The sequence below is a fragment of the Cricetulus griseus genome, assembly GCF_003668045.3.
Source record: "Cricetulus griseus strain 17A/GY chromosome 1 unlocalized genomic scaffold, alternate assembly CriGri-PICRH-1.0 chr1_0, whole genome shotgun sequence".
Lineage (NCBI taxonomy): Eukaryota > Metazoa > Chordata > Mammalia > Rodentia > Cricetidae > Cricetulus > Cricetulus griseus.
In genome coordinates this window covers 263,351,406-263,587,877 of record NW_023276806.1, presented here as the reverse complement: position 1 = coordinate 263,587,877, position 236,472 = coordinate 263,351,406, and the positions used below count along the sequence as shown (strand labels likewise).

The following is a 236,472-nucleotide window of genomic DNA, read 5'->3' as shown; positions in this document are numbered from 1 at the left end:
TCTGGAGTAGAGACCAAATGCACAGGGCTCTGGTGGCAGAGTATCGCTGACTGTGGCTGGACCCTGTGGCTGGCAAGAAGAGACTGCTTGCCATGCATTGAGGCAGGATCAGAACATGAGGCCATGGAGGGCCTAGGGCCCGGCTTTCCTGAAGGAGAGTAGTTTCTTTTTATGCAGTCTCTTTTTGAAAATAGGACCGCGCCTGAAATGTCACTTGGGTACAGCAGCCAGTCCCCTTCATTACAAAAGGGCCGAGCCTTTCATTCTAGGACACACACTTCTCTGTGTTTCTCTTGATAACCATAAGGGTCCCTGAGGGTCCTTGAAAGGACAGTGGGGAAAGACTTGCTCAGGTTCTTGGGGTTCTGGTTTTGATAATATTTACTCTGAGCAGTCCTCTCAAAATCACTTCTCACTGGTGAGGTAGGAGCTTTAACAGGCTCTTGGGGAAAGATAAGGGTCCAGCTTAGTCCCAGACCAGGGGCTCAGCCTTGAAATTCCACTCTATTCCTGTCACTCCTCCAGTGGAGGCTGGACACACTAGATCACTTGTAAACCAGGGCATCTGTAACCTGACAGTTCAGACAGGACTAGATAAGCATATATTAATGGGGTACCCTTGCTCTCTCTGTATGGAAAAGCATAGGTGGAAGTATTCAGCAAAGCCATGCTCAGCTGTACCCCCATGGGCCTTATCAGCCAAATATACATAGTTTGGTTGGTGCCTGGTCCAACTGTACACCCTCCAACCCCCAGTCCAACTCCCCGCCTCCCACTCCTGTCCCTGGAGGGCTCAGTTCTGCTATTTATCTTCTATAAGGACTTCAGATCCAAGCAGAAAATATTTGTATTGGGGCTACCTTCTCCCACTCCACACCATGGGATGGACCTGGGTTTCCCAGAACCAGGCCCTTCTGGGTCTAGTGTTTCTTCTTTGGCAGGAGAGAGAGCTGTGACATTGAACATGAACTGCAAATCCGGCACAGTAGATTCAACTCATTTATTAAGGCCTAGAGACAGCCTATCGGGTCTGCCCCAATGGGAAGTCATGGCTTCCACTCAATCACTTTGATGGCTACTTGGGCTGCTCGTCGTATGGCCTCGTTTTCATGCATCAGGAGGACACGGAAGGTAGACACATGGGAACTCAGTAACTTGCGGCCTTCGGGGGCCTCGGCCAGCATGGTGAGGGCTTTGGCGGCATTCAGACACACCTTGATAGGTGAGGAGCAGAGCAACTCCAGGAGTGGGTTGATGGCACTTGCATCCAGGGCTGCGTATTTCCCTGTGGGCCATAGACACTAGGTTTCCCAGTTATCTGCGCAAGAAGGACTGTCTCCCCATTTCCTGTTACCTGGGATATCTTAAGAGCAATACCACCTGTGCCCACCTTGTTCTTCCCCCCATCCTTGCTGCATTGTTCTACTGAGTCCAACCTGGGTGATCCGTTTTGTCCTCTGCCTGATCAGTTCCCTAACCAGCATAGCTATGCCACCCTACCCCTATCCTGCAATCAGCCTTCATAAGACAAAATGCACAGTAATTTTTAAAGGAAGAAAATCAATTATATATTCACGTGGCAGGCATTTCTTGAGCAACCTGCTCTGCACCTTGCACAAAACATGCATAGTAGGTACATGGTACAACTTAGCGGCAGGGTCCTCCAGCTACTCTCACAGGAGGCAGGGCACCTGCCCTACGCCCCATTGCCTGGATGCTGGCTTCTCTGCATCTTCCATCATTTTGCCTTTTTGTGACAACTGTAGACACCCAAGACTAAGACCTCAATGCTCTATCATCCAGCTCAGGGACTGACATAGGATAGGGACTCAGAGACCTAGCTGGGAAAGAGTGGCATATCCCTAGGTCCTGCCCTCTGTGTCTCTAGCCACTGGCTAAGGCCTGATGGGCCCCTGGCCCTCCAACTCCTCCCACATAAGCTTGGGCTTAGGTACCCCAAAGTGAAGACACTGGGGATGCACAGCCTACACATGCAGTCAGAATTCCCTCAGGGAGGATGAACGATAGAAAGATGCTGTAGACTCTGAGAAAGCCCCAACCACTCTCCCTGGGGTCCAGTGGGGAGCCATACTGATTATAAATCCAAGACCTACAGAGCCATTGGGAAACAAAGAGAGCATCATGCACAGGGCAGGCATAGGTGAGTGTGGACTAGTCGGAAAGGTCAGATGGCTTTCAGAAGGTATGAGGGACAACACAGGAAAATGCCACATCTAGTCTGTCAGGCGTGGAGTCTACCCTGGGTCTCTTCCCTCAGCAGGTGGTTGGGTGGCTTAGCCTTGAAGTATGTTGACTGGGAATCCTTGACCTGGGGAGTCTGGGGGAAGATATATCTATATTCTTATGTGCCCTATCCCACAACTTGATAAAAATCGTTATGACTAAGAAACACAAACAGAGGATGGAAAGATGGCTCAGGGGCTAAAAGGATGGTACTGCTCTTCCAGAGCACTTGAGTTCTGTTCCCAGCACCCACATCAGGTAGCTCACAAACACCTGTTATTCTAGCTCCAGGGGAAGAGGCATATGATTGATTGAACACACACACACACACACACACGCACACGCACACGCACACGCACACGCACACGCACACGCGCACACACACACACACATGCACACACCCTACACATCACTAAAAACAACAAAATTATTTTTTAAAGAAAGAAACACATAAGGCCAAGGGCTCCAGGATCTGCTTCAACCCAGGAATAACAGAATTGTAAACACCAAACTAATCAGTCTCGTGGATCAAAGAGACCTTAGTCTGAGGCAAGGTCTTTAGGCCAAGGGAATGGCTTGAGATAGAGGGGCAGAGGTCCTAATGTGAGTAGCTGGTGAGAAATCACTGGCAGCCCACTGTGTATGAAAAGATGAGAGAGGTCTAAACTTTGGACCAGACTTCAAAAGATCCTCAGTGATAAGCCAAAAGGGGATTTTAATGGAGCCTAGAGGTCTGGGAGGTCCAATACTTGGCCCTTGGCATGAGAAGGAAGTATTTGGAAAGCTCACTGTGGATGCTGGCAAGCTAGGGGACCTGTTCTTCCCTCCTGCCTGCACTCACCCAGCCTTGGGAATCCAGAGGACACCCTTCTCTTACCTTCAGTGGTCACTGTCGCATGCATCAGGGCACCAGCTGCATTAGCCTGTACCTCCTCATCAACATCTGACAAGAGATCCACCAGAATAGGAATGACACCATTCTGCCACACCTGGTTCTTGCCCTCCAAAGGGATGCTAAGGCACAGAGAGGATAAAAGGAGGTAAGGCCTGGGAATGTCCCAGGGCATTCGCTAAGATACAGGACCTGTGTTGGCCATGTGGCTTGCTGCCAGTGAAAAAGATAAAGAGGCCCAGGGAAATGAGTTTCACTCTAAGCCATGCTCATAAATGAAGACATGTCCATTTATGTGGAAGAGTAAGACCCAAGGGTGTGACCCACAGCAAGACCGTCTGTCTCTAGCTGAGTTGGTTGCATTACCAGGGAAGAGCCAAGCTGTTCCACACATCAGTGAGCTGCTTAGCGCAGAGCAACCACAGGCATGGGCCTAGACAAGGTAACTTTGGGCTCATGCTCTGTTGCAGCATTGTATGAAGTTGTGAAAATGAGGGTGGTGAACTTCCCAAGAGTTTCTCAACCATGAGAGTGCCAGCATTTCCTGGCTAGGAAACCCTCCTCACGGGCTGGTAATGCCACACACAGTGCATAAACATCCCAACACACAGACTTCAACTTGACCGCTTGCTCGCCATTCCGTACTTCACGGCGCACAGCGCTCTCATTTTGCAGAACTATGAACACCTCAAAGGCATAGGTATTTTATGGGAACACTGTTTAGGAAACAGATCCAGAGGCCACTTCTCTGTGACACCGTGATGCTGTTGGCTTTCTGGGCCATCAGTCTTTACCCTGGGGCAATTTATCAAGGACAAAGAGTCCTGGATCCACCTGCAGGACCACCCTGAGCTCATTTACTCGATGACACAAGGCAGGTACTAGTCCAGATGAGGAGGTAAGAGCTGAGTTTAACTGCCTCAGCACTCGACATTGGGAGCATGTAATCTAGCCACTAGTCTCCAGCAGCAAACAGAACAAACCCACACTATGGGAGTGACAGAAAATAGTAAGGGGTGGTAATGGATACAGGCTGATGAGGGAGGCCAGAGGGGCTGGGCAGAAGCTGTGCTTTGGTACAGTTCTGTTGTCAGAGCTTCATTGAATGGAGGTCTCTGGTCAAAGACCTGAAAGGGATAGTTTTGGGTGGCTCTGAGAGTATGCAAAATAATGAGCATTCCAAACCAGCATCCCAGGGGTTGGGTCAGGCCCACAGGAAATACTAGCCTGGCCCTCTAGCAAGACTCCCAGATAGAAGGAAACCAGGATTTGAGGGATGGCAAGGCCTTCCCTACTTCTCAAACTGAGGGGATGTGGGTACAGGCAAAGGGAGACACCGGACTGACTGTTGGCAGGTTCTGTGTTTCCCCCATTTTCAGGCCCAGGATTTAGACTGACCCTGTGTGAACTTGAGCAAGTGATGGTGACCCATCCTTCCATTTTCTCATCTCTAAAGGCAGATGTCTCCTTCCTCAACAGTCAACCACCGTTGACTTTAGAGGCAGTGCCTGGCATACTTGCACACTTAATGACCACTGGCTATCAACACTATCACTGGAGTTCGCCTGTTTGTCTTCCTTATGAAGAAGTGACCAATTAGCTAGCTTTGTCCAGGATGGGAGTGAGAGAGAGTTTCCTGGGATATGGGACAATCTAGGGCCAGATACCATGGTCACACTGTTGGAAAGGGTACTCTTCTAATCTGTGTCCTCTTCCCCCAGGGCACAAGGAAGTTAGAGGAAGTATGCCTGAATGGATGAACTTAGGTTCGCTGGCAGATGTGGCTAAGTGAAGCCCCACTGCTGGTCTACTGATAGGCCAGGAGGAGTTTGGAGGCCTTCTCTGGCCCTCAGCAAAAATTCAATGAGGTGACCACTCTGTCAACACAAAACAGACCTCACCTGATGGCAATGAGTGCCCGAGCAGCCTTACTGCGGATTCTAGGGTTGTCATTCAGGAGCTTCTTCTTAAAATAGGGCACAGCCTGGCTTTCTAGAGCCTGAGTGGCATCCTCCTGCAGGCATGGTGCCAGAGTGTCCAAGATGATCTCCTGAATGTGTTCCTCCTCTGCATTCAGCTTATTTACCAGCCAGGGGATCAGGCCACTACTGGTGATGCCCCGGGCACCTGCAGAACAGAAAGGGCATCAAAGGGTCCCCAATGCTGATTGGCCTGCCGAGGTGAGCGGATTGATTTGGGGAGTGGGCAGGAGTTCACAGGTGCAGTAAGTCTGCAGATATGAGGCCCTGGAAGTGGTTACCTGTGCCTTGAAGGCATCAACCATAGACAGGTGCATTGCAGCCTGAGAAGTTGCCACTCACTGCTACAGATCCAGGCTTACACAGAGAAAGCCTCTCTCTCCCGTCCTATTAGGGTTTGGACATAAACTATCTCTGAAGACTCATAGGTTAAAGACTTGGTCCCCAGCAAGTGCCTCGGTTGAGAGGTGATTGGCTTATGATGGCACTTACCTCATTGATGGCACAAGCTCATCAATGGTCCATGATTAGTTTACAGCTGAATGTGCTAATAAGGGTCTATTAGAAGTGGGTCACTGATGTTAGTATTCAGGCATCTGTACTGGCCTGTCCTTGGGGTTCTGACAGGATATGCCCTCATCTGCAGCCACTAAGAGCACCACCTGTGCACATTCACTATGTTCCCTTTTAAAAGGGCCCTGCCGACATCCCACTTTTCTCTCTCTCTCTCTCTCTCTCTCTCTCTCTCTCTCTCTCTCTCTCTCTCTCTCTCCTCCCATCCCATCCCCTTCTCCCCGCTTCTCTGCCTCTCTATCTGTATCTCCTTCTCTCTTCCTGCCTCTCTCTCCTCTTCTGCCACTCCTGTCCCCAGGCGCAGGTCTCCCTTCTCCCCTCCCCCCTTTTCCCATTCACTTCCCTCCAATAAAAACCCCTCCACCCAAGCTCTGTGCATGGCTTCTTTCTGCTTTTTTTTAGAATTGTGAAATCTAAAGCTGTGCCTTTGAAGACTATGTCCTGCTGCCAACCACTTCTTTCCCTCCTTCCCTCTCCCTCTTTCTCTCTCTTCCCCACTCCTCTTTCTTTGTCTCACCTTGTCCCAGCCAACCCATAGGGTAGACAGCTCTGCTCTACCCCAACTGCTACATGACATGCAATGAAGCCACATGGACTGAAGCCTGGGAAACCGTGAGCCAAAGTAAATCTTCCCTCCTTTACATTGATTTTTCTCAAGTTTTTGTTTTTGTTTTACCATAGGTAAAAGAAAACCAACCAAATTCCCTCCAGAGTGTTGGGGGAGCATCGGGCTTCCTTTCACATCCAAACTATGCCTGGAATAGAGCCTGAGACAGAAGATGTGGGGTGTAAAACAGTGTCTCCTATCCCCCAAAGATCTGTGTCCCCATCTAAAAATGACAAGATCTGACCAAGGGGTTTTGGAAATCCCTGGGGCCATGCAAGGGCAGGGCTCCACTGGTTTCTTTTCTCACTGCTGTGACTAAACGCACAAGTGACAGGAGCCTTGAAGGAACAGGGAAGGCAGGGAAGGCATGGCCACAGGTGGGTCAAAGCCATGGCAGCACCAAGCTGGGAGCCCTTAGCAACTCACATTTCTGCAGAACGGGAAGCACACATTAGACAGACATGGTGGGGGGCCATAAACTTTAAGGCATACCCCACTGCTGACTACCCACTTCCTCCAGCTAGGCTTCACCCCCTAACCGTTCCACAACCTCCCAAAATCATTGCCACCAGCTGGGGACCGAATGCTCAGTCGCATGAACCTGTGGGGAGGGGCATCTTAGAACCAAACCATAGGGCACAAAGGCTAGCAGCACAGTGAGAGGACACCCCCAATAAACAGGGCCGACCCCTCTCCTTCTGGAGAACCCAGAACCAGGCACAGACAGCACCCGGGAAGCTCCAGGCCACCAGAGCAGCCTTCCCAATTCACTGCAATGAAAAGGGAACAAAAGGGAGCTCTCTTCCCTGCCACACAAGGGCCACCTGTGACTACCGCCTGGCAGCCAGCCCCTCTGCCAAGCCTCTCCATCAGCCTACTGTGCCCACTACAAAGCCTTCCGTTGCCCCTGAGGAGGTGGCCACCAACAAACATCTCTCTTTCGGTCTCCCCAGTTAAACCCTCTAATTTACTCTAGAGAGGCAAATGAACAGGTTAATTAGCCTAAAGGTCTCTCAGTGCCAATTAGCACCAGGGAATTTCCTCTTTGTGGGCATCACCCCAGCTTTCCTTCCCCGGTCCCTGAGGATGCTTGATGGCAGGTGACTGTAGTGATGGGGTAAAGAGTTGGGGCAGGGATCTCGAAGCTCACACTGCTCCTCCCTGGGGTGCCTGAGTAGAGCAGTTAGCTCTGCCCATTCATGCACAAAGATCTCAGGACAGCTCAGAGAAGCCACTTTCCTCCTTCCTGCTTCCAATGAATTGGGGTTTTTGTTTTTTAGGGCTTCAAGGGGTTTTTTGTTTGTTTGTTTGTTTGTTTCCCACCCAGACTTCCAAAACCTAGACTTGGTGCCTAAATGTGTCTTTTCCCAGCTGTGTGACTTGGACCTATTACCTAATCTCGGAGCCTGGTTCCTTCAGCACTGAAACAGGCCTCCGTGCTAAACGCCAGTAGAAGCTGAGCATCCTCCAACTGGGACTTGATTCTGCCCTGACTTGCACCTGTGTCTACCCTTGGCGCTTGGCAGGGGAAACCCTGCGGTGTGTGGGGTGGGGGTGGGGGGGTTGGTGTCCCAGCTGCCTGGGACTAGCATCTGAATTGAGACAGACAGAGACTGAGGAAGGAAGAAGGCAGGTCAGAAAAGTTATAATATTAGAGGCACTCACCTTGCCTCTATCTAGTCTGCTTCCTTGGTAAGGAATTGAGTGAGGCCCAGATGCCCAAGGAGTTTCCAGCCAAGGGCAAAGCTGGGATCCTAGGGAGCTCAGGTTTTGTTTCCCAGACATGTGTCTCAAGACATTCCCAGACATGGAATGCTAAGCAGCAGGACCAGGATTCATTTTGAGACCAAGGGGGAAAAATATCAAAAACAAAGTTTGTATGGGTTAGACGACGACTGTCTTCTCTGCTCATTTACATCGTTCCTCTTCCACTAAAAGATGAGTTGGCAGGCCTGGCTAGTTATAACTAACCCAGGTGCCATCTGGAATATTAAAGTAGGGGCTGGGATACATAGACCCTAGGGAAACATAGTGCAGAAACCAGCCCGGCCAGCCCGGCTGCAACGGTGAGTCATGGAAGCAAGATAGGCAGGGGACAGAAAGGAGCCTGCCAGCACAGGTGCCATCTCCAAAGGCCAGGCCCTGGGTGGCTTAAAATCTAGAGAGGAGCAGGACACCCCCAACCCACACCAGGGTATTGGGAAGGCTAGTGGGGAGCCAGCTGGAGGGGGGACAGAGACATTAGGGGATTGGTGTCCCTGTGATTCCACAGAAGCAACAGGCTCTTCCCTGCACTGGGCCTTGTAGACTGAATTCACAGCCTGTTCTTACTTTCTCTAGACCGACTACTCAATAATTTCATTATCTGGTGATTCCCAGCAACACAGCTTGCCCTATCTGTGAGCCCATGCCTACCTCAGAAAATACAATACTTACCATTTGCCTTCTTGGGTATGAGAGCTAATCCGAAATTTCTCTTCTGGTCCTTAAGCTGACTTCCTCACCAATCATACTCAAAGGCCATTAGCTAGTTGTGACTATCCCTGGTCCCTTATTTGCTACATGCATTAACCCTCCGAGGAGTCTATAGTACCTTTTTTTTTATGGTTTTTAGAGACAGGGTTTCTCTGTGTAGCTCTGGCTGTCCTGGCACTCCGTCTGGAGACCAGGCTGGCCTCGAACTCACAGAGAACCGCCTGCCTCTGCCTCCCGAGTGCTGGGATTAAAGGCGTGTGCCACCAACGCCCAGCTATAGTACCCTTTTTTAACAGATTAGGAGATGGACTCTCAGCCAGGTCCCAGTGATGGAAGACTGGCCCCACAGCCTGGTGACTTGGTGGACATGTTCTTCAACCACTAGCAAAATTCCTTGAGTCTGCATTGGTCACTTCTAAGGTGCGTTGTAGCATGTTGGTCTCAGCAGTGCCCATAACCAGTACCTAACCCTTCCCTAAAAGTTTAGAAAGCACTTTCACAGGTGGGCTGCCCCTGCCCCGCCCGAGTATGTAGTACAACAGTCCCCATTTCACAGCAAAAGAACCATCCGGGGAGATGGTAGGATGGTGTCCTGCTTTCCAAAGCATCCTGCTGGCGGGCATCAACATGTGGCCATGGCTCCCTAACTCACCCTGGGCTCTAAGACACATAATGTGTTTAGTTACAAGGATAGAAAAGACAGGCACTACCCAGGTGCCCCCCTGGTCTGAGTCGTACTTGTACCGAATGAGGTGCCCCCAGCCAAGACCCACACAAGGGCTTCTCTTGATACTGAGCAGAATGTCACAGCCTGCACTTAGGTGCATTTTGCCAAGGGTCTGACGTCTCTATGGGAGTCTCCCAAGCCGGCAGGGACTTCACTGATCTGGTTCCCTTTGGCTTCTCTCTGCTGGGGTGGGAGGGACTCCTAAAAGTGCCCCTACATGCTGCAAAGGAGAGCAGAAGAGATGACGAATGGCATGCTGCGCAAACCTTGCTAGCTTAGCCCGTCAGCGTTTTCACGCGTCCTAAAGGGTTGTTGAACCGATCCAAGGAAGCCAGGACCGACAGCACTTCGCTTAGAGACGGGTGGGAGAGTAGGTTGCCAGGGCTGAGCTCGAACTTCAGTGAGGTAGAGACAAGGGCGGGGCAACCAGGGTGCAAGGAACCAGGGATACGGCGCTCTCGGGGTGGGTTTCCCAAGATGCTAGAAGTGGTTTCAGCAAGGCTCAGCGCAGTGCAGTGTTACAGTCGCTGGAGCCAGCAGCGCGTGCGGTACGGCGGCGCGCACACAGCTGCGGCCCCGCCCCTGTCTGTCGTCATTGGACTGTTTGTACGTCCGTCGGACATTATCGCCCAATGGAAAATGAGCCGGAGCTAGTGGTCCGGCGGCAGCGCGTGGTGCGGGGCAGGCGAGCGACAGACCCCGCCTGCGGTTGGCCTGGCAACCGGCTGCGCTCGCGACTCCGCCCCCTGCCGGCGGCGGCGCGGTGCGGAGCGGGTGGACCCGCTTGCGGGCGGCGCGGGAGGGTGGAGGAGGGAGCCAGGGCGGCGGAGCGTGTGTGCCACCCGCGGACCGGTCACGTCCTCGCGCGGGCGCCGGCACCCGCGTCGTGCAGAACCAGGGCGCCACAGCCCCACGCTCGCGGCCCCGCCCCGCCGGGTGCAGCTCGACCGACGCACGAAGCCGCGCCCGGGAGGTGAGTGAGTGAGCGCACCAGCGGCCCCGGCGCGCACAGCTGAACCCAGGGCTGGGGGCGCGGCTGGGGCTCACCCCACCCCCACCCGGGCCCGAGCCTGGGGCCTTTGTGCTGGGGACCCGAGATCTCTTAGGGTTAGGGGTGCAGAGGCAGGGATGCCCCGCCGGGTGGGAGAGCCGCGAGGGTGGGGTTGTCTGCGAGGTGGGCAGAGGTGGCCACGGCCCAGACAGGTGCCTGGGGAGGGAGGCAGGGCGGCCCAGTGACCCTCGGGAGGGCTGGCCGCCGCCTGTCGAGATGTGGGACCACTGCACGCCCAGAGCAGCTGCGGGTGCGAAGCCCGGGCGACCTGCGGCAGCGACGCCAGGCGAGGGGGTCTCTCTCGGGGGGGGGGCGCGCAAGGGTTCAGGCAGCCGCAGGTGTCAGGAGCTCCTGTGCTTGGCCTTGATTAGAACGGGAAGAGAGGGCCCTGAGGCCCGGGTACAACAGCTCGCTGTTCTCGGTCATCGCTCTTGCAAGGGAGCAGGTTCCTTGGAGGCATTTGGAGCCAGAGATGAGTATCGACCTGCTGCGATTGTAATGTGTTCCTGGCTCAATATTTTTTTTTCCCTTAAAAGGCGGTGGGGTGTTTGGGGAGGGGTGTGAGGGCCCCTTACTCCGGATCCTGCGGTGGATCTCTGGGGGCTCTGCCTTTAGGGAGGTGCTGAGCCTGTCTGGGTGAGGATGGCAGGAATCCGCCTAGGCCGAGAATTGGGGATCCTGTTACAGAGAGGACGATGGGAAAGCAGGGCCAAGTGAGACCAGGGTTCCCTGGAGTCTGAGTCTCAGGGTGGAGGGACCAGACTGGTAAACGAGGTCGCCTTGTCTGGGAAGGGGATTGGGGCAAGAAGCCTGAGCCCTGACAGACTCTTTTTTTTTTCTGCCCAAGTGGTTTCCCCTGCACTAGGAATCATCTAGTTCTGCTAACCTGGCCCCGGTCTAGAGGAAGCTGCTTGGCCAGATTCAATTAAGCAAACATTTACTGAGTGCTGGCTCCCCCAGGGCCCCGGTGCTGAGGTGGAAGGGTAGGAGTGGACTGGGCCTGCCCTCCCAGGACTCATTCACCTTCCTATGGGGAAAATATGGCTGTGCTCTGATAATCAGGCCCTCAGTGTGGTGCAGGGGTCTTGGGAGGGGCCTGAGAGAGATACCCCAGGCTTAGGTTAGACCTGCCTATGGGCAATGTGACATTTGAACTGGAGCTTGAAGGACACGGGCATGGTGAGAATGAGCAATGTGGGCAGAGGGGAGAGGATGATTGGGGACTCAGGATCTGTGGCAGCTGGGTTGTACAGGGGGTATGTGGAGAAGAGTCAGGGGTATGAGGGAGAGGTAGGTGAAAGGCCAGAGAAGCACTGGAAGGGAAGTGAGCAGAGACACCATGGCCAGACACCATTGTTTGTTACGCTGTCTCAGTGGAGCCCATAGCCTCTGTGTCTATAAAAGGGAATGGTTCTGTGACCCCTGGAGCTGAGTTGTGTTAGAGGAAGAACTTCAAAGACTAGAGAGGGCTCCTGGCCACCCGGGTCTGCCCTTACAAGGTACCTTGTCTCTGGTAGAGCCAGGGCCCTGGGTAGCCAACCCACCCAGCCCTCTTCTTAGCCAAGATGAAGTCACCCTCTTTGAAGGAGACCACGTTTCGCTGGTGAGTCTGGGGTTGGGAAGGTTGAAAAACGTGATATGGTAAGAGGGACCCAGGAAGCTACAGAGGGCTGCCCCATGCTTGGACACAGTGGTACCCCCTTCCATTTGCAGCCTCTTGTAGACATGAAGAAATGCTGGCATTTGGTATAAAACTCTTCCCGTGTGTTCCACTGAGGGATGATTTTCTACGAGACGGGCTGTGAGTAGGCATAGTTCTTCCTCCTTAGAAGGCCCATGTCACCTTCTGCGCTAGATCTGCTCTCTTGTTCCCAGAGATGTTTTTGGTTTTCTCTGAGAAGGCCCTGGTTCTTACTCATCTTGGTGGTATGCCCATCAAAGATAGACACACACACACACACACACACACACACTGTATTGGCTGAGGCTCAGGATGCTGCAGCAAGAACACAACCTGCCTGCCCTCATGGAGTTCATGATCTGTGTCTCCTGCCCTGACCCATTCCAGGGACCTGCTATGGAACTCAGAGTTTGAAGCATAGAAAATGGATTCTTTCTTCTGACCCTAACCTCCTAGACTTTTTGACCCCTATGGATTAAAAACAAGAACCAAAAAAGTGTCTCGGTCTGTACCTCAAGAGGCCCTGTGGTGAGTCCAACAGTGTCTGGGTGGCTGGATACAGACATCACTGCCAAGAGGCCCCTGCATAGAGGCTGCTGGGAGAGTCTTCTTGCAGATAGTTTGAGAATGTATCCTCAGTCTAGCTACTCAGTAGTCTGGTATGTGAACCTGGATGACAGTGTGCTTGTGTGCATGCATGCATGTGTGCGTCTGTGCTTCCTTCCCCCGGAGGTAAGGACAGAGCATGCCTCTGCCACCTCACAGAAGTCTCCAAAGACCAAAAACACTGGGTGTCTGCAGGGGTGCAACAGCTGCTGCTGACTGTGGCTTGCTCATGGAAACTCTGGAGGAAGCAGATAGCCCCTTGGTCTCCCAAAGCCCCTGGGAAGGAAACCCAGGGTATCCAAGCCTGGGGCAGCCTGTGAGTCCCATGCTTGACTCAAAGGAACGTGATTAATAAATGTTCAAGGTGGACACCAAAAGTTAGCTCCAGGCAGGCAGAGGCCACACTATTTTCTGTGTAGCCTGGGGAGAGCCTAGGAGCACCAAGGCTTTCAGTAACAGAGAGCCATTAAGCAAGAACTCCAGTGTAAGCATCAGAAGCCATGGAGACAGGCCCTGGTCCTGTTGCCTTTAGTTCAGACCCGTCTTCTCTGACCCTTCTTGTCCTCATCCATAAAGAACTAGCAATGCTGTCCTTGGTCCCCACATCAGCCGCCCACTTTAATGTGTCCACACTGGAGGAGAGGCACAAGAGAAGAGGCAAGAAGGGGGCAACTTTGATACCAGCCTGAGCTGTAGAACAAGACCTTGTCTCAAAAGTTCAAAGTGGAGGGGCTGGGGAAGATGGCTCAGTCAGTAAAGAACTTGCCACTGACCTGAGTTCCATCCTCAGGACCCACAGAAGAACAAAAACAACAACAAAAACAAACCAAAAACAAAACACAGGTGGTGAGAGGTGCATACTTGTAATTCATTCCATTGTTGGGCATGGAAGTAGAAACAGGCAAGTCCCCGGGGCTAGCTTTTTACACAGTGTAACCCAATCAGGCAAGACCCAAGCCCATGAGAGACCCCTTCTCAAAACACAAGGTGGACAACACCCAGAGAAATGCAACATGCTAGGTTGTCTTCTGGCCTCTGTGTGTGTGTGTGTGTGTGTGTGTGTGTGTGTGTGTGTGTGTGTGTGTGTGTGTGCACGCATGCGCACATGTGTGAACCCACACCACACACTCATAAGAATGCTCATATGTACACGTGAAAGAGCAGGGTAGGTGACCAGAGCCCAGTGCAGTCTTATGGGTAGGGTCTTAAGACTGGGTCAGGGAAGGCTCAGACTCCAGTGAGTCAGAGGACCTGGGCAGGTTAGAACAGAGGCGGATCTGGAACCAGCTGGGGTTTTTTAATGTGCTCTGTTCTGCTGGGTGTATATAGCTCTAAGTGGGAGAGACTTGTCAAACAGGGGAATCTCTTGGTTCCCTCCCCACTACCAGAGAGCAGTGGTGTTACAAGTATCGTAAAGGTAGGCTGGACTGGGATGAGGCCCTGAGGCCACTTGGGGCTGGGCAGTGTTTTCAGGCGAGGGACTGAAGATGGGCAGAAGGGGTGATGAGAGGGAATGAGTCAGGTGGGAGGTCTGAGCTTTTATCTGGGCCACTCGAAGGGTTCAGCTGGCCCTGGCTGAGTTAAGGAGGCTCATGAAGACTCCTTCAAGAAGAGACTCAGGAATCTGATGATGAGACTCCGGCTGGTATTGACCGTGTTGTGGTCAGAGCGAGGTCAGTGGAGTCCTTGGCATCAGAGTGTTCAGGAACAGGTGGGCCAGTGAGGTCACTGCAGATCCAAGGTAGATGGGGCCTGAGAGGATGAGGCTGGAGTTGGAGAACTGGCAGACCGGATAGGCGGGAACACCCTTGTAACGGTCCTTCAGGAAACTGAAGAAGGAACCCCAGGATGGGGGCGTGGTGAGGGTCCCCGCATTAAACACTGGGGTTAGAGCATCATGGGAGAGCTCTGGCCTTAATTAAGTGGGGCCTTGGTAAGAGATTAGGAAGCATTCCAAAATGGCCACAGCTTAGCCTTAGGCTTGACTGAGAGCCCTATGTAGCCAGCCACCTGTGTGTATGGCCATAGAGCCGGCCTACTTATGGGGACTCTAGGACTGTGGTGGGTGGAGAAAGAGGCCTAACAAGTCGTGCTGTGACATGCCTGCTGACCTCTCTCTTCTCTTTCTTTGTTCCCCTGAGTGGGTAGGTCAGCTGTGTGGGGTCCCTTGGAACTAGCCTGTGATTTTGTCTTTGATTGCCTGACTAGGGATCCCAAAGCCACACATTAAGAGTTGTTCCCTGCTCTTTATCATTTCTTCCCCCTCCATCTTTGTCCCCGAGTGGCCAGTAGACACAGGAGGCACGTCTTGAAGCCCAGCCATAGTCAGATATGGGACAGGTGTGGCTGGCAGCTTCATACAGTGGCTTCCGTGAGTCTCAATCTCTCTCTCTCTCTCTCTCTCTCTCTCTCTCTCTCTCTCTCTCTCTCTTCCACAGCAGCCTGCTACATCACAGAGTTTTGAGTTATTCACTTCTAAATTAAGGTATACGTCTCTTTTAGAGACATCCCTGGAGAATCCATCAAGAAGTGCTAGGAAGCTAGACTGTCAAAAGCCACAGTGCAGGGAGGGGCCTTTCAGTGTCAAACCCAACGTTCCTTCTAGCAGAATCCAATTAAATACACACCCTGTCCCCAAGGCTCCTGTGGCCGTGGCCATGCTGGGGTAGGCTGTGGTCAAGGCAAGGCTTTTCGAGGGAGACCCCCGCTCCTGGGGTGTGGAGAACTGCCAAGATAGGACCTGTTTTTTGTTTGTTTGGTTTTTTTTCCTCAGTTTTAGTTGGGGAGACCTGAGACCTGACCTGGAGGGATGGGAGGGGTGTCTTCAGTGCCTCCAGAAACCATGGAAGCCACTGCACTTAACAAGCCAAGCTCAGGAAGGGTGTTAAGGGACCTGGGATTCTCAGGAGTATGGCAATAGCTCAGCTTCCTCCTCTGTAGACTGGCTTTATCACCCAGTTGGTCACAGGAAGCATGCTGGGGACCTACTTGACTAGAACTCTGCAGCCAGAGTAGACCTGTTGCCAGCTCTCAGGCTCTGGCCTCTCCTCCGACCAGAGTGTTGTGGGTTACAGCAAGCCCTAGGCATTTCCCATCCAGCCCATTTGTTCTGGTTCCATGGCTGGTGAGGGATGTGCAGCTCAGGGACTGGGCTTAGCCTCTTTATCCCTTTGGGCCTCAGTTTCCTTTTCTCTAAGGGGAACGAGAGAAGTAAGTAGACTGGAGGTTCCTTGTAGGCTAACGCTAGGGCTCATCCCCTGCAGGGAACTGAGGGTGGCTACTGCTATGGGGTTGGGCACTCAGGAGGGAAAGCGAGGAAGCTGGCTGGCCTCACCCGCCATCCTTGCACTCCCTCAGATCATGTCTGAAGTGAATTGTTCTTCTCCACCTGCAGGGTCGTTTGACTGCTGGCATCGGTATTGCGGGCCAGGTTTCTCCACAGGGCAGAATGGGCCTCACAGCTGCTGTTGCTTTCACTCAGGGTTCTCACACAGGGCCACATACTGAGAGGATTTTCACATCTCTGACCCCATGCTTGTTTGAGTCTCCCTGGGACCTCACTATAACCTTATTCACATCTCAGGCGTGTGTCTCTGCCCCTCCCATGTCTCTTTTTTTCCCCCTTTTCTGTCTCCACAGTCCGACCTATGTTTCCTTTACTTGCTGTTTGTGTGTTGTTTCTTGGGTCTTGAATGAAAGATGTGTGAGGCGTGGACTGTGGACTTGGTTTTTTTTTGTTGTTGTTGTTGGGGTTTTTTTTGGTGTTCGCCTATGAGAAAAAAATGACATCCAGGAAATCTGTTCTTGGGTGACGACCCCTCCCTCTGGTAAGCAGATACACCTCAAACTGTCCCTTGTGGTCCCTTTCTTGCAGAGGTTTGGCGCGTGCTAACTGGTGTGGGGAATGGTGGCTCCAGCTTAGACCTTTGCAGATAAGAGAGATGTCTTTAGGTTTAACTACCTATCACAAACCACTAACCGGGCCCCTTCAGACCCGGCCATGGTTCGCACACCAGACAGACACTGGTCGGTTGCCTGGCTGCTAACACTGAGTCAGACGCTTCAGACTAACACCTGGCCCCTTGGTGGTGTGCCTCCGTGGAACCCTGATCAAGCGGGGAAGTGGTATTTACATGGGAGTGGCACAAGAGAATCCATGAGAAACTGCCCTAAGGAGATGATATAGTGGTTCCTAAGTGGCCTTTCTAGGTCCCAGATCTGGAAACAGCCTGTCAGGTCAGGTCAGCAGGGCACTCTCGACCTCCCGCTTGTTCCCCCATGTTAGTTAGTTCCCCCACCTTTATTATTTATTTGCTCACTGTTTTGTTAATTTTTGCAGCACTTAGGGGTGCTTTGCGCATGCGCAAGCTAAGCAAGCACTCCGAAGCTGAGCTACCACACACCAGCCCTCCTCGTTTTTTTTTTTTACACCAGAGGCTCTGGGCTGAGCCAAGGGTACAGAAAGTTTTCATTTCTTATCCCAGATTCAGAGTAGCCGCCTAAAGCACGCTGTGGATAAGAGGGCTCTAAGTCTGTGTCATAGCTCAGAGGGGGAACAGTCATGGTTGGTCAGGGGTAACCTGTAAGATGTCCACCTGGCAGCGTTCAAATGTGCTTGCCGGCAGCTAGCCAGCCTGCTGTTGATGCTCTGCCTGTTGCCCATTGGCTGTAACTCATCCCCATACCTCCTTACTTAGGAATGTGCCTCCACACACACACACACACACACACACACACACACACACACACACACACACACGTGGAGGGACTCATCGCTTTCCTTACCACTCTTGTCATTGGCACCCAGAGTCTCAGAAGCAGCTTGTCCATTGTCGTTGACTGTCCCTATGTCATGACTCCTCCCTGCCCCATAGCAGCCTCATTGTGTGGACTGTGTGAATGAATGAACGAACAAGCTCCTGGATGAGAGGGGCCACTTTGCAAGGCCAAAGGTCCTCCTGAGCATAAATGCCATTCCGGTGTGGAACCCCCCCCCCAAGAAGCCTGGCAGTTAGGAAAGCCCTCCATGCTGCTGGGGGTGCCCCTGAAGGCTCTCCTAGATGAGGGTTGGCAAGATGGACTTACAACCTTTGTCCTGACTTCAGCAGGCCCTAGACCTCCGTGAGAAACAGCTTGATCTGAAATGGTAGTGGCTGCCCTTCTGCCCTGCACCCAAGCTGGGCTTGGGTGGGCAGAGCCAGATGAAGGGGGGCGCCTCTGGGAGAGGAAAACGGTAGTGACGGGGGGGGGTGCTGACTGGTGACCTGCCCCTGTGCTGCCTCTTCCTCGCCCCGCTCCACTCTTCATGGCATGCCCTCATTGGCCTTAGTTGCCCCAGTCGTGTGCACACTCAGACCTGCCCACCTGCCCCCTCTTCCCTCCAATGGCCTTGGGACTGGCTCCCTGGAGCCTCATGTCCATCCCTGCTAGTGAGTTTGGGTACAGATGGCCTGTCCCTCAGCCAGACATTCCCTGCAGCAGAGTCCCCCCCTCCCCTCACCCATTCTGTTACCTCTGATATGCACTGCAAACATATTTCTTGATAAATGCTAGGAAGAAAAATAATTAGAGTGTTGCCTCTATTATCCAATTTCTGATTAATCAAACTCTCTTTGTCCTCGGCCAAAATCTATTCATTTCCCTTAAACACTGGGCTGGTGCCAGGCATCGATTTCCTCTGCTATAACACCACACACAGACACACACACACACACACACACACACACACACACAGCCAGCCTGCCCTGCCCTGTGGCTGGGACTAAACAGAGGCATTGATGGGGCCACTCCTGTCCCCCAATTCTACCCACCTTTTCTAAGCAGCCTCCTGAATATATACTAGCACACCCTCCCTGCCACAGCTCCTGGGGTTCATTGGATCACCACAGACACACACACACATACACACACACCTTTGGTATTAGGTTCTGACTATGTTCTGGGTCAGGATGCATTACAGCCCCTGGCCCTTAGCCTCTAGGGCTTAGACATGTCTCTGTAACTGGCACAGGAAGAAGGCCGGTGCTAAAGGAGGAAGAGCAGGTCTGTTGGGGGCGGCGGGGGGGGGGCACGACTTCGAAGCAGCATGGAGCATCTATAGGGAATGCAGCAATAGAAACCTAGCCCCAAAGAATTTACAAGATAGAAGATTCCCCAGTCTCTAGACCTCATGACTCCTCAGTAGCACCACAGGGGAAGGGGTGTTCAGATGTCCCTTCTCGCATTCCTGGCTCAGTCACTTGTGCTGCTTACATTGTTGGTCACATAGGAAAGGGGATAAGAACCCACTGTGGGCGAAACACTCCACTGTGCGCGAGCTATGCAGTGATGTGCTGGTATAGAAGGAAACAGTGCTGTGAGGTTAAGACTTGGATATTTGGGTCAGGGTGATTAGTTTTGCTTGTAAATATGACTGGCCAGGAAGAGACATCTGAACCCATCGGTTGTAAGATGCCCCTCAACAGAATCTCACAGACTTTTACAGAGGAGAGATGGAGGGTGCAACTGACCTGAGCTGAGAGGGGACCCCTGTGTGATTGAGATTATCGGGGAGATGAGCAAAGGAGGGGGTGGGCGTGGAGAGGCGGTTGGGGGAGTGTGCCACAGCAGAGTCCCCCTGGGCCCTGGCAGGACCAGGACCAGGGCCCGGGCTCTGAACTAAAATGGCAAGAGACAGAAAGAAGGCTTCAAGCACGACAGAGAGAGACATTAACTGCCTTATGTCTACTAAGAAGCCCTTAGCTGCTGGTGGAGCACCAAGTACATGGAGCTGGTGACAGCAAGGGCACCTGCAAGGTCACTCCTACCATCCAGGTGACAGACTGAGCAGATTAAGCTCAGTGACCAGGTTATAGATGGGAGTTAGAAGGATAACAGTGGGGCCCAGTCCTGGCCTGAGGTGGCCCATTAGAAAGGGAGTGAATGGGCATGCTGTATTTGCCATACATGTACATGCTGTACTTTCCATAGTGCCCCCAGGACCTCTTGTTCATGTGGCTACAGCTGTCACCTACTCTTGTCCGACACCCATGGGTGTCTGCAGCAGGGCCATGGAGCCCTCGTTTTGGGGAATGCTTGTGTTGCCCTGCCTCTACCTCAAAGTGGACAGTAGTGAGCAGTGGGGCTCCTCTCATTCCTAGGCCCCCATGTGCTCAGCCCAATGTTCTTCTGTGGCTAGATCTTGACAGTACTTATCTTATTCTCCATCCTGTCCTGAGCCCCGCCTCTCCCCACTCCCTCAGAGTTTCTCCTGGATGTTCTCCTTCTTCTGGACATGGTATAAGCACACTCCACTCAACCTCTGCCTCTTTTTTAGTTTGATTTAGTTTTGGTTTTTTTGAGACAGGGTTTCTCTGTGTAGCTTTGGCTGTCCTGGAACTCGCTATGTAGACCAGGCTAGCCTCAAACTCAGAGACCTACCTGCCCCTGCCTCCCAGTGCTGAGATTAAAGGTGTGTACTACTACTCCAAACTAGCCCCTGCCTCTTCGGGACCTCACCAGGGTTGCTCATCAAGGTTCAGGAGTAACCTCTGGTATAGACACTCTCAGGAGGCCCTAGTGCTGGTTGAAGAGTGGATGCAAAGGCCCCAGGCAGATCTCAGCACTGACAAAGTGCACACTCCTGGGCCCTTCTCAGACCTGAAGAGAATCCCAGCATCTGTACCGGGATCACTCTGGCTGTGTGAGCTGAACCTGAGCACCAGAGTCAGCTTGGGCAAGTCCAGGAAAGGGAGGTGGGCCAGAGCGAGGAAGAGAGAGGAAACAGGTAGATGGCAGGTACACCTCACCTTCCAAAGAGCAAAGAGAAGAAACGGGCTTCGGGAAGGAGCCAAGCCTTGAGAACTCATCTGGAGAACTTTGGGAAGCAGGCTTAGACTATGGATGTCTCAGACAAGGGCAGGAATCTGCAGAGGTCCAATACAGTAACATCAGGTTATCCCTCCAACCCAGGAACCTGATTAAACCAGCAGTTAGCCTTCCCCAGGCCACAGCTCCCTCGGGCAGCACAGCATACCATTTAATGAGGCTCTCATTAAAGGCCCTACCTCTTGGCTCTTTGTTTTTCCCCTTTTTCCTCCATAGGTCGAATTCTTCATTTTTAACCTCTCAGTCCTAGCCAAATTTCCTTCCCCATCAGTGCTCCCGATGAAGCTCTCACCTCTTGTCTGGCCAGTCTTGGTGGCTGTGGGCCAGAAGATTACACATGTGGCTGGCCAAAGTATTGGGGATATAGGAAAGGGCCTCTCTAGTGATCTCACCACCCTTTGGTAGGACACTAATAAGCTACTGAGACCTGCCTCTCTGTAGCAGAGCCATTGGTTGGGTTGGGGCTGTCTAGGGGAGGGGGTCACTGTATTCACACTCCTATACTTCCTAATATCTACTTGGATTCTAGCTGAGAGAGAGAACTAGAGGAGGCAAAGAGGGAGGACCTCTTGCCAATTTGCAAGTCAGGAAGGTCATAGGGGCAACATGGAAAAGCTAACCCAGTGGCCTGGGCCCTAGTGACTTTGTTTGCAAAAATATCACAAACATAGTCATCTTTTCCTAAGCCAGATCAGTAATAGCCTGCATTTTCTATCATCTTCAGACACTTGCAGGGTTTGTGATAAATGAAATGCAAAGTCATTTGCAAGCCTTATAGAAAACTGGTGAGCAGAGCCCTTCTTCCCCTCTGTCATCTGCTCCCTGAGTGTATGAGAGTTCTCCATTCTCCCTGTAAAGCATGCCATGCTGGCCCGTGTCCATGGCAGCACCCAGAATGATGGGTAGCCCGCGAGCACCCCTGAGCACTTGTTTTCCCACCTCTGTGAGTCAGCTGTGTTTGTCCCTAGCGTGTTTATGCCAGTCGTCCTTATTATAATTACATCCTTGAATATTACATAAACGAACAGAAGATGAATATCAAGGGGGCTTCTGTAGAAACCACAGTGGCAGGTTTGTAAGTCCTCCAGAACTGGGCATAGTTTGGTTTGGTGTGGGTAAGACAGTTTAAGTTTGGGCCCAGGGAGTCGTAACAGCCCAGGGTTTGAATAGCAGCTACACTCTTGCCGCGCTGGTGTTGGAAAAAGTACCCTGGGTGTCATCCAAGGGGCTCTGCTGTGGTTAAGCAAGGACACTACTGGCAGCTCCAGACTGTGAGCCTGAGCTTCAGGGAAGATCTTGGCCCCTCTGCACCGTAGCGTGGGAATGTACTCAAATCTGTATTAAGTGACAAGGAAGCATCTAAAGTGCTTAGCTTTTGCTCCTCGGCATTCTCTGTAAGTCACTTCTCATTAAAGCAGCATGCCAACAGCCCCATCTTCGATATGAATGTTTGGTGATTAATGGGTATCAGAAATGCATCTTAATAATTTATTACATTAAAAATCGTTCTCCTAGGTTGCAAGTGTCTGGTGCTTGTTTGTTTGCATAGGGGTTGTCGTTCTACTCAAAAGGATGTAAACTGTGATGTACAACAGACAGAATCACAAGAGACAGACCAAGGGTGGGGGGGGCTGCTTGGTAATGTAGAAGAGCTCCCAGGAAAGCCCCCTTCTCCAAGACAGGAGAGATGAGGGAGTCTTAGAAGTTGCAGGGCTCAGTAGAGGGAGAGTCTAGGGGCAACCTGCAGGGAAGAGACGCTTCTGGTGTGGAAAGTGGGACAGAGGTCCAGGAACCAGTAAGAGAGGTAGACAGACAGGGACCAGGAAGAGAAGACATAGGGAGGGAGGGCAAGGACTGGAAAAGGGGTCATGGGCCAGGATGATGGGGGAGAGAATGGGATAAGGGGGTGGGCCAGAATTAGGTCTGGGAGGCTATTAAGAGAGAGAATATAAATAAGGCTGGAACTGGGGCTGCGAGGAAAAGACACCAGTTAAGGGCTAGAGAATCAGGAAGAAAATATGGCATGAGAGCCCAGGAACCAGGGAGAGGAGGACACAGGGTACAGAATATGTAGTAAGTAATTAGCTTAGGCAGGGAGGGCTCTGCAGTGGGAGAGCAAAGGACAGACACTTCAGGAGGAAGACTCCTGCTCACATGGATGAGAGAACTAGAAACTTGTAAGTCTGGGTCTTTGTTGAACGGGCCTCCTGTTGATGAAGGACAGACAGGTGAGTACCCATCTAAGGGGGCAGGGGTGTGCATGGAAAGCAGGAACCAAAATGTCAGGGAAGCAGATAGCGGGACCCTGGAATCTCAACAGAACCAGGTCCCAGAACACCCAGGAGGGTCCGTGGGCCAGCAGAGACCTCAGGCTCTGTGGTCCATGTGGGCCGTTGGTGTATGACCCCTCTACTACAGGCTCCTGAGCGAGGTCACATTAGGTAACATACTCCTGAGGGAGCACTGGGAAGCGTTCGGGCTCTGTGCAAACATCTTTCAGCATTGGACCATCTACCCATCCATCTGTTCTGCAAAGCTTCTCCCAGAGCACCAGCTCTGAAGGAAGCGGAGCTGGCATCTGGGGGGTGGGGGTAGAGCAGACACCCAGATAACCCCACAGTGGGGATCTCAGGGAAGACCACACTCACAGTGTAGTCAGGAAGGAGCCCTGAGGCCAGGGGAGGGTCAGGCTGCCCTTTCTTCCTGGGCCAGCCTCACACTGCACTTTCAAGAGCAGACTGGAAGATGTCATGTGTAGGCACCGTGGGCCTTGAAGGGTGTGAAATAGAAACCAGGAGGCAGAAACTGGGTTTGGTTTGTTGTTTTGTTTTTTGTTTTATTTTTTCCTTTTTTTTCTTTTGGTAGGGTTAACAGGAAGGAAGAGGTGGTTGAGCACTCTTCCCGTGAGAGCATTTCCTTAGAGGAATTAATTACCTATCCTGTCGTTGTCCAGTGTAACTGGAGTCAAGGCAAGCAGACATTATTATCTCTTTTGGGAAGATGTGGCTCTTGATCCCAAAATGCATGTTGTATCAAAAGCCTAAATGAACTATCTGACCTTCCCTGCAGTCACACTGGGTGAGGGAAGAAGTGCAGTGTGGAAGCCAGAGCAGGGTTTGGGTGCACATGGCTGTATCCCACACGCTCACTGGCACCATGAGACAGTGGGCCTCAAGATCTGCCTGCCCTTAATCCTAAGGCTCAGTGAGAGATGAACGGATGAGTGTGGAAACGTGTGGCCCCTCACCCAGATGGGCACAGTTTCCTAGTTCTGGTGTTAGCCTCCTCAAGAGCCCCTAACCTTCGAGTCGGCCGCTCCCAGACTTTGAACCCCACCTCTGAGATATGGACATAATCTGCAGGTTGCCAGTCGCCCCTTTTGCTGTGAGGTCGGCTCGGGATGTTCCGTTTCCAGCCATTCTTCACTGGTGCTGTTCTTCCCTCAGCGTGCAGTGCTGGTCTGTGTCAGGAATGGTCTGGTTATCCTCCAACCGTAACATGAGCTCCTTGATACACAAACTCCGCTTGTCCTCAGAGTGTCCCCCTGCTTGGAGCAGAGCAGTATATACTGGGGCTCAAGCCTGAGAGGGGAGTGAGGATGTGTTGCTCACTTGCCACATGGATCTGAGGTCTGCCCAGGCTCAGATCTAAGATGCTGAGCAGAGCAGCAGAGGATGTCTTGTTAGACACGCAAGTGCAAACTGGGCAGAGAGGGGGATGAAGAGGAGTCTCTGGCCTACAGACAAGGGGTGCAGTGTTGACGCCACAACCCAGTAGTCTTATCCCAAGTGTCCCTGCAGAGAGGTCCTCTGCGTCCACGCCTCCTGCACATCCCATTTGGGTTCCCAGAAAACAGTGGCTCCAGAAGCCAGCATCTCCGTCTCCAAGCAAGAGACGGAGTGGCCACCAAACCATAGGAGGTCCTGTGCTAGCCTTTCTTGTGAGGAAGGTTATCCTTTTTACATCTCACAGTCTTTCTCCTTCAAGGAGAAAATCCCAGTTTGGTGCCAGTGTGGCTTTCCCCATCCAGCAGGCACTAATCCGTGCTGTTTAAAAAACAGCAAGTGACCTCGCCTGGCCCTTGTACAGACACGAGTCCCAGGCCAGCAGCAAAAACATATCCCTTCACATTGTTGTGTATTCCAGATAATTTCTATGATTAACGACTTTGGCTTTCCACTTAAAGTTCTTAAAGTATGGCGATATATATATATATATATATATATATATATATATATATAATATATATATATATCAGGCTTCTGGGCTCAGTTCTGGGCCCTAAATACTGGCTTCCCCTGGCTTGGTTCCAGTACCTTCTCCCCAAGCCCACTGTCTTGACTTCCCTGGGACAGACACTCCCAAAGGACACTGTTCACGAACACACGCAAGTGAAATGGATTCCTGAAGAGTCTACTGGGACCCTGGACTGGGACCAGGCAATTACATTAACAGGTGGGGTAGGGACAAGCTTGCGTACAGATCTGGCTGAGGAGAACAAGTCCATAGCCATGGGGTCTGGGCTTCTGGAGTCTACCTTGTACTGGGTGAAGAAGGCTGAGATGGACAGAGAAGGGAAATAGAGGGCCAGACAGCATGAAGACGACTAATAAGGGCTGCTCAGCCTCGGCAGGAAAGGAATAGAGGAACATACAGTGTTTCAGCTAAAGCAGGGAGCACGTGTCTAGTAAGGCAGGCATGAAGAGGCAGGAGAAAATGTTTCCGAATTAAGAGGGCAGGAAACTGGTTATCAGCGGCAGCCGCAGGCACAAGCTTTTCCGTTTTCTTCAGGTTCTAAAATAAAGCCATTCCGGGTGTCACTCAGGGCCCTCAGTTCCAGAGGTAACCGAGAGGGTCCAGTGTTTGTTGGTGTGTTCATTAATGGATTCATTCATTTTGAAACAGGGCTTGCTGTATAGCTCAAGCTGGCCCAGAACTCTTGCCTTTGCCTCCTGGGTGCTGGGACCCAGTGTCTGTAGCCACAGGCTTCTGGGCCCCGTTTCCCCTGGTGGCTCCAGCTGCCCAAGGAGGCATGCTGCTGCTGTAAAATACACAATGAAGCCCTGGCCTGGTTCCAATACCTTCTCCCCAAGCCCACTGTCTTGACTTCCTTGGGACAGACACTCCCGAGTGCCAGCCCAACGCTGTCTGTCCTCCACTGTTCAACCGCATCTGCAAATGAAACGGATTCATGAGGAATCCTTTTGTGGTGTGTGTACCACCACACCCAGCTGAGAACTCATGAAAAGAAACAAAAGAGCCTGGCTGGCTTGGGGAAGCCTCCTGGCTAGTGAGTTGGGCTACCAAAGGCCAGCAGTGTGTGAACTGCCCAGTGTGTGAACGGCCTCGAGGACCCTCAGCTGCACCATTCTGCTAGTCTTTGCAGACTGAGATACGGGATGGCTGTGGAGCAGAAGCTTTCTCCTGTTGCCTCATGTGAAAGAAGGGAGCTTAGCTTGCCACCATCGGGCCAGCCGCCCTCCTGCCCCCTCCACATTACAGCAGGGTTGTTGGGTGCCTAGGAAACATAAGAGGTTGGAAAACTGCCACTGACGGGACGAAAGGTGACTGAAAGAGTGGGGTGGAGGGTATGGGCAGTGCTGAGGGTCATCCCCACTTGGGGTACACTTGTCCTCCATGGGAAACTTCAGAACAGGCCCGGGGTCAGGCAGGTGCAAGCATCCCCAGAGTCACTGCCCTGGATTAGAAATGACTCCATGATAGGGACTCCTGATTCTCCCTCAAGACCTGTAGCCATGTATGCCGCTGCTCCCCGCGTGGAGACTGGATACACCCCAGGGCAGATTTTTTGCTTGGGGTGGAAGACAGTGGGACTCCTGGAGTACTCAACGTATATGATATTTGGAGACATTTAGTGGCCCAACAGTACGTTAGGATGCAGCCTCGCTACCCTGATGTTTCCTGGGCCTTGGGTACCCACCGCCTTTGGGGATCCTCATTGCAGCTAACAGTCTTGGGTCTCAGATATGACCATTTCTCCATCCACTCTGCCTGAGTGTAAATCCTCAGGGGGCCTAAGTAGCTCCCCAGCAAGTAGCTCTGTGTTGGGGGAGTGGGGGGGTGTCTGTGCAAATCCATTGATGTCCTGGATCACACTTTCTGTGGCCCAGCATGACACAGGCTTTCCTGAGGAACTAGTAGGGATAGTAGCAGGTAGCCAGGAGTCTAGACAGGTAGGAGCCAGGCTGCTTGTCTGTGAGAAACTAGAATGTGTAGTGAAGGATCCTACCTATAAGCTGATAGTTACCTTCCCACCCTAGAGTCACCTGGCTTGGACAAAGACACTGGGTGACTTGCGTCTGATCTGCCTTCCCATTGCTCTTGAGGGGCCAGCTCCCTGACTGTTACAGAGGAGGTCCCGAGAAACGAGTCTGAGGGGACACCAGGAGCTGACATCCACCAGACTAGGAGCTGACACAACCCAGCTCTGTCTTAGTGGGTTCTGGCAGCCGTGGATATCTGTGTTGTACTGTCCAAGTCCCGTGCCTGGGAGGGGGCGGGGTGTCAAACCTCCAGGGACTATAAGCTGTAGGGATAGACCAAGGAGAGCAACGGTGACTGGTTTAGAGGGTGTCCGTGATGCAAAGATCCCAAGAGTAGTGACACTAACTATGTCTCTGGCCTGGCTTGGGTTGTCACTTGATATCTTTTCCAGGACAGAGAGAGTCATATCTAGGAAGGGGTGGTATACAGTGAAGGAAGGCTGATCAAGTAGGGAGTAGATACCAGGGTCGGACACTCTAGACCAGTGTTTCTCAACCTTCCTAATGCTGCAGCCCTTTAATACTGTTCCTCACGTTGTGACGACCTCAGTCATATAATCAATTATTAAGTTGCTACATTATAACTATAATTTTGCTACTGTTATGAATTGTAATATAAATATCTGATCTGCAGATCAGATATCTGACACAACCCCCCCAAAAGGGGTCTCAACCCATGGGTTGGGAACTGCTGCTCTAGACTCAGGCAGGTAGGGAGGGTCTTAAAGAAGATGATTGGTACTTGTGATAGAGTCCGGACATGGACTGAGAGTTCTGGCCTTGGAACTGGAAGGAGTGCAGGCTTTCAGTAGAGGATCCCCTGAGACGGGGTCAGGGTTTGCATACCCCACACTGACAGTCTTTGTACAGTGGCGTTATCGAGGCCAGCGGACAGCTTGTAAAGAGAAAACTAGCTGCCCAAACCTTCTGGGTAAGGGCGGAGTCATCATGTTCTATGTGCCCCCGCCCCCCCCCCCGTTGCATGCCTCTGAGGGAGGGCTGGGATGGACTTGCCAATGTAGACTGACTGATAACAGCTCACACATCTGGACTGAGGTTCCATGCTACAAGGAAAGTTGACTGTCCCCACCCCATGCCTGCTACTTTCAGCATCTCCTCTCCAAAAGTGGCCCTACCTCTCAGCCTTGATGGACAGTCCCTGGGATGCCCCATCTCCTCCCCAGTCCCACCCAGCCCCCACTCCGTCACTGCCACGCAGCTTTTGTCTTCTAGAGCCACCGGCGATGTCTAACCATTACCTCCTCTTGCCCTTAGCCCTCCTCCGCATAGTGGCCCTCTCACCTGGGATCTGTATACAGGAGCTTTCCCAGTCTGTTCTAATTGGTATCACCCAAAACCTAGTTGGCTTTTGATTTGCCATCGGGCCATCACTCCAGCTGCCCTGCCAGCCCCTCCCACAGGTGCCTCAGCATCTTTTCACCAGCATCTCCCGCATCCTCCGGAGCCTGTGTACCACTCGCTTGTGGTCGTTTATCACCTGCTAGGAGGCCAGCCTTGCCCACCTGTGCAGGCTTGCTGCCCGCGCACTCCACCTTTGACCTTCCCCTCCGAATGGGAGCTCCATTTTTATAATAAAGTTTGGCAGCTTGTCACTTGCTGCTCTTTAAGCCCTGCCTGTGGTCTGACTTCTGCTGGCTTTACCTGAGCAAATTGAGGGACTTGATCTTTACCTCACCCAATGCACAGACACCCTAAGCTCCAAGCTCCAAGCCATGGCTTCATATGTGAGAGATAATGCACTGGCTGGTGTTCCCAGGCCCATTCTTCTCCACCGCTGTACCACAGTCGGTCCCTCTTGTGCATGGCCACCTTGCTTTGAGAATACCAGGAAACCATGTGGAACTGCGCATAGACAAACACCTACCCCATCCCGTGGAACAGCTGCACTGATACTTAAGCAGGAACACACATGCTTGCACATAAGTGCATGCATGTCAATATCACAAATATGTATCTACACACACATAGCTTCGAGCCATTTTCTTATTTCTCTTTGATGAAGGAAAACCAAGAGCCTAGCTAGGCTTCTCTTCCACCATGCCCCTCCCACTCACTTTGTAATTTTCTCGTCTCTGCTGAGGCCTTTTGACCTCCCTTCAGCTCCACAACGAGTGTGGCTCATCTCTCCTGTCCACACCCGCACATTCCAAACCTTCATACAAGCCTCTCCTCTGCCTGATACTTCTGTTATTTCTAGCCATACCCAAGGACACCTGTGCTGCTAGGTCCTGGGTATCACCCTGGGAACTCATGAACAGTTTCTGGGCCGGGAGACATCAAAATTTTCGGTCACCCACTGAGCCTCTGCCTCTGGCTAGATGATATCAGGTTCCATTCTGAGATTTGAGGAGCCCCTCAAGACCCAGGAAAACCCAGGTAGACTCTGAGAAACGGCTGGCAGGAGCCTGACCTCAGCTGGTAGGACTGGCTAAGGTTCCATTTAGAGCGTGCCCAGACTTCTGCATCCATCATCATCCCCCAGTTCCACTGTTCTGGCACTCGCCCAAGTGTGAGCAGACCCCACAGAGGTGCTAAAAGAGTTCTATGTAGGGTTGTCAGCTTGTTTGCTTCGGGTATCTGGTACCCTGGTGATCTAGCAGAGGACGGCCCCGCCATGCCTTCACTGTGACAGTTGCTTGCCTGTGACACGAGCTCACTGCCTGACCACAGTTTCTCCTTTCATCCCTCATTGCCCTCCAGCAACCAGTGGCTACTTATCAAGGACCACGCGACCAGCCCTTGGCTCTGGGTTTCTAGACATTAACAGATAGGGCTCCGGGCTGGCACCCCGCTGCCCCCACACACACACACACACCATGCTCCCCCAGTTTCCCTGCAGCCTCGTGGTGGTGAAACACACATTTCCTGAAGCTCAGATCACATGTCCATAAACAGAGAAACTTCTTTGCCTACCACTTGAGACCAAAGGCCAGGCTGCTTCTCTTTATTCTCAAGATCCAGCGCTGGGGAAGGGGCCACCGAGGCAGGAACAGGATGGGCAGTTAAGGGTAGGTAGGACTGTGCCATGCTCTGGTGCCCTGCCTGCCCACCACCACCATCTCCTCTCAGTTCATCAGGGGTCCATCTTCCCCCTGCTATGGTTTCACCAGTCTTAGGGAGATGTGGGCCCACCAGGAGACACTGCAGAGCAGCCAGGTACAGTGCGGCGGAAGTAGCAGCACAGAGGGTTGGTACCTCACTTGTGTGAGCTGACCTACAAAGAACAGGCAGAGTTCCAGCAAGGGACACCCTAAAGCAGGGGTAGCCAAGGAAAGCAGCAGCGGCGCCAAGAACAAGCAGGGCCTGACAAACTCCTCAGAGCCACACTGTGGGAGGGGCAGGACCAGGTGGTGTACATCGCCGGGAAGTAGACAGGCTCTTCTGTTCAGATACAACTCTGGAACCAAAGCAAGGGACTGTCCCCACCGTCACTCAGGAATGGTAACTCTAGGGTCCCCTACCTAGACTAGGATCTCCTATCTAGACTAGACCATGTGCTGAAAGTATGGTGACTGTTAACCTGTCCCGAGGATCCTGCTTTTCATGGCAGCAAGCAGTTTGAGAGGCTCATTTAGCAGTACCATGTTCTCCGGATGGCCTTTGCCACTAACGCCATCCAGATAAAGGAGAACCCGATGGGGAGGCCTGACTATCTATACCTTTGACTTTTAAAACGCTGAAGAACAAGGTGTTAACAAGGAACCTCCTCAGCCAGGCCTCAGGAGGGAGGGTGTTACCTATCATGCTGAAATGGCATGAAACGGTGTTGGTCCATTGCTCTTCCATAGTGCTCCCCCCAGTGCTCTCCCCCAGGACTTCTCAGATTGCTTCCCCCTAGTGCCCCCACCCCACCCCCATTTTCTTCCCCAGTGCTCTCCCCCAGAAGCTGCTAGAAAGGCTTCCTGGAAAGACACACACACACACACACACACACACTCACAGCAGGCTGAAGGTAATACACACCTTTGTACCCTCAGGGCAGGGGAGGAGGCAGCTATCAGGTCATCAGTGTGGACTAGGAGCCATTCATATTGACCTCTCCATGCTCACAGACCACGAAGAGAGGCTCAGGCGAGCCCTTGCCCTCGTGGGATGAGACATGGGGCCTTATCAATGCCATGACATTTGCTAACAAACCCTTTACCTAATGAAAGTTCATTAAAGGAAATGTATGTGATGGGGTAAAATACACAGCAGGGACACACCCCCCCCCCCAAGCCCTGACTGAGAAATAGCTCCCTGGACCTTTATCCACCCAGGAGCGTGGCTCCAGGGCACATGTGTGCGTATGCTGTTTTGAGTGCCACCGCTGAGCACGTGCGTCTCAAGACCTCTGTTCTCAGACATCTTGGGATGGTCTGAATGGCATCTAATCACTGGGAGCGGCTCTACACCTGGGGTGTCTCAGCCATACTCCTTCATGGCTGCTCAGGAGGTGGGGATGCCGACAAGTAGAGACAGTCTGTCACCTCGCCCCCCCCTTCTACTCTACTGAGTACTGTGCCCACTGTGCACTGAGCACTGCTCTGCTCATGGCAGAGGTAGAGCCGGGGTAGGCTGCTCACTGTCTGCCAGGGGAAGAGGGCGAGAGGCATCGGCACACAAGGCCATGTGTCACACATGGCTGAGAGCAGCTGTGGAGGCACCAGTGAGGAGCGGGCAGGGGTATAGATGGGTTCTGGCTGAGGAGGGAAAGATACCATGATGATGCTCCCAGGGGCGGAAACAGTGGGATGGTAACCGCAGCTGGCTGGTACTTGCAGAGTGCCAGGCTCTGTGCTGGATGCCCTGCTCCTCCCATGTATCAGTGAGCACCAGGGACAAGCTCAGAATTGTGGTGTGAATTACCCAAGGTGCTGAGAGGCAGTGGGGTACCTGGCCAAAAGCTGTGTGAAGAGTGAGATTTACACCAGGGGCCACAGCCACTGGAGAAAATCAGAACTGTTGGCCCTGGGGCTTTGGGTCGGAACATGGTTGCTGGGTAGGACAGAGAGGGGCACAGTGCGGGGGATGGGGCTGCCATTTCCTAAGGGTCCAAGTCAGATGGCTGAGGAGTGCCTGGGGAGGGGGAGGTGGGTAGGTTGAGTCCCAGATGCTGGCCATACCTAGGAGTGGAGGCAGAGAGAGGTACTTGCCTAGATTAGGGGCTCTGTCTGCCTTGCACCTTTTCCCCCAGAGCCTGCTAGCAGGGAAGGAGACTTTAGATGGGTTATAAGTGCCCGTGGCACAATAGCCAAGCAAAGACAGATCACAAGAAAGAAGGTAAGAGATGTGTCTTGGCAGGATGAGGGCTCCCAGTCAGAGGCAGAACTGAGCCCCCTGCTGGAGGAGACCCGCCCCAGCTACCCAGCAGGTCACAGAGGTATCTAGTAGATGACTTCCCCCTGGTGGTCAACAGGTGTCACTGGCTCCCGCTGTGAGTCCAGCTGTTCCTCATTAGCACCCAGGCCCCAGATCTGATCTGGGAAAAATTCAGCCTGAAGCTGCATAGGACCGGATCAGAGCAGCCACGCCTGGACTCAATGACTCCCAGTTTTCTGAGAATACCCCCATCCCCTCCTGCCTCTCTAGACAGATTATCACCATATTACCCTGATTTGCAGGCCTTGGCCATGCTTCGAAACCTGTGCCTCGCTATTGCTTACTCAGGACCCTATGGTACTCCCGTCTGCTAAGTCCCCCTGGAAGGGACTGGGCGGGGAGTGGGGGGGGGGAGGGGACAGAGCTCTGTCCTGACAGACTATACACACTCTGTGCATCTGGCCCTACAACAAAGATGGCCCTGTGTCCAAAGGGATGAAAGTTGGGAAGACACCCAGTTTTCCCTGGCTTCCTTCAGGCAGGGACACCGCCAGGACTACACTGTAAAGCAGAGTGGGGCTGAGTTCCCTCCATGTCCTGGAGTGGTGGGCACCCACGGCGGGGGTCATACCGACGAGCTCCAGTCAGACATACAGACTCAGAGGGCACAAGGTCAGCCAGGTCCACTAGGCAAGAAGGAGTGGCAGAAGAGAATCCAGCATGGGGGCAGCAGACAAGAGCTTTGCACAGCTCCCTCCTGCCCATCCTGCACCTGGCGTCAAGCAGATCGGCCAAGTGGAAGGCATTGGCCACGCATATTTGTTTTGCTGTGGGTTGGGCACTGACCCTGAAGTGTTTGACAAACTGTTCTGCTGTTTGCTGAGGCCCTGTGGCTGATCCCTTTCCCCGTCCAGCCTGAGGTGGGCCCAGGAGGTAGCTCATGCTGTTCTCTTTCTCGTTAGGTGAAGGGCCGGATGCGAGGCAGGGAGCCGGAGCAGCCTGAGGCAGGGGGGCCTCGGGAAGCGCTGGGCCCTCCAGCCGTGCTTAGAAGCATCGCCACAGCAACCAGCAACCAGACAGCAGTGGCCTGGGCAGACACTGCCTAGGCAGACGCAAGCGGACAGCTACTACGGGGAATGACTACGGCAAATCAGGCCACACCGCTGACAAGGGAGGTGGAGTGTCACTAGAGGGGAGGGTGTGGTCTCTGCCCCACTGCACTGAGCACCATGCCCACAGGAGAAGAGGTGCTAGGGCAGGGATTGCAGTGTGACGCTGCTGCCTGGGCCTTGCCCCCAAGCCAGTGCTGAGCACGCCCCAGTCAGCTGTCTTCTCTCGGCTGCCTGTGTCACGCCAGCCCACACCTCAGCATCCCTCACGGTGACCGTTCTGTCTGTTGGCAAAAGGGGGAGAGGCACCCATCCTGTGCTCTGTTTCGGGGAGGGGGTGGGCCTCCTGCTGCCGGACCATGGGATGTCGGCAAAGCTCAGAGGAGAAAGAGGCAGCACGGCGGTCCCGAAGAATTGACCGCCACCTGCGCTCAGAAAGCCAGCGGCAGCGCCGCGAGATCAAACTTCTCCTGCTGGGCACCAGCAACTCGGGCAAGAGCACCATCGTCAAGCAGATGAAGATCATCCACAGTGGCGGTTTTAACCTGGATGCCTGCAAGGAGTACAAGCCCCTCATCATCTACAACGCCATCGACTCGCTGACCCGCATCATTCGGGCCCTCGCGGCCCTTAAGATCGATTTCCACAACCCGGACCGCGCCTATGATGCCGTGCAGCTCTTTGCGCTGACGGGCCCAGCAGAGAGCAAGGGTGAGATTACACCCGAGCTGCTGGGCGTCATGAGACGACTGTGGGCCGACCCTGGGGCTCAGGCCTGCTTTGGCCGCTCGAGTGAGTACCACCTGGAGGACAATGCAGCCTACTACCTGAATGACCTGGAGCGCATCGCCGCACCTGACTACATCCCCACGGTGGAGGACATCCTACGCTCCCGGGACATGACCACGGGCATTGTGGAAAACAAGTTCACCTTCAAGGAGCTTACCTTCAAGATGGTGGACGTGGGCGGGCAGAGGTCAGAGCGCAAAAAATGGATCCACTGCTTTGAAGGCGTCACGGCCATCATCTTCTGTGTGGAGCTCAGTGGCTATGACCTGAAGCTCTATGAGGATAACCAGACGGTGAGTAGAGCCTAGGTTCCTACTGTTGGTTCCGGGGAAGCAGGTGGACTCGTGTGAGCAAAGAGAGGCTTCGGTCAGAACTGGTCCTCAGGGCGAGCGTGCCCCCACGTTCTGTGCCCAGGGGAGTGTGCTGTGGAGCACGGTGAGTGTACTGATGCCACAAGGCCTCAATGGGCACTTCTGTCAAGTTGTGAACCCCAGTGGACAGGATCATGCCGGTGCCCCATGAGACCTCAGCTTCCCATGACTCCTCCAGTCTGAGGGACATCACTTTGACTTAGATGACACTTAACAAGTAACACCACACCCCTAGGCTCCACAGGGCTCACACCAGGCAGGGCCCCCACCTTTATCGGCTCTGACTGCCCTCCCCCAAGCTAGAGATGGAACTTTGGAACTTCCCTTGTAGTGCTTGGCTCCGCTGTCCAGGTTTCCAGGTCACCCTAGTCTCGGTTCAGTGACTAGATTGTGCCCATGCCTTGCACAGAGGACATGGAAGGCTTTGAGGCCTGGACGGGCGTCACTGGTAACCAACGTGCTCAGATCCAACTGAGGCAGAAGGTTAGATGCCCAAGTTGCAGACACCCTCCCCAGGAATAGCAGTAGTGGAAGCCTGCTTGTCAGACGGATGGTAGCTCTGGACTGTCTTCCTCAGTATACCTATTGTACCAGGCAGGAACACTAGACAAAAACCCAGGACCTCCCTTTACAGCTCAGGCCCCGGGAACTGGAGAGCAAAAGTCCTCTAAGAATCTGAGCAGGATTGTGGATGCCTAGATCTGTAGTAACCTAGAGGAAGGTATTGATGCCAGTGGGGAACCTGTGGAAATGTCACCTCCATCATGCTATGGAGACAAGGATCCAGCCTTTCCACTTTGGAGCACTGGTCTCTAGGGCCAATGACAAGGATGGGGCTTCTTTCTTCATCTGGTCTTGTTGAGGCAAGCAATGACTATTCTTTGAGTTCCCCCAAGGACTCTAACTTTGGGCCTGTGCCCCCCCCCAAGGTATGTGTGGAAGGCTGAAGGCTCTGACCACATCTCTGGATGTCTGAGTATTCTGGACATAGAGAGAGCCTGTAGCCTGGTCAGCAACCATGAAGACAGGAGGCAGGGCTCTCTTCACCATCCCTCCAGCATCCGGGTATCCTGGGATCTGTGCCAGATATTGATACTATTCCCAATGAGTGAGGTGATAAGCTTGTAGATGTAGGTGGCCCTGTTGCCACCTGTTGTCTACTTCGTGCCCAGGCTGTGTCTGTCTATGAGTGAGCCATCTTCAGGGTTCTTGCCCATCCAACTTTGTCGGCTGTTCCCACTCTAGCAACACGTGTGGTTCTAACTAGAAGTGGCATCCTATCAGAGAGAGGCATGACCTGAGGCCAGAGTTTGGGGTTGACCCAGATGTCAACGCAAAGCACAGTGCCTGGGGTTGGTTGTGGGAACAGAATGTTGGAAGGTTGGCCGGCCATCACGGCTCTCTATAATTCTCTACACTCCTGTATTGTGAGATTGATGTCGAGCTGTAAGGTTAAGATACCTTTATTCAGATAAGCACCAGCCAAACGCAAGCCAGAGTGTGCCCAGAGGCAGCAAGCTAGGGAGGCCAGAGAGAGGGACTCCCACGTGTCTGCCACCCCCTTAAGAACTCCCCACGAGTCATCCTGAACCTCCCCTGACCACGCCCTGGCAGGCGTAGTCAAGCACACCTGTACCTAGCTCCTAGGAGGCAAGGCTACAATGTCTCCCTACACTCCTGCTGGCAAGAAACTGCTCGAACAGGCCTTTCGAGCCTGGATCTGATGGGCCTCATCTACCATCTCCAGTGGAAGCCTGGCAGATTCCCCCAGGACCAAGCTCCCAATCCCATCTCTTACAGACTGTGCCCATAAGTGTACCTGGATCCATAGGCAGGATGCTTGGTTCCCAAGTTTCATGACCACCTCTTCCTTCAGAATCTGTCATCAAAAAGTAGCCCCAAGCTTTCCCGGCTCTGCCTGGCCTTTACCCACCACTGTATTGCCGCCCTTCTCTGCTTGTGCTGTCTGTGGCTTCTTCTGCTTGCAATGCCTCTCTGTCCATCCAACAGTTCACCACCATCCTGCCCCTTCCCTCTCTCTCTCTCCCCTCTCCATCTGCACATCAGGACTAGAACTCAAAACTTCATTGGATGCCTTCCCCGGTCATAGCCTGGAGCCTGCACACTCCTCACGGAGTACTTTGTAACAGCGAGGATCAGTGCTCACGTGAAAGCAAGGGGCTCCGTGGGATAGGCCCTGGGAGGACTGAGTGGGGCTCTGTGACCTCTTGTCTCGGGCCCATCCCTGAGCGGATTTCGGTGAGGCCCATGCTCAACTGTTACAGAAACCAGGCTGAGGTCTACCAGGGCAGCTCCTAAAGGGAGGGGTCTGCATCTCTCACCTTCTCCCCTTACCTCCCATGTCCCTCATGCTCCCCCCTCCTCTCTCTCCCTCTGTCTTCTCTCCCTCCTCTTTCTCTCTCATCCCCATGGGTCTGAGGAAGTTGTTCACCAGAAAAGGAAATTCTTGACGGCAAACCCTAACAAAGCTGGAAATTCACTGGATTCCAAATGGTTCTGACCTTTCATGCTCCACCAGGAATATCTGGCGATAGAAAACAAACAGGCTGCCGGGGACAGACAATGCCATCCTCTGACTCCTCCCATTCACTGCCCTGGTGGTGCCAACAGTAGGCACCTCTCACCTCTCCCTCCAGCCAGATGCTGAGACAGGGCTGCCACCAGCCGCCTCCTCCCCCTCCTGGAATGCCCTCAAAGTCCCAGCCCCAACAAGGACTTGGCCAAAAGCAGACCACACCACTTTTGCGAAAGCTCAGTGAAGTTTGGGGCTTGTGCCAGGGCTGTGTGCGCGGCTCCTCAGAGCTCTCCTTCCCTGCTCAGCTCCAAGGCCCTCTTGCCTTTCCTGTCACAGAGGCTGGTGGTACCCCTCCCATCCCCACTCCTGGAGAAGGAGCCATTGCCCCACCCCCATCCCCCAGCCCGCCTGCCGCCTGCCGGGTTTCTGCGTCAGCGTGTTGCCAAGGAGAGCTTCGGCATCTCCAGGCTTCTGGGCGCGAGGGCTGCAGTGAGCACAGGGCAGCAGCGCCTTGGAGGTGCTGGTTTCCAGGACATCCATGGAGTGTGGCAGGAGGCACATATGAGGAACCATGCCATGTGTGTCCATGATTCATACACTCGTCTCCAGGATTTGACAGGTCTTCAGACTGTCTGAGTCTCCAGCCTCCTGGCAACCTTGACAAGTGGCTGTAGACTCCAAACCTAGGTGGGCTTCCAGCGCTGTTTAGTATGCTCCCGGATGCCACCAGAGGCTGAGCACATCGCAGGGACATATGGGGATTTCTCTTGTGTACCACCCCCTGACTTATCTGGCGAGCCAGCAGCACTTGGCTGCCTACCCCCTTCTCACCCTCCCATCTGAGGATTTTTCACTGAGCCAACTCCAGGGCTCAGGCAGACACAGGGTAGAGGCTTTGTCCTCAGATAACAGATGCAGGTCAGTCGGTGGCCACAGGAGGATTGTGACCCAGGAATATAACAGACCCAGCAGCCCGTGTGGAACCATGACCATGGCTATGACCCATAGGAGCCCTCAGGACCCCAGGTCTGTGGAAGTGGAAGGCAGCAGACATCTGCCATCCAGCCTCTCCCTTTGCGGATCAGCTAATGGACACTAGAAGCCACTTAATGGTAGAGGGACACTTTAGAAGAGACAGATTAAAAGGCGTAGCAGTAAAGTGCCAAATGTCCTCCTATAGAAACCCACAGAGAGCTCACTACCCTGAGTCCCACAGTGGCCTGCTGTGTGCCTGCTGTGTTCCTGCTGTGCTGATACAAGGCCTGATTGGGGTGGCGAGACTAGGAACTACAGGTGAGCATACACCAACTTCTGATAGCGCAGAGTTGATCGTCACGTGGGGGATAGTCTTACATGGCGACTACTTAATTCTCCAAAGTCCTTACACTACCAAGGATACCTGCCCCTCTTCCAGAGCTAGCAGGCATAGTTGCCAGGGCTGTTCCCCCACTTGCTTTCATGTGGCATCAGCGGTGGTCACTTGAGCCCCACAAGTTCCACTGAGCTTTAACAAGGCTCACCCCAGGGAGACCTCATGCTCACCTAGTGGACAGCTGGTCAGCAGAATCGAGGAGACCAGCAGATGCAGAGTATTATTTTAGGCTGAGGCGCAATCTGCTGGCACATGGGCCACTCAAGTGACCCTCTAGGCTGACCTGCCCCCCAACAGTCAGCAGCAGGACCTTGGGAATCCTCAATACAGGATGTCCCCACTCTGCCTCCTTCTCCTGACCCAGTTAAGGACACAGCTCTATCAATCGTGTCTAGTGTTTAGAACCATGCCAGAGAGGCTTGTGGGCTACATGGAATTTGTTTATGATAGCCACAAATCGTGACCCTGGGATGATATCGACAGGGACTCAAACCTTGTGGGGTAGCATGGCAGAGGAGCTTGGGTCTCAAGGACTGGTGGCCCCCTGGATGGCATGACTCTGAGAGACCCTATAGAAATATGACACAGGAAGGGCCAGAACGAAGTAGGTGCCCAGTAGCAAGCAGGACCCAGCTGTCCAGACCATCTTCCCAGCCAGTGAGGGCGGGGAGAATCCATACTCCTAGGACCCTAGGCTTCACCTAAGACTCAGTATTGTGCTGTCTTCAGCCTGTGATGGGGAGAGGGGTAGAAAATGGAGACCACCCTGGCATGAGGCCTTTGGGCCTGCCAACTGGCATTTCTGATACTTGTGCCGAGGCCTTCCATCTGCTCTCGGGGACACATGAGCTACAAACACTCAATGTCAGCAGCGCCCTCCCACGGCCCTCTTTCCTTGTCATGCTGGGTGCTTCCAAGGACAAGGCCATTCTGCTGGTCCCCTTCCTACAATGGCTTCTTGCTCTTGGCAGGTCCTTAGCAGGCCTGCGCCCTGGGATTTGGGACTTGCCTCTCGGCACACCTCCTTACCTCCTACACCAGACACACCCGCATGGTAAAGTTCTACTACTAACATGGCCTTTCCATTCATGCATCATGCCTTCATTTCATCCTTGTGAGCTTGGCTGTGGAATTCAGCTTTTTCTCCATGGTGACTGATGGTATGTCCTACTGTGTCACTGGAAACCATACCTTGGATACAGTGCCAGGATGCCATCTCCATCATCCCATCATTTCCACCATAGGAACCCTCATATACCTTTGCGGGGACTCGCAGAGAGACAAGCAGGTGGTCTTGGATCTCTTGAGACCGTTGACCATACCATAGCAGGGAGACAGACAGCTTACGCCCTGGTTTGGGTGGGAAGGGGCTGCCTCACAATGGGGCTTTTCTGGTGCTGGTAAATGTTAAGGAAGAGGGGCAAATACCTGTCCCAGCTACTCAGCGCTGGCACAGGAACGTGTCATAGCAGCCCTCTGTGTACCAATCAAGCGGCTGTATCTGGCTTTTGCCAGCTGGCCGGAGTTAATACTTGATCTTCGTGAAGTTACGAGCCACCTGACAACATAGTGGTTGGTAGCTTCACATCAGCCAGGTGTCGGTAATTCTGTCACAGAAATTAGCCAGCTGTGCACAGCAGTCTCATTTCCCATCCCCATTCAGCCCCGCCGGTATTTACCAACAGTCTACAGACAGGACAGCCTAGTGGGTAGATCCTGCCAAGGGACCAGACTCAGCAGATGATAATAAGAGGAGCCGCCGCTTGCAGGTTTTTGGAGAGCAGAGCAGTGTGCCCGTCCACACCTCGCTCTGTGGTTCCTTGGCGATTTCTCCCCTACCCACTGACCGATACCGTTTCTGTTGACATCCTGTCTCTTACGTGGCCCTTGCTGCTGCTGTCCTTTCACAGACATTAGAGACCTCTGCTGCATGAGGAACAGCTCTAGAACCAAGTATTGCTTTCTCTCTGTGAACTAGCCTCCTCCTCTACCCCAGAGAGAGAGAGAGAGAGAGAGAGAGAGAGAGAGAGAGAGAGAGAGAGAGAGAGCCAAGTCCTGAGGCATCATTCAGAAAAGTAGTCACCCAGAAACCCAGAACGTGCAGGCCCCCAGCCTAGTGAGCTCACAACGTAGGGACATGGCAGTCATCATGTCCCTCCCTCTCCTGAGTGACGAGAAGATGGCATCGAGGAGCCGCTGAGGGAGTCAGAGAAGTCAGGAGGGGCCCTTGTGCCTTGGTGACAGCCTGCAGGAGAGTGTAGGGGGCCAGACATCAGCAACAGGGCCTGAAGAGACTGGGACAAAGGTCAAATGGCAGTCTGATCTTGGCCGTGGAGAATCCAGCCCAAAAGCTGTAGGACAGTGTTGGGGTAAACAGCAAAGGTAGAAACCAGGAGGCTGTTTGGGACGGTGGGCAGCACGGTCCTGTGGATGGCACCCTGTACCCAGGAGGTCAAGGAATGGAGAAGTGGCACAAAGTCCCAAGCATTGCATGTAGGCCTAGCCCTGCCGGGGACAAGAGGTGTAGCCCACATGTGCTGTGAAGCAGAGCCAGGGATGGAGTGGCTTCAACCCCCAGGCTGTACGCTCTCTCCGCCTGGGTGATGACCCTGTGTATTCGCAAAGATGCCCTGCTCTGAGCTGTTCCGAGAGACTCAAGGCGAGGTAGCTTCTGTCTCCCGTCCGTCCACTCGCTGCAGGGCACAGTGGGTAATTGATTTCCTGAGCACATTAGTCCTGCTCATTATGCACACATCAGGAAAGCTCTGGGGTTTAAGACACAGATTATTATTGTTTTAAGGGATTTGTATAATCCAAGAACTGAAAACCAGTTTTCCCACTTAACAAGAACAGACTCCAAGGTAGTGAAGGAAAGCTGGGGAGGGGGATAAGGGGTCTCCCTGTCTTGGGTCAGGGGCTCCTGATGATCAGGGTAGGTGTCAGGTCTGCCACACCCAAGAGCGTTCCTTGACTGACCTTGAATAAGGGCTCCCTGGATTTCTAAAGGAGACACCATTGTTGGTGAGGCCATAATGATAGACGCTCCTTCTCCCTGGACAGAGAACAAATTCAGGCTAGCCAAGAGCTTTGCCTCATCACATCTTTGCACCTCACAGTAAGTATCTCTTCAGCTCTTGTACTGTACTCAAGTCCCTGGGCCTCATGTCCTGAGGTTCTCAGACCTAAGGCCATGTACAACTTTTCCTGGCCAGTTGTACCCCTGGGAAAAACCTGCCCTGCCCTACAGGGTGGGCTCGATGTCCTGACCCAGCATTCTAAAACAGGACATTCAGATCCTCTAGGGAAGTTTGGGCTAGACAGAACATGACCATGGGTAGGTCCCTTCCCCACAGGACACCAGCCTCCCTTGAGTATTGGCAGGGAGAACTGAATAAGTGTGATCTTCTGCTTGATAGTCCTCAAAAGCTACAGGCTCTGAACTGTGTATGTGTGTGTGCCCTGCCTGGAAGAACTCTTGGCCTTCATGTTGCGTGGGTCAAACATCACTCCATCTCAGGAACCCGAAAGCCTCACCTGCCTCCGCTCCTGTCCTTACCTGGATTGCCCTATGTTACCTGGATTGCCCTATGTTTGGGTGAGCCTGTCCTCTCAGAGCAGGCAGTGATGAGAAAACAAGTGGAATGTCAGGGTACCACTCAAGCTAGATCACAGTCCAGGCAAAAGTAGCAGTCTGGAAATGTAGAGGCAAGCCATGGTTTTGATGTGGCTTCCCACCCACAAGCTAAAGAGAAATGATCACACCTGAAAGGCTCCAGGCAGAGCCCCTGCCTGCCTCTCTTTGAGCCTCACCTATCCAAAGAAAGGAGGCAAGAGCATGGCAGTGGAGTGGATGTTGCCCCTGGCTCCAGGACAGCCTTAGTGCAGACAAGCTTAACCTGACTTTGTGACTGAAAGTGAGAAAGGTGTTTGGAGAAGATGTGGACAGAAAGCTTGTAATGTAGCACTTTGCTTTGACATGGCCCTGGACCATTTAAAGTCTCAGCACAGAAAGTCATGGTCGTTGCCTGCTATAACTCATGCCTATAGCATAGCAGGAGTCTCTAAATAACCCAGACTGAACTTAGCAGAGACAAGGCCATATCCTGATGAGCGGCCTGGACTGTGGACCTGTCCTTGCCATGTGTGGTGGCTGCTCTACCCTGGACCCTGTTGCCAGGGCATCCATGCTGTCTACCTTCCACAGTTTAGAGGGTCATCAGTGGCCTCTCCTGTCCAGGCCCTATTGGAGTTCTTTTCCTGGCCCACTTATGTCCAGACCATCCCAGAATACTCTTGAGTAGCAGCCTTGCCATTGGATCATGGTGATTTCTTTGCCTAGACTGCCCCAACCTGAGTGGTACTCTGGGATTTCTCTTGCTTTCCAAAATACTGCCTTCTCCAGAAAAATTTGGGTCACACAATGGTTAAACTCAGGGTAGACAGGATTGGAGGTAGCTTAGGTATTTGGGTACCACCTAGCATGAAGTGTTTCTTGATACAAACAACTTGAAGGCCGAGAGTTCCTCCAGGTAAAGTGTGTGAGCTCAGGGCCTTGCCAATAAACCAGGATGAGGATGGTGTTCAGTGACTAGGCCAAGGTGGCTTGGAAGACACTGAGTTGGATGAGTATTGTCGAATGCTAAGAACTGTGGAGCACATCCATGATAACAAGCTCATTATATGAAGGGAGCTTTCTCTTATCACCTTTTTTTTTTTTAATTGTTACTCATGGCCTAATGACCTACTCTGCGATTCTTAAAATATTCCAGAAGGTGGCAGCCTGCAATATAACCATGACATCCTAAGGCATAACCTTAGGTCCAATCTTTGTTCACTGTCCAGAAGGCAAAGAGTCTCCAACATTGGCCCGGGTACCTTTCCTAACCACTGTGGCCCAGAGATTAAACAAAACAGATAGTCCAGGAACCCTTGGTCTGTGGCCTCTGTAAGTATGACAGTACCTGCTACAGTAAACACTGGGAGGTGACCCTACCATGCATCAGAATTCCTGCGCTACCTGGCTACTCTGCCTATGTGTAGACTAAATCATTGGCCCAGAATGTAGAGCAAGTAATCAGGAAAGGCAGGAAGCCTTGTCCTTGGTGCTTTCATCCTGCTGTGTGCTCTGGCAGTTTCTCCAAAGAGACGGTTTTAAAGTTGAGGTCTCTTAAAAGAGTGTAGGAGCCAGACCGGTCAAGGACACCACAGGAAGGCTCATACAGTCAACTAACCTGGGCTCATAGGGGCTCACAGAGACTGAACCAACAACCGGGGAGCCTGCATGGGACTGACCTAGGAACTCTGCATATATGTGACAGTTGTGTAACTTGGTCCTCTTTTGGGACCCCTAGCAGTGGGAACAGGGGCTGTCTCTGACTCTTTTGCTGGGCTTTTGGGATATCACTCCTCATACTGGGTTGCCTTGCCCAGCCTTAATACATGGGGTTATGCTGTTTTGTTGACATTCATGGGAGACTTGCCCTTTCCTGGATGGAGATGGAAGAAGAGGGGACTGAGGAGAGGCAGGTTGAGGGATTGGGGGAGGGACACTTAGAGGGGAGGATGGGGGGGGGGCTGTGGCCGGGATATAAAATACATAGATGAAGTAAGAAAAATAAATAAGTTGAGGTCTCCTACCAACTCACTGTCCCTAGAGCTGGGCAGCTGCTTCATTCAGGACAGGATACAGCCTTCTCCTCAGCACATGCAGTCATGGGTGCTAGAGTCAGGAGCAAATGTCCCAGGCTCCAGGCCCCTGCTCTGGTATTACCAGAGACCCAGAGAGTAAGTCACATCTGGCTTCTGTGGCTGCCATGTATATTCTTCTCCAAGAAGCTGTCACTTTAACTCGAGTTGAGCTTGCTGCAGCATCCCCCTGCCCCGGTATCCTGCAGGTGACATGGGGTGACCTAAAGTACTTTTTTTTCCTTGGAAAGGCTGAGCATGGCTGAAACTCACCCTATATGCCATAAGCAGACATTTCCCACTGGGATCTGTCTTTGTGCCCAGTTTCCCTTGTTCCTCAAAGGAGTGGCACAGTCCTACTTGCGAAGGATTTCACACGCTTTGGTACCTACAGGGGTGGTGAGGGCTGGCTCTGCTGCTAAGTGTGTTATCTACTCAACGGTCCAGGTGATTTGTTGAGCTGTAGGTCCCAGGTATCCCCTGGAGAACAAACAGGAGGGCCTTTGTGCACAAGATTGTTTCACAGGCCTGCATTTGTATTGACAGTCCCCAGGCTATAAGATACCTGCTTCCTGGTGTCCATTTATTTCCTGTTGGTGACTGGCAGCAGGGCGATGGGTAGGGTGGGGTTGGGGGACATGACTTATATCCAGCCAGCAAGATTTAACACAGAAGCAAAGAGGTGACTGGCTCTTAACTCAGTAGAAGCAAAGGCAGACTAGGACTATGGAAGGGATGGTGCCTCCCTGCCAGGTAGGAGCCACAGCCTGAAATCCATGCCCACTTCCATCCCCAGTGCTTCTGGCCTGCTGGGCATGGACAGTGGAACAGGACTTGGTGCTCCAACTCCTCCCTGAGTCAATGTGCCTAGCATCTTGGGGACTTCTCTGTTCCAGACCTAGGACTCATAGAACATTCCTAAGTCACAACATCTGGGTATATGATGCCCATGGCCCGTGTCGTACTGTGGGGCTCTTCCTCCCCTGGGATGTGACCCAACACCTGCCAAGACAGAACGGGTCACCAGGCCCTGAGAACTTATCTGTCATTGGTTCTGAGATCCATTTGAAACAAAAGGTAGAATAGGGTGACTTTACAGGGCACTAAGCCTACTGCTGAGAGGCCATTGACTAAACAGGGCAATGTCTGATGGGTGTATTCATTACCCCTAGATAGCTCCATCAGGTGAGTTACAAAACAAACAAACAGGTACCATAGGCACCTCCCTCTAGCTAACACTGGGACCTGTGGGTTGATAGGGCTGTAGCCTAGCAGTCATCCTAGTGTGTCATATGGCCACCTGTGTCCATCTGGATGGCCCAGGTCCAGACTTACCCTACAGTACAACTCTGATCTCCCAAGCCCTTCATCCAACTCCTAGGGATCTAGCACAAGTCACACGGTATGTTGTCATGGACTTTGAACTCTCCATGCAGAAGGATGGAGAGAGTGATCTGTGGGGTTTTACTGAAGACAAATAGAAACATAAGGGTGGTGGCCATGATGGCACAGAATCTGTTCTAGGTCATATACCAGAGTGCAGCTCATGTAGCCTGTGAGCCCCACCACCACACAAATGGAACTTGGGTTCTAAGCACAGATATTTCCCTGGTTACAAAGTCAGGGGGGCCTCTGAATCTATAGATCCCAGTTAGGACCTCCACTGTCCACTACCCAGGGACTGGGCAGGATTGTGTGGTAGCTTCTATTGTTACCATTTAGGGTCACCCCAGGCCCCTCCACATTATATGGGTAAACAGGAGGTGGCCAGAGGCTCACCTGCTACGTGAGGCAGGAAGTCATCATCCCTGCTGTTCCTGGCAGGTTCAGGACAAGAGTGCCCTGTGTTATTAGAGCCTGAGTTATAGCCTTACCCACAGCCTCTTATCTTATTTAAACAGTCTTTGCTGTTTGAAGTGGCAGGCCTGGCGTGTACTATTTCTGTGAGCATTGCACGTGTCGCTGGGCACTGGGAGGGACATGGGTAAGCAGAGCTTGACTTCTGGACTTGCAGGGACTATACCCCTGCCTCAACCTCCAACCCAGAGAAATCATGTTTGCTGATGAGCAGAGAGCTTCTGCCAGAGTACTCTGTAAAGTAGGTAGGTCTCCCCTGGTTTGCCTAGGTGACAGTCAACCAGGCCTTGGTGGGAACAGGCAGCAGCTGGGAGAAGAGTAGGCGACAGTAAAAAGGGACTGGACGAGAATAGACCTGAGGAAAGGAAGGCTGGCAAACACTAGACATCCAGAATGTCTGACTTTACAAGTTGTGGCCACCCTCATGGCTAACCCTCCTGTGCCACTGGATCAAAGTGGCTTCCGTGGGGTTCAGGGCTGTCGCCCAGCAGGTGGAGGCTGCAGCTGGGCTGGGCATCTGGTCCACACAGGTTTGCAAGCAGGATACACAGGACACACGGCAAGAGGAGCACAGACACAGAGCAGGGTCTGGTGCATCCGTTCACAGAGCCCAGGGAGTCTTAATTCACAAGTACAATCCCCAAGACTTCACCCACCAAGATACCGGATCAGACAGTTCCCAGTCCTTTAAGGCTGGTTGCCTTACCCAGTGCCTTTCTAGTCTCCTGTTGACCCACCCCCTGAGCAGTCAGAGCTGTAGGGACATAAGATACAGGCTACTTGTCACTGGGAAGCTAGGCTGCTACAGATCAGAAGTCCCGGTCCCACTCTTTTCAAAGCCTCATTTGGGTACCTGTCACTTCCCCAAACACACAACCTAGGTATCCTCACAGAAATTTGGGGGCTCCTCCCGATACCACCCCAGTCATCTGTACCCCATACCCAAGAGTAGGGACACAGAATGGATATCCAAGCACCCTAGCTTCCTTTCATCCTAGCCTACCCTCACCCCCACCTGCAACATAGATAGCTGCTACTCCAAATGCTATCTGGCCCTGTCTGAAGACTGCCCCAAGTTAAAAGAGAGCAGGTCCCAAGACAGTCATAAACGTGGGCAAGTGACGAGCCCCCACAAGAACATGGTCTGAATGGTGCTAAAAGCGCCCTAGTGCTAAGAGGTTGAGGTTGGGAGTAGAAACTTTAGAGGTGGAATTCAGTAAGCCAGCCAGCTGTAGGCACCCAGAGAAGAGCAATACATGCAGAAAGACATTATGGCAAAGGCCAGTCTGGGTGAAGTGGGCTCATGGATGGGGCAGGAAATGCGTTGACCAGAGATGGAAGCTTCTGGAGGACGCTCACAAGGCACACACAGGGAGGTGGTGGGTACCCACCAGAGACTCTCTTGATAGCGCAGACTCCCAAGGGGTCATGTTCACACTGCTACCCTAGCCCAGACATGGTCCTCAGTGCTAGCCATGCCTCGTCAGCATGCTGCTGCCTAGCTAGCCATGCTTGGCTTTTGTATCCTGCCTTTCTAGTAAGTTGGTAGTATAGGTGTTCATCCTCTGAAGGATTCAAGTCCCTGAAGTTGCTTTTGCTTTTTGTTCCTGTTTGTCCCTCAAGCGGGGACTAGCTCCTACTCTTCCAGGCTCCTCCCCATATAGCACTCAAAGCCCTAAAAAAATGAAAGCCAAGTAGAAGCATTCTCACAAAAGGAATATTGAACTGAATGGAAGAGACCTGTGATTTAAGGGTAGGCAGGGTCTCTACTTGGGAGGGTGACAGATCCCAAAGACAAAAATAAAGTAGTGTGTGGAGCCAAGCAAGCGGTGGGCAGGAATAGGGGCTGTGAGCCAGGCCCTTGGAGCCAGAACAGTAGGCTAGGTTGTGCCATCTGCTCCAGTACCCTGAACACCAGCAGAGCTGCAAAGCCCAGGTTTGGTGAGTAGGTGAGACGTGGGAACAGTTGTGTGGAAGTGGCCACCCTGAGGAGGGGGCTCCAAGTGCAAGTGGGACCCGGAATGTACATAGGCAGAGGCCCTCTCTTAGCTCCAGTCCACCCCTTGCTCCTGCATGGCGCTGCACTGGCCGAGTTCTGTGCTGTCCCTACAGACAAGCTCCAGGGCAATAGGGCTCACAGAATCATTAGCCTTCCTAATCCAATTCTCCAGGTTGTTGAAGCAGCATTTAAGTTTGCAGGAAGAAAAAAAGAGTGCTAACCAGATTGGACTGGAAATAAGTCCCCCAGGCATTTTCTCTGTCTCCAGTCCCCACAAGGCCAATATCTGTGACCAAGCCCTGAAGGTGATCCAATCCATATGGGACTCTCCTTGGTGCAGGGGGGGGCGGGGGGTGGGCTGGGCAGAGGTGAAGGTTTGTTGTGTCTTTAAAGTAGGATTGTTTCAAGGATCCCCATCATGACTCCTCTCCCTGGGCCTCTGTCACTTTCCTGATGTGTATGGAAGATGAGTCTCCTCATCAGGAGGCCTCCCCACCCGTGGGTACTCCTGTTAGAAGCATACCACCAGAGGAACCTTCCATTGTAACAGCCTCCTGGCCTGTTTCTCAGGCCAGACTGAGCCAAGAGAGCCCCCTCCAAGAGATCATGGGAGAACCAGGTCCTGCAATTCCCAAAGGCCCACCTTCTGCTACCCCCAAGTGGATATATTGGGCTAAGATGTGCAGCCTCCTCCCGTCTTTGGTCTTTACTGCTGTGTGAGACGGAGGGTGGAGGCGTCCTCTCCAGTTGTCATGGAAACAGCGATCCATCTACTGAGAGTCTGGGTGCTAAACTGAACAGAGGGAGGGGCATCTGGCCCTGTGTGACAGCTGCTGTTACCACCCTCCAGCTGCTGTTACCTTCAGTGCTGAGAAAGACCCAAGGGGCTACCATACACTTGAATGTGGCTGGTGTGCCCAGTTTGCCTGGGAGCCTCCCTGTGAGCAGCAGGGCCAGGGGCATTCCATCCAGGCACTGGGATAAATGTATGGGCTCTGCCCACTGGGAGCCCCTTCACTGAGAAAATGGGATGGAATGGAGAGGACATCAGCCAGTAGCTGGCACTGTCTGGGGAGAACCGAGCATCTGGCTCTTAGGCAGATGACTGATGCCTCCCCAACTGCATCTCACTGCCTAGGAGGCAGTGCCATGATGCCTGCTTAGGTTTCTGCTGACTTCCCCTCAGTGTCTCTCACCCCATTCCTCCTGTGTTCTAAGCTCTTTGGGGATGGATAGTGACCTCCCCCACGGCTCTAAAGCAGGAGAGAGTGGCAGAACCAGCCAGCTCCCAGATAGGAAATGCACATCATCAAGTGAGCGAATGCACTGGGCTTAGTCTAGTCTGTCGTGAAAGGAGACCCTGGCACCCTAAAAAGTCTCAATGGCCTGGCTGACAAGCCTGACATCTAAGAGGGGGTACCATGGGGCCTGGAGATAGGTCTCAGAAGAGGTGACGGGGTTAGTGACCAGTCCAGCACCATCTTCTCAGAAACACAATCTAATCCAGGTCAGTTGAGGGTCCAGGATGAGCACTCTGTTTCACTAAGGCAAGAACTCACTATGTATGATCTGGAGTGTAGGAAGTGACGAGCACACAGTCTCGGGGCACACTGGTGGAGAATGGAATGCTGCTCGGAGCATTCACCTGGCATGTACAGGCCCTCTCCTCCAAGAAGCCAGCAGAGTCGTGCCCAACAGAAGCTGCTCGGCAACTGGTCTTAGTGACAGCCCCTGGAATGGTCCCAGGTCCCAACCACAGTGTACTGTTTCGGATCTAACCTGGTCATTTCCAAACCAGAGGCTCCTGATCACAGAGCGTGCAGACACTGGCAGTGCCTCGGTTTCTTTTCCTGTGGCTGTCATAAAATACCCTGACAAGAGCAGTCTACAGGAGAAAGGGTCTGGTTTGGCTTACAGTTCCCAAGGGACACAGTCTACCATGGTGGCAGAGAAGATGTGGCAGCAAGCAGGGGAGGTATGGTGCCAGGAGCCAGAGGCTGGCTGGTCACATTGTATCTACACCCAGGAAGCAAAGTATAAAGAGGAAGTAGAGGGAGGCACACCTTCCTGTTCCCCCATTGAGGCTCCATTCCAGATGGTGTGACAACCCTCCCAAATGGCACTACCATCTGGGGACCAAGTGTTCAAATCCCTGAGCCTGTGGGAGGCATTGCACATCCAAACCACAAGACAGGCAGGCTGTGTGGCAAGATGCCCACAGCCATTGACGCTAAGGGCAGGAGGCCTGCAGTCTAGACCAAGGCAGAGAAAGATGCTCACATATGGTCAAGCACCCTGGGTAGAGCCACGTGGAACTGGGAGACACCTCTGGAGATAACAGCACAGGCTGGAAGCTAAGCAGGTCCTAGAAGAGAGGAGAACTGAACATATGCAGGGCGGGAAAACAACTGCAGCCAGAAAGGCCAGGATGGGAGCTCGGTAGAGGGGTCTCAAGAGTCCGACAGTCCAAGCCCGAGCATCTGTTTGGGGAGGATTGGAGACATGGGAGTAGGTACACATGTGGAGTCCCCAGAACCGAATGGGCTGCTTCTAGCATTGGTGGGAGGGGGGGCTGGCGGGGGGGAGGGGGGCAGGATCCCCTAAAAGCAAATGCTAATGCCCAAGTTGGCCCACTGGGGTCAACTGAACCAGTTTCCCTGTCTTCACAGTCCACTGAAGATCCTGTAAGATGTTACTCCTTGACAGGCACCCTAGGTTATGTCCAGCCGTGACCAGGACATGGCCCAACTAACTGCACAGGTTAGTTAGTTGACCAACTAACTGCTGCTAAGGCTTGCCCTCCATTAGAACAGAGTGTTCTGAGCCTGACGGAATGACCTCTGACACCTTCCCTTTTGTATAAGGAGGTCACGCTGGTCCCAGCCTCCTCCCCTAGTTCTTCAGCACTATCTCCATTCTGCCTAGGATCCAAATTGTCACCACAGGAAACTGGCCCGTCCTACTAACTCACTGGCCTAGGGAAAAGTGCAGGCCCCTGAGCCTGTGCCTCTGAGACCCTGCTGAACCATCTCATAGCCCAAAAGGAAAATTGAAAGCAGGAATTCCTGATGAGGATTGTCCAGGGTGACATAAACTAAACTCCCTAGCCCCCTGCATTATTGGCTAGACTGGCCTCTTTGCCATAAAGTCCAGGGGCGAGGGACATTGCACTGGCTTCCTTGAAGCCTAAGCCTATCAGTGAGCACCCCAGCTACACCACACTTCTATTATTCTTTGCTTGGAGAAGAAGTAAACATCTTTCTCTTGCCTGGAAGACCTGCCCTTCTCTCTAGAGACAAGTTATTTTCACAGGCTACTCCATTCTGTGAACCTACTGAGACCTGAAGGTGAGGTTCACTCACCCTCTCTCCCCTAGAAAAGTTCTCTCCATAGAGCTCAGGACAGTTCAGTGAAGTGTCCCCCAGATGCAGAGCACAGGGCTCTGGCCCTTCCCTGCTTTCCTTAGGCAGTGTAAAGGAATCAGTTCTATCCCAAGACTGCTGGCCAGAACGGGACATGGCCGTGGTGTGTGTCAGCAGCTCCTATGGCCCATCTAGTAGATAGCCCCTCACATTGGCCCTCCCAAGCCTTTCCCTGTAGTCAAAGTTCTGGAAGCTTAGCTGTCACTCTGTGAAAAGCACTGGTGTGAAGCCAGTGAAACCTGTGAAGCCCCTCCCATCTGGGCACTGCCCCCAAGACTGGCAGTCTGTTGCTCTGACTGGGTCAGGCCTGCTAATTCATCTACAGGATTGACAGTCTGGTGAATGGAGCTCTTTCGTGAAGCATACCAACCCCACTTGTAGGGTAAAGAGCTGAATTCATTATTCCATGAAAAACATCCTGGGCTTTTTCTGCCACGGCTGGCTGACTTGAACTTCCCAAACTGTACCAGAACTAATTTGACCTACAGATCAGGAAAGTCTCTGTCTCCCCTCACAGCTGGTCCTGACACCTCATCCCCAGCCACATCCCCTCACAGAACACTAACAGGCCCCTCAGCCACAAGGCCCAGCTGAAGTGCCCCCTGTTGCCATGAGCCTGTGTCTCTTATTTCATCCTCACTGTGGGCAGAAATGCCAGCCCCTAGCAGTTACCTGAGCCTGGGTAGAGGGACTGAGCTGTCTGTCTGTCCTACTCCAGCCCTCAGCCCCTCTGTACTGTCTTAGGAGTCGGCAAGCACTCCTGGTGATTGGCAGGGGAGGGATCTGTGCCCCTTCCCATCCGCTGTCTTTTCATTCGGCCCACCCACCCCACCACCTAGAAGGTACCTACTCAGAGAGAGGGCTGTGTACATTTGGGGGGTGTGAGGGTCCATGGAGAGGAACGGCTGCTACCACAGCTAGGGGTTCCAGATCACTCATGCCCATGGTTCTCATTGGTACCAGAAAGAACGGAAACCTTGACCTTGCTTACATATCAAGTGAGGCCCAAGGCTTGAGGCTCCTAGTTGGGCAAGATGTTCATTAAGCTTCACCCTGGGCCTTGTGGATAGAACACGGGAACCACATGGGTCCATGTATAATATTCCCTAGCTCCTTTGCTCACCCCCGTAACCAGCAGGAGTAAATTCCACAGCACAGACATGGCCACAGAATGTGGAGAAATTCCTACTTAATAATAACACATGTTCAGCGTGAGTAGATGTTTATACATGGCTTCCCTAAACTCCTATGACCATGCACTACATGAAGTAGGGGTAGCCGCTACAGGAATGTTTACAAGAATGGGGGGATGGGATGGGAAAGAATTAGACTGGACCAGTATCTGAAGGACTGCTAGACACATGCAGATGGAAGCCATAGGAAGCTGGGATATGCTGGGTCCCCGAGAAGGGTTGTTGGGAATCCTGACGGGGAGTGCATCCCCATGAAGAAAAGGCCAATGCTACCACCACTCCAGGTGTAGGGGGTGACTGATTGGTGGCTATCAAGGCAGAGATTTGCCAAGTGGGTGTGGGCCCTGGAGGAGTAACCACAGGGCATCCTGGGACATCAAGCACCAGCTACCTCCTTCCTTACTGCACCCATAGGACCTGCACAAAAGGACCTATTCCTTGGGTCGGGGGATGAGAACAGCTGTGCTGTTCTTTTCAGTAAGGCCTTTTTCAGTGGACGGTTTGGGGGTTGAAGCCTTATATTTTTCTTTAGAAAAGAGTCTTGCTATATAGCCCAGGCTGGCCTCAAACTGGCAGTCCTACCTCCCAAGGATAGGAGCATCTTTTCAGTTCTAAGAGGAAACCAAAGCCCAGTTACTTGACGTAAAACATGATGGTTCATCTTGACAGCTGTCTTTGCTAGGGCTTCTATTGCTGCGACGAAACACCATCACCAAAAAGCAAGTCGGGGAGGGAAAGGGTTTATTGGGCTTCTACTTCCAGGTCATAGTCATTCATTAGAAGACTTCATTAGAAGTCAGGACAAGAACTCAGGCAGGCCTGGAACCTGGAGGCAGGAGCTGAAGCAGAGGCTGAAGAGGGGTGCTGCTGCTTACCTGCTTGCCTCCCCTGGCTTACTCAGCCTGCTTTCTTATAGAACTCGGGACCACCAGCCCAGGGATAGCACCACCCACCAAGGGCTGGGCCCTCCTCCCCCATTGATCACTAATTGAGAAAATGCCTTATAGCTGGATCTCACGGAGGCATTTCCTCAACTGAAGCTTCTTCCTCTCTGATGACTTTAGCTTGTCAAGACTCTAGCTTGTGTCGAGTTGACACACAAAGCCAGCCAGTAAAAGAACGTTGTGGCTTTGACAGCAAAGCCATTTATTCTTTTATGTGGAAGGAAGGCAGTGGTCATTGCAAGCCCAACGCTGGGGCCTGTGTGGATTGGCCAGGCATATCTGGACAAGTGCCAAGTAGAAAACCAAGGCCTCTGACGTAGGTGAAGGACTTAGGTCCCACATGAACTCCAGGTTATGTGTGTACATGTGTATGATTGATTTAAAGAGAAATCTCATCTTTGGGAGCTGCTGACCTCAACCTCTCATCACAGGTGAAGGGGATGAGGCACTGAAAAGGGACAGAGTGGCGTTCTGAGTGGTAGGGGCTGGCCCATGTGGGACAGCAGGTTCCAAGTGAGCATTTTAACTCAGAGTCGGGAACAAAGTGGGAGAATGCCGTCACGAAGGTCCTGATTTTCCTTAGAAGCTCAGTCAGGATACAGCGGCTCTACGAGGGTGATGTTAAAAATGAGCCCCAGACCTTGTATACATAACCAGGGACATCTGCCTCTGTGTGTCACCAGGTGTACAGAAAGGGAACCAAATGGCTAAGCTGACGCACACCCTGGCGGCTGGTGTCCCCGAAGGATCAGTCATTCTAGGAGCCAGTCCTGGTTGGGCTACCACAGGTGCTGGCCCCTGAGGTGGTACTGGGAGAGGAGACCCCCTGGATTCTCAGGCCAACGTGCCTGAAGGTCCTTAGGAATGTGCTGTAAGCTCCCCTCCACCCCATTGTAAGAGATCTAAGTGCAGGCAAGCACCACCCTGGGGTAAAAGGGGTTATGTGGCATTGAGTACATTTAGAGCCATCTAAGCATGTCACAAATGTCCACGATAACAGCTGCAGCAACCCACCCTGGGGATGGTTACCTAGCCTCGATGTGGCTGACGTGGAACAGACCACTGGTTCCGACCACCAAGCAGCGAGATTCCCACATTCCCGCACTGTACAGTCTTCTGTCAGAGTCATGTGCTTGATGTTATGGATCTACACCAATGTTCAGATGAACCCCAGCCTCCTGGAAATATCAATCCCCATAGTGAAAGAGCCGTAAGAGAGCTGAGCGGTGAAGTCGTGCCTAGCCTCATAGCAGCTACTGACCACAGCGCGTGTACCGTCGCTGCACCATTGGTGGCTGCAGAGGTAAAGGTAAGGGGATGTCATGCCAGAAGAGAATATTATGGTTATTTACCGAGCTCTGGCAAGTCAATACCACCCTAGGGCTCGGTCCCAGTGTGAAAGGAGAAAGCCTCCCCACTCCCATTCCACCCCCAGCAAGTGGGCTGGTGGCTGGCTTGCTTGCAGCTCCTCAGATGCCGGGATCAAAAGAAAACATGTTGTGTTGGGCTAGTGGAGTCATTGCTACCAGACTAGGAGTGCAGTAAAAGTTTCCACCACTCCACCTCTAGAAGCAGCTATGGCCCATGAAGCCAAGCAGATATGAATGGAGAACTGGCTGGCAGGAGAGACACCCCCACAGACTGGCTAGGACACAGGCAGATGTGGTTTAGGGAGGTAGGCAGCAGCCTCCCAGAAGAAGGGGCCTGAGGTGATGCCCTACGAGAAAAGCAGAATACAGTCAGATGAAGGATGCTGTAGTGATGAAGCCCGGAGGTCAGGCAAAAGGCCAACTTCAGCCCTCCCACTGTCACCCTTCCATTATATGGCCTCTAGAGTTACGGTCTGGAATAGTATAGCTCCTCCAATGATGGTGAGTTGAGGTAGCAGAGTGCCACTGTGCACACGAGTCTCCAAGAGTGTGGCTACCACTGTGAAACTGAGTTTAAGGGCATTGAACCCATCCATCGGTGGGCGACAAGCCAGAGCTCCCACTGTCACCTCCATGGTTGCTGTTTTGGAGCCAAGTGCAAGTCCCTTCCCTGGCCACCAGATCCTCTGATCATCTTCATGTGGGCAGGGTCTTGATTGTGATCGCCTGTGGTTCTTTGTCCTACCTCTGCCACGGGGCCACAGGCAGTCCACAGAGCCTGTTGTCTACAGCGAGATTCAGGCGGGATGCGGTACCTGCTCCGCTTGCCAGGCCCTCATATTGAGAGGTGTCATGCGCTGGAGCTACTCTGACCATGCTGTGCCTTCTAGCCAACCATCCTGATTGACTCTCAGGGCAGTTATGCTTATCCGCTTTACAGAGCTTCAGTGCTCACATACTGATAATGCACTCGGCATCCGGGATCTCTGGAAGACAGAGGGAAGTAGCTAGCACAGGGCTAGCACAGGGGACTGCCATCGCTCTGAAGCCTTGTGTCTCTGTGAGCCTACAGACTCGATGCACAGCCAGTGCCCCTACAGGCTTTTCTGAGTCCTACCGGGCACGTCCCAGAAGGTGGGACCGGGGGGACAAGTGTGATTTGTGGCATGTCATCTCCCAAGAGACTGCTAGATGATGGCCAGTGTGGTTCAGCAGTCCTCAAAAAAATAAAAATAAAAATAAATAAATAAAAAATAGAGGGGTCACCAAGAAACCTGAGCTTGAAACTACAGCAAAGCAAGAGGAGCCTGGGTGTGAGGAGGACAAGGGAGAGCCTGAGTTTCCTAGACACCTAGTCCTACCCGCTACTGCGGCCTGCTACTGTGTGAGCTAGGTGCCTGGGTTCCATGATGTCTTGAGTCACAGATGCAAGGCTTAGTCATGCAAGGTCCCCAAAGTCTGTGAGATGCACCAGCGGGGAAGCGGTTCAGACAGCTGGGGTGGGAAAGGAGTCCACGGTGCATACAGACAATGAGAAGAGAAGCCAAGGCAGTCTCAGGGATGGTCTTTGGGCCCTACCTACTCCTACCCCTAATGGTCTCTGCAACAGAGCTCCTCCCACAAACGTCCGAAGAGGACTGACCCCCCCCCCCAGGCAGCAGTTGTGCTCCATGAAAGCACCTTAAGACAGTGCTCCTGCCACCACTGCTCCCCTCGAGCCGCATCCTACTTTCTGACCTGGGTCCAGGAACCACTTCTGCCTTCATCACAAGTGGCCCACTGGGGCTAAGGGAACCACCATCCCCCTTTTCTGTGCTTCCCATCCCCCATTCAGCCCTGGAGAAGCCCCTGAGCCCACCCATGGATGGTTTCTAAAGTATCCCCGTCAAGGCTCTCAGCTCTAAGGCCTCTCCTCCGTCTAGCATGAAAGACGCGGCCTCGTGCACTCAGGACATGCTCAGCAAGCCTGCTCGGCGAATTGAAGAATATGTGCTAATAGCCATATCTGATACAGAATTTGGAGTCAGAAGCAAAAGCCCCAATTATGACATCATTTCTATGAGAAGTGACAGCTCCATTCCCACAGTCATCTTTACACTGCATTTTCCAGGAATCCATTAGAGCTAATTGTTCTCCCAGTAGAATGTAACATTCCTAGACCACCACCCACTGATCTCACTTGGAGAACATCACATCCAGGTCTGGTTCCCTCGAGTATTGCTGGGCTTGGAACCCTGCTTCCCATTTCTCGGTGAAAGGGTCCCTTTAGACCATGTCAAAACCTGGGGCTGCTCGCTTTTCAGAGTTTCTTCTGTATTGATTGTATCTTCTCTAAAGAGTGGATCTGCAAAACACAGTCCTCCCGGGAAGGCAGGTCTGGCGATAGTGACAGGTACCTTTGCCCACTCTCCCTTTCTGCACACCTGCTTCCTCCAGCAGAGGCACCACCGAAGCCTGTGTCTCAGGGGTCTGGAAAGCTGGTGTCTGTGTGGTACCCTGGAACTCTGCCCCCAGGCCATCCCCTTGCATAGGACCTCGAGCCTACAAGTCCTGGTGAGGGACTCAGAGCACATTCCCTACCTCTCCCTGCCTCATTTCCTCCATCCGTAAGATGAAAATAGGAAGGTGTGAGGGTCGCACAGGCAGGACCTTGGCCCAGAACCATCATCATTGTCACTGTAATTGTTGGGGATGCTGCTGATGTCAGTGCCAGCTTCATTCACTGCCGGTATCCCAGTTGACACTATATAACTGACTTCTCTAGGAACTTGGCTTGTCCACTTTATCGTAAAGGGATGGGTGTAACTTCCAGATATGGACAATTACTCACTAGAAACACGATTTGCCCATGTCCTGGGGAGGCAGACATGCCCCTTAAGGCCCAAAGTCACTATGCATGTTACATGTCCTCAAAAAAGAAAAGAGGCAAACAATGGGAGGGACCAGGGCCATACTCTGTCACTTGGTCACAACTCTGACCCAGGATGTCAACCCTCACTCTAGATGTGCAAGCCTGCTTGCACAGAGAACACGGCCAGACACCCACTGCACGTGATCCCGTAAAGCAGAGGGACAGGGGCAAGGTACAGGGACAGCAAACATTACAGCTTACAGAAGCACAGGCTGCCCCCCTGCAGGTGCTGCAAGGCAGAATTAAGGTTTTGAGGGACTGTGTGAAACCCAGACTCAACGTTGAAGAAATAGCTCCCCGTGGAGACTTCAGCTTCCAAGTGTGGGTGTGGAAAGGTCCAGGAGCTAGCACTGTTTGAAATAGATCAGGTCCACGGAGTAAGTATGGAGGGTCCTGCATCGCCAGGGCCCAAGGAGGCTAGCCTGGGCACTGACTCAGCCCCAATACCACATATTGAGGCTATTGGAGCATCATTGCCCGAAAGGATCCAGAAGGGGTAGGAAACTCCTAGATACTCGAGGTGAAGTAGACTGTCCTCTGTTTCTGAGGGAGACGGGTGAAGACTGAGCTGACTTAAAGAAGGGAGGACAGGAACCTACCGGAAGTCTGATGCTACCTGGGGGGTGGGGGTGTAGCACTAGGTGCGCACAGGAGGAGCGCCCCCTGGCGGGGCTGTGGGTCTAAATTCTATCTCTCTGCTCACTGCGAGACTAACAGTAGCACTTCCCTCCTCACAACCCCAGAGCCGAATGGCAGAAAGCCTACGCCTGTTTGATTCCATCTGCAACAACAACTGGTTTATCAACACCTCACTCATCCTCTTCCTGAACAAGAAAGACCTCCTGGCAGAGAAGATCCGGCGCATCCCGCTCAGCGTCTGCTTCCCAGAGTACAAGGGTCAGAACACGTACGAGGAGGCCGCGGTCTACATCCAGCGTCAGTTCGAGGACCTAAACCGCAACAAGGAAACCAAGGAGATCTACTCCCACTTCACCTGCGCCACCGACACCAGTAACATCCAGTTTGTTTTTGACGCGGTGACAGATGTCATTATACAAAACAATCTCAAGTACATCGGCCTTTGCTGAGGAGCCAGGCACGGCCCGCTCGTCTGTGGTGAAACCCACGGGGTGTCACACCCCACCCCACCCCAGCTCATGCTAGAGAGGCCCAACCCCAGGGGCAGAAAACAGGGGGCTTGAAGGATGTGTCCCCACCCCCCACCCCCAGCCTCTGCCTCCTTGGCCCTACGTTTCTGCAAACATAAATATATTTGGATAGATTGCTAGGTAGGTAGACACACAGACACACATGCACACACGCACACCTAAGGATGGCAGAGTTTGCCAAAGCGTGGAGGTTTCCTGAAGTCTTAAGGAGCTGCTGTCACAAGTTCACTCCAAGGCCCTCTAGCCCCCTTCACTCTGCCTTCCTGAGTCGGCCCCACTCTGCATGGGGGTTCACATTGGACTGCCGTGGGGGGCAGGGAGAGGCTGCAGGACTAAGACCAGGTCCGGCCAGCTGTGCCCATTGCCTGGAAGAAGGCCAGCTCACCAACTGAGCTCTGGACTGGGGACTACCGCTGACCAGGAGGGAGGCCCAGAGCAGGGACTGTGTGTACCTTCCCTGCTAGCCACACCCGACTCAGCCACTCTGCACCACGTGCGTCCTATACCTCGGACCTGAGGAAGCAAGTGACTGTACGGATTGGACCTCTAACCACTGGTGGCTCTTTTTAAACAGCTAAAACATATGCAGCAAAAACCCAGGAAAATGAGTGGCATCGTTTATTTCAAACTAGGCCAGCTGGGTTTCCAGCTTCCCTTCTGCTGGTCTGATGTTTTATAAATGGAAACCTGGTTTTTCTTCTCTAGCATCTTTTTTTTTTTTTTAATTTTTATTTTTGGCCAAATTTTATGTTTCGCAGGAAAAAAAAAAAACCTACAGTTTCGGATGTGATTAAATATTCTTTTTTAAATGCAGATTTTCAAAACACGTTTCATTTCAGGTGTCCCTTTGTGTGTCTGGCTTGCTGAGTATAGAAGTTGTCACCTGGACGATTCTGCTCCTTGGCTCCAAAGAATTCTGGGGCAAACGGCACCCCGATGCCAGCCTCATGGGACAAAATGTACATAAGCCTCTGCAATGTCCTCTTGTAATTGGTGCCGTTTTCTGCTTTGTTTTTATTTAAGAAAAATAAATGTGATGTATTTACAGAAGGTTCTTTACCTAGGAGCGAATGAACAATAGCTAAATGTCTTGGTATTTAAGGTGTAAATTATCTATGGCTTTGCCAAATGAAGGAAGGGGAGGCAAGAGATGGTGCTCCCTGGTCCCCAAATACTCCAAGCCTGAGGTGGGCTGGGAGCTGCTCAGACCCCTGTGAAGGCACAGCCAGAGTTGTGACCTGAAGGAAGCCCTGCTGGGACCATGCATTCCAGGCCTTCTAGCCCCAGGGCCCACAGGCACTGGTCTTGAAAGAGCCCTGGCTGTGTATAAATGCAAAAACCCCCGCTGCCAAGGAGATGGATGGCACCGATAGAGCCCTTGCCAAATCCCTCTCAACCCTTTGTTTGGTACCCATGAGTCCAACCAAGGTCAATGTACAGCATCACCGCCATGGAGTTGAGATGTACAGAGGGAGAGAAGAGCTGATGAGCATATAAAAGTCAAAGATTGTCTACTTTAAGAAAATAAAATACCATGAATGGAGCCAAACCTTGTTCCTGTGTGCTGTGTGTGGCTCATGTGTAGCTTTAGTCTGTGCCATCGAAAGCAGCTAGACACACCTTCCACGCTGGGGTCTCTCCCACTCCTTCCCCACGTCTATACATGTGCACAGGTAAGATCACTTGGGGGCGAAAGTTGAGGGAGAATAAGCTTTTAAAAAGGAAGGGAGCCACAAAAGAGAATAGAGCTGCCAGAGCCCCTCAGGTGTGGCCTCCAATGACGGAAAGTTACGAATGATGTTGGTACTGATCCCTTCTGCTGTTCCCAAGACTTCACACACACACACACACACACACACACACACACAAAAAAAAAAAAAAAAAAAAAAAAAAGCACTGGCCCTGCTTGCACTGTTTTTTGGGGCTCCTTACCCCACGGATAAGCTCTTCAGGGTGTGAGTTGGCTTCCCAGAAGGAAGAACGTATAGGGCAGATCCTAGGATGCCCACTAGCTGGCTTTTGTGTTCAGAGGTACTCAGAGCGGTAGAACAGTGCTGATAAAAGCCATGGAGATACACCCAACAAGGGCCTGCTTCAAGCACAGTCAAACTCCTTAGAATTAAAATAATACTCGGCACCTCTGCGGGTGACCACCTTACTCAGGGAAGCATCCTAAAATTAAGGTCAGGAATCAAGCAATTGGGGGGTTCTCTCAAGCCAGTGCAACTCACTGTTCTTCATGGGGAACACAGGAATAGGGTGCTTGGATCCCCACTCTGCCCTGCATGCCGATGGGGCCGGAATCCTGGAAGCAGGATCACCCCGAAACTGTTTCCTCTGAGGAGAACTCCAGACAGAGCCCTAAGCATAGGGCAACTGACATCCACACAAACATGCTCAGATCTCAGGTACAGACACACAGACCTGGGTCTCTGGTCCACCCACCCTCCTACCTATGTGGGAATCTCCTTTGAGTTTCCCCCATGTCACCAACGGCAAGAACCCAAGGAGCCTTTTGTTCAAGGAGATAAAATGTTTGACTGTAAGTCACTGAGACATCCTTTGTGCTTTCAATACCAACTGTGAAACAGAAAACTAATTTCACTGCGAGCATCTTTAACCTAAAAATACAGAGCTGAAGGGAAAAATGAAAGAGTCTGCCTCCCTTGGTGTGTGCAGGGAACAGAGGAGGCCTGACCCAGGAAATGGCTTTCCTCTGGAGCCCCATGGGCACCTTCTCTTGATCCCTCCCGACCCTTTTATTGGTTACTTGTCCTGTTGCTATGGTTAAAATAACCGAGGAAGGCAACTTAATGAAGGAGGGGTTTACTTTGGCTCACAGTTCAAGGTTCCAGGCCATCATGGTGGGGAAGTCATAGCGGTAGGAGCAGCTGATCACATTGCATCCACAGTCAGGGATGTGAGTGCCCACTTGCCCCTTTGTGTTCAGTCTAGAACTCAGCATGTGACGTGTGCAACCCAGAATCAAGGTGAGACTTCCCTCCTCTGCTTCCTCAATCTACATTATCTTTCACAGGCTTGTCCAGTGGCTGGGCTAATCTATACTGACTCTCACCCAGCATGCCCAGAGCCTTATCTTCCAGGAGAGTCTAAATCCTGTCAAGTTCCTAATCAGTATCAACCATCATGTCCTCCCCAGACAGACCTCTGTTCTGTGCACCATGCTGGGCTCTCTGGGTGTCCACTACAGTTCACCTGTGGTGGTTCCCTCCTTCCCTCTCACTTTCTAACCTCACAGTCCTAGGTATTTCCATCCTTCATGGTCAAGCTATATCTACCTCAGCCTGGCTGAAGGTCTTATCTCTCTCTCCCCATGTCCCCACCTTCCCATGCTCACCCACTCCAGGGTATAGGCAAATTCCACTAATTCAGGTCGGTATGATATAGTAAGTTCCACGATTCATCTGCAATGTACTATCTGACCCATCTTCCACCGAGGGCGCAGGCTGACTCTAAGAGGCCCAGGAGAGGCCTACAAGGCAAATGCCAGTAGCCAGCACTAGCAGGGAAATTGATAACAGGACTTACAAAGGAAATAAGTGAGAAGCTGATGATGAGAATAGCCAAAGGGACTGGCCAGCCCTTAGCCGGTACTGTCTAGCCTCTCTCCACCATCCGGGACTGCCACCTTCCTCGGTGGCTTGTATGGTCACTGATGCAGGGGCAGCCACAGTGGTTACAGTGATGCTGGCTGCCCTGAACATCTGTGTTTTGCACCCCACTCCTAAGAAGCTACGATTGTTGGTTCTTTACAGATGGGGAGATGACATGGGAAGATGGCTCAGCTGGTAAGGTCCTTGCTGCTCAAACACGAGGAACAGAGTTTGACTCAGCATTCACATGAAAAGCTGGGCATCATGGTGAGGATTTGGAATCCCAGTACTGGGGCGGTGAAAATAGACATATCCATGGTGCTTACTAGCCAGCCTAGATGACATCCCAGTAAAATACCTTGCTAACAAGATGGACAGTTGCCAAGGACTAAAACCCAAGGTTATCTATGGCTCCACACACATACATGCCAATTGTGTACATGTGTGGGCGCACCTACACACACACACACACACACACACACACACACACAGGTAGGGACCCTACCAGGGGACAACTTGCCACGACCAAACAGCATAGCAAATGACATGGCCAGTCTACAGCCCCAAAGGCTTGTATGTGGTCTGTCTGGGCCCTAGATAATAGCAGATACCCAAGACAAATGGGCAGAGAGTGGGCCCAGGTGGCACACAGGCAGGTGTCATGGAGGGCTGCACTGCACCATGAGGATGAGCAGCCACCAGAGGCTGGGTGGCACTCTGGAGGACTCACCAACAGAGACCTAACAGGGAGCTTCAGGACTAGGGTAGTTCCCATACCAGGTGCCAGCCAGCACAGCCTAGAGTGTGGCCCCAGGGGACCCCAGTCCCTGTGGTAATTCCATCGGTAATAGGCTATTGTGAACCCTAGGGGATACTATGAAAACCTAATGGAAGGAGCTGAGAAAGCCTGCTTGGCCCAAGAGGGACAGTGAGGGTAAGTCCTGGGATCCTGGTTAAGTCTTGACAGGAGCTAGATGGGTAACAGATCTGTTCTGCTGGAGGTGCCAGGGGGTAGAGAGGAGGAGGTCCCCAGAAACTAATGACAGCTGCTAGCCCAGAAACCAAATAGGTCCTTGTAGTCAGGCATTATCCTAGCTAAGGTCAGGGTCAGGACCATCAGCCTGAGGACATGGGTGTGCTATCAGATGCAGGAGGAGTAAGGGCTTCCTAGAGTCCCTCACAGGCCACCAGGAAATGGGCAGCTGGTGCAGAAGGACAAGGGCGGCCTGCCTGGGACTGGGGTAACCTGATGAAGGAAAAGTTTCCCCAGCAGCCCTTCACTTCAGGAAATAGCTGGTCCCCACAGGTTCAGCTCCCTGTGGGAACAGCTTCCCAGATCTCAGTCAAGCCCAGACAATATGACTCCAGGGAAGCTCCCTGCAGCCTCTTAACCTTGCATGCAGACATCTTCCTGTGGCAACCACTGCCCCCACTAAGATCTAGACATTCTCCGAAGCCAGTGAGTGATTGTCCACAGATGGAGGTTGTACTCCATCACTGGCTGTTTGTGACCAGAAAGGGTACCTGTGTCAATCTCCAGAGCCTGACCCAAGGCCAGGCAGCACACATCAGGGCCAGAGATGGTAAATTATACTGCCACTGCTATATTTGGGTCAGTGTCTAAGAGCCAGACTCAGCAGGAGGGAATTACATGAGAAAGAACCAGACCAAACTCACCAAGATACCCAGTTAATACCTGAAACAAGAGGATCCTGGGTGGGCACTCGAGGCCACCAGTTTCTAGGAAACCTGGCCTGCCTGGCAGCCCCTTTGTGGCATTTATGGCTTCTATTTGGGTTTCTCTTCTTTTAACAGGGCAAGAACCCCTTAGGACATGAGAAGCCAGTCACTGAGACAGGCCCTAGTCCTGGAGCACCCCCTGCTGGTTATTCCGGGAACAAGTCAGACCTTGGTAGCACCAAGGATTGAGAAGGAAAAAAACCTGCAGGTATATCCACCTGCTAAACAACATTAGCTACACACAAGATACTCTAGAGGCCAGGCACTGGTGGTGCCATGGAGCCTCAGGCACCAAGGATGCCATGGTTAAAAAAAAGGAAAACCTTCCAATGTGGTTATGGACAGGAAGCCCCGTAACATATGCTGCAAGCTAGCTGAGCACCCAGACAAACTACACAGGCTCCCACCAACTAGCTACTGCCCAAGGTCACATACTAATAAGAGAGATGCTGAAGCAAAAGTCCGTGTCCCACCCAGAAGCCCAGCTAGGACACCGTGTGAGATACACCCATACCAGCGAACCCAAAAGCCACAGCACCCAAGTGATCCCAAGATGCATCGCCCTAGGCATCTACCACCCTGCCTCCCTCCCTCTGTCCATTTTCCCAGTAACCACCCCAGTCCCTGATGCGAGTCCCTCCACCAGGCTTCCCTGGCCTCTCTTCTGGGGACCTCATCCACAATGATCAGCACCCATCGAGGCCTGTGACAAAGAGCTGGTACCAAGATCTCCGGAAAGGCTTGCGTTCATTGGGCTTGTCGGGACAATAGACTTCCTGCCCTTTGTGTTGCTTGGGTTCTACAGGGAGATGGGGAGCATCGGGGCGAACCCAGGACATCAGAGCTTTCACAGCCCTGGCAGTATTGATTGATAAGGTCGAGAAAGAAAATGGGCAAAGCTCCATTCAGGGTACGACCTTCACTGGCGAAAAGTGAAAAATAAAGGCTCCGATTTCCTGGAAAACACGGCAGAATGTCTTCAAGAGCTCGGGATAAATGGGCTTGTCTTTTGTAGCACTCCCCCATGGGAGCGGGGGGTTTCGGGGGGAGCACAAAGGAAAAGTCGGTGAAACTGACTTCCAAAAGAAGAACTCCATGGTCAACAGATGAACGGATGATGGGAAGCTACCTATCTCAGTTACTTTTTCCATCGCTGTGATAAAAATACTCTTGACAAAAGCAGTTTAAGGAAGGAAAGGTTTATTTGGCTCACAGATCCAGGAATAGTCAGTCCATTAGGAGAAAGTCCCAGCAGCAGGGGCTTGAGGCAGCTATCAACGTCACATTCCTAGTCCAATACATGTGTTGGAGTGACCGATACATGTGTTCAGCTGACTTTCTCCTTTTCTTCAGAATCCCAGACCGGGACATGATGCTGCACACAGTGGGTGAGTCTTCCCACCCCACACAGCATAGTCCCTCACACCCATGCCCAGAGCCCATCTTTTACACAATTCTAGATCTCATTGAGTTGGTCATGGAGGTTAACCATCATGCTACCCAACCAGCCCAGGGGGGAAAAATGTTATTATCAATGCAGTCAATCAACAAACACTTGGGATCTGGGGCAACTCCTTCAGGTTAACAAGAACTAGAAGAAGAACTAATTGGCAGGATGGATCCCAGCTCCCCAGAGGCACTGGGCAGAGAAGAACCTGCGGTAATGCCACGCAGAGAGATTTTCATCCTCACCAGTCACACCCGTGGGAAACACCATACAGCAATGATCTATAACAGCGTACATTGGGCTAACTGACAAAGATGTCACTGGCTGGGGGAGGGAAGGCTGGGAAGCAGTTCTGATACCCTGCAAAGGTAAAGGCAGGCATGCATTGCCTTCCCTAGCAGACTCTAGGGGCATCCCTCTCATGAACCAGAAAGGTCTATGTGGAGATGTTCATTACGAATTCCTTCTGCAACCCCGAAGTGGAAACAGCCAACATGGGAACATGTCACAGTACCCTCAAGAGCTGGGCATGGTGGTGCACACCTTTCATCCCAACACTTGGGAGACTAGATGTCTGTCCTTGAGGCCAGCCTGGTCTACAAAGTGAGTTCCAGGACAGCTAGAGCTGTTACACAGAGAAGCTCTCTCTCTCTCTCTCTCTCTCTCTCTCTCTCTCTCTCTCTCTCGTATATATTCTAATGAGAAAAGAGTACATCGAGAGGATAAGACCCTTCAATACAACATGGGTACATTTCAAAATTATGTTAGGGCCAGTGAGGTGGCTCCATAGGTAAAAGCAGTTGCCACACAGTCCTGGTGACCGGAACTCTATCCCTGGAATCCATGTTTTAAAAAAAAAAATGGATACAGTAGCAGGCATCTATAATCCCAGTATCCCTAAGGCAAAAACGGAAGGTGGAGCCAGAACTGCCTGGAAGTCCATGGACCAGCTAGCCTGGAGTATGCAGGACAGCAGCAGGAACAAACCAAACCTTACGTCTACAAGGTGGAAGGCAAGAGCCAACTCCCAAAAGTTCAAAAATTGCACTCTGCTCTCCACATACTAGTCATCACACACACACACACACACACACACACACACACACACATCACCATCAACAACTGTGATGCTGCATAGGAAGAGATATACATCACATATACAATAATATTTTTCAAAATTATATTATTTCTTGGGGTATTTTTAAGTTGCAAAGGGATACATACAGCAAGACTCACTTAACACAGACTTAAAATATGCAAAGTAACATTATATATATGTATATATATGCATTTTTATATGCCGTATCTGTGGCAAAACTAGGTACATGTTGCAGGGTTATCATCAGCAAATTGTTAGTGCCTCAAGGGAGCCGAAGAGGAAGGGTACCGTGTGGGGAAAGATGCAGGGAGTACTTGGACTGTATTTAAGTAGATACAATCAGATGTTCCCTCAGCAGCAGAACAGAGAAATCTGAGTATTCTCACTTAATGCAAATCCTAACCTTCAAAAATAGTCTATGATCCAAAAATGAAACACTAAATGAAAGCACCTAAAACTCTAAAACTGAAATAGTATAGACTGGGTAATCGCTTTCTCATAAAGCTTGGAGTCATAAACGAAACTAGGAATGTAAACTCCATGATGGAGTCTTGGTCAGCACACGTGAAGCCTGGGTTCAATACCAGTATCCCCAAAAGGAAAAATAAATAAATAAATAAAACAGACAACCCACCATGTGGCCTTACAAACTGCAGGAGTCACCCTGAGGAAGAGGAACTCAGAATGGGGCCTGTGGAAAGGCTTGGGGTGTTGGGAACAAGCCACAAGGCTTTGTGTTTGCTTGCAAGTGTTACAAGTTAACCAAATATTCACTGATTTGCATTTTTAGAAGTGGATGGGACTCATGGTCTTTATCCTACTTCTGAGCTACACTCCCAACTTCGCGAAATCCATTTGTCTTATTTTAACAAAAGAGGTAACTTTGTTGCTGTCTCTATGGTTTTGAGACAGGCTTACTCTGCTGTCCAGGCTGATCCTCCTCTGCACTCAGCCTTAGGAGTAGCTAGGAGTACAGGTTGCCCACTACCATGCCCCACGCCAAGGTCATTTTAAAAGGGGGGGGGGGAGTATCAAGGACTGTGATCTGCAGCCTTGCACAAACTGACCTGGAGGGGAAGACCATGGGCAATAGCATACCAGATCCCATGTGTGATGCAACCCTACCTTCAGGCGTCTGCGCCACATGCTTGTATGCCTGGTGCAGGTTCTCCCGGCAGACTTTCTGGTGATCACTCAGCAGTAATGCCAGGGCTAGGATGACACCTTTCTCTAAGAGGCCAGTTCTAAAGATGGGAAGATGGGTTTAGACATCAGAAGACCATTTCATTTTTTTTTTCAAGATTTATCTATTTTATGTGTTGTGGGTCTTTTTGCCTGTGTATATTACATGTGCACCCGATGCCCAAGGAAGTCAGAAGAAAGCCTGGAACTGGAGCCACCACATGGGTGCTGAGAACTAAACGCCAGTCCTCTGCAAGAGCCACAAATCTTAACCACTAAACCATCTCTCCAGACTCAGTTTCAGTTGTCTTAACAGTTGAATGCTCTTCTGTTGTGTGAATACACTGCATTTTCATTATCCGTTCATCAGTTTGTGGGCATCTGGGTTGTTTCTATTTCCCAGATATTGTGAATAGAACATGGTTGACCAGTTGTCCCTACAGTAGGATACAGAGTCTTTTGAGCATGTGCCCAAGAGTGGTATAACTGGATCGTGTGGTAGCTCTATTTCTAGCTTTCTGAGGAACTGCCACACTCGTTTTCATAGTGGCTGCATCCAGTTTGCACTCCCACTAGCTGTGAAGAAGGATTCTTTCCATGCTAACATTTGTCATATATATATATATGTGTGTGTATATATATATATATATATATATATATATATATATATACCATTCTGACAGGAGTAAGCTGAAATCTCAAAGTAATTTTAATATGCATTTCCCTGATATTTGAGGATGCTGAATATGTTTGAAAATGTCTCTCAGCTATTTGTATTTCCTCTTTTGAGAACTCTCTGATTAACTAGTTTCATGCCTTGGTTTTATCTGGGTTGTTTTCTTGAAGTTTATTTGGGGGAGGGGGTTCTTTGTATGGTCTAGATATGGCTGGTATAACTGGTAAATAAATTTCTCCCATCCTGCAGACTGCTTCTTCAGTTGGATGGCAGTTTCCTTTGCTGTCTAGAAGCTTTTCCATTTCATTGGGTCCCGTTTATTAATTGTTGGTCTGAGCGCCTACACCGTCAGTGTCCCCGTCCAGAAAGTCCTTTCCTGTGCCAGTGAATTCAAGTGTATTCCCTACTTTTTCTTCTACCAGACTCAAGGTATCAAGACTTTAGTTGAAGTCTTTGATCCATTTGGAGTTTTGTGCTAGGTAAGAAATAAAGCTATAGTTCTGCTCTTCTGCACATAGCTATTTAGTTTGACTACCACCGTTTTGTTGAAGATGCCCTTTTCTCCAGTGTGTATTCTTGGCTTTTTTTTTTTTTTTTTTTTTTGTCAAAAACCTGGTGGCTGTAGGAGGATGTGCTTACACATGGCCTCTCAATTCTATTCCACTGACCAGTGTGTCTGCTGTTTTTATTACTATAGCTCTATAGTATGATCTCTAAAAAGGTTCAGATAAGATCAGGTCAGTGACCCTGCTGAAAGACATTCTATCTCTGCCACATTCTAGAAACCTGGAAGGTCATAACTGCAGAGCACCGTGGCTTGTGGAGTGGCAAGAATCCCAGCCCTCCCACTTTGGAGCAGCATCTCGGGATTTCTACAGCATGGATTCTTTTCACCATTGTGAGCATCGACCCCGCCATCTGGGAAATGGCACAAGGCAGCAGAAACCTGTAACTCACCCTGCCTGCACAGTGGAGCTGAGCTCACCACTGTTCTACAACAAATGCTGGCTCCCAGGGAGAGATTTCACAGGCCTGGCACCCAACTGCTTCCCTCCAGACTTATGGCTGCCCTCTGTGCTTGTTATGACACAGAAGTTAATTAATACTAGGTAAGCCACTTAGATAAAGAATTGTTTTTATTTTCTCTTGAAAAAAATTGAATGCTATATAAAAACTCAAATGAGTCTATTTTAAAAGATGAGGGGACTGTAAGATAATTCTACATTTTTATATGCAGATTATTTCAATAGTGTCGTTTTGATCTTGGTGTGCTTTTGAGAAACATGCTGCAAATCAAACTAGTAGTTTAAACAGAAAAGTCAATAAAAAAAAAACAAAACAAAACAAAAAACCACCACCTGATGGACCCATATCCTAGAAAAAGCCTGGGTCTTACAAAGGGAATGGCAAATGTCTTGCCGTTTGTGCTTTGACTTAAATGAGCAATTTAAAGGAAATACATTGTTTCTTTTAATCCCTTGATTATGAACCATGTCTTTTAAGTAGACAACAGCATCTGCAAAGGAGTCTTCTGAGATCACATCTGTCAGATTGGGTTCAGGAATAGATTAAAGTCATGTGTGAAGCTCTTCACTAAATATCCAGCACAAGGGACTTATCCAGCCAGTTACTGTGCTGAGACACTGGAGAAATTTTAATCTTAGAATGACTCCCACGATTGGGGGGATAGAAAATGGCGGCAGGACACACCCATTCCAGAGCTGCTGGGTTTCCTCCGTTCCTCCCCTGTGACCCATTCCACACCAGGCATGCTTTGCAAACTGGGCTGGCATGCTTCTTGGTCCCAGTTCTCAGGGGCTATGATGGGAGAATCACTTGTTACCCAGGAGTTCTGGGCTAGCCTGAGCAATACAACAAGAAGGAGGGAAGGAGAAGGGAAGGGAAGGAGAAAAGGTCGAAAAGGAGAAAAGGAGAGAGAAGCTGGGGATAGAACTCACTGCTAAAGTGTGTGCTTAGCGAGAATCCCTGGGTTCAATTCCCAACATCAACAGGTTAAAATAAAAAAACAAAAACAAAAACAAAACAAAACAAAAAAAGGATATCTAGGTAGAGAAGGAAGAGCAGTGGACAGAGGGATGGGAGACAAGACCAGGTAACAAGAGAGGGTGGGAATAAAGAAAGTACATGATATACCTGCTTGGAAGTATGATGAAATTCATGGTTTTGTATGATGAATATTTGGTAACAATAAAAAATTTTAAAGGCAAAAACACCATAAAGAAAAACTCAAAGCAAGAAAGTCGTTTGACTCTAAAGAACGTGGCTCCTCCTGGGAGTTTGTCCATGCTCCAAATGAGTATTTGTACAACACAGATGGGACGTGGTGGGTTTTTTGTTTGCTTTTTGTGTTGTTGTTGTTGTTGTTGTTGTTGTTATGGGGGTGGAGCAAGGTGGGATGGTAAACCTGGGAGGAATGGGAAATGGGTGTGATTGGGGTGCATTGCATGAAATTCCCAAATAATTAATAAAAATATTACGTTGGGGGAGGGAAAAAAAGAATGTAGCATGCCAGGCATTGGTGGCGCACGCCTTTAATCCCAGCACTCGGGAGCAGAGGCAGGTGGATCTCTGTGAGTTTGAGGCCAGCCTGGTCTACAGAGCGAGTGCCAGGATAGGCTCCAAAGCTACACAGAGAAACCCTATCTCGAAAAACAAAACAAAACAAACAAACAAAATGGCCCCTTTGCTAGCAAGCCAGCAAAAGAGCGAGGACTAGAATTCTCCAGGAGCTTCCTGCTCATCGGGGTGCTGCACGAATTAACAACTCAAGGTGCCAAGATGCCATGCTTTAGGAGGCCATCCTTTTTCATCTTTCTTGTCATGACTTGTGTGATGCCAGGGTGAAAGAGTTTCAACACTGGAAGTTCAGGACGGTCACTTAGGGCTTGGTAAGCCACTGGCCATAGTAACAAGATCACCACTGTGGGCTGGAGATGCAGCTCAGTTCTGGAGTACTATATTAGCATAGACAAAGCCCCAAAGTTCAATCAATGCCTATCATCCCAAGAAGGAAGGAGGGAGGGAGGACAGGGAGCAAAAGGGGGAGCAAAAGAAAAGAATGTGGCATGCATGGGGGGGGGCGGAGGTGTATCACCACTGAACTAGGGGGTGTTATTTAGAAACCAACAACATTTGGTTGGAATGATTTACCTCCCTTATCTACTGTGGTGTGCCGGGAAAGGGCTAAGTTTGGAACCCTACGCTCAACACATTTGGGAGGGGCAGCTGTAAGACGCATTCTAGCTCCGTTTCAGGGCAGGGAAGGCATGCCAGTAGGACCAGCTTCTGTCTGTGGTATCAGAAGCTCACTTGTTTGTATCCCAGCAAACTGGGAAGGCGAGGAAGAGGCTGGGTCCCTCCGGAACCTGGGCTTGGCTGTGACCCATAGAATCCATGCTGACAGCCATATGAGGACAGCTAGGCTCCAGCCTCCCCAGAACAGTTTCCAGAGCTTCCTAGTGTCCAGTCAAAGCCCAGTGTGGGGAGCACAGGTCAGTCAAGTGGCTCTCCAGTAGCTCTCCAACTCCAGAGCACAACAGCTGTCCTCTCTGCTGAGGTTTTATCTTAGATAAAATGATGGGATCAAGAGGTTTGGCTAGGGTGCAGAGCAGGAAAGGGGTACTCCTCCACCCCACCCCCCACCCCCGGCAGGCCAGAGCCCGTGTCTCTACCTCACTGCTCTGCCCAGCGCATTGATGTACCTTCTTGCATTAGGGCCAGGATGGCACTGTGTGCCCCCTACACATGTCCCACCACAGCGCCTGATCAGCGTCCGACTGAAACAGGTGCAGGGCTGTCACTAAGGGTCTGAAAGCATAGGGTAACAAACAGCAAAGCCCAGAGTGACTTTGAGTTTTTCTGAAACAACATGAGGCCCTGGGGGGGATGATAAGAAGCCTTTGTGAATGCCAGTGTTTACACTAAATAAGCCTGGGACAGTTGGCGGCTTGCCCTTGGAGCTGCTTTCTTTTTCTGTGGGTATCTAAAGAATGGCAGTGGCCTTTATACAGGAGACTAGGGAGAGGGCGCTGCTGCTGATCTATATCCCTACCTAGGATTCTGTTTTTGATATCAAGTACAGCTGGTGCTCCCTAATCAAGGCGGTGTGCTCGGCTAATGTGAGAAGGGGGCACCCTGCCCCAACAGCCACCCCATTCTCTAACTAAACTAGCAAGGTGAAATAGCGTTTAAGTGCAAATAACGAACCTTGCTGCAGGAGGGGCCTTTTACAGGTATTGCACGCTAAGCCTCAGTGTCTCAGCAAGAGGTGAGACCGGTTCAGACCGGTGTCTACAACAGAAGGTGAGGTCATGCCCCCTGTGAGGATCGAAGACCAGGGACTCAGGAAACGCAAAGGGTTTGCAGATGTTGGATCTGAACTTTCTGCCTTCAACGTGGGAAGGCTAGAACCAGGAGCTATCATAACAATTAGGACAGAACCAGCATACAGCTCCGGGGTAGACCACCTGTGCTGCACGCACGCACAAGGCCCTGGGTTTAATCCCCAGCGCCAAAAGACAACCAAAACTGCCCTACCGAGAGAACTGTCATTAGCAAATAGAAGTACCACCTGAAACCAGTGCTACAGATAAAATTTGGAGCACTCTGGGTTATGCAAAGATGTCTACCAGGGGGAACGGCACAGTGTCTAACTGGGCCCTTGGTTTTCATTAGTAGTTGCCCACCTGCCTATATTATGGGTGGCCATGATATGCAGCACCTCGGTGGTCTTTATCCGCACCAGGTTATCTTCATCCTTCAGCAGGACCTTCAGGCTCTCCAGGCAGCCTGTGGACACAGGTAACCTTTTGAACATTTGCCAGTCCAACAGATTGGCTAGAAGTCAACATGTGAGCCAGTGTTTGGTAACAGGAAAGTACCAAAGGTCTATACTTTGGGTTTGGGGGAATCAAGTCTGTGGCACAGCATCTGTTAGTAGAAGGGGTTCACAACCAGGGATCATCTCATCTAATCCTTCATAACTCTCTCTCTCTCTCTCTCTCTCTCTCTCTCTCTCTCTCTCTCTCTCTCTCTCTCCTCCCTCCCTCCCCCTCCCTCCTTCCCTCCCTCACCCCTCGCCTTTCTCTCCCCCCTCTCTGGTCTTTTTGAGACTGGGTCTAACTGTGTAGCCCTTGCTATCCTGGAACTCACCATGTAGACTTACCTCAAACTGACAGAGATCCTGCCTCTGCCTCCCAAGTGCTGGGATTGAGAGTGTGGGCCATTACACCTGACATTGTGTAAATCACTTACCTTAGGTTTTTTTTGTTTTGCTTTTATATTTGTTTTTGTTGTTGTTGTTGTTGTTATTTTGTCTTTTTCTGGAATTGAGAACTGAACCCAAGGCCTTGTGCTCTTGCTCTACCACTAAGCTAAATCCCCAACCCTTCATTTTTCCTACTAGTTCCTCTTCTTGCAGTCAGTCCTGGGGTGAAGAAAATTGCCCTTGACATTCCTTTGATCTCAGGAGAGATGTGAGGTCAGATTGGAAACCTGCCATACACATGCTGCTCTTGTAGAGGACCCTGAGTTCGAGTCTCAGGCACCTCACAACCACCCATAACTAAAGCTCTGGGGATCAGACACCCTTTTCTGATCTCCGTGGGCACTTGCACTCACAAACACATAACCACCCATAGGCACACACATAATGAAAATATAAAAAGCAAAGTCAAAAAAGAGACATTCCACAAACTAGTCTCATGCCCTTGCATCGGCCAGAGATTTAGTGTATAAAGATCCTGCCTAATTTTTTAAAGATTTACTTATATTATTTTAAATTATGTGTAGGGGCGTGAGTCTGAAAGTAAGTTTGTGCACGTGAGTGCAAGGCACACTGGAGCCAGATTTGCAGACAGTTGTAGGCTCTGTGATCTGAGTGCTAGGATCTGAACTCTGGGAAAGTAGCAAGAGCTCCTAATCAATGAGCCATCTCTCCAGCCCCTCCTTTTTAACTTTTTTGTTGTTGTTGTTTGGTTAGGCAACTTTGGACTTGTGCCGCTCTCCTAACACTGATTTTTGTATCTGTAGATTGAGGATGTTCTCTCTCTTGCAGGTAGCATTGCACTAAGGAGTACTGCTGGCCTGAAGTCAGGCTTAATAAGTAGCAACTCTTCTACTGACGCCATCCAATGTCTGAGACACACCAGGACCCCAGTCATGACCACCTGGGGCGTGCCTTTCTTACCTATGTGGATGGCCTCATAGACATGCTCAGGATCGTGCATGAGGTCACACAGAGCCACTAGGGCTTTCTGCCTTGTCAGGAGAACCTCCGATTGCAGCTCCTCATTAAGCTTGGGCAAGGCTCGACAGCCGTAAGCAATGGCAGCCTTTGTGGGGTCAATGTCAGGAGGCATGTACATGGAGATCCGTGCATGAGCCATCTTTCCACACCTGCCAAAGGGCTTTGAAAATGAAGCTCTGTAGAAACCACTAATAAAAGAAAAAATAAATTAAAAAGCTGTTGGTATTACTACCATGATGTAGAAGCCAGCCATCTCAGCCCAAAACTACCTGTGAAGACAAACACGGTAGGATACTTTCACCTGATTTACCAAAGAGCAAACAGAAGATGGTGAAATTTCTCAAGGTCACGGCACAGGTAAGTAACCCAAACTACAAATCTCAGTCCTTAATGACAGAAGAAACTGCTTGGGATACTTGATAGATCGGTACTTTGGTCACAGGCAGCAAGCAGAAAAACAACCAAGCAAAAACCAAGATGGTGTGTCCTTTGATGTCTCGTGGCAGCCATGACTAGTACCTAACTGGTATCTAACTTAAGCACTCAATAAATAGTCATCCACATTTATAAGTAAGGAAACATAAGTTGGCTAGGGAGTTGGTAAAGCTAGAAGCTTTTCAGAGGTCTTGCTCCTTCATGTCAAAGACACATAGTCACATGTTTAGGACCTATTCAAAAAAAGGAATGAAGGTTAAAGAATGATTTCTTATTACCCCCCCCCCCTCTCTGGCAATGTGGCTTCAGGGTTAAGAATGGGACATAGTCCTAGGCTATGGGTTACCCTCCGTGTGTATCTCTGCAGTTGAAAAATTAGGTAATAAGAGTGCTACCTTCCTGCACTTCCCAGCATTGTCGTTTAAATGAGACCCAGGAGCCTGGCCGACAGAACTTGAAATGTATTGATTGTGGTTATCTTTCTCATTATTGCGTTTAGTGGCAAGAGCGGGACTCAGTTCTGCAAGTAAACGACAAGCCAGACTGTGGTACCAGCCACCAGCCAAGAAGGGGAGGAAAGGGGCCAGGCTGGGAAGGTGGCAGCCATCTCTGAAATGGGCTCCACTCCAGGGAATCATGGTCTCTGGGATAGGGGCTGCCCTCCTGTAAAGGGTACACACTACAAGAATCTAGCCACCAAAGAAAAGGCGAGACCCAGGGTGTGGGGTCGTGAGCCCCGTGTGAACGGAATTGGGTAGGTCAGGAAGCTCCCCAATACCTACCCGCTGCAGCTGCCTCACTCGCTTTAGTCCTGGTCTCTGCCAGGCAGAGCGCTCATTCCAGTCCCAAGCGACCTGGTTGCTAGGAGACTGCCAGCGTCTGCAGCTTCCTGGTCATCACCCTAGAGAGCTAAGGCGCAGGCGCAAAAGGCCTAGGGCTAAGCCCCGCAGAGAATGGAAAAACGATAATATTTTAACAATGTTACTACTTAGAACGAAGGCAAGTCACCTTTATGGTACTGATGAAAAAGGAAATGACTGATTTAGGCCCTTCTCTTTCTTGTGTACTTTGCATGCTTTGGGTCATCGGAGTTTAACTTTATGATTTTGTTTTTGTTTTGTTTGTTTTGGTTTTTCGAGACAGGATTTTTCTGTAGCTTTGAAGCCTGTAGACCAGGCTGGCCTCGAACTCACAGAGATCCACCTGCCTCTGCATCCCGAGTGCTAGGATTAAAGGCGTACGCCACCACTGCCCTACAACTTGATGTATTTTAAGGCTAAGACTCTCAAAGAGATTCGGTTGCTTCCCTCCCTGTCCCCAGAACTGCCTAGCCAGGGCTCACATTTCTGCAAGCTGATCGCCCAGCACATCCTGGCTCGAGTGGCTGTTTTCTAAAGCAAACCAGTCCCAACAGGCCCTCCTTAACGTCCCCTTTGGCTCCACAGTGGACTGAGTCCTGAGTCCAAACTCCTAACCTGAGACAGGAGGTGGTGGTGTATTCCTTTATTACCACCACATGGGAGGGAGACACACGATATAGCCCTACCCCACCTAATCCTCTCCCTCATGCTCACAACATACTGAAATCCTGCCTAGCATACTACACACAATATGGCAAGCCCAGCTTACCTTCCCTAACATAAACATACAACATGTGAGACACACACACACACACAAACACACACACACAACCTTTCACAAACACACACACACAATATAACAAAACCCTGTCTGGTAGCCCCTATAGACACAACTCAGCCCAACCCCCTCTCACATAGCAAGGTCTCACCTGTGCTCTTTCTGGTTATTGTCTCTCTGTGCCTGACATGCCAAGAGGCTTTCGGTAAATGTAGACTGAGCGGTTGATGGACTTGAATTAAGAGTTACAATTTAAAAGCATTTTCTACAATTCATATATTCCGGAATACAGAAGCAACTCAAAAGAGAAAAGCTTTGGTTTGGTTTAGAGTTCCAGGAGGGGGGCCAGCCTGTGGGTGCCTGGGAAAATATGACAGTGGGAAAGCTGGGAGCAGGAGATGAGTGTAGCAGGGATAATATATTTCTATGGACTTGACCCCAGTGACCTGGTTCCCTCCGTAGTCTAAAGCTTTCACCGGCTGGGGACTAAACATTCAAAACATGAGCGTAGGAGGACACTGTGACCCTTTAAGACAGTTTGTCATGACACTGTGACCACCCCCACCCCACCCCCGCTGCCACAAAATTATTTTTGTTGCTACTTCATAACCGTGATTTTGCTATGGCTTGTAATTTAAAATCTGTGTTTTCCAATGGTCTTAGGCAACCCCTGTGGAAAGGTCATCCAAGCTCAATGGGCTGTTTTATATTCCGTTCACGAACTCCAGGAAAACCCTTTAGTTTTCCTTGTTCTCCGTTGACTAAAATGAAGACCACTGATGAAAGAGGTGCATAGATAGATATTTGGGTGCATTAGATAGTTTTCTTGTTAGTATGACAAAATAATCTGACAAAAAAGAAACCGAGAGATTTATTATTTATTTCACCTTATATATTGAAGATACAGTCCATGGCCTTGGGGAAGGTGAGACAGCTAAAGTGACTCTCAGCTCTGACTCTTCACCTTCCCCTAACTCGATGGAATATGAAGCAGGTAGGGGCGCTAAAGGTTGGTGCCCAACTGGTACTCAACTCATAGTCATGATGGGTATTCTCTTGACAGTCAGAGCTCCCTGAAATTGTCCCTACAGATGCTCTCAGAGTTGTGTCTACCTAGGGGTAAATCTAAATCCTGTCAACGATGATGATTGAATATTACACATTTAATATAGTTTCCCACTGTCTTGCTGTAGAGAGAAGCCCTGGTTTCGGGTTATAACAAGTGTTAGATTATTTTTCAGGGATGGGAAGGCTACTTTTGATGAAGACTGCTCCTTGGGGTCTATATGTGTCTGATGGGTGATTGGGAAGGAATGAAAAGATAGGGCGACCTTAACCTTTGGGTGACATTCTCTCTATTCCTGCATGGAGATTGATTCTTGGAGCTGGTCTTCCGCCTTCCTGATCTTTCCAGTAGCTGCTACAACTTAAACACCTAGTTACCACTCCCACACTCATGTCCTTAAGTACATGAAGACACTGGTGTGGATGCTTATTATCCTATCATGTGGGGGATGGGACCAACAGGATCAGGTGGTCAAGGCCATTATCATGGAAATTTTGAGGTTCTCCTAGACTACTACATGAGGGCTTGCACAAATAATTAAAAACAAAAACAAAAACAAAAACAAAAAACAAACAAAAAAACCCACTGCAGTTGAGTTTTGCCAGCATGGCCATGACCACTTGTGTCTAACCCACCCTAGCTAATAGATACAGGACTGTATCTCATTTTGATACAAAGTGTGTGTGTGTGTGTGTGTGTGTGTGTGTGTGTGTGTGTGTGTGTGTGTGTGTGTTGGGGGGGGTGATCTGTCCCTTCCTGCTCCCACTCCCTAGCCATAGACCCATTGGAGTCTTGCTGCCAACCCCGCACACACCTACGTCTATGTTCTATTATATGTATGCTAAAAGAACCCAAGTCTCCAGCAACATCATCCTTGTTGATGGGCCATTTAATAGCTGAGTAAACTGAGGTTTGGAGGTGTAAAAATACAGTCCTGAAGCCTGAGCAGTGAAACTACTTAGCCCAGACATCAAGCAGAAGTGTCAGTCTCCAGGGCATGTCCTGTTGCATTAAAGATGACTGGAATGGATCTACCAAGGGTCCCATACTACATTTAGATGTCTCCCTGCTGTTGTCCTTCAGGGGATCAAGTTCTAAAGGGTCTCTCTGAAAACTGCCCTCGTTTTATTTAGGAACGTGTGGTGAGCACCGCTGGGCTGCAAGTCAGAAAATCTGGGTTCGATTCTATTTCTAACTCACTAAGCAAATCTTTTGGAACAAAGCTTTGTAGTTTTCTTGGAGCGGGAGGGGGTGTCTGGTAAGAGTTCTAAAGCCTCCGGAATACAGCCTGTACCCCACACCTCGCTTTTCAACAGAATCTAGCTGGAAGGAGCCCAGTAACTTGAGTCAGCTTTTTAAACATCCATTAATGGAGGGAATTAATTTTTCAGCATGAGTGCCAGAAGCCGAGCACACGATTTCCAAATAGCGTTAAATTCAAACTGATGCAGTAAGGCAGATGGTGGGCATGAGTTGGGCCCTTCCCTTGCCGCAGGGAGGATGCGGCGCTTCAATCCAATACCAAGACTCCTTTTACGGGGACTGTCACAACCCGGCCCGCGAAGGTAGCCAGAGTGAACCTCCAGCCAACCCTTCACCCCTCATCCCCACCCAGAGTTCATCCTGAGAGACCACCCACTGGCCCCGCCTATTCACCACCGCCCTGGTTGTCATGGTGAGCCTGGGCGCTCCAGTGGAGTCCGGAAGTCACCGAGCAGGCGGTGCAGCGCTCTGCGCCCCGGGAGGCTCTCGTTGCTATGGTGATGGCTCCGCGCGCGCGGGCCCTGCGCCATCAGTTACCACCGACTGGAGGAGGGTCCAGACCCCGCCCCTGACGTCCGGATTCAAGGCTACCAGCCAGTCCCGCGAGGCCCGCGTTGCTGTAGTGATTTGCCGCAGCCCGCGCGCCGGAACCCGGCCTTTGCAGCTTTGGTGAGTCCACTCACCCTCTCCGCTGGGGATGCATCCCAGAGGTTGTGGTCCTGAGGCTACCTTGTCCCGCCCCCCTCTTACCCCCAGACCTGAGTGTGACCTTCAGGCCTGGTTTTCCTCACTGAGAGTCCACCCCGGGCCCGGTCTCTGGGGGAGCCGAGTCAGATGAGGACATTAGACTTGAGGGGCCAGACTCGGGTGGTGTGGGGACCATCAGGTAAAGGGTCCGGAACCTAAAGTCACCATACTACTCAGAGGCTCCATCTTAAAATGCACTAAGCAGGAGACACCCTCCCCACTCCAGTTCCACTATCTAGGCTGTAATCCACAGCCAGGTTTTTTGTTGTTGTTGTTTTGTTTTGTTTTTCCATACCTCCCTCAAGCCATGGAAGTGAACCCACAGGTGCCCCTCCTCCCAGACACTCACCTCTTGACTCAGGGCAAGATAGGGTATGGGCTGCTCCTCCACTGTGCCGCCTACAAATTGAATGGCCTCTGCCTACTGTTGCTGATAGGGATGGAAGCCGAGAAGTGTTTTTAAAGTGATGAGAAGTGATGATGAAACTCACAGGTGTGTTTTGAGGATCTGTATGGCTTTCCAATTCTTGTCAAAAGGCAAATGTAACAAATTTAGTTATAATTGACTTTGTGAGTCTGGGATTGGGCAACCCTTCGTCCTGTAAAATAAAATGAGTGCTCTCATGTTTTTGTTTGTTTGGTTTGGGCCTTTTTAGGACAGGTTCTCACTGTGTTGCCCAAGTACCTTAGAACTCACCATCCTCCTGCCTTTGCTTTCCCAAGTGCTGAGTATATAGGCCTGTGTTACTACTACACCTGACTAGGAGTTTGGTTCTATAGACAAAAAAAAAAAAAAAAAGAAAGGGAAGAAGAAATAGTAAGAGGCAACTTGGTTGTTTGAAGTTACTTACTTTATAGGTTTATTCATGCAGGCTCAGGTTGGCTGGTCCCTTTTGAGGGCTGTGGATCTCTTGTCCAATCAGAATCCTGCTTGATCATGTGGCACCTTGGGTACTCTGTTCCACTTTGATCTGTGGGGCTATAATGCAGAAACTAATCTCATATATTTATGTAATACTCTTTCCCCTTGATTCAGTCTACAGAACACTGGAAGAATGAGGTCCTCTTGGGCCCCTTTGGGGCCTCCTGTGAGCCCGGACCGCATCATCACCAACTTCCCGAAGGTACAGTCAATGAGAACACCTTTGTTGTTGTTTTTAGTTTCCTTTGGGTCTAGATTGCTTTGACAAAAGGCCTGCACTATCCCTGACAAACCTGGAATTCCCTAAGTACCCTAGACTAGTCTTACATTTGCAATCTTCCTGCCACAGTGTCTCCAGTGCCGGGATGACAGGAATGTGCCATTGTTTCCAGCCCTTTTTGTCTTCACTGTTGATGTAACCCTTCAGCCATGTCCAGCTTTGTCAACATGCCTTCACCCCCAGTAACAGAGCAAGTGAATCCCAGAAGTTGATCTTATGGACGTTGAGTTCCTCTAAAGCAGGCCAGTAGTGACAACAGGTAGTTCTGTGGCACCGAGGTGATAAGCCACTTGGGCAGTCCTTGGTGTAAATCTTGATGCTGTCTTTAAGCTGTAACCATAGGCAAGTCACTCATGCTTGCCTTGGAGCTGATGCTCGTGGTCAGTGTAATGGTGTCCCCTGCCCCACCCCAGTCCTGGCATTCCTCGTTGTTCTTATTACTGGCTCTCCAGAGGACAGGAATGTAACAGTAGGACAGCATTTGCCTGAGTTTTATCCCAAGCACCGCAAGGGAGGCTGAGGGGAGAGCACAGGTGTGGTGCCACACACCTGTAGTTCCAGCACTTGCAAGGCAGAGACATGATTGTCAGTGGGAGGTCAGCCTGGACTATGTAACTAGATCCATCTTAAGAATAAAATGGTGTTCTAATTTCTGATCTCCAAATCCAGGGCTTTCTCCATTGCTGTTCTGCCTTCACCTTTTGCCGAAAAGTCCCATCTGTCCTGCAGTCTATTATTAACCGTAGTGGGGAATGCAAAGATAACCTTCACTAGGGGACAGTGGAACAGTAGTTACCCATATCACAAATGCCTTTGCCCATTGTGTAGCCATCCCACTACTAGGAATCCATTGTTATGTATGTTCTGGCATGAAGGGAAAGTGTGTGAAAGGCCAGGCTTTGCAGCTGTTGGTAAGAGCAGAAGGTCAGCGTCAGTGTCCGCAGAGAGGCCAGTAGAGATGGGGCCCCTCAATACGGATGGGAGGGATGAGGCACCTCTTCCCAGTGCTAAGGAAGGACAAAGAAAATTGTTAGGTAGAATACAACAAAATGGAGCTGTAGTTAAGTGTGTGTATTGTTGGAGCATGTGGTTAAGTCCATAGATAGCATCACCAAAAAAAAAAAAAAAAAAAAAGGGTGGGGGTGTCTGTTAATTCATGTGGAAACTATTTCTAAAAGGTAACGTTAAGATCCTATTGTGCACCAGGTGGGGTGGTGGTGTACACCTTTGATCCCAGCACTCGGGAGGCAGAGGCAGGTGGATCTCTGTGAGTTTGAGGCTAACCTAGTCTTCAAAGAGAGTTTCAAGACAGTCTCCAAACCTATAGAGAAACCCTGTTTCTGCTTCAAAAACTTAAAAAAATAAAAATAAAAAAAATAAAAAAAGATCCTGTTGTGCATTGAGAGCCACTAGCAAATGAACAATTAGTTTTCTCCCAGGGAGTCTCACTGGGGAAACAAGCCACTCTTAAGGGTAGTCCCCATGCCCAGCAGTAGATGGCCAACAGAAAACTAACTCAGTGGCATCTTTGGACAAAGGTTCTTTGTCCCATAATATTAAGTCGGGGCCTCCCCCCCCCCCACCTTACAGGTCTTTTGTTAGGGCTCTGAGTTTGGAGTTTTTTGGGATGCTGTGTATGTGAATACGTGTGTCTCTGATTCTGTATGCGTTTCTTGTGCTGTTTCTCTGGCTCCTTTTTTGTTCAGTTATTTTGTCATACTCTGATTTGGTTGTTATTTTTATTTATTATTATTCCTTAGATACCTGTTTGATCCTTACAGAAAGGGTATGGATCCAGCTGGAAGGGAAGGTGGGGAGGAACTGGGAGGAGTAGAGGGAGGGGAAACCATAATCAGAGTGTGTTATATGAAAAAAAAATCTATTTTCAGTAAAAGAAAAAAAGACCCTTGTCTATGTAAAATAAGATTGTTTCTAATTTAAATTTAAAAAAAAAAATTTAAAAAGGAAAGGCCCTTATCTTAGAGTTTCTATTGCTGTGAAGAGACACCATGACCACAAAAGGTCAAGGAAAACACTTAATTGTGGTGGCTCACTTACATTTCAGAGGTTTAGTCCATTATCATCACAATGGGACATGGTGGTGTGTGGGCAGACATGGTGCTAGAGAGTTAGGTGAGTGTGTTATATCTTGGCTTACAGGCAACAGGAAGTGGTCTGAGACACTGGGCAGTATCTTCAGCATTTATGAGCCCCCAAAGCCTGCCTCCACAACGACACACTTCCTCCAACAAGCCCACACCCATACCAACAAAGCCATATCTCCTAATAGTGCCACTCCCTTTGGGGGCCATTTTCTTTCAAACCACCACAACCCTGTTGCTCACTGTTGCTTCTGTGTGGCTTGAACGGGTGTGAAGGGAGACTTTTTGTGTCTTTTAGATTCTGTGCCAAAACCAGTAAGGAAGAAGAAGGTGGCTGCACGCTGCAGGTGTTCCTGTCTGCAGTCTTTGCTTCTTCACCTTTCTTTATCTTTCCCTCTAACTTCCCTCTCACACACTGACAGAAAAAGCCTTTGTACCTCGGACTTTGGAGAGTTTCCCCAGGTTTTTTATAGTGCTCTCGGGCCATTGCTTTCCCAATGGCGTGTGACCGTGGTAACCATGGATGATTCAGGCTGGTGTCTTATGCATTGAAGAGAAAGGAAGTATAATCAGTGGGGGATGGGGGCAGGCCCAGTCTCATGGGACAAAGGATGCTATTCACAGAGTAGGAATTGACGCTCAGAAAAACCAGGAAAAGCTTGACATCAACACAGTTGGGCATGGTAGAACTAAGATTTGACCCAGCTGCCCTTGCAAGGCTCCGGAGCTCCCAGCCCCAGGGAGTCTGCCCAGGGAAGAAGATGAGATTGCCCTACAGCCCTCCACCTACAGCAGTCAGGGTCACAGGCTACAGCTGGCCATGTCTTCCCTGCATCCCAGGGCCACTCCGGATCTGCAGACTTATTAACCATGTCAGACTGGGTCAACGTGATGCTTCCTGGGGAAGGTTCTTTCTCTTTATTCTGTGTGCCTCAGTTTCCTTGTCTGAGAAAGGGGCTCGCACTTCCTACCCCACAGCCTGTGGCATTGGCAGGGCTGAGGAATGTTAACGAGGCTGCAAGCCTCAAGTCACAGGAGAGAAGGAAGTTTAGGAAGTAAACTTCCGATGTCCAGTTTGTATAACCAAGATGTGACTTTGCAGGACTGTCTGCTTGCTTGTCTGCATGTCTGTCTGTCTTTTGCTAGTGGTACACACCTGATGCCTGCCTGCAGCTCAAGGAGCACTTCCACAGCCAGGTCAGCACTGCCTGCCAGCACAGGAACACGGGCACTGTTGGGTAAGCCCATGGGACAAAGATGTGGAAAGTTCAGGAAGAACAGACGCACACATGCATGTGTAAATTGAATACACAGACTGAACCAAGGCCACTCATTAGCGGGATTTTAATCTAACTTTACCGTACAAACAATCCCCCTGTCTCTCAGAATGTCATACTGATGACTTTTCAGCTGAAGGGCAGTTTCAGCGCGGGTCCATTTTTTTCTCTGATGTTGTCCGTTTTCTCTGTACTTCCTATGCTCTCTTCTCTGCCCCTCAGCCTATGGCTCAGCCTCTCCTCATGCCCATTGCTAATTCTCAGGACAGGATATAGCCATAAGGGTAGCAAAGCTCCAAAAACAAATATAAGTTCTCCCACCCGCCAGGACTAGCGAGGGAAGAGAGAGTGGCTTAGCAGGGTAGGCCTTCCTGCATCTAGGGTGGAAGGGTGACTCATCCAGATAGTTGAGGTAAGGAAAACCTTGGATATGCTGAAGACACTGTTGATACCATTCTCCAGGGTGATACGGACATATTTCCTCCAGGCTTAAGCTCTCCAAGGTGGTGGTTGTTGGCGATCTCTACGTGGGAAAGACTAGCCTCATTCACAGGTAAGTCCTGCCACCCTCCTCACGCTGTCAGGCCGGTCCCACCTCCCAGCACCAAATTATAGTATCTTTGTCTGAGAGCCCCAAATAGCATATGACTTGGGAACATAACACAGCTTTAGCCAGGGAAAGTGTTTGAAGGGCGTGGTAAGAGTCAAGGAGAGAGGCTTGGAAAAATGGCTCAGTGGCACTGCTCTGCCCCCCACACAGAATCTGAGTCCCAGCACTCACACTGTGTGGCTCATAGACACTTTCAGTTCCAGTTCCTGGAGGTTTGACTCCTTTGGACACCACAGAAGCCTATGCTCATGTATATGCGCGCGCATACACACACACACACACACACACACACACACACACACACACACACACAATTTTTAAAAGTAGATAAATAAAATTTTAGAGATTGGGCGCTCAGGAGATTGACTCAGTCAATAAATGCTTGCTGCGTTAAGTACGCAAACCTAGTTTTCATACCCAGGACCCAATGGGGTGCATGCCCGTGATCCCAGCGCTGGGAGATAGTGATAGGGTTCTTAGGACTTGCTGCTCAGCCAGTCTAGTCAAATCAGTCAGAGACCTTGTCTCAAAAACTAAGACGGAGAGCAATTAAAGAAAAACGCCCTGTGTCGGTCTCTGATCCTCACATGTGCGCATGCGCCTGCGCACACGCTCCATTGCGGTGACTGACAGATGGTATAGCATCCTACAGGCTTAGTGTTCATCATACTGTCCCCATGGGACCCCCTGCACTGCCCTCCCTGGGAATGGATCCTTAATTCCTTTCACTGTCTTACAGTGCTTGCTTTCTGGGCTGATGCAGCACCCCTCCCCCACATCGTTCTTATTGGCTGCCCTGTTGCTATGGTTTGGATACGTATTTTTCAAAGGTCCCTGAGTCAAAAGGCTTGTGGTCTCCAGCCTGTGGCACTTTTGTAAAGTGGCAGAACTTGCTTTTTTTCTTTTTTTGAGATAGGGTTTTTCTGTGTAGCCCTGGCTGTCCTGAAACTCAACTCTGTAGACCAGGCTGGCCTCCAATTCACAGAGATCGGCCTGCCACTACCTCCTGAGTGCTAAAGGCATGTGTCACCACCTCCCGGGTAGGTGGCAGAACTTTTAAGAGGTAGAGCCTTGTGGATGCTCTTTAGGTCGTTGGGATGTACATGTGGAAACAGTGTGTCCCAACCCATTTCTTTCTTTGCCTTCCTGGCCATGAGGGACTTGTTTTTGTTTTCCTCACCACTAGTTCAGAGCAACATGGACTGAAGCCTCTAGAAATACAAGCCCAGATGAACTTCACCTCATGGGTTGCCATCATCTCGGGAGTTTGTTCCAGCGATGGAAAGCTGATTGAAACACCTGTGCACCCACAGCCTCTGCGCACCATGGCTTTCTTTGCTGTATTTTCATTTTTTTAAGACAGGATATCATTTTTTAGCCCTGTCTGGCCCAGAACTCCCTATGTAGACCAGGCTGACCTCAGACTCACAGGGATCTGCCTGCCTCTGCCTCTGCCTCCCTAGTGCTGGTATTAAAGGCGTCACCACCACAGCCGGCCACCATCATTTATTGATTCCCTACTTGGGGCTCTTCCTTCCATCAGACTTTCACTGCTGTGGGCATCTCCACCCATTTATGTTATGTGAGGGGACCCCTAATGACTTCCTTGCCTCCCACAGGTTGTGCAAGAATGTTTTTGACCGAGATTACAAGGCCACTATTGGGGTAGACTTTGAGATCGAGCGCTTTGAGATTGCGGGGATTCCCTACAGCCTCCAGATGTAAGTCTCTGTTGTTGTGGTTCCCAGATCTCCCCAGGGAAAAGACCTTAGCCAGATCCTTTTCCTCTTCATCCCACGGTACACCTTGGCAAGGATGTATCTGGACAAGCATGGCCCTGGGTGGTTGTAGAAAAACAGGCTCCGTGGTTCCTGGGACCCTAGATTCTCTCTCCATCCTCACAGCTGCCGACTGTTGGTCAGCAGATTTGGAAATGGTCTTGACAGCCCAGTCTGCTCTCCCACCCGCTCTCCTCCCCGACAGCTTCTTACTGAGGTTCATCCTTCTTCCCATCCTGTGATCTCCCAAGCAGCAGGTTGGCCTCTGACAATTTTCTCCTGAGCTCTAGTCTCTATTCTCAGCTATGAAATAGGACAGTCAGTCCTTGTGTGCCAGCCTTGGGTGAGTAGGGCTCTGCAGGAGGCCACCTGCCCTCATCCCTTTCTCCAGCCTGAGTTCTCCGTCGTCCCTCACTTCCCTCTGTCTACGTGTATCTCCTCTGTCCATAGTGCTCTCCCCCACTCAGGCTGTCTTCTCTCCCAACCCCATCCCTGCTCTGGCTTCTCAGTGGCGCACTGGTTTCTGCCCCACTTCACCACCACCCCCTCCACTTTCCCTCATGTCAATGCCAGGCCTTGTCAGGGTTCACCTTCTTCTACCCTGGTGAAAGTGCTTGTGCTTTGGGCCTCATTCTCCCCACTCCCCGGGGGGATCTGCAGGCATGCCCAGCTATCAGACCCCTGTGCTCCCTGGTGAGGCCCCTCCTCCCTCCTCCCTGATGCCTTCTTCTTACTGGCTGGCATTCACCAAGCCTTTGTTCTAGTCCCCTTCCCTGTCTTCCTCCCTGGCTTTTAGTCTTATTCCTCTGTGCCCTGCCTAGGCTGAGCCCTCAGCTCCTGTGTCAGCTCCCATCTCCATGGAGACAGTGCCCTGGTATCATCCTGGAGCCAGATGATAAACACATCCTGTCCAAGGGTGAGCACAGGGTTGGTTCAGAGCAAAAGACGCTATGAAAATCCAGGGCTTCGTGACTGAGGGTTCTGGAAAGCTGAGAGGAGCAAGGATTCTGGTATAGAGGGAGCAGCCAGGTGAAGCAACCGGGCCCTCACTATGGCTCCAGGTAGTCTCTAATTAGAGGGACCAGTGTAAAATGGGCACTGCTTTGCCACAGACTCTCAGGATCTTGAGGCCATTGCCAGCCACCAGCTTAGCTTACTCTGTGCCCATTCCCCCAGAGGCTTCTTCAGAGATGAAAAATGAATGAATAAATGAAGGAATAGAGCCCACAAGTCTTCATTATGCCCAATTGCTCAAAAAACAAATTCAGATCACTGATACCGTATTTGTGGGTTATCATTCTAGTTTACTGAGAAAAATTAAATGTTGATCTGTTGACTTTAAAAAGTGATGGATTGCAGCTTGGGTTTCAGGATCATCCCTGCATATAACAACCTTTTAAGCCCAGACAAGCCCTCAGCATGTCACACACACACCCCCTCTTCCATCTTGTACCCATGGCACACATTATTAACCTGCTATTCCATTCCTTTTTCATGGCTCTAGAGCTCAACTAGATGCTCAAGGGATGCAAACCGTGTCCCTGTTAGCCCCAGTCCCCACATGGGGAGCTGCTGTGCTGAAGGTGAAGGGGTGCAAAACGCGCAAATATGCTGAAGGTCTGCCCTAGAACCCCAGCATTGACCTGTTATAGAACATATAAGATCCTTTTTAATGTCATCGTCAGAAAGGGCCGTAATTTTGTCAGAGCTGTAACTTTGTTTATCTGGACAAGGCACTTTGCAGTGTTATACCTTCTCCCCTACCGGCACTGTGACCCCAGGAGGGATGACAGGGAGGTGGGGTCAGGAAGAGCTGGATCAGCCAGGCACTTCCTGTTGTTCACGTGTGGCTGGCATGCTCACGTGTAGGTCCTACGATCTTATGGTCTCACTGTTCCGTTGCCTTAGGATACTGTGACTGCTTAACCTACCTCCTCTATTTCCTTGTCTCCCTCTTCGCCTCACAGCTGGGACACAGCTGGGCAGGAGAAGTTCAAGTGTATTGCATCTGCCTACTACCGCGGTGCCCAGGGTGAGCAGCCGAATGACACTGAAACTCTCAACCCATGTCATCTGCACAAACACTACTTTGCTGTGCTCCAGGAGCCACTGGGATAACACTGTAGCCAGTGCTCAGAGATGGAGAAGCTGCCTAGATGTCTAGACCCTGGCTGTCTTTGACAGTCACAACCTAAGGGAATCTGAAGTATTAGGTGCAGGCAGCCTCAGGCCCAGTTTTCAACTCTAAAAAAGAGTATTCTTATGGATCCCAGAAAAGAGAATGACCTCATATTCCAGGTGAAGATGAGAAGAGGCTTCTCCTGTCTTAGCCTGAGGGGGCTAGGTGAGAGAGGAGTGACAGGTGGACCCAGCAGGGTTGGAAGGTCCTATATGGGGACCTCAGTGCCCACTGCCAACATGGCCAGGGGTGGCAGCTGGGGCCTGAGCAGGGCTCAAAGTCAACAGAGATGGCAACGTGAAGCCCCCAGGAAGGAGACAGAAGTAGGATCTAGTAAGAGGTGGGAAAACCATCAGAAGGACCCCAAGCAGGCTCAAAGTTATGTCCTTCTCAGCAGTGGTGTGAGAATTCCTGCAGTTTCATCCCAGTGTGAAGAAGGGAGAACAGGCTATAAGCTGAGCTGTGGGTGGAACCTCCAGCTTGGCCATGTCCTCTGTGGCCTCCTATAGCTATCCCCTCTCCTAACCTTTCTTCCTGAGGGGCTGCTGCCTCCCTGGAATGAATGGTGTGAGGTGGCCTAGGACACTTTTGTAAACAGTACTCTCCATGCCCATCACCGGTAGGATTATCATCAATCAAAGTGCCCAGAAAGCCCTTGTCCTCTGCCTGGACCATCCTCCTGTGGACTTCCCCTTGGGAATCCAGGGTAGACTCTATGATGAAAAGAACTGACCGCAGAGATACCTGACAGTTTGCTGCCCACATAGCGCCACAAAAGCCATTTCCTTTAACTGGTTGTTACTAATCCCCATCCTTCAATTAAAAGTCTGCCCGGGGTCAGGCCCTAGACCAACAGCTTTTCAAAACAGTGTCCCTGCTGACAACCTGAGGTACCATTCTTATCACTGTACAGACTGGGAAAACAGGTTCTCTACAGTTACAGGCCTACCCCAAGCCCATTGGGCCACAAGTAGCAGAGGCTCTCTTGCCAGAGTCCACATGCTTCAGGCCTTTCACTATGCCCTGCCCTGTGCTGCTAGGTACAGGTTTGGAGGGTTTGGGAGGGGTGGTGAGAAGGCAGGTCCAAGGGGGCCACCACAGGGTGACTCCTCACTAGTCTCCACAGTGCTCCCTTCCCCCCTCCCCCCCCCCCCCCCGCAGTGGTTTCTTGTGATCTGGGAAGATGCCTAGGGGAGTCTTCCCATCACACCTGTCGCTGATTAACTGTTGGCTTTCCCCATGTCCAGTGATCATCACAGCCTTTGACCTCTCTGACGTGCAGACGCTGGAGCACACCAGGCAAGTAAACCCTGGGTTCTACCCATCTGTAGATCTCTGAATATCTCCTGGACTCGTGACACTGCCTGGAAGGGCCCCCAAACCCCAGCCTCTGGGCTGAACCCAGAATGATGTGCACTTCATGTCCAGGTTCCCACTCACCCCTAAAGACTTATCCCATCTGCTGCTCAGGAGCTCAAGCTGACAGGCCATGATATCCTGCTGGAAATCTTCGATTTGAACAAGGGATCCATCTTTTCATCTTTACCTTGGCCCCTAATAATTTCATAGCTACTTCTCCCCTACAGAAATTTTTTACTGGGCAGAGATGTGGGCAAATGACCAATTTCAGAGGGCCACCACCTGCTAGAAATAATCTACCTAACGGACCAAAGCCTCTCCTCTCTGCGTTTGCCAGGGCCATTTACATCTGCATCTTCCAGGCCCTATGAAGGAGACAGGGATTATTTTTCTAGCTGATAAAGGGCAAAGGTCACCTAGTTCTCTCAATAGGAGTCTTCACCTCTCCCAAACCAGTCCCTTTGTATTCCCAGTTCCTTATGGTCCCACAGAGGCCCTTCTGGCCCAGCATCCCACTTAGTCACTGTAGGCCAGGGTACCTTCCCTTCTGGCCCTAGCACCAGCATCCCACTTAGTCAGTGTAGGCCAGGGTACCTTCCCTTCTAGAACCAGCACCAGCATCCCACTTAGTCAGTGTAGGTCAGGGTACCTTCCCTTCTGGCTCCAGCACCAGCGTCCCACTTAGTCACTGTAGGTCAGGGTACCTTCCCTGTACCTCCTGGCTGCCTATAAGTCTCTTGTTTCCACTCTGCCCATTCTAGGCAGTGGCTGGAGGATGCACTGAGGGAGAATGAGGCAGGCTCTTGCTTCCTTTTCCTCGTGGGAACCAAGAAGGATCTCCTGGTAAGCAGAGTGAAGCTGGAGTCCCAACCCCAAGGGACTTTCCAGAAAATGCTCCTCGTGCTTGCAGCTCACTTTTGAGGAGCAGTAACCAATACCGCCAGGGCGCCTTGTGTTGGACTTCAAAGCAGGCTATGGAATTGAAGAGAGTACTCAAACTCCCATCCCCCCGACCCCTACCACAAAGAGGCGGGATGACTCAGGTTACCCTGGGGACCACTAAAGTATCAGCCCTAGGTGAGCAGCATCCCTGCACTAGGAGCATCCCTGCACATCCACTACCACACCCATCTGCTTGCAGGGGGTGGGGGGAGGTGAGAAAGGTGGCCATTCTAGGGACTCCCTGAAACGAGGGCCAAGATACAGGGTCAGCCAGGGCTGTTTCTTCCAGTCAGGGGCAGCGTGTGAGCAAGTGGAAGCAGAGGCTGTGCACCTGGCCAATGAGATGCAGGCAGAGTACTGGTCTGTGTCAGCCAAAACCGGTGAGTAGTACACTCCACATGCATTTCGTACCGAAAGACTGCAGGATGCAGAAGTATAAAGAGCAAAGTTGGAAAACCTGGCTTCTGGGGAGATGAAATGAAAGGACATGTAGCTCCACGGTCCTGGGAACTCAGAAATCGGGCTGGTAGTGCTTGCCTCCGCTGCACAGAGATACTGTGTATCTGGGAACTCAGAAATCCGGCTGGAGGTCCTTGCCTCCGCTGCACAGAGATACCGTGTATCTGGGAACTCAGAAATCGGGCTGGTAGTGCTTGCCTCTAGTGCACAGAGACCGTGTGTATCTGGGAACTCAGAAATCGGGCTGGAGGTCCTTGCCTCCGCTGCACAGAGCGTGTATCTGGGAACTCAGAAATTGGGCTGGTAGTCCTTGCCTTTCCTGCACAGAGACAGTGTGTATCTGGGAACTCAGAAATCAGGCTGGAGGTCTTTGCCTCCACTGCACAGAGATACCGTGTATCTGGGAACTCAGAAATCAGGCTGGAGGTCCTTGCCTCTGCTGCACAGAGATACCGTGTATCTGGGAACTCAGAAATCAGGCTGGTAGTCCTTGCCTCTGCTGCACAGAGACAGTGTGTATCTGTCCACAGAGTGGGTACGAATTGAAACTGGAAGCTCCACCTCTAGGCCACCACAAACACTTGGCAGGGCCCATGCATGGAGCTGTCTGCTGCTTGTTCCCAGCAATAGTGTCCATCTACCCCATAGCACCCACCCTCCCTGATCACAGTAAGAGCAGGTTCGCTGGAATCCCACCGCTGGGCAGGTAGGGTTATTCTGTACAGGTGCACAGGTTCTTGCTGCACATAGCAATGTTCATGTTGGGCACTGGGACCTCTAGGAGGGTGCATACAGATCCCGTGTGAGGGCCAACAGCACACAGATAGCTCCTAAAGAGAAGGTGCACATTCAAGCTTGTCCCAGGTTGTACAAATGTTTAATAGCAACCGATTGAGAGAGAAGGTGCTAGGGAAGGAAGGCTCAGAGCTTTAAGGGAGTAGCTGGGGGTGGGGTGGAGCAGCAGAGTAGAAATGGGGACCAGAACCCAATGGGAAGCCAGGTTACCACCTGGCACTGTGTTGCTGCCCACGCATGGGCTGGTGACTTAGTGCTCTGGAAGGCTCATGGCTAGCCTAAGCATGGCCTTGCCTAAGCACTTGCCCATAATGCACCTGAGTGCCCCATGAGTCATAACTGTCTCGTGGGCCCCCAGGGGAGAACGTGAAGGCATTCTTCAGCCGTGTTGCTGCCCTAGCATTTGAGCAGTCTGTGCTTCAGGACCTAGAGAAGAGACCCAGCACCCAGTCCCAGGTCGGAGATGGAGATGGAGACCTAATCCGTGCGTACAGAGAGGGCTGGGTGGGGCTGAGGAGCAGGAGAGGGACCAGAAGTCCACACACACCATTCTTAGTTTGCCACCCTTGCTGTCCTTGTGGGACCTTTTAGCTGTTACCATTTCTCGGGCCTGCAGCTTCCGTGATCCCGCCTGCCAACTCAACACACCAGCCCCAGCCTCCCTGATCTCCACACAGCCTCCTCTTGGGCCAGGCTTAGGCTCCTGATCTTCAGATGTGTCTTGCCTCCAGCTTACCTGAATGCCACAACTCCAAATGTCCCCAATGCCTCTCCCACTCCATGTCATCCAGGTTTTGGAGGACAGGCTCAGGGGACCAAGTTCAGGGCCCCAGCTATCAGGGTAGAGTAGTCTTTGCCCAAGGTCAGCTATAGAATGTCTGTATGATGCTATCTTACTTTCCTGTCTTTGTAGGAATAGAGGGACCCAGGACCCAGGAGAACAAGAGGCCACCTGGCCTGGGCTGCTGTTAGCTGAGGCCAGCATCAGAGCCATCTACTCCCTGAATATGTGTGGGGTGGCATGGAGCCAAAGCTCTGCGGTAGATATGCCTTCCAGCTGGAGAAAGCCTGTATCTCCAGGGCTCAGTCATTTCTCTTTGGCATAGCCCCACTGGCTGCTGGAGCTCCATACTGTCTGGCTGGTTGTGGGGGCACACTGGGGTGAGCCTTCTCCCTACAGGGACTTCAGACTGTCACTGTGGTCTCAAGAGGCTTCAAGACTGCAAACTCAGGACACTCAGGGTTAGCCCAAATCCCTTACCCAGTCATATCTGCAGTCACCCTGGAGCCCTTCCCTGCCGATCCTAGATGAAGCCTCCGAACCCCCATCTCCATGTTCTAAGCACCAAGACTTGTCAGTAAAATTCACCTGCCATCCCACCTGGGAGTTCTGGGTCTTGGGGCACCAGACCTAGATATCTGCTTTCCCTCGGCCACAGAATTTCAGGACTCTTGAGCTCCACTGTTAAGCACAACGGGCCCCTCTGGCAGAGGCCTGCCTCCATCTCTGAGATTCCCCATGGTCCTGCCCTACATGTCAGCAGATGAGAAGGGAGACCTCTGGCCCATCAGAAGATGAATCATTGTGACTTTCCTGAGAGATGACAATGGCATGGAGTCCCTCTGGCAACTCATTCCACACCCCGGAGCCTGATACTGCTCCATACTGCCACCGGTGCCCATCCCTGCTGACCTATCGTGTGTCTCTCCAGCTGGCCTGCCTGTCTCTCGGGATGTTGGCAATGATCCACATCTCTCTGAAGGACTTGGGACATGCAGAATCTAGCGTGTCTAACCCCTATCTGCACATCAGCAGGGACACGGCTCCCTGCTTGGATCACCCGACTCCTCACCCACTCCAGATTCCTATAGCTCTGGGTTCAGTCCTGTGCATCCCTGTCTAACTGCTGCCATAAGAAGTGGGCACAACTGGCATTCCTAGCTGCCCCCCCCCAATACAGAGTCTCCTGTATTGTATTCCATGCTGTCCTCCAACTCTGTATGTAGCTGAGGCTGACCTTGGATTTTATTGGCCCTCCATCTCCCAAGGGCTGGGATCATAGATGTGTACCACCATACCCAGGGACGCCTGCTTCTTAAGCATAAGCATTTGCAGGCAGCCGTGTTAGTCAGTGCCCTTTTCTAAGTGCCTGGCATACCACACATTTCCACGACTGTTCATTAACTCAGTGACGGCCAAACATCCGAGAACACTGGCATATTTTCCTGTTCAATACCAATATTCATGAGCTTTTTTTTTTTAGCTCTCTCTCTCTCTCCCTTTCTCTCCTCCCTACCTCTCTCTCTCCCTCCCTCTCTCTAGAACAGGGTGTCGTTATGTATACTAGACTGGCTTTGAGCTTGCAGCAATCCTCCTGCCTCTGCCTCCCGTGCCAGGGTTACAGATGTGGGGCTCACATTCGGCTCAAGCTCTTTTATTTAAAAAAAAAAGTATGTAAAAATCTCTTTAAAGGAATTAAATGTTTGCTGTTAAACTAGGAGGTAAGGATATAAACAAAAATACTGCTGCCCTGAAGTCAGCCGTACTCTTTGAAGTGAACATGGTTAACAGTTGATAAAATTCCTTCTGTGCCGTCCTTCCCCCACCCCTTCTGTGCAACTCCCCATGTTTGTTGGCTTGTACTGTGTACACTGCCTGATGGGCTACCTGCCCAATGATCTGCCCTGGTCTCTCACTGTGGGTGCATGCCAAGCCTTCCCACACTGCAGCAAAACATTACAGTTTCCTTAGTGGCTAGGCCGAAGTTCATTTGCCTTCCTTATCTTCTTCTGGTCAGCTGGTTCGTGTCCCGCTGCTGTTAGCTTTCACCCATAGTACTTTAGAATTTCCACAAAGGGTCTGGGTGGGCTCGTCTCTGAACCTGGGCTGCTACCTTGGTCCACCATGACATGGCCTGTTAGGGACAGGTTACACTGTGGTTGCGTTGGGGAGGTCTGGGTCTAGTGGGTATAGCATAATGCTTCCCGGGGTGGAAACAGGTGGCCATGGTGGCCTGAAGCCTCGCCTCATCCTCCCAGGCCCTGGGACAGTGATGCAGAGGGTGTCTTGTCACGAGCTAGAAGTACACTGTTTGGCATACACCCATGCCTCTATAGCTTGTAGTTTATTAAATTCTCCTTGTGTTTCCTACCACAGTGTGCTAGCATCTTTCTGTGGGGCCCGACTCACAAGATTCAGACGTTTCTCTGCCAGTCAACAGTATTGTCTTAATATGTCTGTGTGACATATTAAAACCCATACCATTGGCTGAGTATGTTATAAGCAGTAAATTGATTTATGCTTCTGGTGGCTTATTTGCACAACACCTCACCCACCCCTGCTCAGACTCTCCCACCAAGCCTTACCCCAAGCATAGCCTGTTCCCCAAGTATGCACAGTGTTTCCTTAGCCAATCAGCAGTGGTGAATCAAGCTCCATAGTGACCAGAACATCCCCTGGTGTCCTGGTTGTTTGTTTCTACCTTCCTAGTTCTGTTATGAGTCACAGGGATTCAGCCACAGCACTGCAGCCTGGGAGGGGGCGGGGGGAAGAGATCATTCCCAGATGAGCTTAATTTTCCAGAGGAACCCAGAGTGCCTTAAGCTAGAACTATGGTCACCTAACACCTAGGTAGCTGGACAAAGAGGTAGACAGGATTGGTTATATTTATATAGTCACACAACTCATTCTGTGTATCTCTCTGTCTCTACCCCCTCCTGTGTGTGGTGTGTGGTGTATGTGTGTGTATGTGTGTGTGTGTGTTTGAGACAGATAGACTGACCCATTATGTGATCTAGGACAGCCTCAAACTAAAAATTCCCCCATCTCTGCCTCCCGAGTGCTGGGATTTACAGGCATGGAGCATACTAATTATTCAGGAGTTTCTACAGCCTACAATCCTCCCAGTTATTAATCCCCCAAACCACACAAGACTCACCAAGGAATGTGACCCCATAAAAGTGCAGGCTGGGAACAATAAATAGTTCTGTCCACACATAGTCCTAGGCCCTGTGAGACAGTAGCATGTTGGCAAGGAAGTCTAGGTGGAGGCAGACCATAAAGAGAACCCGGCAACACCCGGCAACACGGAAGGCGTGAGGGTTGGGGCTGGGAGTTTTCAGCTTAGGGAGCCCCTCCTCTGAATAAGAAGTGAGTCTGAATGGGCCTGGGCTGGCTTCAGACACTGCCCTGAGACAGCCCCCCCCCCCAGGCTCCCAGGGCTCCTCTGCCATCTGCTATGGCCTCACATGTCACTTCCCATATGTTAGGCCTTCCCCAGAGAAAAGCTGATGGGCAGACAGAAGTACAGCCATCACATTGCCTCCATCCATGCCATACAGGTCCTTCGTTTCCTCCCTGTAGTCCAATGCATCAGTGGCATTCAGAGCCACCAGCTCTCTGTCTGAACCTGTGCCCCAGATGGATGCAGCTTCCTAGGCTGTTGTGGGAAGGCTTTCTACTCAGCCTGCCTACTCCTAGCCTTCTGGGACATATAATAGGGGTTGGATCTAGGAGGCAAAGCAGACCTGAGGCTCCTTCCCATACCAGGGGAGGCATCCCTGACCTATAGGTGTTCTGGGCCTCCGATGATGCAAAGCAGAAACCTGGACCACCTTACTGGCCATCCACTCACTAACAGGTTCATTGCACTCTGCCCTTCTCCTGGCAAAGGCTGCAGAAAACAGTCAGGAGATTGCACTGGCGTGGCTTCAGAAGAGTCATCAATAATTGATCCTGCAGAAGGTGGGTGGAGCTGCTGCTAATGAAAGTCTTGCTCAGTCATTGGGAACCTCTGCCATCAGCTCCAGAGAAGACCCACTGCCTGCTTGGCAAGGGTACCCTACTGAGATCCCTGCTGCCTACTGTAGGCCAGGGATTTGTAAAGAAGGCTTTCTACTCAGCCTGCCTACTCCTAGCCTTCTGGGACATATAATAGGGGTTGGATCTAGGAGGCAAAGCAGACCTGAGGCTCCTTGGAGGAGGTCCACCAGCCAAGCACTGTTCAGCACAGCATGAACAAATAGGTCTAGAGAACTACAGTATTGATGCTGTTGTCTCCATCTCCCTGAAGATGACAGATGACATGATGGATAACATAGCCACATCCACTTAAAAGAGAGCCTTCCTCCTGCCTCTAGCAGGGATGGAGATAGGTCTAGGTCAGCAACTTCTCCTATGTGCACAGCTGCCACGGACCTGTTTTTAACTACACTGTCCAACTCTCCCATCAAAAATATCAAGCACCCCCCCACTCCTCTGCTTACTGCATGGACTGACACAGTAGCTGCTGGGGAGGACTTAAATGTAAATTCACTGAAGTTCAATTAAACATTCCGTTCTTTGATAAGCTGAGTGCTTGGATCCACAGGGAGAGACAGGGTGGTGGGCACACAGACAGACAGTAGAACATATAGTATGGTGGGGAGTTCCAGACCATGCAGGTTGAGACCCATTTGGTGCTGGCCAACCTATGACCTCAGCTCCTGCTCCACACACTGACCTCATCTCCAAACTTAGCTGTTTCTCAAATAGCTACATCCTCGAAGCCGCCTCCTTGTCTGTCTGTTCTGTTGTAGCACTAGCCCATTGCCCAGTTGTCACCTGTTCAGACTTGCCTTTCCCCCAGTCTCATTCTTTGATGACTCTTTCTGTCTCTTTCAATGTCTCTGTCTCTCTCTATCCCCCCCCCCTCTCTCTCTCTCACACACACACACACACACATACACATCTCCCTGGGATGTGCCTCTTCTGGGCCACACAAATATCCCAATTTGACCACTACTTGCTGCCAGTCTGAATGCTTGCAGAGTTAAGATCTTGTGGGAACACACAGTGGGTGAGGAGCCAGATTGTAACGTGCTGTAGTATGTGTGGACCCTATGTGTCCTCTTATAATGTTCTCTTAGAGGAGGACAGATGATGAGAAAGCTCCATAGGAAAAGGAAGGGAGGGAGAGAGCTGTCCTGTGCAGAAGAGGACCAGAAACTTTGTGTTAGCACTCCTTCAGGAGGTCCCGAGGACAGAGGAAAATCCCCGGGGCTGGAAAAGGCTGTCTGAGTGGGGAAGAAAAGCCACTATCTGCATGTGTCCTTATACTCAACAAGCAATTAGCTCTATCAAGAGACAGAGCCTGCAAAGCCCAATAAACAGCTCCGAGCCTTAAAAGCAAATTTATTTATTTATACAATATTAAAAGCAACCATGCTGGCACATAAGCGTAGACTCAGCTACCTCAGGAGGCTGAAGCAAGAAGTGGGTCACTTGAGTTAAGTATGGGCCCTCATCTCAAGATAAATGAACAGTTGAGTAAAGAGAAAAAAATTTTCAAGTATAGAGCTGGCTCAGTGGAAGAGTGGTTGCCTAGCATGCACGAGATCCTGGGTTCAAACTCCCAGCATCCCATTCACCCAAAGCTCTAAATATTTTAAAAAATATTTAAAATAGAGTTGAGTTGGAGTCTGAACCGGAGAGCTACCATACTGATGGGTGATGCTACCTTCCTCCATTAAAGTACCTCTTCCTGTCCCACACATTAATGGTTATATGGGCCTTAACCAGCCCACTGGAACTGAATGATCAAATCAACAAGGGAAAAAGATTTTGTCCTTTTTTTCAGATGGCCAGGAAATAGGATTCCAGAGGCCTGAGTTCTCATCTTGCCTGGCCCACTTATTGAATGACTCCATCAGATCATTACAGGCGGCAGCTAGTATTGATTGTGACCCTGTGAGGTCACGACTTTTTTTTTTTTTTTTTTGGTCGAGCGTTGGGGATTGATCCAATGGGCTTGCCAAATAAGACCTCTTAAGACCTCTTCCATTGTGCCCCCCCCACCCCCCAGCTAGCAGCAAGCTTTTTAACATTCATTTTAAAGGTGGGTCTGCTGAAGAAAAGAACATTGTTCACTAGTGTGCTTCTGGGATGTCTGTCGCGATGCCCGGCAAAGTCAGGTCACCAGCAAAACTGTTTCTTTCTCAGCAATTACGTTGTTGACTGCCTGCCTGCTGGGCCAGAGAAGGGTGAGGTAGGTGGGGAATGAGGGAAACGAGACGGAAAGAGGTCTGCAGAGGGCAGCAGCGAGCTGCACAGCATTCTGAGCTGGGCTCCAAAGGCTCGCCAGCCCGGCCGACGTTCATAGACTAAACCCCGTGGGTGCAGAAAACAACTATAGAAAACAACTATAGATTAGGACGAAAGTGAGTTCCAGGGAAAGAGAGAGAATCACTGAGACCACACGGTCTATGTAAGGAGCCCCTGCTAATCTAGCCGCTGGTCCTGGGCTCCATTTCGGGGGGGGAAAAAAAAAGACGTTTACAACCAAGGAAATAAAGGCTTGTGGAGGCAGGTGCTCTGGTTTTATCTCAATTCTCGGGAAACTGAGGCACGGAGAGGAAAAGCGGTCAGAACTCAGGTTTTTCTTCAGTTGCCAAATTCTGCTTCCTTTCACCTCACCCGGCACGCTGGCCTGGATTTCCTTTTGTATAGAGGAGACTCCCTCCAGAGAGTGTGTCTGCTACGTGCCTCGGATCCCAAAGCTTCTCTGGGAAGCATCAAAGGTTTCCTAACTTCCACTCAGCTCCGAGGCTAGGAAAGAGGTTTGTGATCCCTCCAGAGAAAGAGAGAGACCACGAAAAATACTACACTGGAGGTCAAAAAAGTCAGGACTCGGGGAGGAAGATGCCTTGCATGAGCTGAGGGAGAGACATTCCTATTTATCACCCAGTGTAAGGAGTCCCGTGACAACTGTGTGGCCATTGTTAAGCTTTACCACCCACCTCGGGATCTCCAACACCAGCAGCTTGCTGGCTGGCACACGGGCCGTTGGCATGGGTGACCCAGCCTGGCCTGGCCCTGGCTGTCTCACTGGGTGGCCTTCCCCAGTAGATTTCTCTGTCGTTTGGACCCTGCTGGGTCTTTCCCTGCCTGGTGCGGCCACCACCGAGATTGGTCGGTAGCCTGGCAGTGCAGAAATGAGGAACCAGGTATTTCTCTGTCCGAGGTGTGAAGAACTAGTCAGGGCCTCCGTCGTGGAGGGATCGCTCGGAATCCCCCGATCTGGGGTGCCCTTGTGTCCAGAGTGGGATTAGACCGGGTAGCCGCCGTCCTGGTCCGTTGCAAGGATCCTGCGCTCTTCCCGTGGCGCGGCCCCTTTAAGAGGCGCGCCCGGCCCCATCAGTCGCTCCGCGGCCACCGCCCCCCGGTCCTCCCCTTCCTGCGGCGTTGAGTGCGGGCCGGGGCGGGAGTGAGTGCGGGCGAGAGCTGGCTGGGCTGGTCGCAGCGCCTGCCAGGAAGGCTGCGGGGCTGCGGGGCGGTGCGGGAACCGGAGGCGAGGAGCACGCGGGTTGTGGTCGTGAGCCCGCGGCGGCCCTGCTCCGCGGAGGAAGGCTCCCGCCGCCGCGCGCGCCGCGGAGCCCCGCACACAATAGCGGCGTGCGCAACCCCGCGCCCTTCCCCCGCCCGCTCGCCCTCCCGCCGCGCGCGCGCCCCCGCCCCCCACCCCCCGCCGCCACCGCCGAGCCGCCGGCGAGCAGCCCGCCTCACCTGCGGCCCCGGGGGGCGGGCATTGTTCACCGCCGCGCCGCCACCGCCACCGCCACCGCGGGGCCATGGGAGCCGCCGTGCGCCCCGGGCCGGGCCCGGTGGGAATGCCGCGCCGCCGCTGAGACGGGCTCCAGCGTGCAGCCCGGCTGCGCAGGTGAGCCGGCCGCGCCATGGTGGACTCCGTGGGCTTCGCCGAGGCGTGGAGGGCGCAGTTCCCGGACTCGGAGCCGCCGCGCATGGAACTGCGCTCGGTGGGTGACATCGAGCAGGAGCTGGAGCGCTGCAAGGCCTCCATCAGGCGCTTGGAGCAGGAGGTGAACCAGGAGCGCTTCCGCATGATCTACCTGCAGACGCTGCTGGCCAAGGAGAAGAAGAGCTACGACCGGCAGCGCTGGGGCTTCCGGCGCGCAGCGCAGCCCCCGGACGGCGCCGCCGAGCCCCGAGCTCCCGCCCCGCGCCCGCCGCCCGCTCCCGCCGACGGCGCTGACCCGGCGCCCGCCGTCGAGGAGTCCGAGGCGCGGCCGGACGGAGAAGGGTCACCGGGGAAGGCACGCCCGCCGCCCGCCGCCCGCAGGCCAGCGGCCGCAGCGCCGGCGGAGCGGGACGAGCGAGGGCCCCCCACCAGCGTGGCGGCACTCAGATCGAACTTCGAGAAGATCCGCAAGGGACCTGCCCAGCCCGGCTCTGGCGACGCTGAGAAGCCCTTCTACGTGAACGTCGAGTTTCACCACGAGCGCGGCCTGGTGAAGGTCAACGACAAAGAGGTGTCGGACCGGATCAGTTCTCTAGGCAGCCAGGCCATGCAAATGGAGCGCAAGAAGTCCCAGCAGAGCGCCGGGCAGGGTCTGGGTGAAGCGCCCAGACCCCACTACCGAGGACGCACCTCGGAGAGCAGCTGCGGCCTCGACGGTGACTACGAGGATGCGGAGTTGAATCCCCGCTTCCTGAAGGACAACCTCATCAACGCCAACGGCGGCAACAGGCCCCCTTGGCCGCCCCTGGAGTACCAACCCTACCAGAGCATCTACGTCGGAGGTATGATGGTGGAAGGGGACGGCAAGGGCCCGCTCCTGCGAAGCCAGAGCACTTCAGAGCAGGAGAAGCGCCTCACCTGGCCCCGCAGGTCCTACTCCCCCCGGAGTTTTGAGGACAGCGGAGGTGGTTACACCCCGGACTGCAGCTCCAATGAGAACCTCACTTCCAGCGAGGAGGACTTTTCCTCTGGCCAGTCCAGCCGCGTGTCACCCAGCCCCACCACCTACCGTATGTTCAGGGACAAGAGCCGCTCACCCTCGCAGAATTCGCAGCAGTCCTTTGACAGCAGCAGCCCCCCGACGCCACAGTGCCAGAAACGGCACCGGCAGTGCCAGGTTGTGGTGTCTGAGGCTACCATCGTAGGGGTCCGCAAGACCGGGCAGATCTGGCCCAGTGATGGGGACAGCACCTTCCAGGGGGATGCAGGTGAGTGCCTGTGTGGGCATCCTTGAACCTGCTCCGCACTCAAGGTTGGCATGGGGGAAGTGGGTACTTTTTGAAAGGCATGATTTCCAAGTGCTTATGTGTTTCTTTGGTCCTGCGCCTGAACTAACTCCCCTCCCTTTCCTCCTCAAGGCTAATGGGATGGGGGCGGGGGAAATATGGAGGAATGGCTGGTGACTTACTCTCTTGGTTCTAGATCTAGAGCAGGTAGGTTTTGCTGAAGTATTGGCAGAGAGTCGCCCTGTGCCCTCTCTCCATACTGGGCAAAAAAAAAAAAAAAAGTCAGAGCCATCTCTGCCACCTAGATCAGCTCCTTTGAGTGGAGTGTCAGCTGTGCTTGGATAGCTCCTGCCACCTGGTTGTTCTGATCCTGGAGTGGTTACATGACACGTTAGAGGAACTCAAGATGTGCAAGCTGCCTCAAGGTCTTAGATGTGTCAGGTTCACTTGCTAGCAGGTGAGAGCAGATGAAGATAGGAAGGAAGGAAGTCAGAAGCAAGTGGGGTGAATTCTGACTCAGTGGGCCACTGAAAATCAATAGGGTGGAGATTTTATGTGGGGCTAATCCCACACCATCCTAACCTGTGTGTCTTTGATTTGTCTCACCCACCGTTACTCACCCTCAGACTCCTCCTTCTTCCACCGCCATTGGATTTTGGCTGTCTGTCTTTCTCTTTTGTGGTGCTGGGACTCAAACCCTGTGCCTTGAACATGTGAGCCATGCTACACCAGTAAGTCTACACCTACACCCTGAAGTCTGAGCCACATCTCCAGGCCCCATCTTCTTTTCCAGTCCTCCAGTGTGACCTTGACTCCTGGTTTTCCCAAGGTTGAGCACCCAACAGGTTCCTAATCCATGGTCTGACCCCAGCGATAAGATGAAACAATAACTTGTTTGCCACACTCAGGTACTGTTGACTATGTGAGGTAATGGGACTAGGTTTTGAGATCTAGGCAGAGTCTTCAGTTGGATAAGGGAGGGGTGCAAGCACCCATGGAATCTGGGGGTGTACAGCTGTCAGGAATCTCTTGGAGTCCTTACCTCTGTTGGGCTGATCTGGTCTTTTGCTTCAGTGATTTTTTTTTTTTTCTTTCTGCTGATGGAGTTGCACGTGCTTCATTTGCCAGAATCCTCTTGAAAAAGTGAGGCTATTTTTGGCTGTGTTAAGCTGCCTTTTTAAGCTCAGCACTCTGTCCTGTTTAGGTACCTCCAATTGCTGCTCTTCCGTGTACATCTGGGTTGATGGCAGTGTGTAGCTGGACCTATCTGCCTGTACCCTGGTTCAGCTGCATTCCTTGTCTCTAGTGCAGGGATGAGAAGCTATGGGAGTCAGAAGTTTGCTATGTAGGTATATCAATCAGCTCCTTCCAGGTCTGGAGGCTTGCCCAGTGATGACGGGGCACCAGCCATGTCCAGCCAGCTGTTTTCGAGTTGAACTTGCTTGAGCTGGCCTTCAGTGCTATGATGGTTGGGGATGTTATTAATTAAGAAGAGCATGAGAAGCTTTCATGGAGACCTGCAGTCTGGTACTCTTTTACTGGTAGGGAACTCTGAGTTTCCAGAAAGTTGAGTCTAGCCTGTCCTATACCTACCATAGAAATGGCCATGTTGCCCTCCACATAATCAGACCCTAGTGCAAGTCAGATAGGTAAAAGTAGGAATGAGACCCGAGAGACACACAGGTTAGTTTTCTCAGGAAGTGGCTCAGAAGTTATTTTTATATTTCAGAACTTTCTGATTCTTTCTTTGACTATCTTAGAGGCCCACATTCTCTCTTATTTTTCCCCAAAACATTATTTTGTGCCTTTTTGAGATAAGGTCTCCTTGTGAAGTCCTGTCTAGCTTAAAACTTGCTATGTAAGCTACTGGTTGCTTTCAGTGTGCAGTGAGCTACTGCCTCCCAAGTGCTGGGTTTACAAGCATGCACCACCGTACCTGTCTCCCTCAGACTTCCTTCTTTCTTTTTTCTTTTTCTTCTCTTTTGAGCCAGGGTCTTACTATGTTGCCCTGGCTGCCCTGGAACTGGCTTTGTAGACCAGGCTAGCCACTCAGTCACAAAGATCCACCTGTATCCTCCTCCGAAGTGCTGGGATTAAAAGCGTGTACCAACATGGATAGTGTCCTCAGACTTTTTTTAAATGATTAAGGTTGAACAGCATCATCTAAAAGGGTTGAGATGTGGCTTAATGGTGGTTCAGTCTCCAGTACCACAGTGAACAACAATCAAGTCATAAACTGGAGTGCTTGAAAGCAATATTTACATTTTTAAAGTTATCAGAGCATTTTGAGGTGTATAGCAAAAATGAATGGGAAGTTTACAGACTTCCCCAAAACCCCCCATGCCTCCACACCTACCTCCCCTGTTAGCAACATTCCCCCACTAAAGGGGTACATTTGTGACAGTTCATAAACCAACATGGAAACATCTTTATCACCAGCAGTGCATAGTTGATCTTAGGGCTCTGTCTTAGTGTTGTGCACTGTATGAGTTTAGTTCTTTTTGGCTGTAACATGCTCAGCTGTTGTAGCCCAAAGAAGGTTTAAACTGTGCTGAACACTCTTCACTGTCCTCTGTGGGAGGTTGAAAAGGGCCCCTGTCACTGCTCAGCCGTCTGTCTCTGTTGAGGCTACTAAGTGATTAGATGGCTGTGGGACCTACTGGAACAATAAGGAAAATTACAGTGTGTGTATGTATGGGTTGGGGAAGGTCATGCTAATGCTCTGTCAAGGCAGGCTCAGTGGCCCAGCTCTTGTAATTTCTGAGTCCCTTCAGATGAGTTGCAAGGGACATTACGGGAAGGAGCTGAAACCATCACACAGTGCTCTGTGCTGGGCACCTTGACATGGTGTTTCATGTAGATCCCTTGAGAGCTCTTCCATCACCTGGTGGTGGGCTGTCCACAAGGATGCAACCAAGAAGTAGCAAGGATGAAGTCCTTGGGTGTGTGAATACAGAGCTCCAAGCCTTCTGGCTCATGGTACCGGGTTCTACTTCCTCCTGGTACCCAGTACATCTACCTGAAAGTCATAACTGGGTGTGTTTGGGGTCCTTGTGTAGCTACACCTGTGGAGGTGCAAACAGACAGCCATGGGCCCTTTTCTAATGCCGAGCCCTTTTCTTGGTCCTGTGTAGGCCACAGAGAAGAAGACATGGCCTTTGCCATCCGGAAGCTTAGGAGTTAAGAGTGGGTGCAAACATCCATGTTTAGATGGAAATGAGATCAGAGATGCAGCCTTCTTGGTAGAATGGCAACCAAAGGTGTGGGGAGCTATCTGTTCAAGATTGGAGGTTTCTGTCTTCGCCTGGTCCCACAGCCCCTTTGGCCCCAAAGAAGCAGACAGACGCTATATTAATTATTAAACTGTTGGCCGATGGCTAGGGCTCCTTACTGGCTACATCTCTCTTAATTATTACCCCATCACTACTAATCTATGTATTTCTACATGGTCTTATCTTAACACCTGGCGTGTCCTATCTTCCCTGTCTTTACATGGTGACTCTTGGGGCCTCTCTCTCCTCTCTCCCCAGCATTCTAGTCCCACCTATTTTCCTGTCTCTACTGGCCAATCAGTGTTTTATTCATCAACCAATAAGAGAAGCGTATATACAGAAGGACATCCCCCATCAAGTGGCAATGAAAGATTGGAGTCCCAAGCCCACCTCCGGTGACTCTGGAGTTTGTGTGTGTTTGGGAGGGGACAGTATTGAGACAGAGTCTCACTACATAGCTAGCCTTGGCTGGCTTTGAACTCCTGAACTTCCTCCTCCCTCTACCTCTCGTGTGCTAGAATTAAAGATTTGGTTTTAAACTAAAAAAAAAAAAATACATATATAAAATCTGCCATTTTATTGAAGGAGGCTGAGGTAGGATTGTAAGTTTGAGGGCAACTTGAGTTACATAGAGAGAGCTTATCTCAAAAAAAAAAAATTTTTTTTTTCAAGAAGTAGAAATGGAAAGCATTTTCCAAAGTGAAAGCAATGCCAAGAATGGAAGTGAGCTGGAGAGCCAAGGAAAAAGCATGTACTGGGAGCAGGAATCTTTGTTAGTTTGAGAAAGGCCTCACTGTGTAGCCGTGACTGGCTGGGTATAGGCAATGAAGAGCAGGCTGGCCTCAAACTCGGAGAGCTGCCTGCTTTTGCCTCCCGGATGCTGGATTAAGATGTGCAGCACCAGAAATTTCCTAAAGCTAAGAAACACAAAATACTTACTTTCTGGACCTCCTCTGGCCATTTTTAGGCTTGCAGTTCTGCGACAGCCAGTGCATTCATATTGTACACCTGTCACCATCACAGAAACTTTGGCCCCGATAGACAGCACATTGCGGTCCCATTGTCTGCTTTCTGTTTCTATGAAGTTGAAGGTCCTAGGGTTCTCACATTGGTACAGTCACACAGTGTTTATGTTTTCATGACTGGCTCATTTCTCTTAAGTGTAGTGTTCCTTGGTGTTTACCCCCCTTATAGCAGGGACTCAAGTTGTTTTTTCTATCTATGTATTTCTTTATTTGATTTGATTTAAGGTCTTCTTACCATGTTGCTCAGTCGTGTTCCCTCAGCCTCTCAAGTAGCCGGTACTATTGGTGTACCACACCATGCAAGGTCTTTCCTTCCTTTATATCTGGGAAGTATGTGATTTAAACCTCTACCCCCTTGCTCTCCATAACCTGTTGGAGGTGTGCCCCTTGGGTCCCCACCCCGCTCCCTGGGGTTCCAGCCCAGGGCTTTTCATGCTAAGTCCCTCCTTTCCTGTCAAGCTGCTTCTAACCTGAACTGAGGGTCCTGTGTTTCAATGTGGTTCTCAGTGATTTGTCATCTTTTTAGTTGAGCATCTTCATTTACTCTTTGGATTTTTGTATTGGTGCCAGAGTGCCCAACCCCTGTGTTGTCTTTTTCTTGGGTGACTGACTGGAAGATAGGTAACTGGTTTGAGTGAGTAACTATGGACAATCAGCCTTCACACTGGCCTTTTGATGGCTCAGTCATGGTCTCTTTAGACCAGAGCCCTGCTAGCTGCCTCTGACTTGAGTGCAGGCTTCCCCTGAGCAGAGGTAGAGGTGGGTGATCCAACAGGTCTGTGTAACATTCTAAAATCACCCTCTGGCTGTGGCAGGATGGGGAGTTTAGAACAGAATGAAATATTCTGAGACTTTTCATTAAAAGAGCCCATAGGGTTGTTAAGCTGAGTGGGACACTGTGATTCTCTTTTGGCTAATTTGTTGCTTTTGGCTTTAGGACATGTCTTGGTCCTCATTGGTTGAGAGTCCTGTGACTGACTGGGGCCTGTGTGTGTGTGACTGCTGCTTCCACCAGGACAAGTCCAGGTAGCCAGTCTGCTGAACCTACTTGGGATCAAGCAGTGTTAGTCAGCCCAGGCTGTCACTTCCTCCTGTGGGTTGAGAGAGAGGCTTGTGTACAGAAGAAACCAACAGGTATCTGAAAAGTGTTCTCAGGTCATTAAGTAACAGGTCCAAGTTTGGGTTAAGGCCAATGGTTTTTGTATCGAGGCTTGGGGTGATGGTGTGCTAATTTTAAACCTCTGGGAGGAGTTCATCCTGGCTGAAACACAACCACTTAGCTTCAAGGAAGTTGTTTTTCTTTGAAAAAAAATGTAGTAATTTTCATTGAAATGTGTTGTTGTAAAGTGCTTATTAATTTTAGAGGTCGAGCCCAAGGACATGGTGTGTGCTAGGTAAGAGTGCTGTCACCAAGCAGATTCCTGTTCTGTCCAGTAGCATCTTGTACAACCAGCACCAGCACGCAGTTCTGCAGTACTCTTAGGGGGTGGAAGTCTGGGACTGACCCAGGGCCCTGCTAAGCTCAGTCAGGCTCTACCCCTGAGCCATACCTCTGGTCCTGTAGCTATTTAAATAATTCTTTCTTCTCCTTACCACCAGTTCCTGGCAGCCCGGAGTCCACCTTTTGTCCCTGGGGATTTGCTTATCCTAGATATCTTATGTAAATGGAATCCTATGCTATTTTTCCAGTGTCTAGTGTACTTAGTTTAAGTATGGCTTTAAAATTCCCCGGGGCGGCATTCTCACCCTTAACTCCCTAGCCGCTGGACCTTAACAGGTGTGTTTTCTTTAGGAAAACACCTGTTAGTGGTGGTGTCTTCCTGGTTCCCTGGCTTTCACACCCACAGTCTCAAAGTGGCCCAGTGTATTAGTCAGCTAGCACTATTACGTAACAAATACCCCAGGCAGGGGTAGATAAAACAGCAAAAATGTGTTTTCTCACACTGCTGGAGGCTGATGTGAGTAAGGCAGTGAAAGAATTCCCTCAGAGGCCTGTCTTCTTGGTGTGCAGTTGCCACCTTTTAAATGCCTTTTCGAATGGTATTTCTTTCTGGCAACTGTGCATGTCCAAATTTCTCCTTCTTAGAAAGACATTAGTCAGTTGGGATTAAGACCATTGAAATGACCCCATAGTTTTTGCTTTGTTTTGTTTGTTTTTTGTTGTTTTTCGAGACAGGGTTTCTCTGTATTGTTTTGGAACCTGCCCTGGAACTCGCTCTTGGAGGCTGGCCTCGAACTCACAGAGATATGCCTGCCTCTGCCTCCCAAGTGCTGGAATCAAAGGCGTGCGCCTTTTTTTTAATGTTGTCGAGATCATATATTGTAACACGAATTCTAATTGGTTTTAATAATAAAAACTTGGAGTCAGCTATCAGGGATGAAAACTGAAGGATAAGAGAAGCAGAAGAGTCAACAACTAGAGTTCTTACCTCTACCAGTGCTCAGACCGAACCTCAGACTGACTGCAGTCTCTGTGAAACCTCAGACAACTTTGAGCTCCTGTCTCCTCCTGCCTTATATTCCTCTCTCCACCAAGCCATATCACTCCTGTCCCCACCTCCCTAATGATGGGATTAAAGATCCCAAGTGCTGGGATCACCTTTGTGTGAGCTCTGTTTCTCTTTTAGACTGGATAGAGTTCGTGTAGCCCAGGGTGGCCTTGAACTAACACATCTGTCTGCTTCTGTTTCCTGAGTGTTGGCATTAAAGGCGTGTGCCACCACTGCCTGGCCTCTATTGCAAACGAGTGTGGCTAGCTCTGCACTCTGACCTGCAGGCAAGCTTTATGTGTTAGATCATAAACGAAATATCACCACATATATAATTACAACATTTTCTCCCCTCCCCCTCCTCCCTCCAAACCTTACCTTGTACCCCCTACCCTGCTCTCTTTCAAACTCATTTCAATCTCTTTAATGAGGGTGTGTGTTTGTGTGTGTGTGTGTGTGTGTATGTGTGTATTGCTAAATACATACAACCTGCTTAGTTTATATAATGTTACGTGTAAGTATGTTTTCAGGGCTGCCCATTTGGTATTGGATAATCAGTTGTGTGCTCATCCCTGAGAAGACTATTTCTCTTGCTCTTAGCATTGTTTAGTTGCCTGTTGTTCTTTATCTGGGGTTCAACCCCTCTGATTTCTCCCTCCCCCTCCCCCAACCATGTTAGCATGTCCAGTGTTGTTGCCCTTGCTCAGCTCATGTTTAGGCAGCCATGTTGGTGAGACTTTATGGGCATAGCCTCTGACATTTCTAGGAGACACAATTTCCCAACCTTCTGATCCTCTGGCTCATAGAATCTTTCCATCCTCTCTTGTGCCGTGTTCTCTGAACCTTAGATGCAGGAACTGTAATGCAGACCTATTGGTTGAGACTGAGCCCCATGACTCTTATTTTGATTGGTTACAGTTTTCTATAAAGCTGTCTGTCTGATGGAAAAAGAACTTTCCTTGGTGAAGGGTGAGGACTAGACCTTGGAGAAGGGCTAATTTACTTAATGTACTAATTTCTTAAAAGTCATAGTCTAAGGAACTGAGGTCATACAAAATGTGTGAGGTGCAGGGCCGAAATCTGCAAAAGAAAGAGGTAAATGGTGCTCAGACTGGTTTTCAGTAGCTGTGTTATAGGACGAATTTGATTAAAGCATGCAGGCCTGGGGATTAGCTCAGATGGTAGAGCATTTGGAGGCTGTGGGCTCAGTCTCCAGTACCACATCAACCAGTCATGCCTGTTATGTCAGTGCTCAGAAAGTGGAGGCAGGAGGGTTAGGAATTCAAGACATTTTTGACTACCTACCAAGTTCAGCCTGTCTCAGAGAGAGAGAAGGAGAGAGAGAGAGAGAGAGAGAGAGAGAGAGAGAGAGAGAGAGAGAGGCAGAGAGAGAGAGGCAGAGAGAGAGGGACAGAGAGAAGGAAAGAGAAAGAAAGAGAGAGAGGAAGGAAGAGAGAAAGAAAGGAAGAAAGAAAAAGAAAGAAAGAAAGAAAGAAAGAAAGAAAGAAAGAAAGAAAGAAAGAAAGAAAGAGCTTTGTGTAGTATTAGGCAGCGGGTGGCGTGAGTCATCACTGAGCTAAGACACCAGGGGAGCCACAAGCTAATGCTTCATTCAGTTAGTGAGTTGGTGACCAGATCGGGCCATCGCTGAGGTCCTCTGTTGATCTATAGTTTTCTCTTCTTTCTCCTTCTCTGTCTGTTTTTCTGGGGGTTTTTGTCATTGTTTGAGACAGGGTCTTACTCTCTATATCCTAAGCTGGCCAGTGCTTTACCACTGATCTGTATTATCCCTAAAATTACTGTTTTTTATTTTTAGAAACAGTAACTTTATTATAAGCTTTGACGCTTCTGAGGACCCAGTGAGGCCCCAGATCCTCCTGCCTCTACCTCTGCCTCTTCAGCACCGGGATTACAAGCTTGAGCCACCACACTCACTCCTTGATGTGGGTGCCAGGGAATGAACTAAGGTTCTCATGCTTGCAAAGCAAGTACTTAATTGACTGAGCCATCTCCGTAGCCCCCCAAATTACTATTAACACAGCCTTCTCATACTTCTCCATCTGTCCTAATTCATACTTTTTCCAAGGCAGCCACTCTTCCCTATTCAATAACTCAAGGATATTATTTCTTGAACATCAGGTACATACCTGGCATTGTCTTCTGAGAAATTCTCTTGTTTTTCTTCATGAATTTGGTGAAAAACTTTTTACCGCTGTGGGTTTATCCTTTTAAACCCAACCAACAAAAACAAACTCTTCATGACATCAAAGCATTTCTCTCCATGTATCTTTCTTTAACTCTGGGTTAGCCCTTATTTCCTGTTAATCCTGAGTCTGACTGGCTTCCTTCTTCAGGGAGACAAGAGCCTTAAGATAAAGGCAGAGTGTGCCCTACTTCTCTGTCCTATAGGATTTGCCAGACCCTGGATTCCCAAGAAGAGTTTGTCCAGGGGAGAAGTTTCAGAGCTGGGGTTGGTCTTTCTGTGTCTCAGGCACCATGGGTATCACAAAAATGAACTGAGGCTACATCTCTTTTTTTTTAATTTAATTTTAAGTGTAAGAGTGTTTTGCCTTTATGTATTTTTGCATGCCACATGTGTCTGGTGCCTGCAGAGGCTGGAAAAAGGCAACAGGTTCCCATGTCCATGATGGGAATTGAACCTGAGTTCTCTGGACAGACAGCGAGTGCCTTTAACCACCGAGCCATCTCTCCAGCCACAAGATTCCATCTTTAAGATGTAAATTTGCTTAGACCCTTGTGTGTTCTAGCCATACCCACCTAATACCATCTAATAAACAGCAGTGGCTTTTCTGGGGCCCGATGATATGGGTTCATTTAGGAATGAAACTGTTTCGATTTGGAGACAATCTGGCCATTTATGTTTCCTTCTTCGCTGACCACTGAGCCTCCCCTGTTCCGCTATAGAGACCACTCTGAGTCCTGCAAATCTAGTATCTTAGGTTCTGGCTCTTACCTGAGGGTTTATGGTGCCCAACAGAAGAGTAGCTAGCAAGTTCATAAAGGTAGCTAGCTGCCTATGCTGGAGTTGGAAGCGAAGATGCTGTTTGTGGAGTAAACATGATCTCATGGGCCCTTGGAAGATGTGAAGTGGCTGTAGCAAAATCATTACTGTAATGATATGCTGTCCCCTGGTTGGGTCTGAGGGTGAGTGAGTCATATAACTTGAATGTCAAGGCATCTGTGAAGGAGCCGAGTAGCACTGTTAGTCACGTGGCATGGGCCGACTCCTGGGGTGTAAAGCACCTTGTTCAGATGTCTGACCAGAGACGGGCCTTCCCTGCAAGTCTTTTTAGTCTGGTAGGAAACAGTGGTGAATGTAAACCTGTTGCCACAATGGAAACATCTGGTCCCAGCCTTCGGGAAGACTTGAAGGCATTGGCCACTTAAAGACATGTTCCTCTTCCCTTATTTTACAAAGTTCCAAGACAGAGGTCCCTTCCTGTCCTCCCTCCTTCCCCTTCCCTCCCTTCCTTTTCCTTCTCTTCCCCCTTTCCTAGAAAAAAAAAGGGGGGACCCCTAGAGAACTCTCTTATCCCTTCTGTCATATGGAGATGAATCAGGAAGCTGTTGTCCAAAGCAGCTGTTATCCGTTAACAGTAGACTCTTAGTAGACATGGTCTCCAGTGGACTTCCAAGTGTCCAAAATGGTGAGAAATAATTTTTGATTGTCTACAAATAAGCCTTCTAGTGGATGGTATTATTGTGGAAACCTGACTGGACTAGGACAGTCTAGAATGCTTGTCCTGCTTTGTAACTCCTAAATGAAAGCCAAGTCTATCATTTTCTACAGGCCCAGCACAGAATGAGACACCTGGGATAGGTGGCCTCTGTCCTCTAATGAGACTCTTAGATGGGGCAGTCTTCTTGTGGTGTTCCTGAAGCACTTGGCCTTGTGGTTTTTGGGAGGCCTTGTAAGCCAGGGTTGATAAAAATCAAGGACCCCCCCCCGCCCCCATCTGCCAGTATATAGAGGGAATGCTTAGAGTCACTTAAGAAAGATGATCGTGAGGGTTTCATTCATTTATTCATATTTTATTCGTGTGTGTGTGTGTGTGTGTGTGTGTGTGTGTGTGTGTGTGAGAGAGAGAGAGAGAGAGAGAGGAGAGAGAGAGAGAGAGAGAGAGAGAGAGAGGGAGAGGGAGAGCTCGTGTGTGCGTGTTAGAGGACAGCTCTGCAGAGTCATTCTCCCTCGATGCCTTGTAGTCTTAGAATCCAGGAATCAAACCCAGGTCAAGTGTCATAATTAGCTTCAACTGTCAACTTGACACAAACCTAAAGTCACCAGGGGATAGGAACCCCCTCAACTGAAGAATTGCCTCCATCAGATTGGCTGGTGGTCATATCTGTGAAGCATGTCCTTCACTGCTATTTGACCTAAGAGGGCCCATCACACTATAAGCACTGTCATCCCCAGGCGGGTGAACCTGAATTATATGAGAACTCTAGCCAAACAAGCCGGAGAACAAGCCCGTGAGCAGCTCTCCCCAGTGGTTTCTGCTTCAAGCTCCTGCCTTGAGTTCCTTGCTTGATGATGGACTGTGAGGCATACGATGGAGTAAACTTTGTTCGCCAAGTTGGTTTTGATTGTGGTGTTTATCACAGTAACAGAAATCAAACCAGAACATCGGGTCTGCGTGCAAGCACCTCTACCTAACTGAACCGTCCTCCAGCCCAGTTATGAGGCTTTTAGAAAGGAAGCCAATACTGCAATAGCTACAGTCCTAAACTATTCTAGCAAACAAGGGGGGGGAGTTAGTTTGCTAATGCTTTGGCGTAGCCAGGTGTGATGTGTGGGGCGTAAACTGTAGCTGATGTTCAGCTGTAAACTGTACCTGATGTGCTGTGGTGTTCATGGGAACCACCTGGACAGGCTGAGGCCCTGGGAGGACAATAGGGTCTTTGACTTCTGGTCCCATATAATTGCCACCATCCACTGTCCTCGAGCCCTGCCTGACCTTCACTTCTTGGAAGATTGGGGTAACTGGACCTTCGGCAGATCTGAGGCTTTGTTTACTTGTGGTTTTGTCATGGTTACTTTTCCTCCCTACCCTTCTAGATGCCTTTTGCTAAAACAAACAAACAAACAAACAAAAAAACGGGAGAACATGAGGATGGGCAGCATGTGGGTTTGACTTGTCTCCCCTGAGTCTCCCGTTGCCCATGCCCTCTGTGGGCACAGCTCTGCTATTGGCTGGGTGTGTCTTTGTACCATGTTTGTTTGGTTTTTTTTCTACTAGCAGCTTTATTGAGATATAATTTACTCATTTAAAGGACAAAAAGATGTAGTTCAGTGATTTGGGGGGTTAATCACAGTTATGATCTAATTTGGGGGCACCTTTGACTCCTCAGAAGGAAACCGTAAGTTATGACCCCAGTGCCTGGCAGCCTCCCAGATTCCAGGATGGGGACCACCACACCTGGCTCTGACCTGTCTGTCCACAGAGACTGGCGCCTTGTGGACTTGTGCTGAGTAGGATCATGTGACCTTTTCTGTCGGGCTCCTTTTACTTAGGCCACTGTTTTCAAGGTGCAGCCTGTTCTGACACGATCAGAACTGCATTCTCTCATGTGGTCCATTAAGATTCCAGAGACTATTTTTGTGACCAGGTAGTCAGGGCTCTCCTTGGTTCCCAGCTAGGCTGGAGAGCCCTTGAGGTATTTATTTTGGCTCACAGGGAGACCTAGTCAGTTAGGTTTGGGGCCCTCGTGTCCCAAGAGGGCCGTGAGTGGAAGTTGAGGTAGGAAAGGCAGAGGCCCTTCTCCTTTGTGGTTTTGGGAAGAGGCCCTGGAGCACGGGCTGCTGGAAACCACATGGTGACTTGAGTTTGTTTAGGTCATCAGGGAAGGGGCCCAGAGTGGTTTATTTTATATTTTAGCTCTTACGCCTTCTTTTATCCACTCCCCGCTCTTTTCTCCCTTTGCCTCTCTCCCTCCCCTAACCCCATCCTTTCCTGTGTTTAGTGATAGAACCCAGAGCTAGAACAGCGCTCGCCCACTAAGCTCTGCTCCGGGTTCTACTCTTAGTTCCCTCTAACTGTAGTAAAATACAAGTGATGTCACATCTGCTGTTCTCACTTTCATGTGTGCAGTTCCGTGGCGTTGAGTGAGACGTCTCAGCCGGATGTGTTACATGATAAATGTTTATTTCTATCAGTTCTAGGCTGGGGGTTCCAGATCACTGGGCCAGCACAGTTAGAGTCTTGGTAAAGAGCCTCTACTTGGGGCTAGTGAGATGGCTCAATGGATAAAGTGCTTGCTTGTGCAAGCCTGGCGGGCTGTGTTTGATCCCCAAACCCATGTAAAGGTGGAAGGAGAGGACAGACTCCACAGAGTTGTTCTCTGACCTCCACATGCCTACTACCGTGGTACAAGCCCCTCCCCAACATCGCATACAATAATAACATACAGATTGTTTTTAAAACCTGCCTGGTTGATATCTGGTGCTCTTTCCCCTTGTGATATCGTGTGCCAGAGTGAAAATATCCCTAGCCTCTCTTTGTACAAGGACACTAATCCTATACCTGACTACCTCCCAAAGACCTCACCTCCTCATACGATTACCTTGGGGGGTGAGGAGCCTAATAATGTGGATTTGGGAGAGACACAGGCCAAAGCAAATGCATTTGCATTGTGGCTATCACCACCGTCCATCTTTAGGACACTTGTATACTCCTACACTGAAACACTACTCTCTTTAAACAACAGCTCCCAGACTCCCTCCAGGGAACAGCAACCCCTTCCACCTTTGGTCTCTGTGAGCTTGATGTCTGAGCGTAGCATGTAAATGCAGTCATACAGTGTGGGCCTTTGTGTCTGGCTTATCATGTTGCACCTTGTGGCCTCAAGGTTTTTCTCTCTAGCCTTTTCTTGCCCAGGTGGGGACTGGGCAGAAAGCTCCATAGAGGCTGAGATGATGGAGAAGGGCAGGCTCTGCTTTGTATCATTTGCTGCATTTTGCAGGGATTCCAGCGGTGGGCAGGGACCCCACATGAGTGTTACAAAGTTTTAGGGCTTATAGTATTTATTATTCATTTTCCCGTCACTACAATGTACCTGACACAGGCTGGGAGGCTCTTTCTAGAAAGTTCATGTTTCTTGGAGACCCAGATCTAAAATTGGATGTCCCCAGGGGTTTGGACCTCTGGTGAAGGTGATAGATACATCATGGCAAAAAAAGAAGAAGAAGAAGAAGAAGAAGAAGAAGAAGAAGAAGAAGAAGAAGAAGAAGAAGAAGAAGAAGAAGAAGAAGAAGAAGAGAATCAGAGTCTATACCTGGGCGATTTTAACCATTTTGGTAGTTTGAATGTAATTGGCCCCCATAATCCCATAATCTCATAGGGAGTAGCACTAATAGGAGGTGTGGCTTTGCTGGAGTGTGTATGGCCTTGTTGGAGGAAGTGTGTCACTGTTGGGGCCGGCTTTGAGGTTTCCTATGCTCAGTGAGTCAGTCAACTTCCTGTTGCCTGCAAGATGTAGGACACTTGACTGTTTCTCCAGCACCATGTCTGCCTGCACGCTGCCATGCTCGCTGTCATGATGATCATGTACTGAACCTCTGAACTGTAAGAGAGCCCCCTCAATTCAGTGTTTTCTTTGTAAGAGTTGCTGTGGTCATGGTGTCTCCTCACAGCAATAGTAAACCCTAAGTATAAAACAACCATGTTCCAAATGAGCAAGTGGAGATCTTATGTCCTGACACAGGAATCAAGAGAAAGAGAGGCTGTGGTCCCACAGTCTTCTTCAAAGACATTTCCTAGATGACCCGAGGACTTCTAACCAGGCCCTACCTTTCAAAGGTCTCAGCACTTCTGGATGCTGCTACTCTAGAACCTTTAGGGTGTATTACCGTACTTAGAGCATGGTGGGGCTCCAGGCTATGCTCCCCAGCTCATGTGCACTGGAGTGCTCTCCAGGACTTGAGTGCTTTCCACTACTGCAATGCCCCCCAGGACTGAGTGCTTCCCAGACATGGCAGAGGGTAAGCCCACGGTACCCATGTCCACCTTCCCATCTCCTCTGATCTTCTCACTTGGTCAGCATCTTCAAAGCACTGTTCGTTTTTGTCCAAATATTAGACCTGCAAGTAGAAAACAACTCATCTTTATACTTTCTCCTTTAGGGACACAAGCAAAAGGTGCCTTCCCTTGGGTTGGGAATCCTGGATTTATTACCCAAAACTAAGTTCATAGATGCTTTAGTAACTAGAGCAATTAAACCTCCACGGAAGAGGAAAGCCCACGCCAAGGGCCTACTCATGTCTCTAGCCATAACCCTCAGTCAACACAAACCCCTTTCTCTTCCATATTGTATTAAAATACACATAACATAGAATTCACTATCTCAATCCTTTACAGCATACAATTCATCAGTGTTAAGTCTTAGGTGTTTGTTTATTTTAAAATTCAGGGGCCCAGTCCCCAGCAGGCTCTCAGCAGGCCAGAGGAACTGGAGAGGAGATGTGGATAGGCAAACTGTTGGAACAGATGCGCGCGCGCGCGCACACACACACACACACACACACACACACACACGGGAACTTGATCTGAGGGCCAAAGCTTCATTCTTTTTATTTTTCTCTCTGTTGACTGTTCTTCCTACTCCGTTCTTTCTCTACTCTGTTCTCTTACCCTGTAGTCATTGCCGCCGCCGCCGCTGCCTCCTCCTTCCCAGTTGTCTCCCTTCTATCCCTTTTCTGCTCTCATTCTGTCTGCCTTTTTCCTTCTGACATCTTCTTTCCCTCCATACATTTTATTTCCCCCTTACAGCTTATGTACCCCAGCAAAATCCTTCAAGCAACATATGTTACAGCATGCTTACATCTTATTTTTCAAGTGAATGATTACTCTGAGTACAAGAAAAAAAAAAAAAAAAAAAAAAAAAAAAAAAAAAAAAAAAAACCAGCCTGATCCTCATTTCCCTTACATGATTACACATTTTTACGCACTGCAGGTGAAAAACAAGTTATTCCCAAGGCTCCACATACATTAATGTCTAAGCAACTTGTTCTGACATGGCCACTGACATGCAGCGTTGGTGGGAAAACACTGATCTGGTCCCCAGAAAAGCTTTGTTCTCCCCTGATGTCCTGGGATGTAGGGAGATGGTTTGGAGTCAGTCCGTAGCTTGAATGTTAGGTGATGGCAGGACAGGTGGAAGCAGAAACAGACAAGATCCTAAGAAGACTTTAATGTGGATAAGATTTGGGGCTCTAGAGGAGACATTCATGGTTTGTAATGGAATTACGGGGCATTAACAAGGCCTTCTTGGGCCCCTCAAACCTTGTGTGAGGGTTGAGATTAGCAGAGAAGGAAGGAGGTAGCAGTGAGATCCGAGAAGGGGTCCAGGAGGATAGGGCCCCAGCAAAGTCTGTCACATGCTGCCATAGTGGCAGGCCACTATAGGCAACAGGTAGCTCTGGTAGTGGATCCCTGTAGCTGGTGCCCAAGAGTAGATGGAGTGGAATACAGTGAGCTAGGTTGAGTGCTTGGTGCTGAGCCTGTTCTTGGTGTGGTCAAGGTTGGTATCTGGGGCCCTGGACTACCAGCTGCCAGATGGGCTTGTAGAATCTTGAGTTGGGAGACCTTGTTTGTCAGCTTGTCATGGGGCCATCTGATAGACCATCCTGTCCCTGCAACAGCTGTGAGGTGTTGTTAAAATTTAGCCTAAATAAATACAGGTTGTAGATGTTAGAATACACCTGTTTGGTTTTGTTATGTTTTGGTTTTTTTTGTTTTTTTCTCCTGTGGCATTTATTCCATGACCAGATGGTGTGGATCACTGTGGTATAGCCTTTGTGAGGCCCTGGAAGGGTCTAGGAGATCATTCGAAAAGGAGTCTCTAGTGGATGAGGCTCAAGAAAAACCTCACAGAGGAAACATGGGAGACTTGGTCTGGATGTTGTGTCCTGCTTTCACCCGCCCTTGGGCCCCGTGGTTTATTTATCCTGCTGAGTGTGTCCTAGGGTTCCAAAAACTCTGTCAGGGAAGTGTGGGATAGTTAATGAGCTGACACCTGGCCAGTGACTGTCTGGAGGGACACTTGGCCCTGAGCACTCGGGACATGGGGTGGGGTCTTTTTGTAGAAACATTGCTGCTTTTTTGGGCTAGGTGGTAAGGCCTCCAGAACACTGACAAGGGTCTAGTTCCTGGTTCTATGGGTAGAAACCATTGTTGGCATACAGACAGCAGTTAGAAGGTGGCCACCACAAACAAGGTGCACTGCCTACTTGCCCCCCACCCACCCAACCATCCACCCACCCCGAGTTCAGTGGACAGACCTGAGGTGAGAGAGATTGTCTATTACTTACTTTTCTTTTTCTCTTTCACACCCTGAATTCTTTCACAGTCATTCCTAAGGGAGGCAGGCCCTTTTTGTTTACTGAGTTTTTTAAGGCCTGACTAGACAGGGTAGGACAGAGCCTTCTGGTGGGACACCTCCATTCCTCCATTCCTACCCCAGCACCTGGTGGCTTCTCTGCTACTCATACTGGACCCATACTCCTGCTTCAAGAGCCCAAGCTGGGTCACATGACTTTTAGCTGGGCCTCCTTCCTTTTCTAGACCATGTTCTTTGAAGCTGGGGGCGAGGAGAGGTTTTTTTTAAAGATTTTATTTATTATGTATACAACATTCTGCTTCCATGTATATCTGCACACCAGAAGAGGGCACCAGATCTCATAACAGATGGTTATGAGCCACCATGTGGTTGCTGGGAATTGAACTCAGGACCTCTGGAAGAGCAGCTGGTGCTCTTAACCTCTGAGCCATCTCTCCAGCCCCGGGGGAGGCTTCTTAAAGGGTACACTGGGCTGTGGTTCATTTAGAGAAGGGCTGAGGATAGGGGAGTGTTCCTTTGATCAGGTCCTCCTACAGATCGCCATGGTAACACACGATATTCTGGAGCTTCATTCTTGCCTGTTGTTCATGGAAGTGTCTAGGCCCTGGGAGGCCATAATCTCCTAGTGGCTTGATGCTAATTAGCACAAAGAATAGAGTGGCTATGGGAGGTGTGGACATTCAGCCTGACAGAAACCTAGGGCATTAGATCCCCCATGTTGGATGTCCCTGTAGGAAAAAAAAAAGTCTCTGTCTCTTCAGTCTCTGTCTCTCTCCCCTTGCACCCTGCACACCCAAGCACAGAGTGTGGTCACCCTAACCCCCAAAGTGATTGACTAGTGATTTTGTTGTTTATTGCATGTCTTAATGCCATCGTTTCTAGGAACAGTGTAGCTGTGTTCACTGCCCAGAGTCTACCTAAGCTGAAGGCAGAGTGTAAGCTAACATAACAAGTTGTTGCCAGAATTTAGTTCCTGGTAGTTATAGGACTACCTGAGGCCTTCCATCTCTTGCTGCCTGCGGGTTATTCTGGGAGGCATCTCTTCTTTGGGAGCACTTTCACACGGGCCGTTTGCTTTCCTTTTCCCAGACAGTCTGGGTGTCTTGAAAAGTTCTTTTGAGTGATTTTACTTCATAGCCAATGTTTCAGACTCTTCTACCTCTGGGAATCCATAGACACTAGACACATCTTTAAAAGGTGGATGTGTAGAAGAGGAAATAGGTTTACTGTTTTTTTTTTTTATTTTGGCCCGATATAGTGGCACATGCTAGTCCCAGCCCCTTGAAGGCAGATGCAAAGAAACTCAGTAGTTCTAGGCCAGTCTAGGCTACATGAAACTGTCTCAGAAAAGGGGGTTGGGAGAACATTATTTTTGAGAGAATACTAGCAGGAGATATTAGCAAGAAGAAGCTTCTGTGATTGAGGGTTAAATGATGGTCTGCTCTATGCATATAGCAATATGTTATAGGAATGTTTTCACTGTGTTCCTTTAATAGAATACTAGGAGATAGCGGTAGGTTTTTTCTACCACCAGGCCCATGAGCTATCTCGTCTCATATTCTTGGCCATGTTAGTAGTGTCATGTGTGGGTTCCACCTCACTGAGTGAGCCTTAAATTGAAAAAAAGAAAAAAAAAAGTACTGGTTATTCCCATAACATTTGGGCCACTATTGCACCGTCTTCCAGGAAGGTCCCTGGTAGCTATGTCACAGGGTTTGTAGCTGAGTGAAATTGATGATTCCTTTTCTCCTGTGGCAGGCAAAGTACCTCCCAGCATCATGGGGCTAGTCAGTAGGGGGTAAAACTTGTAGTTGGACACCAGCTTGATTTTTCTGTGTCTGATGGCATAAGTGAGTGGTGTTTTCAGCAATAGGACCTTACAAACAGGTGTTGGAGAGCAATCTTGGCAATGGCCTGTGATGTCTGGGGGAATAAGGAGTCTATGAGACCCCTTTTTGCCAATGATTCAATGAGATGCAACCCATTTCTGCCACTGGAGGTTTTACTTGGTGGCATAAGATGCCCCCCCCCATACGATGACACCATTTAAATTTCTTTCATATATGTATGTATTTTAGGAAGCTTCTAAAGTAGGAGGTTTCCATGACTTTTTTGTTTGCTTTTTCTAGATGGGGTCTCACTATATAGCTCTGACTGTCCTGGAACTGACTATGTAGACCAGGCTGTCCTCAAACTCACAGCGATCTGTCTGCCTGTCTCCCAAGTGCTGGGATTAAAGGCCTACATCACTATGCTTAATTCTATAAGGCTCTTCAGAAATCCTTTAGTGTTAATTGTCCCTCTTCATATTTCCTGCTTTATCCTACCCTCCCATCCTGCCCCTGTTTAATCCTCCTACTCTGGTTTCCCCTTTGTCTTTTTATAACACTATATTCTATTTCTCCTTCCTTGGAAGATCCTTTCCTCTCCCCTGACCCCTCACCAGCTACCTAACCTCCGTGGTCATTCAGAGTGAAACACACATATCTAAAGATTAAAACCTAGCATCTGTATACAAGAGAAAACATGCAATATTCGCCTTTTGGGGTCAGAGTTACCTCACTCCGGATGATTGTTTCAAGCTCAACCCATTAGCCTGCAAAATTCAAAATCTTTCCTAGCAGCTAAATAACATCCCACTGTGTAAATGTACCACATTTTCATTAGCTTTTCATTAGTTGATAGACAGCTGGGTTGTTTCCAGTTTCTGGCTATTGTGAATAGAGCAGCAGTGAGCATGGATAAGCAAGTGTCTCTGAAGTAAGATGCCAACTGCAAATGGATGAAGGCCCTCAACAGAAGACCAGATGCACTGGTCTTAGATAGAAGATAAGATGGCAGATAACTTTGAACTCACTGGCACAGGAAAGGACTTTCTGAACAGGACACCAATAGCACAGGCACTAAGACCAACAGTTAATAAATGGGATCTCATGAAACTGAAAAGCTTCTGTAAGCAAAGGACACCATCATTTGGGCAAAGTGGCAGTCAACAGAATGGGAGAAAAAAGTCTTACACATATGATAGAGGGTGTTAGTATCTAGAATATATATTAAAAAAAAACCCTGAACATTAAGAAAACAAACAATCCAATTATAAAAAATGGCATATAGAACTAAACAGAGAGTTCGCAAAAGATGAAACACAGATGGCTGAGAAACAAAGACATGCTCAACATAATCAGCCATCGGGAAAATAACGAATCAGAAGAACTACTTTGAGATTTCCTCTTACCCCTGCCAGAATTGCCAAGATCAATAAAACAGATGATAGCATATGCTGGCGAGGATGTGGAAAGTGGAACACTTTTTCATTGGTGTTGGGAGTGTAGACTTGTACAGCCACTAAAGGGAATCAGTTTCCTTAAAGAGCTGAAAATCAAGCTACCACAAGATCCATCTGTACTGCTCTTGGGTGTAGACCGGAAGGATTCTTTTTGTAAGACTGAAGCAATTCCTTCAGGTCATGAGAGAGCCCAGCTGGGTAAGGCTTGGACCTCTGAAAGTCCAGTGTTGTGGTATGTGGATTTTTGGTACAATAAGGAGGGTAAGGGTTGTTGTCCTATGCTGGGGCCTAACTGTGAATTCTTGGATGACTCTTAGATATAGCCACACCTCGGGGTTCCTGAGATAGGCTAGGCCTATGCGATCTGTTTCTTTGGAATGCTTCCTGAAGCTATGACTTATAATTCAATGCCCCCTTGATTAGCATGACATTTGGGGATTATGCTGGACTGGTTGTAACTGCCTCTGAAGAGCAGTTTAACCCCTCTTAGGTGCATCTGACAGTGAATCCTTTCTGAGGGTTAATATCCTGGTTAATCATGGCTCATGGAGCTCCTGCTTGGCTCTAATTGTAGCTCTGGGGGAGTAGAATGTCACTGGAGAAAAGCAATTATACAGAGGAAGAGAGACGTGTATGACAGCGTAGGGCTGCAGTCAGCCGGCAAAAGGATGAAGATGCTGTTGAGTTTGTCAGGGCGGCCTCCCCCACCCCTTGCAGGAGGACTTGGATCTACCTAGCCGACTGTCCTGTGTTCAGTTAGCCTAGGACCAGGTATATAGAGCAAGGCCATGCTTGGAAGGAGCACTACCTGGGTCAGTGACTTGGGAAGGGCAGTAAAGAGAGAGGGACACATTTTCCACACTTTCAGTTGGCCCTCTCATGGTAAGTTCCACCTTGCTGTTGTAGTCATCACTGTGCTAAGAACAGGCCGTTGAGAACTCTTGCTGTTAGAGTTGATGGTTTGTCCTGGCTGAGGCTCACTGGTTCTCCTCTCTGTTGCCCGCCTTAGTGGTGGCTTAGCTGCTGTCCTGACATCGGTCAGTCTTTACACACCACGGGTCTCTCTGAATTCTCATCTGTAAGTGAAGAAGCTAGACAATAGCATATTCAAGATTCATAGCTTTGTGATGACAGATCAAATGACGTTTCTCTGAGATCCTAGCAAATGATGGGGAGTCCCCAGTCTTTCTGCAAGACTCCCATTTGTGTCTAGGTTGATGCTGTGGCTTAGGTCAGGGGCCCATGACAGGCGACTGGGTATACAGATCTAATGGGAAGTATTTTTTTCCTCTGCTGGCTGAGTGCCTTCCCTCCCTACCCACAGGCCATGTAGAGGATACCTGGAACAGTGTGCCAAAGAGCAGAGCCCAGGTAGCTGGTGGCCAGGCTACCACTGTGGGAGTAGGGACAGAACAGCATGGGGGATGTCTACCTGGGTGGTAGCTAATGGTGTCGGGTCAGGTGTTCAGTCAACCAGAGCAGTGACTGGCACGTACTTGTGCTAAAGCCAACACAGAGATAGCTAGCTGCCCCCGTGTGCCTGGCCAGTCTGCCCGTGGAACATAGGTACTTGGAGCCTATTTACCTTCATCACCAATGACTTGCTGCCCTGCGATCTGTTCACCTAGAGCAGGTCCCACCTGGGGTTGAAACCCAAGTGCACTTCCTATAGTGGAGGATCCCTGACTGCTTCCTGTTACGCTTTTATTCTTTGCCAGCTGCAGGAAGAATGTCTTATGCTTGAACTGACTGAGCCTGGAAATCGGCTGGGTGATCTGGAGGGCAAGAGGACGGAAAAGGGGCAGGGCTTAGTGTTCCTATTTGGTAGGGTTGTCTCAGTGGAATCCCATATTTTCCTTTAGAATGTTCCATTTGATGGGCTTGGTTGGGGGAATATTTTGACCCTCCCCATTCCATCTGGCTATCTTATAAACCCCCTCCCCTTACTGGAACGTTATACTTGGGTTTGGCTTTGTGCCTTAAGCATCTAAGCTTGCTGCATTCCTGAGGGGAGATAGGGTCTAGTTGCCATACTGGTCCAAGGACAGCCAGAGCACAGCTAGCACAAGAAGCTACCACAGATATGGACTTGAACCGGAATGTCCTCTCGATCGCTACCCTTTGCAGTATTGGGACTTGCTGAACTGTACTCAGAGAGCCAGGCAACTAATTTAGTTCTTGTGTCTGAGAGATATGCTATAGACCACTAAGTAGGTACTTGTAAAACCACTTGAAATGTGGTGATTTCAGAATATGACTATTCTTAGGTTGGGCAGCCCACAGACGGGCACAGCGGTTGGTTTGGCCTGCGAGTTAGAGCTTCCAACCCCATTGTGTTGTAGCTTCCTAATTGTTGGTGATTATGAAATAGGTGACAAAATGGTGTGTAGGTGTCCCCATCTGTTCAGGAGCTTGCGTGTGTTTCCCTCATGGGACATGAGAGGCAGATAGGGTTGACTTCTGTCCTACGAGGCCTCTTCCCACAAGGAAGTGGCTAGGCGTGATAAAGCAGGGAGAGATGGTTGTGTGGTTCCGGCTCCTTGTCTTCCTTGTCTTGCTGCTTCTCAGCGCCAGTATTCACCTATCGCCCAAAACAAGTCTGGTCATGAGTCATTGGAGCTGAATAACAAGGCACATGGGCATGGCTGACAAATGTGCTACGTACGTACATCGTGTTATTACCAGTTTGCAGTTCTTCGTAAGTCTAGAAAATAGTCATTTATTGATCAAAGATGTGAAAAACTCTCCACATTGAAAGCAAGAGTTTCCTACTAAGCCATCCATCCATCCCTTACCTATCATCGTAGCTTAGCCTAGCCTACCTTAAACACGCTCAGGATACTACATTGGCATGTATTTGAGCAAAACCATCTGATACAGCAAAGAACTAAGTATCTGGGCTAATTTTGTTGACTACTTTTTGACATGAAAACAGAATGGCTCTTTAAGCATACTTTCACACCTCTAAACAATAACAACAGGGCCCTCTCTTAGTTACTTTCCGATTGCTGTGACAAAATGCCCATGAGCAAGGCAACTTATAGAAGAAAGCATTATATGTGGGGCTTATGGCTCCAAAGGGTACAGAGTCCTTGACCATCATGGAGCATGGCCGCAGGCAGGCAGACGTGGCTCTGGAGCTGTTGCTGAGCACTTACATGTTGAGACAACAACCATGAAGCAGAAAAAGAACACTAACTGGGAGTGGCATAGGCTTTTGAAATCTCATAACCCACCCCACGTGACACACCGCCTCCAACAAGGCCACACCTCCTAATCCTTCCCAAATAGTTCCACCAACTATGGGACAAGCATTCAAATGTATGAACCTATGGGGGCCATTCCCATCCAAACCACCACAGAGTCAAAGCATTGTATGTTGGGGACCAGGCATGCAGGTATGCATCTGTCACCTCTTTTTTACCTTGCAAACTGTAACCCTAGGTCAGGCTGGCTGGCTTCACTTACCACACTGTTCTCAGAGTTCATCCATGTTATAGTATGTGTCAGGAATCCCTGCCTTTTGAAGACTGCATAATCCATTCCATATTTGACCACCTCTCTGCTGATAGCCAATTAGGTTGCCTCCGCCTTTAACTACTGGTGGGTCCACAAATTTAATTTTTTTCCCCTGGGTGCTAAGAGTTGAACCCAGGGCCTCATACATACTAAGCAATATGTTCTACCACTGAGCTACACTCCAGGCCTGAGTGTCTTAAGACAGTTGGTGTTGAGGTTTTAAAAAATATTGTATATGCAGTAAGTTACCTTTGGGTTTTGTCTTTGTTTTTATATCACAGTTGAAGGACTTAACACATGTCTGCATTCCAGCCCTTGGAAGATGGGGGCAGGGAGATCATATTTGCCTATCAGGGCTATGTGAAACCTGAACCAAAAAAAAAAGTCACTAAAATCTTAAAAGATGATTTATTGTGCTTTGGAGTTGTGTGTACCTCTGTGATTTATAAAGAATAAAAGTCACTTTACTCTTCTGTGAGGCATCACAGATTTATATAGCCACTATCACTAAAATCAAGATACATAACTAGCCTGTCACCCCAGAAGCTATCTATGTCCCTTGTAGGCATCACTCCACCTACAGCCTGCTACAGCCCCTGGTTTGCCTTTTCTCCATGTTTTTCCAAGGTCGTATAGATGGAATCTGGGAGTATGTAGCTTGTTGATTTCCCTCGCTTGATAGTCATCTGTGATGACTTGATAGCTTATTCCCTTTTATTACTAAGGACCTAGCCATTCTGCGGATGGGTTAATATTGTCTTGTTCTTTTCTGTTCTAGCAGTGGTTTTCTTGAGATACATCTTGCATATACAACACAGAGTTCACCCATGCAAGTACCAGTGGGAGGTTTTCAGTATAATTATACAACCACGCTGTCTGATTTGAGAACATTTTATCATCCCTAGGAGAACTCCTTTGCCTTTCTCTCCCTTAAAAGTTTTTAAAGATGTATTTACTTTATGTGTATTAATCTTTTGCTTGCATGTTTGTCTGAGTACCGCTTGTGTGCCTGGTGCCTGTGGAAGTCAAAAGAGGGTGTCTTTATCCTTTGGAATTGGAGTTGCAGATGGCTGTGAGCAGTCACGTGGATGCTGGGAACAGAACCCGGCTCCTCTGCAAGAGCAGCCAGTGATGTAACCACTGAGTCATCTCTCCAGCCCCTCCCAGTTGGCTTTGTCTCTATAGGTCTTCCTTTTCTACATTTGTCAGGTAAACGGGCCTGGGTGACTTTGGGTGGACTGAGCTTTTCTTAGGTTTCTTGAGGAAGTCCTCCTATCTTTGAGACCACACCTTATCATTAAGGTAGAGGGTGGGGAACATTCTTTTTGCTCAGTTTGTTAAGTCTTCCTTAAGCCTGGGTCCTTCCTCAAGGCTCAGGTCTGCTCCCCTGAGGATGCCAGGGAAGAAAACTTTTCTGCTGTCCGGCATGTAAATCCTGTCAAGTTGATAGTGAAGGCAACCATCACTGTGCTTTGGTTTGTTTCTTCACTGAGGAAGAAAGTGATGCACCTGTTTTCTGGCCAAGTGTTATGGCAGCTGGGAGCTACATGCACTGTTCTGGATAGGACCTGGACCAAAGTGTGAGCCACTTGATCAAAATCAGTTGCTTGACTATCAGTTGCTTGGAGATGTGAAGATGATAGCTGGCTTTGTCTGCACTGCTAGGCAGATGCCAGCCTCTAGAGGGGTGGTTCTCACCCCCACCCCCAGCCCCTTATAGGGTCATCTAAGACCATTGGAAAACACAGATGTTTACATTAGAATTCACAATAGTAGCAAAATTACAGGTATGAAGTAGCATCGAAAATAGTTTTATGGTTGGGGGTCACCACAGCATGAGGAACTGTGTTAAAGGGCGTGGCATTAGGACAGTTAAGAACTACTCTAGATGCACATAGACTGCTGGTTTAGTGACTGTTCTGATTTGAACGCCTTCTAGGCTTAGGGGAATGGTGCTTTGGAGGGACCTGTAACAATCTCCTTTTTCTGATGGACTCAGCCATCTTGAAGAGAGAGGTTGAAGCTGACTCCTCAGCCTGTGGACAGTTGCATCCCTGTGGACACTCAGAGCTTTCAGTTTGGTCGTCTTTGGTGGGGATGTCCAAATTTGAGTCTTCTAGAACTGATGCTAGCCAGTCTGTGGGTGGTGCTCATTCATATTTCTGAGCCTGGAGCTTCTTCAGTGGGGCTCTGTACAGAAAGCAGGGCCTGGGCTAAAAGGCAGGAGAGCCCTTCCCCCAAGAACTAACCTTAGGGGGCACAGTGTCCCCCAGACACACAGTGCACCTCATTCTGTCTGAGATACCCCCTTCCCCCAGAGTAAAGTTCTCTTAACTGATGGCACTGCTGAGAAGGTAGCATTTCAGAGTTGCTTCATTAAGCCTGGAAGTGGTAGCCCATGCCTTTAATCCCAGCACTGGTAAGGCAAGGCAGGCAGATCTCTTGTGAGTTTGAGGCCAGCTTGGTCTATGAAGTGAATTCTAGGACAGTCAGAACTGTTACACAGAGAAACCTTGTCTGGAAAAAAACAGGGGGTGGGGGGAGAGTTGCATCATTGCAAGAAAAGAACTGTAAGATTCTACTTCAAATGTTATTAAAATTTGGGGGAAATATGTGTCTGAGAATAGATGAAATATGGTTAAGAAATTTCTTCTTCGTAGGGTGGTGGTGGCACACGCCTTTAATCCCAGCACTCGGGAGGCAGAGGCAGGAGAATTTCTGTGAGTTCGAGACCAACCTGGTCTACAAGAGCTAGTTCCAGGACAGCTTCCAAAGCCACAGAGAAACCCTGTCTCAAAAAACCAAAAAAAAAAAAAAAAAAAAAAAAAAAAAAAAAAAAAAAAAAACAAAAAACAAAAACAAGCAAATTTCTTCATCAGCAACACTGAAGTCCGAGAGATCATCTTTCCACCCAGGGATATGCTGTGAAGTTTACATGAGATGTGTGCTAAAAAGCACTTAGCCAGGATGCTGGCACAGCTAGAGCACTCAGTAACAGTTGTTATTCTCATTTTATTGGTGTCATAGCTGCTGTTATGACAGCTAGCAGCGGGGGATGTTGGCCGTTCCATCAGTTGGCTGGAATTTTTTTTTTTTTTTTTTGGTGGGTCCAGTGTAGATAACAAGTTACCTTTTCTCATCAGAGTTGGAAAAGCCCAGAGTACCCATTGCCAAGAATGGTTTGTGTTCTTTTTTTTTTCTTCTTCTTCTCCATAGATCTCTTTGTTCTAGGAATAGAGTCCTCCTGTCAAATATTGTTTTTGAGGGCCCCTTAGTGAATTCAAGATGAATGAAAGAGAGACAGAAAGAAAGGCAGACACAGCCTAGCCCAGATCAACCTACCCACCTAAGTTCCGAGGACGCAGTATTCAGCTGCCACTGCTCTGCTTCTCCCAGCACAGGATTTTTTTTTTTTTTTTTTTTTTTTTTTTGTGAGCCCCTGTGTCAGGGAAGAGCTGTCTTTCTTGAGCTGTCTCTTGGTCAGCTCTCTGACTCTGTAGATGCTCTGTAGTGACAGGTGGTTGAGTTTGGAGATGCTGGTTCTCTGAGGATTGGCACCACGTGTCACTGTGTGTCTTTTAGGTGGAGTTGGCTGGCGGAGAATTTGGCACACCTTCCTCTCCGAGCAGAGAAATAATGGAGTTGTTCCTGGAAACAACCAGTTGTCTTTGGCAGATGTCAGGGGAAAGAATGGCTTGGGCCGGTGTTTGTGACTGTGTCGTCCAGGCCTGTGTTGGAAGTGGGTTAAATGAGACAAAACTTTATTTACTTAGGTATTCCTCTTGTAAAACTGTGATAACATTTATCACACGAAATTTGCCATTTGGATATTTCTGAGGGGCAGTATTTAAGATTGTATTTAGGGTTTGGCACATAGTAGGTAGCCTCTACCCTCTACCATGGAGGGATTTTCTCAGTTCTTTTTCCTTTCCTTTTTTTCTTTCCCCCCATGGTGTCTAACTAAAGTAATCAGGCAGACAGGCCCTGAGCTTTTCACCCTCTTTCCTTTAGTCTCTCCATGGACTCAGGTTATAGGCTTGAACCTTTTTTTTTTTTTTTAAATAATTACATTCATTTATTTACTTATTGGAGGAGGACATTATGCTGTAGCACTTATGTGGAGGTCTGATCACCAAGGGTAGAACGTATAGCTAAAAGTCTAGGAGAACAGCTAAGCTGGAATATGTATCAAATGATTTCTAGGGACGAGGGACTTGCCTTTTTAGTCCACCACAGCAGCCACACTGAGCAGTGCAGCAAGTGTGAAAGTCAAGATGGGAACAGGAGGACCCCCAGCACAGCTGCCCAGCTCCAGTAAACCTCCACCAGGAAACCAGGGGCCAAAAAAAAAGTTCTTACATAGGCATCCCCATGGACTCACTCAGATCTCAGCTCCTGCTGGGTCACAGTGTCCCAATCCAGGCTCTTAGTTGGACGGAGTTGTGATCAACCTCCATTCCTGATGGGGTGGAGTGTGCGGGGACGGAACAAGATGAGGACCTAGTATCTGTAAAGAATCCAGCCTTGTTGACCTGAGTGACCACAGCTCCAGCAACCTTGCATCATTTTTTTTTTTTAAACTGAGACAAAATCTTGTACAAAACTGGATAAAGGACATAGCTTCCAATTGGCTAGACGATCCCACCCCAGGCAGGGTCCCTCCACCTTGGTAAAGACCTTCTAACTTACTGTGGTTGAACAAGTTGGGGCTGAATTAGTGTGGGCGCAACAGGATCTCATGTCCGGGGAGATGCGGTAATAAATCTTATATTTTTGGTTGTGAGCCTAGCCTTTAACGGCTGAGCCATCTCTCCAGCCCGCGGTAATAAATCTTAGAGGAAGCTGGAGGAGGGCATTGGGTGGCAGTCAGAGATCAACAGTGGCCTGCCTCTCTTGTAACATTTTTTTTTTTTTTTAAAGAACACAGTGGTGTAAAGTACATTGACAGTAGCCATCACCATCATCCAATTTGCTGGCTTTCCCATCCTTTCATCCTGAAGCTCTAGATTCATTTGTTTCTCATTAAATAACTACTCCTCATTCCCTCCTTCCTCAGTCCTGGCAGCCATCTGTCTACCTTCCTTCCATTTCTGTGAGTCTGTGTATTCTGGGTACCCCTTACAGTTGGAATAACAAAGTACATTTGTGTCTATCTTACTGTATTTAGTGTAATGGCCTCAAGGTTTTACCAGTCTGGTATGTGTCAGAATTTTCTTTCTTTGTAAGACTGGATCACATCCTACTGTCTGTGTCTGCCATGTTTTGTCCGTCTGTCCGTCGTCAGTGATTTCTTCTCCCTTTGGTGGTTGTGAAGAATGCTGCCCGCTGTAAATGCAATGGACATGATTTTACTTGTGGCCTCTTTCGTGCAGTTCCCTTTTTTGCATGAGTGCCCCAGGCAACATTTAGCTGCCTTCCTATTGGTGGAGAGGAGGAACTTTCTGTTGTGCTCACTACAATGAACACTGCTTTCTGGAATGCAGCAGGTCACTGATAAAGAGGGAGGGAATTCATGGAGGGGAGGGCTGCTGGCTGCATGCCCCACCCTGTTTTCTGCCTCCCTCTCTACCAGAAGATCTTGAGTTTGTCTTTTGTTTAGGGGTCTTTTGGGTTTGTTTGGTTTGATTTGGTTATGGGTATTTGTGTGTGTGTGTTTGTTTTTGTTTGGTTTTTGTATTTCAAGACAGGGTTTTCTCTGTGTAACCCTGGCTCTCCTGAACTTTGCTGTACACACACACCAGGCTGGCCTCAGACTCCGAGATCGCCTGCCTCTACCTCCTGAGTGCTGGGCTAGTTGGTCATTCTTGACAGATGGTAATTGTAAGGATTTAGGCATTATGCTGGCCTTCCCCTGTCACCTGGCAGAATGCACTCAGGCAGTGTGCCCTGGTCAGCCCAGGGTTCCATGATTGCCTAGTCTGCACACAGGCGCAAAGGACCCTGCTCACTTAACGCTCTTTTCCCTCTTTCTTTCTCACTGTTCCCCAGGGAAGACATGACTTTTCCTGTCTCCCTCTTCTCTTCTGTCTCCTCTCTGTGTTTCTTTACCTCTTTTCTCTTTCCTTCCCCCTTCCCTCCCCTTTCTAATAAAACTTCTCACTTAAGCTCTGTCTGCCTGGCATGTTTGTCCCCCGCCTCGGTCATCCTCACCTGCCATGGAATCCACCGAGGTTCCCCAGGAGCTTTATCCTAACAGTAATCTTGAAATATGCTTCAGGGATGTGATAGGAGAGGTGGCACTATGTGAATCCATCTACCAATGGCAGTAGGTGTAAGCCTGGGAGTTGGTTGTCTGGACAAATCAGTGATGAAACCAGGGTGGAGGTAGGCCAGAGAGCTGGCATGCTTATGGCACTTTGCTCCTATCTGGAAGAAGGTAGACAGGCCTAGGGTCTTCCTCTCTGGGCATCATAGAGTGGTAGGCCCTGGGCCTGGAGAGGGGCTGAAACTCTGCCCTGACTGAGCAGAATTGGGAATCAAGAATGGAAGCTGCCTTCAGAGGGTAGATTCATAAAGGAAGACCAAGTCGTCGTGGAGTGAGACAGGCTACCAACACTGCAAGACTAATCTCACCTTTCCTGTAAGCCTGGATCATTTTTTAGAATCACCACATCCCTTTTAATTTGGCCACATTTCAACAGTCTAGCAGAGCTGGTATTTTGTTAGTTTAGCTGAAAAATATCTAAATGTTGCTCTCTGCCTGCCTTGGGTACCAGTGGGGAGGAAACCCTGGGCATCTGTGTGTATTTTATGGGGAAGCGCTCCATCCGCATTCACGTGGCCTCAGGAAGCCTCGGCAGCAGCTGTGGGTGCAAACAGGACCTGGTTACAAAACACCTTTCCTATAGTTCTGCAAAACCGAGTTGATGCACAACTGCCTTTTTATCAGGCCACAAGGATATCTTTCCCTTTGAATTCTGTACCTACATTGTTTAGGAGTTACTGTGTTTATAAGCTCAAAACCAGTCATTGTAGGACATTTTCATAAAGAAATCTGACCTTTTCCCTGTACTGCGCTTCTTTCCTGGTACTGTTATGTGAAACCGTTTGCTGTGTTCATAACACTGGAAAACTGGCACCAAGTGTCTTGCAATAGAGAAGGGATTAAAAGAGCTTGCTCGTTACCAACAGTGGCAGTGAAAATTATATAACAACATGGAGCGAGCTTCTAAATGGAAAAAGCAAGAAACAGAGTTGCATTAGATATGGATTTATAGTTTGTGTTACAGCAGTCACAAAACTTCATGGTGTAAGTGAATCCCTTGTGATTCTGGGTTGACTCTCTTGTGATTCCTGATCAGAAGGTGGTTTGCCCAGCCGTACCATGTGGGATCACTTAGCTGCATGTAGCTTGGGTGTGGGTTGAAGCTGGTACCTGAGGTGGTCTAACTCCTACAGTGTGTTTCAAGGGGGATGCTGGAAGGTGGGCAACTCGCTTGTCTTTATTGTTCATCATTTTGCGGTTGAGCCTGGGTTTCCCTCAGATGCAGCACAAAGATGTCAACAGGAGTTGCAAGGACACAATGTCTGGGCTATGGAATCCATACACTGTCATTTCTGCTAGTGGTTATACTGAGTGCCATGTCCACTCCAGACTCAGAGAGGCGGAGAGCAGGAGTCCACCCCTTAGCAAGAACAGGGAGGTCATATTGACAAGGGGCGGGAACACAACAGTCTGGAGTGCTTGGGGCTCAGGTATAAAACCCTGTCATGGGTTTGGATTAGTCAGAGGGTGAGAGCTGAAAGGATTATGGGCAGACAAACCCAGACCACTGGTTAAGGGGTGAGTGAGATTGTAGATGTTTTATTTGGGTTTTGCTATTGCCGTATTTAAATGATTGTTCTAAACTAAAAATGATTGGCTGGGGTATAGACTGTTGGTAGAATGTGTGCCTGAGGTTCTGAGTTTATCTGCAGTAGTATAAGAAATAACTAAATGAAGCCAGTGTTAAGATGCAGGCTTGTAATTCCATCAAGATGATGAAGCAGGAAGATCATGGGTTCAAAGCCAGCCTGGGCTATGTGATGAGATCCTATAGAAAAAACAACCTAAACAAAAAACAACCAGGCCAGAGATATAAGTGGTAGAATATTTGTCTAGCTTGCACAACACTTTGGGTCAGGCACCACAAACAAAAAATAAAATTTCATTATGCTATCTGATAGGTTCCTCATTCTAGAATGATGGGAAAGGATTTGGGTGGGGTCACTACGTGTGTACCACAGACTTGCAGTTCCTGTGGTGCCTGAAGCTTGAGCTTCAGGGAAGTGTTGAAAGACAGTGATTGGCATTGTGGGACACTTTCATGCACTGCTGTTCCTACCTTGCTGCCCTTTGACGAAAGGTGGGCAGGCGTGTAGTGTATCAGGAGTGGTCTCGGAGCAGGGTGTGTGTGTCAGCTAGTCACTTCTGTAAGGCAGGTTTGGGGGCCTACCCAGTGCAAACGACTGTCCATATATTACATGATGGGACAGTGGGAATTCGGGTATCCAAAGATCGTGTTAGCCGCTTGGTTTGTGTGATAAAGTAGTGGTGAAGGAACAAGGTAAACAATTCCATTCCCTCCCACCCTCTTTAAGTCATCCCGTTCTAAGCAGTGGTTCTTTGCATTTTTTTTTCTTGCAGGTTTCTCTGGAAGTGTTCCAAAATTTTAAAAAAAAAAATTAATAAATAAATACATAGGAAAACTCATTCTGCCTGCATAGGGGATGATGGTAAGAGTTGGAGGAAGGGCCCTGCTATTCAAACTGGGGCTCCTGGGCCTTGTGCTGGGCGATGGGTTAAAGGTTGCATACTTGTATTGGAGAGGCCTTGACACTCTGTAGATCCTGCTGAAGGGAGAGCCAGGCCAGATACTCAAATCTGTGTCATAGAGAAAAGTCGGGTTTTTCAGATAAGAGGCGTGAACATGCCCAGATAGACATGCCTACTCCAGGGAAACTGCTGATGGCAGCAATCCCCCTCTTATCGCCTATGTAGGGATTTGCCAGCCTCCTGGAACATTTCTGCCCTTCCTCTTCCCTTCATCCTGGACTCCTGCTAACTCTGGTTAGCTTCTTGTCAGCTTGACATAAGCAAGAGTCAGGTAGGAAGAGGGAACTTTAACTGAGAACGTGGCCTCTGTCAGACTGGCCTGTAGGCTAGATTAGCATTTTCTTGATTAATGATTGCTATGGTACCGTCCAGCACACTGTGGGCAGCATTACTCCTGGGTAGGTGATCTGGGCTGTACGAAAGAGCTGACCGAGTAAGCCATGGGGAGTAAGTCAGCTAATGGTCTTCCTTTATGGTCTCTGCTTCAGTTCCTGCGCTGCTGGAGTTCCTGTCTTGGCTTCCCTCAATGATGGACTGTGACTGAGATGTGTAAACCAAATAAACCCAAATACACTCTTCTTAAGTTGCTTTCGGTTAGGGTGTTTATCAGAACAGTACAAAGCAAACTGAAGACAACTCCTAGGATCCCTGGACCTTGTTGGTCAGGCCCTGCAAGTGCCCCAGTCCCTTCAAGTTATCCAGGCTCTAGCAGGTTGTGAGTGGTAGAAGCCCTCAGCTGGGCGAATGTCCAGGTCTAGCTTCTAGCTAGACACTGGCCAGTGTCTCTGACCTCCCCATCTTGGGGGTCATGAAAGGATTCTGCATTATGTAGCCATGGTGCCCGGAGGGCTGCCCTTTGTGATTAATAGTTTCAGTGACTGAACCTCATCACCATGGGGTTGAGAGAGCTGGGAGACCCTAGCCCCAGCCCCTCCTGCTCTGCAGCTGAAGGTGAGGAGGGGTCTGGTCTATTTAGTGCACAGATGGGAGGGGAGGGGTGGCCTGAGTCTGGGCAGGAATAGCCAGGAATGAGCCTAATATACTGATCTCTCATCACAGTGTCTGCAGAGGCATAGCTGACCTTGTTCCCAGTGGTACAAACCCTTCCCTCTTGCACAAGACAGCCTGGCCCACCTTTCTGCTGGAAAAGAGAAGATTAGTAGCTCATAAAGAGTGGTGTGTGTGTGTGTGTGTGTGTGTGTGTGTGTGTGGTTTTTTGTTGTTTTGGGTTTTTTTCCCCCCTGTCCTGGAATGAGGCAGCTCTGAGGGTGAGCAGCTATCAGCAGCTAGGATGAATCGCCTATTTACTTGTTTCATTAAGAGGCCTTTTGCCTGTGGGAGAGGTCAAGCCCCTGTGCAGGGAGGCAATGGTGTTTACAGATCAAGCAGCTGGTGCAGGGTATAGAGGTGACTGATCCCTCATTACGGAGGAGGGAGGGCCTGCAGCGTGCCAGCCCATTCTGTCATGCCCGTGGTCCTAATGACCTGTTGATGGATGGACCCAGGGCCTGGCTGGCAGGGCAGTAAAAACAGGAAACTTAATCTTTTAAAAATAATCCAGGGGGAGGGGAGAAAGTGAAGCAAAGCCCTTACGCCGACAGATGGCTCTCAGAGATGTGTCTTCCTGGGGGCCTTTGCATTTCATAGCTGAAAAAGCCGGTGAGCTTGTAAAGAGCTAAGCATCTTGACCCAAGACGCTCCAGAGGGTAATGAAGTTTGCCCCTGCTCCAGCTCCTCCTGCTCTACTCTTCCCCTGCTCCAGCACCTACTCTACTCTTCCCCTGCTCCAGCACCTACCTATACCTACCAGTGGTGCCTGGACTCCTTTAATTTGAATATGGCCTTGTCCTGCCTTTGGCTCTGCTCTGCCCCTGTGTGAGCCATTGTATGTGCCCAGTTCATCTCCCAAGGAACCCGGTCTTTCTTTGCCTCTGAAAAACCTCTGAGCTACACATGGTCTTGAGTTCAAGATGATGGATCTCAGGCCGGCAGGCTTGCAGGGCCATGAAACCTACGTTCAGCTTTCCTCCCCTTCTGTGTGGTGTGACAGCTCCATTCAGTTAGTGCTGAGAGTTTTTGCTCTCCTGGTACTTCCCAAATTCTGCCTGTCTGCCTAACATCATCTGCCCATCTATCTCTCACTCAAATCTTGCTGGCCTCAGCGTCAGCTTCAGTACCACTTTGCTCCTCCTAAACATTGCTCAGCTTGTGATTTCACCACCTCTCCTGCTCCCTTGTCCTTTACACCTTCTCGCTACAGTGTCCGGCTCACCTTGGTACCCAGTGCTTACTGAACCTGTGGCTCCTGAAACATGGAGCCATTCTGTTATTCCAGTCTCTGGAGGGTGTAGCCTCTGGTGCCATTGCCAACCTCTGTGGATATCCAGAGGGAAGTACCCCCTTTGCCACCTACTCCTTAAGGCTGTCTGAACACAGAGTGGACCACCGGTGTCTGTGTCTTCTCTCATGTGAGTAAAGCAATTGACTCCTCATGTGAAGGCAAAGGTGATCTCCTGTCAAGTCCTTCCGAAGGGATGCTTACCCTGAGGTTTGCCCTACAGTCAAGAGGACCGTGCGTGTTCTGTAATGATAGCAATGCATCAGATGCCAGGGAGAGTGTATATGGGAGATGACCTCCTTGGAGGGAGCCAGGTCCAGGTGGTGGGGAGTGGCCTCTGCACCTGCCAGCCCAGGCTGTCCCTCCAACCCTTCCATTTTGGCTCAGTGCTTCCAACTGTTCTTGGGGCAGCATTTGCTCCAGGTCACACCCAGATAGGAAATGCCGAGAGCACCAGCTCCCTGAGCCAAGTCTCCACAGGCTGGATCTGCTGGAGAAAGCCAAGAGCAGAAGTCCCGAGGCTGTCTGGAGTGCCATTCCGTCTCCACCCACTTGTAAGCTCAGCTCACTTTTTTTTTTTTTTCTTTTCTGGATACTTGCTACATAAAATTCATGCCATTCCCAACCAGCTTCTGGAGTGTCAGGAAAATGAGCCATCAGTGTTGTGAGGTTCTCTCTGGGTCTTGGTGTTCCTGTCTGTAAGGTGGGTCTTATAACCTCCACCCCCGCTGCTCCCTGGAATTGCTGTAGCAACAGGAGAGAACAGCCAGCCTTCACGATGACTTAAAGGAGACAGGTTTCATTCTGTGGCTCTTTATTTTGGATAAAGGGTTCAGTTTGTTAGAACACTTCCCGATGAAGGTAGGGCGGGGTCTGCAGAGGTGACTTCCTCTTTCTCCAGTGAGTTTGCAGGACCCTCCTCACCTCCCAAGCCCAGCATGCTCAGCCTGGAACCAGAACTGCTGTGGGAGCAGAGATCCACACGTTGTTGCTGTCCGTGGTTTGTTCCCTGTTGCAGGCTTCAGATTGGCAGCACTGGTGGAAAATAACTTGGTCATCCCTGAATCGGGGCTACAGGCTTCTAAGGATAAACCTGCTGGCGGCGGGGGGGGGGGGTGTGTGCGGGGGTGGGGGGGAGGGGTGGTGGTGTTCTCTATGCTGCTGCTAGATCCTCCAGCTGTTTGTGTTTCTGTTTCCCCCCTTTAGCTTCTAACCTGTTAGCAGAGTTCTAAATGGTGTATCTCTTGTTTCTCAACCCCCACCCTCAGGATGGGTAAATGGGCCATGTCAAAAAGAAGGTGTTAAGGGAAGGGGGCAGAGAACCCACTTCCCGCTGCATGCAGGATTGGACAAGGATACCCATAGTGCTCAGGGTTTTCCCAGAAAGCTCCCAGCTCCTTTGGTCTTTGTCGCTGGTTGTTGGTGGCAGCGCATCACCCCAGACCAGCGCAACACTCAGACCAGACCCTCAGTTAGTGGCACAAGTAATTCTCATTTTCCTGGTTGGATTCACTGGTGTTTCTGTCCGTCCTCTGTTTTTCTTAAGGCATCTTCCAGAAGATGACATCATCCTTGTCACAAGTGACAAGTCTTCTACCTCCTCATAGTCTCCCTCTAGAGCAGACCTGTCTACATCTGCATCCCAGAGGCTAGAACACGAGGCATGTAGTAGGTGCTCACTTCACATTTGTAGTTTGAGTGAAGACAAACCTGTCTTACTCAGTTCTGTCCACCCAGCTAGGCAGTGTGAGGCCTGATAGAGGTTGCCAGGACAAATGGGAAAGCAGGACCCAAGTATGTACAAGTTAAAGTAACAGAGTGATAGTTCACCAGATATTGGTGGGAAAGATTGATAATGATTGTCAAATAAATTGTACAAGCTTAAGTGTCATGAAGTGCAGAGCAGGGAGTGTTGTTGCAGGGGTAAGTGGAGAGGGTGGAGACAGGAAGGCTGAGGCTGTGATTTAGTGGTGGCCAATAGGCATAAGAAGACATGCTTGTGGGCACAAGGCAACATGAGGCTCAGTGGGTTTGGTGTCTATGACATGCCAACCAGAAAGGCCCAGGCCACATTGTGTGTGTCTACAGCTCTTAGATGTATAGCATGAGCATGTCCATAGGGCTATCCAGGTGAGTACTTGGGGACACTACCTTTCCCAGTTTCTGATCTGAGTCTCTAGACAGAATCATCCCTGCTTCTTCTTATAGAGGCTAGAAATATGTCTTTGCCTGTTAGATGCTGTAGCTAAATACAATCTTGTTAGTGCAATGATTGTCATGGTTCTGGGAGCTTGGAGGAGCCCAAGACACCAGCGGATTCCAGATCAGGAGAGGGCTCTCTGTGTCATAGAAAAGGCCTTCTTGCTGTGTCTTTTATGGACAGAAGGGCAAAGAGCTCCTTTGGGCCGCTTTCATAAGGAAACAGATGACCCCCAGTGGCCCCACCTGTTGGTCTTGTCCCATGGAGAGGATTTTAACATACACATTTGGGGAAGAGACACAAATAGTCAGTCCACAATGTGTGTGTTTTCATGCAGCTGCTGGAGGGCAATGGCCTAGTTAGTGCATGACGAGAGCTCCACCAAGGGGATGGGAAGTTCGGGGAGGAGTGTGACCATTTGTGAGTGAGAATGCATGTGTACACTCATGTATCTCCTTGTATACTTGTGTGTGTGTGCGTGTGTGTGTGTCTACATTATTTGTGGCCCATTGGGGAAGATGAGGCCAAACTGGGAACATTAGCCATCTCTTAGGTTGGGGTGCTAACTCCTTTCTGAGAAGAAGAAATGGATCCACATGGACAACCTACAAACGTCTCTCCTCTCTGCCTAGCTGGGCAGTAGGTTGTCGGGAGGAGGCTTGGGAGAACTCAAGGAAGGCGGCAGAGACTTGACTCAAATGCTTGAGTCAAGCTTGACTCAAATGCTTGAGTCAATCATCAGCTTGACCCCAGCCGGTAGGGGCCAAAGAGAAGTTGCCCATCCTTTCAGAGCACATTGAGACTTGTGGGGTTCGTTTCCAGTCATGTGGTTTTTAACACCCTTCTTGCCCACACGGAGGTGAGTAGAGCTCTGATAACCTTACTTTCTTCCTGGCTCCCTCTCCATGACAGAGCCCTGATGGGCCCCTGTCTGCAGTTTGGGACCTCCTCTTCCTGCCTTTCCCACAGGCCAAGGCCTGGTGCCTGGGACCCCATAAGCCTCCCCACAGGAAGACCCAGGGGTGGCCTTCTTTGGGCTGTGAACCGTTTATCTCTCCTTCCCACATGGCCTGCAGGAAGCCAGTGCTGAAGCGGCACAAGCAGGGTCTAACTCCACAACAGGAAGACACACTAGGGAGCAGGCCCCGGTGACAGGCATGACTACCATGAAGTGGCTTCTTCTGCTGGCCTAGACTGCCTCTGTGGTCTCCAGGGAGCCATCCCAGAGCTGGCATTTAGAACTTTTTAGACTCGTTGACTATTTTTTGAACTTGGGGCTGGACATAGGTAAGGCCCAGGATTGTAACCCTAGCAGTGGGGGAAAGCCTTCCAGAGGGCTTCGTAGACTACAGCATCGAGCTTAGGGAAGTGTCTGTTGCCCTGTAACGGGCAGGACTGGGCAGTGAGACATTGTGGACTTTATTTCTTCTGGAGCATGGCTGTAAGTTCTGTCTCTGGCAGGCTCAGATAGTCTGTTGCCAGCCGCCGGGCAAATGGCTGCCTCTGGAAACCTTGGCTCCACACTCAGAGGGAGGGGCAGTTTCCACAAAACCTGAGCTGAGCAGATTGTGCCGATCTGAGCTCTGAGTGGGAGCCAAGGATTCTCGTAGGTATGTCTGGTCTTCCCGGTCATGGCTCGGAGACCTTGCAGGCAGACTTGGCATTCGGCACAAGTTAACTGGGCTGCACCAGGGAAGTCGGCCTACAGCCAAACTGACCTGAGCTCCCCCTGTGCACCTCATGTAAGGAAAGAACCAGCTTTAGCATTTGAGGCAGGAGATCCCGAATTCACTTGACCAGCTGTTGTGCTTTTTCTGTCTTGGTTTCCCTCCTTCACTGGAAGCTTGGACAGAACTCAGCATCCAAACCCAGAGAAGCAGGCATTGTGATTATTTTGGGATTTCCTCTCTCTCCATCTCTGGGCTCACTCACTGAGCGGACCTCACCCTGCTTCTCAGACCACACCCAAGGCAAGCTGGCCGGGCCAGGTGGTGGGTGTGGGCTCTGATAAAGCCAAGATCACCAGCTGGAGACTGCAGAGCCCATCCTCCGGGCTCTTGCCTGGGGACTTGGGAATGTGGCCTGAGGTCTCTCTTCCCTGGTTTGTGCTGACAGCTGTTCTGGAGTTTGGTTTGAGGAAATCTCTATGGATCTGGCGGTGACCAAATTGGTTAAGGGTAGCCCACCAGCACAGGTTATGGAGAAGCATTGCACAACTAAGCTAAGGGGTTCCAGGACCCTCCTGCTAATTGCCTGTTGGCAGTTATCCAAGACCAAGACCCTTTTTTTTTTTTTTTTTTTTTTTTACTGTTGCATGAGATGGGCCATTTCAGGGTTCATTTGCACAGTTGATACAACTCTGGAGCTTAAAACATGCTTTGCACCTTCCTGTTGGTGTTCTCAGTGGTATCATTTTTACCATTTTGGTTAAGACTGTCTCAAAAAATAAATCAGTACATAAATAAATACATAAATAAATAAAAGACTGTCTCCAAACCTTTTGGAAATAGGTGAGTTAAAAACCTACACAAACTCTCCACTGGGATTGGTACCTTCCTGTGCCCGAATCCTGTTCTCTTTCCTTCTTACCTGATGGAGCAGGGGTCCTGTAGCCTCATACCCCCACCTCCAGTGGGGCAGAACACACACTGTTGTCCAAGAAACAGTGGAAACCTTCTCCTTGGGCTCCATAAGTGACTCATTTCCTGCAAGTGTTCTTTGCAGAATGTCTGCTCTATAGGAATTAAGATCCTGGATATTGCTTTGGTATCACTAATGTGAGCTTTCCCTTCAGAAATATCCTTCCCATAGTGCCCTCTGTGTGTGTGTGTGTGTGTGTGTGTGTGTGTGTGTGTGTGTGTGTGTGTGATGATGAATACCCCTGTGTACACAGTATGCTTGCTTTCTGTGTTTGGGCACGTTCACTCTCTTGCTTTTTGTATATGCTTGCCCTTTGTGTGCTCTGTGTGTGTGTGTGTGTGTGTGTGTGTGTGTGTGTGTGTGTGTGTATGCATGAGTGTGTGTGCTCCCTTGCTTGCCCTCCCTCACTCACTCGTGCTCTCTCTGTGCTCTCTATGTGTGGGGTGTGTTTCATTCTCTACCATAGATCAAGGCCATGAAGGACTTTCTTTTGTCTCAGGCATGTCACTTGTGCCAGTGGGTCATTGGCAGCATTTAAATGCCAGGTCAGAGAGAAAGAGCTTCCCTGAGCTGCTTTGCAAATTTCTAGGCCTATGGTGACCTCACGAAACAGCCAGGTTGAGGAGATGTGGGGAGGATGGTGGGTTGAGACTTCTCCCTGTCTGTTACTTACATTCAGTTGGACCCACTTCCTGTTTCATTACATTTAACTGGAGCACAGCCCAGTCACTGGCTTAGAGTACCACATACAGCTCCTTGCATGTTGCAATAGCATGGTTGATGTGGTTTGGTTATGAAGGATCCCTCAAAAGGCTCATATATTACAGGGACAGTTCCCAGCTGGTAGCATTATTCTAGGACAGTGGTTTCTCAACCTTCCTAATGCTGTGGCCCTTTAATCCAGTTCCTCATGTTGTGGTGACCCCCCCCAACCGTAAAATTATTTTCACTGATACTTCATGAGTGTAATTTGCTACTTTATGAATCATAATGTAAAATATCTGTGTCTTAGGCAACCTCTCTGAAAGGGTCGTTCGACCCCCAGGTTGAGAACTACTGTCCTAGCAGGTTCTGGAAACTTTAGGAAGGGGGCCTAGATGGAGAAAGTAGGCTACTAGGTGTTCTTTTGTAGGCTGCATCCGGGCTGTGTTTCTTTTGTTCCCTTTCTGCTGCCTTCCTACCATGGTTGAACTACTCTGCCCTACTACACCCTCCCCACCACAGCAGACTCATGCCTCTGGGGCTGAGCTAAAAGAAATCCCTCTTAATCCATCTTCTCCGTCATTTGACTGAAGCAATGAAAAAGTCTGACTAGTACAATAGAGCGGTAGAGACCATACAGCGTGGCTCGTGAAGCTGAAAATGGGTCTGTATTTCTAGAAACAGAATTTTTAGAATTTCAGCTCTTTGCTGATGAAGTTTACTGGCCTCTGGTTTAGGATGAACATTAGAGAGACCCCAGGGTAGTATTTTCTCTCTAGAGAGTCTCTTTTTCCTCCAGCAGTTTTATTTATGACTTGGCTTAATATTGCTGGTGCAGGCTCCCTGGGCTGTGTGTGAAGAGAGTTGGGAAGCACTAGGGGCCTTCGAATTGGAGTCAGGGAGGCTGAGGGACCTGAAGGGTGGAAAGTGGAGCCTTCAGGAAAGCATTTGAGGAATCTGTTTAGCCTAAAAAAGTAGGTTGATTAGTGAGTGTCATTTACAGATGGCACCACCGCTTTCTGCACCTACCCTATGCCCAGTTCCACAGTAGACACTGTCATCACATTCAGTTTCCAACGGCTCTGCAAAGTATTTCCCATCATCCCCAGCTGCTGCCAGAGGCTTGGGGGGGGGGGTGCTTCTTACATGAACATCCATCTCTCTTCACAGAGAAGGGGGAAATGAGCCAGAATTACAGACATCCTGAGGACATAAGGAAGGCCATCTTGACTGAAGGCATGGTTAAACAATAAGATTAGCTCTTTGTCAGGGGAGTGTGACTGATTCTCATCAGGGGAAAAGCTTTAGGAAGGAAAAGCCGTATCCAGGGCTGCGTTCTTCTGTGTGCATGTGCAGAAAGGGCCCTGCCAGTGACTGCTGGGAGATGACCTTTCTGATTCATCAGTTTGCTTACAGGGAATTCTTTCCTGGTTCACACGATAATGCACTCGGCCCCTTTTGAGTGTCCAAGCCCGAGTTATTGGAGATTTGGTTTCTCAGGACTTGCTAGCATCTATGAAATCTAGAAGGCTGGACCATCTCAGGAAGTCCTTATGCCTATTGCCCAGTGGCCCTGTCTGCCTTTGTCTTTGTCAGCTCCGGGCTCTTTCTACTGCACGACCTACCTGGTCGGCACTAAAATGGCTAAGGGCGTGTGTGTGTGTGTGTGTGTGTGTGTGTGTGTGTGTGTGTGTGTGTGTGTGTGTGTGTATGAGAGAGAGAGAGAGACAAACAGACAGACAGACAGACAGACAGAATGCTAACCCATAGGTGGCATGGGATTGGCCCATTTCTTCGTGTATCATTAGCCCTTCGGGGCTTTTGCATGTTTCGTAGCTTTCACTTATATACTGAGAACTCCTGTCTCCTCTTTTCATTTGTTTCAAGAATCAGTCTTTGCTCCTCTTTGGTGACAGTCACAGTAGGTACTTTAGAGTTTGACTCTTGATACTCCCAGCATTTGGGTTGTGTGCTGACACTTGATATTTTCTTTCGACATTTGTTTTGGTTGCCTGCTTTATTGTCAGGTGATTTGGGATAGTGGCTTGGACATTTTGAATACTCTGTGATAAGGCCCCGGATCCTTTTCCAGGGTTTAAGTAGGTAGTCAGCCAAGGTAGAAACGGATTGCACATCCTGGCCCGTTTCCTGGCTCTGTGATTCTAGCATCCCTTCTGCCGTGTATCGCCCTGGGGTCAGTCTGTGCTGTGCCATGCTGACTGTCGTGACTGCATATTCCACACATACGCAGCTGCGGGGTGGGGTGAGGCCCACTATCACATGTAGACTTCGAAGATCTTTTTTTCTGGATCCTTCTTCCTTCTCCACACAAACTTCCTACATTCAGCCTGTCCGGATCCATCTTTTCCGGTACTAGAAACACAGCAATTTCACCTCCCCTTACAATGTGCAAGTTCTACTCTCAGAGTCCCCTGCCTCTGTGCCAATGAAGAACAAGGGTCCTGTCTCTTCAGTGGCTTTGCCTGCTGGTATGAAACCACCAAAGCTTGGAGGGGCCACTGCTGCCTCATCCATGGGAAGGAAGCCACATGCCCAGATTTTGCTAGTATTCACTTGTATCAAGATGAACTCAAGAGCATGCAGCCTGCTACAAAATCCCCTTTGATCCTCTCACTGGCAGACACAGGCCTTTCTGCATGTCTGGGATTTAATTTTCCTGTTTGCACCTGTCAGTGGTTTTAGGTCACTCTGGTGCCAGGAGGAGGCTAAATAAATAAATAAATAAATAAATAAATAAATAAATAAAAGAAGTCATTGACAGGGCATCTTCTCTGTCTTGTAAGTCTCATGATGGCTATGTCATGTGTTTTATCCAGAAATTTTGGATGTTAGGTGTAGGTGGTTTTTACTCTTTGGGAGGCCCCCACCCAGCTTCCAAATAAATACATGAAGACTTATTTAATGGATTCCTGGCCTTAGCTTGTCTTGTTTCTAGCCAGTTTTTCTTAAATTATCCGGTCTACCTTTTGCCTCTGGGCTTTTTAACTTTTTTTTAAATTTTATATATCTTTTCTTTCCTTCTTACTCCATGGCTGTCTGGCTGGTCTCTGGCATCCTCCTCTCCTCCTTTTCTCAATCCTCCCCCTCTCTCTCGAGCCTAGATTTCTCCTATTTATTCTCTCTGCCTGGCAGCCCCACCTGTTTCTCTCTCCTGCCTAGCTATTGGCTATTCATTTCTTTATTAGACTGAATTCAGGTATTTTAGACAGGCAGAGTAACACAGCTTCACAGAGTTAAACAAATGCAGTGTAAAAGAATATAACACACCTGGTGGTGGTTGCACACTCCTTTAATCCCAGCACTTGGGAGGCAGAGGCAGGCGGATCTCTGGGAGTTTGAGGCCAGCCTGGTCTACAAGAGCAAGTTCCAGGACAGCCTCCAAAGCCACAGAGAAACCCTGTCTTGAAAAACCAAGAAAAAAAAAAAAAAGAATACAACACATCTTTGCATCATTAAACAAATATCCCACAGCATAAACGAATGTAACACATCTTAAAATATATTCCATAACAGTTAGGTTCCTGGGGAAAGGTTTGCTTTCTCACCTGGAACTCTAAAGTTGAAGCTCTTTTTCTTTCTTGGTTTGAGAAAGGGTCTACTGTGTAGCCCAGGCTGGCCTGGAACTTACTGCCCTCCTACCTCAGCTTTGTGAACACCTGGCTCCAGCATCTACTTTGTGTGTTCCTGTGTGTGCCAGGGTGGGGGTGGGGGATATGGAGGGCGGGGCTTGGAAACAGTATCTTGCTGTGTAGCCCTTTCTGGCCACATACTCCCAAGTGCTGGGATGATAGGCATGTGTCACCGCACCCAGCTTTCAGCTTCTGCTTTTTAAACAACAACAACAAAAAAATACATTGATTGATTTGATTATATGGGGACAGAGCACACACGCGCCACGGAGTACATGTGGACAACTTGTAGAAATCTTTTTCTTGCCTCCCAGCCTGTGGGCGTCAGGGATGAAACCTGGTTCATCAGACTTGGCAGCCGGTGTCTGTACTTGATGAGCCCTCTTTCCAGTCCAGCTTCTGGTTTTAAATACCTTTTTTCTGTGTATTTAATACCTATTTAATTAATACCTATTTAAATACCTTTTTTTCTGTGTGCGGTGGTACTCCCTGGGACAGCTCTTTTTCTTAGCACTCTGAGGCTAGTAGCCTCTGTTTTTCATTTCTGCCTTTCACGGTAACTTCCTATGACCCTTCCTGAGCCCATTTAGTCCTCTCTAAGCCGAGTCTCGACTGTGATTCAGGCCTGCCTGTGGAGTCTACCTTTTCTCCTCCTAGTCTGACTGGCTGGAGCAGTTTCTGGTTTGTGAGGCCCCTAGGTCCATCGTAAACCCCATTACCCCGGAGTATCTCAGGAATTTGGATACCAGAATGCCCTGTCCATACCTGAGCACTGGGTCTTCCAAATTGCAGTGAAAAGGCAGCTTAAAATTAGGAACTAATGTCGAGATTTAAGTAACAGTCCTGAAAGTAAGACCCTAGGTTAGGAAGTTGGAGACCAGACAGGGGAGGACCTAAAAGACAAGCCATCTTCAGGCTTGCCTGAGGTGGGTCAGGCAAAGCAGAGCCAGTGAAGAAAGAACAGAAGGGCCAAGATAAAGATCCAGAAGACCCTAGGGCCTTCTTGGAGCCCCCCACCACCCACAGCTCTAAGTAGGAGCGGATTCATCCCCTGAATGTAAGTATGGGAGTAGGTGGGGACATAATTCATAGGTCCATGTGTTCCCTGGGCACTGCCAGATGGTGTCCAGGGATCCAGGGAAGGATGCAGCACGAATTCCTGATAAATTCCATGGCTGCTTCCCATAGCAGAGAGAAGTGAACCGGGTCATCCTAGGTGATGGACAGAGCAGAGCCAGGTCAGCCCAGCACAGGGCTGCAGGAGTCCATGGGCCTCCCAACTCACGCTGCTGGTGCACCTTTTAAAGGATGTGGAGGTGTGTGTGCCTCTGTGCCAGTAAAGAGGGCAAGTTGTCTCTGAAACACGAAACCCTCCTTTGCCATTCGAAAACAAGAGCAGCTTCCGTTTCCATAGCGCCTATCCCATGCCAGGCTGCTGCTACCAATCAATCACAGCCTTTTTATGGTTTCCATGACTGATCTCAGTTGACAAAAGACCTGGGAGAGACACAGTAACTCATCTGGTGCATTATGACCAGGCATAGTGAGGGTGGGACCTGGAATCGATTAACAGATGGTTCTGGGCTATGCAGGGCACTCCACCAGTGGCCCATTCCCTGCCAGAACGCCGTGTGTCCTGAACAACTGCATAGGATGGTTGCTCTAGGGGAAAAAAAAAAAAACCCAGCTGGGTGTGGGGTTGGCTGTAGACTGCTAAGAAGGAAGGCCTGGCATGCAGCATAGCTAGGAAGGGAGGCAGTTTCCTGGAGTCTGTGGGTAGGAAATATAATATTTCCCCAAATGTTCGTGTATCTGTGGCCTGGAGTATTTCTCCCGCTGACAGTGAGGATGGGCTCCGTAGTTCATGTACATACAGCTGGTTGCACCTCACCTGCAGAGACCATTAAGTCGGGCAGTAGACGTTAATAGAAGTACCTGCAGCAGAGCAGGCATAGGGCAAGCTACGGGAGGCCACTGAGTAAAGCCACAGGAGGCAGAAAAAGGGAAACGGGTTCCCTGCCATCTATATGGAGAGGTGAAACATGGAAAAGGTTTCCTTCCTTCCTCCCTTCTTCCTCCTTCCCTCCCTCCCTCCCTCCCTTCCTTCCTAGAGGTATGGTTTCCTTGGCTGTCCTAGAACTAACTCTGCAGACCAGGCTGGCCTCAAACTCACAGAGATCCACCTGCCTCTGCCTCCCAAATGCTGGGAACAAAGAAGTGCGCCACTACTGCCTGGCCTGGGAAAGGTTTCTGATAAAAAAGTTTTTAAACTTTAAAAAACGTTCACAGTACCTGCTTATCATTCATGTGTGTGTACACGTGTGTGTGTGTGTGTGTGTGTGTGTGTGTGTGTGTGTGTGTGTGTGTGTGTCAGCATGCGTGTGCGTATACTAGCACGTACATGCAGGAGTGAGAGGGCAGCTCGGTGGGAGTCACTTCTTGTTTTCCACCTTGTGGGTCCTGGAGACGTCCAGGCTTGGAGGCAAGTGTCTATCAGTGGAGCCATCTCGTCGACCTTAATAAAATATTTTAATTAAAAAAAAGTGTTTGTGAACAATGAGGGTCCTGTAAGAAACCATTCTCTTGAGGCTCTTAACATCTCTAAGCAGTGCCTTATGGGAACTTCCTGTGGGCCACAGGCTGTGGCTCTGGCTCCCATTTCTTGCAAAGACCTCTGGAGCAGCTTGTGCAGACTTGGGGCTCTGGCTGCGTCTCCATGTTGCACCCACTGGCCCTTTTCCTGTGGGAAGCAGCGTGTCTTGTTTGCCCTCCCAGTGGTGACAGGCTGTTCTTGTTTGGAAACAGAAAAGATACCATCGCTTCCTTTTTTTTTTTTTTTTTTTTTTTTTTGCCTTATTATTTCCCTCCTTTTCTAAAACATAAAGCTAGTGCCAATGGTGTGTTTATAGTGCCAGGCTCTGTATATGTATATGGTGGGCATCATCCTGGTCCTTAGACAGCATGGTACCTCACCTACCTCACGATGTGAACCTTCTAGGGCAGTGGCTTCCAACCTGTGGGTCACGCCCGACCCTTTCACAGAGGTGGCATTTCAAATATCCTGCACATTAGATATTTCCATTACAATTTGTGACAGTAGCACGATTGCCATTATGAGGTAGCAACGAAAATAACTATGGTTGGGGTCATCACAACCTCATTAAAGGGTCACAGCATCAGGAGGGTTAAGAACCACTGTTTTAGGGGCTCTTGAGAAGAGGAGCAGGTCAGCCAGAGGGACTGGACACAAGGCTTGGGAGGCTTTCCTGGTGGTCAGTAACCAAGAACATCGCTTTGGGTTTTTGTGACTCATTCCAAGTGAGCTCAACCTATTTGCCATGCAGATGTGCTGAGCCCTGGTGTAAGTCCTCTACAAGAGACCAGCTGTGGCCATGTATGTAAACATCCCTCTCCGCTCCCCTTCTCTGCTGTCCTTCCCTGTCTCCCCCCTCCAATGTCTTTCCCTACATTCCCTCCTCCCCTCCCTGCTTTTCTTCTCCCTTCCTTGTCTTTCCCCCTTTCTCTCCTCTCTTTTGCCTCGTGTAACGTGAGCAGGACTTGAACATGTGTAGTTGATAATCCTCCTGATCTGCCTTCCTGGGTTTACAGGTGTGTCCTGCCACACATGGTTCATGCAGTGCTGGAGATCAAACCCAGGGCTTCATACATGCCAGGCAAGCACTCTACCAACTGAGCCAAACATAGGGTCATACATACCGGGCAAGCGCTCTACCAACTGAGCCACATCTCCAGTCTTGTGACATTTTTAGAGACCCTAGCACTGCCGGACTCTCAGGAGACTACAGTATATTTATATTATTTACATCTCTCAACTCAAAAAGACTTTAGGTCCCAGACACCCCACCTCTACCCTGGCCTCGTGGCCTACTGTGAGTTTGTCCAGCCTGATGTCTTCCCTGGCTAAGTCACAGGTGAGCTCTTGGTGATTCTGTATGTGTGTTGTTGTTTGCTTTCTGGTTTAGATCTGAGCACCTGATGACCGCTACAGTGTAAGTGGACTAGAGGTTTGCTCTACAAGTGGTCCATGGTTTTTAAATGGTCATCAGCCTGCAGAGGGACCAGAATAGGCCCTTGTCTTCAGGAAATACTAAAAGCTGAAAGAAAATTCATAATCTAGACATGGATATTGGAGTAGGAGGATCCTATGAAGGATGAGAGAAAGAACTCTGGAGACTGTCCCCCTGGCCCAGGCTGCAGGAGCGAGAGTACGGTTGACTTTCAAGGAAATAGCGGTGGGTTATAAAGGTCGGCAGGACTTATAGACCTGTCAGATATGAGGTTGGTGTGAGCCAGGCTCTAGAGTGGAGCACCCAGGAGCCCGGGCTGGCCAGGCTGTAGTGTATACCGGAAATCAGTAACCTGTATGAGGCACTGGGGCACGTGTGTGAGCTATGGCAGAACCGGGGCTGAGCTCAGGGCCCAGAGGGCCTTGGAGCCTAAGGCTGCTTGAAGGCTGCGGGTGGACAGCTGGGAGAAGGGTATGTGGACACAGCCTGCCCACTGCCCTGAGGGGCCAGTTGGACAGGGTCTACAACTGAGCCCGGATCTGCCTCAGTACTTTGCCTTTACTGCTCTTGATTTCTCAGCCAGGATAAGGATAAAAACCAGCAGAAACCAGGCTCCCTTTTCATATCCATCTCTTAAGCCTTGAAAGCATATCTGTCTGTCCCCTGCCCTGCCGAGGCAGAATCCTGAGTATCAAGCATGTGTAAGTGCCTTCCGTCAAGAGAACACCCCTAGAGTAAGAAGGTGTGATGTTCAAGTCTGCCTGTTCTCAGACACAAGATGCAAAGGGACTACTAGGAGACCCTCAGAATGCAGATATATGTATGCATCAGATTTTTCAGTCTTAAGTCTATTCAGGGTTTAGTAAAAGTATTGCAAACTGGGTGACTGGAACCACCAATGATCATGTCTCCTTTCAAGAGACAGGCAGCGGACTGAGATCGTGGTGGTGGCGGATATGGTTCCTGGTCAGGACCCTCCTTTCTGGTTCAGTGACTGGGTCTTCTCACTGTGCCTTTCCATGGTGGAAGGGTGAGAGAGTACTCTGGGGTCCCAGAAGAGTGCCATTCCCACTCACGAGAGTTCCACCCTTCTGTCCTGGCCACCTTCCTAAGGTCTCACCTCTGAATACTAGGGATGACATCGCAACATGTGCATTCTGGAGAGTCGCAAACGTATAGTCTGTAGCAAGCAACACCTCACACGGTGCTGCCTCCACAGAGATGAGAGATGGTCAGCTCGTCTGGGATTGGTGGCCATGGTGGCTTAGAGGCGTTTGGGAGCACTTCAGTTTGAGACTCCAGATACCACCATGCAGCACAACAAGCCACCCAGCACACACGGAGAACAGCTTCTTTCTTTGGAGTCTTTGAGCCCTGGGATTCCACAGCACTGACTCTGGCCATCGCATAGCTCCCCCTTCCCCAGATTTATGACTTCATCCTGCAGTGCCAATCCATCCATGGTGGAGCTGTGGGAGCGAAGAGACCTTTGCATCGCCAGTGTGTTCCTGACCCATTAGGTGGAAGCACACTGGTCACGGGTCAGCTGTCCAAATGGATCAGTCCACCCTGCTAAATAAATGGTACATGCTCTGCTGGCATCTGTTCCTATGCTCCAGTCACTAACAGAGCAAAGCTCAGCAAAAAGGGCCACACGTCTGTGTAGCCAAAATGCAAAGCATTGGGTATGGGGAGAGTCCATCTTAGCTGAGCTAAGAGCCCTGGGTACAAGCAGCTCTGGGCTTTCTTCCTGAGAATGGAGGTGACTAGCGTCTGCCAGACACTGGTGTGAAATCAGTGGTCACTAATGCTGGCTTTTGCCCGGGGGCTGGTGGTGCCCCCTCCTGAGAGAGGTCAGTGGGCTGGAACAGGAACCTTAGGAAGTGGGCTGGGATTAGCTTGTATGTGAGAAGTGGGCACTTGTCTAGGAAGCCCTAGTATCTTTGACTCATTCTAAATAAGCTGCCAACCTTACAAGGCCCTGAGGACAAGAATGTTGGGCAAGATGATCCAGTAGAACCAAACTGTTACTGTACTACTTGGAGATTTTCTGTGAGGCACACCAGGCTTAGAGGCAGTGTTGGATACTGTCTAAACTACCCTCCAGAGGCCTGGGCTCCCAGTGGCTCCGACAGTTGTGAAGGAAGGCCTCTTCCTGATACTACTCCAACTGATGACATAGAGACTCCGTCACAGAGAGAAGTGGTCCAGCTGCTTCTCCTTGGAGTTGGGTCTCAGACATTAACTTCCTGGAGAGGACTTTGAGAATGGAACATAGCCCAGCTGACATCAGGACCTACTCACCTGACTGGTCTGGTGGGTGACTAAGTGTGGGCCCTGAGTGGGTGTGTGAGTGTCTGGCAGCTGTGCCTGTCAGGGACAGCTCAGGCCTGTGAATCCCTTCTCCTTGGGGGAAGCCGCCGGGGAGCTGGGCCTGATTCCCCAGCCTCACTGACCAAGTGACAGGTGTGGGTCTTGGAACAGATTGTCACACCCTTGATGACAACTGGGATTATCACCATGAGTGGTAATTCCAACATGACGGTTTTGAGTTTCAGGTCAAGAGCCAAGTTCTCTGTCTCCTCTTGCATCTGGACAAAGAGGTCCTTACTGGCTGGCTTTCCGGCTCATTTCTCAGCCATCTGCAGAGTCTTTCTGCACAAATGGAGATCTTTGGCTTGCAGAGCCTGAAGCCTCGCAGAGTTCTGCTCCAGCCTGATTGTTGCCTTGGGTGAGAAACCTGGAAACACCTGGCATCTGAGAAAATGCAAAAAAGGACTTTGTAGCTAAGTGGCCAGTATTTACTGTGGGCATTGGAGTCTCAGCTGACTTTTTTGGTAGGGTGGGACTGTTATGCCTGGATGGCTCTGAGGTCCACAAAAGCTTTAGACCCTATCGGTAGATGCTGCTATGATTTGATATGTCCCCTTAAGATTTGAATGTTGGAAGTTTGGCCTCTCATGTGGCAATGCTGATCAGTAATGGAGCCTTTTTAGGTGAGACCTGGTAGAAGTTGGCTAAGATACTGGGCAAGTTACCCTCGGGTACGTTCTCATGGGACCCTACGTTAGATCCAACAGTGGGTTATCCTAGGAGAGGCACCAGTCCCTCCTCCCTGACGTTCTCACAGTAGTGCTGTGTTATTACTCAGACTTCTTATCACTAGAGTGAAATGCCTGAGAAAGCAAGCAAGCAAGCAAGGAAGGATTCATTTCGGCTTATGATTTCTGAGGTTTTAGTCCTTGGTCATCTGCTGCCTTTGCTTCTGGGTCATTGTCAAGACGGAAGCATCATAGAGGAAGGACACGACAGAGGAAAGCTGTCTTTGTCAGGGGACTGAAGGGGGGTGAAAACCAGAGGAAGGGCCCGAAGACAATGAATAGCTAGCTCCTAAGTTAGAATAGTGACCTGTTCCTCCCACAGGGCCCTAACTCCTGAAGTTTCTACCACCTCCCAAAAGCTGAGGACACCACAAGCTTTTAACACACAAGAGCCTATGGGAGAACATTTCCTATGTATACTGTAACAGATCGCACCCACTATGATACGATACAATTAGGGGGGCCCTCAGCAGAGTCTCTCCAGCACCATGCTAACTGTGAGCTAAACTATCTTTGTATAGGTAGCTGCCCTCTGGTGTTTTGTTATAGCAACAGAAAATAGACTTAAACAGTTGCTGTGAGCCCTGCCAGCATGTGGATCCTGCCATATTTTATAAAAATAGAGCTGGTTTTAAACAGTAAAACAGTAAACAGTAAACAGTAAACAGTAAACAGTAAAAGACGTAATGCCACACACTACCGAAGCCAAGCAAGGGCAGGTGATGGTTTTCTGGAAGTGACGATAGCTATCACACCTTGGATGGTATGAATAGCCAGTTTGCAGTAGTGACGCTTCTAGGGCTTCCTCCTTCTGGTAGGGGAGAGGTGGTTTACTTGTTACCCCCCAGGGCATATGGGTAAGAGTGTCATTATCCTCATTTCACTGATGGGAATGTTGAGAGATGAAAAGGACCTCTAGCTCCCCTCCCCCCATCCCTGCAATACCAGTTTGTTTGTTGACTTTCTCTTTCAGGGAAATTGTTGAAGAAGGCCCTAAAGGTTGAGCAGTGGAGACAGGGAAACAAAAGGACTACATTTCTCCCAATAAATACCTGTTTAGGCAAAAGACTGAGAGAGTTCCCAGGGGAAAATTCATTTATCCTGGATTTGCAGATGCTGTCATTTTTTGATCTGTTCCTTGAACATATCATATACCATAAATTCTGGTACAAAATACAGAATACAGAATGTCCCACATTGAAGATCCAGCCTAGAGTATGACCAGACCTTCTGCTATTAATTATTAGTTAGAAGACCACCTTAGCTCTCCACTTTGAAACCTAACTAGCTATGGCTTTCAGGGCGTATTGCTTTCATGGCCAGCTGGTTAGAGTCTTATTTCATGGGCAGGTGGTAATTAGGAAGTGGTTCCTCGGTGCTGGTGTCTGAGTTCCACCGTAGCCCACGCATTGATCTACAGGGGCTGCATAACAAAACACTACAAACAGTGTGGCTCAAACAATAGCCTTTGTCTCATACTTTAGTAGGCCAAGCAGCTTCAGGATGGGGCCTGTTGCCCACAGAACCATGAACGGTAGGATTAGAGTTGGAACTTGCAGCCCTACCCACTACCTCTAGGGAAGGAAAGGGGGCTGGAGATTGAGTTGATGTCTCATTGAGCAAGTCAATCATGCTTCCTGAAAAACAACAACAACAAACCTAACCATTGTGGTTTAGAGAGCTTCCAAGTGAACATTGGAGAGGCATGGAAGGCTCCCAATACAGCCTTGGTATACATATACCCTGTGTACCTCTTCCATTTGGCTGTTGTCATTTTTGTCCTTTATGGTATAGTCTGGCAGTGGGGACCAGAGAGGTAGCCCTTGGCGTCTGCCAGTTGCCACACTGGCAGAAGTCTTCAGAGACTACTCTCGGGTGATGCAGAAGAGAACTTAAAACAAACTAATGTGAAGCAGGGTTGAGTTTGTCAATAAAAGATTTTAGCATAGAGGGACAGTGCATACCCAGGTGTAGCTATGGGCTCCTCGGGAATTCTCCTTTGGCCTTGATTGTCTCAACAGTAGCCAGCGATGTGATTGGTGTGGGTGGACTTCTGGAGTTATGTTGCTCAACAGGCTTCTAGAAACTTTCTCTTTTTAAATAATGATTTCTGAAGCACATGGCTAGAGAGATGGCTCAGTAGTTAAGAGCACTGACTGTTCTTCCAGAGGACCCAGGTTCAATTCCCAGTACCCACATGGCAGCCCACAACGGTCTATAACTCCAAGATCTGACATTGTCACACAGACTAGGTGCAGGCAAAACACCGATGCACATAAAATAAAAATAAGTAATTTTTTTAAAAAGGTCGGTCAAAAGGGTCAAAGGAATCTTTACTATATGTTTTAACTGTAAACAGAGTTTGTAATTTTGTTTGTAAGGTTCTCATAAAATTACAGGCTTATAATTAAGAAAGGACTAAGGGTAAGAACGAAGGTCACATGTACTTTGGTCTTCAGTGTGATTCAATTGATATTTTAACATTCTTTACTTGAAATATCACTATTCAGAAAATACACAGGCAATATTCATGGAAGATTTTATTAATTGTGACAATCGCTGACTCTCGGCTGTCAAGAGATTTCATTCAGGGTTCCCTGTCTATAGGGAGCTCTCCGAAAATCTAGGCTATTCTGGTAAATTACTGTTCTAGGAGAACAGTGTGGCAGTAGTACACTTAGTAGCTGGTCACCCAGAAGTCCCAGGTAGCTTCAACATTTGATTGACATGAACTCATTGTATTGGACGAGCCCTTAGCCTGTGGAGTCCAGGTTGGAACAGTGGAACAAAACTGGTCATATGATTGATGTTCCAAGAATTGGATAATCCTTTGATGTAGAGGAATAACCACCGCCCCCCCCCCCCACACACACACATTTCTCATTTGTGGTCTTTGAGGGCAAAAGCGCAACAGAGTGATAGTAATTGGATAATCTACAGAGATGGTATCTGAAGTTCTTTTATTATATTTGTCTCCAAATAAGATTCTACTCACCTTACAGGTTCAGAGTTAGAATATGGACATACTCTTTTTTTTTTTTTTTTTCATCAGTAGGAACAGAATCTAGAGCTTTACACATATACTCCAGCGCCAAGTAGCATTCTCAGCCCAAGGATGTGATTTTTAGGAGGATCACCCCTGGGCCTACTATGGCCTGCTCTTTGCCTTTGTGTTCAGGGCAGAGCATGTCTGCCTCTCCCATACCTCCCTCAGATTTTGTAGGCATTTCCTCACTTTCCTCCCTCGGTGACCTTGGCCTGGTTGTCTTGATCTAGATATACCACAGTTCCAAGGGGTAGGGGCCATGTGTGGTACCATTGCATAGCCAGCACAGGGGTTAAATGCAGCACGTATCTTGGCTGGGACAGATGCCACATTCATTTGTCTGGGATAAATAGTTGAGGCTCCAAGAAGTTTTTCTTAACCTTGTTGTCATAAAAAATAAAGAGCAAGGTGGTTCAAGAAACAGTAATTGAATCACGCTTCCCATGGCAAAGGGCTGCTGCCTTCTCCTAGCTGGGGTTTCCACCCTTGCCTACTCCACCCGGGCACTGGCCAGTTTCAGCCTGGGGCCTACAGCATCAGATTATTTTCCCCGTCTCCAGTGTCTAGGAGTTTCAGGCAAACTAAGTTCTTAGAGGCTTAAGATCTTTTAAATGTTCCAGATGCCAGTTGTGTAAGGGGGAAGGGTGTCTTAGTTACTTTTCTATTGCCGGGAAGCTACCACAACCAAGGCAATTTATAGAAGAGTTTATTGGAGGCTCACAGTTTCAGAGGGTGAATCCATGGCCATCATACTTGGGAGCATGGTGGCAGGCAGCCATGGCATGGGAGCAGTAGCTGAGAGCTCTCCTCTAAGTCTACAGGCCTCAGTCAGAGAGAGGGAGAAACTTGGCATGGTGTGGGCTTTTGAAGCCTCAGAGTCGTCCCCCCCCCCCAGTGACAGAACCCCTTGAAAGCCACACCTCCTCTTAATCCTTCCCAGATACCAAACATGAGCCTATGAGGGCCTTTCTCACTCAAACCGCCTTAGGGGGAGGGTACTTGCCCACATTGTGGGTACACTCACCTGGGGGAAGATGTCTACCTTCCTGTATAATTGGCCTTTTGGTAGTTCAGAGTCTTCAGCCACCTGGAACCCAGGCCCTGACTAGACAGAGCAGTGCAGTTTTTATAATTCAGCCTCTAAGACAGTGGTTCTGAACCCGTGGGTTGCAACCCCCGTTGACAAACCTCTATCCCCCAAAGTATTTATATTACAATTCATAACAGTAGCAAAATTACAGTGATGAAGTAGCAACAAAAATAGTTTTATGGTTGGGGGTCACCACAACATGAGGACCTGTATTAAAGGGTCACAGGTTTAGAAAGGTTGAGAACCATTTGGTCTAAGAAAACAAAGCACTAGAAACATTGCCCCTCCTGTAGGGCAAATAGGGCTACCTGGAGAGCCAGGGCAACAGGCCATGAGCAGGACACTCTCTCAGGCCCCTCCTGACTGGCATTCTGCAACCCATCTGAGTGGTAGTCAGGGCTTAGCCAGCCTCAGGGCTTTCTGTGTGGCACACTGACTCATGACCATGACCTCTCCCTGCCCAGGCAACTGGGGATTTCCATGCTTGGGAACTGGCCAAAACTGGTGATGCCATTTTGGGGGATTCAGTGCAAGGGCCAAGAGGCCCAAGATTGGAGTGCTCATGGTGTCCCTTTTCCTGAAGATGGTGCTCTTGCCATGACCTTGTGGCCAAGTGGATGGGGGACATCCCCTTTATAAAGAGTTTTGACTTACTTGACTGTCAACGCTAGAGGGACAGCCGCCAGCCTGGGGGGGGGGGGGAGAAAGTAAACCCACTGAAACCAGCAGTATAGCTCAAAAGGTCAGTGACCTGTTTGCTGCTTGTGGTGGCCCCAGGGTGACAGCACCAGATGGCTGTTGTCTCTTTTGAATAGCACTTTTGGCCTTCAGAAAACTGTTAGGGTGAGTGACTCATGCTTAAGCTGTCTGCAAACCTCCTGCTGTAAGCTCGGTGAGGAACTTCGGTTATGGAGTATGGTGCTGTGTGCCCAATTTATTCTTGAGAGAAAATTCACGTAACATGAAAGTCAGCGTGTGTGTGTGTGTGTGTGTGTGTGTGTGTGTGTGTGTGTGTGTCTGTCTGTCTGTCTGTCTGTCTGTCTGTCTGTCTGTCTGTGTATTAATACTGTTTGTTTTTTCCTTCCTAGGTTAGCTTCAACCTCACTATAAAGCCCAGGCTGACCTTGAATTTGTGACCCTTCTGCCTTCCAAATATTGGAATTATAGGTCTAAACCACCAGGTCTAGCCCAGAGTTAGTTATTTTAAAGCAAGCAGTTGGGTGTTGCACATTCCGTTTTAGCCAGCAATCTTAGAGTTTCTATTGCTGCGGTGGAACACCATGACCAAAAGTAAGTTGGGGAGGCAAGGGTTTATTTGACTTACACTTCTACTTTGCTGTTCATCACTGAAGGGAGTCAGGACAGGAACTCAAACAGGGCAGGAACCTGGAGGCAGGAGCTGATGCAGAGGCCATGGAGGGGAGCTGCTTACTTCCTTGCTCATGACTTGCTCAGCCTGCTTTCTTTTAGAACCCAGGACCAGCAGCCCAGGGATGGCTCCTCCTGAGCCATTCCACATCAATCACTAATTACAAAAACACCCAACAGCCAGATCTTTCTTTCTTTTTTTTTTTTCCATTTTTTAATTTGAATTAGAAACAAGATTGTTTTACATGTCAATCTCAGTCCCCTCTCCCTTCCCTCCTCCCCTGCCCCCAGCTAAAACCCTACCTATCATATAACCTTTCTGCTCCCAAGGGAAGGTGAGGCCTTCCATAGGGGGTCTTCAGGGTCTGTCATATCCTTTGGGATAGGGCCTAGGCCCACCCCCATGTGTCTTGGCTCAGGGAGTATCCCTCTATGTGGAATGGGCTCCCAAAGTCCACACCTATGCTAGGGATAAGTACTGATCTACTACCGGCAGCCCCATGGATTTCCAAGGTCTCCCCACTGATACCCACGTTCCTGGGGTCTAGATCAGTCCCGTGCTGGTTTCCCAACTATCAGACTTGGGACCAAGAGCTCTCCGATGTTCAGGTCAGCTGTTTCTGTGGGTTTCACCAGCCTGGTCTGGACCCCTTTGCTCATCACTTGTCCTTCTCTGCAACTGGATTCCAATTCAGTTCAGTGATTAGCTGTGGGTATCTGCTTCTACTTCCACCAGCCAACAGCCAGATCTTATGGAGGCATTTTCTCCATTGAGGTTCCCTCCTTTGAGATAACTATCCTGTGTTAAGTTGACATAAAACTAGCCAGCACACCAGCCTCCACCTGTCTGGTACCGCAGTTCTCCATCCCCCAATACCAAACCTCGCACTCATAAAGCAGTCACTAACCTACTTCCTGTAACTTTCCGTTTGCTTGCTGGGTGCATTGTATGAATGAAACCATGATGATGTGACCCTGTCTGACGATCACTGACTCTTATCACTGAGCATAGGTTCATCCAGCTTCTAGCTTATGTCAGAACGCCTTTTCTTTAAAGCTAATAGACCATTGTAGAAATGGCTATTTGGACTGATTCTCTTATTGACCATGGTGTAGCTTCTCTCTTGGTTTTTTTGCCAGTGGTGGGGCTCTAACCCAGGCCATATGCACATGCCAGGCAAGCTTCCTCCCACAGCCACCCATAACTCCTTGACTATTGCGAAGAGTGGCTTCTGTGAACATCGCAGCACAAATTTTTGTTTAAACATCCCAGTAAACACCTTTCTAGTCCTCTGGGTCACATAGGTAATAGAATTGCTGGCTCACATGGTTATCAGCACAGAAGATCTTCTCTCTGTAATGTGCTTGCAAAGTGACAGAATAGGCCATAGGGGTTAAGCCTAGGGCCTCAGGCATGCTATGCTGTATCCCTAGACCTCTTTTGCCTTTCAGTTTGAGACAGGGTCACTCACTAAATTGCCCACACTGGCCTTGAAGTCACCTCATAGCTCAGTCATGCCTTGAGCTTGTAGTCATCCTGCCTTAGGCTCCTCGGTGCTGGGGGTAACAAGCCTATTCCAGCAGACTCTGCTAATGTGCATGCAAGCATGTGTGTGTGTGTGCACGTATGCATGTGTGCAGGCGTGTGTGTGTGTTCGTGTATGCACGTATCTATGTACCAAGGGCCTTGCTTACACTAGGCAGGCTTGCTTACACTAGGCAGACTTGCCTACACTAGGCAGCCCATGAAGTCCAATTGTATGCTACTTTGGTATCCATATTTAGTGTAAGTGGGCTTCTTCCCATTACAAGCAGGTCTCTCTCACCCTTCCAGTTGTGCAGTTGTTTCGCAATTTCCTGCCTTCTACCTCCTTCTAGTTTCTGTAGTATCTACATAACTGCCTCTCAGTGACCACTTCCCTGGGTGGTCATAGAGCCATACACCAACCACATTTGCCCTACTAACCCTACATGTCACACAGATGGTGAAGATATGCCTTAGTGACAACCCAGAACTAGTGCCTGCTTGCTCTAAACCTACCAATTAAAACTCCATTAGGAAAATGTTTGGATATCACCTTGGGCCAATAAGGGTTTAGCCTCATGCCTTTATATGCCCTCCCCCTCCTCCCTGTTTTCTCTCTACATACTCCCTGACCTCTCTGTGTGTGGATCCCAGGCATGTTGTGTACACCCTCAGGACCTGTCACCCCACCCCCACCCCTCGCTCCTCATCAGTGAAGGAGTTCCCTCCATCTTAAAGGGTTTCAAACTACAATAATCGTTGGTGGACTTCAATGTAGTCAAGCTCCGAAACTCAGTCAGAAAAATGACAGTCTGAAAAGTCATGCCTGCCAAGGTGTCTGTGTACTTCCACGGAATGTGTAAAAGATTGCAACACCGTCAAGAGCCGTGGGAAGCTCCTGGTAAAGGGTAGCAAGTAGGTGCTTTCCACTCTGCTTCTTGTAAGAGCTGAGGCTTCTCTATTGTTAGGAAATTGTTGTGTTCCGGGTAGTGCTATGGGTGCTGTAACAATAAAGGTGCTGCTCCAAAAATAAAGGAAGACCCCTATAGACAATGAGCCTCGCATTCCAGATTTACAGCCCTCTTCCCAAGCTAACATCAGATTTTGGCACACAGGTTTCTGGGAGAAGGCTCTAGACTGTGTTCTATGCTCATAGGGTCCAGAACAGGCCCTAACTGTGGTGAGACTTGGACCTGCCTGCCCAGCAGATTTCTCAGCCTGTGCTGGATAGGTCTGCCTACCAAAGGATGTGAGCTTCTGTCTATAAAGACAGCCATCACCAGCAACGTACAGCTTCAGTTTCTCTTCAGCCCTGGAGAGAGTGCAGAGATGAGGGGAACACTTCCTGTCACAGCTGGATGTCCCATCTGCTCTCACTTTTGTAAATATGGGGGGCCACTCTGCCTCAGCTGAGCTGCTGCTCCAACCCCAGTTCTCCCCAGTGCCCCTTCACCTTCCTCTTGAATCCAGTGTTCCAGTGAATGGCTTACCTGGCCCTCCCAGTCTGTTCCCACGGTCTGGGTAGGCAGGCAAAGAACCTGACTAATATTCTTCCTGAGTTCAGGTGCCCGGATCATTCTGGAAGCTTCTCAGAGGGTGGGAAACAGCTCGTTTCCTGGATCACCTGCAACTCAGGTGGCAGGATGAGCAACACGAGGAGTCTGGATTATTAGGTGGGCTGACACAGCCTAGCAGGGGACCTCCTGGTCTGTCGGTCTCACCTTGGGAAGGTGAAATGTCCATAGAAGAATCAGTGTGCCTACTCCACAATGGTGGACAAGCCCTTGCCAAGCAGTTGATTCTCCTGTCAGGCTGCTAAAGGAGTTCATGGTGTCACAAACATGTCACAAACAGTTCATCTGCAGTGATCCCCGGGACAGACAGGTCTGACCCAGATGGTCTTACTGGGTTGGTTCCGTACCCACTGTTGACTTAACCTTGGACGTGAGTCCATGTGATCAATGGAAACACAGGGAGCAGACACAAGGCATTTCGTCAGATGATGGAGAATATATCGGCTGCTGAAAACATGGCCTTAGAACAAGAGCAAGACTGCCAAAGGATTCTTATGAATATTTAGCAGACACTGGGCCCTTGTCTGTGCTGCCTATGGTGAGGGGTCCATTCCATTGAAAAATGCAAACTAGAGCCTGGGTGTGTACTTCTGTTGGAAGAGTGCTTGAAAGCCTTGGGTTTGCTCCCAGCACCACATAAATCTGGTAGAGGGTTGCATGCCCATAATCTCAGTACTCATAGGTGGGGGCAGGAAGTTGAGAAGTTCAAGGTCATCCTCAGCTTCTTTAGTGAGTTGTAGGACATAGGCCAGTCTGAGATACACGAGACCCTGTTTCAACAAAATGGCTCTTAAAGAATGGACCCCTCCATCCTTGTGCTGTTCTTGGATTGGAATAAAGGGGGTCTGGGCTGTAGTTCAGATTCCTCGGGTCAGGACCGCCAGGCCTTGCTGGTAATCACTGTAGAAAAATAGTTTCCTAACTAGATTTTCAGTTTATGATAAAAAAAAAAAAAAAAAAACCAACCAAACAAACAAAAAACACTACTCCCAGAACTGGTAGGAGGAAAGAGGTACATAGGGCAAGTTATAAAGTAGGGTGGCCGAGAATGTTTTCCTGTGTGTTCAGTGGCCAAGACACTCTCCCAACCCTGCCTTTTAGGTTTCTATGGAAGTATCATTCCCTAAGCTTGACTGATTATGTCATTGGCCTCTAATGATCAACTCAACCTTCATTCAGCCCCTTTCCTTTTCCTAGAGGGTCAGGGTCATGGCTGAAAGTTGCAGCTCTGTAATCACATGGTTGGTCCTCCCCTCCACCCACCCCGACAACCAGCCCCCACCCTGAGCTATCCAGTCATCTCACTGACATAAAATATAACTATCACTTTGGAGAGTCTATTGACTTGAGGAGCCATGTGTTAGGAAAGAACATGTGTCTGTGTGTGTTTTCACCAAGAACAGGTGTTACCTATTCATTCCCTGTGTTACCCACTACCCAAGGATGGGCTTGGCTGCTCTTGTATTACCTGGATACAAGCTGCTGTTTACCCCTTCTCTCCCTTTGTGTCTTTGGCTAGTAGTAGGTCTTGAGAGTGGTGGCAGTGTACCTAAAGTCCCCAAGAGACGCCCGTATGTGACAGAGATGGTGTCAGCTTGGGCCCTTGCTTAGACAGGCGAGGGATACAGCCCTGAAACAGCCCGTTGTCTCTCATTAACACGGGTTGCTTCTCTGTACACACAGATTCCTCGTTCGGAACACCACCTGGGTATGGCTGTGCCGCAGACCAGGCCGAGGAACAGCGCCGGCACCAGGATGGGCTGCCCTACATCGATGATTCACCTTCTTCCTCTCCACACCTCAGCAGCAAAGGCAGAGGCGGCCGCGAGGCTCTGGCCTCAGGAGCCCTGGAGCCCAGCAAAGCGGTGAGTCCGGGAGGTACACCTGCCCTGAGTGTGGGGTAGATGTGAAGTCTGGATGGGGCACTGAACTCTGCTCTGGACAAGGTCATGGCTTCTATGGAGAGGCCTCCTGAAAGGCAACTTCTTGTTCAGAGACACGTAGCAAGGAGATGACGGCACCATTAGACAAATGACAGAAGAGTCCTTTCTTGTCATAAATCAAGAGGAACACAAACCTCTACACACATTCCACAGGGAGGTCATAGGTTGCTTTATAACTTGAGTCTAGAGGGGCAGGTTGCATGTGTCCTTGAGGCTAAGAATAGTCATGCCAGAAGCCACTACCTAGGTAAGCAGGACTTGCATGGTGGCCCCAGCAGTAGTGCTCATCTAGGCTGATGTTAGCCCTGGCCCTGTGCTCAAGGAGTATACTTACTCCCTTCTCAACAGAGAAGGTGCTGATGATGGTTTTGCTTGACCAAGTTGTTCCCCAGTGAGTTGTCACTTAACCCTCACCAACAGTCCTAAGGAACTCACCTTGCTGTCACCTTCACGTCATCAGCGTGTAGCTGAGGTCAGTTGCTGGCTTCCTCTCAGGCCGTGTGGCCAGTGAGTCATGGAACATTTTGAGAGGTGATCTGCCGAGGAGCCTTCTCCTTCAGAAACATCACCCTGAGGTGCTTGCAGGCTGGACAGAGCAGTTCCCACAGTTACTCTGTCCAACCAGCACAGTGTCCCGAGCCATTCTGGAGTCCTGTGGCTAGGGCATTGTCATAGGTAATTCTTTTTACAGACAAGGTGCTCAGTAGAAGGTGGGGTATTGAGGCAGGGGCATGTTCCTCTTGCCATTGGAGCAAGGGCACCTCCTGTGATGATTTTATGGTCAGTTTGACACAGTGTGAATCATATTGGAAGAGTGTCTCAGTGCGGATCATCTAGATTAGGATAGTTTGTATATATGTGTGTGGGGGGGTGTTAATCCTATTTATGCTAATTGATGTGGAAAGACCTCCTCACTGTGGACAGCATTATTCCCTGGGCTTGATAGCCTATGGGACTAGATACTTCAAGTTCTGCCATCTTAACTGTGTTCCCACTAGACTGCAATTATGAGCCAAATAAGCCATAATCCCATAAACTTGCTTCTCTCTCTCTCTCTCTCTCTCTCTCTCTCTCTCTCTCTCTCTCTCTCTCTCTCACTCTTTCTGTCTTCTCTCTCTCTCTCTCTTCTCTCTCTCTCTCTCTGTGTGTGTGTGTGTGTGTGTGTGTGTGTGTGTGTGTGTGTGTGTGTGTGTGTGTGTGAGATCAGGATGTTTTTTATCACAGTAACAGATAATAACAAAGCCAGTTCCTTTCAGGTCTTGGACTGAATAATCATTGTTGCTCTGGTGTCTCCTCCTTGTCTTTGGCCCTTTTGTCTTTCTGGTCCCCTCTGCTTACCTCATTTCTGGATGGTTTCTGCCCTGGGTTTAAGCATAAAAAAGAGGGCAGGCCTTGGGATCATGGCTTAGTCTGTAGAGTTCATGCTCTACGTGCACATGACCCTGGTACATGACACCACCACCACACTTTCCCTGTTGCTATAACGAAGCCCTAGAAATGTGTCCTTCTCCCAGGCTCTGTGATTTCTAATGCTTGATGCGGAGCAGATTCCTCATTCTGAAACACATGAATGGGAAAGGAAGCCAGCGCATAACATGTACCTGCTCCTTGTCACTTGCGTCCCTGTCCATGCATCCCTTGAGAGGAAGCTGATCTACCCTCTTTGTACCCTAAGCCCTGTCTGGTTGGCATCTATCCCACCAGTCTCCTGATGTAGATGATGGCTTGTTAGCACCCAGGTCAGGGGCTCATTCCAGTTGGCTACATGCAGAACCTTGTCTCCCTTCTCCAGCCCCCTCCGGAGTCCATAAAACACCACCCATGTTGCATATTTGGCAGGGTGTTGCACATCTGCACATACAGGTCTACAGTTCCCCCAAGCATTCCACCAGAGCAGGCAGTGGGAGGTGTCTGAATGAGGAGGTTGTCACCCAGTCTTGTTCCAGGAGCCCTCTAGTTAGGTGCACTTATTCTAGCACATACAACCCTAAGGGTATGTATGGCACTGGTGACAGGCACAGCCTCGGCTTTCTGATTTCTCCATGGGTTTGAGGCCAGAAGCACCCTACCTTGCTGCCTAAGGTTCTTCTGCCTCCCAAATCTTGGTTTGCTCCCTGCTGCCAAGCTCACAACTTTTGGGCTATTGAGCACTAAGAGAACTTCCCTGGGGGTTCCATGGCAAAGCACAAGCTCAGTGGAGCTTCTGGGTCTCAGGGGACTCTGGGAGCATCCAACCCAAGGAGTTAGGTAGGTACTAAATCGGGGGGGGGGGGAGCAGGGACCTGGCACCTCTAACCCCCTGGAGCAGCAAGGCCTTTGGTGGGTTTATTGAGACAGTATCTAGTAATGGAACAGGTCTGCCTGCCTGCTGGGATCTCCTCTAATGGAGGATTGGTCTGCTGTAAAAGGCAGGCTTTCAGAGTGCTTGCAAGCTGGGCTCTGGGGCAGTGTCTAGCCTATTACTCAGAGAGCCCTTGCCCTACTCAGACTAGAAGAAGACCCTGGACCAGCAGCATTGCTGGCTATGAACTTACAGCAGAGAAAACTGCACCCTGGTTGGTCAGTGGGCTCCCCTGGTAGGAGTCTTGAAAGACTAATGGACCCGCCTTCAGCTCACCTGTGGGTGGACTGGGTAGCATTAATTACCTCGTCATCCCGATACTAGTTTGTTTCTACCCATTCTTGGTTGCCTGTTTCTGAACTCAGGTTAGGCACATGGGCTTCTCACTATCTTTTTGTCTTCTTCTAGTTGCCCTTTACCGGAAGCTTCCTCCTAGAAGGAACCTCCCTGCCTGTAGGGCTCTGATTATAGAATGTCATATGTGCAGCTTGGGTAATAAACAGCCGGTGCCAGGCCTGCCCACTGCTCTCTCGTTCTTTCTTGCCCCGTTCCCTTTGCTGTGAGACAGAGGGGGCTGCTTGTATTGCCACCAGCACTGTTCTGATCCCCCAAAAGATTCTCCACATAAGAAGATTCCTCTTCTCATGGCCTGTCTCAGTCCGCCCCAGCACCATCCCTGGGCCAGATGGCCTCACCCTTTGGAATAAGGAGAACTGGACTTGGCGCCATCCTGCTTGCACAGTGTTTCCTCTTGGCTTTCCAAACTGTGTGGGTGGAATGAGGCACCAGGCTTCCACCGGGCACTCCCATCCATGCAGGCAGCAGCATCTTATGCTGGGCTGTCCCTGGCCCTGCAGACCCCCTTAGACCCCACCGTGTCCCTGGAGCTCGCAGTAGCAAAATGGTTAGTCCAGGAGAGCTGGCTGTTGGGGGTGGCTGCCGCTGTCAAAAGGCCTGCCATTTCCCTCACCTCTTCCCTTGTGAGTGGGATAGGTGCATCAGCTACACAATGGGAGGCCTCTGCAGAGCAAGAGAAGGCTGCTTCTCTGACGACCTGCCATTTACACTGGGCTCAAAAGGCAGCACTCCACCAAATCCTGCATATCTGGGCCCCATGGGCAGTGTTTAACAAGCTCAGCTGACAGTCCTGGACTTCTGGGACCTGCTTGTTTCCCAACAAGAATACCAAGACTCCAAAGGAGCCCTTGGGGTTTCATAAAGATGAGGCCCAAAACTAGGACCTGGCTAGGTCTTTGAGATTCGATGGTGAAACGAATCTTAATTGAGCACTGTATGTTCCAAGCACAGGAAGTTCCCAGTTCAGGCACAGCTGTGCCCTGGAGGCTCCTATCTGTGAAAGCCATCGGCTGGTGTTCCCTGAAGGGACCCATTTGGGTGGGTTAGTTTCCTGGAGCAGTGGCTGCTACCTACACGTATTTGCATGTTCACAGCTTAGACATACACACGCACACGCACACGCACACGCACAGTATAAAGCCATGACTCAAGCAGGTTTCTGAGGTAATCCTATGGCAGTGACAGTGTGATACCAGCCCCAGGGATCCAGGTGGGACACCAGAGTTAGGCAGTTTACTTACATCCAGGTGATAAAGGCCCTGAGCAACCCTGGCTCCTGACCCTGGGCTCCTCTTGAAGAGCCTGCAGTCTATACCATGAAATACTTCGCTCTTAAAGGACAAGGGCGCTGGAAAGGACCAGCCGAGATATGTCACAGAGGGTCCAAAGTGGGGTCTTGATGTCCAGCTGCTGAGCCTCCCAGAGCCTCCCTTCCTTGAACCCAGTCTCACTAGGGGTTATGCAGGCCCTGGGCAGTAGTAGACACTACTATCCAGACATTTGTGGCCATCATATGTGGGAAATAGAGACCAGGGGGGATGCAGGACAGCATCGTATTGCATAGGATGCCCTCTAGCCGCAGACGTCAGCATTGCTGACATTTTTCCTTTAATGATTTAGGAAAATGAGTCATGGAAGGGGTCACTGCTCCCGTTCTAAGCCCAGGAGGTGGGGTAATAGGGCTCTTGTGAGTTTGCTCTTGGTCTAGGAAAGTAGTCAAGGAGTGGGTGGGGCTTTTAACATCACATTACCCTCCATGGATTCAGGGCTCCTCCCTTTACCGGCATCTCCCTCTGCCTGTAGGTGGGGTTGGTTGGCCAGGTGCCACACAGTGGTTCCATGGGCATGGCCAACCTCTGACATCACTTGTGGTGGGGAGTGAAGCAGGGAGTGGCCAGGAAGTCGAGCAGCACTTTTTGTTGCCCTTGGCACCTCCATTACTATTGGTTATGCTAGGCGTGCCTTAACAAAGCACCACAAGCTGGGCCACTTAAACAACAGAAATCTACTTTCTCATTAGTACTAGAGGCTGGGTTGTTACAGGGTTGTTTTCTTCTGAGTCCTCTCTCCTGAATCTGTGGATGGCTATACATAACTACAGTTGGATCAGATGTCTTCTATATGTGTCTGTCATATACCCCAGTTCTTATGGAATACCCATACTGGCATACTGAGGTAATCCTCATAGAATCCTCATAGAATCTGCTCTACTGACTTCATTTCTAATTCTTTAAATATAGCCACAGTCTCAGGCCCTACGGTTCAGGACTTCAGTATAAGAATGGGGGGTGAGGTATGACGCAGGTCAATCCACATAAGCTGGCATCGGCTCATGGTCTCCCAGGTTATGCTGGCTGTGCCCCCCTATGTCAACATCCAACAATGGGTCAAAGCAAAGGCAGCAGGGCTTCATAGTTTTCATCTGGGAAGTTGACAAAGCTTGGGCACTTTGCCCAGAGTCTGCTTGCAAGAGGACCCCTACCAGCAAGGTTAGAGCCTGTGATGCAGAGTTGAACAAAAGTCCTGAGCCTGGCGACTGCCCTCCCAGCTACTCCCACAGGCAGGTGGCAGCAATACATAGCTGCAGCCACCACGGAGGCCAGGAAGGGTAGCTTGCTGAGGAAGGAGGTGGCGCTGCTACCTAGGGGCCTCGTAGGTCCAAGGTTCAAGTGTCAGTGATAGTCTCCAGGTAAGGTACACATCAGGTGAAGGGCAAGGAGCAGCAGATGTTTTCCATAGCAGGAGTCTGGATCCCAGGCAGTAGGCTCTGATATGCCCCAGCTAAGCCCTCCTGGAGCTACTCTTGGGCTTCTTATGTGCTATACCCAGCTTGGGTCAGAGCCTCCTTTTCCTTCCATGTGTGGAAGGCAGCCACTCCTTGGACCCAGGCACAAGGCAAGAAGGGAGGAGGTCCTGCAGCCTGCTTAGCACCCAACTTCTCCTTTCCTAGTCTGTGGGGGCTAAGGGTAGCCCTTGACTAGGTGACCCTCTCGATTTTAGTGACTAGTAACTACTATGGCTAAATGGGTGCCAGGGCTCTTGGGACCTCCTACTTCCTTCCTGGTGAATGTCTCAGGGGCTTGTCCTCAGGGGGAGCTGATGTCTCTGCTTCTCTTCCTGCAGAATGAACTGGATTTGGAAAAGGGCTTGGAGATGAGAAAGTGGGTTCTATCTGGAATCCTGGCCAGCGAGGAGACATACCTGAGCCATCTGGAGGCCCTGCTGCTGGTAAGCACCCCCTGTTGGGATTCACTGCATACCTCATTCTAGACATCTGAACATCTCTAGGAGCCGGTAGATACTGACTGAAGACCTCTGTTGCCAAGTTTTTCCGTTTCTTTTAATTCTTCCTTTTCTTCCTTGGAATTTGAAAATGAATGAGCCAGAATGTAGTTCGGTAGTAGAGGACTTGTCTGTTCAGTTTGCCCAAGGTTCTATGTAGACCCGATCACAGCACCAAAGAAATAAAGGCATATGTCACATAACCACCCTGAAATATCTGGCAAATGGTAAGCCCTCGCACCTGGCCTTTTTGCCTGTGCTGTCCTCTAGCCCATGAAGCCCCTGAAAGCTGCTGCCACCACCTCTCAGCCCGTGCTGACCAGCCAGCAGATCGAGACCATTTTCTTCAAAGTGCCTGAGCTCTACGAGATCCACAAGGAGTTTTACGATGGGCTGTTCCCCCGTGTGCAGCAGTGGAGCCACCAACAGCGTGTGGGTGACCTCTTCCAGAAGCTGGTGAGTGACGTGGACATGCTGGCACTTATGACTAGCTTTGTCCCATGGCCTTGTATCACAAGGAGATACCAAGGAGACAGTGAAGGAGGAGAGCCTGGGGTGTGTCTCAGTGCCTTTGGTACCAAAGGGCATGCCACTGGGAGAGAGAGGCAGAGGGGGGGACACATGGCCAACCCAGCTGGAGTCCGGTGAGTATGGTGCTCTGTTCTTCTTGGCTTCTTCGTACAGTTTTGCTTGGTGTTTCCAGTATCCACACAGATCAGGCTGCCCAGCACAGCCCAACTTGTGCTTAGTGGAGACTGGAGTGTGGCCTGGGGAGGCGATTGCAGATGAGAGCACAGTGGGACTTGGTTACAAGTCAGCCTCTGTATCTGCAGGTGTCTCATCTGCAGGCTGAACTAATCAAGTGCTGAAAAAAAAAATCATGCATGTACTAAATCCGTGCAGGCTTTTCCTTGTTATTGATCTCTAACAATCCAGCACAACAACTATTTACATAGTGATTGCATTGGGTTAGACCCAGAGGTGATTCAAGGTGTGTGGTGCTCGCTCAGTGGCACATACCTGTGCTATACTGTTTAGGAGGCTGAAGCAACAAGATTGCTTGAACCCAGGAGTTTAGGGGCCAACCTAAGCCAACATAGTAAATAAGCAAAGGGTGAAAGGGAGGGTATGGAACTGGGAACCTCCACAAAGATGCCTGGGCCAGGTGACAGCCGCATGCTGTGAGGAAGTGTGGTTCCTACAGAGCTGGGTCTCACTCTGATATGAAAGAGCAGAAGGTGTGCCCAAGGGGCGTGCACCATCTACCCTGCACTGAGACTGCCCTATAAGGCAGGTACTGTTTTCAAAGCTATTCGGCAAGGAATGAGGATAGCTCTCATAAAAGAGTACATTTGCCTGCCATGAGGAGCCATTCATTGAAAGCAAGGTGTTAGTCAACAGAGTAAGGGTTTCTGAAAGTTCTCAGTAGATCCAGACTGACCGAGAATGTAACATGTGTGCAGAAACACTTCTGCAGATCTCCAGAGGGCTGAGGACAGCCCAGGAATAGGAAAGGGAAAGGTTGCTGGCAGAACTGCCCAATGGAGAGGTCATCCCATCCTGGAAGAGCCATGGGACATCAGGTGCTGGCCCTGGTCTCTTTCTAGATGGCTGATCCCAACTCCTAGATTGCTCGGGCTTCTTAACTCACATACTCTTTGCCTGGAACATTGCTCCCCTCATCCAGAAAATGAGTCCTTCAGGGTTAGCAGTGGTCCAAGGGCAGCCTTCCTACAAGTACAGGTTCCTGAAAAGGACCCCGCCCACCGCCCCCAACACACACACACCTTCCTAGGTTGCCCATACACCCAGATGGCTGTGGCCTTGCCTTGGCTGTGTTGAGACAGAGGGTCTGTTGTGTGACAAAACTTTTCCTGGGTAAACACAACACATACATCTCCTCATCCCACATAGGGATCCCAGGGCCAACCAAAGGACAGATACCACCAAGTCCAGCTTGGTGAAACAATGAGTTGAATTGGGGTTACTTACAATATGGGTGAGAGGTTACTTACAGGAGCAGAAAAGACTCAAAGACAGCTGCACCTCCAAAGCTCACTGTAGCCTGGTTTGATAGCTCACAAGAGCTGGGAAGCTAAAACACACTGCAGAGTGTTCAGGCAGCTCAATGGTTTGGAGAGTGTCCTTTTCGCATGTCCCAGATGGTCTAAATCTTTTCCAGGCAGTGGTCTGGTCTCTAAGAGTCTGCAGCTTGTCTTGTCTGAGAGAGACTCTCAACTTTTATTGCTTACTCAGGCAAAAGGGGCTGAGTGAATCTAGTGCATTTCAGGGACTTCCTGAGGCTACTTGAGTTGTTTTGGGGGGCATCCCTGCAGGATGGAATGCTTCAATCTTGAGAAAACTGTTATGAAGCAGGAGCCCAGTGTCCCCAGTCCAGGGTGTAGCTTTACTGTTGTTTTTCCTTCCCTCTCTGCTGCCCTGGACCTCAGATACATTGGAGCTAAGGCCAGGAGACAATATAACCCTTGATTCATATCTTCTCCTCTTGGGGTCCTTTCCTCACAGCCACAGCATAGGAAGCTGTATTTGGTTCAGTGCACTCCATCTTCAGAGTCCTTTTCTCCCTCTCCTGCCATGCTGGGTATCACTAATTTTAAACCTGGCCAAGCAGACTCAACCAGAAGCCTTCAGAAAAGCAAAGAATAGTGCTAGCTGCTGGGAGAACCCACACCCCACACTCTCCCTAGAATAACATTCTGAAGCCACTCAGTAGCTTTTGTTTTCTAAAACTCTAATGAAAGCTCTTGATACTGGGACGTAAAACGTAAAAAGTTGCTTTTGGTTTGCGTGGTGCTCTCCAGCTGTCTCCATGCATGACATGCTGCGGGGGAAAATCGATCCCCAGTCAGTCTGCTGAGTATTGCTTGTGTTTCCAACCTGGGCTGAATGCTGGGGACCCCCTTAGGCAGACAGACAACAGTCCTACATATGTGGCCCTTTCAGAATGCATCAAGGCTCTCCCAGAATCACACTTGGCAGTCCTAGGACCCAAGGAGTGTACCTCCTCTGACTTTGGTGCTTTCTCAAGAGCCCTGGACTCCTGGGTTATTGCAGTGATGCTAACAGCCCTCTTCCTGTGGTTTACTTTCAATACATGGGGTTAAGTTCTCACCCCTACTCCCTCTCTGATCCAGGATCTAGCTCTGTCCAGTGTTACATGTATTTGGCTAGGATGTCTTTTTAGGCTCCTTCTCTCTGTATTAGCTCCTTGAACTGACATTTTTGAAGGGCACAGGCTACTTTCAGTTTGTCAGATGTCTCCTTGGACCTTTCCGAATGACCACAGTAGGGGCCCATGTCTATCACAGGACATCCTGTCTCGATACTGGCAGTCTCTGTTTTTACCATTATTATGCAGCTCCAGTTTTTTGGTTACCAAAAATGTCAGAAGTAATTTTTTCAGAATTTCTCATACCTGAAAGAAGTAAACACTTAGGAAAAGAGGAAAGAAAAGGAAAAGCCAAGAAAGTAGTCCTCTACCGAAGTGTTCCATCCAGACTCTGCAGAGCCATTTCCTCTGCTAAGAAGCCATCATGACCCTCAGGCAGCTGGGAAGCCCTCACTCAGTGGCCTGCAAAGGAGGAGGGCGTGGAAGTGGGGGAGGAAGGCAGTGCTCTGGGTCTGCTCAGTGAAGGACAACCTGGAACTCAAGGATGCGGCCACTTCTCTGGGGTGGTTAAAAGTGGAGGAGCTGAGTGGGGTGTCTGTCTCCCAGCCCTTCTGTTCCCTCGGACACCCCATCCCTTCTCTGCAACCCCAGTGGGAGAACAGGCAGACCAGGCCCAGCCTATTCAGGGGCACCTGGTTTTATCTAGCATCTGGGATTGTCATCTCTGGAAATGGGAAAGCCCATATAAATGCAAATGCCCATGGAAATGAAATTTAGGCTCAACACAGAGAAAATTCCAGGAACAGCAAATGCATCAAGCGTCTAGCTCATGGGCAGCTGCTGTGGCATACTCAGACCTAGCCAGCATGACTGCCCTGTGTCTGCATGCTGTTCCATGTGAACACTAGTTTGTCTTTTTTTTCCTTGCTGCCCCCAAAAGATGTGAGACCCAGAGATAACTATGGTAGTGGCACAGGCCCCCTTCCATCTACCCATGAAAACTGTGGCTTAGTTTACTATGTGTCTGAGCAGAAGCCTGGTGAGGGAACCCTCTATTAATGTCTTTAATCAAATGAAGAACAAACAAAATGTCTCTCACTGTGCGGCTGACGGACTTTCCATCTGCTGGGTTTATAAGAGCCGGGTGCCCCTGTGAGGTTTAGGAAGGGCAGCTCATCGTGAGAGCTCCTTTTCTAGTCGGCCAGACTGTTCCTTACCTGTGTGACAGGATCAGATGTGAGCCCAACACCATGGTTCCCAGTCCATGGACCGTGGTTACTGGGGTATCCTCCTCCATCTCACCTGCATGCGAGCATTTATCTGGATCCTTACCTCAAGTTTAAGCTGCTCCTCGTGGCACCCTTTCTGCAAGTGGGGTGGGAGGAATAAGGATCTCTGAAGGGAGCCATTACCTGCCCAGGGCTGTGACTCACTCCTCAACATGTCATTTTAGGAGAGGGAGTCGTGCTCAGTGTGTGGGGAGGTGAAGCAGGTGGGAGGGAAGAGCTCGGAAGAGCTCAGGTTTCTGCAACCCGCATGCTGTCTGCACCTCTGGTTTTTCCAGAGCAATGCACAAGAGCCCTGTCCTCAGGAAGGTGGGGAGCAACTCCCCGTCCCATCACTGTCTCACCCTCCCCCCCACTCCCTCTCCACAGGCCAGCCAGCTGGGTGTGTACCGAGCCTTTGTGGATAACTACGGAGTGGCCATGGAAACTGCAGAGAAATGCTGTCAGGCCAACGCTCAGTTTGCAGAGATATCCGAGGTAATGAGTGAGTGCCTGCCGTGATGTGGTGCAGGCCAGAGTGCTGCTGACTCCCACCCATATTCTCCCACTCCCTCAATGGGTTGTGGGCTAGTTGTTGGGAGAACAGAGTATACCAGATTAAAGGCCAGGTATGAACCCCAGCTCTGACTCAGTCTGTTGCTGGGTCATCTCCATCGCAGGTCACTGTTGTGATTCAACAGGAGCGGTCCTCACAGGGCTGTTACCCAAGAGCCAGGGTCTGATTCAGCATGTCTTAATCTTTTTTATATTGCTGTTACAGACTGTTTGCTGTGTACTCTCGTAGAAATGTCTCTGGTTATGGTTTGAAGACTGAGAAGTCTGACAGCATTGAGGTGTATCTGTTGAAGGTCCTCTCGATATATCACAGTATGGTAGAGGGTGTCACATGTCAGGACAGATCAAGCAGACTAACTCAGTTGAGATGTACCCTCATGACCTCATCTAATGCTAACCTCCTCTCAGAGATCCCAACTTCAAACACAGCACGTAAGGTTTGTGTTCCCAGCACGTGGACTTTGGGAGGACACAACCGCACATCAGCAGCCATATTCCCTGGGCACTCCCTCTGTCTTATCATGGGAGTCCTATATCAACTCAGGTCTTGTCACTGGAGGCTGGGAGGAAGCCATCTACTTTGTGGCTTTTCTAGCAACATTCCTTGAGAACCAGGGTGGCTGTGTCTCTAGACCTCCACTAGAGGAAAGCTCTGGGCTGTATCACCCTGGGTCTAAGGCAGCTTGTCTCCCTGTTTGCATTTAACCTGGATGGATGGAAGCCTCCAACCACTGGATTGTTGTGAGCCTCTGGGACTTAAAAAAACCTCTCAGATACAGAGAACATGGATAGGACACCCGGGGCTGACAGCCAAGTCTGGATTAGAGCCCAGGATCACCCTTGGGTCTCCATATCTCTACTCTACACAGGGTTCTTCTCCCTTTCCCATCATATCACAGCAATGTCAATGGCAGCCATGTGACATTTTTCTCGGGGCAGGGGAGGGGTTGTTGTTGTCACTGCCACCTTTGTACAGTCCCCCCCCTCCTTTGAGTTTTAACTCTCTGAAAGGACTCTGGGAGGAAAGATCTCCATGCAGAGGCAGCGTTAGAAAGGAAAACGTAGGGGCTGGAAGGTGACTCGTGGGTAAAAACACTTATTTTACAAGCATGGGACACTGAGTTTAAAACCCCAGCACCTACATAAGCAAGACACGGCTGGCTGAATGTGCCTGTAATCCCAGTGTTGCAAGACAAAGGCAGGAGCTTGCTGGCCAGCCAACCTCACCAACTACAAGGGAGAGAGCTTTATGTTCCAAGAAAGACCCCCGCTTCCAGAGAATGAGGTGGGGAGGAACAGGAAGACACTTATCATTGTCCTGTGTCCTGCATATGTGTGCGAGGGTTGAGGTCAAGACCAGTTTGACAGCAACAGTAGCACTAGGGGAAACACACACACACTTGAAAAAGAAAGAGGAGAAATGTAAACACACGGGATGAGTCGGGTTTCTCTTGCTGAGAGGAGGCTTTTGACTGTCATATCTGATCCGTGTCCCAGGGACTTTGTACCGTTTTATCATTTATCACCCATCCGTGGCCTTGGCTCTGGTCACCTCCCATGGCAATAGCTTGTGATACATGGCACTGTTCTTTCCAAGCCTATGAAGAGCCCCATGCCTTGTCAGCCATATTTTCTTCAAGTGTGCAATCTGTTCTTTTTTATCTTTCTTCATTAAATCAACTACTTTCTATTCCTTTCTCAACGTCAGTGTTTGTATAGACTTAATCTCAAGTGACCCTGACAGACGAAAGATTGGACTCTTGAAAATAAAACAGATGATAGTTAAGTGACAAAGTTTGGGTCCACCCAGACAGGATTCTACCCCAGGAGGGGGAAATTGGTGGGATGACACCTGGAAGGGGTTCACATAGTCCTGTGACCACTGCGGTGGGAATCTGAGCCAAAACTGGGATGCGAGGAGTAGGCCCGTGGTTTTCTGTGAACCTTGGTTGTTCTTGTACCTTCTGAGCCACATGTATATTCTTCTCTGTTTTTCAAAAATGTCTCAGAGAAATTGGAGATGCCTGAAGAGAATGAAGTTAGTCCAAGAGAGAAGCAGCAGCAGCAGCTGTGTGGTTGTGAGGGGACTGGGTGTTGGGGCTGTCAGTGCTCATGCATGGCCTCTCTGTAGGGTCATCCACAAGTGGGGGTGGGGGTGGGGCAGGTAATGGTCTTTCACACTTACCCAGAGCCAGTTGTGAGAGATGTGTGATGTGGTACCCACTTAGACCAGAGATGCCCATCTGGCTCCTGTGGGGTTCTAGTTCAAGATAACTGTTCTAGTTCAAGATAACTGAGGGCGAGATAAAAATGACTTTGGCAAGCCAGGCAGTGGTGGTGCACGCCTTTAATCCCAGCACTCAGGAGGCAGAGGCAGACGGGTCTCTGTGAGTTCGAGGCCAGCCTGGTCTACAAAGCAAGTTCCAGGAGAGCTAGGGCTGTTATTTAGAGAAATCCTATCTCAAAAACAAACAAACAGAAAAGATATAGGTAGGAACAACCATTGCAATGGCTATTAACCTCTGAGGAAAGCTACCCAAGTGTACCTTTGGCCCAGATTAGAGAATACTAACTCTGTCTTCCAGTCACAAGTACGTTACTTTGTAGCTCGGAGGATTGGGACAATGATCCCAGACCTAAGACATTACATATAGCTCGGAGGATTGGGGCAATGATCCCAGAGGCCCTTCCTGTTCCCATGCCAGGTATACTTTGGCTCAGGATAACTGGCAGCTGCTTCCCGGCGAGGACTTCGTATCCCGGGGATGCGTTAATGTCATTTCTCCAGTAGCACCTCTGACCAAAGGAGACACATCTTTGATGTTATTCCACTGACAATCCTTGCTTTCAATCTTAGTACCTCCTTTTATAATAAAGTAGTTCATTTGCATGTTATAGCTGGTGAGTATGTGCATGTCCACTCATGTGGTAAAACGTGGTATCTGTCTGGTGGTGCCCAACATCTACCTCCCACCGCACTGGCCGCCACCAAAGGTGAATGAGGACTGTTTGGAATGACTGGCTCCTTGAATTCTGTGAAACTGCCCTAAGTAGGCACTTTGCCTGCATAGAATTCTCCATCTCAGAGGTCCTCATCTGAAGATGACTTCATTCCCAAAGGAACATTTGGCAGGGGGATGGATTATTACTGTGCCTATAGCTAGAGACCAAGGATGTGGCTTACGGCAGACACTCGGGACAAGGGATTTCCGACCACTCAATGCCCGCGGTGCTGAGGTTGAGAAACCTTGTCTTAAGGGAAGGAACATCTGGGGGCAGCGGTTCTCAGCCTTCCTAATGCTGTGACCCTGTAGTACAGTTCCTCACGTTGTGGGGACTCCCCAACCATAAAATTATTATTATTATTTTTTTTTTTTTTGCTGCTTCATAACTGTGATTTTGCTACTGCTGAGAATCATAATGTAAATATCTGTGTTTTCTGATGGTCTTAGGGAACCCTTGTGAAAAGGTCGGTTGCTCTCCAAAGGGGTCATGACCCACAGGTTGAGAACTGCTGATGGAGGGGGCACCCTTGGTGCTCAACTTGTTCACAGGTCATTGCTCAGCCCACATTTCCATTTGGTGGTTCAGAGTGCCCCCAACACTTGCTACCCATAGGGCTCTGTGTCGGGAGAGAAGAGTAAGCTCTGTTGAGGCTGTGTGCAGGCGGCTCCTGCCATTTCATGTGAGCATGTGCTTGCTCTTCCCTCCGCAGAACCTGAGAGCCAGGAGCAACAAGGACGCCAAGGACTCAGCCACCAAGAACTCTTTGGAAAGTGAGTTCTCTCTGCAGAGGGTTCTCTGCGCCTTTGTGGGGGTGACCACTTCCAGTAGAGGGGCTGTTGTTGGGAAGACGGACACGACACCTTGTTGGGTCACCGCTGTCACCTTCCTGGTTCTAGGCTTCAAGTAGTGAGAGTGAGGAGGAACAAAGCCCAGCCTTGGTCATAGCTGGGCAGAAGGGACACTAACCACGACACCAGGGAAACTTTGTAGGAGTTAGCATGTACCACAGTCTGCTGAGCTCTTTGAGACCATGGGTGAAGCTGATGGCACCATGCCTGATGACCTTGATCCACATGGTAGAAGAAAAGAGCCAGTTCTCAAATTTCATACGCATACATTCCTGCCTGCTGCCCAGTGTGCATGTATACATATGTACATACAAAATTAATTAGTCTGTGTCTTTAAAAAGGCATTATAGGTAGCCGGGCGGTGGTGGCGCACGCCTTTAATCCCAGCACTCGGGAGGCAGAGGCATGCGGATCTCTGTGAGTTCGAGACCAGCCTGGTCTACAAGAGCTAGTTCCAGGACAGCCTCCCTCCAAAGCCACAGGGAAACCCTGTCTCGAAAAAAACAAACAAACAAACAAAAAAAGCAAAAACAAAAAAAAAAGGCATTGTGGGTCTGGAGGGATGGTTCGCAGTTAAAAGCCCTAATGCCTCTTCCAGAAGACCCAGGTTCAGTTCCCAGCACTCACATAGACACAGTATTTTTTTTTTAATCACATAATAAATATCACATATTGAGGTCTGACTGTGAAGACCAGCTGAGGTGGCACGCACCTGTAATCTCAGCATTCAGGAGACATTTAGGAGAAACTTTTATTTGGGGCTGGCCTGGGATACATAGTGAGACCCTGTCTGAAAGTAAATATACGCATTGAGGGACCTGGTGTAGGGACACGCCACTGTAGTCTGAGATACTGGGGAAAACTGAGGTGGAGGATGGCAAGTTTGGGGCTAGTCTGAGCAAGTGAGAGCCCCATTTAAGGTTATTTATTAAATTTTTTTTAAGATTTCCTTATTTTTGTTTTATGTGTATGAGTGTTTTACCTAAATGTATGTGTGTGCACCCTCTGTGCCTAGTGCCCAGAGGCCAAGGGAAGGCATTAGATACCCTGAAACTGGAATCACAGGCAAATGTCAGCTGCTGGGAAACAGACCCGGGTCCCCTGGAAGAGCAGCAAGAGCTCTTAACCCCCAAGCCATCTCTTCAGGTCCCAGATATTAATGCTAGTTATTATATGTGTGTATGTATATGTGTGGGGTGTGTGCATGAAGTGTGGTTTTGCCCATGGAGGCCTGAGGCAGTTGATTGCTGCTGGAGCTGGAGTTAAAGATGGTTGTGGGTGCTGGGATCTGAACGTAGATCTTCTGGAAGAACAAGAAGTGCACTTAGCAACTGAGCCCTTCTCCAGTCCCCCAAAATACTTTTTAAGATTATTTTATTTTTTTAAGTGTGTGTGTGTGTGTGTGTGTGTGTGTGTGTGTGTGTGTGTGTGTGTTGGGGGAGGAGGAGACTGTGCACATCAGATCTCCTGAAACTGGAGTTACAGGTGACTGTGAGCTTCCCAATGTGGGAGTTGGGGACAAAGCCCGGGTCCTCTTATGTGCTGAGCCATCCCTCCAACCCCCTTAAAATCCTCCTTTTAAGAAAGGAGAATTGTATTTTCTCTTCTTTTGTAAGTATTAGTCTAGTTTCTGCTGCTGCATCTGAGTAGCACCACTGAATTCTTTATTTTACTTCATTGGTTTTTGAGACAGGGTTTCACACTGTAGTCCAGACTTGCCTGGAACTCACTGCTATCCTCATGACTCAGCCTTTCAGGTAATGAGATTACTAATAAGAGCCTCCACACATGGCTTAACTGAGCCCTCTATAGAGAATAAAGGCTTGTTTGGTGGTGCAGTGCTTTCTTAGCATACACAGCCCCTATGCTCAATCTCAAGTCACACACACACAAGCGCACACAGCCTAAAGGATGTGAAATTCAAGGTCAAGCAGTTGCATCCAGTAAGGGCACCCTTGCCAGTTGGGGACTCTGGCAAGAGTCCCAAGGCAGCATGGGCCATCACACAGCAAGGCAAACAAGTATGCAAGAGATAATTCAAATCAGTGGCAAAGCTACTTCCTTGATAATCCATGAATAGATGAATTCATTCACTGGGACAGAGCCCAGTTCAGAGGAGACACATATCAACTATTGATAATAGAGAACAAGGCAAGGGTATCATCCCATGAAGGGCCTGAGTGGAATGCAGGCAGGCAGGCAGGCAGGCAAGGAAGAATCCTGGGACCATGTGTTTAACCTCTATCTGTACTAATCACAGCAGTAAATTACTTCTTGCTTAGATTGTTGGGCTGGTATGAACAGTCAGGCTGGTGTGAACAGGAGGAGTTAGGCTGGTATGAACAGTTATATTCACTCATAAGGAACCGTGGGCATAATTCCATTCCCCAGAGCTCACCCCCTAGCCCTTCTGAGCCCCAGTTTCCCTATCTATAAAATGGAGACAGCAGTGTGTGTCCTGTGGCCGTCATGGGACTTACATAAAGAAGTGTACTTGGTGTATGTTAGGAAGACCTTACATGTCTGAACTCATGTGAACTATGCTCATCACTGTGTGGGGGAAACAAAGATGTCCAGGACTGACTTTGGTGTCCCCAAATGAGTTCCCATCCCAGGGCACCCACCAGGTATAGAGCTTATTTGCACCCCAGTTGGCTTCTGCCCTTCTTGGATCCAGTCCTCTAAAACTTGTCCAGCCATGGACTTTGAGAACCACATCCTGGTCCCCTGCGGGGCAGGACTGGGTCTCTCACCATCCTCCTGGACAATCCCAGACAACAGCACATCCATATTGAGCCTTCCCAGTGGCTCGGGCCTGAGCAGCCAGTGGCCCTGAACTCAAAGCTGGTAGCATGGCAGACACATACCCTAAGTTTGCCCTCATTTCCCTACAAAGGGGAGGTAGGACTTCCCTTCCTCTTGGCCTTGCAGCAGCAGGGGGCAGGCAAGCATTTTGTTTTCTCCAAGTGAGGTCATATCTCCCCCGTCTGTCTCTCCACAGATCTGCTCTACAAGCCTGTGGACCGGGTGACGAGGAGCACACTAGTCCTTCATGTGAGTCCCATCATAGAATATGGCAGCTGCCTCCCAAAGTGGCCAGAGTCCTCTCCCTGTCCTCAGGCTAGCTGGGGAAGGCCTCTTCACTTGGGTCTCCCTTGGGTTGCATGTCTTGATGTTAATGCTGGTCTTTTGCCCACCTCTTACCTGTGCCCAGCCTTTATATTGCCACACACCTTTATTGAGAATGAAGGGCCTCCCTGGAGGTTGCTGGGGAACAGAAGCAGTATCTCTCAGATACCGCCATCTTCCCAGGAGTTCTGGGCCATGATCACCTCTGCCCTTAAGGAGGCCAGCATCAATGACCAAAGACATTCCAGTCATCACAGATGAAGATGAGAGAGTGTTACAAACATCTGGTGCATTCAGAGGCCCGCAGTGGTGCTATAAGACCTGTGCTGCACAGAACAGCTCTTTTCATTCCGCTACAACAAAGAGTTTGTTTGGCCCAGATGTTAATAATACCGAGGGGTAGAAACCTTGCCCTGGGTATTTATAGTAGTAGCCCCTCCTTACTGGATTTGTGGGCATGCCATTAGGACCAGGGCCTGCTTCTGGAATGGAGTTCACCCAAGGGCTTTGAGAGCAGCGGGCCTGCAGCTCTGAATTGCACCCAGTGTGAGTGCATGGTTTCACAAAGTGGTCTGTGTTGATCCTATTCTGACTAACTCTAGTCTTCCCTCCTGGGCCAGGACTTGCTAAAGCACACTCCATCCAGCCATCCTGACCATTCCCTGCTTCAGGACGCCCTCCGCATCTCACAGAACTTCCTCTCCAGCATCAATGAGGAGATCACACCACGTCGGCAGTCCATGACGGTGAAAAAAGGAGAGGTGAGCATGGCTGAGCGTGGCACCCTCAATCTCAGGCACAGAGAGCCACTGGCTGGCCCTTAGCAGATGGTTCAGCACAGCACAGGACACGTGTGGTCCTTAGGGAATCCATGATTCTGCCAGCTACAGCAGGACATCAGGGTAAAGTCAAGAATGATCCTGGACTGCCATGGCCACATCAGCCCCTGTCACTGTCCCTCACTCAGCCATCTCTTTTTTTCTTCTGTTGTTATGTCTGAGACATCTCTCACTGTTTTCCTCATCTTCCACCAGCTCACTGAAGCAACAGTGAGCAGGAGGATAGCATTTCATTTGCCTAGACCTGCCACCATCTCGGGGTGTTCTTTCTTTCTTTCTTTCTTTCTTTCTTTCTTTCTTTCTTTTTTTCTTTCTTTCTTTCTTTCTTTCTTTTTTTCCGAGACAGGGTTTCTCTGTGGCTTTGGAGGCTGTTCTGGAACTAGCTCTTGTAGACCAGGCTGGTCTCAAACTCACCAAGATCCACCTGCCTCTGCCTCCCGAGTGCTGGGATTAAAGGCGTGCGCCACCACCGCCCGGCTTCTCCGGGTGCTCTTTTCTTGGAAAGCTGCTAACACTAGATGTAAGGGTTCAAATGTAGGACAAAGAGAAGGATCTGCAGTTTGGGGGACACGAGTCTGGCTAGAGAAGTTAATATCTTCAGCGCAGAGCTTCCTTTTCTAAACCCTGTGGAAGCCAGGAGTGGTGATTCTATTTCCGTGCATCATCAATGAGCTGCCCTCGGCCTGTGCCCTTGGCCGCAGCACAGCAGGGTTACAGGGCAGGGAGCTAGAATCTAACATGAACATCCTTTGTCAGAGTGCTGGTAGAGTTAGGGAAGCTGCACTACCATCCCTGGAGTCTTGTGCACAGACAGGAGCTGTCAGACCTAGACAGCACAGGGCAAGGTCCTGGCACTGACTGAAGTTGCCACTGAGAAACACTTCTTCCTCTCATGGCTCATGTGCCATGTGCTTGGGGACTTCTCTTTTATCAGGCTAGTGATAGGCAGGCTGCTCTTGGCTCTCATTCTCCGTGTGTTTCCCTGGGAAGAGCTGCACTACATGTTAAGTTGAAAGTACTTACTTGGCCACAGTCTCTGATTGGGATTAATTGTGAATGAGGCGCCTGCTCGCAATTCTCTTGATGGTCCCCACCCAGGAGGAGCTGGGAAAGAGGAGGGAATAAAGCCAACTCGGGCCGCATGCCAGCATCCCCAGGGCTGCCCCTGCGCATCCCAGAACTTGCAGCTTCTCCCTCCTAGACCCGTTTGTTATCCCTATAGTAGGGTAGGGGTGTAACTCACCTCCCTGGGCACCTGGGCCTCAAAGGGATGCAGTTTATAAGGAAAACAGTAAATGGCAGCACTCTGGCCCTGCGTGTCCACTCAGTGATCATTAAGTCCATCGAAGGCAGACGTGGTGGGATCCTACCTTTACTCGCTAGTGACCCCTGGTGGAAAGATGAGTGGAGCGGTTTCCCACCATCTAGGGGACCTAGGAAGCAGGTCCCATCTGCAGGACATAGGGCCTTGCACCTGGCACTCGCTTAAGGCCATCAGATGAGAGCAAAGCCTGGGCTTCCCCAGCAGCAGTCCACTGCGTCTTACTTGGTGTCGGTTCTGTGCCCATCAAGGTCTCAGATACTGATTGGCTGCCTGATGAGGTCACCCATCCCACATGGCGCTTCTGTTCTTTCTCTTTTAATGACTGTTCATTTATGAGAGAGCTTGACCTGAGAAACAAACGTTTGAACCCCCTTTCCCTTGGCCCTGAATACGGGACCAAGCCTACTTCTGTATCCCTGCCCACTGTTTAGGATCCCTTAAAAGAAACAGTCAGGATGACAGACAGACAGGTGCCTGAACTTGTGCCCATTCCCCCCCCCCCAATCCCCAGGCATGTCGGATCCTCAGCATCCTCCCTCTTACACAGTGATTGATGCTGTAAGAGAGGTGCTAGGAAGGCGACCTTCCCACCCCACGCTGGACCGTGCCCACTGCTTGCCTCTGAACCTGATTTGAGCTCTCCCTCCCCCTTGAGTGTCTGTGCTCTCTAAGGCAGTGACCCCTCCACTGGGCCATGGTGAAGCTGGAGGGTTTTGTGAGCTCCCATATAGACAGTACAAAACGGAAGTGGTGACAAGGAGATGCCTTCTTTGTGGACAATGGCGGAGGGCACCCTTCATGTCACCGGCCAGGAAAAAACCTACATGCTTCCCAGCAGGATGAGCCGGGACATTGTGGAGAGACCCTAGTGTGAGCCCTGGGCAGCACCTGATCTCTAGTACGTCTGCCGTGATCTCTTCATGCTTTTCAGCCAAGTCTCCTGCCTCCAGAGCTGGCCCTTTTTTGGAAGTGTCTGGGCAGCGGTAGAGGTACTTTCCAAACTGAAGAGTGGCCAGCAGCTTCCCTGGCAGGCCAGAATCCTCGCCCGAGCACACCAGCAAACTAGGAGGAGCGGGAGCTACCCAGCCTGAGGAAGGAGTGAGGACTTGGGATCTCAGCTTCTGCCTCAATGCATCTTCAGACATGTTTTCCTTCCAGGCTCTAGGCCCCATGAGCTGGTGGGTGGGTGCACACCGGTGTAGCCGAATTAACTTCACAGTTAGATAACAAGGTCCCTGCTGCTGCTGGGTGATTTCCTCCAAGCAGTGGTTGCCTGACTGCTTTGAGCTCTACACTGTGTGCTGCTAGGACTTGCAAGAGTGTCTGAGGATTCTAGTTCTCCACCTGGGCTTCTGGAGGCCCCATGTGGAGGAAAGCGGGCAGTGGCTTCTGAGATTGCTGTAGGAAGAAACATTGCTAGTGAAGGCTGAGCCTGAGAGGCAGTGAGTTGGGCTTAGAGAGCACTTGGCTTTCCTGCTGATGATTAAAAGGAGTTGGGACTAAGGATGTACTCCAAACCCTGGGCTCCATGCACGCACGCACACACACATAGCTGTTGAATAACTACAGCTGGAAAAGTCAAACCCATCTGCAAGAGGTATTGAGAGGGTGGTGAGCAGAGGCAAGAGAAGGGCAAGGTCCCACTGGCACTGAGAGTGGGGCAGTACTTGCTTGCTGTCATGATGAGGGTAGGTGTGGACTGCAGAGCCCACAACCCAAGGGGAAGGCTCAGAACTGTCACGGTAACACAATATCAGAATATACGGTCAAGCACTCTGGATTTGGTCCTCAGTACCCACAAAAGCCCAACAGCCCCTGTGAGGCCCTGCGGGTATGCTGTTTCATTTACTCCTCAAGGGAAAAAAAAAGCCACGAAACAAGCTTGTTCGCTCCCTGGTTTACTTCTGTCTGTAACACTGGCATGGAACCCAGCGCCTTTACATGCTAGGCAAGCATTTTGTCACTAAGCTAAGGTTCAGCCCCTGCCCCGCCCCATATCTGATTTTTAAAGAAACTGAGACAGAAACAAGGTAAAAGAGCTGCATCAAGGAGAAAGAGGGTATAAACATTAAGACCATAACACTGTGCTTCTAAATTTGGCCTTCCCAAAGGAGGCCCAGGGATGGGCTGGTTCCCAAGCCATGCCAGGAGACAGGCAGTGAGGGGATCCTGGATCTCTTCTCTCCCAGGGTGCCTGGCGTTGTTGGTTACTTAATAAGGTGGTGGTGTCGCTTCCAGCTGGTATTGTAATTTAAGAAAATCCACGTGCAAGAGAAAGATGCCAGGCAACAGGGTTCAAGCAGAGGTTTTTTTTTTTTTTTTTTTTTTTTTTTAAATTAGGGAAAGGGATCATTGGAAGGTGAAAGAAAGGGAAGGGGGTAGACAGCCCTCCCAGGGACAGGAGGAGAGAGGGGAGAGGGAAGGAAGGGGGGGAGAGAGAGGAAGAGAGAGAGAAGGATGGGAGGTGGGCAGGACCCTATTAAAAGGGAACATAGTGAATCTGTTCAGGTGGTGCTCTTAGTGGCTTCAGCTGTCAAGGACAGGCCAGTACAGATGCCTGAATACTAACAGGAATTTCCTACCTGAATGTAAAAGAACGCCCAGAGAATGCCACACACACCCCCCAAAACCATACACACATCTTCCTCCACTGCTTTGCCCCACAACATGGGGACACAGACACCTGCACAGTGACTCTTGGGACACACAGGACAGGCACACCAGCAGCCACACTTGGGAACATACACACACCACAGGACCTCCTCGCTTTCCTCTTGTACACACTCTGGCCATTTCAACAGCCTTCTCTGAGCTGCAGACTCCTTGGATCTGGGTCCAGCAAGATCCTGGGCTGTCTGTCCTTCAGCTCTGTCTCGAGCCAGGGGTGGGGTGAGGGGCCTACACTGGATGAGATTTGAGTCGACGGTTCTTCCTGACGGGCCCGGCCTCATTTAATTTTTAGCTGTTGATGCTGTTAGTGGAGGTGGCTCAACCTTGACCTTGACTGTGTGCCCTGGAGCATGGGGGCGGGCTGGATGGGAGACCTCTGCCGTGCCCCTGTGTAACCAGGCTGATGAGCACCTCTGAGTGAGGTGTCCCCTGGGCAGACTGAGAGTCTGAACTCACTGATGTTGTGTGAACTGGCCCAGCCAGACCAGACTGGTCAGAGTCGGTGCAGGAGCCAGGATTCCAGGAAGGGAATGGAGGAGGCAACACAGGAGTTGGATTTGCAGTGGAGGGTTCGTAGCTGATGGTCAGAAGGACAAGGGTTACTGTTAGGTCTCCACCGCCTTACCTGAGTATTTCCTTCCTTCTCATAGATTCCTGCCTTCGTTCTCTCTCCCCTCCCCTGCAGCTGTCTCCCAGGGGGAGGGGGAGGGTAAGGGTAGAAGAAGTGAGACTGTCTTAGCTCCTCTCCACATGGTGGAGCTTCTAGTAGGCTCCCAGCAGAGTTGCCCCACCCCCCACCCCACCCCACCCCCACGTCTGGCTGACATGAGCGATGGAGGTGGCATCTGCCCAGAAGTCCTAGGGATCTTAACTATAAAACAAGGCAAGACAGCCAGCCCTAAGACTCTGTCCTCCAGGCCTGGGACAGTCCTCATCCTGTAGGACTGGACCTGCCCGCCTTCATCCCACTGATGTCTTCATGCGCTGACCCCTTCACTCTCTGATTCCAGGCGTCCCTTCCTGGATGGATTCTGGTTATGTTTGGGACCCCACCTGCTGTCCCAAGGCTAGGAGGCCCTCCCTGGCTGCTGGGTGTTCTGTTTGGGTGGAACTGCCCATGCCCTGGGTCTCAGAAGCCAGATTCCCATGGTGCTTTGCACAAGGACAACTCTGATGTCCCAGTCAGTGACTTAATGCACTCCTGGTGGTGAGGCTGGTGGTGAGGCTGGCTGGGAAGTGTTGAAGCACTACCCCCCCCCCCCCGCCCCGTGACAAAGCTGGAGAAAGGTTAAGTAACTGTTGTGATATCAAAAGTACTTGCCAAGATCAGGCTAATTCTGCCTCTTGGAACCTCTTAAGCCTGCATGAGATTGGGAAGAGCATTCAGTGCCAGGGAGGGGATTCTTGTCTGAACACTACTGACTTACAGCTTCTTGCTGGGCTTAGAGCACCCTCTGCTGGTGATTGCAAGAAGTTCAGTTACTTTGTATAGAGAAAAGTCTGCCACCTCGTGGTCTCCTCATTGAGGAAGCAGTCCATGTGGTCATTCCCTGCAGACTGTGGTGTTCCATAATCCTCCCTCCCTTAGCCCTACCACAGACCTAGCAATCTGTATCCCCATCTCTAGAATCTGCCCTCCAGCCCCACCCATATGCACTGTCAGGCCAGGGAGATGGCTCACCTGTTAAAGGCTAGGCTCACACTGCAAAACACAAATGTATATTTACTGTTTCTTGTATCTTGTGGCTACTATTATCCAGAAAGTCTTATGCTCTGAGGGGGTGGATGTGAGAATCATGGTATTAGCATGTTGGGAGCCTTCCTGTCCTTCTACGTATGGACACCAGCCTGTGTGAAATAATTGGCTGCCCTGTCATGAGCTGAGCTGCCTGGAATGGTGGTGTATAGCCCGCCATGTCCGGGGATTTCAGGGGCCGCACCAGATTCTAACTCGTATCCCTACAATGCTGTCCACCTCTTCTCTCTGTTGGCTTTGTTCTTAGTCATTAGTGTCCCGGGAAGGGTCAGAGGTGGAGTCCAGACATAGATAGGTCCAGCTTCCTGCAGCCTTCAGTATTAGACCCAGCCCATATCCTCTTCTCGAAGGATTCCTAGGCCCATCTTCTCTCTGCTGATAGGCTAACTAGTCATTCCCTGGAGTGTGGTACCTGTGCCTGAGAACAGTCACTCAACAGGAGCACCCCTTCTGTGTGACTGACCTTGGGCCAGCACCTCAGAGTGGCACTGGTCACTCCAAACTGGTGTCCACCTCTGCCCCATTCTCTGGAGTTCTTCTATGGTCCAAGCATCTAGGCAGGACTCAGAATAACGGCCGAACAAAAGAGATGCCGGCAGCCCCACCTGTCAGCAGGCAAATAATTTGAATAAAACATGTTGGAAGGAAAGGTAGAGGGCCTGCAAGTCCCCAAAGGAAAGAGGTTTCTAGACCGTCTCCTTGCTCCTGCTAAGCCGGTTGGCCACCTCCCTGCCACAGCTGTCACCCTGATTCGCCCCTGTACACTCTGTGCCCGCAGCACCGGCAGCTGCTCAAGGACAGCTTCATGGTGGAGCTGGTGGAGGGGGCCCGCAAGCTGCGTCACATATTCCTATTCACCGACCTGCTCCTGTGCACCAAGCTGAAGAAGCAAAGTGGAGGGTGAGTGACATGGGCCCCGCCCTCACCATGCTTTGGGAGGGTGGACTTCTGACAGACACGGTAACAATGTAGCCAGAACCCCCCTACTCCTTACATTGTTTCCATCTGGGTAGGATGCCAGGCCCAAGGTCTGGGTTGTGGCTAACCATCTGGAGCTGTCTCGTAGGGCAGGAGAGTGACTTGTCTTCGCCTCTTGTGATGAGGGGCAGACAAGGTTATGACTCCTATGTTGTTGGAGGAAGGTGTCATCATAAACCCCGTAAGAAGAGAGTGAGTGTCTGTGGCTGCAGGCTGGGCCAGGAACTCACACCTGTCAGCAGCCAGTCGTGATGCCCTCTAAGTTTTACACACACCCCCACCACCATCACCAGGGATTTGCCCAGGATACAGCAGGTTGGAATGGAGTCCGGAGGTCATGTTAGAACAGACCGGAAGCACAGTGACAGTGGAGTGCCCTTAACGCATCCCTGCTAACTTTTTGAGAATGAACTTAACTCGCTTCCACTCAGAAGGAGAGCCTCCACTCCCTGTCTGTCACATGAAGTGATTATAACAGGTAGATCACACCACAACCTCTCAAACTGGCTCAGAGCTTCAGTCCTGTCCTGTCCATTACTGGGGCTGGCAGTGGCTACTGTCAACCTCAACCCAGGCTGTTACGTGAAAGGTGTGTGGAGTTGGCAGCGGGTGAAGGGCCCAGCTGCAGACGGATGGCTCTCTGATTTTCCAAAAGCAAAGGAGAAGTGGCCGGTCTATTAATGCTCTTGTCCCCCTCCACTCCAGGAAAACCCAGCAATATGACTGTAAATGGTACATTCCGCTCACGGATCTCAGCTTCCAGACGGTGGATGAATTGGAGGCGGTGCCCAACATCCCTGTGGTGCCGGATGAGGAACTGGACGCCTTGAAGATCAAAATCTCCCAAATCAAGAGTGACATCCAACGAGAGAAGGTGCGACCAATTAGGAGAGCACATACCGGGTTCTGTGTAGCCTGAGTACACAGCAGACCCTCATGTGCAGGCCAAACAGGTGCTTTCTTGGTCTTGGCCAGGCGTCTGTTCCCGCCCCCCCCCCCAACACACACACATACACAGCTGGTTCCCAGGATCTGCTGGGACCCTTGAATGTTCCCAGCTCCTAGAGTGCTGGACTCTGGGTGTTCTGAGAGCCTGCGAATTTGAATTCTCCTACCAGAGTCATTAGCAACCCAGCCCCAGCGGGAAATGAGGCCTACTGGCAATGGTGTTCACAGAGTGCCTATTATAGAATGCTTGCCCCACTGTAACCTGACATGTGATCAGTGACCCTTGCATAGAAGGTCCATGTACGCTCACAGGTGCCCTGTGGCCCCTTTCTGACATGTCCAGTTTAAGCCTATGCGGCCATCACTCCATTGTCGAGCCCAACCTTATACCTATCTTTGCATCCTCTCCCTTACCCCATCCTTGCATCCCAGGGTAGCCTCTGATTCTTTTCGTGGAGGATGTAAGTTTAATGTTCTACCATAATAGGAAACAAGCTAGAAGATTATTACTCACAGATCCTGGGCAAGAAAGATACACAAGGGTGGGGGGACCATTTCCCCACCACCCCAAGACACACCAAACAGAAATGAAAAGTCAGGCAGAGAGGGAGAGCATACATGGTGGGTTGTCTAGGCTAGTATCCTGAGCCTAAGCGATCCTCTCACCCTAGCCTTCTTCATGTCTAGAAGGACAGCTAGCTGATGCTCAGACAGCAGCCGTGTAGCATTGTGCCAGGGAGACATGCTTAATCACTGGGGATGGGAGATATCCCATTTAGGCTGTAGAGGACTCAGGGTAGTCTAGGATGTGGGGATGGAGAGAGTGACCTCTCTAGCTGCTTTGAATTGCAGTCCCCTGATTTTTTTTTTTTTTCTGGAGAACTTTTAGAAGGTGTGAAGAGTGGGTATGTGTGAAGTCTAGGGTTAGTCCAGGTCAGGCCAGAGGGCATGCCGGTATTAGCCACAAACAAGCTGTATCATCAGAAAACAGGCCTCGGCTCAAGGACACTCCCTGGATCCCTGGCGAAGCCTGTACAACAGGGCAGGGGGTCCTCTCCAGCAGGTATGCCCCTTCCTAGATCTCCACACTGCCATTGTTACACATCAAGGAGCATGTAGGGAAGCCCTGTAGCTTCAGATAGGGGAAATCCAAGACCACGGTAGACGTTAGGTCATTTATTTATGACCTCTGTAGTAGTGTCCCCAAGCAGAGCCAGTGCCTCGTCCTCAGGGCCGCTGGGCCCTACTGCCTGCTGATGGTTATTTCCATCCCACTCCTTGCTCTTCTGGGACTCGAGGTCGGGGCACTAGCTCATGAGAGGCCACAGTCTTCTTTCCAGGCAGGGTCTAATGGCTTTAGGAAGGTCCCACACAGTTCAGGACAGGGAGGGGCTTTCTGATCAGATCATGGCTATGTTCATCTTAATGTACTAGGAACCTCTCCTCCCCTGACCTGCAACGTCCCAGGGACCTGATGGTAAATGTGACCAAGAAAGGAAGCAGGAAAAGGTCCCTTAGGTCCCAGTAACTCCTGAACCTTGTCCAGGTTTTAACAAGCTGAGGGCCTCGCCTCTACTCTTATGAGAAGGTCTCATTCTTTCAGGAAGGGCTTGGTGAGCACACCCCCAGTTAGCACTGGAGCTCAACCCCAAGGAAAGACTGTTCACACCCTCTAACGGCCACCAGCGACAGCTGACGAAGGGCCTGGAATGTGCTGAGCAGACAGATGGGATTCTGTGCTCCAGTAGCCTGAGGGGGAAGGGTGGGGAGATGGACTGCAAAAGCAGGTGGCATGGGTTCCAGATGAAAAGGTGAGACTGTTCTCTCTTTCTGCAGAGGGCAAACAAGGGCAGCAAAGTCATGGAGAGGCTGAGGAAGAAGCTGTCAGAGCAAGAGTCACTGCTACTGTTAATGTCCCCCAGCATGGCCTTCAGGGTACACAGTCGCAATGGCAAGGTGAGTGCCACCTGCGGTCCAGACTGCCCGTTGTCTCCAGCTCATGGATGCCTTTGCAGAGCCCATTCTATGGCTCTGGGGACAGCATCCCCATTCCAAGGGAGATCAGGGCAGGCACACGTTCTCTCCTTAGGCTGTAGTCTCCAGCTGAATAGCAGCCGCTTCAGCTCTGGCAGCTGGGAAGTGGCAAGGGCTCCAGGGAAGGAGCAGGGTGGAGAGCATGCGCGTTTTTTTACAGATGAGGCCTTAGGTACGGGAACTCTACCTGGGGACGGCCAGGGTCATTGACATTGCCTGCTGGTCCGATGGCAACTTCCGTCTGTAGCCTAGGCCTCTCCTGCCATGGCACCCGCGTGTATTGTGAACACGTAGCATGATTTATTCTTTAACACGTGGCAGGGAGAGCTGTTGACAGGCTTTGTAGAGCCTTGTCCCCATCTTGTCTTCTTATGGGTGGGATGCCTTCAGCCCTCACCTTAAAGAACTACCTGGTAACTAACTCCTCCGTGTCCTTAAGCTTCACCCCGCCTCCCCGCCAGCGTCATCCCCTAACCCAGGCATTTCGAGAAAGGCTTATACTGTGTTTGGGTACCATGGCCCACAGTGTAGTCAGTACAGTAGAGTGTGCAAAAAGTGGTCGGCTTGGTTGTGCACACACCTGGACTCAGCTGGCTGGTAGAGAAAGGTGTGTGTCTCAGCCTCTGCCTCCTGGGTTCTCCCCGTGTTGATTCAGCCTGGGTGCAGAGATAACTGGTGTCTGCTCTTCTTTTCCCTCACCAGAGTTACACATTCCTGATCTCCTCCGACTATGAGCGGGCCGAGTGGAGAGAAAGCATCCGGGAGCAGCAGAAGAAGTGTGAGTGGCCCCTGTACCCGGAGAACCTGGCCTTCAGCCATCAGGGCTGGCTGGCTGGATACTCAGTGGGCAGCTCTTGATGTTCTGACTCTTCTCCCTTTCCCTTGTTTCTCTGCTCTGCTCTTCTTTTCAAGGAGCTTTAGACCGGGGGTGGGGGTGTTGCATGGAGCCCCCGCCTAACTCAGCAAGCACCTTAGAGGAATTGTCCAGCCCCATTGTGTTCTCACGTGTCCCATCTGGTCTCTCAGCCATTTAGCCCCAAATAAACACACAGAGACTTATATTAATTATAAACTGTTTGACCCATGGCTTAGGCTCCTTACTGGCTAGCTCTCTCTTAATTATTAACCCATAACTAGTAATCTATGTGTTTCTACACGGTCTTATCTTACCGGAGAATGCCCAGTGTCCTATCTTCCCTGTAGCTACATGGCGTCTCCCCTGCGGCTCCTGTCTGCCTCCTCTCCCAAGAATTCTCCTCATCTGGTAGCCCTGCCTATACTCCTGCCTGGCTACTGGCCAATCCGTATTTTATTCATCAACCAATAAGAGAAACATATATAGAGGTGGACATTCCCCATCACTCCCACCCATCGGGCCCTTTGGTCTTCCCCTGAGATTCTGTCCTCCAGACCATCCCAGATTTATCATCCTTGCTGGCTGTTGCTTACATTTGCTCACGAACCTTCTACCCTTCCCACCTGTCCCAGCCAGGCCTTTGTGGCACAACCCTTGAGCCTCCCCTGTTCACCAGTTATCTGATCCCCTGGGGCTCCATTGCCCTTCCTCTGAGGTCGTGATGAAGGAGGAGGCTCTGGCTGGACCCACCTCAGGAACCAGACTGTGGTGGTCCACTGTCCTCCACCTGGCTTACCTCAGGACAAGACACTTAATCCTCACTGTAATGACTTCTTCCTTCTCTGGGCACTTCCCTCTGTTGGTGCTCTCTCTGTCTCTCTCTCTCTCTCTCTGTCTCTCTCTCTCTCTCTCTCTGTCTCTCTCTCTGTGTCTCTCTCTGTCTCTGTCTCTCTCTCTCTCTCTCTCTGTCTCTCTCTCTGTGTCTCTCTCTGTCTCTCTGTCTCTCTCTCCATTTGGGTCCTGGGACATTGTTGGGAGTAGAATGGTAGACCTCACTCCCAAGCCCTTAGGCTGCAGCTGCCCAGCCTCCATTATCCAAGAACTGTGTCCTCAGAGACCTACTTGTTCCATGTTGAGAAATCAGCTCCTGTAGAAGCAGGAGTTTGGGTTCAGTTTCCGCAGATACAGCTGGGGGCTCTGTGTGCCTCTGACCCATTTCCCATTCTGAGCTCCTACTGGTCTCTAAGGGTCATCATTTACTCTATACTGAGACCACCCTTTCCTTTCAGTGCTTCTGTGGCCTGGGAGAGACCAAGGGCTTGTGTCCCAGGGACTCTTGGCCTACCTTGTTGATCCAAACCATATCTAGTACGGCAGCGTATGTCCCAGAAATAAACCCCTTTTCCTCACCTGCCTGGGAGACACAACCCACCTTAGCAGAGTAAAGGACAAGAGTTGCGCTGGTGTCTGTCCGGGGAGATGCTTCTAGGCCATCCTGTCATATTCAAACCTGCCTTGTGGCACTGTGCTTGGGTGGCAGGCAGGTCAACCCCTGTGAGCTTGAGCTTGTAAGCAGTGTTGCTGATCCTCTCTGGAGCCCTCGGGCCTAGGCTCTCCAGGGCTTTAAATTGCTCTGCTGATATCCTTACATTTCACTTGGGAGCCAGCAAGCACCCGTGGGGGTCCTGCTAATCTCCCTGCCCCCAAGTGTTATGAGGGTCACATGAGAGGGCAACCTGGACTGACCTGTACCCTCTCCGCCCCTTCAGGTTTCAAGAGTTTCTCTCTGACATCAGTGGAGCTGCAAATGCTGACCAATTCGTGTGTAAAACTTCAGACAGTTCACCACATTCCACTGACCATCAACAAAGAGGGTAAGGCTGGCTTCTGGGTATCCGGCTTATTTACTAGGGGCAGTTTTGGTTCCTGGGGACTGGGTTGATCTGCTAGGGTGCAGTTTCGGCTCCTGGGCATCACACTGATCTACTAGGAGTTAGAAGCAGTTTCTCCCTGTGTAGCCACTGCTAGGCAGTTGAAGAGACTGACCATGGGCTTTGTCCCTAGTTTGGTGTTCAGTGCTGTCCGTGGGCATATGGACCCAGTTAACACACATGGGCGTGTGCCGAAGCACACCTACTCCACGCACACCCATGTCACCCCAACCCCTCTCCTTTCTTTGGAACTTTGTTTCCAGCACCGGTTTGCCTGTGATTTGAACCCAGCTAGATCCTAAGACACTAACTGCAGAATCCACAGTGTATACACACTGTTTCATACTACCTCCCTTGTGCTGGACCGACGGTCACCTTACCCTCCCATCCTGGGGAGGCAGAAAGTTTACCTCTGTGGTCTCTCATGCAGATGATGAGTCTCCCGGGCTCTACGGCTTCCTGAATGTCATCGTCCACTCAGCCACGGGGTTTAAGCAGAGTTCAAGTAAGTAGCTTAGGGAGGGAGATGGTGGACCCCTTAAGCAAATGTTACCTAAGAAGGACTATCGGGCGGGTGAGAGGCATGGGCATCCTAGGAGCTGTGCAGATGTCCACCAGATGTGCTGCTGTTCTTTGAGGAACCCTGCTGGGAATGAGATTGTTTTCTCAGTCTTTCCCCGAGCTGTCTCTGAGAATGCATGCAAATGAGCTGACACCTGCTGGCAGGGCTTTTCATTATTAGATCTAGAATTTGAGCCCAAGGCCTGATAGCAGCAAGATGCCAGAGAGCCTGAGAAGCTCCAATTCAGGGAATGTAGGCAGCGGTCCCTCAATGCCATCAGCAGAGTAGATTCAGCTATTCTCTGGAACTGGAAAGAGAACGCCTTTCTCTCCCAGAAAGCTACTCCAGCGGTCTAAGGGTGACTGCACTGCGGCTCTTCGGGTCTCCAACCCAACACCTTAAAACAAAAGTTACATTGAGCAGTATCAAATATTGGTGAGGATACAGAGAAACAGGAGCTATGCTGTGTTTGTAGATCCGGCCATCCTGGAAAACATTGCAAGTTTCATTTGTTTGTTTGGTGGTGGGAATTAAACGTTAGGGCCCTGTGCATCTGAGCCCAAGCTCTGCCACTGAGGTACATTCCCATTGCACAGTCCTTACAAAGTGAAACAGGCCTACCCCGCCCCCCTTCATAGAGTCCATCAACGCCGCTCTTCAGTCCGCGCTTTAGAGAAATGAAAACATGTCTACATGAAGTCTTGTACAGACATACTGTGGCACCCATAGCATGACCCATAAAAGAGGAATGAGCTAGCTGCGGATAGATGTTGCAGCTTAGAAAAACATAAAATAAAGATACACTGAACGAAGGAAATAATGCCCCCCCCAAAAAAAATCTGGTGTTATTCTGTGTATGTTAAATTTGTAGAAAGGACAAAGATTGGAGTCAGGTGTCAGGATAAAGGTAAGACTGAGACTTGTTTGTGATTGGACCCAAGGACGCTTTTGGGCAGTTTTCTGAAATTATTACATTATTTGTGCAAACTTTTTAATTTATCGAAAATTATCAAAGCTGGGCATGTTGGAGCACACTTGTAATCCCAACACTCAGGAAGACAGAAGGACCATGAATTCTCAGACACTCTGGGTTGCATTGTGATGTCCTGTCTCAAAAAAGAAGCAAAAAAGAGTCCTCAAGCTGTACAGTTGCAGTAGATGCATGGCTGGAGTACAGGTGATTCCTTCCTCTAAAGCTGCAACAGGGCAATTAGTCCAAGCTCTCCTCTCTTTGCCCCTGTGTATGTTTCCCGGTTACATTAGTTTCTTTTTAATTTTCTGTTACATTCATTTGTTTGTGTGTCTTGGGTCCTTGGGCATTAGCCATTAAGCCAGTATGTTGTCTTAGTTATCTTTCTGTTTCAATCATAAAGCTCCATGACAGGGGCAACTTAGAAAGAAAGCCTGTATTTGGGCTTAACAGTTCCAGAGGGTAGAGTCTATGACAGCAGAGTGGACACACTGCAATAGATGACTGGAGCAGCAGCTGAGAGGTTACTTCTCACAAGCAGGAAGCAGAGAACACACTGGGAATTGTATGAGTCTTTTGAAACCTCAAAGCCCACCCCGAATGACACACCTCCTCCAACAAGACTGTACTTCCTAATCCTTCCCCAACAGTTGTCCACTGGGAACTAAGTATTCAAACAAAAGAACCTGCAGGGGCCATTGTCATTCCGACCACCTACCACACTGCATGTTAGGTGGGCAGAGGACAGTTTGGAGGATTTACATGTGGATCCCAGGGATCCAATTCTATGTTTTCAGCCTGGGGACAAGCTCCTTTACCTATTAAACCCCTATATTAGTTTCTTACTCCTGTGAGACATGCTACAAAATACAATAAAAATAGACCAGAAAACACAAAATGCTACAAAATGCAATGACGACTTAAGGAAGGAAAGCTTTATTGTGACAGTTATGGGGCATACAGTCTGATGGCAGGCAAGTCATGGTAACAGGAACACGAAGGAGCTGGCCACACTGCATCCACAGGCGGGGGTGGGGTGGGGGGTGGGGTGTTTGTGCTCAGCTCACTCTGTCCTTTTTATTTAGCTCAGGGCCATTTAGATAATTTTCCCACACTCATGCCCAGAGATTTGCTTCCTTGGTCATTCTAATTCCCATAGCATTGGCAAGATTAGCTATAGCAAGTCCACACCTTATCACCTTGACACCCAAACATCACTGTAAGCCAAAACCTTCAACCCTGGCCCCTTATAGGCTTATGACTACCTCACATGTAAGATGCATTAAGTCCTACTTCAGAACTCCCCATAGTCTTTCACATTGTCTACGCTGCTTAAAAGGCTCAAGTCTCCTCTTATCTGAACGTCTATAAAACAAAAACAAGTTGCGTGTTTCCAGCATACACTGCACGGAATAAACATTCCCAGAGCCATAGGCCCTCATGGAGGCATAGCGATTAATGATAGGAATAAAGCAAGAGTAAAATTCAGCAGGGCAAACGCTAAAGCCTGCAGCTTTATGTCCAACATCTTGGACTCATGATGGAACTTTCTGAACTCCATGAGGACTGGGTAGCCTCTCCCCTGCCCAGCTCTGTTACATGCTGCCCCTCTCTTTTGCCAGAACTGCTCCATATCAACAGCTTTCCTTGGTGGCTATCCATGGTCCCGGCATCTTCACCATGCTGGGTCACCATTGCAGCTGAGGCTTTACCCTCACAGCTTAACCCTGTGGTCTTTTGAGGTCTCCTCAAAGAGATTCCAACTCTGTTATACATTGTCTGGCCTAAGTTGCTCTCTGGAACCATTGTGCAAGATTCCATGACACCCCCCCCCCACTACACACACACACACACACACACACACACACACTCTTACATCTTTCATTTCTGCAGAACCAGTAATACCATGTGGACAGTATTACCAAGTTCTGCTGCCAGCTTGGGATAGAGCCTGGCCCCCTGGCACCACAGTTGTCACAGCTTCTGTGTGCTGATGACCTGGGGAAACACTTCCCTGGGCAGTTGCTGTCCAGGAGGAGGGAACCCTTCAGCAGCTCTCTCATTTAGATTTTCTCCTCTCAAGTGAAATTTTCATTTTCACACTGGGGATTTTGACAGATCAGGTCTTGACCTCAGGGCACTTTTCATTTTGTCCCAGTTCGAAGCACAAGGTTTGTCTTTGACAATTACAGCCACTTTTTCACCTTGGGTCGTGGCTGTAGCCATCAACTTGCTCAAGCTCCTTTCCTTAACAAATTGCCCAGTTTTTATGTCTGGATAAGAGCCGTTCATGGGCAATAGCCAGGCCACAGCCTGGATGTCATCTTTCCTTGAAATCTCTTCCATGAAACAAATTAGTCCATTATTTTTTAAACTCAGCCTCACTCAAGTTCTCAGCATGGATAAAATACAGCTCGATTATTTGCCAGAATATGGAGTTGGTTGTTTTTTTACTCTTAGCTCTTTGGGGGCCCACCACCCAGGTCCCAAATAAATCACATAGAGGATTATTCTTACTTATAAATATCTAGCCTTAGCTCGGCTTGTTTCTAGCCAGCTTTTCTTAACATAAATTAACCCATCTACCTTTACCTCTGGGCTTTTATCTTTCTCTATTTGTGTACACCTTTCTTCTTACTTTGTGGCTTGCTGTGTAGCAGGGTGGCTGGTCCCTAGAGTCCTCCTTTCCTTCTCTTCTCACTCCCTTTCCCCCAGATTTCTCCTATTTATTCTCTCTGCCTGCCAGCCCCACCTATCCTTTTTCCTGCCTTGCTATTGGCTGTTCAGCTCTCTGTTTGACCAGTTGGGTGTTTTAGACAGGCACAGTAACACAGTATCACAGAGTTAAACAAATGCAACATAAAAAAAAAAATGCAACACATCTTTGCATCATTAAACAAATGTTCCACAGCATAAACAAATGTAACACCTCATAAATTAATATTCTATAACAATATAACCCAAATGACCTCTTTTCCAGTTCCTCTCTAGAACCTGATGAGGTGGGCCTCCACTGTCCCAAATATCTCTTGGTCTTCTGGTCCTCCAGACTCACACCAGAAGAGATCCTTAAACTCTGCTCATGGCATCCAGAGGCATTTCTAACCCAAAGTTCCAGGCACTTCCACATTCCTGCAGCAGACCAGTTCTAAGCCCTGGAACCACAGTCAGACATATCACAGCAATACCCCCACACACACTCACAGTAACAGATCCCTGTATTAGTCTCTCCCTTTTTGTTGTGACAAATAGCCCAACAGAGGCAGCTTAAGGAGAGAAGGGCTTATTCTGTCTCATGGTTCCAGGGTACCATCCATCATGGTGGGGAAGTCACGGAGGCAGGAGGCAGCTGGTCACATAGCAAACATCCAGTCAGGGAGCAGAAGAAAGCTTTGCTTCCTCTTAGTCAGCCTGTGGAATGGAACCACCCACATTTAGTATGGGTCTTTGTATCTTAATTAACCTAGTATAGATAACTCTCTCACAGCAGTTTGTATGCAAAGATCAACCATATGGATGCTCCATGAGCATCTTCCTCCCTTGCCAGGCCTACCCCCTGGGCTCATCCAGTAACAGGCCAATGATGCCAGAGCATCCGCCTTTCCAACTCTTGACTCATCTCTCCTGACCTCCCATGTCGTTTTTCTATCTGATATCTTACTCTTTAAACTTAAAATTCCCAAGCCAAGCCTGTCACTTGTAGCCTTTGTTCCACTTTGAGACTCTTTGCCATCAGTCCAATGCCATTCTCCACCAGCGTCTCAATCTGTATTCATCTCGACTAGTGACACTGTCATTGATAGCCGTCCTGTTCCATCCTTGCCCTGCTTGGTCTGTATGCATGTAGGTCTTTGGCATGGCTTCCCTGGTCCCCACCACCAGGCCTCCCTTACTCCTCATCCAGAGCTTTCCTAAAATGCAGAACCCCCGCCTGTATTTCTGACTCACACTTGCCCATATCACACACACAGCCAAACAAGTGCCCCCTTAACTTCCTGTGCCCTGCACTGGTGTGGAACTTCCCGTGCCCTAGCTCTGTGCTTAGTGAGATTCCTGTCAGGGTCTGCTCCCATCCCAGGCGCTCCCCCTAGGCTCTGGTTTCCACCTTTTGTTACTCCCAGGATAGGAGACATCTGCTGTGGCCTCACCATACAGCACAGCAGCCAACCCACCCTGGCTTCCAAGGCTGAATTCGCCTTTCCCCCTGCACACCCAGCATAGGTTCCATCCCTGAAGGGGCTTTAGCAAACGATTGTTGAGTGCTGTGCAAGTGGATGTTTTAAGAAGTCCTGTTTCCCAACTCCTCTGGCAGGGCCAGGGGTATGCATGAGGGGGCTGGTGTCTGTGCCATCCACTGTCTGGGTTATTTTAAGAAGGAAAGGTCATGCCGGACATTGGTGGTGCACGCCTTTAATCCCAGTACTCGAGAGGCAGAGGCAGGTGGATCTCTGTGAGTTCGAGGCCAGCCTGATCATCTACAGAGTGAGTTCTCCAAAACAATACAGAGGAAACCTATCTCGAAAAACCAAAAAAAAAAAAAAAAAAAGGAAAGATCTTTTTTTCCCTGATTTTGTAACTAGCACCTGCTCTTAAGAAAAGGTGGTAATAGAGAAAAGTGGTCACCCTACCTCGCCCTGTCCCTTTCTCACAGATCTGTACTGCACCCTGGAGGTGGATTCCTTTGGGTATTTTGTGAATAAAGCGAAGACTCGAGTCTACAGGGACACAACTGAGCCAAACTGGAATGAGGTGAGGAGCCTGCCTCCACCAGGATGTTTTCCACAGATCTTAATCTCCAGGGGCTCCCTGCGGGCTTCCCCGAAAGCCACACTGTTGCCAGCATTCCTGGAATCTCCTAGTGCTTGGTGGGGAGGGGAAGGTGTATGATACAGCCAAGAGATTTTATCTCTGTGTTCCTAAGAGTCCTAGCCACCCACTCCCAGCAGAGGAATAAACCCATTTTTCCAGAGAAGTGTTTGGAATACTTTAAAAGGCTTTTTGAATCCTGCTATAGCCTATTGTATAGTTGTTAGGTTTCCGTTTTCCGTTTTTCCTCTGAAACTGGAATGAGCTCCTGTGGCTATTTTGGTTTCCAGAGTTCTTAGACCCTGCTTGTCAGGGTTGTAGGCCTGGCTCCTTGAACCTCCCTGGTCTGTTTCCAAGGGTCCCGTGGGCTTGTCTTGAGGTATTAGGTTTGTGTGGCCTGTTGTCTGTACTCCTCAACCTTGGTCCTTAGGAGTGGCATGATTGCACAGAGACCTCAGACCTCTAAGTTGCCATTCCTGGTCTCTACAGTTGCCATAACCCTAAAGAGCCTTGATTTTGTTGGTACACAAGCTACACAGCTGCCCCTCACCCCTTGCCCACCAAGGACTGAACCGTGAAACACCAGGCAGCTTGGTCTAGTCTACCTTGGTCTTGTGGCTGATGGTATAACTGTGGGACCAGATCCCAGGTCTTGCTACACAGCGTGCCTTCATCATCTGTTGTTATACATGTTGTCTAAGTAGGACAAGGACATAAGGGACCCAGTAGTTACCTCTCTGAACATCTCTGCACCAAGGGCCATATATAATCTACAATAGTGGCAAAATGAAGCTATGTGAGGTTTGCTCAGTGATACATTCTTACAATCTTAGTACATGGGAGGCGGAGGCAGGAGAATTGCCTAATCTTCAAGACTAGCCTGGGATACATAGTGAATACCAGGCCCCCTCCATCTTTAAAAAAAAAAAAAATTAAAAAGCCACAAGACCCATTGTAGAAGACTTTCAGAGAACAAGGGGACTGGGGGATTGTGACCAGAGGCAACAAAGATGGATTCTTGGTAGGCTGCAAAAGATCCAGGTAGGTGTCATGAGCCAAAGCTCTGGGAAGGCTTGATGGAGGTCTAGGTCACCTGGTGTGTACACACTGATCACAGAGGGAATTCACATACTCCTGACACGTCTTCCCAAAAATAGCTGCTCTGCATGTCCAGCAAAGCTCAGAGGACCATTGCAAAGCCTTCTTTCTGTCTGGCCCTTTGGTGGATTGTGGTTTTTAAAGAGAATGTACTACACTCAGAGCTTACACTTGCTGGACACTGAATTGTACCCCTAGGCTCGATTTCATTCTCCAATCTTAGTCTCACAGAGGAAGGGCAGAAATTCCCATATATTCCCCACTATTAAAATCTTATATGTTGTAATTTACCTGTATCACCACATCAGAGCCCCAAGGCTACAGTTAACGTTAGATATGCACTCTGTGGATTTTCACAAATAACTGAAAACTTGTATCTCCATCATAGTACTACCCAGAATAGCTTCACTGCCCTAAAAATGAACTCACCTCCCAGGCCATTACCACCGAAAGTTATTAAATATCTGTCTCTAACAGTCACTCCAAGATTCCAGTGCCTCTGACAATCACCTCAAGATTCTGATGCCATCGGTATCAAGACCACTCTTGGGAGATAGATGCTGATGTACCAAGTTTGAATTAGGTTTGAGAGGGTTTAAACGCTTGGAGAAACATCCAGTCAGAGAACCACAGTGTAGTGACAGCGATGCCCACAGGGATGCTCACAAAGGTCCCAGGACCGAGTGAGGAGAGTTGGGTGAGGTCTGGGTCCTTCTGGGACAGCAGGGGTACCATTTATTGTTGAGCCGTGGTTTAGATGTGATGTTGAACTGCCACGTACTTGGTTGGACCTGTTTGTTTGTGGGTAACTTTTCTTTCTTTTGGGGAACCACAGGAGTTTGAGATAGAGCTGGAAGGCTCCCAGACCCTTCGGATACTGTGCTATGAAAAGTGTTACAACAAAACGAAGATTACCAAGGAGGATGGCGAGAGCGCAGACAAGCTCATGGGGAAAGGCCAGCTCCAGGTGAGCCTGCCCCTCACCCCATGCTCCATGGCCTTTCCCATATGAGGCTGCTAAAACAGCCTAACTCCTGGGATGTGGAGTGGATAGCCAGCCCAGTTGTGAGTCCTTCCTTTCTCTCTCTGTCTGTTATATCATAGTGTCTTGTATTCCCCAAAGATTTTCTGTCAAACTCATTCTTGCAGATGAGGCCGTAGCTTCTCACATGGCTCTGACAGCCTACAAGCAGATTGGTTAGGCGGTGCCCTGGGCTAAAATCGGTTATGAAACTATCTCTTTGGAAAAGTAGGAGTTCCAGAGCCTACTCATTTTCTGTCTGTTGTGGTTGACCCAGTTTCTAGTTGATTTCCTAAACAGGGTACACACAAAATACACCCCAGAGTTAGCACAGGAACCCCCAGGAAGGCCAAGAGAATATGTCCGTACATGCCCAGTGCAGGGTTCCCAGTTCTCAGGAAGGGCCATTTGGATGGTCAGTGCTTTGGAACTTTATACAGCCCAGAAGTGTCACCAGTGCTCACTGCTTCCTGGCAGACAGAAGCTGACACCACCTGCTGTGAGTTTGGCTCTGCAGGAGTAGCTCTGAGGACATCTGGGTGGCATCTTAGATACACTGAACACACCTATGATCACATTCTGGTGTTTAGAGGTCAGGCTGGGGCTGCAGAGAGAAACCCTATCTCAAAAAGAAAAAAAGCTCTGATGTCTACTTTTCTTACAGTGTAACTTCCTTCTAGGGGTATTATCTATTTAGTTAGTCATGAGAGCTCTCCTTCCACCTTGAGGCAGGGTCTCTTGCTTCTGCTGCTTTGCTGAGTATTCCAGATTAGCTGGCCGGTGAGCTTCTAGGCGATTCTCCTGACTCCTCTCTCGCCAACAAGGTGGTACATCTTACGCCATGCAGCCAAGCCACTCTGTCTGACTTCTTCCTGACATGGAAGTGGGTCAGGTCTCGAGTATTGCACCCCGCTGCCTAGACTTGGTGTGAGCCCACAAAGAGAAGAAAAGAGGGTTTAGCATCCCAGACACTTACAGAGCACAGTACACACCCACACCCACAAGCTCCAGGTTCCCTCCATGGGGGCAAGAAGTCAAATTCACCTTGTGATTAAAACTGGAGTGCCAGGAGTGATGAAGGGAAGATGGGCTTCCCTGGGTCAGTTACTGCTTTGAGAGGGGGGCCCATTCTATTCACTCGGATCAGCAAGTCTCTGTCCTCTGCCTGGCCAGAGTCTTGAGAGATGCCAGCTGCTGCCTGGTTTTAACTGTGTTGGGTCTTGGGGCCTCGAGGAATTACCATACACCAAGAACAGCCTGAAGAACAGAAACGTTCCTCTAAGTATCCTAGCCATACCCTGCCAGGCAGCTGCCACTAATCCTTCCAGCCAGCCACAGAGTGACCACACTGTGGTCCTTGCACAGCAAGGTAGCTCTCATGTTTTCCCATGTTCCAACATGGGTCTTTTTATTTTTTTTTAAGATTTATTTTTATCTTATGTGTACATATGCATGTTTTGCCCGAATGAATGTCTATGCACTACATGTGTGTCTGGTGCCCGAGAAAAGGGTACCAGGTCTCCTGGAGCTGGAGTTCCAGGTGGCTGTGAGCAGCCATCTGGGTGATGCAAACTGAACCTGCAAATGCGGTAAGAGGCTTTAACCATTGAGCCACCTCTCTGGCCCCAGACGTTTGAAACAGCTTAAGTGTTTGCACATTCACTGAGTGACAGTTACAGAAGGAGTGATTGCCATGGTGCAGGCCCTGTGTTGCGTACCATCTCATTCCATTTCTCTGTGGTATAACAACATACTTGAAACTGTTTACTTAAGGAGAAAAAGCTTCATTTAGCTCAGCTTTGGAGGCTGAGAAGTCCATCATATTGGTAGTGACAGGGAAAGAGGGGATTGAAACAGGAACCCAGGGACTAGTTTGGGACTCAGGCTTGGTCTTGTAACAGCTTGTCCTCACTCACTACCTCCCTAGAACTCAGGAGACCCGTGAAAGCTCAGTGTCCCTCAGTAGCTTTAAGGCCCCACACTAGAGGTCTGAAAGCACCGCTGTCTCCAGGCTGTCACGCTGAGGGCTGTGCTCATCCTGATTGTGGCACGTGTTTTCTCCATGGTGCTTACGGCAGATCTTTTCTTAGGAGAAGGGAGCGAACCCAGGACCTTGCATATGCCAAGCAAGTGTTCTACCACAGTTCTACAGCCCCATCCCTTCCTTATTTTAGTTGGAGACAGAGTCTTGCCTGACTTGCCTAGGCAGGCCTTGAACTCACTTACAGGCCGACTGCCTCAGCTTCCTTAGTAGATGGGATCAAGTGTGTGCTACACCCAGTTGCAGCAGGTCTTGAAGAACACTCATTGGACATTCAATAGACACGTCCCCAACTGTTCCGGCCCTCCTCTGATGAGCAGTACTGTCTGGGACTTGTTAGGGCCCAGTAGCCATTGCTCCATTTCCCTCCTCCCTCTTAGTATCTGCCCACAACCCAGGCATTCTTCACACACATCCCAGACCCCGGTGCCTCTTAAAGCTTGTACTACCCAGCCTCACTCAAGGGTGATCCCAAGGATGGCAACAGACCGGGTTCCTGGCTCCTCTCTGGTTTTTATGAAGTACAGCAAAGAGAAATTCAGGTCCCACTAATCATCTTGAATGACTTGGATTTTCACGTCTAGAATCTTGGGAATGCCTGGATTTGAACCAGGACCTCAGAGTACTACCACTGGAATACTAGGGTTCTCAGGGGAAAGAGGACAGAGTTACTCTATCAAACCAAGCTTCTTTGGAAACCCCCTTGCTGTGACACTGCCATATGAACAAATTGTTTCTTGATGCATTTGCTTTTGTGTCAGGCAGTCTTGAGTGCCATGCAACCAGCCTAGTGGAGACAAGAGAAAGTTCCAGAACCAGAGAGCAGTGAAGGTTCAAAGACAGAATGCTTCCGAGAGGGAAGAGATGTCTTTATATAGAACAGGGCTCAACTCCAGATACAGCCCAGACAAGTGGGAATCTACAGCCAAGGAGCAGGGTTGGGGGTCAGTGGGTGGAAGATTACTAATAGGAAATGCCTTGAGTAAGGAGGAGGATTCTGGCTGGACCAGCCTAATGGGATATTTGCTGAAGGAAGGTCGGGTCAGCAGACATCACCTGGAGGAAAGTAGGAGATAAAGAACCCAACCAGATATCAAAGGTGGTGGTGTACACCTGTAATCTCAGCACTTTGGAGGTAGAGGCAGGAAATCCCATGACTCCAAGACCAGTCACAACCACATAGGGAATTATTGGAGGCCAGCCTGAGTTTTATGAGGTAGTGTCAAAGGGGGGGGGCAGATTAAGGGAGAGATAGATGATATGGAGGCTTAAATGTTATCTCCAGAATCCATGTGTAAAAAAGAGAGGGTGGGGATAAAAACTCAGTGTGCTGACATGCTCCTAATTCTAGCACTGGGGAAACTAAGACAGGCAGATCCCTGGGCCTCGCTGGCCAGCCATCCTGTCCTTACGATGGTGAGTTCCAGGCCAGTGAGAGACCCTGTCTCAATAAAAACAAGGTGGATAGCACCTGATTAATGATACCTGAGGTTGGCCTCTGGCCTACACAAGCACACACACACACACACACATATAAAATAAAGCATCCTTAAATATATAAATACATACATACATAACACACACAATAAAGCACCCCTAAATATACACACACACACACACACACACACACACACACACACACACACACACAATAAAGCACCCTTAAGTACACACACACAAAATAAAGCACCCCTAAATACATACATATATATATACATCCACACACGCATACACACAAAATAAAGCACCCCTAAATGCATACACACACACACACACACACACACACACACACACACACACACACAGAGGTTTCTAGTGAAACTGACTTAACAGGATTCTTAACTCAAATTGGGTTTTTGAGAACATGCCCAAGGATGAAGCCATGTTGAACAAAGAGCCGGAGTCTGATTAGTGTGATAAAGAGTCTAATCTCTGTCAGCTCCCCAGCCTGCTGTGCTCTGTGTGACCCGAGTGAGTCATAACCCCTCACCTTTCCAGCTCTGTTGTTTCCTTAACTATAGGTCAGAGTGGGAGACATGATACATGTGGGGCTCAGAGATGTGTCACTTGGACCTGGTCAGCATTCGACGCTGTTATTACTGTTATTATTTGTCACTGTCATTGTTAGCCAAGAGGCATTGGAGACAGCCGGATCCTGCCCCAGCCTGCTGGTCACCACCACAGTCTGAGAGATAAATGGCCTCTGGAACCTCATTAAACAGGAAGGAACCCAAGTGCTTGTAAAGGGTCTAGGTGACTCATGCCCGCCTACACAGTGACTGGCTGGTCTCCTAGCAACAAGGGCTTGTTGCGTGTTCGTGTGATCTCAGGAGGAAGGAAGCAGGAGGAGGAGCAGTGACGCCATGACACTCCAGTCTGGCTCCATTCTCCTGCCTCCTGCCTTTTGCTCACCCACAGATACTGTTTTCTGGGTTAGATACACTTGAGAGAGGCATCTGTGATCTGTTAAGGCCAGCCTCCCTGAGCCCTCCCACTGACATCCATGCCTTTCCTGTGTGCCATGTGGGTTGGGTGCCATTTCCTGCTGCTGGGAGTTGGTAGGGATGGCAGCCGTGGCTGGGAAACTGAGTAGAGAGGCCTCCTGTGAGATAAGACCTTACGCTAAGATGAAGAAGACACAGATGCCCAAGGGAGGACAGGAAGAAGTCCAGTCCCAGGCAGGAGAGCAGGGCCAAGGGAAGGGCCAGAATGGAAACTGGGACTCTAATGGTGCTGTCCATACCCATCCCTGGACAGGAGGTGTCAGGCTCTTCTAAAGTTAAGATCCTGCCTTTGGTTCTGTCCGTTCCCATCCCCACCTCCTTAAATGACTCTCCGAGTTGAGTTATCAGGTCCTCACTTCTATTCCCAAAGATGGAGTTGCCCAAGAGAAAGAGGGGAGGGTTCCCTCTTTCTGAACCCAGGGTACATTAGAGCCAGAGGCCAGAAAGAGAGAGAGGTGTACACAGTGGCACTGATCTGAGACACAGTCACCAGGATGGTACCAGCTGGTCAAAGAGTCACCCAGCAAGGAGAATGTGAGCCCTCACATACAGTGTGTCCTTCTCAAGATAGTCCCAAGCTTCTGTGGGTTATCCAAGCAAACAAGGCCATCATACACATAAGAGCCTGTTGTGTTGCCCTCATGAGGAAGGACCCAGAATGCTATAACATGAAGACATTTATCCCCAAGCTTTGTGATCCAGAGAAGAGAGACTCAAGAATGATACTACAGATGTGCCCAAAGCCAGGGCCAGCCTGCTTCAAGGTCACACTGGCTCGGATGGCACTGATGGTGGGTCAAGATCAGGGCATAGGGAGGCCATCGCAGGAAGGCACACTAGGTGTATCTTCAAGGAGAGATTTCCCAAGGTAAAGACACCAAGTTTCACACACCAGGGCCAGCAGTAACCCAGGGTTTGTAGGGATGCTTGAGCTGGCAGAATGCCATTCTATAGCCTGTCAGGACAGGGACAGGATCCTGAGAGCATCTCCCTCAGCTAGGACCACCATCCAAAGGAAACCACTAGACTCAGCAAAGCCCAGGGCTCTTGGAGCCTCATACCCATCCCCGCCTCTTCCCTTCTTCTCTCATTTCCATTCACAAACGTTTTTTTTTTTTTTTGTATGTGAAGTAACTGTCATTTATTTTTAAAGTCTGTTTAGTAGATAAATATCCAGTCAACAGAAGAAGACTGAACACAAACTTTCTAAACTGGTGAATTACCATAGATGAATTCCCAAGAGCTCTTTCTTGGGGAATAACGTCATATCAAGTCACAGAATCTTGTCTTTTCCCATTTTTCCCTCTTGTGCCATCTCTCCTAACCTTCTAGTGCCCCGCTGGGGTTATGACTCAGATTCCCACAGGGCCATCTGGGTAATAATATCTTTTGTCTTTAGAGATTTGTTCATTCTGCACATTTTATACCAGCAAAATTGTGCCAGAGATAATCTTCTGTGACTGTTTTTTTTTTGGCTATCCTGGAACTCTCTATAGACCAGGCTGGCGTCAAACTCACAGGGATCTACCTGCCTCTGCCTCCCAAATGCTGGGATTAACGGCATGTGCCACCACTGTCCGGCTGACTGTTGTTTTAAAAGGGTTATCTACCTCTTGGTATTATCAGTAGTTGCTAAATAAGATTACCCTGTCATGGCCTACACTTTTGTTTCTCTGATTCCTAGGCTCTTGTGGTTGGTGCCTCTGTGACCCCTGACATTGGTACAAGTCAATATGAACAATTGCTTTCCAGTCATAGGTAGAGTAGGCTCCAGGATCCATTCAGTGTCTGCCCTGGTTAAACTTAGGCATTCCCCAGTCTGTCCTGGTGTGTACTAGGCAGTTTTATAGACAGGCCTCTAAGCAGCCATCCACAGCTGTTTTTCTAAGTGCCTGCCTGGTCCAGTCCCAGGGAGACAGTGGTGATAAAGGTCACCATTCTGAGACCACTGTATGAATGAACACATGCTGGCTGCCCAGCACCTATGAACCGTGTGACACCTTGCAACAACAATGGCATTGAGGGCTTTAGCTTTTCCCTGTACTTCTGTTTAATAGCCCTCCCACCTCGGTCATCGGTTTTTCCAAATCCCAGTGTGTTGCCTGTTTATCTCTCTGGAACTTTAAATAACTGCACGGGAAAGTGTGCCGGCCTTGAATGCTGTTTGTAGTGTAGCCCAGCCCTCCTTGTCCTGTTATGCTTTACATGCTTTCTGGTCTGCTAAGCACATTCTGTTCCTTGAGGCAAATCCACCTATTCGAGGCTGCTGTGAGGGTTGAATGCCCCGACACCAACATCAGCCTCAAATAGGGGCCTGGTGTCAGGCTAGCCCGACACCAGCAGCTGTAGGCAGAGTTAGATACTAGGTCTTGGTGCTTGAGAGTCGACAGTGTGTCTAGATCGGCAAGGCTCTGGAAGCTTGTCTACAGGAACAGGGTCAATATTCAGGATGCTCTCTGCCCCGATTCCTTTGGTGGCAGTACATGTGACTTAAGAAATTCCATTGGTGGCAGTATCAGCGGGTCTGGAAGTAATCTTTCAGGACACTACCAGCTTGAAGTGGGCTGACCAACAACACACATGTTACTCAGTGTCTCTAAATTAGGACCACAGGAAACCACCCACTTGAAAAGGAGACTCCAGCATAAGAGGAGACTGTGACATATCTGAATTCCCGTAACCAATAGCCTCTGGAGCCGGAGCTGTTTTTCCCATATACTGACCAAAAGAAAAAAGAAAAAAAAGTGGAATGTAAGGGTGATGGGAAACTGTGACCTTGGCTGGCCCCACTGTGGGGTGGAGCTTCCCTGGGAGAGCCTGCTCAAAAGGAGACAGAGGCTAGCAACTCGCCACTTTCCTGCTGTTCAGCTCCACAAGCCTCTTGTCGCGTGACCCCCACCGCCATGCAGGGTCTCATTCGGTTTTTCTACCCCAGCCGGGCAAGCCGGAGCCGGATAGCCTCTGCTGAAAAACAGCTGTGTGCCCGAGGCACTGCCCTGTGGACTCATATTCGATGTCTGGTGTGCAGGGGCAAGGTGGGCCAGTGAGGGCCTGGGGTCCCAGGTGGGCTGGGAAGGGTGGGTCCTGGTCACTCATTTGTCTTAGACGGCTGCTCTCCTCACACTACTGCTCACCCAGTCTTGGGACTGCTCACTCATTCATGCCTTTGCTGATCCTGGGTTTCTAGGGGAGAGGGCCTCCATTATCACTGTCCTCCGATAGAAAGGGACCATTTGTCTTGCACAGCTTGATTCTGAAGAAGGAAGGGGCACTATCCTTGGGCAGCCAAGGCCCTGGGGTTCCTACAAGAAACTGTGAAGCAAGGGCCAGGAGCTTCGTCACAGCACATAATCCCACACTGAAAAGAGCTTAAGTCTCTGTAGAAAGAACCTGGGGAGCAGTGGTTGTTCTTTAATCTCCGGGTTTTGGGGTACTAACTAGAGATAAAGAGCAGGGTGTTTGTGCATGCCCGGCAGAGCTCTATCACAGAGCCACCCTCAGTTCATGAGGTGTTTTCTTCTTTGGGGGGGGGGCAGGGGGTTATCAAGACAGGGTGTCTCTGTAGCTTTGGAGCCTGTCCCAGAACTTGTTTTGTAGACCAAGCTAGCCTCGAACTCACAGAGATCCATCGACTTCTGCCTTCTGAGTGCTGGGGGAAAAGGCATGCGCCACCACCGCCTGGCTCATGGCATGTTTTCAAAAGACCCCCAGTTGCTTATTCGTCTAGCCAAGCCAGTGGCCTCTCTGAAGCCTCTTATGATAGCTAATCGGTACTCATCAGAAAGGGGAAGCAGAACTTCCATAGATCAGGGCACGTGGCAGTTAGGAAGGCTACTTACTCGGGTGGCAATGGTGGGTTCCTATAGACCTGCTGCTGCTGGAGGGTGTTCTACAGAGGTCAGAGTGGGAGGGTACAGTGAGGTTTCTGTCTGGTTTGGGGTACCACTCTATATCTATCTTTCTGGGCACAGTTAGGGAGAAAGCATGTTAGCAACTGTTGATACCCTGCCCTCCACAGTCACCACTGAAATTAGTTTTTATACCAGATTGTCCTGGATTCATATCTAGCAACCCCTATGACAAAGGGAAGTAGGACTTAGGCTAACGGGTCAGTCCACCTCTCTGGCCTCAGTAGCCCACGTAGGGCATAGAACAGCAGCAGGAGGTGGCCATTGCTGGGCAGAGCCTCTGAACAGAACTGAGGACCTTTCATAACCATACTTTTTTGGTTTCAGCTGGACCCCCAAACCCTGCAGGACAGAGACTGGCAACGGACTGTCATTGACATGAATGGGGTAAGTGCCCACGGGGCTCTGTGTCTACTTCCCACTGAAAGTTAAAGCAGACCCAGTTTCATCCAGAGCAGTCAGAAGGCTAAGCCTGAGATGATGGCTGGAGAGAATGGGCTGGAGGGGGGTGTGGGGAGGAAGGAGTACCCACCAGGAGTGCTGTATATGGGGCAAAGGGAGAGACCTCCACAGCAGAAACAACATGCATAGGAAGGAGCTGTCTCTATCTGGTGGCCAGTTGCCACTGAGCCCCTACATGTTCCACCCTGAAAGGAAAGATCTATGATGCTAGGGGTGCTGGGACCACATCTCACAAAACCCTTAGGATCCACTGTTGTCACCATTGGTTACCCCAGGAAAATGTATCCAAAAAGATTGGGACTAGAGCAGTTTTAGAGATCGTTTTCTCCCTTTTTCTGATAATGTGATATTTGCATGTACATAAGTGTTCTTGGACATGGGACCCAAATATAAATATGAAATTTACTGTTATCTATTATTTTATATATAACTTATTTGCATAGCTGTGGAGACGGTGATTTTATGCATCTTAACCCACTAGCAGGAGGTCAGTTGGGTGTGGAACCCTCCATATGTATCATGTTGAGTTAGGGAGTTTACAGTTTGGGGACAGTTTAGATTTCCAGATTAGGATGTTTGGCCAGCCTTTTGTTGTGGTGTGTTCTTTTGGGGGAGGGGGACGATGGTTGTTTGGTTGTTTCGATTTCTTTTGCTTTGTTCTGATGCTTTGAATTGAACTCAGTACCTTGTGTATACTAAGTGTATACTAAGTGTGTGCATCGCCACTGAGCTGCACACTCCAGCCCCATCTACCTATTTTTCTTTTAAACTATTACTTTAAAGAATGAAGTGAAACAAAGAGGATATGGGAGGGACTCAGGAGAAGCAAATCTTTGATGCCCCTGACCATCCCTGTTCTTACTGACTACGACATGGGCTTCCTCCATCTCATTCTGGCACCCTGACCTGTTTGCCCCGGGTAAAAAGGTTTCACTGGCTAGGACTTCAGGGACCCTGAGATCTCAGCCCAAGGGGTCCAGAGGGTGAGAGACTCAACGCCCTTCCTTTCTACTGCAGATTGAAGTGAAACTTTCCGTCAAGTTCACGAGCAGAGAGTTCAGCTTGAAGAGAATGCCTTCCCGAAAACAGACAGGGGTCTTCGGTGTCAAGATTGCTGTGGTCACAAAGTGAGTGGTGAGAGGTGGGCTTGTTCATGGGGGCATTCTGCAGGCATGTCTGAGGGGAAGGCCTGTTCTCTTAGTGCCTGGCCCTGCTGACTGCATGTGCGGCAAGGGTGGGGATGAGGGGGGGTAGCCCCAGGGAAGACTGTGAGTCTTTTCTTAGCCAACTCCTGTGTTTATTGCAAAACCAGCTCAGGAATGTCCTCACCTCCTGGTCAGGAACTGCCCAAGTTCAGGACTTGCTTCCCTTGCTTTGGAATATGTTGTGATCCCAAGTTCCTGTTGAATAATTTGAACCTCAGCCCTTTTGTCCCAAGCCTGTTGCCAGGAGATGCCTGTTTGTTGGTTTGAGGGCAATTCGTGGGGATACAGACCACTTCCTCCCAGATGTCATTCACTTCCCCAGGATGGAATACAGGCCACGTCACTCATGACCCAGGCAGTTCTCTGGGAGATTCTGCTTCTGGGCTTGTCCCAGAAAGCAAGGATGTGCACCTTCACCTCCCCCATAGAGCTATGTGATTGGGGCTCGGGAAGGACCTGGCTGTTTTTATCTGAGTCCAGCTATAAGTAAAACTAAGTTCATGCCTCCCCATAGCACTGGATTCTATCTTCAAAGCATTCTGGTTCCGGAGCTGTACCAGGAGGTTGTCATAAGAGAAAGCCTTTAAAATGGCAGGGTACCTGGGTACCACTGAAGACTTGTTCATGCTGCATGTCCTAGGATTACTATTGCTCTGATTGAAACACCATGACCAAAGAAACTTGAGGAGGACAGGGTTTATTTGGTTTACACTTCCACATCATTGTTCATCATTGAAGGAAGTCTGGGCAGAAACTCAAACCTGGCAGGAACCTAGAGGCAGGAGCTGATGCAGAGGCCACGGAGGGGTGCTGTTTACTGGCTTGCTTTCATAGCTTACTCAGACTGCTTTCTTACAGAACCCAGGACCACCTGCCCAGGGATGGAAACACCCACAATGGGTTGGGCCCTCCTCTGTCCATCACGAATTAAGAAAATGCCTTACAGCCAGATCTTATGGAGGCATTTTCTCAGTTGTGGTTCCCTCTTTTCAGATAACTCTAGCTTGGGTCAGATTGACATAAAACTACCCAACACACAGCAGAGGCACGGTGTTTGCTCTGTGCAAGCTTTGCTCTCAAGGAGCCTCAGGGGTTTCACTGCACAGAAGTCAGGAGTCTGGACCAATACTGTGTCCAACTTCCTGTCTTAAAGATGGGAGTCTTTTTCAGGACTCTAGGGAGCTTTTGGTTTGTTTACGGCCTGGGAGCTGTACTTCCTAGGGCAGTGTTGCCTAGAAAAAGCCTCCTAGGTTGAGGATACATCTCAGAGTACTTACCTAGCATCTGTGAGGTATGCCCTGAGGGCCCTCCAGCGCCCTGGAAGAAAATCACAAGCTGTCTGCCCTTCTCACAGGGTCATATATAACTTGCAATGTGATTAGGGGCTTCCGGTTCTTAGAAAGGTCCAGATAAAATATATGCGGCATAGTAAAGAGCTTGTAACAGGAAGGAAAATTTGCCCAAGCTTACATGTGTAGCCTCAAACTCTATGCACCTTCTTCTCCCCCTGCAGGAGAGAGAGGTCCAAGGTACCTTACATTGTGCGTCAGTGTGTGGAAGAGATCGAGCGCCGGGGCATGGAGGAGGTGGGCATCTACCGAGTATCCGGAGTGGCCACAGACATCCAGGCACTGAAGGCGGCCTTTGATGTCAGTGAGTATTGCCCAGAAAGTGTGGAATGGGACAGAGGTGGTGCCCACACTGAGACTCCCAGAGGCCTAGCAGAGCAGTCTCTACCTTTCCTTCCTTTCTGTTTTATTATTTAAGAGTATAAAACGAAAGCTGGATGTGGCAGTATGAGCCTGTCCTCTAACATTCAGGAGCATAAGCCAGGAGTCCATACTTTCGGTCTACATAATGAGTTCTAAGCCAGCTTTAGCTACATAGTGATTCCTTGTGTCAAATAGATAGTGGTTGATTGATTGATTGATTGATTGATTGACGATTGATAATTAGTACCTGTATTCCCAGTATTTGGGAGATAGAGGCAGGAACATTGCTGCAAATTTGGGGCCAGCCAGAGTTGTAGAGCAAGACCCTGCCTCAAAAAAAAAAAAAAAAAGATTTAAGAGAGAGTGTGATCTGAGCACACTGATGTTATACTGTAGCTCCAGCTACTCAGGAGACTGAGACAGGGTCACTTGAGCCCAGGAGTTCAGGTCCTGCCTAAAAAGTCACATCTCAAAGAGAAGCTAATGGAGAGATGCCTTAGGAAAGAGCACACATTGCTCTCGAGCAGGTCCCAGGATCAATTCCCAGCACCCACCATCCAGCTTACAACCACCTGTAACTCTAGTTAGAGAGGAGCCAGTGCCCTCTTCTGGCCTCTGTGGGATCCTGCATGCATGCCGTACACACATATACATAAAAATAGCAAGTAACTCGTGAATCCTTCAGATGTCTAGCCACATTCACCAGGCTGGACCATGGCCTTCCGTGGGATGTGGCCTGATGCTTTGGTGTGGACAGGAGGAACTAAAGACCATATGCTATGACTATGGCCCACTTGAGGATGGCACGGGACAGTGGGCATGACTATGACCCAATTCCTACTGATGCTGACTGACCCCTCACACACTGCAAGGGAGACAGAACTGCCCCCGAATGCCAAGCGAGGACCTTGAGACCCTTACAGAATCTGTGTTAGTTACAGTTTCTATCGCTGGGATAAAACACCAAGACCAAAAGCATCCTGGGGAGCAAAGGGTTTGTTTCAAGTTACAACCCCCAGGTCGTAGTCTACCATGGAGGGTAGTCAGGGCAGAAACCTGGGGATAGAAATTGAATCAGAGGCTTGCTCTGTGGTACAGAGAACCAGGGGAAAAGTCTGAAGAAAACACCTAATAGCACCACATAAATGCCCCAAATAACCCCAGGGCCTTCCTCTTAGAAGAAGCTGCCACCCAGGCAGCTGATTTGTACAGAACAGAGTTGCCTGATTCCTACCTAGGCTACATGAACTCTACCTTCTCCTGCCCTGGCCTCCCTGGCTCTACAGCTGGGTGGATCTGCACAGAGCAGAGCAGAGGCTTGGGGAAGAGGTGTGGGACACTCTTGCCTCCCAGCAACCCTGCCCAGACTCCATCACACAGATGCCTGGGAGAAAAAAAGACAGACTTTTTTTCATAAAGGGGATGGGCACACACACTTGTCAGCATGGTGACAAATTAGTGATCGCATTGGCCCAGGCAGAGTTGCTGAAGCCCAGCCCTGGGATCCACATAGAGGCTCCATTTCTGTGTTCCTTCCAGATAATAAGGATGTGTCGGTGATGATGAGCGAGATGGATGTGAACGCCATTGCTGGCACGCTGAAGCTCTACTTCCGTGAGCTGCCCGAGCCCCTCTTCACTGATGAGTTCTACCCTAACTTCGCAGAGGGCATCGGTGAGCATTGATGGCCTCAACCTTGTGGGAGGCGTCTCCCTGCTGGCACTGTTAGGAGAGGGAATCAGAAAGGTTCCCCTCTGCTCTGTTCCACAGTTGAACCCAACCACAGTTGGCTGTGTAGGGGACAAAAACCAAGCCATCTGTGGGTTGTCCAAAGGCTGCCTGCTGTTCTCTCCTCTCAGTACAGCCAGAGGGTAACCAGTGTCCCCATGGGCATGTCCAGCTGTGGGATCCTGATAGCCATAGCACTCCTTTTGGTAGAGCAGCATTGGTCCTGGCCCAGTGAAGCAGAGGTTCAAGCCTAACCCTGACCTTAGGTCAATCTGAAGGATGGTGCTCAAAATAGCCACTAGCACATGAGACAAGCAAAGCTCCTACCTCACCCTTAGGGTGACCCAGCCTGTAAGGCCAATTCACCAGAAGACCTGGACCTTTGGAGCCTGAAAGTGTCCCCAGGGTACACATGAAAATAAGAGAAACTCCCAGGGACTGGGGCTGGGGGCTTTCCACCCTCCAGTTCTCTTTATCCCAACTCTATGTGCTTCCTTCAGAACCTGGGCTCTTCTTGGGTGCTTACAGCAGCAAAGTGGCCCTGAGCACAGCTCTGTCCACAAGCAGCAACTGTCAGCACACCTGTTGAACAGGTGCCTAGGGTGCTTTTGACCCTTGGATATGAGAGAAGGCTTTTTGGGTATCTCCCATGCCACATAAACAACCACCACAAGGCCCTTCTCAGTGGGGGTTAGACTAAGCTGTGTGAGCCAGAGAGGATGATGGGCCTGAACTCCATGGCATCTTCCAGCATAGGCTTTGGCTATGTCATCTGACACCTTCAGGAGAGGTCTCTGGCTTGGGCTGTGACCCTGGAAACTAAACTTCTTCTTTCTGTAGCTCTTTCAGACCCTGTTGCAAAGGAGAGCTGCATGCTCAACTTGCTGCTGTCCCTCCCAGAAGCCAACCTAGTGACCTTCCTTTTCCTTCTGGACCACTTGAAAAGGTAGCGCCTGTGTTCCCACGCAGCCCAATACCCCAGGAAACCAGGCACCAAGGGCCTTTGCTCCTTACCAAGTCTGCAGCGGCTTCCCATTCTAGGGACCCAGAGCCACTGCCACCCCCATGCCTCTCTGTACCATGACATTAAGCCAACAGCCAGAACTGCACAGGAACTTGTCCTTTACTCCCAGCTCATGTCCCATAGCTGTCCCAGCTACCCATTGGCCTTGAGTTCTCTTGATCCCGGGCTCCTCAGACTCTTGGGTGGACTCTTTACCTCTGCCCTGAGTGTGATGCTGAAATAGCACCCTGTGCTTTGGCATTACACAGGGTGGCTGAGAAGGAGACAGTGAACAAGATGTCCCTCCACAACCTCGCCACAGTCTTTGGCCCCACGCTGCTTCGACCCTCAGAGAAGGAAAGCAAGCTCCCTGCTAACCCCACCCAGCCCATCACCATGACTGACAGCTGGTCCCTGGAGGTCATGTCCCAGGTATAGTAGACTGTAGTCCATGTTACCCTTGCTTGACACAGGTGGCCTCAACCTACCCCAACATGAGTCTCATTAGTCCTTGCTACCTCTACTGCAGAGGCCTAACCACTACTGCTTAGAGGGCCAGGCAGGAATGAAGGACCCTGGCTACTTTGTTTCCCTCAGTGCCTGACTAGATTTGCAACCCAAGGCCCAGCCCACCTGCTGCTCTTTCAAGTGCACATAGCCTAGGTCTTAAATCTTCAACATGTGTAGTCAGACGTCTGCCTAATCCAAGGTGTCTTGACATGCATGGCTGTTGTCACTAACAGGATCTTTTAGTCCCTGAGCTGGGTGAGCCACGATGAGCTTCCCACCCCCAACCCAGAGCACGTTCTTACTGTTTGTCTTTCCCTTCTCTGCCCAAACAGGTCCAAGTGTTGCTGTATTTCCTGCAGCTGGAGGCCATCCCTGCCCCCGACAGCAAGAGACAGAGCATCCTGTTTTCCACTGAGGTCTAAAGGCCTGGCATCAGTCGGCTCATTAGGAGGTCCACAGAATGACCTGGAAACCTGTGACAAGAGAATCCATCCCCAGAGTGGGAATGGGACCTTTCTTGTGGTATAATTTAACCATTCCCAAGCTCTGGGCCATCTGCCAAGAGACAAACACCCAAAGCAAAAGGCCAAAGGGTCTACACAAATCCAGATGCGTCTGCAAGTCCCAGGCTGGCCCCAGACTGTACTCTTCCCTTGTTGCCGCCAGAGGGCACCCCAGGCCAGCCCATCCGCCAGCCTGCGTGCAAGGGAAAGCTGGCAAAGAGAGTGGTTTTTACGAATCTAATTTATCAGAGTTTTTTTTTTTAAAAAAACAAAAACAAAAAACAGAATCTCTACTGGATCATTTGTTCCGATGCACCCTCTCTGAGGAATAGGGACACCACCAGATCCCTCACTCTTGTGTCTTGAATAAACACTGCTGCTGCTTCAGATTGTGGGGGCCACAGCCATGTCCCTGTGTGGGCGGGGATGTCTTCATTCCCCTGACTTCCAAGTTAGTTCCACTGTCTGTGTAACAGGGCTTGAGATGCTGAGTCAGCGCTGTAGCGCCATGACTCCTGGCCGTTTGCTTTGTCTTTCTACAAGGATGTCTGCGCAGAAGTAGGTCAGGCTCCTGCTTGCTGGTACTCTTGTTTTTGCTGTTTGTGCACATCTCAGGAGTATGCTCCATCGCAGCCCAGAAGTGTCTAGGGACCAGACACAGGGGAAAGGAGGCCCTGGCCATGCACCTTACGATTCCTTCGGCAGGGAGAGTGGCCATGCCCACTAATCCTTACTGCCTGCCTGGCACCAGTCCTTCCTTTTGGCTTACAAAGGCTGTGATTTCTCTGGCCTGGCTCTGGCCGCTCTCTCTGTCCCTTGTCGTCTCACATACAGATCACTTCCTTTCCTTGCTCTCAACTGAGCAGACTCGGTTAACTTTTGTAGGCACTTCTGCTCCAAAGCAGCAGCTTGCTCTAGTGGCTTGTTTTAAAATTTTGATCCGAAATAGCTTTTGATACTTGAATATTTTTAAGTTTTATACATAGTTTCTAATTTTTTTCCTAACGGATTCAGACACCTAATAAGATCCTAGAATGTACACCGTGGTGGACGGGCAGTGTCCCAAGCAGCGTTTTGTCTTCCTTCAAGAGCCAGCTTTCTTTTGGTTTGGAGTCATTTCTGATGTCTCTGGAACATCAGAAACATGGGAAGAAGGTTAGGAAAGTCAGGCCTGGGGGTAGGAGTAGGTGCCTCAAAGCAGATTGGAAGCTAGCCCACCTTCAGCCCTTCACCCCACATTCTCAGTACCTGGGCAGGAGTCAGGGTAGTCTCTTCCTGAGTACTCTACATAGTGAAAAGAGAAAGGGGAAACTGCCAGTTATTTTCAAGAAAGAAATCTATAAATCCTTGCATCGTTCTTTAAAAAGGTCTTGGAATCCCACATTTGGGAGGTGGAGGCAGAATTACTATGAGTTCAAGACCACCTTGGCAGCATAGTGCTTATCAGGCCAGCCAAGGCTCCAGTGCAAGGCTGTGATACAAGGGGCTTGGAGTAGACATGGGGAGAGAAGAAAGACTGGTAGACTTGAATCCCAAGCTGCTCCTACAGAAAGGCATGACTTGGGGGTGTAGACTGCTTGCCATGGTAGGATTCCTGTGCCTGGTCACATACTCCACGGCCGCTCCCACTTCTGGAATAGTGTCCACAAATAGCATCTACCAACCCCACAGCACATGGGGGTTCCTGAGAGGCAGAGCCATGTATTCCCCTACCGTCTGCTCTTGAACCTGCCCAAGGTGTTGGGCAGGAAACAAAAGACCCTGCAGGGTCTCCATCTGCATCCAGTGTTTGTTTCGTTGGCCTCTTTCTCAGCAGAGCCACCCTTTGGTCCAACCCTTGAGTATTTCTGGACCTAGTGGGCTCCTGTAGCTTGGCTGCCCATCTGAGTCTGTCTCAATGGCTCTGACCCGATAAGAGGAACACTGCTGAGAAAAGCCAAACCCAGCTGTTGTTTCTGTTCCCTCTGTTGTCTCTTGATTTGCATCTGCCACCTTGAACTGGAAAGCAATATATCGATGTGCCAATTTGCATCCCCCTCCCTCGCCCTTCGCCTTCCCGGATTCTCTTTATTTATATAGGTGTTGTTTGATATGGAATGATCACTCTTGTGTTGTTCTCAAAGTGTTCCTCCGCCATCCGGCCATGGTGGCAGTGGCTGGGGCTGCCTCTGTTACTGTCTCACACCTTGCCGGCCTGTAGGCTGGCAAAGCCAGTGTGGGACTGGAAAAATGCGTGGTGTTCTCCAGGAGTGGGAAAACTCGGGTTTCCCTCTGCAAAGAGAATGATGGCCCAGAGTCCATCATGACTGCCCACCAAGCATGGCTGCCAGACTCTTAACAGAAGAAGTGATACTTTCTAACCTTGGAACCTGGGTCCTGGGTACAGTGGGCTTGGCTTCGTGGTGGTAACCTGGCCTCCACACTGGGTGGATGGTCTTTTAGCTTCGATCTTGCTTTTGAGCTCAGCTGTCTGTACTACTCCTGTGCCGGAAGGACCACGGGCACTCTCATTAAAGTCTCCTGAGACTACGTCAGTTTCTGGTGGTTTCTAGTCGGTCAGTTTCCTCTGGGTGTGAACCCCCTGCTTTCCTGGGGCTTGACAAAACTAGAAGGTGTGGGCATAGAGAAGAGCCCTCGCTGTCCAATTGGGCCATCAGTTGAGGAGGAGGGGTCTGCATGTGGGATGCCCTGGTTTAATGGAATGGGGTAGGTGCACACAGGCAGTTAGTTGGCAAGCGAGCAGTTTCAAGATATGGAGTAGCAGTCCCCAAGTGTGGACATTCTAGTTTGGGCAAGGAGCATACATCGCCTTGGCTAAGGAAGAGAAAGAGAAACCACATAGGAAACCAGTCCTTACCCTGTAGGTGGGAGAGATGGCCATAGGGTGGTTGGCCAGTCTTGCTTTGCTTTGCTGGGCCCTGGTTCTCACCTACGCCTCTACCCCTGTTTTAAGCCCCTTAGCCTGCTGGGATTGGAAGATGGGGTAGCTGGACCCTACCTTTGTTTAGCGTGTAGAATAGCTGGATACTCTTAGCTGCCTCTAGCCCTCAGAAGCCTGCTTACAGGAAAGCTGCATCTGGTGGGAACACGCATGTGATATGGATTCTTCCTTTGATGGTGGTGGCTTGGGAAGAGCCTTGCCATGTCCAATTGGCCATTGTATTACCTTTGACAATACCTATATCAAGTCACCCCAATGCTTCCTAGAACGAGGCTCACTTGACAGATGGTCAAAGAGGTGGGGGCTGAGCAATATGATTTTTCAGTGTGACCCAAGCTTGGAATATGACTGTCACCATTGCCATTTCAATGGCAGTATTAGGAGTGGCAGGGTTGCTCGGAGTAGCTGCTCCATTTCCCGACTGACAGACTTGACAAAGATCACCCTGAAGGACAAAAAAAGCCACACCCTCCCCCTTGGATTCTGAGAGGCCTCGGCTGCCCCAACCCTATTCCCACCCCACAAGCACATAGATTGACCTTGGAGCAGCCCTTCCCAGGGAACTCTGTGCAAAATGACCAGGAAGGGCTTCTACTGGCAATTGGCTACGTCCAGCCCCCAAGAGACTACAGTTAGTGGTCTCTTCTACTGTCTGCCTGGCTCTGTATGGAAAACGTGCGCACATGTGTGCGATCATAGCCTTTTTGCAGCTCTTACTAGGAGTTCATTCTTCAGGCAAAAACTGACTATTCACCATTCTGCGTGCAAGGGCCAGGTCTGGCAAACCCAAGTCAGTGGTATGGCCTAGGGACAGGATAATTCACTGTACCTCAAATCTGAAGTTATCAACCCTTCCAAAATCCCTTCAAGCAGTGGTTCTCAACCTGTGGGCCTCGACCTCTCTGGGAGTTAAATGACTCTTTCACAGGGGTTGTTGCCTAAGACCATAGGAGAAGACAGAGATTTATATTACAATTCATAACAATGGCAAAATAACAGCTATGGCCCGGCATTGGTGGCACACGCCTTTAATTCCAGAACTCGGGAGGTAGAGGCAGGCGGATCTCTGGGAGTTCGAGGCCAGCCTGGTCTCCAGAGTGAGTTCCAGGACAGCCTCCAAAGCTACATAGAGAAACCCTGTCTCGAAAAACAAACAAAAACAATTACAGCTATGAAGTAGCCGCAAAATAGTTTTTTAAAAAAGATTTTATTTATTATGTATACAGTCTTCTGCTGCCTGCATGCCAGCAGAAGGCACCAAATCTCATTCAAGGTGGTTGTTAGCCACCATGTGGTTGCTGGGAATTGAACTCCGGACCTCTGGAAGAACAGTCAGTGCTCTTAACTGCCGAGCCATCTCTCCAGCCTTGCAACAAAATAATTTTATGGTTGGCGGTCACCACAACATGAGGAACTGTTGAGAATGAAGAATCGCCGAGTTAGGAAGGTTAATGACCACTCCCTGCCTTAGAGGAAAATGGAGTAACTCCACTCCTCATAGCATTGCAGATCTGCCTATGAGCAGACGCTGGGGTCTGCCTTGATTCCCTGTCCCCAAATATGCTAACTTTCTGCTAGGTGAGACCTCAACTACCAGCCTTGGCCTGAACAAAATGTCATTTGTTGATGAGGGTGCACAGGCTGAGATTTTCTAGCATCCTGACCTATGAAATGCATATAGAAATTGCAGAAGGCTTTTCATGACTCTACCCCAGCGTTCCAATGGCCTTAAAGAAGTTTCATGAAGCCAGGCCGAGATGGCTTATTCCTTTAATCCCATCACTCGGGAGGCAGAGGCAGGGGGATCTCAGTGAGTTCCAGGTCAGCCTGGTCTACAGAATGAGTGCCAGCATAGGTTCCAAAACTACACAGAGAAACCCTGTCTTGAAAAACAAAAGCAACAACAACAAAAGTTTCATGAGGTCTGAAGATGGGCCCTTGCAAATAGTTCTGGAAAGATAAACAGAAAGAAAGAGTGAGGGCGTGACAAACTGCTCTTGAAGAGGCCCAAATGGCTTCTGCTGGAGCAGTGCCTAAAGGCCAGCGAGACCAGAGCAAGATTGCAGCAGAGGTCAAGAGAGCGCTTAGGGTTTAGATCCAGCCCATCTGGCGGAATGGGAGTGGGAGAGAGCTGACAGGCCGTGGTCAACCTCCAGGCAGAGCTCTGCATCACCTCAGTTCTCACAGAAAGGCCAGCCAGGGATGTGACAATGACAGGCATGCAAAGGATGACTCTTAAAAGACACACATTGTATCTCATTCATAACCAAAATAGAAAAGGCACCAGTTACTTGAGGGGGGGATAGTGCCCAAACCCCCTTAACCCAGCAGCTTTGCGTGATGTCAGATGGTAAGAATATTCTAAGAAAGGCTTCAGGATTCCTTCAGGCCATGTCTGCAGCTATGGAAGTACCACAGACACTTAATCTACATTCCTGTCCTGTTTATGGAACTTGGGAAGGGTTAAGACAGCTTGGCTGTCTAGCAAGACCACCTATCAAAACACGAGAAAATACCACGTGAAGATGGGGGGGAAATTTACATGTCAAGTATCATCAAGGTTGCATGACTGAAGAGAGACCTGGGCCAAAATTCTACCGGGTGTATCCACCTGACAACAGTTAACTTAGCACTTCTGGCTCCTAGAACTGAGAAGTCAACCCTGGTTTTCTGAAGCCCTGTAGTTTATAAGTTTCTAAGGCAGCCACATGAAACTAATACTGTCACACAACTAGGAAGTCAAGATACATTCATCAGTCCTAGGAGCCAAAGCCTGAAGGAGAGAGACAGAAACCAATGAGGCTGACATAAAGGTCACCCCACACTTGGCAATGGTGCAGCACAGCTTGGGGCAAACAAAGGGCTTGCTGACCTGATCCAGAGCAGCCCCACCAGCTGGGCTTTCAAAGGCCCTGAGAGAGTGAAGAGTGCCTTACCCAGCCGTGTCCCCACTTGACTCTTCCTATCTACCCTTGTGTCCACACCCTAGCCTTGGTCTCATGTCTCTCTCAAGTTTGCAAGTCCCTCTAGAATGTTTGGAATTCATCACCTCTACCTCACAAAAAGCTCATTTCTGGCCCTCAGAAGGCATGAGAGAGTTGGAAATGCGAGTCAGTGGCGCAGTGCTTGCTGGACGTACAGCTTTGTTACTAGTGCTGCAAAGAGAAGGGAGGAGGCATTCGCCCGGGTGCTGTGTGCTCCGATTTGACATCAGTGAAATCTTCCCTGAAATGGGAGATGTGTGTTGGTGTCTGCTGGGGATCAAGCCAAGCACCTTGCACATGCTAAGCATATATATATGCCTTACCATTGAGCTATACCCCAACTCTAAAAGATTGATGAAACTTTATTATGTCAATGATAATAATAGTTCCATTATGACATTTTATACATGTCTAAAAATCTATTTCAGTCATACCCTCCATTTCCTTCTCTTGTTCCTCCCTACTTCTATTGGTACCTTCCTCTTCCCAACTAGTTTCTACTCTTTTCATGCCCCCCCCCCCCGTGTGTGTGTGTGCGTGTGTCTGTCTGTCTGTCTGTCTGTCTGTCCATTTGTTTAATTAGGCTTGTTTACAGGAACATGGATAAGGGTTTATACACAGGAACCCTGGCAACTTACAGTGGTTACACCCTTCCCAAAGCAACAGTAACGCCTATAGATCCTCAAGGAGAAATGGGGGTCTCATGAACCCCTACCCTGTTGCAATTCTTAACTGCTTATAACACCCCTTTCCATAACAGGCTGTTAGCAAGCATGATCTTGTGCAGGACTGGTACAGATAATCATGGCTACTATGAGTTCCTAAGTATAGTGGCCATGTCACATCAGGAAAACAGCATTCTACAACACTCTACGCCTTCCAGCTCCTACTCTTTCTCTATCTAGTCTTCCTAATGTTCCTGAGCCTTGGAGGTAGTGATACAGAATTGAACGTTCAACAGCTACTTATTCTCAGCATTTTGAGTAATTATAAGTCTCTGCAGTAATCACTGCCTACTGCAAAAAGATGATCTGACCGAAGTTGAGAGCAACACTAACCATAGATGTTTAGAAGGCATTTTGACAGGCACAGCATGTCCATTTTTGTTGGTTTGGTTTTTCAAGACAGGGCTTCTCTGTGTAACATCCCTGGCTGTCCTGGAAGTCACTATGAAGACCAGGCTGGCCTCAAACCTACAGAGATCCGCCTTTCTCTGCCTCCTGAGTGCTGGGATTAAAGGCGTGTGCCACCATGCACAGCACAACATGTCCATTTAATAAAACAACACTTCTAGCCTTGCCACTAAGACCTGTAGCCTCCTTAGCCATGGGATTAGATTAGATTTATGGTACCAGGTGTGAACCCCCACCCCTCCACCCGTGGAGCAGACCTCCCTCAAATCCAATCAGAAAGCAGTGACCCCATAACCATTCCACCAGTGGGCACGTATTGCCTAGCAGGTCAGCAGTGAATCATGACAGCTCTACAGCTTTTTAAGACTGTTAATGACCACCCCATGAAAGCTAGCCAATCAGGAAGAAGCTTTTTCTATGCCACCAACCAAAGCATGTGGTGTCTTCAGCAATAGAGTCTTACCATCCAGTTCTGGTGGGCAATCAAGAACAGTGACAATAGCCTATAATGTTTTAGAGGCCTCCCTGGCCAAGAAGTCATTGGGAGATAGCCTACACCAGCACTAGAATTTTTATTTAATAACCTGTGGCATCTGGGAGTAGCTTTCTCTATTCACACAGAGTACTTCAGTTTAACTTTTTCTTTATTTTGCTGTTAATTATCTTATAAAATAGCATGTTTATTTACGACCTTCTAATACATCCTTAGTTTGGGTTGACCCTCCCCCAAACACCATCCTCTCCCTACCTCTCTGCCCTCTTCCATCTTCACTTAAACTTTTCTGACTCCAGTATGCATTCACCCTTCCACCTTCCTGTGACGTATTACTATCCTTGCTCCCAACCAAAGCCTCTTTTCCTGCCTCATAGGCTCTTTCTAGTTTCCTGGCCTCTACATAGCCTCACCCTCATATAAATACCCATATATGAAAGTTAGAGCTACGATATCATGAGAGGGAACACACGTTGTTTGTCTTTCTGAGCCTGGATTACCTCACCTAATGTAACATCGTCCATGTCCATTAATTTTCCCAAATATCTTCATTTTTCTTCATGACTGAATAATACTGCATTATACTACGTTTTCATTATCCATTCATCAGTTAAAGGACATCTACGCTAATTCTATTTCCTTACTTCCGTGGACAGAAATATACATGCATGTGCACATATCTCCGTGAAAAATATAGTCCTTTGACTATATGTCTGGGAGTGGAATGGCTGTGACATATGGGAGCTGTAATTTTAGCTTTTTAATTTATTTTTTAATTATTTATTTTTTTGGGGGGGTTCCAAGACAGGGTTTCTCTGTATAGCTTTGGAGGCTGTCCTGGAACTAGCTCTTGTAGACCAGGCTGGCCTCGAACTCACAGAGATCCACATGCCTCTGCCTCCTGAGTGCTGGGATTAAAGGCGTGCGCCACCAACGCCCGGCAGCTTTTTTATTTTTTGAGACACCTGCCCACAGATCTCCACAGTGACTGCACCAGTTTTCCCACTCACCAACAGTAAATAAGGCTCCTCTTTCCACATCCTCACTAGCATCTGCTGTCCCTCTATATCTTGATGGTACCCATTCTGGCCAAAACAAGATGGAGTCTCAAAGGAGTTTTAATTTGCATTTCCCTGATTGCGAAGGGTATTGAATACTTTTAAAAATATTCATTGGCCATTTAAAATTTCTTCTTTTGAGAACCCTCTGTCCAGTTCAAGTTCCCATTTTTAAAAAAAGGTTTGTTTCTTTGTATTTTATGTGTATGAGTGTTTTGCCTGCATGAACGTAGGTGTACCACATGTGTACCTAGAACCAAAAGAGGCCAGAAGAGGACACAGGATTCCCTGAAACCACAGTTATAGATGTTTGCGAGTTGCCATGTAGGTGCTGGAACCAAAACCAGATCCTCTACAATGGTGGTAAGTGCTCTTAACCACTCTCCAGCCCTAATAGCCCATTTGCAATTGGGTTATTTTTCTCGCTATTCCAATTTTTAAAAGTTTACTGTATATTGTTAATATTAATTGTGATGGCTATTGTTGGTGGTCAACTTGACTAACTACTTCTGGAACAAACTACAATCCAGAAATGGAGGGCACACCTGTGATCCGGATCTTGAGGCGGGAAGACACATACATGCCTTTAATGCAGACCTTGAGGCTGGAAGGCACACCATTAGTCTGGGCCACACCTTCTGCTGGAAGCCTGAATAAGGACAATGGAAGAAGGAAGGGTTTGTTCTTCTTTGCCTGCTTCTCTTCACCTTGTCAACACATCCATTCTTCACTGGCACTGGAGTCTCCTGCTTCAGATCCCAGCATGTACCGAAGACCAGCAGGATGGCCATCCAGCTGGTGGAACTGAGTAACAACTAGATTCTTGAACTTCCCATTCACAGATAGCCATTGTTGGCCTGTAACCTGTAAGTCATTCCTGTGAATGTGTGTGTGGTGTGTGTGTGTGTGTGTGTGTGTGTGTGTGTGTGTGTGTGTGTGTGTGCACAGGTGCACATGATTTCCCATGGGTATCCTAACATGTATGTAGAGGTCAGAGAACAACTTGTGGAAGCCAGTTCTCTCCATCCATCATCAAGCTTGGCAGCCAAGTGCCCTTACCTATTGAGCAATCTCACATGTCCTCAACTTTTGGAGTGAGTGTTGAACACACCTGTGTGAACAGAACCGTGTAATTATCAAATCCCTCCCTGGCTTGGTTCAGCTCAGCTCAGTGCTGTGTGTAGGAGAAGCAAGTGGGAGCTCTTGGCTTCAGAAGTATCCTCAGTGTTCCATGCTGTGGTGTGCTCATATGGAAGGAGGCGAGGCAAGCTGCTGCCTGGTGGTTCCAGGGACCTCAGCCCTTCTGGGCTCTCTGCTTCTTTTCCTCTGGTGTGTGTGTGAAGAGACACTTCCTGGGTGGATTTCACTGCTAGAGCTTAATTTAACTGGGTTCTGATTTGTACCAATCAACAGCAGCACCCACCTACTTCCCCACAGGTATCTCACCTGGCTTAATAACTTCATTTCTAGATTATTTTTTTCTCATACAGGAAAAGTGATTGTCGTGTGTCATCTTGACTGTTTTCCTTTTCCAAGTGTCATGGTTGAAGCTTCTAATCCACCATTTTACCTTGAAGGACACCTTAAGAGGTGACAGAGGGGGCTGGAGATGTGGCTTAATGGCAGGACACTTGCCTACTGTACATAAAGTCCTAGGTTTGATCCCCAGAAACTTAGGGATCATTATCCAAAAGTGTGTGGGTGCATGTGGAGCCTTAAGATGGTTCAGAAGGGATCATTATCTAAGAGCATGTAGGTGCATGGGGAGCCTTAAGGTGGTTCAGAAGGGATATTATCCAAGAGCATGTAGGTGCAAGGGGAGCCTTAAGGTGGTTCAGAAGGGATCATTATCTAAGAGCATGTAGGTGCAAGGGGAGCCTTAAGGTGGTTCAGAAGGGATATAATCCAAGAGCATGTAGGTGCATGGGGAGCCTTAAGGTGGTTCCGAAGGGATCATTATCTAAGAGCATGTAGGTGCATGAGGAGCCTTAAGGTGGTTCAGAATCCTTAGGAAGCTCAAATTCAAATATGGCAGCTGTGGCTTAGGGAACTGAACACAGAACTCAGAGGCCAAGGTCAAGGTCTACATCTTGCTATATCTCTCTTGAGCCCCACTGTCTTCCCCTGAGAAATGAGAGTATAAATGATGATCCATATACAAGCTAACAAATATGTCTGAAAGCTTCAGGGACGCTACTTAAGCCCCTCTGGATCATCCTTCCCGTCCCCTGTCTCCACCACGATGTGTGTATAGTTGCTTTCCTTGTTTTTCATTTGTGTGTGTGCCACCATTAGGCATATACATCATCTTTCTATTACTGTAATAAATATTGGGGATAATTAATTTATGAGAAGTAATGTTCCACTTGTCTCATAACTTCAAAGGCTTCAACCTGTGATTAGCTTGCCCTGTTTCTTTGAGTCTATCAGAAGGCCATGCATCACCATGGGAGCACATGGCAGATGAGAGAGTTTACATCTCAAGCCAAGGACAAAAATAAGAGGAAGAGAAGAGAGTCCCGCAATCACCTTGGAAGATATGCCCCTCCCACCAGACCCCATCTCTTAAAGGTTCCACCATCTCGCCACAGCACCAAGCTGAGATTTTAGGCTCGAAGCCTGGGCTCTGGCAACTTTAACAAACCAGGTTCAGCCACCCATCCTCAATATTCCAACTAAAAAGAGGGTCCATTGACCCTGACAAGTCCATATTTGGGGTCCTGACATGAGGTTTAGGTTTAAATAGAGGGTAAAGGGTATGCATAACAAAACAGTCCTATCTGAGAGTGCCCTGCTCATTCCTGAGGCATCATTGTCTGGCATAGAAGTAATAGGAATGAGACTGAACAAGAAGTCAGGGAAGCTGGGCGTTTGTGGCGCACGGCTTTAATCCCATCACTCGGGAGGCAGAGGCAGGCGGATCTCTGTGAGTTCAAGACCAGCCTGGTCTACAAGAGCTAGTTCCAGGACAGCCTCCAAAGCCACAGAGAAACCCTGTCTTGAGAAAAGAAGAAGAGGAAGAGGAAGGGGAAGGGGAAGGGCTAGGAAAGGGGGAGGAGGAAAAGGAGGAGGAGGAGGAGGAGGAGGAGGAGGAGGAGAAGGAGGTAGTAGTCAGGGAATAACGTTATTTAGCATGGCTTCAATGCTAAATTGAAGTGGGGCAGAGCTAGTCCTGACCAAGAACTCTGCTCCTAGACCAAAGGAAGAAGTAGACCTTTGTTGGTTTCCTAGGCTAGGTTAACAAGCTGTCTTAGGCCAGGTGTTGGTGGCACACGCCTTTAATCCCAGCAATTGGGAGGCAGAGGCAGGAGGATCTCTATGAGTTCAAAGCCAGCATGGTCTACAGAGCGTGTTCCAGGATAGGCTCCAAAGCAACCAAGAAACCCTGTCTTGAAAAACAAATGAACAAACACAAACAAAACAAAAAGAAACACAAAAAACCCAAGGTGTGAAGAGACACCATTGCCACAGCAACTCTTACAAAGGAAAACATTCAATTGGTGTTGGCTTATAGTGCAGAGGTTTAGTCCATTATCATCATGGCAAGAAGCATAGTGGCATGCAGGCAGATACGGTGCTGGAGAGGTGACTGAGAGTTCTTCATCTGGATCTGAAGGCACAGGAAGAAAGAGACAAAAGGCTTGGCTTGAGCATCTAAAACCCCAAAGCCCATCCCCAAGTGACACACTTCCTCCAAGGCCACACCTACTCCCACAAGGCCACACTTTCTAATAGTGCCACTGCCAATGAGCTTATGGGGGCCATTTTCATTTAAACCACCACACAAGTCATCATCATCTTGTCAGAAGGACTTGGGGTTCAAGAGTATGTGTGGTAAAACTCGAGGTCTCCAGGTACTTACACGCTGCTGCTGCTGCTGTAACTGCAGCCAAAGCAGAGTTTGGGTCCCTGTAAAGTAACCCAGGCAACTGTTCTCCTAGCCTAGTTTTCTCTACCACAACGCTGGTGGGAAGATAACAGATTGCCCGATTGTGTGGCCTCTAGAATTAGTGAGCAAGTGAAGCCAGTATGTTCAGGTTGTGTGTTAGCAACATGAAGATTTCTGATCTCTTCGAGCCATGAAGAAAGAGATTGAAGACTGGCTTGAGTTTTCCCCTATGCTGCTCCAGGCTGCCTGCAGCTTGACTGTGCACTGCAAGGAGCCTCTGTTTCAGCTCTCAGCTTCTGGGTTTGGGCCAAGTGCATTTGTAGAAGGCAAACAGCTAGTTCCTGTACAGAGACACTTCCTCCCTTGGCTGAAGTTGTGTATTTCCCAGAACCCAGAGTTGCCCTCTCTTCTAGGGGGACATGTCAAGAATCCCAAGCCCGTGACCTGGCACACAGACCTGATCACTTGACAATGGTTTGGAACAGTTGTTTTCTGATTAAAACTTGGCCTGCAGCCCTAGCTAGTTCCAGCTCTTCTAGCCATGGGTGTCGGTGGAGGCAGTTGGGACCAAAAGCTGCAGTCATGGTGGGTGGGTCTGAGGCTTTAGTGCTCAGAGTGAGAAAGCAGAGGCACCACATAGCTTATCCCATCCTGAGCTGTGGAGTTTGGCCTGTTTCAGGGGTCAGGATCTAGGACAAGGCCAACAAGGCCTGATGGGAGAGGAGATGTCAACTTCTGATCTGGGGGTGTTCTCAGTCCATGAGAGGACATATTGCACCCTGGGTGCTAAAAGGGGGCTGAGACATCAGCACATGGCCACTGCTTAGGAACAACTCTCCTACAGAATCCCACTGGCTACAGGTTAGCAGCAGGTTTCATCTGGCTCACACCAGGTTTTGTTGCTGCCCTAGGCTGGGGAATCCTTAGAGGCTGGGACCTTGGTCAAGCTGTAACTACCCCCACCCAAGCCCTGGATCCAGGCTCTGGTCCTCAGGAAAAAAACCTGCTCAGCTGCCTTTATTTGGCATGTTGAAGACCCTGAACTTGATCCCCAGCAAAACAGAAACACTTTGCTAAATACAGTTATGCTCACATGACTTTTCTTAGCCAGGTGGTCCTGGTTGTATAAGAAATCAGGTTGTGTAAGGCAGCCAAGAGGAGTAAGCCAGTAGACAGCATTCTTCCATGGCCTCTGCTTCATTCCTGCCTTCAGGTTCCTGCTTGAGTTCCTGCCTCAGTGATGTAATTTGGAAGTCTAAACCGAATAAACCCTCTCCCCCCACCAAGTTGCTTTGGGTCATGGTGTTTTATCACAGCAACAGAAGGAAAACTAGGACAATGGTATAACTGGGTCATACAGTGGTTTTGAAGAGGGGAGAAAGATGGGAAATGGAACCTTTCATCCAGAAATCTGATTGAAGCCTCTTGCCAGCAGTGAAGCCAGAGCCACCTGTCTCCATTTCCTAAAGCCACGATTACAGATATACATGGCCATCATGCCCAGTGTTTTATGGGTTCTGGGTATTCAAACGTAGGTCCTCATGCTTGCATAACAAATGCTCTTATACACCAAGCCAGTTCCTCCACCCCACAGTGTACAATCTTAGTGCTACTGGGTAGTCTGAGGTTCCCTTTTGGGCCATTAGTCTCATTAGTAAAATAATTTAAGAACAGATCCTGAAGGAAGCTTGAGAACAATTTCATTAAAATCTGAGAGGGGAAAACCAGGGCAGGCAGGCTAACAATCTCAGTGGTTGCCAAGAGGAGGGGCATGAAGAAAAGTTATTCCTTTGAAGTTCAGCATAGAGGTCAGAGAAAAGGTAAGGAAGCCCAGGATGTCAAAGAAAACATGATTAGAAGTGCCAAGTCACATATCAATCTCAGGCTCTTGTGTCCCAGGGTGGAGGGTTGTACCAGGGACCACAGAAAACAGAAATAGACAGCTCATTTTAAGAAAAGGAAAGCTGTCCCCAAAATGGGAGTCAGTTGCTGGGCTGAGGAAGGAGCCCAAAAGTGCTGGGCCATGTGGATCAGTTATAGGACACTTACATGATAACTGGGCTTGTCTGCAAAGCCAGTCTAGGAAACACTTAATAAGACCTTGTCTCTAAATAATTATTTTTAAAGTAAGAAATAGTGCTAGGGATTAGATATATGGTAAATATATCTAATTAGATATAGTGTTTGCCTATCATGCTAGAAGCCCTAGTTCAATCCCTATTACTGTAATAATGATGGTGATGATGGTGGTGGTGGTGGTATTAATGATAAAATTATTGTGTGCTGAGAACTGAACCCAACACCTTGCATACAATAGCAAATGCTTTAATGATTCTACAAGCAGACACTACAACTTTCCACTGCTGGCTGTGAAGTCTACCAGAGAATCAAGTGTATCTACTGAGATACAGTTCAATTTTTTTCCCCCGAGACAGGATTTCTCTGTGTAGTGTTGGCTATCCCGGAACTCACTCTGTGGCCCAGGCTGGCTTCAAACTCAGAGATCTGCCTGCATCTATCTCCCAAGTGGTAGGATTAAAGGCTGGTTTGCTTATTTTTATGTGTGTATGCTTATGTCTGTATATATGTGCACCACATGTGTGTATAGGAGCCTAAGGAGGTCCAGAGACGGCATTGGATCCCCTGGGACTGGAGTTACAAGTGGTTGTAAACTGCTCTGTGGCTGCTGGGAATTGAATCCAGGTCCTCTGGACAGCCAGTTCTCTTAGTCATGGAACCATCTCTCCAGTCTTGCAATTGACCTCTTAACTTAGTTTACTGACCATCATGACGGACAGGAGAGGAAGGCACCTAAGTGTCACAGCGGGGAACTGCGCATGTGCTGTCTGACTTTGAAGCCATAGCATGTTTGTGGCACTTAGAAGATAGCTTTTAGGAGTTAGTTCTCTCCTTCCATTGTGGATTAGGGGTCAAACCCAGGTCATCAGGCTTGCATGGCAAGTGCTTTTACCCACTGAGCCAATTTGCCAACCTTTTAATTATTAAGAGGCCCGGCTTGGGGCCACTAAGATGGCTCAGTAGGTAACGGCATGTTATTCAGCAAGCCTGGTGAACTAAGTTTGATGCCTAGAACCCACAGTAAAGTGGGGAAAGTACAGACTCCCACAGACTGTCCCCTGACCTCCTCAGTACATCGGCCCCTTATCATGCACATCTATTAGGGCATACCTAATTTTCTTTGCTTAAAGAGAATATCTGTGAATATTGCCATTGCTCTTAGTTGTCCACCATAAGCAGATAGTAAGACTATGGGTGAAGACATTGCTCACTTTGGATTTTGAACAAAGAGAAATCAACCTTGACTGACCAAGAGCCTCTCTTCCTGCTGGCTAGCTTACAGAAAGTCAGGAGGACCTATGAAGCCTGCTGTGGGACAGAAGCCTTCAGTGGTTGGTTATACACAAACCTGGATCCCAGAAAACCACAACACCAACCTATCCGGAAGGATGTGCCAATTGGCGAAAACAGTGTCATGAAGGACATGTTATAGGAGTGACCAACCACTTTTGGATTGGATATGAGGCTTGCTGGTACTGTAAATGTGGTCAAAAGCCCTTGACTCAGGAGATGATGTGCTCCGGGGTAGGGGAACAGACTGTTATTGTGCTAAATGGTCATGCTGCCAAACTACTTCTAAATATTTATGTTTATATCCACATGTAATAGTTATTCTTGGTTGTCAACTTGACTTCATCTGGGATTAACCAAAACCCAAATGTCTGGGTACACCTGTGAGGAATTTTTCTTGAT

At 49.7% G+C, this 236,472-nt stretch overlaps 4 protein-coding genes and 1 long non-coding RNA gene across 7 annotated transcripts; 3 read left to right on the top strand and 2 right to left on the bottom strand.

Annotated features, from left to right (window-relative positions):
• Positions 1 to 1,046: 1,046 nt before the first annotated feature.
• Positions 1,047 to 75,238, bottom strand: Rsph14 (radial spoke head 14 homolog). Its single transcript, XM_035451786.1, has 6 exons — positions 75,001 to 75,238; positions 73,499 to 73,601; positions 68,060 to 68,178; positions 5,038 to 5,263; positions 3,122 to 3,258; positions 1,047 to 1,285 (listed from the first exon to the last, which is right to left on the bottom strand). The coding sequence occupies exons 1-6, from the start codon at positions 75,197 to 75,199 to the stop codon at positions 1,047 to 1,049; spliced, it is 1,023 nt and encodes a 340-aa protein (XP_035307677.1). The 5' UTR covers positions 75,200 to 75,238.
• Positions 33,776 to 58,953, top strand: Gnaz (G protein subunit alpha z). The gene is made up of 2 exons (XM_027394192.2): positions 33,776 to 34,498; positions 58,609 to 58,953. Exons 1-2 carry the CDS (start codon positions 33,776 to 33,778, stop codon positions 58,951 to 58,953), a joined length of 1,068 nt encoding a protein of 355 aa, XP_027249993.1.
• Positions 75,239 to 81,264: 6,026 nt separating the features above from the next.
• Positions 81,265 to 93,932, top strand: Rab36 (RAB36, member RAS oncogene family). The gene is made up of 10 exons (XM_035450387.1): positions 81,265 to 81,333; positions 84,660 to 84,751; positions 85,278 to 85,343; positions 87,020 to 87,121; positions 89,146 to 89,210; positions 90,605 to 90,660; positions 91,482 to 91,559; positions 91,948 to 92,038; positions 93,271 to 93,396; positions 93,826 to 93,932. The coding sequence occupies exons 1-10, from the start codon at positions 81,265 to 81,267 to the stop codon at positions 93,882 to 93,884; spliced, it is 804 nt and encodes a 267-aa protein (XP_035306278.1). The 3' UTR covers positions 93,885 to 93,932.
• Positions 93,933 to 101,433: 7,501 nt separating this feature from the next.
• Positions 101,434 to 222,734, top strand: Bcr (BCR activator of RhoGEF and GTPase). The gene is made up of 23 exons (XM_027394197.2): positions 101,434 to 102,915; positions 164,641 to 164,822; positions 170,722 to 170,826; positions 171,151 to 171,336; positions 175,666 to 175,773; positions 179,567 to 179,627; positions 182,707 to 182,759; positions 183,455 to 183,595; positions 190,202 to 190,323; positions 191,107 to 191,275; positions 193,186 to 193,305; positions 194,086 to 194,161; positions 196,009 to 196,113; positions 196,601 to 196,675; positions 202,354 to 202,451; positions 204,442 to 204,573; positions 213,408 to 213,467; positions 214,560 to 214,669; positions 216,261 to 216,400; positions 217,999 to 218,133; positions 219,028 to 219,133; positions 219,460 to 219,622; positions 220,033 to 222,734. Exons 1-23 carry the CDS (start codon positions 101,625 to 101,627, stop codon positions 220,120 to 220,122), a joined length of 3,828 nt encoding a protein of 1,275 aa, XP_027249998.1. The 5' UTR covers positions 101,434 to 101,624; the 3' UTR covers positions 220,123 to 222,734.
• On the bottom strand, positions 130,284 to 132,310 carry LOC107978688. Of its 3 annotated transcripts, none has more exons than XR_004771578.1 (3): positions 132,039 to 132,310; positions 131,262 to 131,387; positions 130,284 to 130,608 (listed from the first exon to the last, which is right to left on the bottom strand). It is a non-coding gene; the product is annotated as an uncharacterized LOC107978688 (long non-coding RNA). The 3 variants fall into 3 exon arrangements; XR_004771579.1 differs by having other exon boundaries at positions 132,070 to 132,309; XR_003480982.2 differs by having other exon boundaries at positions 131,262 to 132,308.
• Positions 222,735 to 236,472: the final 13,738 nt, after the last annotated feature.

Excerpts from the sequence above, each read along its gene's own strand:
- Bcr (XM_027394197.2), top strand. The coding sequence starts at position 101,625 with ATGGTGGACTCCGTGGGCTTCGCCGAGGCGTGGAGGGCGCAGTTCCCG. Across the intron at positions 183,596-190,201 it reads TGACGGTGAAAAAAGGAGAG|CACCGGCAGCTGCTCAAGGA; the intron begins GTGAGCATGGCT and ends CTGTGCCCGCAG. Across the intron at positions 191,276-193,185 it reads GTGACATCCAACGAGAGAAG|AGGGCAAACAAGGGCAGCAA; the intron begins GTGCGACCAATT and ends CTCTTTCTGCAG.
- Rsph14 (XM_035451786.1), bottom strand. The coding sequence starts at position 75,199 with ATGGCTCATGCACGGATCTCCATGTACATGCCTCCTGACATTGACCCC. Across the intron at positions 3,259-5,037 it reads CGGGCACTCATTGCCATCAG|CATCCCTTTGGAGGGCAAGA; the intron begins GTGAGGTCTGTT and ends TCTGTGCCTTAG. Across the intron at positions 1,286-3,121 it reads TGCGACAGTGACCACTGAAG|GGAAATACGCAGCCCTGGAT; the intron begins GTAAGAGAAGGG and ends TATGGCCCACAG.
- Gnaz (XM_027394192.2), top strand. The coding sequence starts at position 33,776 with ATGGGATGTCGGCAAAGCTCAGAGGAGAAAGAGGCAGCACGGCGGTCC. Across the intron at positions 34,499-58,608 it reads TCTATGAGGATAACCAGACG|AGCCGAATGGCAGAAAGCCT; the intron begins GTGAGTAGAGCC and ends TCACAACCCCAG.
- Rab36 (XM_035450387.1), top strand. The coding sequence starts at position 81,265 with ATGAGGTCCTCTTGGGCCCCTTTGGGGCCTCCTGTGAGCCCGGACCGC. Across the intron at positions 84,752-85,277 it reads AGGAACACGGGCACTGTTGG|GCTTAAGCTCTCCAAGGTGG; the intron begins GTAAGCCCATGG and ends TATTTCCTCCAG. Across the intron at positions 87,122-89,145 it reads ATTCCCTACAGCCTCCAGAT|CTGGGACACAGCTGGGCAGG; the intron begins GTAAGTCTCTGT and ends TTCGCCTCACAG.